General features: G+C 49.3%; 2 protein-coding genes across 2 annotated transcripts; both read left to right on the top strand.

The window, feature by feature from the left end:
- Positions 1-55,752: 55,752 nt before the first annotated feature.
- Positions 55,753-178,139, top strand: SRRM4 (serine/arginine repetitive matrix 4). The gene is made up of 13 exons (XM_040986871.1): positions 55,753-55,902; positions 145,285-145,431; positions 147,196-147,282; positions 149,377-149,445; positions 151,726-151,752; positions 152,834-152,884; positions 154,878-154,976; positions 157,512-157,668; positions 169,793-170,127; positions 173,490-173,693; positions 176,248-176,358; positions 176,654-176,797; positions 177,875-178,139. Exons 1-13 carry the CDS (start codon positions 55,772-55,774, stop codon positions 178,137-178,139), a joined length of 1,827 nt encoding a protein of 608 aa, XP_040842805.1. The 5' UTR covers positions 55,753-55,771.
- A 17,634-nt stretch (positions 178,140-195,773) lies between these two features.
- On the top strand, positions 195,774-208,672 carry HSPB8 (heat shock protein family B (small) member 8). The gene is made up of 3 exons (XM_040986870.1): positions 195,774-196,507; positions 201,823-201,886; positions 207,714-208,672. Exons 1-3 carry the CDS (start codon positions 196,141-196,143, stop codon positions 207,871-207,873), a joined length of 591 nt encoding a protein of 196 aa, XP_040842804.1. The 5' UTR covers positions 195,774-196,140; the 3' UTR covers positions 207,874-208,672.
- Positions 208,673-288,290: the final 79,618 nt, after the last annotated feature.

Here is a 288,290-nt window from a genome sequence, read left to right as displayed (position 1 = left end):
TTAGTATAGAATACAAAAGACTGTAGCAGGATGAAATTGACTTCTTGTGAATTGATATTTATGGCTTTTGTTTATAACCTGTGGAACTGTGGTGTTCCTGCTTGTTGACTAGTATGATTAGTGGTGCGTTAAGCCTGTTCTTACAGAGTGAATTGAAATCGTGTTCTTGCAAAAATGAAAGAAAAGAAAAAGCAAGGAGCTTAAGCTTGAGGGAGGGAAGACAGTGTGGTTATTTTCTTAGAACGGTACCGTTGAAATGCATTGAACTTGTTTTCTTTATTTAAAAAGGGAGTATACATGCTATTAGGAGAAGACTTGGGTGCCATTCTCAAGCCACCATTTCCTCCCTCCAGACTCTGGGGACCCTGGGAGTAACTTCCTTTGTCTCACACAAAGCAGAAGGACCTTTCTTCTGAGCATTGCTTTAATTCTCCTATAGAAATGTCTCTTCCCAAGAGGGAGCAAGTGGTACCTTATTTCCTATTCTCATTAAAAGTGAGGACAAGTAATTCAGAGAGGAGACAGAGAAGGAGAAGGATGAGGAAGCAGTAGAAAAACCCAAGAGAGGTATGATGATGGAGGAGGAAGAGAAGGGAGGAATAGAGGTGGAGGAAAGAGTGGTTGATGACTCAGCTTGGTGCAGTGAAACCTTCGCCTCAATGTTCTTGGACTGACCAATCCAGCTCCTTGTCCTCCTCTTCAGTGGTCCAGTTAGGGAAGATGGAAAGCAGTGTTTCTTCTTTTGGTTCTTCCTCGGGCATAGCAGAGTCACTCCAAGGAGAAGAAAGCAGGGCAGTCTGTTACGCTGGAGCGGGATGACAGAAGCCTTGTGTAGTGTAGCATTTTCAGGTGGCTCTGGCTGAGTGAGAGACCATCTTCGCATTGGTCTTTGAGTGACAGACCCTCTGGTCTCTTCAAGGGGAGATACATAACACTTTGAGGTCAGAGGGGAAGGAGGGACTATTTTTATATTAACCAAGAATCCTGCCAAGTCTTACGGAGCTTAAAACCCTGCACTCTTTCCATTTGGAAGCCTAATTGGTCAAAGTTATTTGGAGAGGAAGATGTGACTGTGGCAAATCACACCACATACAGACTTTGTATCAGTTTGTTTTGCTGTGTAACAAATCACCTCCAAGATCCTGGACTTGAAGGAGCAGCTGTCCCAGTGCAGCAGGTTAAGCCACTGCTTGTTATGCCTACATCTTATGTGGGAGTACCTGGGATTAATGTTGCCTCTGCTTCCAGCCCAACTTCCTGCTAATTTGAACTTGAGTCGTTGTCAGTCCTATGGGAGACCTGGGTAGAGTTGCAGGCTTCTAACTTTGATCCTGGTCAGCTCTAGCTATTGTAGTCATTTGAGAGTGAACTGGCAGATGGAGGCTCTTCTTCTTTTTCTAGCACTCTGCAAATCAGTAAAAATAAAGCAACAGGAAAAAGATCATTCATTAGTATATAACAAAATTTTAAAAACACATGTTTATGTAAAAAGACTTAGTGATAGAGGCAGAGGGGAAAAGAGAGGAAGGTAGGGAGGGAGAAATAGACATGCTTCCTCTGCTTGTTCACTTCCCGTGTGACTACAACATTCAGGCTGGACCAGGCTGAAGTCAGAAGCCAGGAACTTCACTGAGATCTCCCACGTGGGTGGCGGCAACCTGGGTTTTTGGGCCAGCATGTACTGCTCTCCCAGGTGCATCGGGAGGCAGCTTGATCAGAAACAGAGTAGACAGGACTCTGACTGGCACTCTGTTGTGGGATGCCAGCAGTATGAGCAGGGAATTAGCTCTTTGTGCCACAGTGTTGGCCTCCATAACAAATACCTGTTACTGCTCACTAGTCAGCAGTCCTGTTGGACAGTGCTACTGACCTAGGGCAAGATGAGTATATCTCATGTGATTTTTTTTTTTCATGAATTTGCAAGTCAGATGGTGGTGGTTCTTACATGTCTAGAAGTTATTCGGTGATAGGTGGTTACTGTACCGTGTGGCTGTCAATATCAGTAGGTTAACCTAGGCTTGCTTATGAGACAGAAGAGGAAGGGAGGGGAGGGAAAGGGAGGGGAAGGGAAGGGAGGGGAGGAAGTACAACTGTGGCCTGGTTCAGTCAGTCATGCCCTGCACCCCAGCTTTTGTAAGCACTAGTGGGCAGCAGATGGTTCTATTTAGTCCAGCCCAGGTCTCTTATGTGGGTGGATGCCTTAGCCTGGCCCAGACATGTCCTCTGGTTCCTCCTACTAAACCACTCTGTCTCAGCTCCCTTGCCTACCTATGAGTGCAGTGGCCCAGTCTGTGGGAGACCCCAGAAGTTATTCCTCCGCTGTCAGACATGCCCTCAGGTGCTCCCACTCCAGTGTGTCCCCAGAGTCCCTTCCTTGGGCGATCTGCAGCACTCCCTCCTGGGCCTGTTCCAGCCTGTTTTCCCTGCCTTCACTACATCATTTTTTTGGGGGGGAAAAAAGCAACTATGCTGGCATATTGATATAATTAACATAAAATTGGCATTAACCAGGCCCAGAATGCCCACCAGTTTTTCCCCCCAGCAGTATAACACTGGTCCAGGTACAACACAACCTAGGCAGTTGCCTACAACTGTGGGAACCCCAACTTTGGAGCTGACACATCTGTCACATTCTTTCGGCTAAAACAAATCCCAAGAACAGCTTGTGTCAGGGTTTGGGAGTCTTGGTTAGGAAGGGGCAAATGGCTGAAAATGTCTCTGCAGTGGGTCTACCCATGGCAAGGAGAACAAAAAGGCTTCTGAGAGCTCCTCTCAGCTTTTTCTCCTTCCTGGTCCCTCCTCCCTGCCCCCAGCACTGTGGTGATGTCCAGACCCATGTTTAATGGAATCAACCAGGTGGAAAGGAGATGCCAGCATGTCTGGGAGGCAGCAGTGGAACAAACCCAGACTGCTGCTCTGCCAACTGCTCGGCTGTTCCGTCACCCTCCAGATGGGTGAGTCAGGGTCTTGGCAGAGGGCTTGGCCTGGCCCTGCCATTGTTGTGCAGGTATTTGACATGGGAAAATCTTCATCATGTTTGTTTCTCTGTGTTTCTACAACAAATCATTTTTAGTAGGAGACTGAGCGGGCGGTGGGGAGATTGAAAAAAAAAAAAAAAGATGTAGCAAATCTTGGCTGATGGTTTTATCGCTGTCTCAGATCTCTGGTCCCAGGGCTGGATCTGCAAGTCATCCTGAGTGAGATGCGCAAGGAATTGCATCGGGCTGGCGGTGTAGGGGGAGGGTGGCAGGGAGAACAAACCCAGTCTCTCGGAGGGCCCATTTCACTTCATGGTTCTCATTTGTCTCCTACCTCCTAATAAGTATTTGAGGACAGCTGTTATGCTCCAGCACTGTGATGTTTTGTTTTATTTAAGACTTCTAAAAATGTATCTCTCACATTTGAAAAGCATAGAGAGCGAATGAGAGAGACAGGCAGACAGAGACACACAGAGAGGTCTTCCATCCCATGGTTCACTTCCCAAATGCTGGCAACAGCTAAGGCTGGGCCAACCCCAAGCCAGAGATGGGAACTCCATCCAGGCCTCCCCCATGGGTAGGAAGGACCCATGGACTTGAACCATCACCTGTGGCTACACAGAGCATGCATTGGCAGGAATGTCAAGCAGAGCTGGGCCTTGCACACTGACACTTTGAGAGGAGGAAAGAATCTCCCAAGTGGTGGCTTCGATGCCACACGAAACATGGCTCTCTGTGCTGACATGTCATTCTCTCTGGAATCTTACAGTACAGGCTGTGGCTGCTTCCTCCCGACATCGAGGGAATGTGCACTGAACAGGTGTGACTTCTGCAGGTTCACCTCTGTAGGAAGTCAGGCAGCAGGGACTCAAACGCTGGTGTCTCTGACTCAAGGGCTCATGCTCTACACCATGACACTACGCTGTCTTGCCTCACCAATCACTAGACATTGCCAATTCATTTTTCATAAGTGCTTGCAATTTCCCTGCAGAGGCTTATTACTCTAAAATATCCTTACATTTATGCTGACCTCGTGGATGGATCCTGGTAGGGCCCAGCCAGGGAATCAGGTCTCCCGATATGCCCAGGGTTCCTCCATTGTGACCTGGAATCTGTGGCTCCTTGTAGTCTGTAAACAAGGCAGAGCCACCAGGATTCTGGCTCTAAGCCTTGGCTTGAGCCACTTGAAACTTTCTTGGTCTTCGTGGTAGACAGACACTGATTTTAGCATCCTAAAGAAGACATGGGTTTTACATGGAATCATGGTGATGAATCATATAACTATTTTTCATTATACTTTTTAATTATATTAAAGATGATAATTGTTTACAACTGGAATATTTGGAAGTAATGTGGGTACTAGCACAGCGGAGCAGCATGCTAATCCTCTACCTGCAACATTGGCATTTCATATGGGCGCCGGTTGTAGTCCCAGCTGCCCCACTTCCAATCCAGCTCCCTACTGATGGCTTAAGAACACAGTAGAGGATGACCCATGACCTTGGGACCCTGTGCCTACATGGGAGACTGGATAGAAGCTCTTAACTCCCAGCCTCAGAGCAGCCTCATTCTGGCTAGAGTGACCATCTAGGGAGTGAACCAGTACTTGGGATTTCTCTCTCTCTCTCTCTCTCTGCCTCTGTAATTCTGACTAGACAATAATTAATGAAAAATTGCAGTCACAGATATAAGTGAAGTTTTTTCTACCTCAAAGTTCGAGGTAGAAGATGGGCAGTCAGCGGGATCAGTTGTTACGGGGAAGTCAAACAGAAGGGAAGCTACGCGTGGCCATTAAACTTCACCTTGAGGACTCTCCAGGATTCACCAGAACTATAATTACTGGAATTTTGTGAGTGCAAATTTGATGGGTGAAAAAGGGAGAGAAAGTCAAAAGAGTGAACATAGATTATATTTTCTAGTTATTTTACTGACCGGTAGAAGGTTGGGGGAAGCTTCTACTCTTGGGGGGCGGAGCAAGGAATGAATGACCTTGTTTAGGATGGGATCTTAAAATTTCTGCTGTAAAGGAGTAGAAGATAGCTTGGATAGCCAAGAGAGGGAACGGAAGGTGATGGAGAAGGAAAAGTTGATATCAGTAGCTCGAGAAAAGGAGCAGAAAGAAGGAAGAACTGTGCAGCCATTCAACACACATTTATCAGACTCTCCTTGTCTGTCGCTGGACTGAATACCAGGCAGTGCACCGGGGGTATATAATGAGAAACAAAGCCTGACCTTCTCCTGAAGGTTTTCACAGTGCTCCGGTTGCTAAGAGCTAACTAAACAGGCCATTGTGGATGGTATGATACATGGTATCTAAGCCAATTGTGTAGAGAGAATCAGAGAATTTTTTTCCCAAAGGGGGAAAAAAAAAACCATATCTGAGACTTAAAAGCCAAATTCACATCAGCCAAATGAGAAAAATGCAGAAAGATTAGTTCTTGGGAATAACAGTGTGGGCAAAGCTTTGGAGGCCAAAGCAAACACAGTTGCTGTCTCCCACAGAACTAGGTAAGGGTGCTAAAGATACAGGTGGGTTTGGAGGTGAGAAGCAGCACGGATAAGGGGCATATTGCATGACTTATGTTTTCTTGGAGAGCTTGAGGCTGGGAGAACTAATGGGAGTGATAAAGATACACTGGGTAGTCATGAGAATGGAGATGAAGTCGACCAACTTATTCCGAGTTTCAAGGACAGGAAATGATTTGCATCTTGTCTACTTCTCACCTTGACTGTCATTCAGTTGTCCAAATTGCGCACAGCTTTCAGTTGGATCAGGAAACAACCTCCTTGCAAGACTTTCCCCATCCATTCCTGCCTTTGCCATTTTCTCCTCCATGCACCAACCTTCTAGGCGTATCATGTAACTGTCTTGGTTAAAACCCAGATAACCTCCCTCTCATTTCACTTAAGAAAAAAGCCATAGGTCCTTTGTCATATTTTACAATATCTTATTTGTTTTCTCTGCCCAGCCCTGCGGCCCCTGAACTTCCTTTCTTTGCTCCAGTGACTCTGTGTTCTGAACCCAGGAGCTGCCACACTTCCTCTTACCTAGGCTTTGCATGCACAGCACCCATGGCTGTATCCTCCTTCTAGTTGTCTCCAACTCCACAGGGCTCTTCTCGACTTCACGGAATAGGTCACAGCTCCTTCTTGATAGGACACGTATCATATGCCTCTTCATTGTGGGCACTTAATTCAGAGGCAATTTTGCATTTAATTGCCTAATCCTTTGATTGACACCCCTGTCCACATGACCATAAGCTTCATGAGAGCAGACATGATATGTTTTTCCCTCCTTCCCTTAATCATCCTAGGATTCAGCATGGGGTTCCGACACACAGTAGGCACTCAGTGAATATCCCACGAGTGAATGACAACTCACGGATATTAGCATTGCTTGAAAAACTGTCATCCTTCTATCAAATCCTGTGGTGCTCTTGCTTGAATATAGCTCCAGCTGAGCACCAGCAACCTTTTTCCTCCCCAAACATATCCCTACGATGCTCTTCATGTTTTTGTACAAATCTATCAAATTCTCCATTGCCCATGCATGAATGTGGGTGTGCACAGCCACAATCCAGTAAACATATCATTTAGATGAGAAAAACAGACACCCTCTCAGCACCATGCCTGCGACCAGGAGGTACAGCAGCCTTCATTGCTTTAGCACACATGTTTATTGATGATGCAGATTAAACTTTAATCATATTGCACAGTTTCAATTTCCAATTGAAATGGAAAGTGTGAGCTACGTATGGGTTTTTATGACCTTCCACTTTCACAGGCTGATGGAAGCGATCGGAGGGGAGCCATCTTCCCAGGCCTCAGGTGGGGTGGCAGGGCCATCAATCAAATTAATACTGAAATGTAGTGGCAGTGGTAACACACACTAGAGGCTGAGAGGGGGGTGAGGAACAATTTGGTAGGAATATGGCCTCATCATCAAGGCGGGACGTTGCTGGGTATCATGGGCTCCCAAGTGGAAGGAGGTGGTGCTTTGTCTTATGTTGTCTCCCTGGCAAGTGCCAGCAGCAGGTGTTTTGATAAGCAAAGGGGGAAAATGTTATTTAGCCACACATCCAAAGAACAGATGTATAAGAAACCCATCCTGTGTCTAGAGAGGCAACACCGAGTCAGTAACTCAGGGAGGCGAACCAGCAGAAGGATCTGAGGGTCTATGAGCAATTGGAGGGCAGGACACATGGCTGTGGTGGGGCATGAAAAACAGAGGCAATGGCTAAGGTTTTTAGGAGGATTAATGTGTGTGTCTCTGTGTGTATGTGTGTGCATGTGTATGTGAATTTGTATATATGTGCATGTGTGTACATTGTGCGTATATGTGTATTATACATGTGCGCATGTGTTTTTAAGATGAGATTCCCTCCAGGCAGCAGACACTGCTGAAAGGGATTACAGTTGCTATTAGACTGGACCACCTTTACAAATGTATGTAGCATTACCGTAAGAATACCCATTGCTAGAACTGCAGATCTTTCTATCTCTGCAAAGAAAGACCTGGATTCCTGTGAGTGATTCAGCACTGAGCTAAAAAAAAAAAAAAGGTCAGCCCTCTCTTTGGGGGAGATGGTGGTTACCTACAAAGTTGTCTGGAGTATTAGACTGGTACCAGAGCAAAAAAAAATCAAAGTTAAGGGCTTTATACCCTCATAAGCAGAGCAGCATCAACAATATGTAGTGTTTATGGAACACCGACTCCATGCCAGTCTCTTTACTGAGCACTCACCTGATTGGCACAAAAGCCATATGCCATTGACAATAAATATGCATCAGCTAGTCCTAAGCTCGTGGCACGTGACATACATGCAGTCTGTGTTAGCCCTTGTTATATAGTATTGCATTCCATTGTGTGCTTGGAGTAACAAAGAACCAGAGGCTATATGAGTTGGCTAACGTCATAGAGCTAGCAGGTGGCACTCTGTACTTAACCTCCAGATGACTGACTCAGGTCTGTAGGCTCTGTTTATTGCTTCTTTCTTGTTTAGAATCCCAGTCTGAGGAACAGATCTCTGAAAGTACATACTTGCATTTGAATGGGCAAAGACTGACTCAGTCACTGGTAAAGTCTCCACAGGAACCAACAGAAAGATTGGAGGGTTATTGATGAATTTGCAAGACAAGATATGTAGCTGTGTGGATGAATCAATGAGTGGATAGTCACTAAAAAAATATTTAATGTATTTTTTATTGGAAAGGCAGATGTACAGAGAGAAGGAGAGACAGAAAGATCTTCTATCCACTTATTCACTCCCCAAATGGCTGCAGCAGCTGGAGCTGAGCCCATCTGGAGCCAAGAGCTTCTTCCAGGTTTCCCTCATGGGCATAGGGTCCCAAGATGTTGGGCCATCCTCTGCTACTTTTCCAGGCGACAGAGAGGGAGCTGGAAGGCAAGTGGGGCAACGAGGACACAAACTGGTTCCCGTATGAGATCTTAGTGCTTGAAGGGGGAGGAATAGTCAGTTGAGCCATTGTACTAGGCCCCCTGGTCAATCATTTCTATGTTGTCCACTTTGCAAAAGATTTTGGATGCAGTGATGAAAAGACATCCTTGACCTTAAGAATCTCAGTCTAAAGGGAGATCTACTTCCCGAAGGTTCCACCTAGTAACTGTAGCACAGTTCCCTGCCAACACATGGTTTTGCTCACACTCCTTCCGCAGCATGAGAACTTCTGCCTTCTTGTTGCAAACCCTTTTCCTTGTGTGGCCTCGTTATTGTTCAGCTCCATCAGCAGCTCTGCAGGAGAGCTGCTTGAATTCCATCCTGTACCTCTTTATAGACCCTGGCTCTTTCCCTTCACCCAAGAAAAATGCTTAACAACTCAGCACCAGGAGCCCACCCCCAACCAGCAGCTAGAGGAGGGCAAATGAAGAGGAACTGTCTGAATTCATACGTGTAAACTCCCAGCAGGCCGGTGAAAGATGATAGCCTCACAGCTCCCATTGCGTGCTGAGCATCTGCCTGGGTGGACTGGGAACAGTGAAGACAGCCCTTCCAAGGAGAGGGAATCATGTCCGTCTTACAGAAGCAGCAGCAGCAGCAGGCTCTGGGAGAGCAAGACACTTGCACAACTTCTGGAATTCAGGGCACAGAGTTCTGTGCCTGCTACTAACTTGCATCCTCTCTCACCCAGCAGCATCGCCTGTGCTTTTTGTTAATGTCTTCTAATTTCTCTTATCTTTAGGAATGAGTTAATCCGCAGGTGCAACAGCAGGCAGACTCCGCCCCCTTCCCCCCAGTTTGTTCTCTTCTCCCAGAGAAGGAGGAGTGAGAGGCCTGTGATCTTAATTTCTAAGAATTTACAGATCAGCTGAGTGCCCAGATAAAGCTCCTCAAAGGCAACCTTACTGTAAACAAATAAACAAAACAGGATAGTGTGGTGGGCACTAGATGTGCTTGAATATTTCTAGAATATTCTAGAACATTTCCCTCTCCAATAGAGAGGAAAGATCATGTATGTATGTATGGGGAAGATGGCATTTAACCTCTTGAACTATGAAATGCACATAAGACAGTGGAGAAGATAATTGAGAACATGACTGAGTTATGCCTTTTATGGACCCACAGTCCTTTCACTGTGCCAGTCTCACTCCTGGAATTCTGCTCCTGTCTCCTCTTGCTTATCCAATTCCTCCATCCTTTTGACCACCTGGAATGTCCCATCTTTTAGGAAACCTTTCTTGATAAATCGTACTGAGTTGACTGCCCTTTGATGATTGGACTTGGATGATTTTTTTGTGTGGCCTTTGGTGGTGTATTTTTATTCACACCTGCCACATTTTCAAATATCTGGATGATTCTGTCTCTCTGTCCCAGAGCAAAAGACACTTGTTAGCAGAGACTGTACCTGGCTTGGCTACTGCTTCAACTCTAAATGCTCAGTCAGAAATCAAGACAAATAACCAGGACCCAATACACCTTCGGCTCCTGAACTGAATGACCTTGAGCAAACAAATTACTCTTGCAAAGCTTCACACTGGCCTGTTTTATTTTTCTGTAAACATAATAACAACAAATAATTTTTTGTTACTGTATACCAGGTCCTAGGCTAAGAGCTTTTGCATATATGGGTCATGACTCAATTAATATACATAAGAAGCTCATGAAGCAGGGACTGCTATCCCAGGTCCTGAGATCCAAGATGGAATGCCAACTTCTAAGATGCTCTCCAGTGGTTTCCTGCTCCCTGGGACACATTCTGTAGTGTTGTCCCTTCCTCTTGAGTGTAGGCTGGCTGGACTAGTTATTTACTTCTAACCAACAGAATCTAACAACTACCCCAAGGGTTCATTTTCACAATTAGATTGCAAGAGATCATGATTTTTGTCTTGCAAGCTGACTCTGGGTAGCCTTCTCAGCTGGCAGGCTTTAGTAACACAAGCCGCCTTCTCAAGAGCCCCACATTGCCAGGACCTCTGGGTGGCTTCCAACACTCACAGCCAACCAAACAAGACCTTAGAACCACAGTTCAGCAATCCCAAAGGAACTGGACGCCGCCAAATCTGAGTGGGTTTGGAGGCAGATCATTCACCATCCAGCCACTGAGAAGCCAGAAGCTCTTTTGAATATCTGGAATTTAAACCTGAGTTAAGAGGACCCAGCCAGTCATGCTGTGTTTCTGAGGCCCAGAACCTGTGAGCTCATAAACAAGTCATTTTTAAGGCACTAAATTACACTGCAATAGATGATCAATAAGCCATTAAAAGTGAATTACTAGCCCAAGATAACACAGTTAGTGCAAAAGGAGAGTTTGGACCCAAACTCAGAGCTGGGCTCAGGAGGCATTCATACTCCAGAAGGCTGTTGGCTGTCATACAAGTATAATAGTCTAATGATACCATGGCCTTAGCAGAGTGTACAACTTGCAGTAAGTACTCTGAGCTGTTGTTTGATATCTTCAAGGCAGTGGCAGCAAGAGAAACAATTGTGACATGTGAACACTAGAAGGATGCTTGCTGCAGCAGCCTGAAGAGTAGCTGTTTTCCTTGGTTAAGAACCATTCCAAGGAGGGATCAGCATTCAGCACTGCCTGGGAGGCTGAGATGACAGCACCCCTGGGTGACACACAGCACGGCCAGACACATGCCTTTGTCTTCTCCCACTCCTGCCCGGCAGCTCTGAGGACATGTCCCAGAGCTAAGGAACAGACACATTGTCTGGGACAACAGACACTGTCATTGGGCAGAGGCAGATTGGAGGATTCTAACCAACACCCCCAGGAGACTGTGTTCCTTCAGTGTCAGAGCACCAATAGCAGCACTGACCTGGACTTTCCCTCAGAAACAGAAGCTGTCTGCGCAGGCTGTACCCTTGGGGAGACAGGAAGTATCCACTAATGCCCTTCAAGCATTACCAGAGCTCAAGACCAAGGGGGATCCATGTCTGATAATGGGTGAGAGTGATGCGTCTGATGATTTGTGACGTGAGTACTCAACAGAAGGAAGGAGGCCAAGTGCCTGGCCTGGGGGCTTTTCCTGGTCTCCCCAACTGTAGTGAACTCTGGTGAAAGGGAAGTTGTGCCATCCTCCATGGAAAGGCCCCATAGTCCAACACTGGGAATGCATCCTTCCAAGAAGAATGTGAAATGGATTCTGGTGCCTGCTCTGCTTCCCTCCCCCAGAAACTGCACGAAGCTGAATTGCCCATGTTTACACAAGGGCCTTTATGAGCTTTTCTCAATTAGATTTTTGGTGATACCTATCATCTCTTACCCTACTTTGTTTTATCTTTGCTGATGGAGAGCTAGTTTTCTCCTCAGTATATGCCTGTGTTCTCAATAACTTATGATGCTTGATGCATGACTTCTGGCCTTTAGGAAAACACAAACACGTTTATAACATTATGAGAATCCAAGAAATTCAGGATGTTGGAAGACAGTGATGGCTGTTCCATTAGTAGCATAGCTTGAAATGTCAAAACTTATATCCAAAGAAGTCGGTGTTAGAGTTCTTTCCTAATTTGTTATTGCTTCTGCTTTATTTCATTGTATAGTGTCCGTTGTTATGGTGATGGGCAACTGGGATGTGGAGAGGCTCATAGAGAAAATAGATCATCTTTGTGAAGTAATCTATTTTTAAGTTAGGTTGGGGATGGCTCTAGTCTCTTTCTATGTCCCTGTTGTCAGGTTAATGAAATATCCAAGTATTACTTGAGAGACAGGCATTCAACACTAACTTAAAATTCCAGTTATCTTCTTCCACATTGGAAAAGTCAAGTCTGATTCCTCACTCTGGCTCCTGAGTCCAGCTTCCAGCTCATTCAGACCCTAAGAGGCAGCAGTGATAGCTCAGGGGATTCGACAACTGCCTCTCAGGTGGGAGATTTTATTTGAGCTCCTAACGTTTGGCTTTGTTCTGGCCCAGCCCTGGCCATTGCATATATATGTGCAGTAAACCAGAATATGGGAGCTAGTTCTCTCTCTCTCTTTCTCTTAAACACATTTAAAACATGCTCCTTGGTGGGTATAGCTTTGTCTTCTTAAAAATACTTGGGACACTATGAGGTCATGACTGTGGAAGGAAGAGGGTCTTTCAGGTGCTCAGATGTGAGGAGGGATTGGAAAGCCATTACCCCCACAGGTCTACAGTGTTTTGCAAATTTAGTTTTATTGGTATGCACTATTTGTGTTCATATTCTCCATATTATCTGACATTGCTTTCATACCGTCACTGCAGGGACTGAGTAGACATGACAGAGACCATGTAGTCTATGAAATCTAAAATATCTTTTAATGATTTACATATGTTTATTGGAAAGACCTTTACAGAGAGAAGGAAAGATGAGAGAAAGCTCTTCTATCTGCTTTCACTCCCCAGATGCCTGCAGTGGCTGGAACTGAGCTGACCTAAACCCAGGAGCTAGAAGTTTCTCCTGGATCACCCATACAAGTGCAGGATTCCAAGGCCTTAGCCATCCTCTATTGCTTTCCCAGGCCACAAGTGGGGAGCTGGATGAACCCATACCCATTTAGGATTTCCGGCACTTACATGGAGAGGATGAGGCAGTTTAGCCATTGCACCAGCCCTACCGTCTGGTTCTTGATGTAAAAGTTGGCCCACCTCTGATCATATCATGGCTGTGGAAGAATCCATGCCTTCTTTCATTAGACATCCAAAATTACAAGTTTGGGAGAGCTGAACTAATGTCTCATATGCCTGGCTGCGAGCTGGATGGACTCCAATACACGTGTACCCGTTCTCATGTGTCTGCTCACTGAGGATGTACAACCTTCTTTCCAGGAGGAGACATCCTCCCGGAAGGCCATAACCGCGACTCTTTGAGCTTCTGTTCTGCCCCCATCTTTCATTCCCACAAGAGTACCACTCAGTGACAGTAGGTGCAGGAAGAAGTTTGTGGGTTGAATGTGTGTTCTACACTATCATCTCACACCATTCTCATTAGTGCACGGACTTTGAGAAGTATAACATGCCCCATGCACAAAATTACTATTTTAGTCAGATCCATTCCTGCCTTGAAAGCTAGGGCCAGAGAAAATAGGAACTGGTTCACCTGTTCTTCACCTTCATCTTGGAGTGCTGATTCCCTTTGTTTCAGCCCCGTTCTTTCATTTACAAGAAGCCGACTCCTTCAGGTTACCTCAGAAAATAGAGATTCATTATTACAACTGTGAGCTGTAATTAGAACCGGAAAGTTGTCAGCACCCACAGCTTGTTTTGAGCATGGAATCACTCCTCTATTCTCCTATTCCATTTCTTGTTCTTTCTCATTATTTATTCAATTCTCTTTTCTCTATATTGGCTCAGCTCTTCACATTGTTCCTTCCCCCCATCAAATTTGTTTTATTCATGGTTTTCTCTTGCATGTCTCAAGATGACTTTCATTCCTGGTCCTTGAGTTATCTCATAGCCCCAGCTCTACCAGACTGACCAAATAGATCTTTTCATTCTAGATGACACAGGCCAGTGGCTCTCTGTGGAGTCCTTCATATTTAGGCCACATGATGCCCAACCAGATAGGAGAAAGTTGCAGAAGCAATGTGAGCTATATGACAGCCTTTTTCCTTAAATGGGTGGGTGGGGGGCAATCCCTAATTGATATTCCCGGTGTAATTCCCTCCTTGTCATTACTTTTACAGACTCTGGCTAATACAGTGTTCATAAAAAGAGCTTCATCCTCCTACCTTTGGGCATTTTTATTGCTGTCAGTTTTTAAAGAGGAAGACCAGTTTCCTGAGTCTGATATGTTTCCTGACTTACAGGCCCCTGGAAATCTATGGGACCTTTAGATGTCACATCTCCACAATGTCCCTTAGGTGGCTCTCTTGGCATCCTGTGATGCTGGACCTATATGTAGGAATCAGAGGAGAGAGGAACCCACTTCCTGAACATCCAGACTACCCAGGGAGTGAGCCAGAGAAGCTGGATTCAAGTAGAACTTGTATCAGGAAGGCCCCTGGAATGCAGCCCATTTGCCAAATTGCTACTTCTCTTCCTGAGGCTCCATGTAGCAGGGTCTTTAATTGACTTGAGGCTTAAGCCAAGCAAAAATAGGCAATTCATGGTTTCCTTTGGCAGCCCTCTTCTGTTGGCTGCTCACCACCACCAGGACTGGCCTCTTTCTTGCTTCTGCACTAATTTTTTTCCTTTCTCCTCTTTTTCATGAGGCTTAAATGAATCTGTGTTCTTGTCTTGGGGAGAGGGCCAGCTAATAAATGTGATAAATCACTTGTGTTTTCGTGTAAGCACTTGGAAGTCTAGGCAATGTTTCAACGTCTTAACTCTTCATCTCAGTTAGAGATCCCAGATTGTAAGCCACAGAAAACAGATTCAGACTAATTTAAGCAGAAAGTGAATTCATTAGGAAAATATTGGTTCATAGAATCGATAAGAAGGCTGGCAAGTCTCGCACAGAGGTGAGAGATGCTCTGATGTCTGGGTATCATGAAGGGACAGGGCTCTTGAGAGGGTCTCTCTCTGGAGAAGGTGATGCCCATCACTCTGCCCCACATACCCTAGGATGGGGGCGGGAGGTTGCCTCTGCTTTTGATATCATTATGATGGACATACATTGAAGGAAAGTCCAGTGCCTGAGTTAATGGACAAATCTATCAAAGCCTTCTGCTCCCAAAGCAGGAACTAATCACAGTAGAGATATACAGCAGAGGGGAGGATGACCCCTTGGGCAGACGGCTGCCCCTTTCACATTGCATCTTAGCAGAATCAGATTCCATTTTGTCAGGCACTTCACACATTGTGGGCATTGAGTGGTGTTTTTTCACTCCCAAGACCGTTTCTGTTCACTGAAGCCAGACCATCACATAATCAGAGCAGGCAGCCATCTCTAAGCAGTGGTTTGATAAGTTCTTGGAAGCCACCTCTCCCAACACTATCCCTTTTGCCTCTGACTGCTTTCTGGGACCCAAGACATCCCTTCAGAGTCATAAATGCTCTCTCTGGTCCTCAAATTCTAATGGCAAATGCCTCTAGAAAGGACAGCATTCTTAGTTGCTAACATCTGAGACTGATGGAATTTTTAGCTCACTTGCATTAAATCCATTCGAAGAACAACCACTGACCACCTACTTTGTACCAGATGCTGCGTTACTGTTGGCATGTGAAGACAGAGTAGGAGTGATTTCTGAACTCTCAGAGCTCAGAGACTAGCAGAAGGGACACGTACATCCCAATGCAGCGATGGTAATGTGGTTGAAGCTATGGGGAAGAGAGCAGGAAGGGGCAGAAGAAGACAAGGTGAGCCCCGTGATGGGTTTGGAGAGTGGTGCTTCGGCTTTCTACCCACAGCTGAGCGCTCTTCAGGGTGCTGAACCAGCACAGTGGTATTGTCCTACCACATCCTCCGCCTGGAGCTGAGTGGAAGACTCCTGACCAAGTCTGTCAGACCTGGGACCTGCAATTAATGCTTCTGGCAGTTCCATGTGTTTAAAGAAAGAAAACTCTTGGTTATTCCAGAGCGTGCCACACAGCAGTGGGGGGCAGTGATGACCCAGGCTGCTTAGCCCAGCTGTTGCTGTGTATCTTGCAGTTGGGTGTTACTTTAATATTCCTTTTTTCTTCCTAACAGATCATTAATTCTCATTATTTTGGCATGCAAACATTTTTGCTCGAATATAAGACAACTGGCTTTCAGAACAAGTGGCTTCAAAGAGTGAATCTGTCAAGGCAAATGATAAATGAGCTTAAATATTTTATTGTCTATTTTTTTTAATTTTAAGGGGTCTATTTCCCCTTTTCATGCTGCTTCAAGCATGAGGCTAATGCGGTTACAATAACAAAATTAGCTCTTCGCTTACTGTTAATTTAATTTTTAATTGTCCATTAAATCAGGCACTAGGCTGTTTATATTTTAATTTTTAATGTCAGGGCTTTAAATTGCTTTCCAAATGAAGGTTAACAAGAGAGGGTTATCCATGACTCTGGAAATAAGAAAAATCATCGGAGACCACAAGCATGATATGCTGTTTGCTGAGAGCTTTTGGACACAGCATGGGGTTTAGAGTCAGTCTGTCCATCTGGTCCCCACTGTGTGCTGGCTTCTGTTATAAGAGCTTTATGTACACAATCTTACTGATTCCTTAAAAATTCTCTGATGAGACTTCTAGTGGCCAGTTCGCATATGGAAAAACTGGGGTTCTGAAGCCGAGGCTCATTCCTTGTGACTGGCGGAACCAGGAGCTGAGCAGATCCAACTCTGAATTAAATGCTGGACCACCTTGTTTAAGGGAAGAATGGGGAAAGGATGAGAAGCATCTGACCATGCAGGTTCTGCATAGCCAACCCTTTGGACACATCCTAATTAGAAATTCCCCAGATACAGTGAGTGAATGGGTCTGTGTGGAATGCTACATTTTGCAAATTCAGTGACCTCTCACCTGGCATCAGGTGCCATGAATGGCTAATGTGTTGTGCCCATGGCCAGGGAAGACACTGGCTGGGGCCTTTGGCATCAGTAGAAGTCAGGAGCAAGGAGGGGTCCACATCATACCTCTCTTGTGGGTCCTTTGTAAGACAAGAGATAACAGCAGACGATGGGGGCCAGTGACTGTAGGGATGAGTGTGTATGTGTGTGTGTTGGAATTATTGGGCAGTAAATAAAGGATCTGGAAAACCAGAATGGACTGTTCCGGAAAGAATCATATCAGTTTTTGAAATTATTCTTTTTTTTTTTTAAGGAAGAATGTTTTAAAATAGTTATCATTCATGAGAGAGGGCAGTATTCCCACCTTCTGTTTTACTCCCCAAATGCTCACCATGGCTCTGAGCTGCTCTGAATGCCAAAGCTGGGAACTTGATCCAGTCTCACGCGTGGGTGGCAGGGACCCAGTTACTGGAACCAACAGCTTCATCCTAGGGTCTGTATTAGCAGGAAAGTGGAGGTAGGAGCTGGAGCTGGGTGTGAAACTCAGATATCCTATTATTGGGTGCAGATGTCTTAATAGGCCACATACCTGCTTGAGAGTGTCTCAAGGGTGAACTTTACAGAGTACCTGTAAGTATCCCTGGAAGAGTGACGCTTCAGCTCTCATCAGTTAACTGGAGATGAGATGTTGAATAACCAAGAGCTCCCGAGTGCTCTCCTTTCCTCTTCCTGCCCCATTTTCCCTCCCATTCTTCCATCTCTCATACTTCCCTCTTTCTTCTACCATCCTCTAATTCAGACAATGCATTAAGTATGATGATATGGTAGTGTGACACACAGCCCTGTTCTCACACAGATGTTCATAGTCTAGACATTTCCAAGGGGTGTGACACATGTTTTGTGTTTAACCTCCACCTAGAGAGAGTAGACTCTTTAAACATTTTCCTTTTAAATTTTAATATTGTTTATTTAGTTGATACGTGCCTGTGTGGACCTCTGATTAGGGAAGGGAGGATTGAAGTGTACAGGTAGGTGGGTGAAATAAATGTTTTTTCCCCTTCTTTCTGTATCTGCTGGAGGAGGTGGGGAAGGGAAAGGAGATCCACTCCTTGTTGTCTAACTACATCAGTGCCTGGGGATGAAGATGGTCATCTGATGTCACCTTGGAGACCTGGAATGCTGGGGAAAATATTCTGCGGGAGCTGTTTGCGTGGTTTTGATAGTTTTGAGATGTTATTGGCTTCTTTGCACCAGGATTGAAAGAATCTTATTAAGGGTATGTTGGCTAACCAGGTCTACTTGACTATGCACAAACCTAGACATTCTCTGCAAAGCCTAGGCAGGAGAGTCATTTAAGCTGTTCTGCCTTCCATCTTTTGATGAGGTATTGACATCCTCTGCTGGCTTAGCTGAGCTGGCAGTCGTGTCTTCATGTGCATCTGGGTATGTTCTCTATTACACAGATATTGGCAACTGAGGAGGCCCAGTCTTGATACTTGTACTCCAAGGTTGTACCACATATCTTGTGATTTTTTCCCTGTGGCTGGGATTTGAGTCACTGGGGAGTCCCTGATGAAACCTCAGCTGGGGAGTACTCAGATTTGACTCTCGTGTGTGCCAGCTGGTGCAGGATCAGGTTTAGTCCATCACCTGCACCAGCCAATGCACAGTCAGTCCCACCCTCAACCTCATCTCTCACGAGAACCTGCATGTGCTGGTGCCTAGTTAAGGTTCCTGAAGTTAGGAATTTGAGGACATCAAGGGCTCTGGACAGTGTGACAGCCTCCCTGAAAGTTACACCGGGAATCAAAGATAATGCCGTATGGATCCTTCACCTGGGAGCGCAGAAAGCCATTTTTAACATTCTATATTAATTAATACATATCAGAGAAAACATTTGCTCTTCCTTGGGGACTGGCTTATTTTGTTAATGATGGTTCCATGTCGCATACATTTTGTTGCAAAAGATGAGATTATTTTTTTTCCGGCTGAGTTGAATTCCATCAGGTATACAAGCCACATTCTCTTCATTCAGATATCATAGTAGCTTTCAGTGAGGCACATTTCTGTAGCTGAGGTCACCCTTGGAGGACTAGCAGTGGAAGCCAATGGACTTAGAGGTAGGCAGTGAGTCCTTTTTGGAAGAGAGAGCTTGGTGTCTGCCCCAACTCCGAAGTGAACATGGCTTTTAATATCAATCACATCTGAGTTCGAACAGTGGTCCCTTTGTGTCATGGATTTCCAATTGTGGGCTACTCGTTCAACTTCTCAGAACTTCTGCTTATTCCGTTTATGAGTATGAGTAACACCAGTTTTTATAGGGGAGGATGGAATTAGATAATATATTGCACCTGCCACAATCGGGTTTGACAGACACAGCTTGTTTTAATTACAAATGGTAGTCCTCAGCAGTATTCATGAGTAATCTTACTCTGTTACTCATATTAAACTCAAGTGCTGCAAATGCTTCTGGGGCTAGACAGCTCTCTGACACAGACGATTAGGTCTCCCCAGGAAGCTGGCTTCTGGGTGTAAGCCCCGGGATCACTAAGTTAACGCCATTGTACATCTCAGATGGATGCTCCCTTAACCTTATGTAGAAAGTGTGTTAACTGATCATCTACCGAGTGTAAAAGCAGCAGACATGCAGATATTAATACTTGCTGCTGAGGGGAAAAAAAGAACTGGTGATCAAATAAATTTGGGAGACACTTGATTAAACAGAAACAAAGTGAAATCGATTTCCTCTCGTCAGAACTTGTCAGAGTCTTTTGTATTCCAGAAAGATTTGTGCTCTCTAAGCAGCAGATGTAATATTGTATTAATCATGACATTTTCAGTTGCAAATGGGAGAAACTCACTTGAACTGAGCTTGAACAAAAAGATAATATATTGGTTCAAGTAATTCTAAAGTTTGCGGATTGCATCTGTTTTGGATTAACTGGATCCAGGTGTTTACATGATATCTTCTGATATTTCTTTTTCCTTTCCCCATCTCTTCACACTCTTTCCCTGCCCTCTCATCCCTTATTTCCTCTCTTCCCATCTATTGGAACATCATTTCTTCGTGTGGCTTCATAATTAAGCTCTTGTCATTAACAGCAACATTGCTCTGTGACAGACATAAGATTACAATCAATGGGCCCTGTGGCAATGGCAGAATTGGTTATTCCTCTTCTTCCAAGCACCAGGATTCCACATGGATGCTAATTCATGTCCTGGATGTTCCACTTCCCATTCACCACCCTGCTTGTGACCTGAGAAAGCATTGAACAAGGCCCAAAGCATTGGAAACCTGCATCCACTTGGGAGACCCACACTCTTGGCTTTGAATCAGATAAGCTTTGGCTGTTGAGCCCATTTGGGGAATAAACCAACAGATGGAAGAGCTTTCTCTCTGTCTCTCCCTCTCTCTGTAATTCTGCCTTTCCAATAAAATTACAATAAATCTCTTTAAAAGGAAGATTACAATCAATGCTACAGGACAAGAAAACATCCCTCCTCCCCTCCATTTACCTATTTCAGATCATAGATCCATATCTGATTCAATCCCTGTGGTCACGAGCATAGAATGGTCTGATGAGCCACAGTAGAAATAAATGAAGTGAGGAAGAGGAGGAAAGCCATTTTCCGCCAGGAAGAATCGGCATGGTGATGAAAGCCATAGATCTGAGTATTTGGCATCATACCTTGCTGGGCAAATGTTCCTTAAAAAACACTGAATTTATACAAATCCAGTGCCAACATGGGACCAGGAAATGACTATTTTTGAGCGCTCATTATGCGCCCATCACTTTTGGTGGACTTGGATGCATGGATGAGTGAGACATGGGCAACAGCTTCCCCAAGTTCACAGTCTGGGAAAAAGAGGTCTAAAGCAGACAGAAAGCAGGCGAGCGCAGGGCCAGTAAGTACAAGGCTGTCACTTCGCAGTTGCTGCAACAGATGGACGAATCACCAAAGGCAGTCGGAGGGGAAGCTGCAGCAACCTGTCTTGGTCCTGGAAGGCACCTTTATGCTGTGCTTATGGGTGAGGGGTGCTGGTTTCTGGCCTGGAGCATTACCTAAGGGAGTCCCAGATTTGCGTGCTCATGGCTTCACTCTAGAGTGAATAATCATGGTATGACGCTGACACATCTTAGAGGGGCAGCCTGGAGATGCAAGTGGAGAGCCCTGGCAATGGGGCTAACTCCTGCCTCTCAAGCCATCTCCCACAGCAGGTCAGGACCTCACATACAATTCATATGCAAATATCTTAATATGTAAACATATCTAGAAATACGTACAGATTTTATATATACACATATATGCATATATATGTATATGCGTGTGTTATATATGTATGTATGTATGCATATATATTTATATGTATATATGAGAAACAAACCTTTGTTGTTGCTGAAAGCCACAAGCCTGGAGGGAGGGGTGAGAAGGTGGGGGAGGAAGTTGTGTGTCACTGTAGTATAAATGACAAACAACATATGCATTTCACAGGTGAGGAACCTAAAACTTAAAGAGATACATGGCTGGGCAAAAGGCACCCACCTGTCAGTGGCAGAGCCAGGACTCAACCTCAAGTGTCCTAGCTCCAGACCCATGGGCATTCTACTAAAAAACAAAACACAAAACAAGCCCTGGTCTAAGACAAACATGTCTTTCTGCACACGTCCTGGGAGCAGCCTTGGAACTAAGTGGTGTCAGACCCTCAGCTGGTGCGTTGCTCACCAAGGAGAGCCCTTGCTTCTCTGAGCCCCTGCCAAGCCAGAGGAGAGTTCTGAATTGCACAGTTATTGAGGAAAACCAAATTGGCTCGATATCACTGTTTTCACAAACTGGTCTCTGGAAACCTTCCCAGCCCAGGGCGAAATATGAAAGTTAATCATGGTGGGAACTGAGCCAACACCATCAACCCCTCCCCCACCGACTGCTCCTCTGGTTTCCTTTGGGACTCAATTGTTTCTCATAAGCCCTTGGATGGCCCTGCAAGTGCTTGTCCTCAGTGTTGGCTGCATTTTTACCTCTGATTCTTCCAGACCTTTTCAGACAGCCTCCTTGGGACAGAGTTCAGGGACCCCAGCGGTCCCAGGCAGTCTTGCCACCAGGCTAACATTACTTCACATGTCCATTCTGCAACTCTGCACTTAACTTCCTAGCAGTACTGTATGGAGCGTAAATATCCCATTCCCAGGAGTTAAACAAAGTCAGGGCCATGGGGACAGAGCATACAAGGCAACTGTCCGTGTCACCTAGGCAACCTGACTGTCCAGTCATGTTTCCAAGGATTTCCAAGAAGCAGATGTCCTTGGGCCTTTGCTCAGGCTGAATTCAGCTGGCTGTAGCTGAGTGAGCTTGCTCAACAGAGAAAAACCCACGTTACCTCATGGGCCCCAATGGCATTCTTTGAAACCCTTAGCACCATGTGCCAGGATGTGCAGAGGGAAGTCAGTGGAGTGTGGATCTGGCTATTTATCCAGGAGCTGAGTGGAAATACGCAAAGGAACCTGTATCTAGCATTTACTACCTGCTAGATGCTTTTCTGAGCACTTTGTAAATATTGCTTTATTTAACACTAATCATGACCTTCAAATGAGGTAGAAACCTTCTTTATTCCTATTTTTCAGATGAAGAAACTGAATGACAGTTTAAGCATCTTGCTTGGTAGTGAAGAGTTAGAAAAGATGAAGGCAGGACTGGGCCCCAGCGTTCTGCCTCCCACACTCCTTATGCACACCCAGGCTAGGGCGCCGCTGAGGAATCCTAGAGAAGCAGATCTTGGGACTGGGTCACCTCTGGCAGTGGTGAGCTTTCTATTTCCGTTGTGACTCTACAAGAGGAGACGGTGAAGATCCTATTCCCCCTGACTCAGGCCACTGAATGAGTAGGAACAACCTCTGAGTGGTCTTAACTGGTCAGCGTTCTCTGAAATAGACGTGGGGTGAGGTTGACTGAAAATAAACACTAGTTTCTAAAGAGAAAAAGAATGTAAAAGATGTGTAGGATTGAGATGGACATGCTGCTTTAAGCCCTTGTGTGTACATTTATGAAACGGTGATCTTTTCTGCATTTTACTTGTTGAGTATGAGGGCTAGTGGCCAGCAAAACTATGCTTATTATGTTAGAACTGTACCTGTGAAATCTGTGAAATCTGTTATAAAAATGAAAGCTCGTGGGGATGGAGTTAAAAGATTGGTACTGCCGTGAATGTGGGGAGGCAGGTATGTCTCTGCTGTGTGGATGTCACCTCTTTCAGATACATCTCCAGAAGTGGGACAGCTGTATTTTTAGTTTTCTGAAGAAGCTCTATACTGTTCCCAAAATGGCTGTGCTAAATTTGCATTCACACCAACTGTGTATTAAGGCTGAGCAATTAAAAAATAATGAGCTCATTTTGGTACAAGAGAACTTTGAAATCCATGCAAGTATTTTTTTTTTTGCATAATACGCATCGTCCATGAAATTTTTGAAGATCCTTCCTATCCCCTTCCTAGTCAGCCCACGGAGTGTTACGGATCCCTATGGGAATCTAAAGGTCTCACTATGTTGACTCAACTTGGGACACCTTGGAAGAGCCACTGAGAGGCAGAGGATCCCATGGGGCCAGCGCTGGCTGAGGCTGGGACAGCTCTGCTTCAATCCCCACCCTTGCTTTGGTACTAACGTGCCCACATGCCCTGTAATAAACTCCCTGCACACTGAAGCTCGTCTCAGCATTAGCCTCTTTGAGAACCTAACATGTGGCGGTTGATACCTGTGTTATACACATGCTCAGCTCTTAATTGTACATATTTATTTATTTAAAAGACAAAGTTACCGATAGAAGAGACAGAGAGCAAGCTTCCATCTGCTGTCTCTTTTCCTTAAATGGCCACAACAGCCAGGACTGGGCTAGCCAGAAACCAAGAGCTTCATCCAGGTCTCCCCATGTGTGTGGCAGAGGCCCAAGGAACTGGGCCCATCTTCTCATACCTTCTCAGGCACACTAGGCTGGAACTGGATCGGCAGAAGTACAAGCTAAGGGCTGCTGGTAGTGCAGGCAGCAGCTTCATGTGATACATCACTTCACTGGCTCCTACTATGAGCTTCTCAGATGCCAGTTCTCTGTCTCCACCAGAAAGCCTGGCCTGACTGCTCCTGCCCCATCTGCTGATGCTCTCTTCACTCCCTCGAGATATTGTATGCGGTTCAGAACACGTATGAGCTGCTCTGTGCTTGTCTCTCTCTCTCACTGGAATGTGAGCGGCTGAAGGGCAAGGACAGTTTGATCTGTGTGTACCTTCCACCTCCATTTAGAGTTCAGAGTTTGGAGTGTATGTAGTAGTAGCACAGTAAATGGTCAATGATAATTCTGAACCCTTTCGTTACTCACATTCTTTCATGGAATTTGTTGAAGGTGACTGGAAGTCAGAAAGAAGGAATAAAAATGTGCCATCTTATAAAAAAAATTGAGGTGGTGCAAGCAACCTCAGAATGATGACTGGAATTAGAGGCCCCCGTGAAATCATCATATGTCATTCTCTCCACCTCTTGGCCCTCTGTGGTCCAATGCTATTTTCCTTCTCAGTTGGGTTCTCCAAGGTATCTGCTCTGAATGTGCAGCCCACCAGCCAGCAACCCCAAAGGAAAGAGATTAAATCTATCTTGAAGGTCTTAGTAAAATCCCAAAGTCAAATCCCACTGAACCAGTTTTGAGTCTTGTGATCATTTTTCAACCAATCCTTGTGGCCAGAGAAATTTGTAAACTTATCATACCTTGGTCTTGTGCTTCCCTTGAACATCAAGGAGGAGTTAACAGCACCAGAATTACACAGCCCAAGAGTGGATTACCAGGTTAGAAAAGAAGGGGAAGAAGGTAGTTCAGGCCCAGCCCAAGATGTCCAGGGTGCATGTTAGGGTCCTACGCTGAAGATGCTAGCAAAGAGGATAGAGGTATGGCTCATTGAGGAAAATGTAGACAAACACTGGGTTTCAGGAACTGGATAAAGGATGGGGTGAATCTTCTTTCCTGCAAAACTATTCCGAAAGTCTCTCCCCTCTCTTAGTGGTTACCGCTGAGTGTTCAGATGTACCTGTTCTAAGAAACTCTGAATGCACGTGCCTAAGAAAGAAGGCGAGGTGTTACATTGACCTTCCTTTGAAAATAAGGAGGCTGTTCTGCAATGGCCATGTCCTTCGTTTCCTGTCTGGCTTTTTTAACAGAGATAATGTGGGGACATGAAAGTGCCCCCTGCGCCCCAGGTGGGGAGGAGGTAATGGACTCCAGCACAGCAGGCTCTGCTCAAGATTACGGAGAGAGGATTTCTATGATCAGAGTTCAGGAACACCAAGTTAAAGTTCAATGGATGTCTTTCCCCCTCCCTGCCCCCGCCCCCGCCCCCGCCCCCGAAGGACTTCTCAGAACTTTAATATATGATTCATCTTTGAGACCTTCCCAAGGAGGACAAGAGACTACAGAATTTCTTCATTTTTTTTAAGTCCCTTTGGGGTAGCACATCTCTCAGCACTAGTGTTAGTTAGAACACATTATTTGAAAATGGCTTTACCAATACTCTGGCTCAAAACATTTTCAAACCTCTTTTTGTGAAATCTAATTGTCATGTAGTAAGGGCTGTCAAAAACCTACGTCGGTCCCTATATTTATTTGGGAATTATTGAATCGACACAGGTATAGCTATTAACTTCTTTCTTTTCCGAGAAATGTCATTGACTTTATGCAGACATCGATGGAATCACAGAAGTTTTATAAGCCCCTTCTCCTAACCAGATGCCTTATCCAAGCCTTCTAATCTGTACCCCTGCCTTGTTAAGTTCTCTCTGGTCCTCCTTCCTATCCCAGTGTCTGATGCATCCCTTCCTTTGCCCTTGTCACACCTGCTGCTGTATCTGGGCCGTCTTTGCTCCTTCGTTTCCCCTGCCAGAAGTGCCTTTCTCTACAGCTCATGGTGTCACACCAAGCTGTCCACTCTTCTCTTCAACCATTGGTCCTGTCTTTCCCAAGTGTGGGCAAGGACACGGTGACTGGAGAGAGAGGAAGCGAGTCAAGTAGTACGTGTGTGTTTGTGTTCCGAAGGTCCGTGTGTGTGAGTCAAATCTGGTTGCTGCAAACTCAGAAAGATGACTCACGGGGCCTTTTCTCTATCATGCCCTGTGCTCTGGTCTGCGGAGGCTTTGGGGTAGCACATCGGACTATGGGAATTCGCGGAGGAGTACCAAATAAGGTAGCTCAAGTGCAGTTCCTTCTGAGCCGCCTCCTGACGTGGGACCTTAAGTGAATTGCGTTCCTCTCTTTACCTGTTTCTTCCGTGAGATGACAGCAGTGAGTCCCCAATCCAGCTGATCCCTGGTATACTTAAGCTGATTAAAAACCACATTTTTCCCCTTGGGTGGGTTTCGGTCTTTGGAGATCGACTTAGAACTTTGGGTAATGCCCGAGAACCTGATTTAAAACAAGCCAACAATTAATCCATTCTCAAGGCAGAAGGAGAGTGCTCGTCTGGTTGATTCCCCAAATGCTTTGAACAGCTGCAGCTGCATCAGGACAGAAGCTGGGAATGGGGACCTCAGGGCAGGTCTCCCGGGTGGGTGACAGGAACCCAGCTGCTTCAGCTGTCACTGCTGCCCACCACCCCACAACGGTCTGCATGAACAGAGAGCCGAGTCAGACCCACTTCTCACAACAGGGTACTCTGATGCAGCGCTCCCGCATGTTGGCTGCCAGGCTCAGTGCCTGGGCCCGGGAATCTGAAACAGCATTGATAACTGTCCATCTTGGAGTCAAGTCTCTGTACGCTTTCTACTACTGTGGCTCTGATGAAGCTGTCAGTCACAGAACTTCATGCATGGACCATATTCCTCTGGTCACTGAGAAAGACGAGCACGAGTCATGTGACCAAGCCACCGGAGCTTTCCCTTGTGACTGGAGGAGAAATCTCCAATTCTCTAGGTTTTTGGAATTTGAAAGTATCATGTGACACATGGAGAAGGTCTTTTTAGAGCAAGAAAGAGTGAGGAAAGGATGTTCCACATCCCTCTTCGTTAGGGAAATGCAACTCAAAACCACACTTAGGAATCACCTCACATGGCTACTACTAAAGGAAAACATAGCAAGGGGGTGGATAGAACCTCATGTGCTTTTGGTGGGGCTGTAAAATGGCGCAGCTGCTATGGAAGACAGTAGGACAATTCCTCAGAGAGTGGCAATAGCATTACCACGTGGTCCAGCAATTCCAGTTCTGGGCATAGAATCAAAACAAACGACAGGAGGGTCTCATATCTGGACACCCATGCTCCTAGCATGTTATCAATGACATCTAAAATGTGGAGACAGCCCAAGGACTCAAAGAGGATGAGTGGGTAAACAAAATGGGATGCTCACACACCACAGCGAAGGGAATAACACCTGTTATGACCTGGAGGGAACTTGAAAACACTAGGCTGCTTGCACTTGCGAGCCGATCTCTCACACCAAACAGGACGCTGAACCCATACCTCTGGGGTCTCTTGAGGAGTCAGACTGATGGCTGCCAGGGGCTGGTGGGAGCAGGGAATGGGGAATCAGGGTTTAATGGGTCCACAGTTTGTTTTGTACAATGAAAAAAGTCCCTTGGAGGTGAATATTGATGTGGTTTCACGATGCTGTGGGCATACTTAATGCTGCTGAACAGTGCACTTAAGAATGGCTAAGATGGCACACTTTGGGCAATGCATGTTTTACCATGATTACCAAAGTGTGTTGTGTTGTTTGAGTACACCTGAAGGATGGGTCCCCACAGACGTAGAGATGCCAATTCACTTGCTGGGAAGAGACAGAGTTGGGGAGGAGAGCGGATAAATCCCAGTCTTTTCCACTGCAACATACAGCGTCTTTGGCTCTCGCTTCCAGATTTGCAGCCACAGGGAGACCCCATACTATTTCGCCATTCCTGGGGTAGCAATCTGTCAGTCACTGGATGCCTCTGGGGCAATGATTGGCTTTTACAGTCTGAAACCAAGCTGGTAGAAGGCAGAGCTGGGGCTTGGGGCTCCTTGACTAAGGACAGCTGAGATCAGAGCTGCAGCCTGCTCCTGAGCTGCCTCCCTTGAAAGCGTCCCAGGTGGGCCCTGGCAGCACAGCTGGGATAATTGGCTAGCTTGGGAACACCGAGAAAGACAGTTGCAGGCCCAATCGTGGTTGTCAAGCATTTTTGCGCACCAGCTGGACCAGATACTCTCAGTTTTGAAAAATCCCCAAGAGCCTGGGAATTATCTTTTTGTTTAACTTGCAGGTGGCAGGGGTGGGTTGTAGGGAGAGTCAGTATCCTTGCAGGTGCAGCCTGAGAACTGGAGGCTGGTGTGGGGCTGTCCCCTTCTCCCTCCCGTGTCTCCCCCAGTTCTTTGTTGATCCCTTTAACCTGAAACCTCTTGCTGAGGAAAAGTGACACTTCAATTCAGGCTAAGTGAAAAGGAGGTCACACTGGGCTTAATGAGAAGTGACCAGGGAACATGCTGGATTAACCAGGGGAGATGGTAAAGTGTTTAATATCAACTGCCGACCCGCAGGGGTGGGGAGACATCTGAGTTGGTGTGGAGACAGCAGCGCAGCTTCCCTCCTCTGGGGAGGCAGAGCCAGCAGCTAGCAGTTTGCAGCCCTGCTGGAATTGAGGCCTGGCTGGTGGGTGCTGTCCCCGACTGGCTGGTCCTGAAAAGAGCCCAACAGGAGCTGCTTGCTGGCTTGCAGTGGATGGGAGCCCTTAATGACAAAAGAGACGATGCCATTTGTATTGAGACTTTTCAAGATCCAGGTACTCGTGCTGAGCTCAGTTGCTGAACACAAATGGCTAGGAGTGTGACTGTTAAGCCTACCTACCTTTGAACCTTGTGTCTGTCATTTAATGAATTAATCAAACTTGAATTTGCCACTTGAGGTCTCTGAGCCTCATGCTCATTGGATACAAGAGAGGCTGATACAACTAACCTTAGGGAAGGCAATAGAGGACTGGCCAGGTGACACCAGGAACAACTCCATTGGTCAGGGCCACGAACGTGGCACAGCACGTTGTTTCCACTTGAGCCACCAGCGTCCCATATCAGAGCACTCGTTCAAGTCTTAACTGTTCAGCTTCTATTCAGGCTCCCTGATAACATGCCTAGCAAGCCAGCAGAAAGTGGTTTAAAGTGCTGGATGGAGTTCTGGGCTCCTGACTTTGGCCTGGACCAGTCCTGGCCCTTGTGACTATTTGGGCAAGTGAATCAGTAGATGACAAAAATTTCTCTTTCTTTCCTCTTCTCTCTCTGTCGCTCTACCTTTCAAGTAAATAGTTCTTTTTAAAAATTGATTTTAAATACAAGCATGCATAGGCAATATGTAAACAAGCGGGCATGGGGTATGTTAATGAAACTTGTTTTACACAGATTGGCAGGCTGTGGGATCCTGGCCCATGGGCCACCGGTCTGTGCCTTTGTGTAGCGGTGTATCGGACTCCCGTCTAGTAGTTGATCTGTTTCATCCTGTGTTACAGCGAACATGCCTGATCTTTGGATGGGAACATGTGCTCCTTAGAGTCAGGGTGTATTCTGGAGTTGCCATTGGGTAGCCCCAGGTCCCTGAGTGCGGGGGAACTCAGTAAATCTCTCTCCGCTGGATGGGCGTTATGGGAGGCTTCAAGACAGGAAGTAGTTTAAGAGGCCCAGGAGCCAAATGCGGAGGTCCATGTTCAGGAGACTTAGGCCAAGCACTTTCTCCTCTCCAAATTGTTCCATTTCGCAGCTGTAAAGTCGGAGAGGCTCGGAGTGTCCGCTGCGCTGAGGGACTGGCCCTCCTCTGTGAAGTTCCTGGCAGGCAGCAAGCATCCTCTAAGTGCTAGCCGAAGAGGGAAAATGGCTCAGCCAGAACTAAGGTCTCCCGGAGACCCAGGAAGCACTGTGGAATGCTAGAAGGAAAAAATCTCGTCCTCTTCCTTTCTCATTGGTCAAGTGACAACAAGAAGATATGCTATGGAGCTGTCATGCAATGCCAACAAGACGGGTTGAGAACAGTTGATGAATCATGCTGATGTTCTAGCCACAGAGCCAACGTTGCATGCCATCATCAGTGTTGCCTTCCTCCTCTTCTCCTTAGTAACCTCCCAGACCTCAGCTCTTGCTCCCCTAATCCTTTCCCACGTGGGTTCCTCCTCCTTGGCACCAGTGGCATAAGGGACAGAGAATTCTCTGCTGCAAGGGGCTACCCTGGGCACTGTGAATGTAAAGCAGCATCCCTAGCCTCTACCCACTAGCTATCAGCTGCACCCACTGTCCCCATCCCCACCCCATTATGCCAACACAGACGGTTTTAAACACTGTCGGATGCCTCTCTCTGGGGGCAGGGGAGCAAAATTGATTTCCACACTTTGGTTAAGAAGCGCTCTGCTAGAACAAGCGTAACATGCACAATGAGGCAAAGTTTTTGGAGAAGGAAGCAGCTATTGGAGGTGTCTGGGGCTATATTGCAGTGAATCATCAGACGGAAGATGTTCCTCTCTGTCTCTCCTCTCTGTATATCCGCCTTTCCACATAAAAATAAAATAAATCTTTAAAAAAAAAACCCCACATATTTCAAAGGGCAAGCTGGAGTGGAGCGGCGGGGTTCAATCTTCAGCCATTTCGTTTAGTCTTCAATGTGATGAACAGCGTTTGAGTCCATAGCTTCCATCTACTGGAGTTCCAGATATCGGGTTGTCCTTGGAAACTCAGTCGGTTGGTGATGGGACCTCAGATCTACCCAGGTGAGGTCTGCCAGCTGGAGCTGTGGTTGCACCTGCTATGGCTGAGGTTCCCCACACTCATCTCAACTTGGAATCCTGGCACTTTCCTCTTGATGCCTGCTAGTGTTTGAGTTTGCAAGCCCTGTGTCTGGAGTTCATTACCAATGCCAAGAGAGCCAATGGTTCTCATTCAGGTGTTTCTGTGCCTTACCTAGAGCCAGCACTCATTCCGCCCTGGAAGGACGAGACCCCTTTGTCGCACCATCTCCTAAACAGCTGAGTTTGGGGTGCTGAGCAGATCTGAAGCTCTGGTCCTATCCCCACTCCCCTCCAGTTTTATTCCCTATTCCCACTGCCTTGACCCACACCCTCTCCCCTAGTCCCGTCTCCCCCAGCCAAACCAGTCCTGGCAGCTTCTCGACAACCATTTATCAGACACAAGGAAATAACAGCTTTTAACCACAGTTCTTATGCTTGAAGACTGTGATCAAATTCCTAGCCATTTCCAGAAGTGCCCCTTGGGGCCCAGGGGGAGACGTGGTTTCCATGATAACAAGTCCTGGCTGTCTCCCATCTGCAGTCTCTCGGAAGGAAAGTGGATCTCACCTCTCCATGGCAAAGAATGAATCTGTCCAGGAAGCTTGGGCAGGAATGGCACATACAGGGACAGCCACACCACTCCGATGGGGATTGTAATAGAAGCGTGGGACTGCACCTGTAATGGAGAGAACCTCGTGGCACTGTCCCTTCCAGATGCCTAGTGCAGGGAAGCCCACGAGATTGAAAGATACGGGAGCTGTGGGTGGCAGAAAAGCCCAGGCTCTTCCCTCGTGGGGATTAGAGTGTCTTCCTCAGAACATCTTAGATCTTAAGTACTTTTCCTGGGAGCGATAAATAAATAGGCAGAAAAGAAAACAGATTGGAACAAGGAAAGACCAGGCAAGTAGGGAAGATGCTGTTAGATATGGAGAAGACAGTACACAGAAAATAGGTGCAGGGCTCAGATATGGCGACAGCACAGTGGTTCTGTTTCTTCTTATCTGATGGGTTTGCACATCGAGGCTGCAGTGAGAACCACGGTGAACATCGACCGTTCTGATGTAGGTCCCTGATGAGACTTAATTTCCACAGTACTCTTATCCAAATATTGTTATTGTAGAGAAAAGCTGAGGCTCCAATTGGCTTCGTGTCACCTGAGCTGGTACTGGTAGCACTTGAAGTCACACCCAGGTCTGCCTGACTCAGAAGGCCCGGCCACAGAACACTGAGGTCCTGAGAGTCGGAGTCAAGGGCAAAGTTAAGTGAGTACGAGGAACAGAGGAACCCATGACCTTCTAAAGCCAGTGCATATATCTCCCCGATCTATCACTTTATCCCTCGTGTGTAGTGTAACACCAAATGTATAAGATGCTCAGTAATATGTATTGGATTAAGGAGACATTAGTGATTAATTCAAATCAGTGTATCTGGATTGGTGGATTTGGGGCAGGGTGAAGAGAGACGTTTGTACTGTAATGCTTTGTTTACTTTTCTCTATCTCTGAATCATAAACACCTGTTTCTATGATGGTGCCTATATTTGTTTGCTAGAGTTGCCATGGTGAAATACCACAGTCTGGGTGTATTAAATAACACTTATTTTCCCATAGTTTGGGAAGCGGATCATCTGAGATCACAATAATGACAAGTTTGACTTCCTTGGAGCCCTTTCTGGGTGGCGTTCAGAGGGCAGCCTGCTCACAGCATGTTCACATGGTCCTTTCTCCGTGCACGTGTGTGCAGCCGTGTGTCCTCGTCTCTTAAAATGTCACTGATCAGATTGGATTAGGGCAGATTGGATTGGATTAATGGGCTCATCTGACTTCATCTTTTTCAAGGTCCTGTTACCAAGTACTGTCACGTTCTGAGGTACCAGGGGATTAGGGTGTTCCGCATGCATATTTGAAGAGACTGTACAACCCAGCCTGTCCCCAGAACTTTCCAGTTTGCTCTGTCTCCCCAGAACTTCACAGGCAATCTAGCACACAGTTGGATAAATTGATTTAATGGCGAGTGAAAGAAGGAATAGGATGTGTGGTAAGGTGGGTGAATGCACAGATCACTAGACAGGGTGATGGACGTGTGATGAGTGAATAAATGGGTTGATGCAGGTGGAGTATTGTGGCTTAGCGCAATGGCAGATCTTCCTGTAAGATCTGACCAATGGGGACCAGCGTGGTAGCCTACCAGCTAAAGTCCTCATCTTGCATGTACCCAGGATCCCATATGGGTGTCGGTTCTAATCCTAGCAGCCCTACTTCCCATCTAGCACCCTGCTTGTGGCCTGGGAAAGTAGTCAAGGACTTGGGACCCTGTGTCTGCAACTGGAGACCTGGATGGGGCTCCTGGCTTCAGATCAGCACAGCTCTAGCCGTTGCGGCCGCTTGGGGAGTGAATCAGTAGACAGAAAATCATTCTCTGTCTTTCCTCCTCTCTGTAAATCTAGGTTTCCAATAAATAAATAAACAGATCTTTTTTAAAAAAAAATATTTAACCAATGGGCAGAGACCGATGTATAACATAATTTTATATCCAAATTTGTGACATACTTCTACCAGTCATCTCTGCTTTGATTTTTCTCAACATTTATTACCGTCTGTTTTGGTCAGGATTCTCAAAAGTGGTAGAATGGAAAATTTGGATGAATGGATGGAAGGATGAATGGGTGGACAGATGGACAACACACTGGTGATGGACATACTAGAAGTGGTTCACTCAGTCATGAAGACTGGGGATTCGCACAGTAGCCTTGCTGCAAGCTGGAGAACCAGAGTGTCTTGTAGCCTGGCCCCATGCAAATCTATAAAGGCCTCAGAACCAGGAAGGTCAGTGCTTTGTCTTTTGAAGCCAAAGGCCCGGGAGCCCTTGAGACCAAGAGTGTGAGTACTGTGGTTCAAAGGCCAGAGGACCTGAAGTTCTGATATCCAAAGATGGAAGAATAGGGTATCCTGGCTCTAGAAAGGAAAGAATTCACCTCTCCTCGGTCTTTTTGTTTCATCCAGGCTCCCATGTGGTTAGACATTGCCCATTCACATTGGTACAGGCAGATAGGCCCTACTCAGTCCATGGCTTACCCATGAATCTCCTCTGGACATGCCTTCACTGAGACATATGGAGTCCCAGTCATCCTAATGAAATATCAAACCATCTGGGTTTCCCTTTGACTAGAATAGGGCTGGGCCCAGTGCATTTGCAAATAATTCGTACTTGATCTGCTGCCTTGAATTCCTTAATCTAGTCAAACTGATGTGCAGAAGCAGCCACAATGCCACCTTTCACTGTTGGGTACTGTCAACATATATTTTGTTTATTACCTGCCTTCTCCATCTAGAACTATGAGGATGAGAGTTCTGTGTTGTTGACTCCTCTGTTCTCAGAACAAAGAGCAAAGCTGGCGTGGTGTAGGTGTTCAGTGAATGCCTGGTGAATGGATGACTGTCTTCCCATGGCTTCCAAAGGCTTTCCTTGGTAGTGATCATGCTTGCTCCGAGGTGAGCAGCTGCTCCCTGTGGACCCCAGAGTTACCATTGCCTCAAGCAAGTGAGTTATCACTGACACAGTTTCCATATTTAAATGTCCCTCTGCATTCATGTGTTTAGGCACAGAGCCCTGGAAATCCCTCTTCCATTACATTCTGCATTATGTGGTCATTGAATCAACTTGGAGAAGCTACAAAATGAAACCCTGGAAACCTGAGACCATTAAAGATGGAGATCTCCTGTGTTTGTTGATTTTACACATGTAACTTTCTCTTCATTTGTCTCAGAAAGCTCTGATTTTCTTCTGATCCACATGCACAAAAACTGTTGCGGAAGGGAATTGAATCCCCCTACGCCGCCCCCAGACTGTGTGAAGCCCAGAGCCCTGGCACTTCTGGTACAAGGTCCTGAGGGCTCTGGGAAGTAAGCAGGAGAGCTAGTTCTCGGGGGAAAGGTCTTGAAGGAGGCTGATTGATTTTCCTTCCCTGCCTCTTGCCTGTGGATGAGTAACGTGGGAGGCTGTGGTGGGAAGCAGCAAAGTGGGCAGTCGCTGGGGCATCTCACGAGAGTCTGTGTCACATTGGTGGTCGTCATTGTGTTTGGAAGCCAGTTAGGAGCTGCTCTGCCTTCCCTTCTGTGTCCTTTCTTCTCCTGTCTCATCTTCTTCTTTTTTACCTTCTTGGTCTCCTCCTTCCAACAGCTGCCACATATCGAACACCTCCCCTCAGCCCGGCACTGTGTCAGTAGTTTTTACAAGTATTGAACCATGGAATCCATGCCATAACCCTCTGGAGCCCAACTCCTGCTCTCCCTGCTTACGGGGACACCGAGGCTCCGCTGCTTGCTCAAGGTCATGCAGCTTGTTACAAGGCCGAGATGGGATTTGAACTCAGGTTGTCAGATGATGAAGCCAAGTTCATGCCCATAGACCAGGCCAGGGGCACAAAGAAGCTCAAACGCTTGGGGTGAGGTGGTGGGGCCTGTGAGAAACTGAGGAATCCTTGCCCCCTGTGAAGGAAGCTGTGCCTGTGCACTTCATCTGAATACGAATTTTAGGTAACATCTCTTGATTAAAAAAAAAACAACAACAACTCAGCAAATAATTAACTATTTAATTGTGTAAGTTAGAGTGAATTTGGTTTGTGAGTCACTCATATGACTCCTGTGTTTGAAACAGCTTCGTGGACGGAGCGTCCCAGGACCCAGAGCTTCCTGACGTCTTCCGTGGACCCCGGATTCGGTGAGTCAAACAGACCTTTATTATTATTTCTTACTGTTCTGAACAGCCAGTAATGGTACCTGTGATAAGCAAGACAGTGTGCTGTGACTTCATCCACAACATGAGCTTATGGGGATGCTCTTATTTCTGGGGGAGTAGGTTGGAGTTGAATCAGAGTCGTGAGGTTTCCAAGATTCTAGCGGCAGAGGAGTGAGGAGGTTGAACTCACGGGACAAATGGTGATTTCTGAACATGTCTCATGCCAAAACTACATTGTATCTTCAGACACTGCTGCTACAAAACACAGAATATTTTTCATTACAAATTTGTCATTCTCACTTTGTTTGGGAGAGGCAGAGATTGACATAGCAGTAGACAGAAATCCGCATGTTCATTCCCCAAATGCCTTCAACAGCCAGGGCTGGGCGAGACGGACGGCAGGAGTGCTAGACTCGGTGCTAGTCTCTGATGTGGGTGCTAGGGATGTAGTTAGGTGATCTGGCACCTGTTGCCTCACAGGTTGTGCATTAGAAGAAAGTTGAAAAGGAAATGGAGTAACCAGGACTCGAACTATGGGGTTTGGGATACCAGCATTCCACAAGACAACTGCTACACCAAACATCCACCCCCCTTCAAATTTTTCACAAACTGATCTGATTAGCACATTGCTTACTGAGATGTTATTGGTACTTTAAACAGGTGTATACAGTCAATTTTGCATGGCCATGGGTTCAATCAAGTATGGATGGTGAATGTTTGGGAAGAAGTTGCATTTGTACTGAACATATGGACATGTTTTCTGGCTAATATCTGTTCAACATCATAGCTTAGGAACTGTGTACACAGCCACCTTGTCTGTAGTCAAATGTCATCTGGGAGTGACTTGAGGTGTAGTGGAACTGTCAGCAAGGACCTTGGTCGTCTTTTGTCTTATCCCACAACTCTGAGCCACCTTGTTCAACACAGTCGCCGTTAATCACACATGCCCATTATATTTAAAGCAGTTGAAATAAATGCATAATGAAATTCAGCCCTTTTGTCACACTAAATGGATTTCACATGCTTTGTGGCCACTTTCTTGGACAGCATGGTCTCAGAACATTGTATCATCACAGAATACTCTTGTGTTTAACAATGTTGCTAGTTGTGTGTTTATTTGAAAAGGGAAGGGAAAAGAGAGAATGAATATCTGCTGGTTAACAAACCCTCCCTCCCCCTGACCTGGAGCAGCTGGTTGGGGGCTGAGTGGAGCTTAAAGTAGGGAGCTTGGAACTCCATCCAGGTCTCCCACGTGAGTGGCAGGACCCAAAGGGAGCCACCACTACTGCATTCAGGGGTCTGCCATATCCATCAGCTGGAGTCAGAAGTCGGAGGTGAGAATGGAACCCAAGTGTCCCATGTGATTCACAGGCATCTTAACCATTAGGCCAAATGCCCATTCCAGAATGTTCCTCTGGAAACTCTACTGAGACTTAGAGTCTGACTATGTCCTCTACTTTTCGTTGCATCCCCTACCCCATGTCAGACTTGGCTGTGCCTCACTGCCTGGGTGCTAATGGGAAAAACCCAACTGGCCAGCACACTTTCCTCTTGGTAAATATATACATCATGCATGCTCTTCTGGAGATGTGTACCCTGGCTCCTTTCCTCTCCTCTCCTGTTCTGTCCTTTCCAGATTGCTCAATACTAATTACTAATTACTAATACAGTAATTCTGGGAAAGTATTTCAGAACCGACACAGGAGTAGCAAGCCCATGGGACCCACTCTGTATGCCTGGGAACTCCCCCAACCCTAAGCTGTGTGTGCTACTGCTTTAGCAGGGACATATCTCAGAACAAGGTAGTCCAAGTGAGTCATAGCTCAGTGATGGGAAAGAAAATTAAATGGAGGTTTTTCAAATGCACCAAGGAGGAAAAAGTTCTCGATGGGAATGTAAGGACAGCTAATCGATGAAGACAAGCTTGAAATTCAAAATGTTTCAGAAACGCCCATTACTCCGTATGATAGTTGTTGTAGTCTGCGAGAAAGACAAAGTGGAGAAGTTGGAACGTTTACCCAGACTAGACAATTGCAAGAATAGGTACCAGCCAAGAGGTAATTAGCAAAGACTTGGATGAACCGGGGCATCTGCAGGGTTGGCAGAAAGTGATGCCTGGGTATGAAGGGAATCTGCCAAATTACCCCCATGCTTCAGGACCAGGGAGTGTGGGCAGCCAGAATCCGAGGCGAGGGGCAAGCCAAGGAGGAACCGTCTTTGCAGAAAGCTTGCTCTGGACTGCCATCTGGAATCGTGACAAGGAGACTTAATGAAGGGCTGGAATGAGCCACATGAAAAGCGAGGAGCGAACCTTTTTCGGGTGGTACAAAACTAATTGCAAGAGACATGAAAGAGCCAGGCAGATGAAGATCAAAGTGGCAGCTTTATTACTGATAAAAAGCCCTTTTGGAGGATATAGCTTGCTAATACACTTCTGAATTGGATTTATTCCCCCCCATACATACCCTAACTGAATGCAAACACTTGAGAAAACCTGCCTCTTGGACTCAGACTGTCCCTCTGTCTATGAGCACAGCAGGTTCTGGAGAGAGCTGGGGTGGGCCAGGCTGAGCTCCTTGGCTGCTTCCCAATGACTGCTTGGGGACGGCAAGGGGCCAGGGTGTCACTATAGGAGATCCCCTGCCCCGTATGGAAATGCAGAGGGGTAGGGGGACAAGTGTTCCCTCTCCCAGCCTGATCTTTCCTGTACAAAATATCAGGTTATGTCAAGAAAATGAAATATTGGTTGTAAGGATTTGAAAGAGTCAGGATGATAGGAATGAAATGTAAGGAAATTTTCAAGGTCTGCCTAGGATTCCTCTCTCTGTCACCTTCCCTTTCTCCCTCCCTCTCTCTCCCTTCTTCCCTCTCTCATCCTCCCTCCTTCCCTTGCCCACTTCCTTTCCCTCTCTCTCCACCTCTCCTTTCTCTATCTCCCTCCATATCTCCCTCCATCTCTCTCTTCCTCCCTCCCTCCCACTCCCTCTCTTTCTTTCCCCAACTCTCTCTCCCCCGTTCAGCCTCTCCCTCTCTTTCTCTTTCCCAGGTCCCTCATTGCTAGGTTTTGTCTGTGGCCATTCACCCTCACTGCACCTGCTCCCCATAGGGTATCCCATTGCCCCTGTGTGTTAGGTACTCGAGTCATCTCTGCATTTCAGTGATGTGAACACAGGGTTTCAGGGATCGGAACTCAGGCCTGGGTCCTGGACCACAGCACTCTACTCCTGCAGCAGGACAGGTTCTGCCTCCTGTGTGTTCTCAAGCCAGACCAGGAGAGGGATGTGTGAGCACCCAGCATTCCAGCATGTGATCAGCAGAAGCTGGAAGTCCCTTCAGCTCAGCGGCCTCTTCCACAGACATGGCAGGCTTGGGTAGTTGTGAGAACAGCTCACATGGCAATCAGAAATCCCCGTTCAGTGCTGAATGCTCAGCCACTTCTCTTAGCTGCATCTATTTGTTGTTTGCCTGTGTCTTTTTGTTGTTGTTATTGTCACATTTCACAGCTATGTTATCGAAATTCTATGAGCTACAGAGAGTTAAATATGACAGAGTAAACCTTGAATGGAACTGTGTTGTCTTGTTAGGGAGGAGTCACATTCAGATCAGTATGATATTCCTTCTTGTGTTGTTGTGCCCTTGTCCTCAGTGTCCCTTTGCTTAGATGGACTGTTCCTGCGGCCTCCCTGGCTGCTTCAGCTTGGTAACTTCCCACGGGTCCTCCAAGATCTGGCTTAGCTTCACCTTTCTGGAGCCAACTTGGATTCCTTCAAGCTGACTGAGCTGCTGCCTGTTCCATGTCTCCTAAGTCCTTCTACTTCTGTTGACATTCCTAAAAGCTGATAACACAATGATCTGTTAGCTTCCATCTCTCCCCGACTCCCAAGCTTCCATCTCTCCCTGACTCCCAGCTAGGCTGGAGCTTTTCCAGATCGGAGAATTGTGTTGGATTCATCCATGTGCCCACTTACTTCACCATGCTAAGTGCTCAACAAGTTCTTGCGTCAACGCATAGTAAGTGTATCTGTTGTCTATTGCTGCTGAGCCATTCAGTCATTCTTTTTACACAATGAATTCATTATCTTATAATTCCCCTGGGTCAGGAGTCTGAGTGTGGATTAGCTCCATGTCTCACCAGGTTCAGCTGGCAAGGATCCGTTTCATTGCACACTCACGTGGCTGTTGGCAGTCTTATTCCCTGAGGGTTGTTGGACCGAGACCTCTATTCCCCATGAACTGTTGGCCAGAGACCTTCCCTGATTCTTTACCATGGGGGTCTCTCCAAAGAACACAGCATGGTAACTGCCTTGCATGGAGCAAGACAAAGAGTGAGAAAGGATGCCTGCCAGAGAGTGCTCAAGAGCAGAGCATCCCAGGCTTTTGCAGCCTAAACATGGGAGCGATGCTGTGTCCTCTACTGTTTTCTGTTCATGAGCAGTTGGGAAGTGTGGGCTGCACCAGGGAAGATCACCCAAGATGGCAGATAGGCAAAGACCACTGAGAACCACATCAGCTACTGCCTGCCACTCTTCAAAATGCACAGAAAAAAAAAAAAAGAAAATAATGGAGAAGGGAAAAGCAAGAACCAAACAAGAGAAAGGAAGCAGAAGAAAGGTAGTCTGTGATCCAACACCCTTTATTGTGTTCCCAGTAATTGAAAAGTCACGCAAGTGTCTCTCAATGGGTGTTTGTTGAGATGAGATGAAACTCAGGGCCGTTCGTGGGAGCCGCTGTAGACTTCCAGTGCATCTCAGAGTCTGTTGGAGATTGACAGGTGAACTCAGTGGATCTGGCAGAATGTGAGCTGACACTGGCAATTTGGATGGATCTGGGATGTGAGGAGCAGCATAGTAAGGACTGAGGGAGAGGGAGTGAGTGCAACTTATCAGAGGCCATGTACTTTGTGAAGAAAGAAACTATAAAATACATGCCTTGGGAGATTCCGTAGGGTGCCCAGGAGGAAAAGATGGACAAAGGCAATGGGTACCTGGCTTTCAAGGGTCTTGAGACCCCACAAGAGGAGCTTGAATTTTATCTGAGGAGGAGCCAGGAGAGATTAAATATACTTGAGGGGCTGGTAAGGAAGTCAGGTTAAGCATGAAAATCTGTAGTCAGGACACTGGCTGTCCATTTCCAACTCCATCACTTACCAGCTGCAAAAAGCAGCTGGGGTGAGTGATTTAAATTCTTGGGGGCTCGGTTGTTTTCGTTTAATGTGCTATCCCCTTCTCCCCACCATTACAGTGATGAAGAAGTGGAGTAATGCTTGCAAAGTGCTTCACCTACTGCCTATGACTCGTTGCACTCCCAACAAGGATTACTGTTATTACCCCTGTTAGTATTTTTGGGTTCAGGGTAGGAGACCCAATTACTTTGAAATAATTACTAAAAGTTCAACTCTAGGGCCGGCGTGGTAGCCTAGTGGCTAAAGTCCTCGCCTTGCATGTGCCAGGATCCCATGTGGGCACCACTTCATATTCTGGCTGCTCCACTTCCCAGCTAGCTCTCTGCCTGTGATCTGGGAGGGCAGTAGGACATGGACCAAAGCCTTGGGACCCTGCATCTGCACAGGAGACCTGGAAGAGGCTCCTGGCTTTGGATAGGCTCAGCACCAGCCATTGCAGCCACTTGGGGAGTGAACCAATGCAAAGAAGATCTTTTTCTCTGTCTCTCCTTTTCTCTGTAAATCTGTCTTTCCAATAAAAATAAATAGATCTTAAAAAAAAAAGTCCACCTCTTCCTGTTGGTGGTGGTACATTCATGGGAAATTTCCCCTGCCCCTCCCACCCACACACACGGATATGTACACTTTGTTTCTTCCTGGTTGTGGATCCTGCCTGAGGAACAATGGGAACTTAAAAGTGACAGATGTGCCCATGCTAGGACAAAAAGCAAAGGGACAATAGGAGGAAGAGCTGAGGCGTGACCCCACAAGGCCTGGAATCACCATCCATGGCAGCACAGAGGTCTAAGGAATTATCTCCACAGAAACGGAGTTGGAAAGGCAGAGAGAGGGCATGCTCCCAGAATCTCCCCAGGGACTCCCCTGAGTGTGGCAGTTCTGTTTCAGAAGGAAGGGCAGGAGGGTCCTTGGAGGTCAGTGAGACAGATGTCCCTCCTTGAATTGCATTGTTGCTCCCTGAAGGAGAGTGCAGACCTGAGCAACTGGGCAAGGGATGACTGGGAGAATTTCCGTCCTGACAAAGTAAGGCCCCGAGATCTGCATGGATGAGGCTGTGTCCTGGGGACGTGGAGTGGTAGGGGAGGTAGTTTTCATTTGGCTCTCCCTAATTCCTATAAGCATTTTTTGTTCAGATAAAAAGCAGCTGGCCTTGAGTCATGACCCATCTCTTCTCCATTTCTCCCCATCCTGGGTTACAGTCCCTCCAAGGCTGTACTGTGCTCTGTCATTAAGAGGTAGGCTGACAGTTTTGAGTTCCAAGAGCTCTTGCATGTTCCAGGTTGAACTGTGGGTGTTTCTAGATAAAGAGACAGGGAGATAAACCCAACACAGAGGCTTCCAACTTATAATTTTTTTAAGCAAACACATTTAAAAAAATTACTTTTTCTTAGAAAGGCAGATTTACAGAAAGGAGACAAAAATCTCCAATCTAATGGTTTCCTCCCCAAATGGCTGCAATAGTTGGAGCTGAGCCAATCCAAAGCCAGGAGCATGGAGCCTCCCAAATGATTATAAGGTCCCAAGGCTTTGGGCCATCCTCCTCTGCTTTCCCAGGCCATAAACAGGGAGCTGGATGGGAAGTGAAACAGCCGGGACAAGAACCAGTGCCCACACGGGATACTGACACTTGCAGGTGGAGGATTAGCCAGTTGAGCTATCACAGCAGCCCCTGAAAATAAATACCTTTCAAAATTATTGCTTCAATGACGTGTTTTTTCCACTTTGATCAAAGGATAAATTACAGTCTCAAAGAAAAGGCATTCCATAAGTAGGTTCACATATTAGCTTTATAAGAAAGTCCCCTGTGATCTTAGATTTTGGAGTCAGAAACTACTGTTTTGAGAAAGCAGCCACGGATTCTTACGTGTTGAGGTGCTCACAGCTTGATAACATATTCACTTTGGAAATATCAGCCTCCGACTCGTCAAGCCCTGTGCCAAGCAGTGCGCGTGTTGGGATGAACAGGATGGGCTATCTGGCATCCAGAATCTAAGCTTGGCTGAGAAGATGTGCAAACAGTGAAGCTGATAGCAACAGAGTGAGGGGAGCTTGGATAAAAGCTCAGGCGGAATGCGGGGATGGTTCAGAGAGCAGGGTGCAGGAGGGTCTATAGCAGATGAGGGCAGGGCGCTGCCGCTGAAGGCGCTGGTAGAGGACACGCTAGGAGGAGTCGCCCTTAACTCCAGATATAAAGTGTCGCCCCATCGTTTTCATCTCTGCAGCAACTGTGTCAGGTGGATACTAAGGTTCTCATGTTACCACAAAGAATCCAGATGGAATTCTTGCTGGAGGTGGGAAAAACTTGTGTGGGGTTTGAAGCTGGTCCCCCGCTGACATCAAACCCTACCCCCCACATCAAACCACCCCAGTGCCTTCCTCGCAAAAGCCGCAGTGACTCTCTGATCATAACCTTCCACTTCGCCCTGCTTTTCATAACGAAATGAGACAAGGAATACAAGCTAGGGTTTAGGGTCTCAACAGGTCAGATGTCAAAGACTTCTGCTATATTGAAATTGCAGATGGATGACAAATAACTGTTTTAGGATGGCTGTGCCCCAAATATTACACATGAGACATGTTTGAAACATAGTCGTTCTTCTAAAACCCAAAGAAATGGACACCCTGTGTCTTTGCTGCCTCTGTTCACCTTTCCATGGGTTTGACACTTGTGCACTTACAAGCTCAACAGAACTTTTGGAGCTCAAGAACACCCATGTTGCCCATCTGCTGAGCTGAAACGGTTTCTGTGAAGCAAGATAGGGTTACTGTAACCCCTCCCAACTCTCCTGGAGTTTGTCTATTTGCTTGGCTTCAGAAGAAGAGTCCCCGGGATGGAGAATGCCACAGAACAGAGTGGTTTCAGATGTCACAGTGTCCCCAAAAGAAAATGGCGAGGGAGCGCCAGAGTTCTAGACACCCCCAACTTAGTGCCATAATCCCACGGGAACTTTTGGGGACCTCCCGCTCCCACCCTTCCTCTCTCCTGGCTGGGATGACTGAGTTCCAGCTTGGCCTGCCATGTTGAGAATCCCTTTGTAGGTATCCGTGCACCTCACCTGCTGGGAGTTAGTGCGCTCGGCAGCACTTGGCAGCATCAAGAGCTCCCCGTTCTTCTCATCTCCCTGCTATTTGACAAACAAGAGAGTTGTTTAATCACAGAGAGCAGACTCAAGTGGAGATTTTATCTGGAGCCATTTACTAAAGGGATCAAATTTGGGTTGCCTTTGAGGAAACGCAAAAAGGGGGGCTTCCTTCCCTCCTTTCCAGCTCCACCACCTTACCAAAAAAAAAAAAAAAAAAAAGTGACAGTTGGAAGGGAAAATGCTTACACCCTGGGAAGGATAGAAAATTCTGTGTTAGGAATCAACCCTTTTGGGCTAAGGTTAGTGCAACCTAATGCTCTTCTACAGGATTTTCTCTGTATTTTTGTTGTTGTTGTTCTACTTTTTTTTTTTCCACTGACGCACAGCCTCGTGCTTCTGTGCCGTCACCCCTGCTCCCCCTCCCCCCGCCACACACTCTGTTTCTGGGGTTGCCTAGAGTTTGGAGTGTGGCACTTACGTTCCTGTGAAATGCGGTCTGACGTTGTGGTTACTCTAATGACTGGAAGTGTGTGCTGGTGTCTGGGGAGAAGGGAGCACGCAGGCACACACGTCAGGCATACATGATCTCATCTCATCGCCGGAACAGTCCTGTAAGGCAAACACTACTCTCTCCATCTCATGGATAGGGAAACAGATCTGCAGAGATACAGGCTAGAGGAGGGACAGCGAAGACTTGAGGGTAGGGGGTGTTGTCAGGCCCCTGGGTGGGAGTTAGTACAAAGAGGCGGAAGTTGCTAACTTGACATCCCATGAGAGACTGTTGACTCATTCTGGGGTTGTACTCCTTACCTTCAAAAATTACTCATCCTTACTCTAATAATATTAAGCCCAAAGCTGCTATTGTAGTGTATTTTTCTTCTCTCTGCATGGAATGATGTAGAACAAATGAGATTCTTCCCACCTTCCTGACAGCTCAGAAGAACTAAGCCAAATAAGACAACATGTTCTTTAGAAAACAGATACCAGGTTCTTATAAAAAAGAAAAAAACCTAAGCAGAAGTGAGTGGCATGCTGGTGCTGGCCAGCGATGAGAGTTGCTAAGCACTTGACAAGGTCCTAGAATTCCTGCTAGGACACAATCTTGTCTTACCCTCATATAGCCACTGGCTTAGGTTCCAGACACCTTGGCACAGTAGATTCTCTGCAGAGGCTTTCCTGCCCTGCCCTACAAGTCTCAAACACAAGATGAAACATTGGATGGGTGGGGTGGCTAGAGTTAGGATTGTGGGGGCACCTTTAGGAATCACTACCCACTAAATGCATCTACTTGTTCATGCCTTCATTCAGTTACTCGTCATCACTCAGGAATAGTGGTCGAATCCACACTGTGAGCTAGGACCTGTTCCAGGTCTAGGAGTTACAGCTGTGAACAAGACAGATGGTACTGGCCCAAAAGGATTGTGTGTTCTCACATACAGGGGTGCAGGAAATGCTGGAGGATGAATTACATCACTTGTTATATAACTGCAACACATAGCAGGTGTTTCAGAGGATCTACATGAGTGTGTGTGTGTGCGTGTGCATGCACAACGGAGGGGGCTGATGTCATGAGCAAGTCAGCTCTGAGTTTCTGGAGGGGGTTCAGATCTTGAGTGGGGACACGAAGCATGAGTAAGAATTAATTGTGTGAGGTATGAGTGGCAGCAGGGGTGAGACAGAGCAGCCCAGGCAAAGATTGCTGCATAAGGATTCCAGGGGTGGGGCATGGGGGCAGGGAATGCAAAAGCCTGGTGGGCCGCCCTTTCCATCACTGCACTCCCTACCCCCAGTAGCTGTGATGTCTCTTTGCCTGGGAAAGATGAGCTGCAACCAGTAGGAGGCTTAGATCCCTTCTACAACTCGCCAGGATTCCTGTCTGTTTGAAGATCTGGAACCCTAGGGTTTGCTGACAAGCCAGGGGTCTTATCCCAGTGTAGTACAAACAGATTTATATACACGCAAGCTCAGACAGCTTCACCAGCTTCATGGAGGCCCTTGTGGACCCCCACCTTTACAACTAAGTGTGAATGCATCAGTGGGACATTCAGGTCCTTTTGCAATGCCAGGTTCCTCTCTGGCTGCATTTTCAGACTGGGTGTCTGTGAAGTTAGCTGTTGCAGGGAAGAGACTCTTGGTCTGCCGCACCTCTGCACTGTAAGCTGTGCCCTCCTCTCAGCCTAGGACTCTGGTCAGGGGACCAGCATTGTAGCATAGCAAGCAAAGCTGCTGTCTAATGTCAGCATCCCGTATAGGTGCTTCCTGCCTGGGCCAGCCTTGGTTGCTGTGGTCATGGGAGGAGCGGGGGTGACCCAGTAGATGAAAAAAATCTCTGTCTCTCCCCATCTCTCTCTGTAGCTCTGCCTTTCCAACAGATATTTTTTAAATGCAGAAAATAAAAGGAATTGGATGGATAGTTTCGTAAGGTTAGTGGATTTACTTTGAGTTTCCTGACTGCGTTAAGAAGTCACTGATTTTGCTATTAATTTAAAATGTATTCATTTCATTTTTAGCCAGTCTCCCTTCAGTGCTGGCTGCATCACATTGATATTCCAACCTGCTGACTGCTGGCATAATGGATCTTTCCCACCAATCTGTGGCAAAATTAGAAAATATATGTATAAACAACTAAGTGATGAGCTTCTCAGCAAATGAGATTTAGTCAATTTAGGAGTAAATCAGGAGCTTGCTCCTTACCCTGGTACTGGGGGAAGGAAGGTGGCACCAGTAAGGGACGTAGGTCAATCGAAGACACATAACCACGTGCTCAACAAATGCTAACTTCTGTTAAGAAAATGATAAGCATGAATATTCTAACGAGAACAGAAAGAAACTCAGAGTGTTCTTCCTACAGGAGCCCTTGGAAATTCACGATGGAGTCACAACACCCCCCATACACACACACACACCAGCACTACCACCCTCACCCAGGAGGCTGGCTGAGTGGGTCTGTGGCATTTGGGAGAACTGTGCCTGATCTAGGTGACCGTCAGCTGGCACCTGTCTGTAGGCAGTTTTCATCCTGGGAGCCCCCAGTTTGAGACCTCTGAGAGTTCAGAATTAGGAATAAGAGCAGTGGCCTGGATTCAGTGGGGATGAGAATTCCAGCCCCTCCAGAGCTCCCTGCACTGCCCAGCCTCTGGGAAGCCTCCCTGGAAGGAAGTGCATGGCACTGGGGGTCGTTAGCTTTTCACTACAGTTTGTAAATAATAGACTCTGGAAATGTCTCCCATAGAATCCAGTTGACAGCATTGTTTTATCTTGTGTTAAATAACATTCATTTATCGTCCTTCTATAAACACGATTCTTGGGCACATTTCTTATCATCACCCCTCCCCCACCACCAAAGAAAAGCAAAAGGGAGAAATGTACCCTCTTTGACATTCTGGGAGTCTGCTCCCTTCTTCCAGCGCCTGCTTCAAAGGGCCACTGTGAGAAGGAAACACGACTGTGTGCACGCAGCGCTGGTGTGTGCAGAGCCAAGATGAAACGCTCCCGAAGTTATTCTGGGCTGTGGGGTTTGGCAGGAGCTTGCTTCAAATCCAGCCTGGCCATGAGGCAAACTCACTCAGTCTCCAGGAGGAAAATGATGCATTAACAGCCGTGGTCGCATCACAACACTGACGATCGATTTCGTTGGTAATTAGTTCTGCAACGTCCAACCCAGGGGTGAGGCGAAGGGAGACGCTGCGCTAGAAAGGGCTCCTGCATGCCTGTGGCTGCAGAACACGCCTCACTTCCGTCCTGCTTCCCGCCCCCCCCAACCCCCTGTCCCTAGGTCTGGCCAGTGCAGCACAGCCTGGCTCCTCTCTCGTCATGCTCACCCCACACCACCCGCTTTTGGCTTTTCTCCCAACCAAAGGTCAGTTGCCTTTGTCTTCTGCTTCAAAGCCTTCCAGGAGAGGATTCTGTATTCGTTTCCACAGAAAAGAAGTAGCAGAGGAAACAAAGCAAGCCACGTTCAGAAGTTGCAGCTCCCTTTTTAAAAGCAGAAGGCACTGGAGGAGATCTGGGACATGTACGCACATCCCAGCACACGCGAGCACCAGGTGAAGCTAGATGTCGGCTGGGTTCTTAAAGGCCGGTTCTCTTCCCACCGTGCTGAGGACGGACGTGTGTACCCATGTTGAAATAGCCCATGGGCTTAGTACAATGGCCCAGGGTGTGTCTGCCAAATACAGGAAAGTAAAGGAGCCAGGCTGCAGACCCCTATACCACAAGGCTGTTGGGTCCGACCCAAAAAAAACCTGTTTGTGTCTTTGGAAAAGCAACTGGCAGGCTGTTAATCACAAATAGGTAATATACTGTGTGCCTGAGCCTTAATGGTCTGAATATTCCTTCAGGATTCTTGAAGTATCTTTCTTGCACCTACCGGGTTGTTTGCCATTTACACTTTAAAAATAATAGAATGGGCTGGACCAAGTGTTTAAGCCTATGCCTGGGGCACAGGCTCCCGTGTCTGAGTGCCTGGTTTGAGCCCCATATTTATTTCTCTCTGTTTTTCAGTGCTTATTTACTTATTATATGCTCACTTGTTTGAGATACAGAATGACAGAGAGAGAAGAAAGAGACTAGTAGTTCTGTCCTGCTGGTTTCATCTCTAAATGGCCTCAGTGCCTGAAGCTGGGCCAGACTGAAGCCGGAGGGCCAGAACTCCATCCTGTCTACATGGGTGGCAGGAGGCCAAGGTCTTGAGTTATCACTTGCTACTGTCTCAGAAAAATTAGCAGGAAGTTGGGTTGGAAATAGAGTAGCCAGGGCTTGAATCAGACACTCCGAGATGGGATGCTGATATTAAAAGCAGCAATTTAGCCTGCTATGCCGTAACAGAAGCCTTCTGACTCCACTTCTGATCCAGTCTCTTGATGAGCCAGGACCTGCTGCCTGCCAGGGTGTGTGTTAAGTATTTGGGTTCCTTCCATCATAAGACAGGTTGAATGCCTGATTGTTGAATTTGGCCTGGCCAAGCCCCGGCCATTTTAGAAATTCGAGGAGTAAACCAGCAAATGGAGAGTTTATTTATTGACTTATTATTGGAAAGGCAAACTGACAGAAGGAGAGACAGAATGATCTTCCGTTTGCTAGTTCACCGCCCAAGTAGCTGCAACAGCTAGAGCTGAGCTGATCCTACACCAGGAACCAGGAGCCTCCTCCTCGTCTCCCACACGAATGCAGGGTCCCAAAGTTTTGGGCCAAGCACTGCTGCCTTCCCAGGCCGCAGGCAGGGAGCTGGATGGGAAGTAGAGCAGCCAGGACATGAACTGGCCCCCATATGGATTCTGCCACTTGCAAGGTGAGGCGTTAGCCACTGAGCCATTGAACTGGCCTGGAATAGTTTTCAAATGAAAAAAAAAATTAACTGAAAAGATAAAGCCCTAAAAAGTTAGTTACTTTTGGAGAGGATTAGATATTATAAGAAGATTGGCAGGACAAGGGTATGTAGACTTGTCTGAATATGCCTTTTTGGTAGTTGTTACTTTAAAGATAAGTAGATTTTTTACATAATTTAAGTTATCTTAAAAATAATCCTTAAATAAACGTTAGGGTGACTGCATTCCAGTTGACTTCAAGACATAATCATTTAAATATAGAATTCACACGGCAAGTCTGATGTCAGTAATCAAGTGTTAGTGTAAGTGTATCCACTCTGAAATGTGTGTGTGGGTGTGTGGATGGTTTTTTGGTCAAGGAGCTGAATAATCATGTCGTCACTCAGTGTGGATTTGGGAGTGTTAGGATGGAGACACAAATGCAGGGTTTACAAGGTAAACACATAAACTGTAGTCCTAGCAATGCGAGTAGAAATTCATGATCAATTTTTGGTCTTAAAATTTCTGAGATCTATAGACTAAAAAAGTTTTGAAAACAGTGACCAGCCATGCCAGTGGCATTGAGAAATCTTGGCACCTCTTCAGGAGCCGGTGCCAGCTGGCTCCAGGTCTGGGTCAGGAAGTTTGCAAGTTAAGCATGGAACATCTTGACATATCAAAAAACAAGAAAGCCACAAAAAGGTCATGTAAAAGGACCCAGGAAATAATTGAATAGACTTCCTGGCTAAAGGGCAGAGGGCTTCTGCATCAGTAAGGTTTGTAGCAGCAGTTAAGTCAAGCACATCAAATATATCTATGTCTTAGTGTTCATCCTGAGGATTAAAACAAAATCAATGCAGTGGTCCCCGTATGATACCCAACTCATTATTTTTTTAAAAGATAGATTTATTTATTTATTTATTTATTTATTTATTTATTTATTTATTTATTTATTTTGCAAAGTCAGATATACAAAGAGGAAGAGAGACAGAGAGGAAGATCTGTCTGCTGATTCACTCCCCAAGTCACCACAATGTCCAGAGCTGAGCCATTCCAAAGCCAGGAGCCAGCCTGGAGCTTCTTCCAGGTTTCCCACATGGGTGCAGCATCCCAAGGCTTTGGGCTGTCCTTGGCTGCTTTCCCAGGCCACAAGCAGGGAGCTGGATGGGAAGTGGGGCTGCTGGGATTAGAACCAGCAACCATATGGGAACCCAGTTTGTACAAGGCTACTATGCCAACTCATTCCCTGCAACCAATGAGTGGATGCTGTTTCTGGCTCCTGGCTGCAGCCCAAGCCAGTCCTGGCTGTTGTGGGCATTTGGGAAGTAAACCAGTGAGAAGATCTGTCGCTCTCTGGGTCTCTTTCTGTTTCCCCGCCCTTTAAGTAGGTGAAAATACAGACATTAAAACAATTAAACTATGAATGAGAGATGGAATGCTCACATATGTAGGGAAACAAAACCTCCAACCACAGTTCAAATGGTACATTGCACAAGTACTTCACACACAGTTGGGATAAGTGTAGATTATGTGTTGGATGATATTAAAAAGCCATCATTAATTTTGTCAAGTGTGATGAGATTACAGTTAAGAAAGAGTTCCCATCTTTTAAGATACATCCTGCAGGATTTATAAGCAAGAGAATGCAATGTCTTGGACTAGTGTCAAAATCATTTAGTAGTGGGTCAGGATACAGATGAAATGGATAGAAGGAGCATTAATAGTGGTTGAAACTGGACCCTGGGTACACAGGGACTAGTTAGCCTGGTCTCTTTGCTTTTGAATATGTTGGAATTTTTCTATAATATTTCTCTAAAAGGTAGATCACTTTTTAAAAAACTTACGTATTTAAAGAGGATATTGTAGAAGTGACAAATCAGTATCCTATGCCAATACTTGAAAGTTAACCTAAAAGTAAACTGAATGAAGGCAGAACTATATTATTAGAGTTTCCCTAGCTTCTGAAATTTGTGTTCAAGATATGTTCAGAAAAGTGAGGCATAAAGGTTTATTTCTGAGAGTAGTTTAAGGATGAGAAAGAGAATGGAAAAAAGAATTTCTCATCTGGGATGTGTGTTCCAGGGTTATTTAGTGCTCCATTGTTCTGATGTCACAATGTTCTTAGGAGTACTACTAGGGCTCAGGAGTACCTCATTACCGGAAATGATGTCATATCACCAAACTTTATTTGTTGACCTTTTAATGCTTATTTATGTTCACTGCAAAGACAGATTTATAGAGAGAAGGAGAGAGAGATCTTCTTTCCATTGGTTCACTTCCCAAGTGGCTGTAACAGCCAGAGTTGAGTCAATCTGAAGCCAGGAGCCAGGAGTTTCTGTCAGGTCTCTCATGTGGGTGCAGGGTCCCGAGGCTTTGGTCCGTCTTTGACTGCTTTCCCAGGCCACAAGCAGGGAGCTGAATGGGAAGCAGAACAGCCAGGACACAAACTGGCACCTATATGGGATCCTGGCAGATACATGGCAAGAATTTAGCCACTAGACTACTGCACTGGGCCCTCACCAAACTTTAATATTGGATATGATAATGGCAGGTTTTTTTTTTTTTAAAGAACTCGTATTTCCTGTTTAGAAAAGGACTGAAAGAGGAAAAGTTCTGGAAAAATGAGACTAAAATTCCCAGTTTGTTGTGTGGGACACTGTGCATGGACCCCATCTCTCCTGCTCCCCTCCAACACCATGTTCTCCAGGTGTGGCTGTTCTGGGCCAGCACATGGCCTGGGCACCTCCTGAACTCTCTTCCTGAAACGCCCTCACCTCCTCCACAGCCCCAGTGCCTCTCATTCATTCTTGGTCTCGGCTTAATGCTGTGCTCCCAGAGAGATTTTACCTCCTACACTCCAACCGGTTAATTCCCCCTTGTACCTAGCTTCACTTCAGTTCTTCCTTGAAGCCTGGCTTTTAAAAAAACGATTTGTTGATTTGACAGAGCCTTTGCTATTCCCATCTACACTGTAAGCTCTTGGGAAGCATGACCCATTGTGGCCCCATCAGAGAGCCAGGCCCACGGATGACTGCCATTTTTGGCCATCAATCATACCAGAGACAGTAAATTCAGATGACTCAGTAGAGACTCCACAAGTCAGACTGATTGGGTTCATGTGTTCATGTGTTCAGGCTACCTTTTTTGAAGGGTTGTTTTGTTTTTTGTTTTTTTTTTTTTTTGAGGAGGGGAATGAGTAAGAGGTTGTGGGGGCAGGAATGTCTAAATGTCTAAATATCTGAATGACTGCAGCTGTTGGTTCTGTTCCAGGATGGAGCCCAGAACTCAGTATGGGTACAGTACTTGAGTCTTCACCCTGGGGGTGCTTTGGCAGGAAGCTGGAACTGGAGGCAGAGCTGGGACACAAACCTAGGCCCTCCGATACATGATGTAGGCATTTCGGTGCCGCCTTAACACACCGCCCCCCCCCCGCCCTTGGATAAGGTGCTCCAGTTCTCTGTGCTTCAGTGTTCTTTTTAAATAAAATATGGTTAATTGTAGGCCCTAATCCTTTAAGCTGTTGTGAGCTTTGGGTTGATATTTGTGAGGCCCTTAGAACAATGCCTAATACCAAGTGAGTACTGTATGTACTAAATATTAGCTACTAATAATGCTATATTGCTAATATGTAAAGTCTAATTTATATATAATACACTTGTAGTGCACAGAAATTATAGTCCTTTTCCTTTATTAGTAAATACAATTGAACGAATAGCCACAATACCAGTAAGTACAGTGCAAATGTTACGTAGTCATGTGTAACATGTAAGTGTGAAATGATGCTTTTCTGCCTGTCAGGTGGGGTAACATGAATATTGCTATGGATAAATATTGTATATGTTAAGTGTATTTATTCTTCAAGTACTAACTGGATTCTTGCAGTGTGATAATCTTGTAGCAGGTGACCCAAGTACAATTAGATATGGAGCCTTCTTTCGAGGGTGTAACAGTCGGCGTTATGACAAGTAGTTCTCAGTAGATTAGCGACCAAGTGAAGTAGCCACAGCTCTGGGGACTCTTCTGTTGTGGTTATGAAAGGGCAGTGTGAGCTCCACCCTCTGAGATGACGTGATCCGAGGTGTCCAGGGCCAGCATTGCTCACGTGGCTACACAGGTCAGAGGGCACGGTTTTCAGTGGCTCAGAGGCACGCCATCAAATGCAGCTTGTGAGCACATGGTAGGTCATTTGGATTGACTGTCTAGTTCAAGGACAGATATGTCAGATTATGGAAGCCTTGCAGATCATGCAGAGGAGTTACTGCTCTACTGCTTTCCCGGGTCCCAACAGGAAACTGGACAGAAAGTGGAGTAGCTGGCACATGAACCAGTGGGCTGGAAAGTGAAGGACTAGCCAATTGAGCCATCATGCTGGTCCCAATCTGAGAATTGTTTTGTTTTGTTTTGTTTTTTGCTTTTCTTTTTTTTTCCCCAAAGTCCTATCCTGAGATAGGCTTAATATCCTAAAGTTTCCCAGCTTTCCCAAGCTAAAACAGAAACTACTTTTCACAAACTTTCTTTGTTCCCTACAGAATCCAAGTCCCTTGGATATTCCAGATCTGAATTTCCTCATATTTTTTTTTAAGGATTTATGTAATTTATTTCAAAGGCAAAGTGACAGAGAGGGAGACACAGAAAGACAAAGGAGGTCTTCCACCTATTGGCTCACTTCCCAAAGGCCAGTCTGAGGTCGGGGGTCTGGGTCTTTGTCCAGGTCTCCTTCTGTGAGTGCCAGGCCCAAGGACCTGGACCATCTGCTGCTGCTTTCCTAGGCACGTGAGCTCAGAGAGCTGGACCAAAGATGGAGTACCCAGAACTCCACTTCTGAGCCCATGTGGGATGACAGTAACAGCAAATGACTCTATTCCTACCATAAACATGAAGTAGCAGCCCAGGAGAGCTTAAAATATCCCAGGCTGCTTAGGGGAGGAGCCCTCACCTGCATTTAAACAATGCCAACTTCAGGGTGCAAACAGGGCCTGAGTGAGAGATTTTTAGCAAGGAGTGCAGGTTGAGGGAAGTGATGGAGGAGAGAAGGATAGAGCCAGCCTAGGCACTCCCCAAAATTTCAGCCCTCACCCCTACCTCTGCAACTCCAGACACCAACAAATGCATCTCTCCTTGTCGGCCAGAAGGGGTCAGTGCAGAGTGAGCGGTGCGCTCCGACACTGGCACTTAGCGTAAACACAGGACAAAGCCAAACCCAAACACATTCTCCCAGGCCAACACTCCACGTCTCCGGGGTTCTTCCCTCTCCTCTTGCTCACTACCACCTCCCCTCATTTGTCACTTTCCTCTTCCCTTCTGAAGAATTCCCGAAGTCCCCACTGGTATCCCACCCTGACCACCAGCACGAGGGATGGCTTTGTTATGCTTAGGCTGGATCTGTGTGCCAGAGGCTTGAACACCTCTGAGACGCAGGGAGGCCTCCTCCCCGGAGTTCACAGCCTGGCCCCTGGGAGGAAGCAGCAGTTCAGCAAGGACCAAAAGCTCCAAGGGCTAGATGGGCCGAGGGGTCCTGGAAGGACCTCCTCCCCTTCAAAACCTCCTTGGAGGACAAAACAGAAGAAATTGTACCAAAATTCTCGGTGGTGGCTTATCTGGATTCTGGACTTTCCTCTTACCAGGACTAGGTTCCTACTGCGGGTGGAGGGGGGAAGTGACAGACGTGGGAGGGACAGAGGAGAAGTAGTTGCTTCCAGGACAGCCTCAGTTCTCATTGTAAACGCTTTCTTTTCCGAGACTCCCACCCCCATGCTGGGGTGGGAGGGGTACTGTCCCCTTTGGAGTGGATTGACAGCGGGGACACTGGACAGGCCGACTGGGAGACACAAAAGAGACAGTCCTGACCGCGCGACAGGCACAGATGTAGCACTGCGCCCGGGCGGGCGGGGTCTCCACTCGGCAGATGGCGAGGAGTCAGCAATGGATTGTCCATCAAACGACACTTTCTGGGTGGCAGGAAACCCAGAAAGGAATACTGGGATACTCCCCCCCCCCCGCCCCCCTACACACACACACACACACACTGTTTTTCGGCCTAGGTGGAGCCTCCCAGAAGCATGGTTTGGGGGCAGGTTGGCATGGGCGCGTCAGATTTAAGTTTTTTTTCACTTTCCCTTCCTTCAATAGAGGATCTGCTTCAGGACTTAGAAAGGGGCAGTGAAGGGAGGTGGCCGGCTCCCAGCGCGCACGCCAGGATGGGGGCTGCTGGGGCGAGGGAAGAGGTTGGGAGCTGGGAGAGGAAGGCCTGTGATGATGAAGGAAGAGGGAGGGCTGAGAAGCGAAATCTCCTGCCTGGTTCAGGTCGTGGTGCCGGGCTGGCTCCTCAGTGGGGTCAGCTCTGCAACTCCGTGGCCGCGGGGCCCTGGTGACGGGAGCACGCCCCGCCCTTTCTCCTCCCAAGACCTGCGGGCTTTTGTTATGCAGATGGCGGCGGCAGGCTGAGCCAGAAGAGAAGAGGGTTGGCGGAGAGGAGAAGTGGGGGGAGGAAAGTGCAGCTCGCGCGACCAGCCTCCTGGTCCAACGTCACATTGTGCGAGAGACAAAACCCGGGCGCGCCGGAGCTCACACGCGCACGCACACACGGACGACCGGGTCGCCTCTGCTCTCTCCACACTCCCCGGAAAGCCAGCTCTCCTGGCCCTTCCTGGGGTGCGCGGAAGCTCGCCAGTTCAGAACAGCAGCCCAGAGCCAAAGGCTGCGGACAAAGAAAGCCGGCAGAGGAACCTTTTTGCTTCGTAGCCTGGGCGCCCCATTCCCCGCCCCAACTCCAAGCTCTTCTCCCACCCCACCCCTCTGGGTCTCTGCCACGCACCCAGCCGGGGGCCGTTTCAGCACTTTGGACAGCGCCCGGGCGCCCCGGCAGTCTCCGGGTTGGCCATGGCCAGCGTTCAGCAAGGCGAGAAGCAGCTTTTTGAGAAGTTCTGGCGAGGAACCTTCAAAGCGGTGGCCACCCCCCGTCCCGAGAGCATCATTGTCGCCAGCATCACTGCCCGGAAGCCGCTGCCGAGGTAATGACCTCTTTCTTAAGATGGGAAGGATGGGGGACCCTGAAGGTCCCGCCTCCCCTTTCTGGCTTGGGCTCTGGAACCCCTTGAGAGGGTGCGTACTGGCAGCTGGGCCAGGGCGCCTGGCTTTTCATCACTATTGGGTATCCCCGCCGGAACCTGGGGACTAATTGCTTGCGTGAGACGGAAGCTGGCGGTTCTCCGAGGGGGAGCAACTCTCAGTAGACCTAGAGTTCCTGTCCAAGGCGTTTTGTGCCTCTTAGCGTGAAGGTGGTACAGTCAGGGTAGGACTTGAGAAACTTTTCTGGATTTGAGAACTCAAAGGACCCTTGGGGGTAAAAGAATGGCAGACCCAAGATGGTTGGGGTGTGCTGTAACGATGAGGATCGATTCTGTAAGGGCAGCATTCACATTTCCACCCTCAGCTCAGAGCCCAGGGAACGAGCAAGCTCCAACGTTTAGACAAAAAGCCCATATGCTGTTCCCCCACATCCACCCCAAACAGCACCTTCCTCCACGCCCTTCTGGCTGCTGCTACTGCTGCTGAATTTGCTCCCCACCACCCCAGCTTCCCAAAGCAGGACTCTGAATTCTAGAGGAATTCTAGGAGGAGCCTCCCAAGATCGTGAAGATGCTCCTGGGAGCTTTATTTGGCTTCTTCTGATTGTATGGAGCTCAGGAACTAAGCACCAGTTTAGTTGGGTGGTGTGCAGGGAGAAGGTGTGATGGGACCGGGGGCAACACAGGTAGAGAAGGAACAAGGAAGGCAGAAAAAGGGAGAGGTGAAGGGTGTGGGGAGGAAGAAAGAAGAGTTTGGAAGAGACAGCAGTGTTCCAAGGCAGAGATAAACAGATTCTTTCCCTAAGTCGTTCAGTTTAGGGGGAGATTGGGAATGGAAGGAAGGAGACCCTGCCCTGTGTGTCAGGGAAGATGAAGGCTGTGTGAGAACTCAATCTTTGGCTGGTGTTGGATGAATGCGTGATTTGGTGAGAGATAAAGAAGTGGCCCAGAGGGAGGGACTCCTCTAAGGGGAGGGGAAAGAATGTATTAACCCTGACTGGTTGTGTTCGAGATTAAATTGGAAAACATGTCTTGGAAAAGCGCTTTGGGCAAAACGTCTGGTCTTGGCAGTCGCTCCATCTGAACTTTCCCGTAGGTATAGGCTGGGGAACTCATATCAGTGAATCACATCAGAATGAGACCCACACTGGTGAACTTGTCCCAGTCCAAGGAAGCTCACAGAGGTCGTTGGTGTGCCATCGTAGGAGGGGAATGGAGAAGGAGCAGGGCAGGGCATAGCAGGCTGCTGCCAGCATTGGTGGGTGGGAGAGGAGGGGATCCCCACTGACACAGGCTGGAGAGCAGCACAATTACCCCCAGTGTCATCTAAAAACAAGTGAGTGCTCCCCTGCCTGGAGGGAGTCTCTCCAGGCAGGAGAGTTTTGACGTGAGCCTTTTTCTGCTCCTGGGTCCCTGCCATCCGCGCCACCTTTGGAGTGCACTGGCTGTTGGCAACTCAGGCAGGGGCTGTGTTGGCTAAAGAAAATGTCCTTGGAGAAGGAACTATAGAAAATTTCATTTGGAAACTGGAAGCATGGCATTTGAGTCAGAGTCTGTCTCGGGTTCAGGGAGAGAACAGATTTCTGATGGTGTTGGAATTCCGAAAAGCCTCCCGTCCAACCTAGCTGGCACTTTTTCCCCTTTGTTCGTTGTCGCTTTCCTTCCTGGTCATCTGAGTCCTGTGCATTGGCTGGAAGATCTCCCAGCTCTCATGCTTGCTGTAGCTTTGTGCTCCTTCTGGTTGAGTCTGCCGAAGACTTTTTCAGTAGGCACCCACCCCTGCCACTCTGCTAAGTGTTTTCTTCTTTCTTGTTTTGGTGCCTTTTTAAACCCTAGAAGCCCTTGGAAGCCATCGCTATAGTAAAAGTCTGAGCACTTAAGTTACCAGCTTATATCCTGCTGGAAAGAGGCTGCTGATACTTCCATGATAGGCGTGGCCTCTCTGCAGAACACATTCTAGCTCAATAGCTGTTACTCCTGCTTCAGAGTAGAGTGAACGGGAAGCATTTTTTTTTTCCATTTAGGTCCTCAAAAACAAAAAAAAAGGCTAGGTTTGAGAGTTACCTGTTAACAAACTGGCTCTGAAGCCTGAATCCTTTCCATTGTAATCATCTAAGCCTGCAGTCTGCTTAGTTCACTTTGCTTCTGAAGACAGAGTTCTTGGAAGAACATGGACACTGGCAGACCATCAGCTGAGCCCCCATGACTTCCTCTCTGGAGGCCATCAGGAGTGTCGCTCCCATTGAAATGTGGAGTTCCATGGGTCAGCTGTCTGCTGGCTTGTACGTAGCAAGAGCAGCCCAAGTGGTTGTCAGCAGGAAGGTGGGAGAGGGCTGTCGATCCACCCGCCTGATCTGTTGGTTACACACTTATTCATTTATAGGTGGTACCCTCCCCCAAATCAACTTCTTTGGGATATTTTAAGTCAGTCTGTAAATATTCCTTCAGCAACAGGCGAGAAGCCTGCAGTCGGTTGGTTGGTTTCATAGCAGTATACGTGTATCACAATTGCACTTTAAGCAAAATCTGCCAACCCAGCGTGGAAGCCCCCTCCCTTGTCTTCTCTGCTCTGCACCCCTCCTCTTCCCTCCCACGATGCATCCTGGAGGAAGCAGTCACTTTACGATGTGTCCTTTTGCAGGCAGAGTTCCAGCTCAGTGCAGTGGGGTGGGAGACAGTGTGTTATAGTGGTTAGGAGTTCGCACTGGAACGTAAGATGATTCATATTCTTCTCCTGGTTGTGTCCTTTGCTGGATGAGTCCCCTGGACTGACTGAACCTGCTTGTTCAGAAATAAAAGCAGTAGCAGCCCCAGACTGTGATGTGTGAATAATCGAGTCAAGCAAAACACCATTCGCACCGTCCCCGACTCCCACTACAGAAAACCTGGCCTGGCCTAAAAAAAAAAAAAAAAAAAAGAATGCTTCGTCAGCATAGTATTTCCTTGCTTATTCGTTTCTCTCTCCGATAATAGTGACAATCAAAACTGTGGGAGTTCAGCCCCCTAAGGGTCAAGGACATTGAAATTAACATGCACCGGGCAGAAGTTAGTCCCACAGTCCGCTTCCCTGGGGAGAAAGTTAGCTGCTTTCTGATCTCACTGGTTGGGTTGGATGGAGGGCTGATGAAGAACTATCTGGATTTAGAATTGATTGGAACAACATCCTTACCAAGATTTGTTGTTGTTGTTGTTAGTATAGAGAGGAACAGGTCCTGCCAGCCCACAAAAAAGGCTCAAACTCAATCAGGAATTTTTATTTCCTTAGGCTCATCAAATCTATAGCAGTGATGTGATTTATAGTTCCTATCAAGTTGTCTTTGAATGATGAGAAGAGGGTATCATTAGTGAATATGCCAGGATGGAAGTCCTAACAGGGGACATTTCAGACTTCTCAGAGTTGTTGCCATAATCCAATCTCATGCTCTACCAGCTGGAAGGAAGCTAACAGATGACTGAGGCACCTGAGGTGTAGCCACCCCCTCTACATGCCCACCAGAAATGGTTAGTCTTTGTGCCGGACGCGAGCATAATTCCCATTGTTAATTGCTTAATCTAGGAGAGTTTGCACCTACAAAGTTTTGGCTCAGTGAGAAACCCAGTCAGTTTGAGACTGGACAAAATAGAAAGAATCCTATTATTGATGAGAAACTGTAGGTGCAGACATAAAGAACAGGAAAAAGAAATGAGATGATCCTATCAGTTGTTTGTGCTGGTAAAAGGGCTAGAACTGCAACCCCCTGAAATAGAGTTGATATCCCCGCTTTGGGCAAGCAGTTAACTTTCTTCAAAGATACTTCCTGTACAGAATCACACAGAAGCAGGCATCAGCCCAGTCCTTATCCAAAGGATCATAAATCCCCAACTCTTGGAGATTTTACTGCGTAAGGGGAAAGATGGCCAAATCGTGAGGCAGCAAAAAGGGCTTTGAACTGTTTTAATTCAAGACTCCCCATGGTGCCACAGGATCAGATAGCACATTTGTGCTGATCCTTTCCTGGGGTAAAGGGCCGCGGCAAGGTGATTTTCTGATGTCCTACCATTGAGAGCCAGTGAGCTGAGGGTCATGGAGAATGCTTACCCTGACAATGAAAGCACATTTTTCCCCCCTCTGGCAAAGGAATTATTGTCTGGGTCAAGCCTTTCTCCTTTAGAAAGGTGAATTTTGTAGAACGGAGAACAGAGGTGCACCGAAGGGTTATTTCTGACTTTCTATTGTGCTCACGTGGCAAGCAGGCAGTCTTACAGGGCCAGGATGTGGCAGATATTCAAGTGAGCACGTGATGGCAGTGACTAAGTGGGGAGACACGTTTCAAGCCCAGGAACTAGTGAGCTTTCTCCCAGCCTCACCTCCAATTCTGATATTGCTGGGGACTGGGTCCCCAGTAATGTGCAACCAATGGGACACAGACACACACACAACTGCAAGGAGATGTGATTCTCCCCAGCGTCAGAGTGGAGTCTCAGAACATGGACATCTGTCTGTCTCGAGCTGGACATGTTGGGCTAGGGCGGCGGGGGTGGGAAGCAGGTGCTTGCACTATATGACCGCTTGGAAGTACTTCCCAAGCACCCCGTCACCAGCACCAGCACCCTGCTCCAGGCCACTGAGAGGAGGAGCCACTCCTAACAGGCCTCACCACTCTGAGTTCTTGGGACATGCAACTGGGGTGCTCTGCATTTACAAAGCATCCTTTCCTTGGGAGTGGCTGGATCTGCCTTTGTGAGAGTTGGGAGAATTTGCAGGGCAAGGGGCAGCATGAGCAAAAACCACAGCTGTTTCCTGGCGAGTGCCTAAGGCTTTCTCGGAGGCATAAGCCAGTGTTTCTGAGATGGAGGGAGCAAAGAGGTGAGGAGTTGACACTGAGGTCCTGCTTGGCCATGCCACTCCCTGGCTGCCGTGCATCTCTCCACGGGCCCCAGCATCCTCTGACTGTGCAGTGCAAGGGTTGGAATGGGATGATTCCTATGAGGACTATGACCTGCAACCCAGTGTATGCTGCAAACTCCTTCAAGTGGGCATCCTCATGGTGATGATGACATGGGCTGCCTATGGGTAAAGCAGAGAGAGGGGGACGCTGAGTCCTTCGCCGCTCAGGCTGGGGGTGGTCAGGGCCGATGCACGAGTGGCTAGGCCCTGCCTCTTGACCCAATTCAGCATTGTACATTCAGTTTTGAGTAAGTGTTGTTCTCTAAGGAGCCTTTAGAGATCTCCAGAGCTATTTTAAAACTGATGGATTCAGGAGGCAAGTGGATCCAAACCAACATCTACTCTTAACTGTTTGCCAATGTTGACTGGCTGCGTGACTTTTTGGCAAACACCATGACCTTCTCCATCTCGGTTTTCTCATCCATAAAATGGGGCTAATAATAGCAGCCACCTCCGAGAGCTAAATGAGCTCATTGAAGCAGCGTGTTCTCTGGTACACAGGGAGGGCTCCGCCAGTGTGTGTTCTTACTGTTGATCATAAATTACAGTTTTTGTGATTGCTACGTGCCTGGCCCATCAGGGAGAGCGATGAATGAGAGACCGTCTCTCTGTTTGAAGGCCTCTATGTTTACCGGCAAACAGAGACCCATGTGCAAGCTGTACAACGTACAGGAGATCATTTTTTAGAATGCAGGTTGGAACACAGAGGAGGACGTGGAGAAGCAGAGAGGCGGAGAGCCTCCCTGAGGCATGGCGTGTGCCTTGCTTGTGGTCAGTTACCCCTTGTTATCCGACCTGTGAGATGCATACGATTCTTAACTCATTGCAAGGAATAATCAGAAGGAATGGAACATGTGCTCTTTGCAAGGGCCTAAAGGCATTATCTTATACATGCCTTTATTTGCTTATTATTTTTTAAATTTGGAAGTCAATAGAGACAGAAACAGAAAGAGCTTCCGTAACTGGCTCACTCCTTAAATGGCTACAACAGCCAAAACTAGGAGCCCAGAACTCAATCTGACTCCCTGATGGGTGACAGGGACCCATGTCCTTGAGCCGCTACTTGCTGTGTCCCAGAGTATACGGTGGTAGGATGCTGGACAAGAAGCAGAGCAGAACTTGAACCCAGGCACCCCGCATGGAATGTCATTGTCCAACCTTCATCTTAACTGCTGCTTCAATACTTTCCCCCGAGAGAGTGTTCAGGAAGGGCACCGTGGAGTTCCCAGCCCTTCTCTCGTTGCTGGCTGGAGGATGCAGATTGTGGTGTGGGCCATTAGCTTTCCTGTCCTTCATGCTCCAACTCCAGCGAATATGGATTCCAGTCTTTATTCTCTGAGAAGCCTGCAATGGTGGGAGCATCAGAGCGAACGCACTCCCGCAGAGTGGACCCACTAGTGTTGGAGACAAAATTAGCCATAGGGGTGAATGCTCAAAGTGCAGGCTACAAGGGGCTAAACACAGACACACACACAGACACACACACAGACACACACACACACACACACACACACACACACACACACACAGTTATATTCTCCTCTGTTCATTCACTCATCGAGCAACTTTGTTGAGCTTCTGCCCAACACAGTGGAGGACAGTCAAGAGGGAAGAGAAAGACAAGGAAGGAAGGACCAGGGAACGAAATGTCTGCTGGCAGTATGTGCTTGAAAGGGTTGTGGAGCAGAGGGAAGGAAAGAAGCGCTCTGTTGGGATGCAGTGGCTCAGGGATCTGGATGAGGGAGAGAGCGAGCTGTGAGATTCGCCATGGAAGGGTCTCAGGCAGGCCTCTTGCTGAGGCAATGAGGAGGAGCCAAACATGGTGGGCGTAAGGGGCACCCAAGAGCCAGCCAGCCAGGAGGCCCATGCTGTGTTGCCTGCTGTCTGGTGAGGAGAGAGAAAGGGGTGGGAGGTGACTTCCTTGACACAGACTGGAAACCAATGAAGCCAAAAAACGGGATGGGGGCGTCGGCTGGTCAACTTAGATTCCCAGCTCCTAGACCAGGAGTGGAGGGTGGTCCCAGGGTGGCCCCCATCTCCCCCAGTGAGAACCCCACTTTTCTGGGGCTCCTGTCTTCCTGGTGCCCCTGAAACTGGTGAAGACTTTGAACCAGCAGCAGCATTGTGGGAAGCTTAGCTGGGGCCCTCCAGCCCACCACATGCTATGTATGGGCAAGCGTGAGATTTAGTCTCTCTGTGATAAGTCAAATTAGGAAATAGAAAAGGACCCATCTTAGATGTTCACACAGCAGTGATAAATTCTGCCCCCATGGTTGCCATTAAGGTTTAGTCTCTTGCTCGTATCCGGCCATGCAAACATGGGCTGTGGCTTGCACCTGACGGAACCCCCTTCATGACCCTTGAAGGCACAGTTGGCTTTCCCGCTTTCTCTTCTCTCTCTGTCTCTCTCTCTTCTGTCCCCTCCTCCCCCCCCCACCTCCATTTGAAATGTTGCTGAGGGAGCTCCCATATGCCGCAGCCTGCGTGCGGAACTCCGTGAAATAAAACACTGAATTAAAATGTCATAGAGACAAAGCCCTAGCAAACACGGGAACAGTGCTGAACCCTGAAACAGTCATTAAGGAATTTGCTTCCACGTGTGTCTGTTCAAAACAAACACAAAATCCTCTGGACACAGACACGGCTTTCCCGCAGAACCGCCTCGCTTGCCAACGGAGTCTCAGTGCTTCACTCTCTCCCAACGGCCCCACGGAGCAGGACCGCCTGCAGGTCACTGCTCTCTCACTTCATGAAAAGCTACATTTTTAGATTATTTTTATTGGCAAGACAGATGTATAGAGAGAAGGAGAGACAGAGAGAAAGATCCCTCATCTACTAGCTCACTCCCTAAGTGGCCACAACAACCGGAGCTCAGCCCAACTGAAGCCAACAGCTTCTTCTGGGTCTCCCATGTGGGTGCAGGGAGCCAAGGACTTGGGGCATTCTCTCTGCTTTCCCAGGCCATAAGCAGGGAGCTGGATCAGCAGTAGAACAGCCAAGCAGGACTAGAACCAGTGCTCAGAGGAGATGCTGGTGCTGCAGGCTGAATCTTAGTCTACTATGCCACAGCTGGAGCCCTTGCCCTCCACTCTCCCACACCCCCACAAATATCATTTCTGAGGTTCTAACGCTCACATTCTCTGCTCCAGCTGCACCCACCCTGTTCCTTTTAGCCACTCTGGTGTGTTGTGCTCCTTCCTACACATACTGCTAGAGTTCTGCATCCTCTAGTGCCGAGTTTATGCCAACTCCACTTCCGGAGAGCCGGCAGCTCATGCTGTTTTCCTGAGGGCTTCTTTCCCCAGGGCTGCGGATCAGCTCCCACCCACTCACCCCGTTTGCAGACTGTCACCCTCCCCTCAGTGAGCTGCAAATTCGTATTTGTCCTGTGATCGTGAGGGTGTGCCCTTCCTACCCGCAGGGCAGCACAAGAACAAGGCTGTGACTCGGCGTTCATTTTTGAATCTGTTTCCTCTGACACACATCAAGGGGTCCCAAACAAGTACGCATGCGTCATAGCAGGCTCTGTGCAATACTTCTCTCGCCTAATCTTCAGAGTCCTGGGGAACAGCTCATATTAACACAACGGCAGTGTTTATTGCTTTTCAGAGTCATGGGAGGATCATTGGAACTTCCGAGGGGGAACGGGGACTGTGTCTGCCTCATTTCTCATGGCATCCCTATACCTAGTGTAATATCCCATGGCTGGTGATTGTTAATATTTGTTGGATGAATAATTAATGGCGATAATCAAACCATAAGGACATCCTATAAATGAGTAAAGTCAAAGACCTACAGAAATGCAGTCTTGGGAGGGTAAAGCTACAGGGACCCCAGAAATCACCGAGTCTTCATTGTACACGTGGGAGACTGAGAGATGAGCTTTACCATGTGCAGTATATTCATATTGGGATAATAGTACATGCATCATTTATAAGTAAATATACATATGTTCTCGATCTTGCCTACTGTGAGAGAAATGAGATAAAAAAAAAATGGGTGTGTTTATTTAGCTTTGCTTCTCTCTTTTACAAACGAGGAGAATGAAACCCTCAAATTGAGGAGAGATTGCCCAGACTCTGTACCCTGAGTACCTGTATGAGCTCTAGGGTTAGTGAAGAAATGGTGACTGCCCAGCATTGCAGCTTCTGTTGAAACCTATCTGTCATGACCCTTGAGCAGACACCTACCCTCTCTTGCCATCCCAGACCCCATGACTTGCTTTGGCACCCTGCCCCATAAGTGCCCATTGATTGGTCTGGAGATCCTCCACGTGAGCGACTTGTCCCCTTTGCCCACAGCCTGTGTCTGGCGGAGCGGGTGAGCCCCTCCTGTGTTGCTGGGATCACATTTCAGGGCTCCCAAGGAGGGGAAGGGCTTTTGTGGAGCCAGCCTCCCTGCCCCCGCGTCCCTTGCGTGGCCAGGTGGCAGGTGATTCCACAGCTCTGCCTGCTGCTGGAGGGAACAGGTGTCGGAGCCGTGGAGTAGAACAGGTGCAAAGCCACACTCACCTGGTGGACAGTTGTCTGAAACAGAAATAAGAGAGGACGTCATTGTTTGAGCTCTGCCCCATGGCCAGCAGCCCCCTCACCCTGGCATGGAGTCTGCGGGCAGGCAGCCAGAAGAGCTATGGTGCCCCTGCTGCATTTAGTAAATGGGGAGGACACAGGCGTGGAAAAAGATGGTTGGGGTACTCGGTGACGCCTCCCAAAGCTGAAACTTGGGGCCCTCCAACACTACACTGCTCACAGTGCCTTGAGGAGGAAGACAGAAAAACGAGTTCATTGTGATTTTGACAAATGAGACTCCAAGATGTGAAACTTCACTTCCAATCAGATCGTGAAATGATGACCTGTTATTATCGTTGCTGTTAGGATTTGAACAACTTTGTCATTCAGCTCTCACAACATGATTGGTTTTAGGTTAATTTTTAAAAAAGATTTATTTATTTTTATTGGAAAGTCAGATATACAGAGAAGAGAGACAGAGAGGAAGATCTTGCGGCCACTCCCCAAGTGGCCACAACGGCTGGAGCTTAGCCATTCTGAAGCCAGGAGCCTTATCCAGGTCTCCCACGTGGGTGCAGGGTCCCAAAGCTTTGGGCCCTCCTTGACTGCCTTCCCAGGCCACAGGCAGGGAGCTGGATGGGAAGTGGGGCCACCAGGATTAGAACCAGTGTGCATATGGGATCCTGGTGCATTCAAGGTGAGGACCTTAACCACTACGCTATTGCACCAGACCCGGTTTTAGGTTAATTTACAGATTAAGAAACTGTGACTGAAGGTCTGATGAAAAATCTTTCTGGCATCCCTGATAATGGCCTTGGGAGACAGAGGGATTAAAGTGTCCCACCCCCCACAAGTTAAATAGAGGGAACAGGAACCCAGAACTCTAGAGCCCTAGGAAACAGCATCAGCCCCCACCCCAGTCACAGCGGGAACCAAATGGAGAAAGAGATCCCCAAATACAGAGGGAAAGTGTGGCCAGGAAATCGTGTCCCTGGGGAAGTGGGTGGCAGGGGAGAATCCTGTTTATGTAAACCTCAGCTCCTAGGAGGATTGGCGGTGACCTCATGGGTGTTCTATCCCCACCCCTCTTCACACCGCCTTCCGCTCTCCCCCACAACTCCTGTGTAAAATTAATACAGCTCAGGCAGGTTACCATACTTGCCCTGAGCCATCAATGCCGTCGGCCATGGGTTTGTAGGAGAGCACCTGTGTGTTTCAGGAAAGAGAAAAAGAATGTGTGTGATGGCTGCCTGGTGGGCAGAAGCAGCTGTCCTCCAAAAGGCCGGCTTCCACCAGCGAAGGTAGCGTTAGTGTCCTTGCAACAGCTCGGCTCCCAAACTGTCCTCACTGAAGTGCCCCAGATGCTCTTCCGTGGCTGAGGCTGCCACCACCGGAGCTCCCAGCTCGTAACCCTGGAGGAGTGAGCATTTGACTTAATAGCTGAAGACATTCCCTGTCTCATTGCTTAGTGCCTGAGTTCATTACCCACCTGCAGCTCCTAACTCCAGCTTCCTGCTCTTATAGACCCTGAGAGGTGAGGGCTTGAGTGACCGAGTCCCTGCCACCCGTGGGGGAGAAACCCGGCCTGGCTCTGGGCTTTGGCCTTGCCCTGCCCTGGGTGTTGCTGGCATTTGCAGCACCCAATGAGAGATTCCTCTTTTTATCCTGTCTCTGTGTTGATCTACCTCTCAACGACAAGAACCGTCAACACCTATTGCCACTGCAGTTCAAAAGAACCTGTTGCCTCGCCTCTTCCTGTACAGTTCCGTGCTCTGTATCCCTACCCTCTGGTCTTCCATGCTAAAGAAGCATCTAGTCTCCTCAACATGCAGATGTGAGCTGCTGCTGTTGAGAGTGTAGTGAGCATAGCTCTGGCTGTCCAGCTCCTGTGCTTGGGTTTGAATTCTGTTCCACCACCTGCCAGCTGTGTGGCCTTGGACAAGCCAGTTCCCTACCCTGAGCCTCAGTGTCCTCATCTGTGGTGTGAGGACAGAAGTCCCTACCTGGAGTGAACACTGAATGCTGGCATGACTTGAATTTTGGAATGGGTTTCCTTGGCCACGCAGGCTTAATTCACAAGGATGTTGGGTGGGTGGTGGTGCTGTTGTGTAAAGACACACGGTGGTGGTATATCTGGGAGCCCCCAGGGTGTGTTATCCGTTGTGCAAATGGAAAAAGTGAGGTTCAGGAAGGGAAGGATGTCTGCTTAAAGCCACACTGTCCCTGGGAAGACAGGCTTCTGTACTCCCCAAGCTCCCTTCTCTGCTCTGCTGACTGCATGGGTTTCGATTTTACAACTTCTTTCAGAAGTCTTAGTTGTACCATTGATAATAGCTTCTCCGTACTTAACTATATGACTGACTAGCACTGAGCAAAGTGCTTTATCTGCAATACATCACCTAATCCACTCAAGCGCTATTTGAGGTAGTTGAAGACTATGGAAATTTCTTACGTGAGCAAAATCAGGATGTAAGAGGTAAGCAACCTGCCTAAATTCGTTCAACTAGGATTTGAATTTGTGCTGGTGATTCTTCCCAGCTCTTACTGGGAACACCTGCTCTGCCAATCTCTTAGCATAGGCAGGAGGGACCAGAAAAATTAGGTGTACAGTACGGGAACAAGGAAACTCTTGACAAGCTGTTTACATCTCTCAATAGATAGCTCCATTCTGTCCCTTCCCAGTTTCCTCCAGGGAGCAGAGGAGAGAGCAGGGCTCAGAATATCTATGTACTGGCTCCACTCAGTGGTTCTGTTATGAGATTTGACTCTTAAATTTATTTTTATTTCTTTTCATTTGATTTGATAGGGAGAGAAAGAAACAGTTATCTACTGGTTCACTCTTCAAATGCCCACAGTAGCCAAGGATAGGGCAGCTTGAAGCCAGGACCCCATCTCTCCTCCTAGCCTCCGACATGGGTGGTGGGCCCAAGTCCTTGAGCCATTCTCTGCTGCCTCCAAGGATGCAGGAAGCTTGATAAGAACAAGCACTGGAGCTTGTACCAGGCGTTCTGATCTGGGATGTAGGTGTTCTTAACAGCCGGTAGTGGCTTCCCAACAAACCTAGACACCTGCCCGATGCACTTGTGCTTTTGTTGCTGTATGAATGTGGCCAGCTTTCTAGGAAAGAAAAAGAGATTAAAAAAAGAAAAGAGGAGTCTTTCTTGAATGAGAAATTCAGGGCTGCTAATGGCAACACCAGCTCTAAGCAGACACATACACAATACTTTCTGGTGCTGAGATCTCGGTTCACGCAACCGTGCACCCATGCGTTTATCATGCATTCACCTGTAATCTGTTCATACCTGTTTATAACCCACCTACCGCCTCACTGTCCATCTCTTCAAGCACCCACCCTTTCTGCATCCATGCATTAAGGAAGCATTCCTGTATTCAGTTTTTCATTCATCAATTAATGCGTTGTCCCAGCGTTAGTTTATCCACTCTCCAGCTGTTTTCCTGTTCTTTCATCCCCCATCCATCCAACTGAAACCTTTTGAGCACCAAGTTTACCACTTCCCTATATAGTGAATTGAAGGGAGAGACAGAGAAATCTTCCGTGTGTTCATTCACCTCCCCCCTCTCCCTGGTTAACTACAACAGCCAGAGCTTGGGCAGATCAGGCAACCACGAGTTTCATCTGTGTCTCCTGCACAGATGGCAGAGACCCCAACACTTGGGCAATGAGCTACTTCCTTTTTTAAAAAGGATTTATTTATTTTTATTGGAAAGGCAGATTTACAGAGAGGAAAGACAGATCTTCTATCTGCTGATTCACTCCCACAATGTCCCCAGTGGCTGGAGCTGAGCCAATCTCAATCCAGGAACCAGGAGCTTCTTCTGGGTCTCCCATGTGGGTGCAGGGTCCCAAGGCTGTGGGCCGTTCTCGACTGCTTTCCCAGGCCTCAAGCCAGGGAGCTGGATGGAAAGGGGAGCAGCTGGGACATGAACCAGTGCCCATATGGGATCTCGGGGCTTTAGGGGGAGGATTAACCAGTTGAGACTTCATGAGGGCCCAGTCTCCACTTGTTTTTCTAGGCCATTAACAGGAAATTGGATCAGAAATGGAAGAGCTGGAACAGGAACCTGCACCCATACAGTACGTAGGTGCTGTATGTGGCAGCTTTATTTGCTATCTCATGATACGAGCTCCTATATCGTATCCCTTCCTGGGTCCTATAGGCGTAAAATCTAGTGGATTTAATTTGTCAATTGCATTTATTTGAGAGACAGAGTCAGGGATGGAGCTAGAGACAAAGGACTTCCATCTGCTTGTTCAGTCCTCCAGATGCCTGCAGGATGCCAGGGCTGGGCCAGGCCGAGGCACCAAGCACCAGACACTCAATCCAGGTCTCCCACAAGGGTGACAAGCACTCAGCGACTCCCCGCCATCACCTCCTGCCTCCTGGTGTGTGGACTGCCAGAAAGCCAGGGTGAGGAGCCAGGGCACAAACCAGGCACTCCGACATGGGATGTGGAGATCCCAACTGGCCTACTGGCCTCTTACACACCATTCCCACTCCTAAGCCTTTTGTTTTTTTAATTTCATTTGCCAACCCAGGTTCTCTCTAAAACATCAAAACAAAACAAAACGTTGTGGTTCCAGAGATTTGGGGCATCTTGTATTTGCTTTTCTGTTCTCAAGTCCCTGCAATGGAGACTTAAATAATCCTACATATGCATTCCTATCAGAAACAAAGACTCTCTACTGTTGTCGTGTTCTCCCCCCGCCCTTTTTTTTTCAACTTACGCAAAGGGATTTCACATCTCTTTTCTGATTGTTCATTCATGCCTTCATCCAGCGTTCAGCTTTCGGTTATATGCAAAGCATAGTAATGAACAACATTTTTTTCCTGTTGTCAAGTTGTTTACTTTCTAGTATGAGAGACATGTTTGTAAGTAACTAACAATTAGAAAGCAAAACAGGACCTTAATATTGTCAAGGAGATAATGAAAACCCGTGTAGGTAAAGTGTCCCACCCAAGATCATGAACGTTAGCAGTAATGACAGCTTCCAATACATCCTATTCATAAACCAATCACCCTGAAAGGCAAATTATAGGCATTATTTCACTGGCTCTGCACCCCAACTCTGTGTAGTCGGTCTTGGTATTATTTTGTAAATGGGTGGAGGCGAGACTCCGAATGGAAGCAGCTTGGCAGAGCTTATTAACTTGTGTGGGGAATCAGACTTCCCAGAGCCCGTGTGTCCTTCCTGGCACAGCCTTCCCCATCCAAGCAAGGAATTTCCCCGGGACTTAAACTACAGGTCATAGAATGTTTCTGGCGAGGGCCAGCTGTTGTGACCTCGCTTTAATGGACACTCATCCTGCACCTGGGTTCTGGTGCAGGAGATGAGGCTCATGGGATGCAGTGAGACAGACTCTCAGAGGAACATCCAGCAACCAGGAAGTGCCTTACCAGCAATAAGGTGACTGAAGAGCGTGAGTGGAGAGAGGTGATCCTTCAAGTCAAGGAACACTAGGAGATGGTGATAGTTGGTCAAATGGCAGATCTGAGCTCAAACAAGGCATCTTAGGGGACATGAACTGAAGAGCTGGTGTAGGGAGAGGGTAGTGGGCTTTTGTTAAGCGCCAGGATTTGCCAGCCCAGTCCACTTCTTTATCCTGACTAGTTGGGGCTGGAAAAAGCCCAGTGTTACAAACAAGAGCACAATTCCAGGGAATTAATTTTATTTGCCCAGGGCTTGCCATCTTGATAGAGCTCTGGCCATGGGTCATCAGGCCACAGCGTTACCATGGCAACATGCATGGCCCCGTCCACACGACATCTTGCTGGCCTTGGGAGTCTCTTTCTCCCCACCTCCCTCTTGCTCTCCTTTCCATTCAGCCTGGAGGCGATCGCTCTCTGCTCCAGAACTTCCTTCCTTCCTTTTGCTTCTTCAAGACTTTTTCCTAAGTCCGTCAATCTCCTTCTCCTAAGGGCTCTGACTTTTCCAAAAAGGAAAAGTGAAAACATTCTCCTTTTCTTTCTGCACTCAGCTCTGGTGTGAATGTAGAAGTTGTGATTTTCTTAAAAGATTTATTTGTTTATTTTTATTGGAAAGGCAGATATACAGGGAGGAGGAGAGACAGAAAGATCTTCTGTCTCCTGATTCACTCCCCAAGTGGCCACAACAGCCGGAGCTGAGCCAATCCAAAGCCTGGAGCCAGTCCCCTCCTCTGGGTCTCCCTTGCGGGTGCAGGGTCTCAAGGCTTTGAGCCATCCTCAACTACTTTCCCAGGCTGCAAGCAGGGAGCTGGATGGGAAGCGGAGTGGCTGGGATTAGATCCAGCACACATATGGGATCCCTGTGCATGCAAGGTGAGGACTTTAACCACTAGGCTACCATGCTGGGCCCAGAAGTTATGATTTTAAGAAAAAGAAAGTATGTGTGTGTATGTGGACAGGGAGGGGTTGCAGAATAAAGGGAGCAAAATGCCCATATAGACCAACATCTGAAAATATTACCCTATTGTGTGTGGAAAAGACCTTGTAATGCCTGATGGTTTGTAATGGGAACTATTATCTCTAGTTAACAAATGAGGAAGCTGACATGTGAAGATGATATGCAACTTCACTGAGGTATCACAGGCAACAAGTAGATCCAGGAGTCAAACTTAAGCTTTAGTTTGACACCTGTAGTCAAGGTTTTAACCACTTGCCCTACTGACACACAACTTGCACCAAAATCGTCCATCCACAGGCATTGCCGAGTGGCATGTGGTAAGTGAGCTGTGTGGCAGCCAGGTTTGCTCATCAGCGTGCACACACTGGCATCTGCAGTTAGCGGGCACCTCCTGCGTGCGCCTGAGCCTATGGCTGGAGATTACATCCAGCACCCCAAAACAGTGCTAAGAGGGGAAAGCTGCAGAACCGTGTGACTGTGCAAAAGGACAAGGACAGCGGGAAGTTCCACAGACCATTGGCTGCTGAGACACTGCAGTGGGATGACTTCTGGGGCTGGGTCTGAGATTGGTAGCCAATACTGCTTTGATTGAGGAATGACATCTGTGATTGGCGCAAGAAAGCGAGGTGATCATAGACGGGCGCTGTGTGTTTCTCTCCTGCAGAGGAGATGCTACAGTTTTTGGAGGGCTCCAATCAAGTTCTAACCATTGAAACATTTACTGTGCTCCCGATGCCTTGTTCATTGGGTGTATTATTTCATATTAATCACACGATACCCTTTCCCCACCCTCACACAACTAGTAAGTGAAAAAAAAAATTGGAGCTTCATAAAGGTGAAGACATTTGCCTAAGGCACACGCTAGTCAGCAGCTAACCAGCATTGATAATTACTGTTAAATACATAAACCATTAGACTGATGAATAGAAATGCCAATAGAGGAACCATCTGGAACCTGTTAATTAGTGTGTGAATGTATATATTTGGCCAAGGGGCTTTGTCTTATTTACCTTTCTTGTAGGGCTAGGTGTTTGCAACAGCAGCCAAGACACCTTGTCTCAGTATTCCTAATGACTATAGTGAGGGCTTGGGACACAATTGCAGCCTGATAGAATTTCCTTAGGATTCAGGCACTGTACTAGACATGTTAGAGGAGTGGGTTTGGCAAGTGAAGAGATTTTTGACTGTCCATGTGATAGGAAAGCGCCTAGGTCAAGACTTGGTACGCAATTAGTACACAGTGAACATTTGTTGAACCAGCAAGTTGCTGAAGAGAATCAAGGTGGGGGGAGGGGATTTAGAAGACGCATCAGAAACAGGCTTGGGGAACCCAGGGAAGGAGTCTTCTTTACCCTGCCCGAAGGGGCAGGGGGCCCAAGAAGCAGCCACCGCTGGGCCCCAAATGCCAAGCCAAAGGACGCAGTGCAAGAGTCCTCTCGGTCAATGTCACAGTGGGAGTGCCTTGCACCCAGAGAGCTATTTCTGGTTCTACACTCTGCCACAAGGGTGCTGGGAGGCTTGGGAGATCCAGATCTGCAGCTGGGGTTCTGAAACTCTGCCTGGTTTCAGGGCAGTCCCAAGCACCTGAATGTCACAGCAGGAGGGGGCAGGCAGCAGGGAGAAATGGCCTTGGGGAGCGCAGGCCTCCCCTGCTGCATCATGTCCCAGCTGTGTCCCTTCCATTATGCTGGCGGGTGATTTATCTCATCTGCAGTGTTGGCATATTGCATGTTTAAAGAGTCTCAAATTAGGAAATCACTGTGAGATTGGGAGAGGTTGTTTCTTTTTCCATTTCATAGATGAGAAAACTAAGAGTAATGGAGTTATTTATAACAACAACAACGACAATGTGTGTTAGACATTATATGGTGCATCTCAGATGTGCAAGCCCATTATGGCCTCACAGTATCCTTCAAGATGGGGACTCTTCTTGATTTGCAGATGAGGAAACTGAAGCCCAGAGGTCACCAGTTCTCTAAACCTAGTCACATCTGATTCCAGAACCTGTGCTCCCAGCCTCCGTGCTCTGGTACCTCTTTGTCAGTCAGTTAATTAGCACATTAACTCATTTTAATTTACATAATGTTTTACATTTTCCAAAATACATTATGCATGTCTGTCTCTGACTTGTGCTTGAATACGCTAAGATAAGAGGAACAGGTGTCTTTTTCTTCACATCCTTTGACACTTCAGGAGTTATGCCAGGAGTCGGAAGATACTTTGGGTTCTACTCTGGACTATATTTTATACACAATACTTAGGATAATACATGATACATTACACTCAGACATTGTTAGAGAACCTGGTCATTTTGCTTGTTTATTTTTTTGATTTAGCCACAAATAGAGGTAGACAAAGATCCCATCTGCTGGTTGACTCGCCAAATGCCTACAAGAGCCAGGTCTGAGCTGGGGCTGAAGCCAAGGGTCAGAAACTCAGTCCAGGTCTCGCATATGGGTGGCAGAAACCCAATTACTTGAGCCACTATCAATGTCTCCCAGGGCTTGCGTGAACAGGAAGCTGGAACTTAAAACCAGAGCCAGTCATTGAACACAAGTAGTTCAATGAAGAATGCAAGTGTCTTCATCCAGGCTACACACCTGCTCTACACAGAAAAATTTGTTCGGTGCAGCAACATAACTGGGCACTCTGCTGCTCTTTTTTCCTCCTCCAAGCGTCGATTTTCTCACCTGTGAAATGGTGGGACAAATAATGTTATTCCAAGGCTACTGTGAGAATTGGAAATGATAAATTAGCAAAGAGCCAAGCAGGCCTTGCCCAGGCACAGTGCCCGGGAGCTACCCAGCCGTAGACCTCAGCCTCATTTTTGAAGAGTATACAAAGACTTCTCTTGCTAGCTCTCCTTCAGGACAGGAAGGAACCATCTCAGGATGACTGGCTGGAGTTGGCCTGGTCATCAGTACCCGAGGAGCAACGTGTGTTGTCTTTAGCGCCACCCCTCAGCCCCGCAGCCAACTAGTCAATGAAAAGGAGACCACTCGGATTGGAAAATGTGTAATCATCTGTAGGTCTATCCTTGTGTGCTAAAACCTTCAGCCTTGTTGGACCCTGCTTGCCAAGGCCCAAACAGAGCTTTAGCCAAGATTCAGTTAAGCTGTTTCTAGGCTGGGGAGGAAGAAGAGACCGAAGGAACAGAAAGAATGCATTTATCACTGAAACATAGATTTTTGTGATTACCAGTTATCTAGCCATGCGCAGCCCTATATCCTAGGGCTGTAATTATGCTTGTTCTGAGTTTTCTCAAGAAAGAGCTAGGGATGGAGGCAATTTGACCGTGCCTAGCCTAAGTGGCAGCTTAGCTCTGTCTCATAATGGGCTGCTCTGGCTACAGTAGGGGCTGCCGGAGAGGCAGGAGACTCCTTTCCTTTCCCATCCTCTTCCGGAGGAACTCTAAGTCCATTGGAACCAACACCCAGCTCCAACTACTTTGCAAAGAAACATATTCTGACTGTGACAGGGCATCCCGCTGGCCGCACAGGCCCACGATAGAGGCCATCTTGGATGGTAACATGACAGGTCATTTGTGCAGATAGTTAAGCTTGGCAAAATTACCAGCTTACGACAGGTTAGCTCCTCAGAAGCCTCGAAAGATACATTTACTTCTTGATTGTGTTTCAGTCCTGTGTGGGTTGAAAAAGGACTTGCTTTGTGTGTCCATACAGGGACTGTCATCATGTAGTTTCAAATCACATGACCCAGGTGGAAGATGACCACTTATTCCTTACCCCTTCCTCCTGGCTGTGGGTCAACATTCCTATTGAGATTTCCTTGGCTTGAGCTTATCACAGGGTCGCACCCAGGTTCTGGGAGAGTTGGGAAGTGTCGCCAGGTACTTTTGGCTACTTTCCCAAGAGCATTGGCAGAAAGCTGGGTTAGAAGTGGAGCAGCTGGTACTTGAGCTGGCTTCCATCCAATATGGTATGCTGACATTGTGAGAGAAGGCTTAACTCAGTGCCCCACCATGCTGGCCTCTGTGATAGTTACAGAACTTTGACGTGAAGAGGCGATCAGAGGAGGGAGGCAGGAAGGACAGAGAGTTCAATGTCACATAAGCATTTCGGGCATTCATCCATAAAAGACTGTGTTGTGTACTGAATTATGGATGCTCGTGATTTCTGTCAACTTTTAAAAATATTTATCCTGTGTTATTTTAGCTTCTCCATTCTAAATATTTACTTTCATATCTCATTTTTTGTGTGTGTTTGGAATTTCATATTCTTTTTTAGCTTGTAAGTTTTTTTTTCTCTGAAAGAGGGAAGAAAGGAGGGAGGAAGGGACAGAGAGAGAATCTTTCTGCTGGTTTGCTCTGCAAACACTATCACTGAGCGTCTTAAGTTGTGGAAGCTTCAGGCTCTGTACTCCTAGTGATGTCCTCCTAGTGGGCCCAGGATTCTGAGATTGTGAGTTTGTATGGTCTGTGGATCCAACATGTGTCATCTCCTAGCCTTTTGGGATCTGCCTCAACCATTCTGCTCCTCAGCCCCTACAGGACATTTCCCTGCATGGCACAGTCCTGAAGTTCTCCGTCACCTAACTTTGTGTCCCACACACCAGGACCCGGGACTACAAGTTCCCAGGAGTTCAGCCCAGCCCAGACGGTGTCCCAGGGCAACTGCTCCTGAGAGGGGTGGGGGGGGAGTGAAGGAGGATTGCCATGCTCATCTTGGCTTCTCCGTTCTCCACCCTTCCACTCACACATGCAAGGCTCACCTCTTAGCAAAAAGTGGGTCAGAAGAGGAATAGGGTTCCAGCTCCGCCCCAGCCCACCCCTGCTTTCCAACCGGAGTGGGATAGCAGTTGGTCCAAGTCTGTTCAGCAAGCAAGTTCCCAACCCCAAGGAAGAGACCCCATGTCCTCAGCTCGCAACTCCCTCAGACTCAGAATGCTGGGGAGGCATTGGAGGCAGTTAGCTCCCTGCCAAGCGAGACATGCACATGACTGCAAAGGCCACGAATTTGCTAGTGTCAGGGAGGGGTGCGACTTTATGGAAGGGCAAACCCAGATGTGTCAATTCTGAGATGACCATAGTTGACTGTCCCCTAGAATCACCCAATGATCTTTATAAACCTATTGCTACCTGGGCTCTACCTCCCAGGATCTGATTTCATTGGTGTAGGGGTAGACCTGGAGTAGCAGGAATTTTTCAATTGTCCCTGGGTGATCCTAGTGGGTGCTACCATTGGAAACCACTGTTGTGTTGGGGGAGGCACAAGGAGGTGTGTGTTTGACTCTCAGCTCCACTCTTTTATAACTGTCTCTCCATACATGACTTAAGTCCTTCCTCTGCTAATCAGAGCAAATGAGAGCATCAACCTCATATGCATTAAATGAGATACTACTTACAAAGCACTTAAAACAGTGCCTCTCACCGAGCGATGGTGCATCCGTGTTCATTCTTACCGCTAGAGTCTATTGTCATTCCAAGGACCCAGGATGGGAGGAGGGCAGGGAGTGGGGGACAGTAGGCGTCTCAGTTCACCAATGGCTGCGTTCAGACCTGATTTTTTCTTTGACCATTCTGACAGCAAGCGATCTGCGTGACCTTGGGCAGAGCTCTTAACCTCTCTGCTTTAGTTGTGTCGCCTCGCCAGATGGTCCTCACAGTCCCTGCCTAGATACTGTCCAAGGGAGTTGTGTGATTCCAATAAGATAATGGATTGGAATGAGCTTTGAAGGCAGGACTGCACCAGAGGAATTTGCAATATTACAGTGATGATGGCTGCTGGATCCCCTTGTGCCCTGGTCGGCCCATCTGCTCCGGCAGCTCTGCTTCTCTCTCTGCCTCCTCCGGCCCCCCAGTCCTGAGCGACTCCGGGTGGCACTTGGGCGGCTTCCAGGGAGGATTCAGCCTTCTCTCATCTGTCCCTCAACCCATCATCTCCTTTCTCTCCCTCTCTCACGGCCAACCTGGTGACCAGGACTGGCAGATAGGGTTGCATAAGAGTAATCACTCATGCACTTTCTGGGGTCAGGAAGGCCATGTTTCTGGAACTTCCACCATGGAAGAGTTGGGAGGCCTCCCATCGAGCCTTCTTTGTATCCTAGCTGATGTAGGAGAGTAGCAGGTAGAGTGGAGATTCAACCGTAGCTCTCTGGACCCCCCCACCCAGTGCCCGTGCCCCTCAACCCCTTGTCTGCTGGATGGTCTTGAGTGTTCCTATGGCAGCACATCAGGGCGGGGCTGGGCACAGGACTGCTGCTTCCTTTAGGAGCCCAGGCAGTTTCCCGAGGAGAGTCTGTGTCCTTGACTGCATCATCCATCACCTTTGAAACTCGGCTTTCTCAGTCATCCAGTGGGAAAACCAGCCCCTCTGCTGTGACCCCATGGCCTCAGATGCCAATGCTGTGGCCAGGGATGGGGACTAGAGTGCGATGGTTCTGCCAGGCCCAGATCCCCTGGTTGGAGACAGGGGCCAAGGCAGCGACATCTGTGTGGGCTGGGAGGAGCCTGGGAGAAGGCAGGGCTTGCCTGCGATTGGCAGCTGCTGCCTGCTGGCAGATGGTCTGCTCCGTGGGCCCCCCAGGGTCAGCTTTATGGATTTGTGCATTAACCCTTCCCTCCCCAGGAGCAGCTCAGTAGCCACTAGTTCTTTCTGACTTTGACCTGCCCGCATAAACGTTGCTGTGTGTCTGAGCTGTGGACCAGAGATGAACACCCCTTTGCATGTATGTGCAGAGCTGGGCTCTGGGACCCCCACCCTGCACAGCAGAGGGCAAGGCTGATGAGCGGACACTCTTCTTGATAGGCATCTTTTGGACAAGTACTAAGTTTCTTTAATACCAGTGCTAAGAAAATGCTGCACAGGACGTTTTCCGGTTTGTGATTTTTCAACTCACTTCCTCACTCTTACTGCCTTTACCCATCTAGTGCCCTGCCAGTATGGGGTAGTGTTGGCTATGTTGTTTTATTCTAGATGTTTTTATATTTAGCAATACCCCACCTCGGTATCTTCCCATGGAAGCACACGTTTGCCTATCTCACCCTTTTTAGTTTCTGCAGAGTGTTCTGTGGTAGGCAGGTAGCCAGGTTACCCGTCTGCTGCTGCTGAACGGCATCATAAGCTAAAGAAGAAACAAGTTCAGAGAGGCTCAGGCATTTGCCTGAGGCCACACAGCTTAGGAATTACACACTGGACTTTTGGTCTTGAGACTTGAAATTCCTTTTTCTTTTTCAAGACCATTGGGATGATATTTAGAAACACCTTGTGGCTAGGAATCCTCTTGCCAAAGGAAACCAGAGAAGCCTGATTTTTGGTTGGTTGGTTGGTTGGTTGGTTGGTTCAGCTCTGGGTTAGGATGCCAGCCCCATCTGTACTGGCTGTGAGACTTTGGGCAGCCAGACTCCCCTCTCTAGTCCTTGGCTTCTTTGGCCCATACGACCAGCCTTTTAAGATCTAACTCATCCGGCTGTTAGCGGGGGTGATTAGATAAGGAATCAGTTGAGTACGGGACGGACACCTGGCAGGCGCTCAGCAGTGACGTGACTAGGAGTCTGTGGCTGCCAGAGTTGTTTCACGTGCTATAATGAATATCATTTAATGTCTAAGAGTATTCAGATGCTAATTGTAATATTGGCCCCAGTCCCTTTTTCTCCTGGGGGCCAGGCACCGCTTCTGATGGATGATCCTATTGCCCCAGCTCCCTGTGCTCCTTAAACTCTTCTGGTGTCCTCCCACCCTCCCCCCACCTGCCAGACCAACCTGCTGTCCTCACCCCCACCCCTCCAGCTCTGGGAGAGGGGAGGGGACCGTGACACTAATTGATGCAGAGCTTCCCCTCTAATCCTGCCCTGGCCTCTCAGCCCTTGTTCCTGGGGCATCTGGTTAGTGTGGGGAGGAGGAGGCAGCCAGGCCCCATTGCCACCCGCCTGTCTGCCATCTGGTCCCTGTCCCTTGCCACCCCCCCCGCCCCCACCGCTGCACCACCAAGAAAAGCCTGTAATGAATCACGTGTTCCCCCTCCCCCCTCAGCCTAAGGGGAGTGGGATGGGGTGAGATGGGCACGCACTGGCCCGAGAGAGACAGAGACAGAGAGACAGACACAAAAACAAGGCCTGCAGACACAATTATGTGCAGAGCTTTTGTGAGGCCCTCCCAGGCCTGCTCAGGCTGAACAGCTGCTAGGAGGGTTCCAGAGCGAGATGCTAACAGGAGGGAAGCTTTAATCACCCCCACCAAATGACATCTTCCGCAGCTCCCCCTCCGGGGATGAGGAAGAGGACAGAAGCAGGGGAGAGAAAGACAATGAACTCAGAGAATCCGAGGGCACGTGGGGGCGGGGGGCCTGTGGGAGCTTGTGGGCAGGAATGTCACAGACCTGCTTGGCCCCCAGCCTCCAAGTGCCAGACTTCTCAAGTCCAGGGGCTGCCCAACCAAAATCCATTAATGAAGTTTTCTCAATGTATTTTGCCCATGAATATTTTCGAAGATGCCTCATATGCATGGATTTCAAAAATTTTTACACCCAATAGACTTTTCATGCCATCATCCCACAGACTCTCTGAAGTACCCTCACACTGATCAAGAGTATTTTGTTGAAATTTATTATTTATTTTTAAGCAATCTATATATTTATTTAAAAGGCCATTAAAGAGAGAGAAATCTTCCATCCCTTGGTTTGCTGCTTAATTGGTCACAGTGGTGCATGCTGGGCCAAGCCGCAGCCGGGAAACAGAAAGAGGGATGGTGTGGTGTTCTGGTACTCCAGTAGGTGATGCCAGCACTGCAGAAGGCAGCTTAACCCTGTGTGCTACAAAACTGGCCCCTTCAAACAAGAATATTTTCATCATTTTACAAACATTTCTTTGTCTTCATTATGAACAAAAAAAATAAATAAATAAGCAAGCCACAGAATAAGTAGAGAGCTCTCAAGCAGTGAGTAAAGAACCACAGTACTATTCTGAAGAAGCTCAGAATCTTGTTGAATTTCTTCTCCTTGGTGCTGTTGGCATGCGGGCCCAGATGATTCTTTGTTGTGGATAGCTGTCTGGGCATGGCAGGACATTGGGCAGCTTTCCCCGCCCCATTATCACCACTTCCACCATTTTCTGGCTATCCCCCCCACCTCCCCAAATGCCTCTACACCTTGCCACATGTGCTCTGGGAAGCAGTAGGGGACCTCTGAGTTAGAATGTATTCTACCTACCCATTCTAGAAGATCCAGTTAGAAAAACCCAAGACTCCTGATGATCGTCAGACATCAGAAGATGTTTGAAGCCTTGGAAGTAAAGAGAGAGAGAGAGAGGGAGAGAGAGAGAAGCCCTGTAGACTCTTGTCTCCCGTCTGCCCTTGGGGCAGGGGAGGGGCAGAGTCATGGGCAGGGGGGAGCCCTGATTGACATCCAACAGCGACAGAGCTACTCTGAGCTCCAATGCCCATTGCCCGGAGTCTTCCTCTTCCTGTAGTCGGTCATTACAGATGTCCCCTCGTGTAGAGCCTAGGCTTCAGGACTGAAGAGACGCAGTGCTCAGTCCTAGCTGAGCAGACTTACTCAGGTCATCACCTTTCTGTCCCTGGGGACTGCGCTAGTGCCTCCCACGTAGGGTGGATTTGAGCATGAAATGAAACAGTGTCTGCCGATATCTCATTGAACTAGGAGGCCTCTGGCAGCAGTGTTGCCACTTGAGCCAGCGTCCTGATAGGAACCGGTCAGATTGTATGTGGGGGAAAGAGGGCCAGAGTGTTCTTCACTTCCTTGAGATCACAGTCTGGCAGGGTCTGTGTCTGCCCTCAAGTCCCTGGGTACCACTCCCTCATTGGCAAGGGCCACTTTCTCAAGGCAGGGCTGAGTCAGATGCAGCTTCTGCCATGGAGCACTTCCAAGTCACCTGGCACCTGAGCTGTAACTCACCTGGGTATCCTTGGCATCAGGGTTCCCATGACAGTGCTCCCAGGAGGGCGTGCCCTGGCTCTAGGACATTCTGAATTCAGGATCAAGGCTTCCAGTGAATGCGCTTTCCTGCTCACATCCCCTCTGCACATGGTGGGTTTGGGGGAAGGTAGATCAGGGACAGCCTTAGAAACACGCGTCATCTTGTTTTGTGTTCATTCTCTGCCTTGGTCTGTGCCTTGCTGTATTCACCAACGACCTCCCCCATGAGGTTCTCTGCCCATGGAGCCTTCTTGCCTCTCTCTCCCGAGGCCTTGATCCTGCTTCCTGAGGTCTCCGTGGTGGCCTTTGTAGCTCGGTTCCTCAACTTGTCCTTTCTACAAGTGTCCTCAACTGTGTTTCATGCGTGGCCTCTGCCCCAGCCATCTGGGTTGTCTTGTCCACGTTAATAACGCTCACCTCACTCCCTGATTTCCTCTGTTGACATTTACCAGGTCTCTGTCTACTCCCACACAAGATAGGGACTGACCCACTTACCCTTCTACATTTCAAGGAGGTCCCTGGGGAGCAATGGTGCCAGATGTTTAGAGCAGCAGCCTGGGAGGTAATGCTGTGACTGGCAGCAAGCTTTGGGCTACGAGCAGGATTAACAGAAGGAAAAGTGAAAATCTGGATCGTGGGGCAGCATTTCCAGATGCACCTTCTTAGTGTAGAGGCATCTTCGGGGTTTCTTGTAACCAAGTGACGTGATCTGCCAGGGTGGCAGAGAGATGCTTGTGGACAAGTGGCAACCAAAAGTTTTGGAGCCAAACACTTTCAACTGCTTACTTTTCTATATTGAGTTGCGTATCTTTGGTAGGCAGCACAGACATAAACAACCTCGGCCACTAAGGATGGTACCCGCAAACCAGCACGTTCTCTGATTCAGTGGTGAGAAAAATCAGGCCCAGAGAAGCTCAGCAGTTAGCCTGGGGTTGCTCAGGCATGCACAGAGAGCGTGAACCGGACCTAAGGACTCCCGTAGTTCCATTTCTGGAGTTTACACCCAATACTGACTGATCTGCTTTCTACTAAAAACGCTGTGAACAGATTTTAATCACGAAAGTAACACACATTTATAAAGAACCCAGGAGGAGTGAGTGTTGTGGCATAGCAGGTGAAGTCACCACTGCAAATACCTACCTCCCATGTCAGAGAGCCGGTTCAAGTCCTGGCTCCTCTACTTCCCATCCAGCCTCTTGCTGATGTATCCTTGGAGACAGCAGGCGATGGCTCAAGTGTTGGAATTCCTGCCACACACCAGGGAAACCTGGATTGGAGTTCCTGGCCCAGCTAGGAACAGTGGGCATTCGGGGAGTGAGCCAGAGGGTAGCATACCAGTGTCTCCATCTCTCATTGTTCATGTTTCATATACGTGAAAGCACAAAGTTCAGAGAAGTGCAAATTCCCTCATCTTAATTTTCTGTTTTTACCCTCTAGAGGAGACCACTGATGGTGCCTCTGTACGTCCTTCCAGACACGTTTTGTATTTAAAAAAAAAAAAAGCTACAACTCACCCTCTGGGATGCTTGTCTTGTCCTCCTCCCCTTGTGCTGTGGATTTTGAAAATATTCCTTAACCCATTGGCAACCGTCTGACTTTTCCGGGGCTGCCTTCTCACTGTGGAGGTGTGTGTCATCACTGATTTACTTACTTATAATCATATTGAACCACCTGCTGGTTATTACAAGTTTTGCCACAGCAGACAAAATGAGCAGAAGCTTTTTTTCGATTCATTTCCGTTTGCCCACTTTGGAGAGGGCAGGTGGCACAGGCAGTCCTGGAATCAGAAGCCGTTGGTGTCCACTTGCCCCCGTCTGCTTCCCCCAGCATGGGAGAATCCTTTCCTCTGACCAATTGTAACGTCGGGGACTCTCGACTTGCACCTTTCTCATTCCAAAGGTTAGAAAATATCAAATACTTGTTTGAATTTCCCTTTCTTGAATGGCAGGTCAAGTACATGTTTGCTGGCCCTTGTGTATGTTTCTGTGGTTATCTTACTACTTCAAGACGTTTTATCCTTTTGTTAGAATTTTAAGAAAAAAATGTCTAAGTGCCTTTGCATATTAAGGAAATTTCTAAGTTGTGTGTTGACTAAATGTTGTTGGTTAGAGACTCAGAGAAGACAAAGGCACTGTAGGCATCTTCTGGAGCAGGCAGAGGAAATAGAGTGAGATTCAGGCTTCCTCCCCTTCTCTCTCCTCCTCTCTCTACCAACAAGGACTTGGTGGAACAGATGGAGAGCTGTGAGTCAGAGCAGGTACAGGTGCTCTTCTCCTGCTGGACCAGAGTTCAAAGCAGGGCAGGTATTACAGGAAAGGAATGCCGTCTGCAGGGAGGGCTGGGCTGTTGCCCAGATCCAGGTTGCAGTTGGCAGCCTGGTCACCATTCCCGAAATGCCACTTGATGTTTTTAAAGACCAGACACGGGGGAGCATATGGCTTAGAAGGAACCCTGCGAGTTTTAAATTTAGGAAGGCCCAGGAAGTGAGGAGAGGTGGGAAGGGAAGTGAAGCAGGCGGTGGGTGGAGGGTAACTCCTCTGGGACCGCTCCGCTTTGGAGTAATAGTGAAAGAATGGGCTTGATGAGCCAGAGAGCAGCGCATCACAGCATTATGTCCAGGCCCATCAGAATGAAAGACTCCTGCAACCTGGCCATGATCCTTCCCAGTTCCAGGAAACCATCAGACAGGTGCCCAGACTCTGTTCAGCAGCCTTGCTGAAGAATTAGGCCACACCTCTCATGTGTGCCTGAGTGCTTCATGGCAGCAACATTGTAATTGTGAGAAATTAAAAACACTCTGAATGCCTGGTGGTAGAGGAATTTGTGGTCTAGCCCAAATACAGAACTGTAGGCAAGCAGTTAAAGCTGCAGGAAGCTGAATGACGTGGGAGGACACAGACAAGGGACCAGGTGTTTGTTGAGTGAAAAAAAGACAGCTACTGCTAGATATATGGGGAGGAGTATAGCACCTGCAACCACAGGAGCATTCTCTGCCTCCCCAGTAATTCATCCATCAGGGTGTCTATCAGCGAGTGATACATCCTGGATCCCTCCTCTGGCTCCACTGTGGCTGAGCAGGCCAGAGTGCATGTTGCCTCTTATCTGGACTTACAGGGATGTCTCCCAAGCATCCCATGGCTGGTGGCTGCTTGCATTGCATTTTCTCCACCAAGCCGTGGGGGAGTGATCCCTTATAAGCCAAACTGGTTTATGGTACTCCTCCATCTCAGACCTGCACTGCTAGGAACTCTAAATAGGATTCCAAGGCCTTGGCAATACTCCAGCCTCCCCCATCTGCCCTTCCACTCCTCCTCAGGGCTCTCCTCGCTGTTCCTTCGAGACTAGGCTCCTTACACTTCACCCAGGATTATTCCGCCACAGCTGTGTGTGGACAGGAGCCCACATTTAAGCCAAAAGGCTGTCCCCCTAAGGGTGGTCCATCCTCTCTGATCACTTGTAGTGAATTGAATAGTATCCTGTCCTCATTTCACATCTCTCTGGAGCCTTGGAATGGGACAGGCCCTGGAAATAGGGGTGCTGAAGATTTAAATTAAAATGAGAGCATATTTGAGTAAGGTGCATCTCTCTCCTCAAGGGAAGAGACAGGCACAGAAAGGACAGCTGTGGGAAGGCAACGGCAGAGGGTGGGACGATGTGGTCACCTCCCAAGGAATGCCAATGCCACTAGAAGGTAAAAGAGGCAAGGAAGAGATCTCTCCTTGCAGCTTTAAGGAGTGCTTGGCCCTCCCAGCACCCTGATTTTGGCGTTCTGGCCTCCAGGATAGGAGGAGAGCAAGTGCCCATTGGTTTGAGTGCTCGATGAGTGGACTTTTGCTGGGGCAACCCCAGAAGCACAGCCCTCTCTCCCCACCACAGGGGTGTGGTTCTAGGCCCTCTCTCGGATACCGACATCCGCAGGTGCTCACACTCTGTGCAGTGGGTGGCATCCAAGCTGTGCACACCGTTCCACATCCTTGAAATCACCTCGAGGTGACTTCTGCTGCCTCACTCAAATGCAAATGCCCTGTAAGTCATTGATACGCTGCCTGGAGGAGGGCGGGGGTCACACACATGTTGAGTACAAACTGTCTGTGTGTGTGTCTAGTCTCTGAAGGTGGGTTGGGGTTCAAGTTAGGAGTGCTTCAGGGAAGTGAGGACGTGACATGGGGAGGGAGGGAGGCACCACTGGATGTGGTTTCACACCACTTCATTCATGTGGTTGGCACACAGAAAATTCAAGTTTTGATTTGGGGAATTTCTTGAGTCTCCCCTCCATCGCCTCCCCAATGTTTTCAGTCAGTGGTTGGTTGCATTTGCAGACGAGAGCCAATTATACCATGTCCCTCCACAAGCCCCATAATCCTAGTTTATTCCCCAAATGTCTGTGGTAGCCAGTACTAGGCAAGGCAGGAGTTGGGAGCTCATTCCAGGCCTCCCATGTGGATGGAAGCCACCACATCCACCCTGGTGTTCATTAGCAGAAAGCTGGCCTGGGCAGCCAGAGCTGAGCACTGAGCCCAGACAGTCCTCTGTAGGATGTGGGCGTCCTAGCCAGCCGCTGAACTACTAGTTCCAAGGCCTTTCTCTTTGCCTCAAGACCCTGGTCCAGGTCTGTGGTCCGTCCCCAGGAAGGGTCAGCTGTACAGCTCTCCATCCTGTTCCCCTGCGTCACCCTAACTACTAAGCACCATTGACTTTCACTCTGAGTTCTGATTCCACATCCTTGATTGGTATGAGGAGTCTTCGAACAGTTTATGTGAAGAGCCTATTGTGAAAAGAACTGTGCGTTTCAAACATCTTTTTTTGTGTCAAAACAAACATATCTTTTGAAAAATTATCTGTTGAATTTCTTTATTCTAAAGGCAAAAGAGACAGAGGGGAGCAATCTCCCTTTTGCTGGCTCACTCCTGTACAGGCTTATAAAGGATAGCACAGCTGGGCCAGGCCGAAGGCAGGAGCTGGGAACTCCGTGGGTGGCAGGGACCCAAGGACTTGATCCTGCACCTGCTGCCTCTCGGGAAGGTGGAATTGGCACTGGAACCCAGGAACCCCACCCAACCTGGAATATGGCTGCTCCAAATGGTGGCTTCCCATCCTACCCAGCACATACCGTAACGTTCAGCTTTTCCTTCTACTTTCTCCTGAATGTTGTGCTGGCCCCACTGGTTTACATATTGCACGACCTTTGGGTAATTTGGCACGTGGATAATTTGCTTTCTTTCACTGACAATGTCACACCACGGAAGTGCTCGAGACGATCAAGGTGGCAAAACACTGAGAGTGAGACCCCGGGCTGAATTCCAGAGGGCCACATACTGGCTATGTGACCCTCACAGAGTTCTCTCCCATCTCCCAGCCTCAGGTCCCTCAGCTGTAGAAGGGGGGGATAAAATAGGACTTACCCCCCATAGTGTTGTTAGAGCATTAGTGATACAGCCATGATATTTAATATAGAGATAATGCTTGTAAACACTGTGGGATCTGGAACACGGTGTTTTGGTCTTGTTAAGTAGCCTAATTTAATATCCTCGTGAATTTAAGAATCCCTGCAGGCAGAAGCCATACCATACATCCACAGCTTAGACTATAAGCCCTGGGGTGTTTCAGCCCCTCCCAGCTATCCCTTTTTCTTTATCCCCAGCTCCTGTGACTAGCATGTAATATTTGTCTGATGAATTCAAATCCAGGATGGATGGATGAATGGATGGATGGATGGATGGATGGATGAAACCTTTCCAGAATAGTCCCTCTTTACTTTTGCATTTTGGTCACCCTACCTGGAAGCAGACACACCTCTGAGGTCACCTTTATGAACAGCTGCCTGATCCCACAGCCGAGCAGCACACTGTCTTCTCATAGCTCTAGCTTAGGCATTGGCAGCACTCTGTATTTCTTTAGGAGGGTTTTACACAAACTCCTCCAAAGGCTGTGGACTCAGCACAGGGCCAGTGAGTGGGAGGCTTGCTCCCTTGCCTGAGCCGGGGAAGACAGAGTTAGAAGTGGAATGGGAAAGAGAAGCAGGTGGGTAGGTGTGGTGATGCAAATAGTACTGGGAGACTAGAATCCTGGGAACCAGAAATTTCTTTTTTAAAAACATATTTATTTATTTATTTATTTGGAAAGGCAGATACATAGCAAGAAGAAGATACAGAGAGAAAGATCCTCCATCTGTTGGTTCACTCCCCAAGTGGCTACAACAGTCGGAGCTGAGCCAATCCAAAGTCAGGAGCCAGGAGCTTCTTCTGGGTCTACCATGCAGGTGCAGGGTCCCAAGGCCTTATGTCATCCTCCACTGCCCTCCCAGGTCATAAGCAGAGAGCTGAAAGGGAAGCAGAGCAGACAAGACATGAGCCTGCACCCACATGGGATCCCAGTGCATGCAAGGCAAGTATTCAGCCACTAAGCGTGCACCAGGATCCCCCACCAAATTCTCAAAAGCCACACACAATGAGCAGAGCTGACTGAAGCAGAGGTCAGCTTGGACACTTCTGTCCTCCTCTGGTAAAGGTCCATCTCACCTCCCTCAGCCCTAGCCCATCCTCTTTGTCCATCCTCAGCAGGGTCATTCAAGCTGCAGGGAACTCACCCCACCTCACTGCCCCCAGCCTGGCTGCCCCTGTCTCCTTGCAGACTGGCAGTTCCACTCCATCTCCAGCTCTAGACACAGTAACCCTGTGTGACTTTGGGGCAGCTGCAGAACCCCCCTGTTGTGGCTTGAGTGTATCACCCAAAGTTTATGTGGTGGCAGCACGGTCCCCAGGGCATGCACCGTGTCATCTTGTTGCCTTATGTTGGAGAGGTGACTGGGTCATGCACTTGGTCGTCACAGGAGAGGGCCTATGACAAAAGCCACTCCCGTCCTCTCTTACCCTTGTAGGCCTGCTGCGTTCCCACCATGGGGTGACGTAGCAAGAAGACCCTCACCATTTTCTAGCCACTCAGCATTTGCTTTCCCAGCCTCCACAATAATGAGGAATATGTTGCTGTTCTTTGCCAATTACCTGGGTTTGGGAATCAGTATAAAGCAGCACAGAATGGAAGAAGGCAACATCTGAACCCCAATTTTGTCCTCATCAACACAAAGGAAGCTTAACACAAATAAGTTAGCAGGACTGTTGTGCATAGTAAATGTAATAAAGCCAGGAAACGGCTTATCACAGCATTAAGACATGGTACGAGCTCAGAGTATCACAGCCACTATAATTATCACATGGAAGAGAGACAGAGAGAAAATGAGAAAGAGAGGCATTTATTTAGGTACCTAAAGAATGAGAAGTAGAATAAGTGAATTTAATTGAAAATGCTGGGTAGCCAGTAGTATTGAAATAGAATCCCATGGTTTATACTTTACAATATTGCAAAGATTCAGTTTACCTAATTTTCTTTGCCGCAAGTTAGAAATTTCATATCCTGGATCTGTTGGAAGGGGACACTCATCCCCTGCCGTGCCCTTGGAGTTACGGAGACCCCCCTCCGAGGGGCCGAGGGGGCCACCTCTGCCATCACTCAGCCCTCAGCAGTGGTAGCTGACATGTCCGTCTCTCCTCCAGAATGGGTTGGTTCTGAGAATCAAAAACTTACCCATAAATCACAAGGAGGAAGAAAGGGGAACCCTCCCAGAACTGCATCTTGTAGCTTTCCAGATGTGCTGCCCACAGCAAGCAGGCTCGATTTCCTTGCCCCAGTTTTACAGCCCCTCCCGCCCACAGAAGGATCTGATTGGCAAAGGCGATGTGCCCATCAATTTGAGGTAAATCGAATCTTAGCTTCTATCAGAGGGTCAGCTACTTAAATATTTGGTGGAGAAGTGAAGAAGCTGAGGACAAAATCCTTTGTGCAGAAAGGATGGTCACAGGCTTGTGGGAGACACGGCTGAGCTGAACAGCAGGTGTCTGGGGGTGGGAAGCTGCTATGTCCCTTCCTTTGGTTGATTTGGAAAAACCAGGAGGGAGTTAAGGGAAGGCTCTGAAGTCTCCCCGGATCGGGTCCCTCCACATCTTACTGTCTGCCCATCTCAGCTGCCTTTAGTATTCCCACTTACTTTGAAAACCTCACGCATGGCAGTTTTTTGCCTTCTCTGTCAGCAGCTGGTCATCTCCCCCAGATCTCCCACCTAGCTAATGTCACACCTCATCCTACAGAAGAGCACCCTTTTTTTGGCCCATAAACTTTGGGTACCAGTCTCTGTCAGGTCAAATGGCTTCATCGAGAGCTGGCACCTCTGCCTGCCACCATCCCTTTCCTGCCATTTAATTTGAGGAGTTAGGCTTAGCGATGTATCCATCACTTCAGAGCTCTAAGAGGGCAGGGTGGGAAACTGGCTTAAAGAAGAAAGGAAACAGCAGTAAGTGTACAGAATGGCAGGGAAGCACTGGCTGGGGGAGACCACGGAAACTCCTGCTTTTGGATCCTTCAGGAAGCTAGAAAATAGTGGACAGCTGCCCCCAGAAAAAGCATCTGGAAAGAACACTGGGGCTGCCACTTAACCATGAAGCACCCCTGCGTGACTTAACAAAAGGGAACCACTTTCTTTGTCAGGGCAACACAGCTGAGCGATTGAAGTGGAACTGCTGAAGTCCAGCTGTCTTTTACCACCCCCGCCTCAAGGCACACATGAACATATCTTTGTGCAGCTGGTAGCTTCTACAATTGAAAATGGTTGACCACCCCCCCCCCATGGACACCCCGCTTGGATCTCTCTCTCTGATTTAGCTCACAGCTCCTTGAGTTTCAATCATGGGAAACACAGCATGGGGAAGCACCATTGTCAAGGTCACTCCATCCTCCAGTTGTCCGGGGCTGAGAGTTTTGACTTTTTAGTCCTTCTTATTGTATCCCCAACACATTCTGCCCTCCATCCTGATTAAAATACCCCATTGATTACACTCACTTATGCAGAAGCAATGCCACTGGTGTGGGAGATAGATATCTGTTGTCTAAATATCGAAATTAAATCCTTGCAGAAGATGCTGACATTGAAGTGTTGGTAAACTCAGTGGCTCCAGGCAGGGAAGAACTATCCGTCTTATCAGTACTGTCTGGGTTGAATGATCCATTTCCAACAGTGCAAGGAATAGAATCGTGAAAAGGATGAGAGTCCTGATGGAGGGGGCTGAGTCGGGAACCTGGTGCTGGTGGCATTGAATAGGTGTCGCTCTGAGGGGCGGGAGGCAGTTGTCCTAAAGAGGATCATTCAGGTGTATTTGCGACAGCCCCGGTGTGAAAGCACCAATGAATTGCCCAAAATAGATGAGCTTTTTCTTGGCGGTAATTGTAAGTGGAGCTGGCGGACGGTTTTTATATCGAGAGCCCAGGAAGGGAAGAGCTGGGGAAATAAAGAGGATTTTGATTGCAGAGCCAAGAATGAAGAGGGGTTTTAAATAAAAGGGGGGGAGTTGTGGGGGAGAAGAGGAGAAGGTGAGAGGGCAGACAGAAAAGAGAAATGCTGAGTGGCCCACAGACAGTACTGGAGAGGCAGCAGGAAGACCGTTCCGACTGTTGCTCCTCTGGGTGACCTTGAACTTGCTGTTTGCAAGAGCCTCGATGGGGCTTCGAAAATTAGGGTAGGACCAGAGAGATGTCAGGCAGACATACCACCTCTCGTGTGATATTATTTAGATCCAACACAAAAGCAGACGCCATTCCTCCAGAAGTCTGAAACATCAAGAGGGAATGAAGGAAAATTGTCCCAAGTGAGTGTGGGGTGAGCAGCGCTTCTGGGCCCTGGGCCTTTTCTGTTTCCACTGTGGCAGGAATGCATCAAGTTGTACCTTGATAACCAGGGTACTTTTCTGGAAGGATGCTACGGTTTATGTAAGGGGGTGAGGGAGAAATAGAACCAATCCCGTGCTCGTAGTGTCTCAAAAGGAGTTAGCACTGTGAGCAAATGGCTGTCTGTCATTCCAGGGTAGAACTTCGCTGGAAGAGTTGTGGAAGACACTCAGACTCGCAAAGGAGATAGTCAGTGTGCTGTCATTGGGGCTGTGGGTTCAGACAATGAAGAGCTATGGGACAGCTTTTCGTAGCTTTCTTATTTGAGAAGAAGTGAGGGAGGAAGGGAGTACCCCCATCCACTGGTTTCCTGTTCAAATGCCAGCAATAGCCAGGGCTTGGCTGGGGCCAAAGTGGCATGTCAGGAACGCAGTCCAGGTCTTTGATGAGAGTGGCGGGGTTCCAGGCATTTGAGCCATCCCTATTGCCTGCCAAGCTCTGCATGAACAGAAGTCAGGAGCCAGAGCAGGGAATTGAACCCAGGTACCCAAGTGTGTTCTAGCCCCGCACCTTCCACGTGAGCTCATCCCTTATCCTCTCCCACTCATCCCGATGGATTTATTCCATATCATCATGGTTCCAGACCCGGGTACACAACCAGGTGCTCAATACATCTTTGCTGAGGGCGACTAGTTCCCCAGCTACATTCATCATGTGTCCCCTCTCCTCCCACATTCTAATTAAACCCCACTTCTTCCTGCCTGCTGGTCGACACCCCACCTATCATTCTGTCTCCTAGGACTCGTGCTGCTCTGCACAGTACTCAGCACAGTTGCTTTGACTTACACACATGATTATTTGTTGATTGCCTGTTCCCCCATTTATTCATGCATTTCTAGTGGGCAGTGTGTTCTTCTGTCTTGTCCTTGGCTGAATCCCCATCCCTGCAGCTCTTGGCCCATTATGGAGGTTCTAAAGCAGTTGCCTGATGCCCTAAAGAGGAACATCTCTCTGCTCGTCAACTTCTCAAGGGCTGCTTCAGGGTCAAAAGTCAACCCTGGTGACCTCCAGCCCCAACGTCTTTGCCTACGACCCGGTTGTTTGTTACCCTGAGCTCACGGCTGGCTCTCAGTCCATCTTTGTGCAGTTACCAAAGCTTCCCTCTTTGAACTGTTGTCTTTTGGCCCATGGAGCTTCACTCTAGAGGCCCCAGGGTTGTGGGGGACTTGTAGGCAGGGGTGGGGAGCCCCTCCATAGCCCCCCTTAGTTTGGCTGTCTTTGTGTAACTCATCAACTGTACACACATAGAAACCCTGCTCTTCATAAGCCCCCCTTTGTGTACATTCTTGTCCAGATGTCTCCTTGTATGTCCTAGCTGTCCCCTCCTGCCCAACCCTCAGAGGCAGCTTGTCAGCTTTGATCTTTTAATCCAGGATTCACCAAAGCATGATTGACGTGCATTTAAACTGAGCCTCCCCTGGGGCCCAGATCTGCTCCCGTCTAAACCCTGGCATGGACAGGCCAGCCAGCCAGGTCTCTAAGCCTTAGGATCTTTCCAATCCCTCTGTACAGAGCAAGCAGGCTGAGGTTGTGGGGCTAGGTATAACATGCATGTCTTTTGTGGATTCCTGCTGGGATTCGCTATGCTTTGGGGTCAAGGGAGAAGAGGGACCTTCGGCCCATGAGCCCTGACTGCATGCCTGGTGCTGTACTGAACACTGAACACGTCAGGGAAAGGAGACACCTGGATCCTGCCCACCATACAGCATAGGAGGGCACTTGAGTCAGAAACTGAGACAGAGTGACAAGTGCTGTGAGGATAGTCTGAAAGAGGCATAGCACGTTGGTGTGTGTGTGTGGGGGGGGGTGGTGTAGGGAGTGGAAAAATGAAGAATTCTGGGAGAGATGGCATTGACACTGAGCTCTTAGCCAGGCATGAAGCATTAGAGGTCAAGGTGTGGGTGCAGGGGAGCAGCAGGTGCAAGGACAAGAGGATGCGGTCTGCATCCCTGTATCCAGTGCACAGGGGGGCAGCAGTGGGAGCTGAGGCTGGGAAGATGGACAGAGTGCAGGCCACCAGAGTGTGTGAGGCCAGACCCTCCTGGATGCAGGGACCAAGACAGGATGTCACATGAAGTCACGTGTTGCTTAATCATGGGGCCACATGCTCAGAAATGCATCTGGAGGTGATTTCATGGCTGCAAACTTCATGGAGCACATTTACACAGATTTAGTTGATCACTGGACTTGGATGAAGTCAGGAGAGGTGTGAGGCTGTTGCCAACTCAACATGATACTGTTTTATGGTCAACACCTTCCTTTTTTTATTTTGATAAGTAGACCTTTTTTTTTTTTTAATAAAACAATGAAAATAGAGCAAACACACAAGCCAGCAACACAGTCATTTATTGTAACAATTGAGTATAATGCACCATGTGTAATTGTGCTGTATTTTTATTGGCATAACCACACACTCCTGCGTGGTGCACCACACTGGGACTTTACGACAACCCTGATGTCGCCAGGCAATAGGAATTGTTTAGCTCTGTTGTAATCTTCTGGGGCCTACCGTGATAAATGCAGCTCAGCTCGGACCAAAGGGTCATTATGCAGCACAAGACCGAGGATTTTCCTAGGGGAATTGTCAGAGGCAGAACAGAGAGAGAGGGAGGGAGGGAGAGCAGCAGGCCTCCTTGCAAATGATCAGACCTTGAGAGAAGGAGACAGTGGAGGAAGGAAGATTGAGTGGAAGCTTTCAAACAGTCTGATGAAGGCCCGGCCAGGCTCTTGGGGACCCTGTGAGCCAAGTTGGCAATCACAAGTCCCGTATTTCCCCAGCGAGAAGCAGCGTACTGCAAGCACGACCTTCCGCAAAGTCAGGGCTTAGCACTGGAGGCCCTTGGCCAACAGTGTTCCCTGTGGTGAGAGATCTGGGAGACCTGGTACCACATGGGGGAGGGGGTTGATGTTATTCTTAGGGCAATAGGAAGCCACAGAAGGATTTTTTTTTTTAGCTATTTATGTTTAAAAAAAATTACTCTGGTGATTGTGGGGATGAGTAAGAAGAGATCAATAAACAGAAATGAGATAGTGTTGGGGGGAACTTTTGCAGAAGTTCAGGAAAGAGATGATCTTGATCTAGATTTGAAGGGCGACGGGGTCATATGGAGAAGCAGAGCAGGTATCAGTTGGAGGGAGGATGCTTGGAATCTGGTGACAAGATGTGAGATGTCAGGGGAAATTCCCTGGACCCCCGGACTCCTTAGGATCGGGATTACATATTTCCTTACAGCTTGCACTGATTTGAGACAACGTATTCCAGCCCTAAACTCACACAAAGCATCATCCCTATTTTATTGGTAAAGAAATGGAACTTCAGAGGCACAGAACTGGGATAGGGCAGAGGAGGAACACGGATTTCAGAAACACTGTTTCTGTGGAGTCACTTCCCTTTGGCTGACCTCCCCTTTGACGTCAACTCAAGTCCCTAGGTCATGAGAAAGAAAGCTTGACTGATGCTAATATATGGGCAGCAATGGAGCTATAGATGTAATCACTGTGAAGCAGGGATTGCTATCCCATTTAATAGATGGGGACACTTCCTAACAGTGGGCAACTCATTTGCTCCCATCTTAATATTAAGTGCCAAGGTCAGGATTTGACGCTGGGTCAGTCTGGCTCCAGAGTCCATGCTGCCTCGCTTGCTCCATGCTGCCCTCAGACAGGTAAAAAGGCCACCACATTCAGAAAGGAAGGCTGTGTTGGCCTGCTTAGGGAAGGCTTCCTGGAGCAAGAAGGGGAGGACCTTACAGGAAACTGAGTTTGAATTGGCTCTCCCAGACTATAGTTCTGGCCGGAGGTGTGCTGAACCTGCCTGCTTGTAGCTGGGTCTTGGGTTCCTACACAGTGCAAGGGTTAGCATGACATCACAACAGTTAGCACTGCAGCACAAAAGCAGGGCTTACACAGGATATATCTTTGGAATAGAACGAGGTAGGGATCTCCAAGATAGGAGGCATTGGTTGGGATCCAGACCACTCCTGGAAATGACATGGAAATGCTGTGTCCCCTGTGCAAAAGTGAGGAGTGACAACACTCCTGGCATGAGGGGTGTGGGTGACACAGCGCCATTGCCACTCTGGCGAGTGAGATGCACAGGAAACATCTCACACACTCCCTGCAGCATCTGCTCCCTTATTCCCATTCTAATTTCCCTAATCAAAGCAAAGGACAAGGACGGTGACTTCTCCTTTGTCACAGAGTGGAAAATGGTCTGATTCTTACAGTGACTGAAGGCGCTGGGACTGTTAGGCCCCCGGGAAACAATGAAACACGAAGACACGGGTGTCATGAGCAAACATTTCAAAGAGCCACATGCAAAGGAGAGAAGGTTTATTCTACACGGTTGTCAAGATTAAAAGTTGGAGCACAGGCAGAAATTCCAAACTAAGAAAGAACATGCAGAATTCTTCATAGCAGCTGTTCGTCCAGTCGTCCAGTCCTTCAAGAGCCACCTGCAGGAGCCCACACTACGCTAGGGTTGGTCATGGGTCTGGTCTTCCTGCTTGGTCTGAGTCCCTCCTGTTACAACTCCAGGTTTAGTTTCAGCAGTTGAAGCATTTTCAGTAGCGTTCTCGGTGAAAACAAACGTGGGCAGTCACAACCAGCCTTTCTCTCACACCCTTGTGTCTCCCTGCGGTGACAACACACGCTTTCACTGTAATGAAACTTGCCGAAGATGCCAACATCACATCACTCAGAGCACCTGCTCCTCCAGGAAGCAGGCACTTCGGAGTCAACACAGCCACAACAGGGTCAGAGTCAAGGGAAAAGCCAGTGGCACCAAGTAAGCATGGTGAGAGCACATCTGATGTCAGGGAGCCTGTTCCTCCCAGTTCGTGGCTCATCTCCCTTCTCCTCCCCACTCTCCCACCCTGCCCTGCTCCAGGGACCCACACAGCTTCCACAAGGCATTTCTAGGATCTGAGCGAGAACCATCTAGCAGGGCTTTCTGATAGGGTCAGTCGTCAGTAATGGTAACAAGTGAAACAGAATAGTGGCAGAAAGGGTAGAAGCCACTGAAACACGAGAGGTAAGTGTGTCAGGATTCTCCACGCTCTTGCAGGACACAGGCTCCACTCAGAAATCCACCCAGCCGTACATGGCCCAGCGTCTCGGGGGACAGAGAGCCGGGAGGGAACCCTGTCATGAGCAGAAGCCATCAGCGAAGGGAGGATGATGGGTGCCCAGAAAGCAGAGAAAACGATCCCACAGGCCACCTCTGAGTGCATGCTGTACATGATCCTGTGAGTCCAGGAAAAGAAGTCAGAAGGACTGGGTGGAGCACGGGACTATGCTCTAAGCAGGAAGTTTAGCTTAGGAATGTATTCTTTTTAAAAAATATTTATTTTTTATTACAAAGTCAGATATACAGAGAGGAGGAGAGACAGAGAGAAAGAAGAAAAAAATGTGACAAAATCCGGATAGTTTTTATGCAAGAGAGATGGATGAAAAAGGGTAAGCCATTCTCTCTGATTTTGAGTATATTTAAACATTTTCACCATTCAAAAACTAAACAGCCTAGAGTAATAAACAAAGACATTGCTGAAGTAGTAAAAATTAAAGGCTAATGGGATTGATATGTAAATTTAAAACTGGCTTCTCAACACAATAAAATAGGCAGTTCATCATAGACAGTCAAGGATGAGGAAAGAACGAAATATTACATGTAATCAGATATATAATTACTGATTAAATATTAATTTAAATACTATGGGACTATTATGAAGAGTTTCAGCAGATAAATTTTAAAATTCAGAAAATACAGCCAAGTTTTAGAGGAGATATAAACGATGGCATTGACGCCAGAGCTGACAGTGCTACTGGTGGCACCGCATCGGAGCAACCGTTGACAGTCACTGCAGGAAAGACCCTGGGTCTTGGCCATCCCAAAATAGGGCCTTTTAAACTTCCAGAAAGCTTAAAGCAGCATACCTTAAACAATTACCCAAGTACACAGAAAGGAGAAGGCTTTTCCAAACATTTGAGATAAGCGTAACCCTCATTCCAGCAAATACTTCCTCGCTCTTACTAGTAAGAAGAAACATCAGAATCACCAATACAGTCTAATCATATGGAAAGCAGAAGTACTTTAAGAGATGAGTGTTCCACAGCCAATGTGACTCGTCCGTCAGTCAACCGAGAAACCAGGTGGGATCACTTGCATGTACGGCGCCCTCTTCAGGCCATCAGTCTCAGATCCCCCTGAGCCACTTGCACTCAGTGTAAGACTGTGCGTTGTGAACCTAGGACGTTGTCTTCAAAAGCAAAATACAAAGAATTCTTTTTTTTTTTTAAGATTTATTATATATTTTTTAAGATTCATTTATTTTTATTGGAAAGCCAAGTAGGGACTGCTAGAATCCACGTGAGAGAGATGGGGTCACATTGCTGCTCAGGTAGAAGTGAGGAAATGACTAAGCCCAGGTTGGAGAACTACAGAGAAACAACATAACCATGAAGTAACTATGAAGTGTGAACTTCAGGGGGCTGACATTGTGGTGCAGTGGGTTAAGCTGCTATGTGGGATGCCAGTGCCCCCTAACGAGCATTGGTTCAAGTCCCAGCTGCTGCACGTCTGACCCAACTAGCTCCTTCCTACCTATAAGCCTGGGCAGACAGCGGAGGATGGCCCAGATGCCTGGAACCACTGCCCCCTGTGTGGGTAACCCACATGGAGTTTCAGGCTCCTGGCTTTGACGTGGCCCAACATTGGTGGACGCAACCATTTGGGAAATGAGCCAGCAGAGAGAAAAGCTCTCTTTCTCTCTCTCTCCCTCTCTCCCTCTATTTGTCGCTGGATGGGAAGAGGAGCAGCTGGGAAATGAACCAGCACGTATATGGGATCCTGGTGGATTGCAGCGGGCCCTAGAATGCATTTCTAAACAGCATTTTCCTGGATGCTTAGATGTGGTTTTTCATTCTTTCTTATTGGATTAATTTTTCCTTCTTTCTGGTATAATAGGAAAAGCACTTAAGGCTGAATTTACTTCTGAGAACTGGATTGGCACCATATGCTCATAGAGTTGCTGTGTAATTTTCTCCATGTCCATGTGTTCAAAGTCATCTATAGTTGAATTTTGAATCTTGTTCTGATGGCTATATGACGTTAGCATTTATATTTGGTATGAGATTTAATGCTAGGATTATGTTAATCTCAAATATTTTGGAAAACCAAAGTATAGGATAAACACAGCCATTCTTCAATACCCTGCTGGTTTTCTTGTTTCACTGTTATAGAATCAGTTCTAATGTTTTTACAGCATACCACGATGGATGGTCTGTTTGACTGGGCTAGGTTGCTGGGTAACAGGATTTGGAACGAAGATTAGCATGCAGGGGGGGGTCTCACCATCAAGTGACTTTGGTGTCAACTGACACTTGTGGAAGGGACAGAGGGAGAGCCCAGTTGGCAGTGGTGTCTCTGGGAGACACGAGGCTACCCAGCAGGAAGCCCTGCAGGCCCCTTGAGGCTTGTCTGGTGTTGGTGGGGAGATTAACTCTAATTCTCCACACCAGTCAGTGGATGCAGGCGACCTTGGAAGAAGGCCAGGACTTTGGACTGTGCCGTGGGGACGGTCTCCTGAAGTGGTGGTGTTTGTGTGTGTGTATATCTTCTATTTACCAAATACCTACAATAGCCACAAATTGGCCAGACCAAAGCTGTGAGCCCGGAACTCAACTACTTGAACTGTGACCTACTGTGTATCAGTAGGAAGCTGGGTCCTAAGCAGAGCCAAGATGCTCACCCAGGGACTCAAGAAGGAATGTGGGCATCTGAGGCAGTTGTGCCAAGTGCCTACCCTTGGATCTTTATTTTTGACCCACAACTGAGAAGGCCGGTGTTTTAGTAGTGAAATTTAACTCTTTACAGCTGCAGGCATAATAATATAACTTCTTTTTTTCATGAGGTTCAACCTTCATGTTCCTTTAACATTTAATTTTGTTTGTTGTATTATTTTTTTATTTATGACTCATACCATTCTTTACTTGCAATCATTTCTTACTTGACCACAATATATTTTGGCTCTCCCAATCCCCAACAATGTATAAATGGAAAACAGTTCACCCTTGCATTTTTCACATGTGGGTCTTGCACTTTCTTCAACTGGAATCTTAGCTTCACTGAAATAAATTACTCTGACATCATAGCTTCTTCCCCTTGAAGCTGCGCCATTGTCCGGGAGAAATTTGGGGACTGCCTCCATGTTTGTTTCTTAGTGACGTAGCCTTTCTGCTCTGCTTGTTGACATGGAGGGAAGAATTACCCTGTGTCTCAGTGTGTCTCTTCTGATTATTTTCCTTGGGACTCACTCAGTCTGTGTAATTTGCAGAAAGAAGTAATTGACTCAGCTCAGCCAAGTTTTTTTCGTGACTTCTCGACGCTCTTGTCTCTCCTTCCCGTTCTGCAATTAGGGCTGTTGGGATCCACCCTCAGCGTCTTATTTTTCTTCTTTCATGCCTTTGTCTCTTAGGCAAGATTTTCTTAAGATTCTCTCTCTTTAATCCTTCACACCATGCAGCCTACTCGTTTGAGGCGTCTGTTGTAGGTTCGCTTTTAGTTTGGCCGAGATGTTTTTCATTTTCAGGGCATTTTCCCAGATTTTGTAGGTGTCTCTCTTAGGGTATCTTTTGCAGTTACCCAGATGTGCTGTCCTCTCTCGTCCTGAAAGAAGATGTCTCAGTTTCCCTTCCTAAAATGACTCCCTGTTGCCAAGAACTGTCTCCTAACCCTCTGCCTAACTGTGAGTCTTCATCGGCCCTAACATTGCTCACATTTGCTTCCAGAACAGTCTCCTTGCTGATCACAGACTGGAAGCCCATGTGAGCTCTAAAGGGGATTTAGCAGATCCTTGATCAGGTCTTTCAGGCCAGATGAAGGGAAAAAGGGAAATATTTCGATTTGTTTTACTTTTTTTCCTTTTTCGGAGATTTGGCTGCTCAGAGAGATAAGAGAGATAGCTAGAGCCAAAGGAACCCTTGGCAAAGAACTCTGCCCATGTGAAAATGTTTCTTCATTTTTTGATCTGTTTGTTTGTAGGGAAGCCAGCAGCAACGGCCTTGGTCTTTGGTCAGCAGCATCCAAGCAGTGTCCCCATGGGTTGTTGTTTTTCTTATTCCATGTAGTTCCTGAGCTAATGCCACCAGCCCCACTTGGTGGGAGCATCGGCTGCTCTTTGCTCTGAGAAGGTATCACTGAGCTCCAAACTTGTGCCTTGTTTCTAGCTGGGTATTTTCAAGGTCCAAGCAGGGTCCCTTCCCCTGGCCTCCGGGGACATATGTTCTGGACATATGGCAGCTCACAGCCAAACCTGGAGTTTCTCCCACAGTTGCCTTGACAATGGCATGCCCTGATGAAACTTACAGTTGAAGCAGAGTGTCTCATGGTTGAAGAAAGGAATAGTGTAGTTTTCCCCATGTGCATACATTGTATAAGTCATCACTGTGACTCACTGGGGACTATAAGGAGGGTGGTGCTGCATGAAACCCTCAAACAGGAATCCTGGTCCATACCTAAGGAAGAAGGGATAGGGGAAAGAGAAGGAACTGAGTGTAGAGAAGGGAGGAGAAAGGATGATGACACTGGACACACGGGCTGCAGCCACTACCAAATGGTCTGTGATGCCCACAGGTGCCTCACAGTGCCAACAGCCTCCAGGGTTCCTAGGATGGGAGCCATTTTCAGTGGTTCAGTGGAACCTCAGGGGATGGCAATGATAATGTGCTATTCTAACAGAGTACCTTCCCAGGTACTGCTAATTATTCTGGGCAAAGAGAGACCACCCAAAGAATGTTTAGTGTCACCCTTGAACTGGTTTGGAAATGGGTTGGGATGGTGGCACCAGTTGGCAACAGGAGAGATCCATGTCCCTACTGCTGGTAAAAATAAATAATTCCATCCCTGTCCATTTCTCTTCCTGGGTTCTTTCCCTCCAGTTCTTGGGTACTGAGCAGGTGGGTCTCTGGTCTGGCCTGTCTTACTCTAATAGTGATGGGGGTATAAGGACTCTGTAGCAGGGAAGGCGACAAAACAGAATGGATGGATGACACCCAGACTGCAAAATAACATACCATGTATGTAGGCAGAGGTGGGAGGGGGCGGAAGTGCCCCAGGAATTGGGGGCAATAGTCTAGAATTCAAAATAATAGCAGAGGCCCGCCCGTGTGGGTGAGGCTAGAAGTTAGAGAGTCAGGCACCACTAGCCTTTCAGAATGAGGGTTGGATTTCTGCTGAATGTTTTATGAATGTCTGGGTGCCTCCCCATCCCATTACAGTCTGGGTGAAAAATTATCCCAGGCTCACCAAGGAAAATAGATATACGTGAATCAAGATTGGCTTGCCAAGGGCCATGTTACCACATGGAATTTCCTCATGGGTCAACAGGGATGATTTATTTATATGCGTGCCCTACGGGCATCTGTGAGACCTCCCAGACCATGATCACTCCGGGGACAATGCCTTATGTATGGTGCTGCTGCCTGGGCATGTGGTTAAAAAAGAAAAAAGAAAAAAGAAACCTGCAACACATTTACTGAAGAGACAGTGGAAAACAGCGTGAAGACGTATCTGAGTTGCATCTAAGCATTTAAAGGCCTGAGCTGGAGATTGAGACACTTGAATTGTCATTCCAGTTCCATCCTTTACTGGCTACTCCCTAAGCTTAATGGATAGCATTATCTTGCCGAATCTCAGTCTTCTTACCTATAAAATAGGAGTAGCATCAGTCTCTGTTGACCTGATAGGACAGTGAGATGCAATTGCAGATGAAATGTCACTGGGTCCTACCAAGGGAGGCCGCGGTACTGGCTCAGCTACAGTGGGAATGACCAGGAATGAACAATCTTCTATTTGTTTATTCATTCCTATTGAGCAACCTTCTATGGGCCGTGGGGGAGATTTCAAGGGGAGCCGGGTCTGAGACTGAATTAGCACATTTGCCTTTGGTACCTGAGCTCCATCCTTGAATTTCAGATGTCTGTTTTTGAGATGTGGTTGAAGAGTGGGGAAGCCTTCCTCACCCACCCAGACATAGGGGTTCCACGAGGAGACAGCAGGTACAGCAACACACACACACACACTCACGTATGTATGTATGTAATAGAACCTGCCCTGGTTATTTCTATTCTCTGAGCAATTGGCCTGCCAACTTCAAGTTGTAGAAGAATGAATATGGGAAGAAGAGAAGCCCAAGTATGTGCCCTGTCTGTCCTCCCTGTGTTCCCAGAATGGAAAGAGGGTGAGGGGGAGTCAGTTGCACTGAGGAACAAGGCCTGAATGCAAGGAAAGGAACAGAAAGGACACGGGTCCCAGCAGCAATCAGAGCCGTAGCGACAACAGTCATCCTCATGATAGCCACCCTGTATTGATTTCTCACTGTGATCCAGGTACCACACTAAGCCCCTTAGGTAGATTAACTAATTAGACCTTCATCATAATTGTACAAGAGGTACTCCTATTACCTCCGTCATTCAAACAAGGAAAGGGAAGCCCAGAGGGTATAATCATTTTCCAAAGACAGCAGCTACATGCAGAGCTGGGACCCAAATCCAGTTCCACCTGGTTCTTACTAGATGGTGTGGGTACCAGTCACAAGCCTAAATTCATGTGAGTCTGGGTGGGCCTATCCAGACACATCGATGCCTCGGTTTCTTTTTCTATCCAGTGAAGGCTATACATCCTGGCTAGCCTTACCATGGATAATACTAAGTGTATTTCAGCTTCAAGCATAAAACAGTGGATTCCAGTGATTCAAGAGATAGGCCTGCTATAGGCAGCCCATGGACATTCTAAGTCCCACTGTGCATTGGGAAGGCAAATGGGGAGACAGGTCTATGGTCAGACCAAGATCTCTGCTTTCTTTAACCCTTGTAGGATGTGTTTTCTATGGGTTCAGGGTGTAATAGGCATAAATGGAGTCCCACCAGTACCTCATTTGGCTCTTGATGGAAAGTCACCTTGTGTTGAGACTTCCATCTAAAGAGTAGCAATAGGGAAATTGTGGGGTAGAGACGCTCCTCATGGGGTCAGAGTGTAGAGCATGTCAGTGGGAAGGCAGAGAATGGATCGAGTGTATTAGGCAGCTGGGCTTTCTCTATTCAGCACGGCTTGGCCCTGCTGGGCTTTGCTTTCAGGCAAGGGGAAGGTGTTCTCTGCTGGATCCTCAAATGCTGGGAGTCTGACGTCATCTGACATCAACCGAGGAATGGCAGATGTGAGGAGCCAAGAACAACCTAGGGAATCGCCTGGTCACGGAAGGACTCCTAGTGTTTCCTAAGAACGTGCATCCGCCTAACGGCCAAATCAGAAACAAACAGTTCAGTCTCAAAGGTCCATGGTCATGTCTTCTGATCGACAGACAGTCATGGGATCTGGATTGCAGCTTAGGGAAGAAGTGGAATGAAGGGACTAAAAGAGCTGGGCAGGGAAAGGAGACAAGGGTGGAGTAGAGACAAGGGACAAGGAAAGAGTAGAGAGAGATGGGGAGGTTACAGAGAAAACAGCGGCAGAAACAAGATTTGCAATAAATATAAGGGGTGCTATGGAAATTACTTTTTGAATGGTATTTAATTGGTTTATTAATATAATTCAATTGCGGTTTGATTTGATTCAGACCTCTCATGTGTGTGATCTACCGCCCTCCAAGGGCACTGTCAGCCGCTGCATACAACAAATGGCAGATCTGAGAGGCAGAACCAGGGATTGTCAAGGAGAGAGGAAGAAAGAGGGGCTGGATGGAGAAGGAGTGAGAAGGCAGGCGGGGAGGATGGCAGGACAGGGTAGAAAACAGAAAGGAGAGACAAAGAGCAAGGATGGAGGACTGTGGGTGACTGGGAAAGGCACATGGGGGAGATTGAGGAGGAAATAGATACTGCAGAGGGCCAAGAGAGGAAGACCTGGGAGACTCAGGAGGTCAGAGGGGTACAGGGAGACAAGGAGGAGCAAAAACAAAGAAAGGGAACGTGAGGGGGCACATGGAGAGAGGAGGGAAAGTGAGGGGGAGAATGGACTACACACACACACACACACACACACACACACACACACACACACGCGCGCAGCACCATGTCCTGGCCACCTGCAGGTACCGTAGAGGAGCTCTTGGCTGGGCATTGCTCTAGACCCCTGACACAAGTGGCTCTGCCACCCCAGGCTGTTTTCCAGTTCCCTAGGAGTCAGGAAATTCTTGAATGTCAGCTATGATTCCCCCCCTGACCAAATGAAGGCAGCTTGGATGAGCAGCTCTTGTGAAGCCTGAGGGGGTAGGGGGGCGGAGCTGGAGATACCCACCAAACCAGAGCTTTTCCTGAGGTCAGACCTCCTGTCCACGGATGGGGAGGTAGACAGGGTCAGAGTTGAGCTTCCAGGGCCTCTCGTCCTGTCCCCTGCTATGTGGACTGTCAGGGACGTGTCAGCTCTGCAGCCTTGGTCAAGTCTGCTGGCCTCTCTGAGTCTCATGTGCCACACAGTGTAGATTGGGAAAGTCCTTATGTCATAACAGGATTGCCGTGGGGCAATAGAAGATAATCTAGAACATGGGAATTATCTAGAAAATGCCTGGTGCACATAAAATGCTTGGCTAGTTTTTAGTCATTTTTTTAAGATTTATTTTTATTATTATTTTTTTTATTGGAAAGGCGGATATACAGAGAGGAAGATCTTCCGTCCGATGATTCACTCCCCAACTGAGCGCAACGGCCGATGCTATGCCGATCCGAAGCCAGGAGCCTCTTCCGGGTCTCCCACGCGGGTGCAGGGTCCCAAAGCTTTGGTCCGTCCTCGACTGCTTTCCCGGGCCACAGGCAGGGAGCTGGAATGGAAGCGGGGCTGCCGGGATAAAACCTAGAACCGGCGCCCACATGGGATCCCGGGCATGCAAGGCGAGGACCTTAACCACTGCGCCACCGCACCGGGCCCAGTTTTTAGTCATTGATAACAAAGGGCTCTGGGGGGACAGGGCTGGGGGCAGAGGTTGGCTAGGCTAAGAGAAGGGCAATGTGGCAGTGTGGTTATGAACATGAACCCTGGGTACCAGAATGCCTGAGTTTAGATCCTGGCTCTGCCACTAAGTGGCCTAAGCTGAACTGATTATCTTCATGTGCCTCCGTTTCTTTATCTGTAAAATGGAACTGAGACTAATTCCTGCCTCACCAGAAAGATCCATAGGATTCAAGTGAAGACAAAGGACATATCTAGAACCAAGGTCTTACCGGTAACCGGTGTACAGTAGTGGCTGCTATTCCTGTCATCCCTGGGCTCAGCTACATGAAAGTGGGGACAGGAGGACCACTGTGGACACATTCCAAAGTCACAAGCAGTTGGTGCATAGCTGGGACTCAGAACTATCCAGAACTATCCAGAGCTCCATGCTTCCCAAGATCCCGGAATACCTGTTCTTTAATGAAGACCCTCCCCTGACCCCATTGCCTCCTGCACTGTCATTGCTACCACATGTCATGTTCCTTCTGACCTAGCTTTAGCTTCCCCTCTGATGGCAGTTGCAGAAGGGCCGAGTGTGAGCCAGTCCAAACGGTGGAGCCCTCGGGCCTGAGTCATCTCTCACACAGACATGCCCTACTTCTTTGCAATTGGGAGAGTCAAGTGCATGTGGATGATGGAGTTGGCTGGGAACTCAGATTCGTCTCTACCACAGGTTCCAAGGGCTTACAGTTTCCATCAGCATCCTTTTATGGAATGGAAAGAAGCATGCGCAACTAATGAGTTATAATTCCGAAGAGCTCCTGCCTTGATTGGAACTAATTATTTTTATAAAAAAAATAATTAACAACACCATTGACTCACCGACTGGGGGAGAAAAGGCCTGGCTCAGACACTGTTAATTATCCTGGGGCTGGCTTTCTAGGGGCTGGCCCTTTTGTCTCATCTCCGCCTAACCCTATTTTCACCCTTACCTAGGACTCTTGTCAATGGCCCCTACATGTGGAAAGGGGAAACGTGTCTGACCTCTCAGCAGAAGAGAGATCTCCTGGTCTCCACCCACACTGCTGGGGGCTACGCGGGGGCCCCAGAATCTTGCAAATAAGCCTAGATATCTGGGTTTGAAATCCAACATCTGGGTTTGAAATCCAGCTATCTTAACTTAAGCAGGTCAGGTGCCTGAGCTTCTGAGTTTCAAATTGCCAGATGAAACATGACAACCCAAGACTTAAAGGATAGCTCATCCATGGTTTTCCCAAAGGATCCAGAGTTCTCCATCTCATGATTGTGCAGTTAAGGTTCAGAGATGTGCAAGAACCTGAGCAAAAATGTGCAATGTACAGTAAAATTAGAATCCAGGTCTTTGGGGGTGGTCTGTGTGTTTTTGATTTGTTTAATTCTGTGCTTGTCTTTAAAGTGCACACACTCCATTGTCCAGCCTCTCTTGAGAAGTGTCGGTCTCTGGTGGTGCGACACTTCTTCAACCTTGAACTCCCTTGGTACCATTTGATTTTCTATTTCACAGGGCTGAAGTGTCATAAAGCCTAGAGTATGAGGAAACATAGACTCCAAACTCCTAGAATTCAGGACTTTGTCGTGGTGATGTTGTTTCCTTGCTGGATGACTTTGAACAAATCCCTGAAACCATTTTCCATTTCCTTGTCTTTAAAATGAAGGTAACAATTAAGTTTGTTACCTACTTCATGAATTAATTGCCATAAAATGGTATTTAGCAAGCATGTGTATCAGTCAGCTGTTGCTGCAGTCATGCTGTGGAACAAACCACAGAAATCGTTCCAAGCATCCCTCACTTTGGTTTGTCTTAAGATAAAGTCAAAATGTGGGTGGAAGAGCTGGACAGAGGGTCATGAGAAAAAGCTGAGTTGCAAGCTCCAGGCGATAGGCTCACTGCCTTCCCTCAGTAGACTTGTCCAAGCTCCTGCTGGTATTTAAAGAACAAGGGGCACTTGAAGGAAAGACACCCAGGGTCAAATCCTGCTACTGTTGGTTCTTCTCTGATCTGATCTTGAACATGTGAATTAATTTCTCAGAGCCTATTTCCTTACTTGCAAAATGAGAGTGATCATAATAGCAATTGTGTAAAGAGATTGTGGGGACTGATTCATTCACTCAAGAACTATTTATCAAGAGCCTCATATTTGCCAAAGACTCTCCTGGGTTACTAGAGATGTAGCCGTAAATACAACAAAGGCTTTTTCTTTGGTGGAGTTTAAATTTTAGCAGGAGAAAGAGAGAGTGTAAATACATGTGCAAGTATATACACAAGATGACAGATGACATGATTGGCAAGGAACAAAATGAGTCAGGGTAAGGGGGTTAGGGTTCCCCATTCCATCTCCTGTTTGAGAATCTTACTGATGGGACAGTATTTGCACAAGAGTCTAAGGAAGTGTGGAGACCATCTGGGGGGAATGGCAAGTGTGAATGACTTGAAATAGGAATCTACTGGATTAGAGCAATTGGAGAGAAAATTGATGAGATGAAATTTGAGAGTAAACAGGCTATACTTAGGCAGGAATTTGGGGTGGGGGAAGGTGATTATACAGACTTGACACATGGAGATGGGAGGGGAGGAACACATCTGACATCCCTTTGAAGGATCCCCATGGCTGGGGGGTAGGGGCAGGAATGAACAGATTTCTGGGATCAGGGCAAGGGTTTATCAAGCTAATCCATGCAAAGTACTTAACCTATAATCTAATGTGGCATTTTATTAGTTATTTTTATGTATTAGAAACACAGAGATATCCATTTTCCATCAGGTTGTTCACTCCCCCAAATGCCTGCCATGGCGGAGGCTGGCCCAGGCAGAAGGCAGGAGCCAGGAACTCCATCCTACAACAATATTTAGGAAACAAATACTTGAGCCATTATCTACTGTTTCCAGGCGCTTCAACTGGAAAAAAAAAAGTGGAGAGCTGGGACTTGAACTGACATAACATTTGAACTGTATAACTGCATTTGAACTGTATAACTGTATAACCAATAATCCACTGTGCCTCTACACCCAGCCCATGACTCACCCATGGCTTTTCAGCTAAGGGATCATTCTAGAGCTTGGCCAGCATTTACTTATCTTTGTTCTCTCTTTCTCTCTGCCTCTGGGAGCCTTTTTGGAGTCCCAAGAGTGCGAATTGGGTACTTGATCCATCTGCTTGATTCCACCCTCCCAAGGAGAATTCTGTCACCTGCTTTACACGGACTAATCACTGAGGTAGCTGTGGCAGCTCTTGTGTGGGTAAGGGTGGCTGAGTTTCAGCTGGTGAGGCCCAGGAGCTTTCGTGTGTGTCTGTCTGGTGACAATTGGGCTGATGTATATGTCAGTTTGCAGCTTGGCATTTCCAGGCCTCATCTGGGAAAAGATCATTGAATTAGGTCTCTCCCAACCCCCCCCCCCTTTTTTTAACTTTGGTTGACTCCAACAAAGTACCAGCATAGAAATTTCCTAGGATGATGCCCTATTTTTGCGGGGGTGGGGAGAACAGGGAGGAAATGATATGATTTAGAAAGGGAGGCTCCTGAGATTAAATATATTGGAATTGGGGGGGTTCTGTCTAGGCCCAAGGTTTTGGATTGATGTCTTGACTCACCTGAGCAGTTTCTCGATGGCTCCACAGTAATAGCATAAAAGATGGTGAGGTCACATAGCGAGTGATTGCCTCTGATTGTCACTGTTAGCTCTGACTCCTCAGGGCTCCTGTGAATCTGACACCTCTCAACACTTGCCAGTCTGGTTTTCTTCACAAAAGGGGGAGCAGGTGTCAGGCACAGAGCCTTGGGCAGGTAGCCCTGCAGAGCCACAGTCTTATCAAGTCCTTTTGTCTCCATGATCTCTGTTATAGGGCTACCTCCTGGGGATGAACAGGACGCTCGCTCACTTCCCATTTGTAATTGTAAAATAAAGTTCCTCTTTTTTTAGTTCAATGCATTCAGTTTAAGCCAATGTCAAGAATCATAAAAAGCACATTGTGATACAGGAAATAAATGCTTACATGAGCAAGAATCTTGACTTGTTTTGCTTGAGAAGCCAAGGTTTAGGAAACAAACATGACTTAAAGCAAGTAGCCCTTGTTGATTTCCTAACTCCATGCTGGGCTGTGTTGGTCTTGGGAAGGTAGGAGTCTCGGTTTTCTAGTCAATTGAGTGGGATCATGTGTTTCTTCTGGGGTGGAGAACATTCAATCCATGAAGTCATTTGATCTTGCCCTGCCAAGGCAACTGCAGGCAGGACTTCACATTCAGTATGTCTGTGTTTCTAACAGTAATGTTCCAGTGATCATTTTGCATGGTTTGTGGGTGATGTGATGAACCTTGGAATGGCCCTTGATGGATACAAGGCTCCCCCCGCTCCGGCCAGATTTGAAATCATCACTCTAGCCACGTGGTAAGGGTTCCGTAGGCAGCCTTGGTAACGGTGCCAGTTCTGTGGTTGGCATACTAGTGCATATACCGGGAGCCTTTGAGAGTCTCAAATAGGGGGCAGAACAAGCTTCTTTGTGCACAAATCCAGTTAGGAACCATTTGGAGCATTCTTTCTGTACCAGACCATGCCACATAAGCCCAAGACCATAGATTTTTTTCTCACTGAGAGTCCCCAGTGATCCTGTGATACAGACTTGGTCACATCCTCTTTTAGGGGGGAGGAGCAGGTGGGTAAAGCCGCTTATACAGCTGGAAGGTGAAAAATACACTCAGGCTGATTTCAGGGTGCACCCTCCGATCTGTAACAGGCAGAAGCAGCTCTGTATTTTGGTAGACACAGAGTAACACCTTCTGATTCACAAGAAGGGTGCCAGTATTAGAGGAATCCTCCAGTCACACCAGGTTGATTCTGGTTATAAAGGCGATACGATGGTTCTGATAGAGGTAGATGGAACAGCTTGAGGCCCAGGATGATCCAGGAGTTTAAACGGCAACATTTCTGATTGTCTTACAACATAATGGTCCATGATACCATTTCCATTCTTAAGCGCATCTTCTCTTAAGATATCAACAAGACTGCCAGTGTACAACACTTGCATTTTATCCCTTCATTCCTTTTCTTTTCTTCTCTTTTCTTTTCTTTTCTTTTCTTTTCTTTTCTTATTCTCCTTCCTTCTTTCCTTCCTTCCTTCCTTCTTTCCTTCCTTCCTTCCTTCTTTCCTTCCTTCCTTCCTTCCTTCCTTCCTTCCTTCCTTCCTTCCTTCCTTCCTTCCTTCCTTCTACTAGTTTGAGATATTGAGCGCTGGGCTCAAATCCTGATTCTGCCTCTGTTCTATAACAAATCAGTTAAGCTCTTGGAACTTCAGTCTGCTCATCTGTGAAATGGGCACAGCGCATACACTGTGTCCCAAGACTGTTGGGAGGGCACAAGGAAGTAATCATGCAAGTGAGGTGCCTGGTGATGTGTCTGTCTCGCAGTGGGCACCTGCTCAAGGCCACATGGTAGGCATAGATGCTTGCCCAGCCTGCTCCCAAGATCCATGTCCTACTTGCCTGGCACCAGAATCCCATTTCTCCTGAGGGCATCCAGGGATGCCCTGTCACTCCCAGCAGTGGCAGGGTCTCTGGGCGCCCCTTCCAGCCTCTCCATATTTGCTCCTGTACACCCGGTCTTACAAATTGCCTGCTGCCATGTCTTGAAATAACACTGCTCTTCCGGCCGGCCCGCCCCCAGTCCCAGCCTCCCTCCCACCAGGCTAGGAATAGCCACATATATCACAGCTCTGAACCAGCCCCCAGGATGTTCCCTCCCCTTTGATAATAGCTCAGCATTGCCTGAGTACCAGCATAGCTGGGGCCACCATGCCCAGAGCAGCTCCAATGTGGCTTAGGCATTCTAGGCTGTCGTGCTGATTTGCCATTTGATGTCACCTCCAAGGAAATGTTGCTCTATCATTCTAGCTAGGCGGGTGGTGGCAGAAGGGAGGACACCCTCTCCCCATTGCTGATGGAGAAGCCAAAAGGCCAGTGACAGCCCCACAGTGATAGTTTTATGTAACCCTCCTACAGAGCTTGCCCGCTGGCAGGAGAGCTCCTGTGCCCTGTCTCCCTGGCAGACTCTTCACCATGCTTTGGAAAGCATTCCAAATTAGGATCCTGCTCACAGCTCCAGCTGCATCTCCTCCCTGTCTTCTCCAGGCCCTTTTTGATAATATCATTCTCCCCTCTTTTTGGTTCTTTGGACAGACCCATGGAGCTCACTCTCTTGGGACCTCTGCAAGTGCCAGTCCCTCTTTCCTGGATGCTGTCTTTAAAAAACCATTTCCTTCTTGCCCTTCCGATTTGAAGCACATCTGTCCAGGTTACTCACCCTTCCTTGTTCTGCTTCATATCCCCATCATGTGTTATAGTTGCACATCCTCCATGAGCACTTCCTCCTGCAAGGGCCATCCTCCAGGCTAAGCCATGACCCCATCACAGTGAAGAGCTGCCTGGTTTGTATGCTGACATTTCTCCCGGCAAGGTCTCCACGATAGGGCCTCATTCCCACAAGGACTTCAGTATACCTCTTTGGAGGAATGTGTTCCCAGCAATGCTGCTGGGTGGATATCATCACTCTCATTCAGCAGATGAGAAGACAGAATTCATAAAGCACCAGGAGCTCTCCAGGGTCATGACCAAGGCTAAGGTCATCACAGCAGTGAAAACTCAGATCCTCAGATTCACAGCCCCAGTTCTTTCTCTCCCTCGTAGCCTTTCTGCGAACGAGGGCATAAAACCAAGATCTCTCCTGGGGGCAGGGGATGGTTCTGGGATGGATGTCTCGTGGAAAACAAACTCTATGGAATGATTACTGACTAACACATGGAAGTAATGGGGTGGTGTGCCCCAAGCAGAGGGAACAGCAGGTGCAAGGCAGGGAACGGCCTTACAGCAAATTCCAGGCTTGTGATTGGCATCTCCTTGGTGTACCCATCTCTCTGATCGCTTATTTCTGCTGCGTTTGTTTGATAGCTACTGTGTGCCAGATATGGGGTGGCACTAGAAATATGACAGGAAAATAATATGCTAATTCCTTTTTTAAAAATTTATTTTTATTGGACAGTCAAATATACAGAGAGAAGGAGAGACAGAGCAGAGGATGTTCCATCTACTGGTTCACTCTCCAAGTGGCTGCAACAGCCAGAGCTGAGCTGATCCGAAGCCAGGAGCTGGAGCTTCCTTCAGGTCTCCCACATTAGTGCATGGCTCCAAGGCTTTGGGCTGTCTTCGACTGCTTCCCCAGGCCACTGACATGGAGCTGGGTGGGAAGTAGGGGACCACTGGGACACGAACCCGCATTCATATGGGATTCCAGCATGTGAAAGCTGAGGGCTTTACCCATTAGACCCATAGCATACTAATTCTTACTAAAAGTATTAATAAACATGAGCTAGTTTTTAATAGCAAATAGAAGTTAATGACTATACCGTCTTTACTGAGCCTGCCTTGTGAACCAGTCCCTGAATTGAATGCCTCTTGCAGACTATCTTCTAGCATTGAGATACAGAAGGGCAAGCTGAGGCTTACACAGGGTGAGTCATCTTCTCGAGTCACTCTGCCCAGTGCTGGTAAAGCTGGAAACAGAACCCAGGCAGTTGGAGTCAAAAGTCCAATTTCCTGGTGGTTACTCCATGCTTTGTATGGCTCTTCTACAGGAGGATGGTCAACACAGTACAGATTTCCAGGTGTGAGCATCACTTTGAAAGATGAGCCACTGCCACTCATCTCCCACCACCACCTCCAGCTCATTCTGACACTGCCTGCATTTTAGAAATGCTCTTCCGTCTGGAGCATGCCCTCCAGCCGCAGACTCCTGCCCCTGCCTCATTTCCTCCTGCCTTTTACTCCCAAGGATGCTGTTCCTGAAGCACCTTTGGAAGTCTCTCTGAGGTTATTCCTGCCCCTTGCAGCCATATCCACTTTGACCTGTTTCCAGGAGAGATCCCTGATCACAACCCGTCCCACCTCCCTAAGCAGAGCCAGACAGAGAGAGAAAAAAAAATGATTGCCTGCAAATCCTGCAATTACCTGTTCTTAGATTGAAGCTATTTAGCTGGAGACACCTCCGCCCAGCCCTCCTCCGTGCCCAGCAAGCTCAAGGTTTGTTAACAACAGGCCAGTAATTCAGGGTCTCTTGGAAATTCCTCAACCCTGAAACCACATCTGCTTGGGCCTTGGCTTAAGAAAGGCCCCCCTTTCCTACCCACTTTCCAGCCCCTACAGTTTATAGTCAGCCCCTTACCTACTGACGAAGAGCCTCAGAGTGATGTCCATCTGTTTGTTCTTCCTTTAACTCATCCATCCACTCATTCTTCACGGCAGGCGCTAAGCCGACCAGGCACACATTCCAGATGAGAACAAGCCCATCTGTCTCTTGGTGGGCGATGGAAGAATGCACATGTACCAAGGACAAGGGGAGGCAGGGCAAGTTGGCAGAATAAGTAGTGAGTAGGATCAAAGCCTGAAGAACAAGCAGGAGTTGGCAGGGAAAGAGGGGAATACCTCCCAGATGTGCCAGGCCTGAGACAAACACTCAGGGAAAGGCCACCATGGTTAGAGTGTGGAGCAGAAGTTGGGAGTAGAATGGGGGAGCTAGGGAGGTGAGAATAGATCCTACTTTGCTGTTTGTTTGAGAGGCATCATTTCGTGATGCCACAGAAAGTCTTAGGGACTTGCTATTTTCTTCATGTCTGATGCCTGTGATAACATGGCTCGCTCTTGAGCATGCTGTGATCTCTTCTGTACATCAAGTCAGACCCCCATAGCTCAGGACAGTCAATCCGCAGAAAACAGCAAGATTATAAGACCGAAGTGCTTGGAATCTCTAGGGATGGGTGCAAGGGTTCAGGGTTCCTTTGGGTGGATGGGTGGGAAGGAGGGGGAAGTCAGAGACAGACTTGTGGTGACTGGTTCATTGGCCAGTCCTCTGCACTGCGTGTAGAGGAACCACATTGGTACAATGAAAGTAACTCAGGTGGGAATCTTGAAGTTGACTCCAGGACTGTGGTGTGATTTTGTGAGAATTTAAGTCACTTTTCTGGAGAAATGTCCGTGCATCTGTAAAATGGGATTCTCTGAGCATAATGGGGGTATCCAAAGAGAGCCAAGTGGAATCTGGGAAAATTAGACCCTGTGTATACCTCGCATGTCATCCCATGTTGCAGAAATCCTTCTTGTAATTACCCACTTAGGTGGACAAACGAATGCAATAGGAAAACGAAAGAATGTGCCCTCAATGAGCCATCGACCCAAAGAAGAAATCGCTCTTGACCTGTCACTTTTGTCCCACACTGTTGAACACCCATGGACATCTTCACATGCCACACTGTAAGCATTTTCACACATTTTTAGGACTTCGCTAGCTATATTTGCACATGCACATGTCCACACACACACACACACACACTGATACACACCCTCATCCGTTTGCCTGAACTCCCTGAGTCTCTATGGACCTCACGAGTCAGTAGACGTCACATATTATTTGTCAGTTCTTTTGTAACATGTCAGCAGGGTCCAAAGGTGCATAAGATTAGGGACAAGGACTTGAGCTTCTCATCGCATCTTCCATCTTGGAGAAGAACTCCCACAAGCTTGATTGTCCACATTTTCCACTCCAAGTTCTTTAGCTTCCTGAAGGACACGATGTCCTCCAGAGACAGGATTCATGGATTAGCTCACTGCTGCTGTTATCAAACATTTGATCAATCTAACTCGCAGTGTGAGGTTGGAGAAAGGAACATAATCTCCACTTGCCAATTAAGTCTTGGTCACCACCTCTTTTGCCTAAGAACAGAGCCCTATACTCCACAACTCTATCTCCCTTTCCCACCCCTACTCCTTTGGGATCCCTTTTTCTTATCTGAGCATACCTGCACACTCACCCTGCACCTCTCAGTATGGAGCTGTAGTGTGTGCGGTGGGGCTGCATGCTCAGTGGCAGAAAAAGTCCTTGAAAAACTGACAGAATGAATAGCAGAAGGAAAACAGTCGCCACCCTGTCAAGCCCCAGACCGAGAATTCTTCAAGATGGACACAAAAATAGCAGTGGTTCCTGCATGTTAATTAATGTATTCCCAGGGTAGGGGCAGTGTCCTTGAGATGTGGAAATTAGAAAAGGAAAAAGAAGAAAGGAAGCCATGGCCTTTTGTGTGCAGTTGGGTGTGTGGGCAGAACCTGTACTCCAACCTCCAGGGCTTTGCCCAGTCTCATCTCAGAGCCTGACAGGGGTTCAGCACCAAGGACAGTGATTTCCAGTGCTGCCAATCCAACCCTGGAAACCTTACCTGGCTGGAATGGCAGCCATCCCTACCTGTTGAACTTAACAGTCACATCACTTTTCAGCTGTCTTTGACTTTATTGAGCACGTGTGCTCCCACAAATGGCACATAATTCTATATCACATACTGTGGTTCGTCTGGAGGCCCGTGTAGTTATTTGCAGTGAGCTCTTTCAGGGGGTCTGAGGTGGGAATCTTGAAGCTTTTGTCTGCTGGTTTCTGAAAAGTCCTGTGTTTCCAGAGGCAGCCTCAGTGAGTGGTTAAGAACATCGTGAGGGTACTTGTTGTTTCTCAGCACTGTTAGCATCTGGATAATTCATTGTGTGGAGGTAGTGCTCCCCACAGCATGAAGAATCCAGAAGATAGGTATGCATAGATTTGAACACTGGTTCTGCCACTGATCAAAGGCTATTCACACTAGGTAAACCTGACCCTTGACTCTGCTTTCTTTGGCACAAGGTGCAAGCAACCTTAATATTACCCTATAGGGTAATTGTAAAAAATAAATAATATATTACTTGTCAATACTTACTATTATGCTAGGCACATAGTATGCCTTTAATAGATCTTACTGTCATCAATAATGTTATCATCATCTCAGCCACTTCACACCAAAGATTAGACTGTTGTTTCTAAATAATTCCCCTGAAAGACATTACAGATATTTACCAAGCGCTTGGAACTCTGCTAGACAATAGATGTTGAAGTCATGGTCTCTTTCCCCAGAGAATTGGAAGTCCTGAATTTGAAGCTGTGATTGTAAATGTACATGACTACCTAGGTCATGTATATTTGAGATTTTATCCTGCCTGTTTCTGCAACAACTAACTTGACTGTGCTATAGTAACAGTCAACGCACAAAGGGTCAGGGATTTGCACACAGCCGAGGTTCTTCTCAAGCTTGTACTACACGTTCATGGTTAGTTAACCAGAGTTGCTCTGTGTTGTACTCTCTCATGGGGCCAGACTGAATTACTTTCTAGAATATCTCTAGTCACCAGGGAGCTGGGGAGAGAAAATGGTGAGCCATGTCCTTGTGTTGGAAGCTCCCAACCAGAATTCATACACATCAATTCCATTTACAAAGAAGCCATGTGCCGTGCTTAAAGCCGAGGCAGATAGTCAGTGTAATGCTGCTCTGTGTCTGGAAGGAGAACTTGGACATTAATTAACAGCCCTGATAACCACCGCACGACCATTTACAAGTGCCAGCCCCTGGCTTCTGGGGGATACTGTAAGAGTGAGAGATTCTGTATAAGACCCTTTGTATGCCCAGAAAGAATTCAGCAGTTCCATCCTCCGATGAAGAGTAGGTAGCAGCATCACACACATATTATAATTTATGTTCTCATGAGAATGAAGATGAGATCGACTCTGTGTCTGTCAGTAATGGAAGCCGTGAATCCTGCCTCTTCTTGCCATTCCAGAACCTATTAAAAAAAAAGCCAGAAGCAAAACAGTATCCTCACACTGGGTTGATCTTCTTAGGAAATTTTAATGGGAGCAAGGTGAGTCCAACCCCACTGATTTAGAAGTCAAATGGGACTACCCCACACTGAGGCCACATTGACCATTTTATTTTGGCTTCCAAAGGTCCCATTATTAATTAATTTCTGAAGTGATTTCTCTTGTTCCCTGGAGGTATATCCTGGTAACTGCAGGCTTACCATATTTTATTTGATTAAAAATTTAACAAGCTATGTTATTGGCAAATAAGCTATTTATTTCAGTGTTGTTGCCAATGCCAAAAGGAATGTTTCAAACAAAGGAATGGGATTGACACACTAAATAGCGTGTCATTAATATTTTACAATACTGAAAAATACATGCATACACATTTGTTTTCAATGATAGCATTAGAGTATAAAAGTCAAGGAAGTCAGCCAAAGTCCTCTGGTTTCCTGTTTACTAAAAGGGTAAATAAATAAAACATTGAACTTGAGGTATTGTGGGTGTGATGAGAAAAGCATTTAAGAAAACTAGCCGCTGCCCCACTGTTAACTTTCCACATGATCATAGGCAAAGCCACTTGACCTCTTGAGGCTTGCTTCCTTCTTTTAAGCTGAGGCTGAGAAAGTCTTGCTTATTTAAAGCTTAGGATTTTTTTTTTCCAGGATAAGATGAGAGAAAAGATTAGCAGTGCGCTTTGGAAATGCAGACTGTTTTATAAATATAAATAATTACATTGATCAGTGTTTTTGTTTTCCTTTGCTCCTCAATGCAGAAACCAATCTACCTGGCAGAAATTTGTAGGAATGGAAAGATAAGGGTTGGTTTTTTGTTTTTTTTTTTTTTTGGTTTTTTTTGGCCCCCTCCTATCTTTTGAGTGTATACTCTCAGGGGAAATGCCAAGTTTAGCTTCAGCTGATAATGAAAACATCGATCTGAGAAAATTGCCCCATCGACCCCTAAGTCTTCTGCTCCACTGACAACAATAATTGTTATGATTTGCTCAGTGCTTAACTGATACCTACCAGGAATCATGCATAGCCTTTGTGTGTGTGTGATTCATTGTCTCACAACCAACCCAGTGCCCTGTGCGATGGGTGCTGTTAACATTTCCATTTGTTAAGAAGAAAGCTGAGGCTCGGGCGAAGCAGATTACCAGTCCAAGGCCATCCTATGAGGAAGTGGTAGTGCCAGCAGTCGGGCATCTCCTGCAGACCTGTCTGGATCCAGACTTTGAGCTCCCCAATCTCTCTTTTTTGCTTCTCCTGTCAGATGAGGGTGTGCTTGTCCTGGTCAGGCCATAGCCCGCTTCCACAAAAGGTGTGGGTGGTTCTTAGAGAATTCCCTTCCCTGACTGAAATGTGGATCCCTCGGCTAATGTGAATGCCAAAAGGTCACAAGAACTAGATATATTGAAATAGGGTGGGGTGGTGGTCATTGATCCAAATTCTCTTGATGCCCAAGCGCATTTACAGCCCGGACTAGGACTGCAGAAAAGTTCAGGGAAAGGAGGTTAGATGGATAGATGTGTGGATGAAAGAGCAGTGAATGGATGAATTAAAGGGATTTCCTATTCAACGCATGGGTCAATAGGCGGGCTCATTTAGAGCCACGAAGAAAGCCTGTGATTGCCATCTGCCGTGAAACTCTAGCTTGATAAAGAATAACCCTTCCATACGTGTGTCACCACATCCATGTTGCTCTGTTCACTAAGATTAGTGACTCAACATCTTGGTCACCTCGAGCTTTTGCTGTTTATTCAGATACCATTTGTAGCCTTAACACTATCCTAGCATGTCACAAGGCAAGTATTTGCCTAAGCTTTTACTCTGGGAAGTAACAGCAATGGAAACTGTCCATCATACCTTCTTTTCCTCCATGTCAAATATCGTTCAGCTGTAAAGACACGTTTCCAGTGTTGCTATTACTGGTCCCGTCGTACAGATGAAGAGAAAACCTTGGCGTGATAGAGAGGTGATCCAGTTCCACCCAGGTAAAATAGGGACATCAACCACATTCAGCTCTAAGTGAAATTGCTTGCCAATTAGGCACTTTATGCGCCACACAACTGGCTCTGAAAATGTGGTCTCCTTGTCAGCAGAATCAGAAGCCTGTTAGAAATGCAAATTCTTGGGTCCCAGCCCAGACGTGCAGAGTCAGAGAGCAGTCTGTGGTATAATAAACCTTCCAGGTGTTTCTGATGTTTATTTCGGTTTGAAAACTTCCACTGTCATCTAGTGCTGGGGCTTCCTTAGGTTGCAAGCGTGCCTTTCAACAAAACCATCCACACTCTGTCGCCGTCTGATGTTGCTTAGAATCCGCAGCACCCGCTGGAGTTCATGGCTGGGAACAGCGTCCCTCCATCTTCCTTACCCTACCCTCATCTCGGTGAGAACCCCTGAGGGGCCTCCTACCTGCACTCCTGGCCCCAGCCACAGTCTCCGCTCTACTTCACTCCTGTAGACATGCATGCACATTCCTCCTCTCCCTCCATGTGCTGAAGCCAGGGGGAATCTGTCCAAAAGATGTATCTGGCCACATCCTCCTCCCATCTGACAACCATCAGAGGCCCCCCACTCCTCTCAGAATAACCACACCCTCCAAAAGAAATAATGACTTCCAAACCATCAGACTCTACTCTTCAGGCTCCTGCTCATTCTCCAGTCTCATCCCACAGTTTCTGTTCCAGCCGCACCTATCGCATGTCCTGGGTACACTGTCCACTTGGTGCTGGTGCTTCCTCTGTGTAACCATACTCCTCCTGAACCTTCCACAAGACTGGACCTGCTGTAAGGGCAGAAGCTGTCAGTGTTCCTCGGCATCTAGTGCATAGTACCATGCCCGACACACAGTGAGTGCTCAATTATCATCTATACAGTTAAGATCTAGAAGCCCAGCGCTTTTTAGCAGGTGCCTTGTTGTAACCAGTCTCACATGATGTGTTGATGTTTCTGTCATCTGTTAGGTCATGCTTTGGGTTCCAGAAGCCAACAGGCCTGGAATTATCTTCCAGGTCCTCCACCCACATGCTTTGTGACCTTGGATATGTAATTTAGTCTCTCTGCACCTCAGTTTTTGTACCTGTATGATGGGGATAATAGAATAATTAAACGATGTAATGACATAGCTCTTAGCATTGTGCCTAGCAGATTAGGAGCTAATGAGATGGATTTTTGTTTGTTTACTAAATCTGGCCTTCCCAGCTGCAGTATAAATTCTCCAAGTGGTTGGTAGCAGCACACCTCTTACCTATGTGTCCCCAGAGTACAAATCCACCAGGAGTACCCAAGCAGGGACAGAGGCCAGGATGATGGCAGTGTAACCTGGTTGCTTCAGTACTAGGCTCCACATTCATATCAGGGAACTGCCTGGCCTCTCCACCTGCTGGCTGTAAGAGCACAGGCAAGTGTCCAGCTTCCCCATGCCTCACTTTTCTTGTCTGTAATCAAGCAGTTGCAACATAGGGCCTGTGTCATGGCTGTTGTGAGGACTGAATGCCTGTGGAGTGCACACAACTGTCTGTCTTGAGGCAGCACGTGGGAGCCCTGAACACCTGTTACTGTCATCATCGTAACCATCATCATCTCTATGGCATGCCAGCTGGGGACTAGAGAACAGAGAACACGCACTTTGTGCAGACTGCCACGGCCACGTCTTCCACCCCACCCTGCTCTCCTTGTCTCCCCTTGCCACACGAGCACCCACCCCCACCGCCCCCACTCCCCCCACCATCCTGCAAGCCCAGAGGATGCTGGGTAGCTGCTGTGAGAGTGGGAGGGGGCTTCATCTGAACTGCACTTTCTTTTCCTGTTGTGTGTGTACACAAAATCACCTTGAAAAGCTACTGTTTCCATGGCTTTGGGAGTTTTAGATATTTATCTCACACGTGGTGGACCCCTGGGCACCGTAATCCACACTCAGCATGCTGTGGAAGCCTCTATCGCCCCTGCTCAGGTCTACCTCTGTCCAGCGCCTGCCAGAGGGGTCAGGAACAGCTGATGGATTTCCAAAGCCCAGAGATAAAACGGCGCTTGTTCCTGTTAATTGATCCTACAAGGAAAGACAGCCTTAGAGTTGGAGAGGAGCGGAATGCAGGGAGAGAGAGGCCACGACGTGGCGTCTCGGAGGAATCCCTGTGTAAGGTGTGTGGGCAGGGGTGGGGAGGGGAAAGAGTACTGTGTAGTGACTGGGGGTCCCTTGAACAACCTTTAATTTTTTTTTAATCGTTTCCCCTGAAGATACTATTCTGGGGTGTCTTGTTTTGTCCTGTGCAGCATTAGGGGACTGGGAACTTAGGGGTCAGTACTGAACACAAAGATGTAGTTCAAGGTGGCTCAGAGAGAGAAAATCAGGAAAAGAACTGTGAAGGCACAGGCAGATATCCTTGAAGGTGAGGCAAAAATAGAAGCAGGAGAGCCCCAGATGCTACAGTCGACATTTAGGGGAATGGGAATCCCAACAGGCAGAACAAAGGGAGAACTTGGTCCTTTTACCTCTGGTCCCCACCCCAAGGCACTAGGGGCACTAGGAGAGTTTTCAGAAAGTACAGATGCTGGAGCAAGACCACCTGCCCCTTAGGCCAGAAGACCCTGCAGCCCGAACAGCACCAGCTGTGGACACGCATTGGCCCACAGCGCACTTAGATAATGAACTATGATTCTGGCAGGCAGGCAGAGGCCGCAGCCTCAGCTTTGTGGTACTCAGTGGAGCTGATGGGGGCCAAGCAAACATTTTAGAGCCCCGGAATGAGGATGCTGCGTGTGATAGGAGCCGGCGGATACTCAGGAGCATCCCGGGCAAGAGAACAGATGTGATTGGTGACCTGGGAACTCTTCCCAGGGCATCATCTCGACCACAAGATGCAAGTTCACTCTGGAAGCAAGGGGAAGTGCCAGACCCCCTGTTTTCTGGGATAGCCTCTCTGAGGTCAGCTCCTTCCTTAGATGGGATCGGAAGTCCCCCCACCCCCGGCTACACCCTGCCAGGCTGTCAACAGTCACTCAGGCTGATTGCAAGGCTGAACCCTGGCACAGCTACCTCTATATTTCCAGTGCTCCTAAGAAGAGCAGAATAGCCTCACCTCTGAAGTAGGACTCACAGTGTGGTGTGCTCATATGGGTAACATACCTGGATGAAGTAAGCCAGGTCAGGATTCAAGTGAGTTATGGGGACCACTGCTGAGAGCATCCCCTCCCCTGCCAAGTCACCAATCTTGAGCTGCCTCAAAGGTAGAATTTGTCTAAGAAGTTCTGCCTGTGAAATGTCGGCCATGAACCTGAGTTTCAGAAAAGCATTCTGCAGCACAAGCAGAATTTGTCTGTAGCAGCCTCCTACCAGCAGCTTCCTCAGGCGGGGGAACACAAGCTGGCCAATTGCTCCCTAAGTCCTGGGCAGAACGCGGGGCTTCCAGGTGCCTGTGCAGCTGGCTTCTCTGTACGGGGCCGAGCACTGTGCTCTGTAGGAGGGGTTCAGCCGAGCAGAGCAGAGCGCAGCCCTCCAGGTCATGCATGCCTCGTGTTCCAGAGGCCGGGAAGCGTTCGCATCCACCTGCCAAGCAGGTGGGGGCTGCTGTTGGAACCTGGCACGAGGAGCGAGGAGAAGCTTGACAGGGCAGGTCTCTAAACTGTCGCCTATGGCTTCAAACACAAGAGCTCTGTTTGAGTCTGTTGGCAGGGAAGGGGGGCATGGGGGGTGTTAGGCAGCCACTAAGCTTCCAGTGGGGCAATGAAATGATCACGAAGCAGGCGTGATATGGTCCTACAGCTAATTGCCCTAGTAGCTGATCATCAAAAAGTGCCCAAGAGACCACAGGCACTGGCTTTCTTACACTGGGCTGAGACCTTCCACATCAACCCATCCCACTTAGGGTCCAAAGCCCCTCCCATTCCCTTGCAGCTCTCTTGCTGGGGTCTGACTGTACTAGGTCCCCCCCACACCTGGTACTGTTGTGATGCTGGGGTGTGATGCTCTCAGGGGGCTCAGATGAAGCGGAAGGAAGAAGAACTAGGGTGAGCCATGAGCTGGTGGAGCAGGGAGCACCACCTCCCCCAGGGCCTGCAGGTGTCTTTGTGAGGATTCGAGCCCTCCGTGTCTGTGTATCACAGTGATGGATCACTCACAGGTTTCACCTCCCACAAAGCTAGCAATGCCTTTAGCTCGTGTCATGTGGCTGTGAACCTGACCCCCAGCACCCTGCACGCCAAGCATGGTCAATATAAATGGATGCATCCAATGCCAGTCTGGGTTGAAATCTGTGAAACCTTGAGCAACATGCTTACCCACTCTGAGCCTCTCAAAAAATGCTGTTTTGATAGTTAAAGGTATCAATGCTTGCAAAAGCTCATTGCCTACCGGGCATGCAAGCAGTGGTGGCCACTGTGGTTGTTCTCCTGTGTGGCAGTATTTGCAGTATTTCGTTGGGGAGAAGTTACACACAATGAAATGCACAAATCCAAGTGTGCAGTTGAAAGTTTTCCCAAGGACACTCACCCCACGGGCCCACAGCCCATCAAGAAGTAAAACGTTTTCATCATCTCGGATCTCTCCTTTGTGAATCCGCAGCTCCAGCGGTCATAGCATCCTGAGGACTTCCTGTGATGGAGCAGATGGGTCTGTTCTAGAATGTCATAAAAATGTGCTCACCATCTTTAGTGTCTGTCTCCTTTGTGCAGGATGGCATCTCCGAGGGCCACCCCTCCCCATGTTGTTGTCCACATCATTACTTTCCAACAGAAGAACTGGCACACACACACCCCTCCCCTCACATCCAGGACTCCTTCAGGATGATTCCCTGTGCCTGGCACCTCACTGGTATCTGGCACACAGCAGGTGCTCATGAGGCCTCTGCTGAGTGAATGGCTGAGGCTTAGCTGAGAAGCCAGCAAGGTAGGCTTTCAGCAAACCGAAACAAGAACAAATGTCCTCTTGTGCCAGCCCAGCCTTTCTTGGTTAGTCTCATGCCCTGGGAAGTGCCCTCCTTCCGAGCCTCAGTTTCTCCATCTGTAGGATGGATAGCTTCGCCATGGGGTTGTTCTGAGGACAAAGGGAGGTAGGACCTTTACAGGCACAATGATGAGAACGCAGGGAATGAGGAGTGCAAGTGTGGTTATACATCTAAACCAGCAACCAGACTGACAAGCTGGGCGGGGAGTGATGGTTGTCCGAGAATCCAGGAGGGAGCTGACCTAAAAACAGGCCCTCTCCTCTCACCTGCTCTCTCGCCTCCCCAGACCTTACCTGCCCTTCCAGCAGCCCAGACTTCATCAGTCTCCATCACTCGCGCCAGGCAAGGATGAGGAAAGGGGGAGCAGGGAGGGCGATGCATTTGTTCCCCAACTGTTAGGGGAGGGAAGTGGTTCTCTCTGAGTTGATTGATGTTGCGCTTGGGGATCTGAATTCTCTGATGTAATTACACTGTGTGCTCTGTGCGATAAGGAGATTAATCAGCCCATTACACTGGGGCTGTTTCACCCACAGATGGAGGTAATTGAACAGAGACGTCGGACACTGCCAGGTCCCAGCCAGCCAGCCTGTCTGCTCCACTTTGCGGCAGGTGGCTGGCCTCTGGGCAGTCAGGCTCTCTTGTCCAGGCAGAGTCACCACTTTGTACACACTTGTTTTGAGCTCCCTTAGGATCGAGGTACTTTCCAGGCCTCTGTGATCCCAGTTGTCCCATGAATGGGCCGTGAGCCCTCGCCCCCTGACACAGAAGGGATCATTGAGGCTCAACCACTTTAAGATGCATGTCCAGAGGTCACAGAGCTGACCCAAAGCTCATATCCTAATCCAGCTCTGGTGGACTCTAGAGAGCCCACCAACTTCCTTGCCTTCCCGCCCCCTCTCCCCAAAAAGATGAGGACCCATGGCTAACAGTGGATATGTCAACCGTCCAGGGATCCAAGTGAAGAATTAAGCAGCTAAAGCAAGAGATGAGTGTATTATCTAGCCAGACACACAGGGAAGGGAAGAGCATGACACTCCAAGGAAGAAATCAGGTCCAGGAACTGAGCAACAAAATCAGTTGTTGGTTTCTGAAAAATTAACAAGTTCAGCCATGCATACAAGACAGGATGTTAGCAACACTGGCAGTGACCTTGGCCACCTCACTGCATCGCTGTGTGGTGCTGAACAAGTTCTGCTCTCAGAGTCTTCCTTCTCCCTTCTGAGCACAATATTCATAAAACCTGGCTGAGATATTGTTGTGGGAGACAATATCTGTATAGTACGCTCCAAGGAGTCCGACTCCAAATCCTGACCCATTTGGGGTGGTCTTATTCAGTCATCAACCAGCTAATGCGTATTTACTGAGCACCTGCTCTATGCCAGGCATCACTGATGTTTATTTAGAAAAATGAGCAGGGTTAGTGAAGATTCTGATCTTAATAACCACTCACTGCATTTGATGCTCTGGATTGACTAATGATGGTGATGTGATGATGATGGCAATGTGGTGGTGGTGAGAAGGATGGTGGTGATTGAGAGTGACAGTGGCGATGAGGACAATACAGTGACAGCTGCCATTTATGGAGGTTACACTACAGACCGTGCTTAGCGTCTTGGATGGACTAGTCCACTTCATTCTTACAGCTGTCCTTGGAAGCAGACAGTACCCTGATCCCCATTGTACAGATAGGAAAACTGGCTTTAAGGCTTTAAGAGGTTTGGGAGTTTGCTTTGAGTCACAAACTAATCCACATTCCAGAAGGGACAGCCCAATGTCATGGGAAGAACCCTGACCCCAGAGGCAGCGCCGGCTTCTGCCCAGCCACATCCCTGCTTTGTGCATCTTGTTCCCCAGGCCTCTGTTGTCTCCTCTGAGCATTTAGTTTCTACACTTTTCAGGTCCTAGGCTTATAGATCCAGATCATGGACTACCAAGCTGTCATCACAGAGGTAGGGAGGAAGGAAGAGGGGCTGCTCCCCCTGCAGGGCAGGGATGTTTTGAGAAGCCACCCCAAGGGAGGGGAGAGTGCAGCTGGGGCTCTGCTGACTCAGAGGAGTGTCTGGAGGGGAGGGTGGGGGGCGACACGCTGAGAATCTGTGCAATCAGAGGGAAATAACTCTACGTGATTTGCCATTATGATTCCTGATAACAAACTCTAGGGCCTCAACATCAATCCTAATAACTCGTTGATGGAGCGATGGTGGTGGGAGTGGGGGGGGGGACTAGGAATGGATTAAAATTATTTAGAAACAGCTCTTCGGTAAAGTGCTGGGAGATGTTCTGGACTCCTAAATTTAAAGGAGTATTTTTAGCCCCCCTGTAATCAACCGGCTGGCGTAAACACATCTGCGGGTGGAGCAGGACCAGACCGACTGCTGTCGCTGCCTTCTCTCTGTGTCCTGCTGCAAACCCTCCAGGGACCAAGGGAGAGGTGCACTGATGTCCTTCCTTCCTGTTCTGTTTCTGCAAATCCGCTGAATGGGGAAGTCAAACGGGATATTATTTTCTCTTCTGTTGAAAGATAGCTAGGTCTTTACCTAAAGGGTGGCAGTAAAATGCTCAAGCCTTGTAAATACAAGAATTGCCGGAGAACTTGGACTAAAATGCAGCTTTGGCCCTGCCCTCAGATGCCAGGAGTTGGGGGTGGGCCCAGCAGTGTGCCTGGCATGAAGATGTACCAGGTGCTTCTCATGGAGACGTTCCAGGGCCAACGTTGAGCTAAGCAAGACTTGGGAGTTACGCAAATCCAGGCTAGGAATATGGCTCTGGCGTATGCCAGCTGTTGGTCTTGTGTGTATAGTTCATCCTTGGTGTCTATCAGTCACTTCCTGTGTAAAGCAGTGATGTAAGGACCTTGCCTCAAAACTCCATTGTAACAATTGAATTGGACCAATTAGCTTAGCACAAAGCCAGGCTTGTCATAAGTGATCCACCAATGTCAACTGTTATTAATTGCAGCTAACTGGACAAATTCTTTCCCTTCTGACTCCTGTTCCTCATCTGTAGCATGAGAATGATTGTAACAATACCCTAAAACCAGTTCTAGTACAAGGGTCTTAGATTAAATGGGGAAAATGTCTGCCAAGCTCCCAGTCTACTGCCTGGTTCGCTAGTAAGTGTCCCATGAATTTATTTTCAGTGGCTGAATGAATGATACAGTGAGTGATTCAACATTTGCCTTCCCGAGGATGCAAATAGTAGTATGAAGAATGATTTTAGGAGAAGCTCCCCTCCCCTCTCCACACCATAAAAAGTGGACCTTTAGCAGGTGCTCATTGTATTTGAACTTTTGGTCTCCACACTTTCAGTTAATGTTGTTTTGTTTCTCACTCGAATCCTAACATTTCTCTCAGCTCTCCAATGCGCGCTCTCTCTCTCTCTCTCGCTCTCTCTCTCGCTCTCTCTCGCTCTCACACACACACACACACACACACACACACACACACACACACACACACACACACACACACACACCACTTATCCGTTTGAAGAGTGACTCCGCTGAGTCTGGCTTATTTGGTGGTAGTAAAGACCCTGTCCCACCCCATAATGAAACGAGCATCCGCAAGGGCCAAGTGCGATTGTGGTGTTCCCCTGTTGACTGAGTCACAGTCCTTGTGACTCTACGAAAGCTCATCTCCGTGCCTCTGTGCTCCCCACTTCTCTGGAACAGGAATCTTGGAGAGAATATATTGACCCCTTCCTTGTACCTTCATATTCCTGTAAGCATTTGTTTCCACACCTCTTGTGTACGTGGAGCTGTGAGCTACTGTGAAGCAGATGAGAGCAGACCAGATTCAACTTTCTGAAGCTCAGTGCCAGCAGTCACAGACCTCGTCACTGCCACATATGACATCACGAATGCCTCCTCTTACAGAGAAGGCTGCCTGTCACCCAGGTGATCACAAACGCTGCTAACTGACCTGCACCCACTCAGCGGTCTTTGCTCAGACACTCCGTGTGGGGTTCTGCAGACGGCACAAACCAGCAACCCTTCATTGAGCACACAGAGCATCCTTATTGCAGGCACATCCACCATGCTGGGAGAATACTGAAAGCACAGACGGACTGCAAACCCAGCTAGGTGAGGGAGTGGTCCAGAAGGATGTGTGCATCCAGGGTGAGGCAGGAGCTTGGCAGGGGAGGAAAGGAAAGATATTCCAGGAGGAGGGAACTGTATGTGCAAAGATTTGAAGTCGAGAGAACAAGAAAAGGTGAGGGGGTGCCCTTGGGTTGGTATGTGTGGAACTGAGTGTGGCAGGGTAGGTACCAAGGGCAACGCCTAGATCTCATCTAGCCTTTGGAACTGTGGCAGGGAGCCTGCACTCCTTTAATCTCAAGAGGAACCCACAGGGCTCCAATCAAGGAAGCGGCTTGATGAGATAGGCTTTATAAAGACAGTCTTTGCTGCAGCGAGGAAGGATGGGAAGGAGAGAGCTGGGCGACAGGCAGGCCAATTAGAAGGCTATAATCCCAGATCCGAGTGGCAGGGACACTTGTCAGTGTAATTTCTCTGAGGCCCCTGATTGCAGGCGATCTTCTCCGGCCTCACAGATTGGTAGGGCCTTGGACTGTGTAGAGGAAAGCCATTTCATCACACTAGCCTCCTGCATGACGCTTGGCCCTGTCCTGGAGCCACGGGCTTTGTCCAGAGAATTCTGAGTTGTTGACCAAGGACAGGGGATCTTGGCAGTGGGTCACCTTTCCACAGAGCCCCAAACATCCCACATTGTCTCCATCCTTGAACGCTGTGTCTTTGGCTTCTAATCGTTGCCACCCATGAAACTGTCAGGATCGCCCAGTCAATTACCACTCCAGTAGGGGTAATGTTCATTTCATTAGAAGCCTCTCATTTCAGATCTACAAGGCCAAATATGAAATGAGATGTTCTGGAGTTATTTTTTTTTTCCCAGCCAATGATTAGGTGCTGTAATTAAGTAGGCATTGTGCCTGATTTCCAATCTTTTTTCTTTATTTAAATCTAATTGATTTTTCTCCTTGATGTAATCAACCCAAATTCAGCTACCTGGCACCCTTGTCTGCTCAGGAAAAACAACAGTGCTCCCGGAAGTATGTCTCTGCCCATGGAATGTGGGGTGCTGACTGGCTATGAGCCCCAGCCTTTGTAAAATACTGTGAGCTGGCAGAGAGTGGGGAGCTGGGTGGCACTGTTTCGGCTTAGACAGGGAGAGGAAGGAGGGAGAGCAGGTTTTAGACTTCTGAAACCTGGCTGTGCTGTGTGACCTTGGGCAAATCACTTAGCAGTTCTGTGCCTCCATCTCCTTGTTTTGGGAAAGAATCAATGTTGGCAGAATGAACACTTTTGTTAGCATCCCACTTCGGAGTGCCTAGGTGCTGTTCTCAGCCCCACTCCTGTCTCCTGCTTTCAGACCCTGCAAGGTGGCAGGGATGACGTAAGGACCCAGGTCCCTGTCACTCACTGGAAAGCTGAGCATGAAATTCCTGGCTCCTGGCTTCTGTCCGGGGCTTGATCTGGCTGTTGCAGGTGTCTCTGCCTCTGCACCTTTCAGATAAACGGATATATAATTTTTAAAATATTTATCTTTTATTGGAAAGTCAGATATACAGAAAGGAGAGACAGAGAGGAAGATCTCCCATCCAATGATTCACTCCCCAAGCGACCACATTGGCTGGAGCTGAGCCAATCTAAAGCCAGGAGCCAGGAGCTTCTACTGGGTCTCCCATGTGGGTACAGAGTTCCAAGGATTTGGGCTATCCTCCATTGCTTTCCCAGGCCACAAACAGGGAGCTGGATGGAAAGTGTGGCTGCCAGGATTAGAACTGGTGCCCAGGTGGGATCCTGGCACGTTCAGGGCAAGGACTTCAGCTGCTACATTATCGTGCTGGGCCCCAAGGATGCATAATTTTTAAGATGGAGCACAACAGACTTGAGCTGAGGGCCAGAGACTATATGACAGGAAAAGGACGCTTGGCTCCATTCACTTGTTGGCTTAACACATAGGAAGCAAGACCCTGGCCTGCCACGTGCCAGATGTTATTTAAGGGTCTGAGGAAACAGCTGTGAAACAAACAGAAGAAACCCAGCTCTGTAACCATGACACTTAGATTCTTGAAAGGTGGGAGCTCACAGAACAATACAGATGTGTCAATGATTGTATCACATTCCAGATAGTAGAGGAAGGTGGAACCAAAGAGAAAAAACATGCCAGGAAGAAGGGCTGTGGTGTCGAGAGGGAATTTATAGAGAATTGTGCCAAAAGACAAGTAGTTGAGAAGGTGATGTTTGAAGCACAGCACCTTGGAGAACATGAGGGACAAAGAGGTGGCTGTGTAGATGCAAGGATGGCATGTTCAAAGGTCCTGGGGAAGAAGTGTACCTGGCAGGTGGGAGATGCTACGAGAAGGCTGGGAGCATGGGGTTGGGGCACAGCAGAGCGAGCAAGGAGAAGGGAGAGGAGTGAGGTTGGAGTGGTAACAGGAACTACAGTGTGTGAGCTCGGTCATTCGTTTCCATGCAGGGCTTTGAAGAGCGGTGTACGAGAGCAGGCCTGGGTGTCATGTAGGATCCCACCAGCTGCTTCTGAGCACATGGTTGCGGGAGGATGAAGACTGAGGCCAGGGAGACCCATAGGAGGCTCTAGCACTGATGCAGGTGCGAGGTGATGGGGACTTGGGCCAGCATGGTGCCCTGGAGAAGGAGAGGAGTGGTCAGATGCTGGAGGTGTCTGGAAGGTAGCGTACGGATGTGCTGACAGGTCCAGCCTGAGGACCACTCCAAGGTGACCTCAACAGAGCTGCCGTTAGCCAAGATGATGAAGATTCATGTGTTTATCGGGTTTATGTTAATTGGAAACCAGCCCGAGATTTCAGCCTTTTATAATCATTAGGGGCAACCCCATGAGGAGCTGACAGTGATGATGACAGACCTGTGTGGCCTGCTGTGGCTGACAGCTGCACCCTGCTCCGCGGGGAGGTACTGGCTGGAGGGACGTGGGATCAGCCTCCTCACTAAAGAGCAGTGATGGAGGGGGGCTCTGAAGTTCGTCACAACACAAGCCAGGCCTCCATCCTCCCCTCCTGAAGACAGGCAGAAAAGACCCCCACCTGCTCTTCTGGCTCAACCTCCACCCCAACCCTGCTCCTTCGTTCTCAGCCTCTCCTCTCTCAGTTTCAGCTGGTATCATTCAGACAGGGTTGCCAACACTGATTAGTCTCGAAAGGGCCACGTCCTGGCCAAAGGCAGAAAATATTTATGATCTACCCTCCCCACAACTCCCACGCCATACACACACACACCACCCTTTGAATGGCAATGAAAGGCATAATCTCATTTCCTTCCCAGTTCCATTGCATAAGGATTTGTCTCAAGTTGCAAGCAAGCCATGCACACCATTGGTGACAAGGCCAGGGGCAGGATGCAGGCTCTGCTTGCTGCCAGCCCTGCAGCCCGGTATGATTTCCTGGTCTTCTAGGTGTCCAGAAAGGGCAGGAGAGCTCAGAAAGAATGGGATGAGTTTGCAGAGCAGCCTAAAGTGCAGGATGCCAGGACTGGGGACTGGCCTGCTCTGCTGCCACTCATGGGCTACATGGCCTGGACCTTAGAGGAAGAGAGGTCTGCCAATCTCTATACCTCCAAGACTTTCTTGAGCTTTTGCTCTGAAGGGGAAGAGAAAGAAGGTGGGTGAGAAAGAGGGGAGATCTGACAAGGGGAATGGAATCTGGCACATCCCAAAGTTCAGCACTCCCCTCCTGAAAGTTCCAGGGAAATTAGGCATTTGGCTAGTTGCTTGTCTTTGGCTGGGGCAGTGGGAGCTAGAATACCCCCAGGCCCTTCTCAGTGCGGGCACAGCCAGGGCAGCCCACACAGCCCCTGTCCTGTGTGGGTCCCCCTTGGATACCGCTTCCTGAGTAGGTCAGCCTGGCTTCTGCTGCTGGGGCCTGTGGACTCTGCACCCAAGGGTCCTCTCCAGCCTACAGGTGCTCTGTGTGTGTACACAGGACAGGCAGAAAGGGCCCTTGGGAGCAGCCTCCAGCCTGCCACAGATGGAATTCGGAGGGAGAGTTGGGGTGTGTGGTCTGCAGTAGTCCCCTGAGCTCCCCCTAGGATTCCACTCCAGTAGCCCTCAGAGGTAACTGGCTCACGGCCATGCATGATCCAAGCATCATGTGCTCTGCTCGGCCAGGTCTCACCTCGGGGTCAGTGACGTCCCCCGGAATCCATGCTTCCAAGGCTAGATGGGGTGGCCAGGATGAGACTTCAGAAGAGACAAGGGAGGCTTATGGTGCTGAGAGCTGAGCTGGTAGTACCACTGACAGCATTCAGTACCAAGCATCACTCTGGTTTCGTACCTGTGCTAATGGAGATAGGAATAGCTGGGGCGAGGAGAGATCCCCAGGTGAGACCTGGCCAAGCAGAGAGATGGGGAGAAGGCACTGGAAGTGGGCAGGACAGCATGAACAAGGCGAGGCATTTGGGCTCATTACTTTAAAGCTCCTCTGAGCCCTCACCAGGAACCCACACATCAATTGCTGCACCACCTGCCTGCATCCCCAGCACAGCCCTGTGGAGTAGGCACTTTGAGGCTTTCCCCTTTTATAGATGCAGAACCAAGGCATGGGGAGACATTGATATTAGAGGCATAGACAGGCTGGGGTTTGAACCCAGCTCTTTGAGCTCTGGGGAGTCTGATGGGTGAGGGGGAGGATCTGTGGTGCAGGGTGGGTGGGTGGGCTCCGGAGCACCAAACAGGCACGCTATGTCCTGCACAGTGGAGGAGGACAGAGAAGACCCGGGCACTGCAGCTGGAGATCAGGGCGAGAGTGCCACCACACTCCATGGGCAGCATCATCCGGGAACCTGCCTACCCTGCAGATGTTTCTTGGAGAAACATTTATCAAATGCCAGTGTCCTGAGGTATGAGAACAGCCTTGACCAGCCTGCTAGGGATTCCATGATGGCGAGAAACACTGCACCTGCCCCCATCCCTCCCTGAGCTGTTTGTCACCCCAGCGGTATTCACTGAAGATGCACTGTGGGCCTGGCACCCCCTTGGAGAAGGCTCGGGCTCTGCCCCACACTGACGCAGGGAAGCAGTAACTCAGGCAGACAATTGGAGAAGAGGAGGATCCATGCAAACGGGGTAGGCAAGGTTTCCTGCAGGCTGATTATGTTGAAGGGGGCAAAGCAAACGCCACCATCTCTGAATCAGTCAACAGAGCACTTACCATGTACCTGACCTTATTCCGATAGCTTCCCATATAGTCATTGTTAATTCTCTCCCAACACACCTAGGAGGTAGCCCTGCAACCAGCCCCGTCATCACAAGTGGACCCCAGTATTGCCCACTGCAAGAGGCATGGTGGTGGGTGGAGGGCTTGGGACTGTCCAGCCAGGTGGCCTGAGCTCAGATTCCATCTCCACCATCTATGAGTGAGCCTGCCCTGGCCTCAGTTTCTTGGGAAGGAGGCATAGCAGCTGCTAATACAGGCAGTATTTGGATCATGATGTGGTGAGGCCCTTACCAGCAGTGTTTGGTGCCTGATTGGTGTTCTGTGGCCATCCCCTGGTGGCGTGGGTAATGATGCTGGTAAGATGAGAAGGTGTAAGTGCAGGAGCAGGCATGAAGGAGGAAAGACAGGGCCTGCTGGCGGCCAGATCCCTGCCTGCTAGGCCCCACGAGTCCGTGCGATGCTATTTCATTTCGGACTTTTTTTTCTTTTCTTTTTTTTTTTTTCTACCAGAATGAGAAATGTTGGTTCTGTGTCAGAAATCATTGCAAATTCCAAATTAGTGAGGTTTCATGATCCTCGGAAAGGCGCTGGAGGGAAAATTGGTCGACGGGGTGTTTTTTAGCTGTCAGAAGCAAGCTGGCTGATTGATTGAATGTCTCGGTCAATAGGCTGTGCAGACAGCAGCAGGGGAAGTGGGCACAAGCAAGGAGCCGGGCAGAAAAGTGGGTGCCAGGCAGCCTGGGGGGAGGTGGAGGCACGGTCAGCCATGGACAGGGACAGACCTACCCCAAAAGCTGCATGGACACAGTCCACGGAGACTGTGAAGTCCAGGTAGACCCAGTTGTGGTTTGCCGAGAGCTCAAGGCCAGCTCATCCTCTCCCTGTGCATCCTGTAGCGAGTGGCCCCACCCCTGTGAGCCCGCTTACCCGTCTCAGGAATGATGTTTACAGGGCTCACCCCACCAGGTTACAATGGAGCTTCCATGAAAGAATGGGTTTTACAAACGCATAACAGGGAGGCCCACGGCGGCAGGGCTGCTTCCCTCTGACATCGCGAGCTGAAGACGTGGGTGACAAGTTTCACCCTTCAATGAGGAACTAAAGGGCCTTGTTGGCAGATCGTGGGCCCTGCAGTGCCACCCTCGAGTGTGTTCACTCAGAGGTATAAACTCGGGGTGTCTCAGACACAGAACTCTTTGGGCAGGCTCTGCAGAGTCGGCCTTGGCCAGGCCTGCCGATTTCTTAGAAGATTCCAGGTGAAGTGGAACTTGTGCATTCCAGGCAAAGCACAAGTCGTGTGCTTCTCAGAGAGGTCTGGGAGAGTAACACACAGTCAGCGTGCTCACCCCTGGAGCTCCCAAGCCTCCTGCCCTGGAACTGCAGTAGCTGCAACAATAAAGCAACCTGCTTGGCTTAATAGGGACATGGGTTTCTCAGCCACTGCAACAAAACCTCGAGGTTTATTTATTTGTTTGAAATCCAGAGTTGAGACAGAGATTCTTCCATGTGCAGGTCACTCCCTAGATGGCCACTCACAGCCCTGGGCTGGGCTGAAGCCAGCAGCCAGGAACTCCTTCCCACGTGGGTGGCGGGGACCCAGGCAGGAAAATCTTGGGAGCGATTTCCAGAGATGCTGGAGCATGGAAGAGTGAAGAATTTATTTGGGGGGGAAGGGTGTGGACAGCAAAGGGTCAGAATAAGGCAGTGTGAGAGTTGAAGGAGGGCGGCTTGATGGTGCAAGAGTCCTGGCACAAGAGGGTAAGGAGGGGCAGGGGAGCGGGCAGCAGGTGTCAGCCAGAGCAGACAGAGGTTGGGACACGGTGTCCCTGAGGCTGTCCTCCATGATAGCAGCCCACATCCGATTGAGTGCTCCCTCACTCAGTGGCACTGAGTTTTTGCGTGTGTTGCCTCTGCCAGCCGGCCACCAGCCTGACCTCTGGGCTGCCAAGGAGAGACCAAGTGGCTTGCCCCCCACAGCTCGCAGCTTGAATACAGCAGAGTCCAGGGGAAACCAGCAAGGTTGGGTGGGAGACAACCACTCGTGAAGCTGACTTGCCCAATGAAGATGAAGCTCTCTAATAAACCAACAAGCCTCAGCTAATGGGTTTGACTCTTAGAAGGCAGTGAGAGGTCCCCATGGAGGAGCAGAGCCGTTTTCCTGCACTTCCTGCTCAGAATCACTGTGGAGGAGCAGGTGGGATGCTGCATAAGGCCTGGGGTCCCTGGAAAGGGTGTGATTGGAGAACTCACTGGTGATTGGTGCTGGAGCTGCAGAGGCGGAGCCTTCTGAGAGTTCTGTGCTGATTGGTGGAGCTGGTAGGGAGCAACCTTTCCTTTCATCCTGCATCATCATCATCATCATCACCACCACCATGATCAAAAAACACATCCTAAGCATTTATTAGGCATCTGGGACATGTACAAAGCATTCCGCTGCCACCCAAAGAGGCAGGTAATCTCTCCATTAACAGTTCTCATGCTCAGAAGAAAATCTGCAAAGCTCGATGCTGTTTAGTAACTTCCTGTGGCTTGCGTGTCCAGGAAGCCCCTAGTGTTATGACACAGGTGTGTTCCACATGTGGCCCCAGGCTTGCACTCAGCAGTTTGATAAAGGAAAAGCTTGGTCCGGGTCTTTGTCTTGGGCAGAATTCACACACCCACCCACCCACACACACACACACACCCACCCACCATAGAACTGGTCCCACCTTAAGGCAAGGGAATGGTCTTTTACACTGCTGTCAGTCATTACCTCTGGGCTGTCCTCCCCACAGGCGTGGCCTGTGTCCATGTCAAAGGGGGTTCCCTGAGGTACTGGCCACCTGTCACACCAGCTGGGAACTCCTGAACAGTTGCTGAGGAACAGGGCAGTGGTCCCTGCTCACCCAGCGTCATTGAGTGTCACCCTTGTCCCCACCAGGACCCCAGCTGCTCTGGGCTGGGACTCCGTGTCCTCCGAGGACATGAGGCCAGCCTGGCCCTGATGGGCTCCGACTCTGTGATCTGGCAATAGAGCTGCGGGCTGCCTGCACTGTCATTTTGATGTCTGTAACCTGGAAAGGGGCAGGCGGGGGTCCCTCCGGTGGCTCCAGCAGCTCCTGGCGAGGTGTCTGACAGCTTCCCCCACTGCAGCCCTTTATCTCACTTCTCTGCTGTGTTATTTTAAAAATTACGAGCCTGGACCTCAGGAGCTCCTGCTCGCTGCTCATCTGCTGCAGATTTGTGGCTGGTCTGGCCTGTCCTCTCGCCGCCGTTCAGCAGCAGCCTCTCTCTTAGGGATTTTTTTCTTCCCCCAAATGCCTACGTGGGTAGGAGCCGTGTGTGTGTGTGTGTGTGTGTGTGTGTGTGTGTGCAAATGCACATGTGTGTGTACACACACTGCCTGCAGGTTCTGATGGTGCTACCCAGCTAGGCAATGTGACCAAGACTTTGGTGACAAAGCCACTTGTGAGATCTTCAGAAGCGCCTCATCCTCTTCTGCCTGTCTCTTCCCATCACAGATTCCTCTGTCCGGAGCTGTTTGGGAAAATGTGATCAGGATCAGCAGAAAGTGGGTTCCCAGAGGCAGCCTTGCATGTGAGGCCAAACACAGAACAACTTGGGGAACATGGCTGGGTGTTGGCAGCATCACCATGTGCCAGATGCTGTGTAAGCAAGCCCTGGACGTGCACCGTCTCCTACCATCCTCAAAGCAGCCGTGTGGGATGGACATGACTTGTGGTTTCACCAGAGAGGTGAAGGGACTCAGGCAGTGTCACCAAGACAGTAAATGGCCAGGCTGAGTCTCTGATGAGTCTCACTGTGGTATGTCCCCAACCCTCCCAGATCAGCCACACTGGCCCTTGTGTGCAACTTGCCCTGCTCCTTCTAGCCAATACGCCTTCTCCCAACTCATGACATCCCCAGTCTCAGGCTATTCTCACCCTTTCTATACTGAACCTGTCTCACTCTCTGGACTGCGAACTTGAGAGAAAACTCATCTCTAGGTGATGCTGAAATGAGAGCAAAATGGTGCTTCCCAGGCCCTTGAGCAGACACCTAGCCAGTTAGCCAGTGGATGGTGGAGTGTCCAGACAACCAATGAATCACTGCCTTTAAATGAGTAAGTTTGGGCTGTCAGCCTTTAAGCAAATCTTTTATTGTTTAGTTTTCTTCATTCGGAAGCCCCTCTAGTTACAGGACCATCAAAGCGTCCCGCCTCCCCAATCCAGCCAGATGCTCCATGTCACTCCAGAAAGCCCAGCCCCTCGGCTTTACAGTCCAAATGTTTACTTCTCTCGGCTGTATCCTCCAGCTGCGACCTCTTCCCTGCACTCCAGCTTGTGTGCCCAAACGCCCACCTGCCGTTTCTGCAGGGATAACCAGCGGGCACCTCAAAACCGATATGTCCAATACTGAGCTCTAACTTGGTCCCTGCAAGTTCTACCCGAGAAAATATAGGTAGTAACCCACCAGAGAAATCCAAACTCTGCCTGCTCTTGCACCTGAAAAACAAGAAAAAATGTCCAGAAGGAACCTTCAGCTGGAGTGGGAGATGATATTCACAGCAGGATTGGGGCTGCCCATGTTCCTTCTCCCATCCCATCCGACAAGCTCCCTTCTACAGCGTGCTCAAGGGGGACATCGTAACGGGCTGGAATTCCGCCTGCTCCCAAGCTGGGAACATTTCAGGCAGTCCTAATCAAAACCAGCAGTTTTCTCACTCACTGCAAATAGGCAATTGGCAGGCCAGCCTGTGGAGGGAGAAATGACAGGGTGGGTTTGCGGTCGATTGGAGGGCAGTGGATGGATGTGTTCTGTGATGAGAGTTCGAAACCCAGGCAGGTTGGGGGCCTGACCTGCTTGGCTGAGCTGGGCATGAAATGCTGAGCTGATTTTACTCCATATGGTTCTGTTGCCCTTTGACCCTGAACTTGAGAACCAGGCAATTACTGATATATGAGAATGTTTACCCATACACACGTACAGGTGCGTGTGCGTTCTCTCTCTCAGCCATGAGGACTCTGATCCTTCTCATCAGTCGCCTGAGGAGAGAGCATGGGCAGAGGGCTGCAGGTCAGCTCACCAGATCAAGTCCAAATCCCCAGGAGAGCCTACAATCTGGCTACTCAGAATGAGCTTTGCGGAGCAATAGCGTCGCCTGGGGATTGGTTAGAAACAAGGAGCTCCTCCAGGCCAGCTGAGCCAGTGTCTGCAGTCTCACAGGGTCCCCAGGTGCGTCATGTGCAACACAACACACACACACACACACACACACACACACACCTCTGCCATGTGGCTCTGAAAGATCAAGTTCCTGTGTTCTCCAGCAGTCTCTACTCTGGCTTCCTGCCTTCTCTCCCAACTCCCCTCCGTGAGTCCCTGCATCTTCCAGAGGTGCACACAGGCCGGCCCTCTCTTGTCATGATACCAGATTTTCACTCCACTTTCCCAACCAACTTTCATACATCTTGTAGAGAACTTCCCAGGGCCACCTTGCACTCCCCAACCCCCAAGCTGGGTTAGATGCTCTCTGTAGATCCTTAGCTCTCTAAGCATCTCTGTATCCAAGAATTTCCCATGCCACGTTGGGATTCCCAGTCTAGGGATCTGTCTCTCATTCCAGGGTGAAACATCCTTGAGTGAGTTTTGTGTTTTCTCTCTCTCTCTCTCTCTCTCTCTCAGTGACTTTTGGGTTCTTGAAATCCAGTGCCACATAGATGTTCTGCAGACAGCTGTTGACAAATGAATGAAATATAATGAGGGGGAAATGCCCGTCTTCTAAAACTTCCTCTTACTTTCCCTTCAGCATTGGCTAAGATGAGCAAGACTCTGCCAACGCATAAATGATACTTACCGTGGCAGCTCTTTAGAACCCCCGCTCCTTCTCCTCCTGCAAGTTCTGATGCTTTTTCCAGTCATGATGGCAAAGACCAAAGGGGCAGAGCACCAGCGCGTTATCCAGAACAGTCCCAATGAACTGAATTAACCCAGAGAAAGTCTTGGGCTGCCAAGATGTCAGCCCAACTGAAGTGGTCCCCAAGTTGGGTCAGCCACATTAGGAATCTTGGGATTTATGGTGGGCTCAAGAGAGGCAGGGAGGCTGTGTCCCGAGCACACAGCGTCTCTAGTTCCCATCTGTGCAGTGGGGATGGTGGTGCCTGGGAAGCGTCCCCAAAGTGATAAGGAAGAAGTACCTAGCTCAGCACCCAGCACAGATAAGTGTTTACTCAGTGCAGGTGATCCAAGCACTGGAATGGGAATGCTGTGGACAGTGGTTCCAGCCAGAGCTCTGGTGTGGGTCACCACATGGCCATGGGGGAGTCGTCAGTATCCCCATGCAGCACAGAGGTGGGCTAGACCCAGAACCCTTTTCCTCCAACACTTACCTCTGATATCCGCCTCCCCAGACAGACATCTTGATCAGACACCTTGATGAGGAGAGCGGGGAAGTGGCTGGGGAGCTAGACATCTCCAAGAGTTTCCTAGGAAGTTCAGCTCTGACTCTTTATCAGAGGTTTGGAATCTGCTGGTTGCCATGACAACAGCCTGCAGCATCTAAGCTCTAGGTTGCTGATTAGCGGGAACAGCATTGCTGGGGGAGGGTTTGAGGAACCCTGCATGAGTGGCTCCTTCCCTCCCCTCTGTGAAGTGGAACATGCAGGCCCTTGACTCCACTGTTCCAGCTGTCCCCAGAAAGATCTCGCCACCTTTTAAATCTTTTTTTTTTTCGCGACACCAAAGGGCTGTGTGGTGAAAATGAGGCAGCTGCTGGGGCTCCTTAGCAAGGATGGAGCAAGGGCTGCTGCCTGCCAAAACACGCAGAGCTGGACACAGGGCAGGGCCTGGGCCCACCAAGGGACCTCCGGCTAACCCCCTCCCAAGACCTCTGCTGCTCCATGTGCAAGGAAAGAGGTTGGATGTGCTCTGGGGTTCCCAAGTCAGGATCTCATCTGTTCACCCACACACGTCTTCACTCACCAATGCAGCCAACATCCACTGAGCCAGAGTGCCACGTGTCAGGCACTGTGCCTCTGAGAATGCGGTGTGGGGACAGGAGACGAGTTCCCCTTGAACCCCCACAATCATGAAGTCTGCATTCCAGCCCACTGGGCAGTAGATTGGCCAACAAACACACAAGATGAGCGTTTCAGAGAGGAATAAAGAACGAACAGGCGACTGTGAATCCTATTCGAGAAGGGAGCAAGGTGAGATGAGGGGTCAAGAAGGTGATGTCTGAGAGACCAGCAGCTGGCCAGATGCAAGCAAAAGCCCTGAGGCAGAAAACATGCCTAATTCCCCCGTGAGAGATGGCGGAGAGGCCATGGGACGAGAGCAGGGCAGGACAGAGAGAACAGGAAAGGGAAGAGGTGAGAGTGGAGCACAGAGCCTTTTGATTCTTGCTCCCCCAGGAGGCTGTTTCTTTAAGATGCCCGGTTCTGAGTGGTGTCTTTGAGACCCCGACTTAATAAGAGCTGAAATGGGACCCTGTGTCCTCTCAGGTTTTGGGGTCCTCTGATACTGTGTCAGTTAGGGAACCCTGGACGGCATTCCTCCCAGAGTCTCTCTCCGTTTTAACAGAGCCAGAAGGTGAAGTGTTGGAACATCTTGAAAAGGATGTTAAATATTCCATGGCAAGGTGGAACATTCCCTCCCTCCTCCTTGGTGTTTCCTGTCTGTCTGGTAGCATACATCCTATTTCTGTCTCACGGGAGGTGCCCTATACCAGAGAGGTGAAGCCGGTACTACTGGAGAAAAAGAACATGCTTCTGCTTCCAAGAGGTTGCAACTGCAACCCCATTGCATCATTCCTTGACCAACCATCATCCGCATCTCCCCCACAGCTCTGCTTCCGCCCCCTGTCACTGGCAGTGATGGACAGGGCAGGATTTCCATGCTAAGTCTCTGGCCCCAGTGCTGCCCAAGAGGCATCTGCCAGCTTCCCTTAAGCATGAGATAACCAGTCCCCCTAGACTCTCCAGCAGACAAGCCTTCGAGATCTTTTCACCCCAAGACCCATTCTATTCACCTTGTATTTACAAACTTCTGGCTCAGACTCGCAGGTTTTGTCTATCAATAGGTTGATGTTAGCGTAGATGGCTGTCTTGGTTTCCTGTACTGCACCCAGTCTTTGTCAAACATCCCAGTCATAGGTGGCTGCCACTCGAGGCTCTGGCGGGCAGCCCAGAATGAAGGTACTGCCCAAGGCATGGACTGGAGGACTTGCCCTCCATGCCCTCTGACCGGGACATGAAGTTAGTCCAGAACATCTCAGAAATTCCACTTTGTTTTTTTTTTTTTTGAGACGGATGTTCTCTCTTGCTATTGCACCTGCTCTTCCCTGTCCTCACTGAATGCTGCCGAGAACTTCCTGAGCAGCAGTAAGACAAACCTGCAGACTCAGGGAGCACACGATCTAATGCGAGAGATGACTAAACGCCAACAATAGATTATTAAGACCTCTAGTAAGAGGAGCAAGACAACTGGTATGTCCTAGAACAGGGGTTGGGAACCCCCAAGGCTTTTGCCATTCACCATCTCCTGCAGTCAGTGGTGAACTCCATCTATCCAGTTGATCAGGCTCCAACCCTTGGGGTCACCATAACCCCTTCTCCCTCTTACTTTGTTGCATTCCCACTCAACCCACAGCCATCAATACCTCCAATACCCATCACTTCCCTGGCTGCTCCGCGTGCCTTTGGCACTGCTGTCTGTCCCTGCCCTCTCCTATCCTCAGTCTAGTGGCCAACAGCCCATCCTCCGTTTGGCAGACTTCCCGTCTCGGTCTCGGAGAAGCTCGATGTCTCTTCCCACCACCTGCGAGGAGCCTGACTCTGGTCTCCCCTCTGCCCACTCCAGCCCTTGCTCGCTGTTCCCTGTCTCTCTGAACTTGCCTCTCTGAACTCTCTGGCCTAGGGCACAATTCTCTCTTCCTACAAACACTTGGATAGCAATGAGACCTGACTGTCAATAAGTCTCATCCAAAGCAGGAATAAACGGGGCAGTCTGAGCGAGTGAGGAATGTGGTTGGGTGGTCGCAGCCAGATGTATGCAGAGGTTGCAATCTCATCTCAAGGCTTTGATGAAGTTGGAGGACCGAGGGTCAGGGTGTCCCACAGTGGCTGCTGGCCAAAGGCTTCATTTCTTCGCACGGGCTTCTGACAGGGCTGCTGGGGTGGCTTCACACCACGGTGACTGACTTTTCAGAGGGGAGAGAGCAAGGTGGGAGTTGCCCTTTTCTGACGTAGTCTTAAAAAAAAAAATCACATGTTTTCTACAACATTCTGTGCATTAAAAAGTGCATCCCTAAACCCAACCAGTATTCACAGGAAGAGAAAAATTTGGTTCTGTCTGTTGCTGGCTGGAGTGTTAAAGAGTCTGCAGACACATTTTATGTCTCCCAAAGGTCAAGGTTAGTCCCAGATCCTCCAAATCTTCACACCCCTGCACTCTGCACAAAAAAACAGTTTCCTGATCCCTGAACCTGAGCTAGCCACCACCTCCTCCCCTCTCCTAGAACTACGTGCTGTTTTACTCTCATCATAATTTATCCACATCAAGTGAGCAATATTTTACCTTTACATGTTTACAAGCTGTATCTTTATGCTCTTATGTGTTTATCATCCACTCCTCCAACCTGAATGTAAATTTTGCCATCAATGTCTTGCTCCCCACACCTCCACATCTGGATCTGGCTCAGACGCGCCTTAGACCCTCAGGGAAGTGTGGGCAGAGGGCAACTTGCTTGCTGGGGATTGAGCAGGATTACAGGCTCTGAGGAGTCTGACAGCTGCCAGGACAGCATTCCACGGGGACAGATGAGCGGGGGCCAGGACGGAGCATGTGCAGAGGGCAGAGTTGTTTTGAGAAACAGGGCTGAGCACAATGCAAAGGAAGCCTGGGGCTGGTCGGGAGGAGACCAGGAAGGCCAGATGGGAATCGCAGTCCTGCCCGGCCTCGATGCTGTGAAGATGCACCGAGCAGCAGCAGCTGACACAGAAGGATGGGTTTTCCTCTCCTTCCTTCCTTCCGTATTGACCGGGCTTGGCTTGCTCCCTGGGAAGCTCTAAGGAGCAGAGGGGCTTATCGGATGCATTCATCCTGAGCCGTAACACCAATCTTGATGCAGCAGCTGCGGGAGACCTGTGCGTGAAAGATGCTGATGCCTTTGATCAGTGCACCTGACCGGGAACCTGAAGGATGCTCCCTGAGCAGTCAGAGCGAGCTGCAACTCCCGGAGGCCTGACTCCTCCAGACTGGAGTCCAGCAGTGAGTGGCAGATGGACTCGTAGAGCCACGGTGCATGGGGGACTCCAGGAAGTAGTATTTGAGGCCCAAGTCAGCAGCCCCCCAGGGAGCTACCCTAAGCGGCCTTGTACCCATGAGGACAGACAGACAGACTGGAGGGTTTGGGTCACAGAAAAATCAAAGCTGAGCAGCGCTCTGCCAGCCTCTGTGTTGATATAAATTGTCACACTTTTACAACAAGTCAGTCATGCAGGCACCTGATCCTGCGCCCCATTTTGTGAGTGGGGAAGCTATGACCCAGAGGTGTCCACGGACTGGTCCCAGGTCCCACAGGTGCTGCATTTGTGCACACAGTGAGTCAGAAATATAGTAGAACTCCTCAGCCATCGGGAACACTGAAACCACACACAGTACTGAACGCTATACTTACGGTGTGAACGCCTGTGACAACATTTAATTTAAAAATTAGACACAGTAGGGCCTGGCGCAGTAGCATAGTGGCTAAAGTCCTCGCCTTACACACACAGGATCCCATATGGGTGCCGATTCTAATCCCAGCAGCTCCGCTTCCCATCCTACTCCCTGCCTGGGGCCTGGGAAAGCAGTAGAGGACGGCCCAAAGCCCTGGGATCCTGCATGTGCATGGGAGACCCAGAAGAGGTTCCTGGCTCCTAGCTTCTGATTAGCTCAGCCTCAGCCATTGCGGCCACTTGGGGAGTGAGTCATTGGACAGAAGATCTTCCTCTTTGTCTCTCCTCCTCTCTGTGAATATCTACCTTTCCAGTAAAAATAAACAAATCTTTTTTTAAAAAATTAGGCACAGTAAGAGATTGGCATAATAATGGAGGTGGAGCCACTGCAGTGATATGTGGCAATAAGAACTGTGTGAATGCAGACTGAAAAAGATCTGTCATTTCACGTTTTCACTTCAAGGAAGCACTTTCATACTGAAGTCCCTCGGACGTAACCACAGTGGCAGCATCACTGTACCTTGGTGTCGCTCAGTAACCTCAGAGCTGCTTGCCCACAATCACTGCGATACCATGACTGTCAACCCAACAAGGAAAGTGACCACCCGGTGATTAAGGCGTGGCTGGGGCACATTACAGAGATGCACGTGACAGAGACATGGTCCAAGGCGTGCCTGGGTAGAGCCAATGTCAGACTTCTCCGGGCTGCTCTAAATGGTCTGTTCTTGGAAACTGATGAACTGTTCTTTCCTGGTGTTTTTTGAAACAACCCTCAACCATGAGTATGTGAAACTATGGAAAATGAAAACATAGATGGGAGATGTGAAGGGGCAGAGACATGGACTACAGGTGGCAAAGGGGAGCGGGGAGTGTCAGGCTTTGGTCAAATGCTGGCTGCAGCCTCTCCCTGTGACTGAGTGAGGCTAGGATGTGTGTGGGCATTGCTGCCCCAACAAGTAGACCCTGACCTGTGCAGGGCTTGACATAGTTAAGCTCCGTTCCTCTATTGCCACAGTTGGTGTGGTTCGAACCTCTCTTCCCCTGCCTCAGGCAGCTTCCCCTGTCAGAATGTGTGGCCTCCAGAGCCACTGTGACGAGGACCAAGGGATTCAAGCGAGGCATCTGGGTTTCGATCGCCTTGCACTGGACTTGAATGGCATCTGTCACTCCCACTTTGAGAACCACTGGCCAGAGGTCATCTCAGGATCTCATTCTAAGCACAAGGGAGGCTGGGAAATACTAGGATGCCTTGCATACTTAAGAGACACAAAGTGTCACTGTGCATGCTAATGCTTCTGTCTCCTATTTATCCCCTTGTAGGACCGAACCCCAGAACAGCCCCACGGCCCCCATCCAGGATGGGCCCTCCGAAAGGCTGGGTCAGCGCCTGGCCACGGAGGCCTTGGCCACCAACAGCTGGGAGAGAGACAAGGCCTGCCGGGACCTGGGTACTTCCAGGGCACGCAGGTGAGGTGCTATCCTTGTCCCCTGCTTGGCCCAGCGACGGCCTTCGTGAAGACGCGAAGGAAGAAGTGGAGTTTGCCTCTGCCACCGACTTCTCCCTCTCTTCTTTGTAACTGAACCATAAACCAAGGGCCCAGTCATTTATTTTTTTCTATGAGGCCCAGAGAGTAGCTCTCTTAGCTTTATGAAACAAAAAGTGTCTCCAGCAGAAGTTGAGGGGCGATGGAAAGAAGTGCGGGAGGAAGAGAGTGTGTGTATTTTTACAACATCATTCCCCCCCGCCCTGCCCCAACAGCCAAAAGGTACCTTAGATGGCTTGTATTCAACTCTAAATCCTACCAGGGACCCAAAGCAGAGAGCTCTCAGACAAACCCCTGTTTCTCTTTGGGCCTCTGTTTTCATAACTACAGCATGGAAATACCTACATCAAATTTTCAGGGACAGGGTGAGGGGGGACATTAGCCCAGGCTTGTTGACTTGCTGGCCGCAGGTGCACCACATAGTGAGGTCCCCGAAAACTGTTACTGGAAGTCTGGTGGGGCCAGGAGAGGTGGCCTGCTCCTGTGTTACTGACAGCTTTGCCCAGTCCACGCGTCTGGGTCCCTTCTATCAGTAACTGACTCTGACACTGGGAAAAAAAATTGCACTGTGGCGACAGTGATCATTGCAGGGCTAACCAAAGTCCTGATCATTATAACTCAGCCACGCGTTGTCCATCCCTCAGCAGCAGCGGGGGGCCTGATGACGGCCCCTCCTGGCAGTTCTGTCATTGTGCAGAAACACCTGCCCACGCCTGGGGATTCAGCCTGTGACATGCCCAGGCCACAGGGGATGGGACATGGGGAGAAGCAGGGTACGGGCGGAGGAGAGAGCAAATAGCCTACTGTCCTAGGACATGATGACTAAAACAGTGAGATTAAGTGCAAAGGGAGGAAGCTATGCAATGAAGGGCTGCCTCGAACCTGAGGCTGACCAGACTGCTGCCAGCACAACATAGCCCTTGGTTTCCAAATATCCAGGACACCTGATACATGAGAAGTGCCTAAATGTTTTATGATTACTACAGCAATGGCGTTGCGATGATGTTTTCCCAGTAAGGCTTACCTGGGTGGGCAGTTTACCACCCTGACTCCGTCTCCCTTTGCCATGGGGAAGTGTGTACCAAAGCCCCAGAAGCCTAACCCAGCTACAGGAGGAGTTGACTCCACTTCCTCCGTCCGCAGCCCTCTCATTTGAACTTAATTAAACAGGAAATAATTATTCCTGTAGCGCAGAGGTTTTTGAGGTTCTGCGGGGCGATATGAGATACGAATCTTGTGATTGAAGACCTTGGCAAATATACTTTGAATAATCAGCAGCCACTTGCTGTCCCTCCAACCTACTATGAAATTCCAGCAGGAACTACAGACACAGTGGAGCAGGGAAGGAGGAGGCTGAGCTGCCAATTAATTATTTAAAAAGCGATTTATTTACCAAGGTGAGCCGTTTGCAAATTCAATAATAAATCTATTAAGGAGTAGTTAACCTCTCTTAACTCTGTTTTAAATAATCAATTGGTGTTTGGGTAGCATACAGCGTCTGTCTCATTAGGCCGACATTAAGCCCTTATTAATCGGAAGTGTGACCGGATCAGCCATGGGATGGCAATTAGGGATTCGCCATCAGTCCGTGGTCCTTCAAGGAACAGGTGCCTTCCCTGGCTGTAGCAGCCCCAGCCGGGTGATGGGGGATAAAGGTCTCTAACACTCCACTCTTTGCTTCCCGCAGTGCCTCCCATGACAAAGACTTGACGCCACCACCTTCCTCCAGGGGCAAGAAGAAAAAGAAGAAATCCACTCGGAAGAAGAGAAGGAGGTGAGGGCTTCCGGGGGCGGTGAGGCTGTGCAGCTGGGAGAACGGACCGGACAGGGGAAGTGCAGGTTTCAGAGTCAGCCACATGACCCTCTCCGCCTCTGGACTAGACTGTGACCTTGGACAAGTGGCCACACCGCTCTGAGGGGGAGGGGGATCTCTGCCCCTTAAGGTTTTGTGAGGACTGGATGAGACATGGTTCTGGAAGCAGCTGGGTCGCTGTGCCAGGCACACGGGAAAGGGCTGGCTAACAGCATCATCTCAACCACAAATGTGGGATTTTTTTTTTTTCGAACACTCGTTCAAGTGTGATCTCTCATGCCCATTATCTGCCTCAGCCCTGACCAGAATCTTCCATGCAGACATTAATATATCTAGTTCAGAGACAGAAGAGAAAGGTCCGGGCAGGGGCCAACACAGCTGCACGTGTTGGGTCCCAGATGTTCCAGTCAGTTGCACCCAATCACCCCACTGTCAAGTTAAATAGTGGTCTTGGTCTCACCTGCCAGCCTGACTCTTTTGTATTGTATGCATTGTTTAAACTTTTAAAAGTTTTCCAGGCTTTCATAGGTTTCCTGGTTAGGCTGTGAATATCCATGATGAAAAGCATGCTTTGTGTTCCAACCCCAGGGAACACATCCAGAAGCTGAGACCCACGCCCAACCTCCAAGGTAGTGTTTTGCAGAAGCCTGCAGGGGGCAGCAGAGAGCAGCATCCGATGTCCTGGGCTTCAACTGCGACCTGGCTTCCTGGTCCCCCAATTAGCCCAGTTCTAAAAGGGTGAGCCTAGAGAGGACCTGGCAGGGAACAAGGCTGCAAACCCTGAGTGACAGCCATTATAGGGTAGGGAATGGAATTGGCTTCGGTTTCCCGATTTGAGGGTTGGACCAGAGAACATTGCCAAGGAGGAGCCTGCAGGCATAGGATTCCCTCATTCATTCATTGAACAAATATAGACCCATCAGGAACCTGGGCCGTGTGGGCACTGTGACTCCTCGGCCATCCCCCTCTGCAACTATGTTTTGTTGGACGTACAAGGAGGGAGCTTCCCTTCCCGTTTAATTGGAGGCCAATGTTTTAAAAAGATGGACATTGCCTGAAAATGTGGGTTTCTGGAAACCCAGGCCTGCACTCCCACACAAGCAGCAGCACCTCCTCCCTACTGCCCGGTCAGGCACCTGCTGCCCCCATCGGCATTGTCGGGGGGACGGGAGGCTCCCCCGGAGGGCACCACAGCCTGTGATCTGCTTCAGCTCTGGTGTTCTTTGGAACATACGAGGCTCAGAGTGAGCCACAATGTGTCAGAAATGATGCTGTGAGCGGCGGTCGAGGTCGCCTGAGTCTTGGGGTGCCTGTGTTTCTGAGGTCCCCTTGGGATGGCACCACCCATGTAAGGACCACCTGGCACGATGGTGTCTGGGACCTCGGGCCGACCAGAATGGTGCAGACACGATGCCCAAGGTGATTGAGGCTACAGCAGACAAAAGGGGCTGACCAGGAGCGCAGCTACGGCCCGGCGTCCTGCTGGCATCACAGAGCTCTTCATGTGAAGCCAGCTTCTCTGCCGGGCAGTCACTGCACCTCCCTGGTCCTCACGTGCCTGCTCTGAAAAGGGGAAGGGTGCAATTGTGCCTGCCCGAGAAGTGTGAGGGAGGGTTAGAGAATTTAAAGCACTCCCAGCACTGTTTAGAATGAACGCAAGCTGCTCACGGTATTGGTTTTTTTTCTTAAGATTTATTTTGTTCATTGGAAAGGCAGAGTGACAGGGAGAGATCTTGCGTCCGCTGGTTCACTCCCCTAAATGGCTGTCTTGGCTGGGACTGGGGCTGGCCAAAGCCTGGAGCTCCAGCTGGGCCTCCATGTGAGTGTCGGTGACCCGAGCAGCTGCGCCACCCTCCCGTGCTCTCCCAGCTGCCTCAGCAGGGAGCTGGAGCAGAAGCAGAGCAGCCAGCTCTGGAACTGGTATTCCAGCACAGGAGTGCCAACGTTAACCAGCTGCCCCACAACATCGGCCCCTCGCTCTATCCACATCATGCCTGGGGGTTGGCGGGAACGCGTGGAAGCCTCCCCCTGAAGGATCTCTCCCATGCCCTGCAGGTCCCCATCCTACAGCCCATCGCCCGTCAAGAAGAAGAAGAAAAGTTCCAAGAAGCATAAGCGCCGCAGGTACTGTCCTCCCCGCTGCAGACAGGGGGCGCCCCTGCGGTCCCCGGCAAGCACGCTGCGCCCCCGGTGTGACCAGGGATCTGTGCATTGTTAGTGTACAAGCCAGGACTCTGTCGGGAGGACCAGAGGCAGCCTAAGGCCGCCAGGAAGCTTGAGGGTGGAACCAGCCAGGCCCCGGGCCAGGGTCTGAGCAGCAGCCACAACCCACGCAGCAGCTGCGGCTGCCTCTGTCTCTAGACCCACACGCGGGGCCGAGGCTCCGCCCTGTTCTCATCCCTCCACATGTCAGTGAGGCCACAGAGACACACTCGCACTGTCTCGTACTCAGTGCCCCAAGAAAGGCCTCTCGCTGGCCCAGCTGTGTCTTGGGGTGGGTGGGATGCTTTGAAACGCACGGCCCTGGGAGTGTCTATGCTTGGGGAGCAAGGAAAGGATGGTGGTGAAAGGACATTTGGAACTGGATGTGCGACCCAAATGGTGTCTACTACACCATTTGTAGTAGGGGTGAGAAGAGACTAGAAGGATATATACTCAAGGGCTTGAGTGTGTGGTTCCTGAGCCAACTGCAATTTTTATTTCTTCTGTAGAGAAAAGCCCCATGCACTATCCCTCTCTTGTGCAATACCTGCCCCAGTCCAAGGCTAGGAGCTGGGCACTGAATCTGCTGGACCCACTTCCTCTCAGGGTCCGGAGCTGGGTGTCAGACCCAGATGGCAGACACAGGACGCAGCTGGCTCATCTAGTATTAACCAGTAGGCCAGTCACCCACCCCACAGGCCAAAATTTTTATAGTTGGACGATTTTACAATAGGAAAATGCAGCTTTCCAGGTCCTCGTCTTCATGGGGCTGGCTTTCCTGCAGGCAGCCGTCGGCTGGCACTGTGGAGTTGCCATGCCCTTGGACACAGTGAGCATGCCGGCTGGCCACAGGGCCTGGGCCCATCATTCACACGGCCAGCTTGTCTCCTGGAGGCAAGGCCCTTGAAGCCTCAGGTGTCACTTATCTTCTGCAGTTGGCTGAGGACACTAAGGGAAGAAAGGATTCTATCTTATTATTGGTTATCTGCGCCTTCCAGTCCGCCCACCTCACTTGTGGATTAATAGTGCAACTGAACAAGAACAAGACGTAAGGTTAAGAGGTCATCTGGGCTTTCCCTCTGCTACCTCAAGTCCAGCTGAAAGTTCCCCCAGCGCAGCTCGTCCCAAGTCAGGCGTTTGGTGCACCCTCCTAGTCACATTGCTAGAACGACTTCAGATGGATGCTGGTCCCACCTGCTCTTGGCTGTGGCTGGCTGGGGTGATAGGCTAAGGATAGTTCCTATCTTCTTGCATTGATTGATGCCAAGTTTATGCTTAACACAAGGTGTGGGCAAACCGGTGAGAGAGATGCATGTCACTTAGTGTCAGATATCTTTCTCCACAGGGGGAGTCCTTGTAGATGCCAAGGTCCACCCATGACTTGGGACTGGCAGCGTGGCACCCTGCTATGCCATGCAGCTCCTCCCCATCTGGGAACTGGAGTGGGGAAAGCAGAGACTCTGGTCTCTGCTGGATCCTGGGAGCTGGCTTCCCGTGCAAGGGACTGAGACAGGGCCTTGGCCAAGAGGGGAGGGAGCATGGCAGGTCCGTCCCCAGGGCTCACCTACTGAGCCCTGCCGCCTCTGGAGAGGCTCGGTTAATAAGGATTGACTGGAGGGGGGGGTTAGGGAAGTGTTGCTGAGGTGTTCTTCTCTTTTTTCTTTCTTTACTCTGCAAAGCTTCAGAGTTCTCCGACTTTGCTCAGTAAGTCAGCAGTGTTACAAGTGAGCAGAGAACTCAGTATGTGCCGTGAACGGGGATCGATCCTGGGCCCCAGAATCAGAAGCATGATTGAGATAAAATCCCCACCCTCAAATCGTACACATTCTAGTGGCGACCACGGAGGAGCCTGTACCCCAGGAAAGAGAAGCTCAGAGGTTTGCCCAGCGCATAGAGAGCAGAGGGGAGGTACCCCCAGGCCCGAGGGGACCCCTCAAATGCAGGGAGAGGGCGGCATCAAAGTGGGGCTCCAGGGACCAAGGAGGTTCACAGTCAGTGGGGCCAGGGTGGGGTCTGGTCAGTTTTAACCTGTTAATCCACACTGCACACCTTACAAACGTGTGTCTCTTCTGGAGAATGTGCAGAAGAAAACCACAGGGGATGCCTCATCCCAGGGTCCTGAACTCACCTGCGTCTATTCTTTCTCCTCCCTCTCTCCTTCCCTTCTTCCCTCCCTTCTCCCCATCTATTTCCTTTCCCCAGGTCATTCTCCAAGAAGAGAAGGCACAGGTAAGAATCTGGACCACCCGGGTCAGCCTCCCTGGATCCCCACTGCCACCCAAATCAGGGCCCGGCTTTTCGCCCTCCACCCCACGCCACTTACCATGTATGCCAAGCCAGCTCTCAGCTTCTCAATGGCCACATGGGAGTCCCGGCCCAGCCCGCGTGGTGGCACCTGCCTCTGCCAGTCTGCCTGCTTCACTTGCTGTTGAATTATCAGCCCCGTCACTCGTACCAGGTCCATGCTGAATGGGGCCAGGGAACTGATACCTGGCTGTAATTCATGATTAACGATAAAAATATGTCAGTCTTCTTCCAGGTGTGGACATATTTGATTAACCCCTAGCGTTAACCCCGGTTCCCGTTCTACTGACAGACTCCTAAGCTGAGTGAGTAGACAGGAGGGGAATGTCTACAGGTTAATCACATATATACCACAGGACCAGGACTGGTGATAATGTCTTCTCAAATAACAGCAGTTACATCTAAGCCACATTGCAGAAGACAAAACCTTCATCTGCTTCATCTGACTACCGGATGGCGGCCAGTGCCGTTCACGCTGAGCGTGGTCCCCTTTTGGGACTGAGGGAATTAGGTCTTTGCAAGGACAGGCCCCTTGCGCAATGTCCGACAGCAGCTGAGCACCCCAGGGCCAGGATTTGAACTGGAACCTTTTGGTGAGGTCCTGGGCTCTGCCATGGCCCTGCTGAGTCTTGGCAGGGTGCTGGTTTCTGCAGCCATGTTAAAGGGTGTGGTTTGAGCAGAATAAAATTAAGATCTGGGGTCCGTGTTGACCCTTGAAACCACCCTGACTAGAACCACCAAAGTGTAGCCACCCTTTCAGGCCTCTATTTGATTACAGTGGGACGCTGAGTCATCACCCCGTCCCACCCACACCTCTTCTGCGCCTTGAGAGACAGAAAGTCGGACAGAGGGTCCCCATCCGCTGGTGCACTGCCCTCCAGATGACCACAGTGGCCAGGCTGAAGCTGAGAGCTGGGAAGGTCAAATGCCAGCCCCTATTTATTTTTGCCTTCAACCACCTTGTTGTCAGTGACATCTTTTGGCTAATTGGCTGTTTCTTGTTTAGCTCCTCCAGCCCCAAAAGCAAAAGAAGGGAAGAGAAGAGGCACAAAAAACAGTAAGTGGATACCACCGAAGGGCACTCCTCGGAGTTGGGGGACGCAGCCTCTAACAGCTGGAGCAGTAGGGTGGCCACGGAAACGGGAGGAAAGGAGACAGCGGTCAGGCAGGTGGGAGATGAGGACGAAGGGGAGGGAGGAGAGCAAGGGCTGTGTACAGCTTAGATGTGCACGTGTGTGAAGGCGTGTATGAAAGTGTACAGATGTGTGCCTGGGGTCACATGTGTGCATGTTGCTTGCAGGTGTACACATCTGTATCGTGCACTCATGTACACTATGTATATTAATGTGTCCAGAGTGGTATACGTGATGCCTAACTGTATACCCACGGGTCATTTGTGTGAGCACGAACACGGACAGCCTCTGCGTGTCCGTGCCCAGGGGTGTGAACTCTGGGCACTCTATGTGGGTGTTGTTTAGGTCTCTGTGTGCATGACAAGTATGGGGGTTTTGTGCTGGGTTTTGCCCTGTGCATATGCTGTGAATGATCACGTATGTGCATATATTTGACTGTGCCCAGGCTGCTGGACTTATAGTATAGACACGCACCAGGGCTCCCTGCCCTATCTTGGGCCCCAGCTGTTTCATGGTTTATACTTGGTAGTAGAAATTCAAATCACCCAGCACTGCCTGCAGAGTTCAGTTCCCAGCCAAATTAAAAGTAAATTTGGTTACAACCCACCTACTTTAGACTCTGCAAATGGTAGAGCTTGTGTTTTTCTATCTAGCATTTTATCTCTCGCCAAGAGGCCTCCAAAGAGAAGATCAAACGCAAAGTGTGGAAGCTAGTCACCTGCGGGGGAGGGGAGAGAGGAGGCTGGCATGTAGAGGATGCCCGGCTCTGGTACCCACTAGGCTCTCATCGCCCAGTGTCTGCGATTCTTAGTTGCCGTGACATGGCTCTGGGAAGCACTCCGAAAGAAGGCAGTAGAGTCTTAACTTGCTCAGGGGAGAATCTGCCCCTCCCTCCCACCCTGAGAAAGCTGGTCCGGCTTCAGACAAGGGACAGTTCATGGCCGTGGGGACCGAGTGGGCTCTGACGCCTGGCCCAGCGTGTGTGTCAGACATGGCTACCTGGAGACAGTGGCATCATCGTCACCGCCCTTGCAAGGATTTCCACGGACTTGGAAGGCAGGCGAGCCTGAAGAGAAGCAGTTCAGAGCTGCTTGCACCTGCTGGGCCAGAACAGAAGATGCCAGACAGGGAAGTCAGAGAGTGAAGGCTGGGGTCAGGTCCTGAAGCAGCTAGGGGTGGAGTCACCATGAGGGCAGTGGGCTGCGAGCTGGCAGGGACGCGGAAGGATGTCCGATTCCCTGTTTGGGGACAATCCCACTGCCTCCTGGTAGAATCTGTAACTCCCACTGTCTCTCTGGGTTGGCCCAGGCTGTTCTTTGTCCTTCCTGCCCTTCCTGGGTGGTGACTGTTTGCTAGAGATGGCCGCCATCATTGAGAGTCACACTGTTTCTGGTGAGAGTTCCTGTAAACTACCTGAGGCCCATTGGGAAGGCTATCTGGCTCCATGCAAGAATCTGGGATTTATTTCCAGGCCTGAGGTCACCAACGGGCAGCCCACAGCCCTCAGGGACTCCACAAATGAGCTTTTCATTTGCCCCTCCAAATTTTTTTATGAGCTTGCATTTAAACTGGGAAAACTTTACATAAAAACCTCTATTTCTCCACTCTAAGGCATTAGGAGAGCCAGCATGGCCAGATAGTTGGGAGGCAAAGTGGGGGCCTCCCCTGCAAGCCCCCACCTTCAGGAACACCTGCCTGGCCCCTTAGGCTGGGGGGTGTGGCATGGAAACCCCTGAAGGCCCATTCTGGAAGCTGGGATGTTGGCAGGAGTGGAGAAGGATACCTAACTCCGGGAGGGGTGCACAGCGAGGGTGACTTGGGTGCAGAGGACTGCGTGTGTCATGAGGTCAACTCTCTCTTTCCTCCCCCCTAACCTGCCACTCCTTGAACTCACCAACCACTCTTCAACCCCTGAAGATCCCGAAGCCGGCCCCGAAAGTCTCAGCGCCACCGCCGCCCGCGCTGCACCTCCAGGTCCCAGAGCTCCGAGTCCCGCTCCGCAAGCTGCAACAGCAGGTAACACTCCACGCTCTGGGTCGTGGTGTGCACTGTGGCCTCCGGCACCATAGCAGTACCACTCTTTGCCCTGTTGCAAGAGGAGCAGACTGAGGCTTGGAGGGACTGTGGCATGGGGCTAGTCGCTTAGCAACTAGATGACAGAACTAGGCTGGGGACCAGAGAGGGTAGCTCAGGTCTCTGTAGTCTTACCTTGGGCTGCTGTGAGCACAGAGAAGCTGAGCAGGCTGGGAAAGACTGCACAGCACCAAGTACTAAGTGCCGAGGCCCTGCTGCCTCTGCTCTCTGCTAGCCTGAGCTGCCTCCGTGATGGTGCAGGGGCTGCCCCCAGACTGGAATGGCAAAGAGGGAGGAGGACTCAGGCTACACTGCTGTTGGTGTCCAGTGGGCGCTCCAAGGCCAGCTCCTGGTGTCAGGCGCTGCTATTCTTGTTTGCAGGCGCCTCCCACACCTGAGTGCCCATCAATTGGGCAGATTTAATACGCCCACCACCTGGTGATGGGACGTGCACCACCCATGGGTGGCACCTGGGGGACAGTGCCCCGTCCTCTCTCCTGAGCCAGCTTTGGTGCTCCTGCCCACACCAACAACTGTTCAAGAGCATCACCACAACACCAGGCCACCCCGTGACCTGACAAACGGAGGTGTGGCCAGAGCCTTCCCCGCTATGGTCTGAGTTCTGGGGAAGGCAGAAGTTTGTCCACAACACCAGGGTGACCAGAGACCTGTCTCCCCGCTCCAGCAGCCGCAGCCTCGGCCTTGCCCTGCCTCCTTTCTAGACCCACCCTTCAGCTGTCCCTCACTTGCAACAGCGTCTGGGACAGAACAGTATGTCGCTGTGCTGCGAGGGGCAACACACATGCCTGTCCCACCACAGGCTTGCTCCTGGTAGCCTCTCCCTGACCAGCACTGTCCCACTGAGCCAAACTGCCCCCTGATTGATTACAGTTGGGAAGCCACCGGCAGAGGGAGGACAGGCACTTGGTTTCCTTGTGATCAGCCTGGGCCAGAGGACCCTGCAGGGCCTCCCCAGCTTACCTGCTAGAGAAGTGGGTTGGCCTCACAGCCACTGGCCCAGGCCTCCTGATGGGCCCCCGTCTCTTGGCGCTGTCACTCTCTGAGGTCACCAGTGCCTGTTTTAGGCTGAATGACTGGACCTGCAGGAGGTATGAGGGGGCAACACACACACACAGCCACAGAGGAACGATGATTGGGAGGTCCGAGCAGAGAGGGACACTCCAGGGCAGGAAGCAGAGGCACAGGCTCCTAGAAGGGCAGAAAATCTCCCTGGGCTCAGCTGCTTTCAAGCTGGGTAACCTCAGGCAGTCTCAACATCACCAGGCCTCAGCTCCTTCATCCGTCCCACAGTAGAAGGAGTCTTGGCCTGCCTGTGTCTCCAAGGTGCAGAGGGCTTTGAAAGGGAGACATAAGTGCCGTGCAAACCTTGAAGGATTGTGTTCATTGACAATACAAGTGTGGTTGTGCCCCACTGAATGACTGGGGTACCTTCGAGAAAATGCATCGTTTGGTGATTGTCATGGTGGGCAGTTGTGGGTGCAGATGGGCCTAGGTGATAGGAGTCATTCACCCAGTAGATCCTCTCGGGTGAACACAAGCTGTCGGAGGCAGCACATGCAGTTTACAGTAAGCTTTCTGGGAGTGAAAGGAATGCTGCCTCCAACAGCGATGTGACGTACAGCGTGGTAACTTTCCAGACTAGCAATGCAGCCGTCATCCTCACCGTCACCTGTCAGGCCTAGACTCACAAGTGCTATCCTCTTAGATTAGCACAGCACTCGGGAGCTAACTCCCATCAGCATCCCATGATGCATGAGTCACATACTGCCCTGTGATGCTACAGCGTCGCCAGGCAATGGGCAAGTTTCAGCTACATCAAAGTCTTACCATTGACTGAGAAACACTGTCACTCAAAAAAAAAAAACCTGGATACCCAGCCTTGCAGTGAGATGTGTCTCCGGTTTGTTCTACTAACAAGGCAGCCCAATCTAGTCCCAACAAACCTGCCTTCTGTCTTTTGTCTCCCCAAAAGTTTCAGGTGACAGTAGGGTGTGTGTGCCTCACAGATAGTAAAGTTACATGCACAGATACACAGCCATGTATTGTCAAGGCACATGGACACACCCAAACACGCCCATGGTTATGTGACAGTTGGTCACACAGAGGATGTTAAACCAGCGAAGAGGCCTTCCTGGTTTTTATAGTTGTAATGGGGCAGTAGCTGCAATAACAGGCCCCAGGTACATAAAAATGAAGAAATGAGTAAATGGATCAAACATGAGTGGGTGTGGGTGATTGGACAGTTGACTGGCCGGTTGGCTAGATGAATGGATGCACTAGTGGGTAAAGACAGAGGTGGATGAAAGATCAGCTTTCATATACACAGAGGTCTACCAAGAACACACACAGATGCTCTCAGAGATCCTACTGGCCCTCCCTTGGTCCCTGCTGGTCCCTCCGCACCTCTGCGCAATTCTTCCTTCACCAGACCCTCAGGACTCTCTCTCCTGCCCCTAGGCACCGAGGCCGGTCCCCTGAAGAAGGGCGTAAGTCTCACCGCAGGCACTCCCGCCGCTGCACCAGGAGCCTCTGCAAGGCCAGCCCGGAGCCCCAGGCCAGCCAGCCACCCAGCCAGCCTCTGCAGGTGCTCGGCTTCCTGTCGGCCAGGGCTATAGTAAGTATTAACGCACAGACTCCTCTGCCAGCCTTGGCCGCAACACCTGGGGGAGGTGGAAGCACAAGTTCAGAGCAGTGTATGATATGTTTGAACTCAGTTTGGGAGGAAAAAAAAATCCCACTGGCTCTAAACCTCATTACTGATTAGCCCAATGGCCATTCACCAACCTTTGGCAGTATTCGACTTGGCGTAGGGTACGGGGGTGTACTTGGGGAGGGGACCGAGAGAGAAAAATGAAGTGAGGGTCTTTTATCCAAGGAATTGTTGGTAAACGAATCCAGGCCTCCAGCGTGACTTGTGCCAGGGTGTAATGTGAGACATGCCGGCAGGGGTCTGCACAGGCAGGAAAAGCAAGGGGCTTGGGTGTAACAGACACTCTCCTGCTCTACCACCTGCCAGCTGGTGGGCAGCCAGGGTGGCACCTAGAATTTGATTCTACCCATAACCCTGACCTTGATTGTGCCTGGGAATTTTCCTTTGAGGAGTTGATAGCACCTGACCTGTATCCTCTCGGGGAGTTGGGGGAGATGGAGCCGTCCCAGTCTCTTGCACAAACGGGACAGGAAAATGAAGGCTCGGAGTGGTGAAGGGCAGGGATGAAGCGGCCCCAAGGCAAGAGCAAATCCCACCAGGGAAACAGGCTGAGCAGATGTGTGTGACACTCCCCACCCGTCCTCCCACTCCTGGGTCAGCAAAGACGTGCTAGACCTTGACCAGTCTGTGAGACACCCTGAGCAAGACATTAAGCTATGTGGCTTTGCGCAAACCACTTAACCTCAGCTTTCTCCCTGGTGAGCTTGAAGTCATCCTCTTCCACCTGTCAGAAATATATGGTAACACAGAGTACGGGAAGGTCTTTTAGAAATGCTGAAGGGGCAGGTAGACCAGAAGAGAGTTCAAATTAAGAGTTAAAATTGCAATGGTACCCGACTGCTCTGAAGGGACCTGCCTCCCCTGGCTCTATGTGCGCCTCAGCATTGTAAGAGGTGACTCCCATCACTTTGCTTCCTAAGAGGTGCTGGGAGGGAGGGCAGCGAAGAGACAGCAATGGCAAGCAAAAGCATGAGTCCTGCTGGACACCATAGTCCTCTGCAGTGTATCTTGGGAAATTCTTCACCCATCAGGGTATCTGGTATCACCAAACTCTAATTCTGCCCAAACCTGTCTTTGTGTAGCCATCTACCACTCTTCCCCAGATGTCTGGGTCACTGAGTACGTATAAGCCACAAACCTCAAGTGTCCTGAGACGCAGTCTTCCCAGCGTGGTAGGGGTCTGGAGGCTTGGCTGTATCTCTGCCAGTGCCTGCTTCCTCAAGTGGGCAATGGGCGCAGTCTCCAAGGGCACTGTGGGAAAGAGAAAATGAATGTACAGTATGAACAAGAGGAGGAAACTCGGCAAAGGCTGCTCAGCATGCCTGCTTGTGGTGTTTACAGCGACCCCTCTGGAGACCCCACCTGACCCTTGTTCAAAATTGCCATTGGGAGTAACTACCTCACACTTTCCTACTGATGCTTTCCTAACAAGGTTGTGTCTGTGAACAATGTTGCAGAGATCTGAGCCTTTCCCCCCACGTGGGCTAGTGATGTCATCAGACTGGCTACTGGCCACTTTCTTTCCTAAAGTACACAGGTTCCTGGTGGCTTTGGGGTGGGAAGCCTCGATGGCCCTCAGGAGCCCGGCTCCGATCCCAAGGGCTAAGAGCCAGAACGTCCCTGTGCAGGCGAGGCCTTCAGAGCTCCCCTGCCACGATTCTCTGCTGATCTGGGGAAAGCGAGACAGAGAAATGACTCATGGGCTCTAGCAAGGCAGTGAAGACATGGGGTTGTGATTTTGTGATCAAATCCTGGCTCCAAGAAAGGAGTAGTCACTTACCCATTTTTGCTGTAGTTCCTAATATACATCTATATACATAGTTATATATGCCTAATAATATATTAAAAATTGCAAATAATAACAGTCTCTTCCAAAGACAGCTGTTGAGCCAAGCACTTGGGCCAGGAGCAAAACTCAGCAAAATATTAGAGTTACGGTAACATTTCAGACACCGACTGCGCTTCCGGCCTTGAAGCCTTGAGCAAGTTCAGGAAACTTTCTGTGTCTGTTTGCTCAAAATGTGCCCAATGAGAATAGTGAGACGGACCTTATGGGGTCACCATGAGCATTCAATGGTGTCATCTAAGGGAAAGCCTGAGAACGCACTGGGTAAGTGGTGATGCTACACAGTGAATGCTGCTGGTCTGGGTAGTGACGCAGTGGAATAATGGATAAAGCGGTGCAAGTCATCGCAGCAGTAAGAGCGTGGGACTAGTCGTCGTTGCAGCCATGATAGAAGACTTGTAGATGCACACTAGTCAGGAGTTAAGCCTGCAGCAGATGCAGAACCCCTACTCCAAGGTCAGTTTTTCTCTTTCTTCAGTGTAGTCCCAATGGTTGTCCCATCACACGCAAAGTTACCCAGTTCCTGGGGGCATCAGGCGCCTCCCAAACCTTGCCTTCTGGGTGACTCCCCTACTTGACCCTCTATCTGCCCTCTTACCAAGGCAGAGACCGGAGAAGTTTCTGTATTGGAACAAAGACCCAAGGTTTTGCTATGGAAGATAACTTTTGAGGTGCTCTGACTCACCCCTTGCAAGTGTCCATGGAGGTCTATGGCATCCATTGAGCGCCTAGAGGGATTCAGGTTCTGACTCAGCTCAGAGTCCGATGAATACGAACCTTCAAAGGAGGAGAAGGGAACCAGAGAAATTGGAAATGTTTAAAGACACGCCACAATAACTGATGCCCAGTTGGGGGTAGAATGTTAGCTGGCAGGGAAAGGGTTAAGGCTAAGTAACAGTTACTGGCACAACTAAGGGGAAATGAGAGTAAGAGAAAAGGGGTAGACGGCCCTCTGAAAGAACCGAATCTTGAGGATGGAGGGCCTCCTGCGCCGCGGCTCCTGCCACCCCTCCATCCCAGGTGTAGCTCTTTAGAAAGTCAGGGCTTGTGTGCATGACATCAAGAGGCTCATCTGCATATATGAATATGGAAATTACAGGGTTGAATCTTAGTGGAAACCATTGTTGGTAACTGACCTGAGGTGCCCTGGCTGGCTGGGTCAGAGCCCAGATGCAAGCTGAGATCCCACGGAGACAGCCTGGAGACCCTCCCGTCCCACTCACGGTCTTTACCTTGGCGCCAGCATCTCCGATCCAGGCGCTGGTGAGACAGACCCCAAAGCATTCCTCCGAGTTCTGCAAGCCCACCTGCTGGTCACCAGAATGCTGCAAAACAGCTGCAAAACAGTGACAGGGGTGTGGTTAGGGTGACACCAGTGCTGCTTCTGGTGGCTAAATATCCAAACATGGCCACTTCACTATTAAACAGTCCCAGCCGCCCCAGGACCCCAGCCCCTGTCATCTCCTCCCCTGGTGCTTTATAGACAGTCTCACCATCCAGCAAATAAAATAAATAAAATCCAGCCTTGTTCAGAGTCAAGGCCAGTGTGACATCTGGTAGGGCAGCACCCACACCAAGCTAGTGACTAAACATCTGGAGTAATGTCCATGGCCAGGATGGAGGTCCGTCCCAGGTACTGTGAGGCTCTGCCGAAGAGCCAGGCGGTGCGAAAAAAACAGCCGAGCTGGGCTCTGAAGGAGGTTTTGGAGCTCCTTAGGTTTGAGATCATTGACAGGTAGAAGAAGGAGAGGGGAAATGTCAGGGCACAGCCAGGAAGTGTCACAGCTTTGCCAGTTTTTAAGACACAAAACAAGTTTTTGAGGTGGGTTCCGTTGTTGTCACCTTTTTATCAGATGGTAAAGCCGAGGTGAAGTGGCCTGGGAGGGTGTCCAGACTTCACGGAGAGGGAAGGGGGTGGAAGTTGGAGCTCGCACCTAGGAGGTTTACTCTGAGAGCCAGCGTAGAGGCTGGGGGCCTCAAGACCTGGCCAGGCCCTTTCGGGGTTGTATGGGTTCCCCAGCAAGGCTATCAGAGCTGGGGAGGGCATCTAGACCTTGGTGGGTGCGGGGTGGGGGAAGGAGCTCCAGCCAGGGCCAATGGGAGCCACGTGCCCTCGGCCGACAGGAGCCTGCAGAGACGCCGTAACAGAGCTTGGAGGCCTTCGATGAGAGCCCTAGGAGATGTCAGAACTGCAGTCATTAAGCCACGGGCTTTTGGGGATGGCGCTGGGGACTCTGGGTGACAGCACTGGTACTCACATATCACCTAAGCTCATTTATTCATTCATGTTTTAAATAGTAGCCCTTCGGGGCTAGGGGGGTATAGATTCTGCTAATATCCCCAGTTTTAAAGTGAGGAAATTACAGCCTGGGGAAATCAAGAGAAAGACACTAAATGGAGAAGCTAGGATTTGCCCCCAAAAAGCCTGAGTTCAGTGTCTGCATCCTTGCCTGTATCTTGGGTTGATCATCACACCTACATGTAAAGTCACTAGGAAGATGCAATGAGATGAAGCATACATCCAACATGAAAACAATCTACCAGATACCCACCATGTGCCAGGCACAGTGCCAGCCACAAGCACACGCAATCTGTGGTGTCCTGCAGCTTTTATTCTGTGGAAGGCGCTTATCCCAGTACTCAGGACGGTAACATTCATTAGGCAACAGTGACCAACATTGTCATTTGATAACAGCAGTTTGGGTTTTTTTTTTTTTAACTGATTCTAAGTCACACCAGGTAGGATGTTGTAGAGTATTTGTGAGCTCAGGAAAGATGGGGGTGAGGGGAGGGAGGCAGGATGAGGTGTGGCTTCCCATTTTGTCCACCGATAGAATGAAGCTGAAAGAGGAGAGAATGCACGGGTGGTCCTGACATGGGTCACACAGTGCCCACTCTTGCTCACTGGTTGTATATGATGCATCTCACGGCATGCAGTGAAGTGTGAGAGCAGGGGAGGGAACAGACTTGAGGACCTTGGGGACCAGTTTATATTTCATTAGTTATTTCTAATGGAAAGTGACAGTATTGGTGATGTTGACTGAGTTAGAACAGAAGAAAGCAAGCCACCATTTCTGGTATCACTGAAGAGACATCCTGACACCAGAAGAGGCAGGGGAAGGACATGACCTCGGGAAAATAGGAGTGTGTAAATAGAACATGTTTAGTCAGATGAAAAACTCATCACCTTGAATTTTTCTCATTTCGACTGGGGCTCAGGAAGCAATTGAGTCCAAATGGAGGCTTGTGAGAGCCAGCGGGCAGGGGGCCCTTAAGGGGAGCTTCCCGACAAAGCTCACAGCCCCTTCCCTAACCCCTCGGGATCGCCCTGGGCCCAGAACCCCTGGTCCTCTTCCCACAGTCCCTGTTGAGCTCCTCTTGTTCCCCACCGTCCCTTCCTCCCAGATGAACTCCCAACGGGTCATCTAGCCTTTCTTCTATCCTATTAGCGTTGCAAAGGAAGTAAAACAACAGCAAGGAAAATAAACTTAATGTCTTTGTAAAACGAGAGGATTTGAGAAAAAGGAACAACCAGACCCCTCTAGCTAAAAGTTCTGCCACGCAGCTCTGTACTCACACGTGAGTTTCCAATCCCCCATATGGCAGAGAGGGAGAGAAATTTACAGCCGTCTCTCTCCATGGGGCCATTTGAGGCGCCGTAAATGGACTTGTTCAGTTTAATTGGAATTTTCTTCTTGATTGTATTTTTGTAACCTATTAGGCCGAGCTGCCTCTTGATCTCAAAATTCAGCTGAAATTAAATTCTTAAGTGTAAGTGAGAGGTTGCCTTTTTCTTCCCACCCCCCACCCAGGCCCCAGTTCTTGATTAAATAATGATTCGAAACAAAAACAATAAATAACAGTGCTGGCTTCCCTGGAGGGCTGAGAGAGAGAGAGAGAGAGAGAGAGAGAGAGAGAGAGAGAGAGAGAGACTCCCAGGAAAACTCAGGGAGCTGGAGTCTATGATGGGGGCCAGAAAGGGGGTGGGGTAGATTTAACTATTTCTTAGAAAAACTCAAGTGTTAATACTTAAGAGTATTAAGGCACGAGGGGATGAGGCAAGCTTATGAGTTAAAACAAACACAACTCCAGAGCTTCACATGGAACGAGCTTAGGGAATAGAGACCACTGACCCCGCCTTTACCCATTAGCTTTGAGTTCCTGCAAAGCAGTCTACCCCAGTCATTCGGCTCAGCCACGTGGGTCCAGAAGGAAAGAGCTCGTGACGGCAACATGCCTTCATGGGGTCACTCTCCTGCTTGCTTCCTGGGCCCCAGTGCACCAGGGGGTAAGGCTGGGGAAGACAGGGCCATCTGCTTTGCAGTTTTCAAAGAGAAGCAGGAGACATGTAAGAGGAACAAGGTGTCCTCTGGTTATGCCGTTTACAGGGGGATTAGCGGGGAGCCTTGAACTTCTACGTCAGTGTCTCAGGGGCCAGGCAGATAATGCAGGAGAGGAACAGTGACTGCGCAGGGCCTGGAGCCAGGGGAGCTCAGGCTCCAACTAAGCGAGGCGGTGGCATTTATTGTCAGGCTGCCCATGGCCAGGCACGTGTGTGCTGAGCATTCCCAAAGCCTATTTTCTAAAGGGGGATTTTTTTTTTTTTTCATTTGGGACTTTACCATTCTTTAGACCTTGGCAGGTAATTTAACTCCATCTTTAAAATGTGTGTTTGGTATTTTTTTGTTTTTTGTTTTATCCCCTTGGAAAGGAAGAACAATATTGAAAGTGAGAGAGTAAAATCCCCATTACTAGTTCACTCACCCAAATGCCGTCAACCAGCCAGGGCTGGGCCAGGCTGAAGCCAGGATCCCGGAGCTCTTATCTGACCCCCAGAACCCCATGGGTGGTGGGAGCCTTACATCCTTGAGCCATCACCTGCTGCTTCCCAAGATGCAATAGCAGGATGCTAGATTGGAAGCAGTGGAACTGAGACTCAAAGCTGCACTCCAATATGGAATGTGGGAGTCCCACAATGCCTTAACCCACTGTGCCACGACAGCTGTCCCCAAGTTCACAGTCCAATATACTAAGTGACTCACAGAAAGCGTTATCGGAAGCCAAGCACAACCCAGTTCACCGGCTTTCTAACGTTAACTAGGGATGCTGAAGCACAGACTGTCCCCTCCCTGTTTCACAGCACACGGCCCTCCTCAGGTTCCTGGATGGCATTCCTTGCCTGCCGAGGCCCACTGCACGTGCATCAGTCTGGACATATTAGAACCGGCAGCTCTAGGATATTATCTTCAGGCCATGAGTGATAAATACCCAGCCCCCCGACTCCCTGGTTGGGATGAGAGGTGCATGTCCCATATTGGTTCCCAGAATACGCCCTGTGGGGTTAAGCTCCAGGTCCCCACCATGGTAGCTGCTTTGATAAGGCATTATTGCTCCCACTCTCTTGTGGACATGCCACCTTTCCGGTATGCTAACAGGAGTCAGATGCCTGTCTCCGTTTCTGAGAACTGGATCAGACAGGGGTTGTTTTACTTAGTAACCAGGTAGCTCTTACAAGGAATGGGTTTCTATGCTATGTTGCAAAGGCACGCACTCAAGAAGAGTAAGGGTTGGGATGGGAAAGACTGCACCAAGGAGCAGCACCCTGGGGTGAGGGCTACTGGCATGGAGGAGCCCAGCATCACTGCGGGGCGACAATGCAGCAATCTCAACTGCCGCTGGAGAACATTTTTCCAGCAAGTAGCACAGAAGCAGGCAGCAGTTCTTTTCATAGAGAGAACATCCCCATGGATGAAGGAGAGCTTTCAAAGATGAATTCAGATGTAGCTACTACCTAGATGCGGTGACAGAGGAGCATGACGGCATTGTCCTGTCTTGTTGGTGCCAAGTAGGAACCACCTGCAACACGTGTGCCCCCTGCCCAAGAGCGGGAGGGCAGGGCCAGAGCACAGGAGGTCTCCATCGTCTCCACCGTGACTCCAGGGTCTTTGCCTAGTTGATCACTTCCTCCCTCCCAACACCCTTTCCTTCTGCCTTGGCTCCTCTCTATGTGGAATAAAGAGAGAAGCTAGAATCTGGGGCTGGAGGGGGCATTCAACTGTCCAGATGCAGTAGCCAAGGATGAGTTTGTCAAAGTGGCCTTGCCACCTGGAAGTCATGGGCAGGTGGAGTTCAGCTGAAAGAGACAGACATGGATATCTTCAGGACAGCCCCTCCTCCCTATGCAAGTCACCACCAGGCAGGTGCAACATGTGAGAGCGTGCCCTCGGGACCTGCTGGGGCATGCACATGTTGTACTTGTGCCCTGCTCAGGGATGAACAGCTTGCAGGGCAAAGAGGTGGTCAGCCCTCACCTGTTCTCCCATTGCCAAGCCCTGAAGGTGGTCGTGGGCTGTGTCAGCCCCGAGAAAGGTGTCTCTCTTTTCCCATTTGACCCAGAGGGGTTGCTTTTTGCTCACTCATGACCCATAGGAGAGCACATTGTTGGGCAGGCTACAGCACTGTTGATAGCAAATGACCAGACTCAACCTGATCTTCCACCACAGCAGCTCATGGAGGAGGGAGGAAGGAGACTCAGAGAAACATGTCCCCCTCTTGGAAGGCGGGTGGCCTGGAGTTTATGCTTCTGAGACTAAGGAGCGTGAAGAGGAAGGGGAGAGAGCATAGGGGGATTCCTTCTTTCTGCCACAGACCTGCACTTAGAACCAGAGCTGACAGTTCTTGCTTCTAGAATGACTCCAGGCTCAAGACTCCGGCCCTCAGCCTGAGCGCCACCTAGTGTGGTGGAACCATGTGGAGTATGAGGGAGGCCAGTCAGTCCCCTTTCAAAGATCCATCGGATACCCAAAGCTAACCATAACCCAGCAGAGTCTGATTGCCCAACCTCTGTACCCAGTTACATCAGGGCGGTTCCACACAGGCTGGTGAGGCAGCAGGGAGCAGCTTTGCTCATTAGACAAGACTCACTGAGCACTTCCTCTCTGAGGTGCTTACAGGATGACCTTGAACTTGTCCTGGCCCCTGCCCACATGGAGAGATGAACCATACAATAAACAGCTATCCCTAGGGAGTGCCAGTGCCATGGCACACAGGATGGCACTCACCGTGAGTGAGTGAACACATGGAAGATTTAATGAGTGAATGCGTAAGTGAATGCACGAAGGGTATACAGAGTTCTGTGCTGTCCTGGTCTGGGCAATCAGAGGAAGTGACATGAAAGTAGGAGGATGAAGTTTAGCCATGTGAAGTGCAAGAGAAAGGAGGCGTGACCTTGGAAGAGTAAACAGACTTGCAAGTGCCCTGAGGTTGGAACACCAAGCAGATGCTGAGGCAGAACCAAGAAGGCCCGAGTTGGTGTCCATGGGTCATAGGGAGGTCAGGATGGGAGGGCATGGGAGCCATCGGAGCCGCTGTAAAGAACACTGTAACCCAGGCCAAAGACAGCCTGTGAGTGCCCCAGCAGGTCCCGAGGGAACAGGAGGCTCAAGCAGGAGCGGTTGGCATGTGAAACCACCTGAGTTAGTCAGACTTTTACCTCCGTCTGCTGGTGATGGTGATAAAACATGATGCCTTATGGAGTTCCCCACTGTGGTCACACACAGTACATGTGGATAAGCTGCAGTTAGGTGGAAACGATCTAGAAGCATCTTTGTGGGTACAGCGGGGTGGAGAAGGCAGCAGGGCAAGGTTCCCTTCATTATCTACCACTTCGGAGATCCTTACCAACAGGGTCCCATAATGCATCAGTGCAAATGCTCTGAAATACACAGCCAAGACTGGAGAGAAAGGCCCAGCTGAATTCCTCCAGGTGGCAAGCCAGAGGTCCAGGGACGAGAGGTCCAGGGACGAAATCTCCAGGCCCACAGTCCCCTGTCTGAGTTACCTTCAGGCCCAGTTCCCTCCAAGATGGGCTTCCCCAATTCACTGGTGACAGACTGGCCATCAGACATACATTTCTCACTTCTGGAACAAAGATCTGTCAAAGCCATCCCTGGACAGAGCCCCAGCCCTAATGCCCAGGACCCAGATCTGGCTGGGTACCTGGCATGATGCCTCCTCATTCCCGTTTAGAGGTGCTAGAAAAACTTGGATTACCATTGAACTCCAGATGTGGGAAAAACATGGCCTCCACAGTGCAGGTGGGAAGGCCAACAGAGCTGAAAGATGTCTGCATTTTAGAAAACTCAAGCTGAACAACTGTATTCTGAACTCTTTCTCGAGGCCAAGCTAGCCACATTACCGAGCAGGTGAAACAGCAGGCTACACTGAACAGAACTTAGTACAATGTTACCTTGCCAGTGTGCATGGCCTCCTGGGAGAATCCTCACAGGAGATCCCAGCCCTGAGAACTGCTGGCAGCATAGGGGAGCACCTGCCCCAAGGCCCAGGCTCCTCCCGTTCCCTGCTGGACCCTGGCTCCGTCCAACGCCCAGGTGAGCCTGCCACACACACGCAGGTGGGTGCTTCAGTGTGACTCTCCAGGTTCCCCCCAAGTAGCCACCCTGGGGTCTGGGAGCTGATACACTGAAGACGTGTCCCTTGGATGAACAGATGCCTGGATGGGACCTTCAGAGATCCCCACACAGACAGAGTTCTGGGGAGAATGACCAAGGGGAATGGTCTCACAGATTTCTCACCAACACCCAGATGGTGAGTGCTGGAGGAGGCCTGGCTGGGGCAGGAACCCTCTGGTCCCCAGTGCAGTCCGGCATTGCTGGCAGGGCCAGAGCCGCACCCACTGCAACACCCCTGCCTTGAGGCTAACCCCACCCCACCTCCAAACCTGCAGCTGCCTTCCCAAGCACTGGCTCCCACACCTGCTTTCCTCCTCCATCCGTCCCAGATGAGCCTCCAACAGGGTCCCAGGGTAAGGAAGGGAGACACCTTCTTCAGTCCCAGTCCCCACAAAGCCCAGTCTCCAAGCGTTGCCTGCACACATAACTTCCTTCCATGCCCACACACACGCCCGACCTTCGCATCTTCAGCTAGGGTTCCCTCCAACCGACAGAGACAAGAAGGGATTGGCCAGGGAGACCAGGCAAGCTTCCCTCCCCCTGCCCCTGCCATCAGGAAAAGGAAACAGAATGGATGTCCCCACCTTCCCATTAAAAGCACTTAAAAAAATACAAACCAATCCCCCCCCCCCCAAAAAAAAACACAAAAAACAAAACTCCACGTTCAGGGCTCGGTGTGAGGATGTGCAGAGAGCTGTGTGTGTTTTCTTGTCATTTGCGACTCTAATGATGGACTCACGTTGCCCGCTCTTCCCTTTCTCTTACACCTTACCTACCTACTAAAGGAGGAGTTCTTGCTTGGTAAGTGGATATGATCCGCAAAGATATGAGAGAATTTCTTAGAAGCCACTCAAGAATCCTTAGATACCTTCTACAAGGGGAAAAGGACACACACCAATCTCCGTAGAGACCTTTTTTTTTTTGTTTCTTTCCTGTCAGACTATTTGACTTCCATTTGTTTGTTTGTTTCGGTCCCCTCTCCCATCCTTTGGCCTCCCCTTCCGTTTAGGGGGGTTGAACCTAAAACTGCTACAATGTCCCATTTGTTAACACAAAACCAGAAACTTTCACCTATTTTTTTCTGTTTGTTTTGTTTCTTTTCCCCATGTGGTATTTGTTTAGGGTTCCTCTGGTCAGGCAATTTTTTTTTTTTTTAATGTTTCCCTGAGGATTTGGTGGAAGCGCTTTGCAATTTTGGCTTTCTCTCCCATTTTCTTTCTTTTCTTTTAATTCCCCATAGGTTTTTTTTTTTTTTTCCAGCCCCCCCTAGTTCCCCATTTCTTTGGCCCTTCCTTTATTTTGACTATTATTTTTTTAGGCTAAGGGTGTCTGCAGCCCCTTTCTTTTGAGTTGTCTCTTTTGTATAATAATTTCCCTTTAAAATGTTTTTTTTTTTTCTTTTTGGTTCATCTGGATCGCATGCGTTTTCTCTGCATGATACCTCAATCTTCCAGTTATCCTAGCAGGGGGCTGAAGAAGAAAAAAAATAATAACAATAACACACACAGAGGAAAAAAAAACGCAGCACACACACCAGCTCTCCTGTCTGTGGTTACCCTCTCAGGAATTTGTGCTTTTGTGTTTTGGCGTCTCTGCTCTCTCTCTCTCCTTTCGTTACAGTGCATCATCGCGGTAAACATTTCTCAAGTTATTTATACGCAGCCCATGGGCGTCGTGCCCAGCCGCCTCAACACCTCTTCTTTGCTTTCAGATCCCTGGGTCGGGGTCTGCCGCTGACCCCCTGGCCAAAGCAGGCAGCCAGCCCGCCACGGCGGCGGCGCGAGGACACTCCCAGGAGTACGACTCCGGCAACGACACGTCCTCGCCGCCGTCCACGCAGACGAGCTCGGCGCGCTCGCGGGGCCGGGGGCAGGCGAGCCCTGGGCAAGGCGGCGGCGGTGGCAGGGGCAGCGGCCCTGGCAAGAGCCCGGAGCTGGGCAGCGGCAACACCTCCGATTCAGGGAACTCCTTCACCACCTCCTCGCCCCAGAACAAGAGGGCTGCCTCGGAGAACCTCTCCCCCACCAGCAGGGGCCCGGAGTCGAGGTCAGTGCGCCCGGAGTGAAGAGGGTGGGGAACAGCACACGGCCCCAACCCAGCAGCCCCACCTGCCACTGGATCATTTACCACACTGTACCCCACATACATACATCTTTTATACTTTCCAGAGACTGAAACTCAGCTCAGACTGGCTTGAATGGCGGTTGAAGATAAAGGTTTGAGTAAGTCAGAGACAGCTTCCATCTGCTGGGTCCCTCTGCAAATGGCCACAGCTGCCAGAGCTGGCCAGGCAGACAGGAGGGAGCTTTATCAAGTCTCCCATGCGGGTGCAGGGCCCCAAGCACTTGGGCGTCCTCTACTGCTTTCCTCAGGCCGTTTCAGAAGTAGAGCAGCTGGGACTGGAACCAGCATCCCTATGGGATGCCGGCATCTCAGATGGTGGCTTTACCCACTATGCCATGATGTCAGGGACAAGGATGGACCTTACTGAGGACATGGACCACAAGGGAAGTCCCTGTGCTTTCCTCTCAGCTGTGCTGTGGAAGTGAAACCCTCCAAATATAAACACACACACACGTATTACAAATGTACACATACATCAGTATGTGACTTTTCAGTAAAGGGAGATCCTCCCCACTGTAATACCCTTGCTAGATCCGGTCATCCTGCAGAAAACACTTCCATAGTGTCGCTTATGCAGCAGGTTAACTGTGTTGCTACTTCATCACCCCCCTCGGCTCTGTCACCTGGGCTTTCACAACTGCAAATCACCCAGGTACTGTGGCAATCACTGCTACTAGAATTCACCCGTCATTTAGTCTGTACTGCTCATCCAGTTATCTAGCCTGCATGGGAACTTCTTGCCAGACACCTTCTAAATGCCAAACACTTGACCTGGTTGCTGTTGTTCTGTTCCCTTGGGAGTTATTAATGAAGCAAGTGCACAGGGGAGAGGGGAAGCTTTGCTGTCAGGCCATCCGTGTGGTGGCTGCTGCTTCTAGCCGACCACAAGTCCCAAACAAAAGCCCTGAAGTAGCTGACAGCTTCGTCAAGGGACAGGGCACTCTCTGTCCCTCACACATTGGCCCCTTCGGTCCTGGACAAACCACTTGGCAGCCACATGGAGCCCTGGTCCTTGCAGTGCCTGCCCCAGGACATCCCTGGCCTCAGCTCACACCTGAGCCTGGCTGGGAGCCAGGGCTGGGTCAAGACGAACATCAGTGTCTCCAAGAACAGGCAGTCGGGTTTCCGGATGGGAGGGGTGTGTGTGTGTGTACGTACGTACGTACTGCTACTATGCAAGGAGACCCCAAGAATGGCAACCATAATAATCATCGTGGCTGCTAATGTTTGATCCATACACTTTCCATGGAAACTTACTGAGTTTCTTTTAAGTTCCTTTGGGGATAGGTACTATTGGTCTAGCAGAAAGAGAGAGGGGAGCAGAGAGGAGGGAGAGAAGAGGGAAGAGTACAGAGAGAAAAGGGGGTGGGGAACAGAGAGAGACAGAGGAGAGAGATACAGGAGGGATGCGGAGAGATTGAGATTAACTATTGCTTTCCTTTTTTAGGTAATAGGGAAGTGAGACTGGGTGGTTGAGGTGCTCAGGTACTAACTGGCAATGCCAACATGCAAGTACAGATCTGTCTTCAAGATGAGCTAAAGCCCACGAGACAATTAGCAGCCAGCCCCTGGTTATCTTGATTGACATGGACAAATAATTTGGACCCAGCCTTCCATTTTGAAATATAAATGATGGTCAAGTGTGATTCTGGCTAGGAGCAGAGAGCTCAGGGAACAATGCTCTACATCGGGAAAGTCACAGACACTGAGGCTGGGCAGCTGGCCGGATCAGGGTCTGGAATACCAGGTAGCCCTGCCCATGCCTCACCTTCCGAGTCTTCGCTGCTATGACAATGGTCCCAGTGCCCAGTCCCCAGGGTCACTGGGAAGACTAGGTGAAGTGGTCCTTATGGAGAGCCTTGGACACTGAAGAGCTCTCAATGGCTGCTTCCTGTGGGATTCATTCCCAAGACCCACGCAAGGGATTGCAAAACAGTGTTCAGAGAGATGTGGATCCCATCCCAGACCTCAATTTCTGGGACATTATGTTTATAAAACCAAGTGGTCCACACAGGGACTGGGGAAGCCCAGGACCTGGGATCTACTGTAACACATTAGAGACCACTGATGGTGGAGGAGAGATGAGGAAGACCCTTCAGTGGGGGACGAGCTCCAACTAACGTCAGAACCATGAACAGGATGTGGCAGGTGACGAGAAGAGAGTTGCACACAGCCAGAACATCCTATGGTCAGGGGGACAAGAGAGAGAGCACGTAAAATTACTCCTGGGGGAGCTGGTAGCCCCTTGTGGGGTCTTACTTCTCTGCCTCCAAAATGGGCTACACCCAAGAATGGCAAACTCAGGCCAACAACCCATCACCTTCACGATGCTTACCATACCTGTGTATTACTAAAGCTCTTGCTTTACTGGAGTCCTCTGCTTTTCTGGTGCACAGTCCTGTGCCACATGTTTCAGCCATGTTGGACGACACACATGATGCACAGAGCTGCGACACTGCTCCTGCCTGTGTGATGTTGTGCCCTCAGACACCTCCACAGCACATTCTCACGTGTCTGAGCTGTTGCTGGCATAAGCAAATCTACTGCACTGCCAGTCATATAAAAGCACAGCATACACAATTATGCACCAGACCTAATGCTTAATCACTGATGTGATGATTATGTTTCCAGGCTTGTGCATTTACTACACTAGACTTCTCATCATTCAGCGTCCTCCTCCTACTTGTAAAAGCAAGTTTCCTATAGATGCACTGCGTCTCTCGATTCCAGCCAGTGATGGAGCCATCCATCTAGGTTGGATGTCCACACAACACAGTCACCTCAGGACACACTGTTGAGAGGGCATCCCAGTTGCTCCTCAGGAGGCGGTCGTGACCATAATAAGCAAACTTAAACAGAAACAGTACTACTGAAGATGAAAAACAAGAGTAGTATCACACATCTCACATACAAAGAACTAGATATTTCATTCTGGCTAGGTACACATGTGGGCACAAAATTCTGATCCCGAAGCCCAGAGATCAAAGAGTTCCAGGAGAGATGCTGAACTCGCCAGCACCCCCACTATGCCCTTCCCAGGAACAGAATGGGAAGGCCTAGAAAAGGAATCAAGCTTTCCCCCATGGGACAGTATGGAGGAACCCAGGAGGACATGCCCACACTCGAGGCGTACTCCACTGGCTCATACCCCTACTGTTGAGGTCTTCTCTCCACTCCTGGAACATCCAGGACGCTGGTTCAGAGGTGGTGAGATGGGAAAGATGGAAGCAGGCTCCCATGAAAAGCAGGCCACCAGGTGCTCATCAACCTTCTCCCTCCTGCAGGGGCTTTCAGTCACCCTGCCTGGAATGCAGCGAGGCCAAGAAATTCGGTCTGGTCCTATCCACCGGGCAGAGCTCTCCAGGGAGGGAGTGCTCCCGCAGCTCCTCCTATGCCAGCACGCGATCTTCCTGCCCATCCTCCAGGTCCCCAGACTCCCGGGCCTCCCCCAAGTACACCCGAAGCAGGTCCACCTCGTCTGGACAAAGGTGAGTGCAGATTTGACGTTGGCCTGCAGTGCTCTCCCCCTTACGTAGCTGGTTCCCTGTGCGGAACGGAGTCTGACACACCTGCTGTTGAATACTCATTCTTCCCACCACTAGCTGGTGCCCGTGGGAATGCCTGCCCACGCACCCCCCACACCAGCCTCTCAGAGCCTCAGTCTCCTTGTTTGCAAAATGGAAACCTAAGGGGTGTCCTGGGCGCTGCAGGCGCTCAGCAGTGCTTGGGATGTGAGGAGTCGTTTGTTACTAGAGCTGCTCTTGGCACGAGGAGCTAATACAGATTGATTAGTTTCTACTGCATTAAAAAAAAAAATTACCTCAGAACTTAGCATCCTAACAGCAGCAAAGAGTTCCCGATTCTCTGGCTCAGCAGTTTGGGCTGGGCTCAGCTAGGTGGTTTTTCTGTCTTTTCTGGGCTTATCACTCCTGCATCTTTGATCGGCTGGAGGCTTGGCTGAGAGCTGGCTGTGTCGGATGACCCCAGCTGGCTTACACCCGCTCCAGGTAGCCTCCCATTCTCTAGCCAGTCTGTCTTTGCTAGTTCCCATGGTGATAGTAAGAGTCGTAACACAGAAGGCTCATTGAGTCTTAGGCTTGGAAGTGACCTGACAACACTTGTGTCAACCTGTTGGCCATGCAAGTCACAAGACCAACGCAGAGGCAAAGATGCAGAGTCCTGCTGAAGGGGGTACAGATACGAGGAGAAGAATTCGCACTCTTCCTATCACTATATCACCCAGTCCCAACAATCAGCCAATTCCAACCATTGTCTGTCTCATGTGGATTCATGTGGTAGTGGAATGTACAGATGCCAGTCTCAGGAAGACTCCATTCAATCTAAGCCACTGCGGCCTCGTGCAGATCCCCCATTGGCGACCTTCAGTGGTACAATAACACCAATAAACGAGCTACACACTCAGGTGGTTATTTTAAGAACAGGCTATTCCAAGAAAGGTGGCAAGGCAGCTGACAAAAAAATAAATCACCATGATAGAGTGATATTAATAGAACAAGCCAAGCTAAAAGGAAAATTAAGGTGAGAGATAGAACATAAAGTCAGGATAAAGAGTAAGTCTTCAAAGACATGGCCTATTCTGTACAGTCGCAACAGAGGTGGGATGCCTACATGGCCATTGAGCTCCCTAGCAGACAAAGCAAAGAAGGAAATTGTTCCATTAAGTGTTACATCACTGAGAATTGACTTTGTCATGGCAGTATGAGGTCATGGAATTCTGGAAGAAGAGAATGAAGTTCGGGCTGGAGACTAGATCTCTGGGCTCAATGCCATTGTTATGGGTGTTTCTTTGGTAGCCTGGGGATATTGTGAATTTGGCCTTTATGATCATTTACATGTTCAGGGTCAGCCACAAAATTGTGCGGAAACCTCAACAAGTAATCTGAGCATACTAAAGTACCCCGCCTTTTCCCATCTTGGTTGACATTCACGGTGCGTTTCGCATGCACTATCGTTCGTGTCCCTCCTTGCACCCTGACTGCCCACCAGGACACCAGGACTGCCCTACATAGCCGAGCGGTGCAATAGCAGCACCCGGCACAGAGCCCTCAACAAATATTTGTGCCATAAAAAAATATTGTCGCAGTATTACAAACCAAAGAAAAATGGAACCACTCGCTTAGAAGCATAGCTAGTTCTGATGTTTTAAGGCAGAGAAGTGACTCCTGGTTCTCCACAGAGAAGGAGCACTCAGTGTCAGTGCTATGGGTGGACAGACCTCACAGGATCCTCCCACAGCAGCCAAAAATGTGTTTCCTCCAGACGCTGTCTTCCAGCAGCTTACAGCGTGCAGCCCAGCAGCAGGCTGGCCAGAGCTGACTTGCCGGGTACCACAGCAGGACACTGGCCCAGGATGAGGAGACTGGAGGAGTTCCTCCTTTTGCGCTTTCTATCAAGTGAGAGACAGTAGCAGTGACGGGAAAGGGGGACCGTATTAGCACAGGGGCTGGCCACGATGCAAGGCTGTGAAGTCCAGAGATGTCACAAGCACCCTGGTGCCACACAGGCCTGGCTCCCAGGTGCTTGGGGGACAGACAGGCTACCACAAGAGACACCCTGAGCACATGTCTGCATCCGGGTCTCCATCTGTGAAATGGGACAGTGGTACCCAACCCAAGGATGGCCTTGAGGGCTCAATAAAGTAGTGTGCACAAGGCATTCACTGGGTGTCTGGTGCGTGACAAAATGCCTAACAGCCATAATTAACACTTCCCAGGTGCGAGGCTAACAGGCTAACCTGCTAAGTGATTTACCTCAAGGTAGTCATTTGCTATTACAGTGTGGCAGCATCTGTCCTATTGTTACCCCCATTTTACAGAGGAGAAAAGTGAGGTCCAGACAAGTGAGATCATCTAGGGAGTGTGTGTCACACAGTGCAGCACAGTAAGTGTTCAGGAAGATGAAGCTGTCCCTAGTAACTACCGCTCCAGGAGGGGGCTGGCTGAGTAAAGCGCTAGGCGTCCACCCACCAACCACTGGGCTGATGCCTTGCAGGCTCCTCAGGGACTCTGGTCTCTTCCGCAGATCCTACTCGCGCTCTCCCAGCTACTCCTCCAAGTCTGGCAAGAGGAGCCCACCTAGCAGAGGCTCCCGATCCCGCCGCAGCCCCAGCTACTCCCGCTACAGTCCCAGCAGGTACTGCCCCACAGGCCCCCCCAAGGCACTGGCCACGCCCCTCCGCTAGGCTCCACCCCCAATCCCAACACCCAGAGGGGCCTCTTAAGCGCCCCTTCCAGGCCCTGTCCTTGTTCAGTGTCCTAAAGCAACCCCAGGGCCACATCCCAGACTCCAAACCCACAGTGCTTAGCCATGCCACAGCATCACACTCACTCACGTGGCACTTGCTCCCAGTGATGCCTTACCGCCCTCCCTGAGGCCCTGTGCCACCTGAGCCCAGCTCCTCACCCTGGAACCCGCCGCACCCCTCCAGGGAGCGGGACCTCAAGTACAGTGAGAAGGACTCACAGCAGCAGCGAGAGCGTGAACGAGTGCGCAGGAGACGGAGGTCCTACTCGCCTATGCGCAAGCGCCGGAGAGACTCCCCCAGCCACCTGGAGGCGCGGCGGATCACCAGGTGAGGCTGTGGAGTTGCTTCCCACCGCCAGCTCTGCCAGGGAGATCCACAGACCAGCCCGGAGGCCTTCCGGGCGCTGGATTTCGGGGACCCTCCTAGCTCTGAGGCCCCTCCTTCCCCATGGAGTAGGTGCGGTTAGTGGGCCCGGGAACGCAGGCTGAGGAAGGGAGGGGGTGTGACCTGGGAATGGGAATGGAGAGGCAGCAGCCTGGTCCTGATCCTGGACGCGCCATGGCCCTTGGCCGCACGGCTGGCATTGGTGGGAGTCCCAGGTGAGGTGTCCGGGCAGAAAAGCCTGGACTGTGGGCAAGAAGAGGGTGTCCCAGGCCTCGGAAGCGAGCAGAATGACGGGGGAGAGGCGCTGCTTGGGCTCTGTCTCCCTGTTAACACACTGCCGAATGGGGCCCCAGGCTGCCCAGGGAACTCTCCCTGGCGACACAGGGATGTGTGCTCCCAGACGGTGGGCCTCGGGGTGGCCGTGTCACCTCCTGGGGTATCCCCCCAGAGCAGCCTTTGAAAAAAGCCATCTTCCTTGGGGTCAGCTTGGTGGAGGGCTGAGTTAGATAGTGACATCCAAAGCTTCCCTAAGCAACCCAGCCAAGTCCACACTGTGGCGCATTCCGGTGTGACCCGCTCAGTCCCACAGCCACGCCTTCACCTTATTTTCCTTGAATAGATATGCCCCCCACCACCACCTCGCGCCATTTCTTTTAGAGGCCCATGCATTTATATCACAAAGAAACTTGATACCATACAGAAAATGGAAAATCAGCTTCTCTCACCATAAATAGAAGGTTCTAGTAAAAGTAAAAATAGTAACACAAAACTACAATTAAATTTTGGATGTAGTTTCTGATGCCAGCTGGAGGCTCTGCGCCTTCTCCCCCACCACCACCACCCCCTCATGCCAGGTGGGGCTTGATTGGTTGGTTTGTTGCTTGTTTTTAAAGTGAGATGATGCATTTTCAAGGTGTGTCAGTACAATGTGGAGATTTTCCCCTCGCAGCCAGGGAAGGGGACAGGAAGGGGCTGGGACCCAAGTCAGGTGCTCAAGCATCCTCCTGTGCTCTCCCGCAGCGCCCGGAAAAGGCCCATCCCCTACTACCGGCCCAGCCCGTCCTCGTCCAGCAGCCTCAGCAGCTCCTCCTGTTGGTACAGCAGCAGCAGCAGCAGCAGCCGCTCGGGCAGCCGCAGCTACTCCCGGAGCCAGACTCGCAGCCGCAGCCGCAGCCGGACCCGCACGAGCGGCAGCAGCTCCAGCTCACGGAGTCCCAGCCCGGGCTCCCGCAGCCGGAGCCGCAGCTACAGCTCCGTACACAGCTACTGCAGCACCCGGCGCTAAGCCAGCTGCCTGCGGGGGCTGCCCTCCACCCCCTGCCCATCCCCGTACCTTCTCCTGGGTGACTGAGGACTGCGTGAGCTCCTGGACCCTGTCCCTCCTGCTCTTCCGGGGCGGAGGAGGAGGAAGCAACCCAGGGGTCTGGGCACGGCAGCCTGTGGAGAGCCTCTACCAGCACCATCCTGGGGCTCAGCGCAGGCCCGAGAGAAACGGAGAGAAGCACCAAAAAAACCCCACGAAAAATACTCAAGGTTTTGTAAGCAGCAGCAGGTCCGTGTCCCCAAAGCCGGGACCTAGTGAGGACGGTGGAGACAGTAGCTCCTTGTGCTCAGCCACTACTGAGCTGCATCAGGCAGAGTCACGGGACAGTCCCCGCAGCCACCTTGTTCCCACCTCACTCAGTCCCGTTGGCTGCATGTTTATGGACCCTGGAGTGCAGGGAGAGGTGAGAGAGGAGGCTCTGGCTAGTTCAGGTCCAAGATGAGGAGCCAGGCCTTCCGGCAGGCCCAACCAAGACTCCAGGGTCCTGCACCTGGGAGCAGGCCTATCCGAGATGGTAGCAGGTGGCGGAAGACAGGACGGGGTCTCTAGCTAGAAGCACCCACAGGAAGGAGTCCTCCATGGCTCCCAGGATCTCCGCGTGGTCACAGGAAGGGGCCTGGCAGGTCCCAGCCATGGAGAGGCCACCTCCTTGCTGACCCCAGGGACCCCCACAGTGCCACCACAAAGACACGACAGAGCAGCAGTCAGGAGAGCTTGGACCACGGCCGCCCCACCTCCTGAACTTGCCTCAGCCCCACTGAGCTGGCACCAGCCTCCTTCCACGGGACCATCTGCTGAGCATTCTCCAGGGCCAAGGCCGTGTGCCAGTCTCCAGCGCCAGCCAGTCTGGCCTTGCCCTCCAGTTGGCGCCTGCCCGCCCCCTCCCCACTACCAAGGCTGCCACGCCCTGAATCTACCCCAGCTCAGCACGGCACCGCCCCCGCCCCCCCAAGCCCTGTCACTCCCCTTGCCTCTCAGGAATTTTACCGGGATGGGGCCCAGCAGCTGTGCAGGTTTGGATAGGAAGAACCCAATTCCAGGGAGCCCCAGGGGTGGGGCGGGGTGGGTGTGGGTGGGGGAAGCTTAGGAGCCTTTCTGCCAGCCTGGGACAGCCACACCTTCATTGCTGGGCACAAGGATAAGCCGATCTCCATCCAACTCACAAATACCACCAGCTGCTTTAACCGCAGGAGGTACAAGTAGAGGGTGCCAGGGAGGGACAGGATCCTTAAAATAAACCCACGGGCGTCCCCCCTCCCCCCCACAGCAGCCGCCTGCCTGCCTAGAGGGGTGAGTTTGTGCTTTGTGGTGGCAACGGCAGCAGGGCTGGGCAAGGAGGGAGCCGAGCAGAGAAGCCAACAGCAGAGAAAATCCCAGTTTGGGATCCTGGAGCTACAAGGGGGAAACAAAACCTAGACCCCCCCCTCCCCACCGCAGGGGAGAGAGGAGTGGTCTGGAAAATCGCCTCTTCCTCAGAGGCAACAGCTCCGCTTTCCCATCCAGTCAGCCCTGGGAGGCTGGAGACAAGCCTGCAAGCATCTCCCACCCAGCCTGCCAAATCCTTGCTCCATCAGAGCCCGGCGAGGTGGCACCAGGCCTGAGCCGCACCCACCAAGACAGTCAGATGCCAACGTTGTCGCTGCACAAGGCCGGATGGCAGGTGCCTGGGACAGGGCCAGGTGCCCTGGGAGGGTGTGTGCAGGGACTGTAAATAGCCCTAGGCCCCCGGACTGCAGTCTCCCTCCATGGAGCCACAGAACCTTTGCTGAGGACAGCCCGGTGGCCACCTGTATCCACACAGCTCCTGGAGACCACTCTGCCTCTGCCTCAGGCCCTCAGCCAATCTTTTATTTATTTTATTTATTTATGTTTATTTATTTATTTATGTATGCAATCCCTCTCTTTCTTTTGGTATTTATTTATTTATATATTTATTTATATGGGAAGGTTTTTTTTGTGTGTGTGTATGTGTGTGTGTGTATGTATGCCTGGCAAGGGGTGGTGGGATTTGTATATTATTTTTTGTGCACCTGTTTGCCCACACCCCATTCTCTACAGATAGGATTCAAGCGGCTGGATGGGGATGCTGGTCCCTTTTTCCTCCTTAAGGGCTGCAAGACCAGAACATCCTGGGGTTGACCCGCAGGTACATCAGCCCCAAGACTCACTGCTGTTCTGGACACCTGCCCCTGCCCATCAGCCACCATGTTAGATGGAAGATAGCAGCCAAGAGGCTGAGCCAACACAGCAAAGTGGCAGCTCAGGTGAGGAGGTCACAGTCTCGAGGGACCAAGAAGCCCACAGCTACAGCAAACTGACATCTCCCTAGGGGACAGAGATGCCACCACTTGACGCAGCCCCGTGGCTCCTACTGAGGACTTACTGAAGCAGCCATCTCGTGCTGTAGAGCAAGGAGCCTGCTGATGAAAAGGGGCCATCTGCTTTAGGACTGGGGTCCCATGAGGTGCCCACACCACAAGACCACAGCAGGAAGAGGGCCAACCAGGGGGCAGAAGATGCACCTTCACATGGCACCCTGAATCCAAGGCAGATGCTACAGAACACACCCAGCCCAGCCAGCTCCACCCTAAGGCCCACGTGCCTCCATCCTGCCCTCCCCACCACCGAGGTGGGGGAATGGAGGCTGCTCTGTCCCACCCATGGAGGATGTGGCCACCTCCTCAGGGGGTTCTTGCAGCAGGAGACACTCAGGAACCCACATAGAGGCCTATCTCTTATCTGTGTCTGTCCATACAGGGAGAGCTGTTTCAGAAACAGTGGTGGGACATAGAATAAAAAAACCATATGTCTCCCCAGGAAGGTCATTCCCCAGCAGGCAGAGCCAGTGGTCAGCCTTGTCTCCCAGACCAACAGCACGTCTCCAGCTGCTGGCCAGGAAGGCCCTTCCCAGAGTCCCCGCTGCTGTGGAGTCGCCAGCTGCGCTCTTCCAGCTTTGGGCTTGACGGGGTTTTTGCAGCATCCCTGGTGGATTCCCTGGCAATGTGACAACCCTGCGCTAGCCCAAGCAAGGGAGTACTCTGTCCTGGGGAGAGCTGCACGAGGCGGGCTGAAATACCTCCTGCGACAATCAATCCACCAGTCTCTCCCTCCCCTTTCTTCCGGCCCTCCGTCCTCCCCTATCTGTCCCAGTGTGTCTCTGCCATCTCCTTTGTACGTTAGCTCCATCCTAAATGTAAACACACCCACTCCTCTTGCGGGGTCACCAGTAACCTTACGTCACCAGAATCCTCACCCTCAACACTTTCTGCTTCCAGGGACTAAGGGAGATTGTCCAACACCTGCTTCTGGCTGACGTATCAATGCTCAGCGTCAGGTCAGGAGGCTGGATGTGGCTTGAGGCTGAGCATCATGTGATCCAAGCCCTTTGACCTTCCCGCAGTGCCTGTGCCCTGCACATGGGGGCACGCCACACACGCTTTCTCTGCAGCCTAGGGCACTCACCAAAGATGGCTATGCCAAGACTTGGCAGGGAAAAAAAAAGAGGGAGGACTGGGGGAGTTTTTAGGAGAGCCTCAGTCAGAGGAGAAGGATTGAGAGCAAGAAAGGAGTCCCTTGTAGCTGCTTAGGAACAGCTACCCAACTCCTACCCCTCGATTAAGAACATTCTAGATCAGGAGTAGACCCGACTCCTGTCTTCTTCAAGGAAAAGCATCCATCTTGGAGAAGCAGGGGACTCAGTCCCAGCGAGCCCCCAGCCCTTCATTCACCCAGACCCATGCTTGCCTCAACGGACAGAAATGTGAGGTGCAGAAAGGCAACCTCTCCCTTATCAAGCCAAAAGCCTCGCCCTCTGCTGTGTGACTGTCATCTTCCTTTTCCGCAAGACCTAGAAACAGTCTCCTGGGCATGCCTCCTGCCCTCATTTGGCCCCCTGGGCAGTTAGAAAGTTGAGTACGAAAGCAAATAGAACATCAAGCACTGGATTCCTCAGACACACGCCTCCTCCCCCACTGGCCTCATGCGTCTGTCTGGTTGAGCCACTTGGGCCTGATCCACTGTCCCTGAGCGATGCCCATCCCAGCCTGTATTCTTTTTCTTCTGCGCCCAGGACCCAACCACCTTCATCCATTTGTCATTTTATCTTTGTGGCTTTGGAGCCCAGACTTGTTCTTTGGGTTTTTTGTTTGTTTCTGTTTGTTGGTGGATGGTTGCTTTGTTTTGTGAATTCTATGATGGGTTCCCTCTTCACAGCACGGCATATTTAATGATTTAGTTCCTGGTTATTGAGTGGCATTGGGCAAGGACAGGGACCATGCATTGCTGCCTGCAGAGAGGGGGCATTGTCGCCCAGGCAGTGGATGCTAGAACCACTGAGCAAAACGGCGTTGGTGGCAATGGAGGCTCTGTCATGCCCATTGAGCTCAAATGGAACCAAGACATTGTCTCCAAGAAAACCTCATCTAGTTGGAAATTAATGGAGGAATAAAATGTCTGAACACAAACCAAGTTCTGTGAAAATGAAAACGAGAAAGAGGAAATGGGAGTTTGAATCCCTCTCTTCAAGCTAGAAAAAGCAACGCCTCATCTTCTAACCTGCTGAGCCAAAGAGACTGAAGTGGCATTCCTTTATGTTTCCCGTGCCTGTGTTTCTCTGTGGATGATGGGGAATGGATCCTGGGTCTCAGTTGTCATGTGTACAGTGGGCTTCTGGTCTGAGCATCCTTGGCAGTGGAGGGTTTGGGGAGGGCAGAACGTCTACTTCATTTGCCAGGTAAGGGTGTGGTAGCTGGGTCTCGCCCTGAGTTGCCACAGGACTCAGGGTGTCACCTTCACAGCTCTTGCAGCTTGGATCTGAGTCCTCTGCGTGGAGCTTGAAATTGTCTCAAGCCCAAGGGCTCATAGTTAACCACTGTGTTTTGACACCCCATTTCATACAATCATTCCAGCAGACCAGGGACATGGGTCACATGGCCACTTGTCAGATGAGAACACTGAGGCCCAGGAAGGGGAAAGGACACACCACAAGTACCCTGAGTTTAGACACCCCCTCCCCGACTCCATGCTCCCTTGCTTGTTGGGGGCTCACTCTCCCAGGGGGCTGTGCTGTACCTTGTATCTTTCGATTCATAGCTATTTTCCTCGAGCACTCGGCCGGCCAGGGACAGGGCAGAAGGGGCTGTGTTGATGCGCTGCAGAGGCCCGCCTTCTCTGCTGGGGGCTGGTACTCCCATCTGGGAAATCCCCAAACAGGAGCCCCCCCCACCAGCCCAGCTCCCTCTGAGCAGCCAGCCTCAGCCCAGAGCCTCTACGTCAGAGGGACAGAAGCTGCTGTGTACCTGCCCCCAGCATTCTGGAGCCCTCCGCTCTGCCAAGACACGGTGCCCACGGCCCGCTTGACTTCCGGTCTCCACAGCTAAGCTTAACCCTCCCGGGTTTCCAGTTTTTCGAGCCTGTATCAAACATGTCTCTGTTCTAATTAAAGGTCCATGGTATGGTGTTCTCAGATCTGAGTCCCGTGTCCTTTGTGTGGGGGGGGGGGGGCGGGCGGAAGGGAAGTTGGAAGCAGAGATGGTGGGGCACGGAGGGAGGCACTTCAGTTGCACTTGCTGTGTAGCACGCATGTTCACAATGTGCAGTTTGCTCCTCCAGTCTTTGAAGAAGCCTTGAGATTTTGATTTTCTGTGCACGTGCACGGCCTCCGAGGAGCAGCTCAGAAGCATTTTCTGTGCATCAGAGCCCCATGAGGCTGACGTCAGAAAACCTTTCATACAGGGATGACAACGGAAGCCTGGAGGAGCCAGGTCACTTGCCCCCCTAAACACAGACTCTAGAATCAACGACGGGACTAAGGCTGACCCCAAGCTCCAGAGCTGCCAGTCAGTCCGTTCTGTGGCAGGCGCAGACCTTGGAGTCCCAAGACCTAGACTCAAACCTAGATTCTGCCATTACTGATCATGTGGCTGCAAGCAAGGCCCATGCCCTGCTGACCCTTGCTTTGCTCATGTGTGAGATGGGAGAGTGACGCTAGCTCCCTGGGCTGACACTTAGGGATTTAAGTTAGATGGTGTTTTGTTTTGTATTTGTTTGTTTGTGTTTTTACATTTATTTATGTCAAAGGTAAAGTGATAGAGATATGGCAAAAGATCTTCCATCTGCGTTCACTCCCCGATGGCCACCACAACCAAAGCTGGCCCTGGCCGAAGCCGGTGAGGAACCTAGAACTCCAGGCCAGGTCTCCCATGTCCGTGACAGAGGCCCAAGACCCAGGCCCGTTAGCAGAGTGCTGGATGGGAATCAGAGCAGCCGGGATTCGAATCAGCATTCTAATGTGAGACTGTCAATGTCCCAGGTGGTCGCTGGTGGTCATAGGCAGTGGCTTAACCGATTGCATCATGACGACAGCCCCAGATGGGGCTTTTACAAATATATACAGTTCCAGCTCCCTGGCTTGTGACCTGGGAAAGCAGAAGAGTACAGCCTTGGGACCCTGCACCCACACAGGAGACCCACAAGTATCTCCTGACTCCTGGCTTCAGATCTGCTAGGCTCTGGTCGTTGAGGCCATTTGGGGAGTGAACCAGTGGATGGAAGATCTTTCCGTCTCTCCTTCTCTCTCTGTAAATCTGCCTTTCCAATAAAAATAAATAAAATCAAACATAAGTGTGCATGCGCGCGCACGTGCGTGTGCAGTGTGTGGGGGAGGAAGCTCCCAGTGAATATTTAGCAAGGAGCATTACCATTTTCTAAACACAGACAGAGCTTTGTAGGTGGGATTCCTGCAGACAGCCCAAGGCCTTGTAGAGAGAGGCCTCCGGAACAAGGAAATCATATCCTCCCCTCCAGGGCAGAGGCTGGGAACAGCCGCAAAGGCAGGAAGTGGAAGGACGCAGACAAGGGCAGACAGTGGGCAGAGGGGATGTCCTGTGTGTGAGAAGCTCCATTCGTAGATAAACCCCCATGATATATTGTTTTTCTCAGACACTGTGTGGGTTCAGTTACACACACACCATGGACATACATCTGTGCTTTTCTGTATGATCATCCCACAAGCCAGACAGCAGCGAGCGGCACAGCCCCAGCCCCCCCTTCGCCACAGGGCCACTGGGGGAGCATGCCAGACCTACCTGCTACCCTGTCATAGAGTCTGACCCACACGCACATTGATGGCCAACTAGAGGAGAAAGCCCGCATAAAGGGGCTGTCACTCTCCCTTGTCCATCAGGGATTGGTTCCTCATGGGTAAATTCACGCCAGCACCTCACACCTACGCACAAGAGATCCCATATAGCCAGCTAAGCTTCTGCCTGCGGCACGCAGCAACCCACATGCATGCCAGTTTGAGTCCCGGCTGCTCTAGCTCCCTGCTAATGCACCTGGGAAAGTGCCAGAAAAAAATGGCCCAAATGCTTGGGCCACTGTACCCACAGGGGAGGCCTGGAAGAACCTCCTGGCTTTGGATCAACCGTATGGTGGTGAACCAACACAGAAATGCTCATTCTCTTCGTCTCTCCTTCTCATTCTGCCTCTTCAAATAAAGAAATCTTAAAAAACAACAACAGCAGGCCCCCTTCTGAAGCTTCACCCGTCAATACCCACCATGAGTAATAACCACCTGCTAGGGATCAATGACAGTGCACCAAGCCCTCCGCAATGGCTGATGGCTCTATTTTTCACAATGACATCACCCGTTGGCCCCATTTGTCCCATAAAGAAGACTCCATGGCTGGAGGGTATGTGACTCCTGTTCCCTAGGGGCCAGCTGTCCTCGTGTCCTCCCTGAACTTTCTCCAGAGCCTGTCCCTGGGACCCCAGAGTTCTATACCACCTGCTCTGCTCTGTCTCCCAGCTCCCCTTTGGGCAGGATAGGAGCCCCACCCCTCCCAGTGATGTCAGTCCTCACAGCTGCTGGGGCAGAAGGCTGAGGAGGCAGGGTGCCTGCTGTGTCTCCACCCGCCCTCTCAGCCCCAGGGCACCCGCTGCCCTTCCACTGGGTGACAGCAGCAGGACAGGCCCCATGGAGTAGGGGCGTGGCAGAGACCCACTGGAAAATAAAGCCTCCCAGGAGTGGGGGGTCAGGGCGGGGTTTGCTGTGTGACCTGGAGCGAATCAAGCTCTTCCAAGGGACTCGTTTCCTGCCAACCCTGTACCATTTACCTCTGGATGTTATAGACCCACACATGCTCCAGTCCCAGTCTAGTCCAAATATCTTGGAGGACAGGTGCCAGGAAAACCCCCTAAAAGGCTTTTCGCAGATGAAGCCAGCACTGGGTCATCCAGATCCAATGCCCTACAGCAAGTGGTCAGCTGTCACAGTGGTGACAAACCTGCCAACCGGGGTGGGCATTTGGCATGGTGATTAGGTCACACCATCGGAGTGGTTGGGTTCCAGACACTGCCTCTCTGTTCTGACCCAGCACTAGCTTGAGCCCTTGGGTCCCTGTCCTCTACGTGGGACAGGCAGGTGGGGTCCCAGGCTACTGGTTTTAGTCTGGTCAGCTCTAGCTATTGCAGGCATTTGGGAATGAAGATTAGACTCTTTCTTCTTGCTCAAAGATAACGATGAAAACAAAATCTAAAACACTGCTAATTTAAAAAACCCAGTGGGCCCAGGTGGTGGCTTAGTGGCTAAATCCTCACCTTGCAAGCACTGGGATCCCATGTGGGTGCCGGTTCATGTCCTGGCTGCTCCACTTCCCATCCAGCTCCCTACTTGTGGCCTGGGAGAACAGTCGAGGATGGCCCAAAGCCTTGGGGACCCTGCACCCGTGTGGGAGACCTGGAAGAAGCTCCAGGCTCTTGATTGTGGATTGTCTCAGTTTCAGCTATTGGGGCCGCTTGGGGGCTGAACTAGCAGATGGAAGATCTTTCTGTCTCTCCTTCTCTCTGTAAATCTACCTTTGCAATAAAAATAAACAAATCTTTAAAAAATAAGATTAGTAACAGCAGCAACCTATTCTAATAGAGGGTGCACTACATACCAAGTATGCTGCCCAAGATTCCATTGTCTGTGAACATGAAGGACCTACATATCCATCTGGCCATAGCCTTGTAAGGTAGATACTGCTGTTATACCCATCCCACAGATGCAAAAGCTGAGGCAGAGGCAGATAACCCTGCTGCTAAGTGATTGGATACTACGATAGGATGCCCAAGAGGCACCTGGGACAGCCCTGGACAATCAAGGGAGGTATAGAAGGGGGGAAAAATGGCGGGGGGACCCCGAGGGGGTAGAGTTGTGGCACAGTACATAAAGTATCTCATATAGGCACCTGATACAGCTGTGCCACTTTTGATCCAGCTCCCTGCGGATGTGCCTCAGGGTCACGGAGGATGGTCACTTAGTCCCCCTGTCCCCCATGAGGCTCCTGGCTGCAGCCCAGTTCTGCCATAGCTGCTGTGGCCACTGGCCTGGCTCAGCCCTCGTCCACTTGGGGAGTGAAATGGTGGGTAGGGGATCTCCAACTCTGATGTTCAAATGCAATAAACAAATCTTTCTTTCTCAAGAAGTGACCTCTAAATTGATGCCTAGTGGTGAGCAGGCTTTGGCCCAGCAAAAGAAGGGCATGGGCAAGAGGAGGGAGGGGAGAAAACCTCAGACAGGGTCAACGGCCTGTGCACAGCAGGCATGAACTCCCACTACTGCTTCAGCATTGCTCAGGACACTGGGGCACACACCTTGCGGTTAGAGAATGCTGTGATCTCAGAGAGGCAGAGTAACAGAGAGACATCTTCTTCCCACCAGTTCATTCTTCCAAACGCCCAGGTCAGCCAGGTGGGAATTCAAAGACACGAACCACCGTCTACTAACTTCCCAGATGCACTAACAGGAAGCCAGGCTGGAAATGGAATAGCACTGTAATACGGCATGTGGGCATCCCCGGCAGCTGCTTAACCCACTCCAACATCACGCCAAGCCCTGGTGTGATTTCTGAAATGCCACAAAGCAAGGACTTGGGAGTCAGACCAACCTGGGTTGGAGTTGGACTCTGCATGTCTCTGAATATGCAGCTTAACCTCAGTGAGACTCGAGTGGCTCACCTCGCCAAGGCAGGTATTAGAAATATCATCATTTCGCAAGGGCGAAAGGATGCAGACCGGAAACTATTTAGCAAAATGGCCAGTGGAGTTATCATAATTGCCATTAATCAAAGAGAGGCAGGGATGGGTCTGGGCAGCCCCTGGAGAAGTTTCTAGCACACCAGCGCCCTTGGCCAGAGCTCCCTCTTCTCACCTTTCATCACCTGGCATACCAGATTTCCGAGAGAGGTGCTCCCAGCCGCCACCTCCCCTGAGCATCTGCTCTCCATTCAGAAGCATCTGGAATCTCCTAGGAACTTGGCCATCTCCCCATGTACGTTTCCACACCCTGACATTTCATCGACATTTTCCACTCGAGTGGTTCCATGAGTGGGAAGACCTGGCACACCCATCCTGCCTGGTGGGTTGACAATGCAGGCCAGCCTCTCCCTCTGAATGCCAGCTCTCCAACCCGCCTGGGGCCAACCCGGGGCCAGGTGACTCACAGGATTTGTTTTTCTCTTGCCTTGTTTTCTGTTTCCTTTGACAATGCTCTAAAGGGACTCAAATGACAGCAGCCACACCAAATGGAGTCTTGTTTCCAATGGTAAAGGCCTTGCAACAGGCATTTTGCACGCACACACACACGTACACCCACACATAGTCTGGAAGTTTCTCCTTCAGTCTGTCTTGCCTCAAGTCTTATCTCTAATGGAGCACATCTTCCCAGCTGAGCATCATGGAGTCTGTGGCTCATTACTTGGAACACCAAGTCAAGTTTCATGGACAAAAACGCTGGCATTCTAGCACCCTTCTTCAAAGTCCACCTTCACTCCTTTAGGCTAAGGCTGAACATCCAGTTGCCTCATGGTGGCTGTTCTCCCTTTATCCTGAGGAATAAGGGCCTCCCACTTCAGGCTAGGTTCATAACCAGCCAGAATGAACACAGTGTTTCTCAGGCTGTTCTGCAAGTAGCCCTGACCAGAGCTGGAAAGAGAGAGACCTTCCATCTACTAGTTCACTCTCCAGATGGTTGCAATGACCAGGGCTGGGCCAGGCCAAAGCCAAGAGCCTGGATCTTCATCTGGGTCTCCCCTGGTGTGGGGGTTGGGTGCAGGGGCCCAAACACTTGGCCATCATTCATTAATTCTCCAGGCTGGACTGCAAATGGAGCAGCTGGTACCTGAACCAGTGTCCAAATGGAATGCCCGCATTACAGGCAGTAGCCTTACGTACTACGTCAAAGTGCTGGCACCAATTGCCACACCTGTTTCTTTCTTCCCCTTTCTTGTTTAGTTTTGCTTTGTTTTAACATGTTTATTCCTGCATGTTACATTTTATGTATTCCTTCCTTCCTTCCTTCCTCTGAATGCCTGGAAGATAGATGTGATGGCTGGTTCGAGAGAGCTTTGAAAATGGGCCCTGCAGAACACGGCAGAGCTACAGGACACAAAGGGTAGGAGGCCCAGGGACTCCGAGGAGCAGGGGCACCATGCCAGGCATGGACGAAACCTCTCCAGCAGAGATGAACTTCTTCCTTGTTTCCATGACTGCTTCTTAAAGATCATTCCATGTATTTATTTTTATATTTCAAGCAGGTTTTATATGCTTGTTGGCCAGCGTGCAATAGCATGTGCATTTATAGGATATGGTGTGTACATATGCCATCTATACACATATACATCTTTTAAAATATAGTGCAGATTGATCAACACATAATTAGCATGTCCCACCTTTTTTTTGTTTTGTTTTGTTTTTATTTTTACTTGAAAGGCAGAGAGAAAAACAGGAGAAAACAAAAGGACATCTTTCATGTGCTGTTCACACCCTGTCCCCAAAGGCCTACGATGACCAGAGCTGGGCCAGGCTGAAGTCAGGAGCTAAGAACTCCATCCAGTTCTTGACCAAGGTAGTGGGGAACCAACCTCCTGAGCCATCGCCTGCTGCCTTCAGGTGCATTCAACAGGAAGCTAGATCAGAGGTGGATGCAGAACTTGAACCAGGGACTCTCCTATGGAATGCAGGTGTCCCAAACAACAGCTTGACCCACCGTTACCACGGCACCTGTCCTGTCCCTGTCATATCTCTATATTTGGGACCTCCTGGCTCGCCTCCAGCTCTTTATAATAAAGTGCCACAGGTTGTTGTGAACTGCAGTTACCCCTCTGCATGTCTGACAACCAGAACGTGCTCTTCCTGTCTGTGTTTTGGTGCCTGTCATCCGGCCTCCATGTGTCTCCATCATCTTCCTGGCCTTTGGTTACCATTCACAGCAATGTTTCTGCTAACCTTCCACAAAGGAAAGCGAGAACACACGGCCTTTTCAACCGCCATCTTTTGTTCTCACCCAGGGTCTCACACACACACACACACAGCCCCAAGCAGGTGGCATGTGGCTGTGCCTCTTCCATCTCTGTACTCCCTCCCCAGTTCCTCCAACTTCTCTGACTCCCAGGACATCCCCGAGAACCCTCCAGGGCAGAGCACACCTAAGAGTACCGCTCCCAGACCTCAAACACGGATGCCAGTGAACTTGCTCCACATTGTGGTCAACAGCTGGTCAGACCAGATCCTGCTCTCAACTCCAAGGGCATCAGCCAGAGGGGCCTTACAGACCAAGACCTTCCGGCACGCTCTCTCCCAACCTCCTCCAAGCTGCTCTGAGTAGAAGGGGCTCACGGAGGCACTCTGGGTAAAGCAGAATGGGACACGAAGAACGCCTTTTCCCAGCACTTTCAACACTCGCACAGAAGCAACTCGAGAGGCCACTGGTGAGAAAGGGCTGAGTTATGCTGCAATGAATAAACACAGCTCATCGACCACAGCCAGGGTTCAGGGCTCCTCCCAGCTGGGGGTGTCCACAGGTGCACTATTCTCCCGATCCCTGCGCTCGGGAAAGAGGGAGAGCGGGGAGGAGAGACCAGAAATGTTGGGTAAACAACATGAATATCACTGTACATCACAAACTGTGCTGATCAGTGACCGTGGGTCAGGGGCCATGCCGGGTGTCAGTGACACAGCCACTGTCCAGATCACACAGCAGCCAACCAACGTGTACCTCCTGGCTAGTGACGAGGGCTCTAAAAACAGAATCTGCTAGCTGATAGGAGCGCCTGTGTCTTTAGAACACTCAAGGCCCCCGAGGCTTCCTTGAGGAGGCGAAAGGGAAGCAGTGACTCAGACCAACTAAGGGACAAGCCGTATGGGTAGAGAAGCGGCAGGAGGGGAGCCCTCCCTCAGATGAGAACACACTTGACCGTCCTGTTTGAGGGACACAGAGGTCCATGGGGACCAGAGTGAGAGAGGCAGCCCCAGCAGGGAGCCTTGCCCTTCTCCCTAGAATTCTGCATTGTCCCTGCTGTGGGTGGGCTGACGTGCGTACAGGAAAGCGGGAACACTGGCCTCGCTCACTGTTTCACCTCCAGCCCCGGGGTTGGTTCTCCACACACAGAACTTAAAGAATACAGAACAAGTGAGCAAGCGAGACTCCCGCCCCTGCACCTGAATGGCAGGGCTGGGGACTGGGGCTTCCCAGCTTCACAGAGCCAGCAGTACACTCGACACAACTCACCCATTCCCTCCAATGCTGTGGCCAGGCCCAGGGCCTCTGCTGCTTTAATACTGGGTGACCATATCAGAGCCCAGTTCACGGTGTTGCCCATATGACAATTGTGTTTGTCCTCCCTCCAGGGTACAGCAAAGTACCAGGGCCAGTCACTGGTAAAGGACAGGGATGGGGGTTTTCAGCTCACAGGATGGGAGACTCACAGTCTGAGACTGGGCTGGGCCTGGGAGGCAGATGGGTAGTGGGTCGGCCGCTGGAAAAGCTGCTCCTGCTGGCAGCATCCTGTCCATGTCCTTGGGGGACTCAGAGAAAGCCATCTGGATTCCCCCCTAATGACCTAACCCCATCACCTCCCAAAGGCACCCATGACTGCCAACACCAGCCTCTTGGTGCCATGCACGTAAGGTTCTTAGGGGCCAGTACTTTAACACGTGGGCCCTTAGTGGACACATGACATCCTGTGCAAACCACAGCAGCTACACCAGGCTCCATCCTGGTCTCCACGGAGCTCTCCGGACCCTCTCCTCCTCCTAGCAGAGTGCTGAATGGTCTGTCAGTGGGCTTGGGGCATGGTCTCACTCCTTCCTGGGGCCCTCCCAGGCTGTTCTTCCTCACTCTGCAGGACAGCAGCTGTCCTAGGAGACGGGGACTTGGACAGATGGTGGGATATGGGCTCACAGGTGCTGTGGCCCTCAGAACTAGTGACCCTCAACTCCAGATGTGTCCCTGTTTTCCTCTTAGGCGGCCACCACAGGGCAGCACTGTCACCTCCTGGGGGGTTGAGCTCTCTGGTTTGCTGGAAGCAGATTCGCCATCGGGAGCAAGCAAGGAGATCTCAGAGGTCGGGCAGAGCCCCCCAAGAACCCCTGGCAGGTGGGTTCTAGCACTTAGAAGGCACAGAGAGAGGTGGGGCCCTTACTGTCCCCGACCTGCCCCTGGCTCTCTTCCCCCTGGGGACACCCACAGTAGAGAGGGACGTCCACATGGCCAGCCCACTCCCCCATCCTGGCTCTGGCCCAGTGACAAAGACATGAGCTGACACGGATGTCTCCCAGGCAGCCTTGCTCCCATGGCAATGCTTCTCCTGGCAGCCCCTGTCCCACTGAGACGCAACACCACTGCTGAAAGGTTCCAGAGAAGGGAGTTCAGTTAATAAAGAGAGACATGGGTTGACCACTGGGCACTCACAGATGTGGTCCACTGGCTGGACCCAGGCCTGGCTGGACGTACAGTGTGGGCCACTAGCACAGCCACCCTGGGACAGCTCCATGGGAGGCGTGGGAGCCAGTTGGCACAGTTCCTTCTTTGGGCCTTAGATCTTTCTGCTCTAAAATGTAGTTAACAAGGGAACGACTGCCTCAAAGGGCTGTTACAGGGATTAAAAGAGATCTGGTTTATGGGGCATTTAACAGAGCTTGGCCCAGAAAGGTTTCCCAGTAATGGCAGCGATTTCTGCTGTTGGGTTGCTGCTGCTGTTCCCACATGTGCAGCGTAGTTAAGAACACAGGCTCTGGGGCCGGTGCTGTGGGGCAGCATGTAAGTTCACTGCCTGCAGAGCAGGTTCAAGTCCTGGCTATTCTACTTCCTGACCAGCTTCCTGCATATGGCCTGGGAAAGCAGGGGAAGATGGCCCAAGTCCTTGGGCCCCTACAGCCACATGGGAGACCCAGAAGCTCTTGGATTCGACCTGACCCAATGCTGGCTATTGCTGAAAGTGGGGAGTGAACCAGTAGCTGGAAGATAGACATAACAAATTGACCAATCCATATCCACATACGTGTGTGTGTGTGTGTTGTGTGTGTTACCTCCCTCTCTCTGAAACTTTCAAATAAATAAATAAAAATTTTAAATAAAAAAAAACTTTTGGAATTGGTTAATGTCACGTGTTCCCTCTGATATAAAGGCCACCCTTCAATGAGCACAGTCCTGGCAGTGTGCACACACACTGCTGCCCCACAAATCCACCTACAGCTTCACTCCAGCCCAAGCCTCTCCCACCCACCCAGACACATCAGATCCCCACCAGCATACTGCCTCCCGGTGTGTCACACAGTCACACGGCCATCCTCCCCACACCTAGGCTTCAAAGCCAGGATGGCCCTGCCCGGCTGTAATTGCAGAGAGGGCCGAGGCTTCTGACGTCAGCCTGAAGCTTCTAGGCTGATGAGCTCAGCCTGGATCGAGTGGGCCAGTGACTCCCTGTGTGTCACGCCTGCTGGAAAATGGGTTGGGGGCAGGGCAGCTCACCTCCCATTCCTGGCTGGGGAGGAAGAGGGGGATGCCACCGGATTGGTCAGCTCAGCCACGGAGCAGCTAGGATTCAGAGTTCCCATCCAGGCCCTCCCCGCAGGCAAGCACCAGGGGCACGGGACAAGAGCAGTAAGGTGGTGAGGGCTTGGCCCTGGGCGCCCATGCCACACTGCCTGCTGAGGCAGGCCCAGGCAGCCGGTGGGTGACAGTTCTATGCTTTGTTATTTTTAGCAAACTGCCTCACAGCAGGCACTGCTTAGATTTTCTAGCCACTTCCCAACCTCTGACTCACTGAAGGCCGAAACACCCCCACCCCACAAAGAAGGCGGAGCCAACGCCCCCAGGGGGCACAGATCAAAGACCGGAACCCAGGTCCAAGATTTTGTTTGTTTTAAAGGCCCGAGGGGATTTGTAAATACCTTCTTCCAGCTGTACTGGACAAGCAGAGAAGCAAAGTACAAGCCCTTTTCCTGGGCTCCAAGTGTTGGCCCTGGGCACAATCCCCCACATTCGGTCACACGCACGAACACGCCATGCCACAGTTTGCTCAGCTGCGAAATGGGACACCGCTGGTGTCCATATCTGACAAAGTTTGGGGAGGAAGGAGGATCCAATTCAATGAGCTAATCTGGTAAAGTCCCTGGAACTAGGCCCAGCATGCAACAAGTGTGGAAGGAACGAGAGCCTCCGCTCAGGCTGCTAAGCGCCACGTCGCGCCCACGTCACAGGTGGGAAAGCAGACAGCTGGAAAATGCCTGGGGAAACACGAGACGGATTCACACTTGACTGTGTAGGTTCCCTGCATGGCCCAACTGTAGCCAGGCTCTTTAGGCCCAGCTGCGCATTTTCTTACAGAAGCTGGGTTTTAGGCGAGAAGCCACTGAGTTGGTTGAGCATCAAACCGCGTCCTCTCCACATCTCATCAGTTCCTCAGCCAGTAGCTCACCCCACACCCATCCCACCTCCAGGAGGTGCCTGACCCTATCCTTGCCTGACTCCAGCAAGAATCCTGCCCGGGTGGTTCAACCAGAATCCCTCTTAGCAATGTTCCATGCCCTGAGCTCTCCCCAGGCTCCTTCCTTAGGAATCCCAAGCTTTCAGTGCCGTGGAGGGAGTTGAGGCTGATCTTTCCCCTCTGTTGCAAAATGCAAAAACACGTGGTCCCTGTTTCTACTGCCACTGTGTCTCCCCCTCTACCGATTAAATCCCGTGTACTTTCCTCCAGCAAGCACTAGGAAAGTCTATGTTCAGAAAAGTTACATGGACTTTTTTTTTTCCTTGTTTGGTTCTCTTCGCTGTTCTATAAAGACACTGAGGCTTGGGAGAGCCTGGAGCCGGGATTACAACTCAGACTCACCTATCTCCAAACCCCACTAGGCTCTCTCACCCCTTTTCCCTTCTGCAAGTCTCCTTGCCAGCCCCCCCCCCGGGGGGGGAGAGGCAGGCAGCAACACGCCCCTGAGGAAGGTATTTGCAGAGGGTGACCTGAGCCCTCAGCCAGGCACAGGGTTATTAATAACTAGGCGGCCAAGCCCTGCTCCCCGGTGGGCGGAGCTGAGCCCGGAGGCTAGGGGAGGAGAGAGCTTGCCGAGGGGCTGGCTGAACTTGCACGCCTCCCCGCACCGATCCAGTCCCGGGGCCCAGCTGTCCCTGGGCGGGATTCTCCAGAGCTGGTTCATCACCTCCCAATACTCCTGTCACAGGAGGCACTGCACTGTCACTGCAGCTCCGCCCCCAGCCCCCAGCAGCGACGAATAAATAGCCGGCTCCCAGCCCAGAAGCCAGGAGAAGTTTCTAGGCTGGCATCTCCGGAGTTTATAAAAGCTCCTGGCTCTGCTCTGGAGCTCGCTGGCTCTGGCTGTGTGCCTGGGTAGCCTGCAAGGACGGTGGTTCACTGATCTCCGGTGAGAAGGCGCTGAGAGAGTCCTTGTGAGCTTCTGCTGGGTTCCCTTCTGGGGGCTGGGACACTCCCCGCCCCTCCCCCGCCGCCACCTGCTGCACACTGGGCCCCCTCCCCACCAGGGCCGTGGATGGTTCTGCTCCTCCCTGACTGAAGATCGGGGGTTTTCTGGACGCCCGGCTTGGCCCTATCACCTTGCTGTGTGACCTTGGGCAGGTGGCCCCTTCTCTCTGAGCTTCCATCTCCCTCCTCTGAGCTCAACAGCCACCATGGCCGACGGGCAGATGCCATTCTCTTGCCACTACCCCAGCCGCCTGCGCCGGGACCCCTTCCGGGACTCGTCCCTCTCCTCCCGCCTCCTGGATGATGGCTTTGGCATGGACCCCTTTGCTGATGACTTGACCGCCTCGTGGCCGGACTGGGCTCTGCCCCGGCTCTCCTCGCCATGGTCTGGGACCCTGAGGTCAGGCATGGTGCCCCGGGGGCCCACTGCCACGGCCAGGTTCGGGGTACCTGCTGAGGGCAGGAGCCCCCCACCCTTCCCTGGGGAGCCCTGGAAAGTGTGCGTCAATGTGCACAGCTTCAAGCCCGAGGAGCTGATGGTGAAGACCAAGGATGGCTACGTGGAGGTGTCCGGTGAGTTGGGCGACAGGGTGGCAGGGGGACCCCTTAGAGGCCAAGCTGGTCATGGGCAATCTCAGGACTTTGGAGTGCAGCCCTTCAAGCTGGCTTCGCATAGGGAAATCTCTATCTGCCTGCAGCTTCCTGAGCCACTCTGAGTTGCATCACTGGGAGCCCAGGCAGGCACACAGGGACCCAGTGTGGGTATTTTGACCAAGTTGACTGAGTGGGGGGAAAACAGGCTGGGCAAACAGACAAGGTGTTTGAAGCCCCCTTAGATGGATAAGCAGTGTAGACTCTCTGAATCACAGATGAGGAAACCGAGGCACCGTCGTCATTTTAAGGACATACATGGGTCACCTTGGTAGAGAGTTCACTTCATTACAGGCATCATGCTTAGTGCTTTGGTGCCCCAGCCACCAGGAGCCCAGTCCTGTCGGTTTCCTTACCAGGCAGAGAAACTGAGGCACGAGGAGGTTCGCATAACTGACTCAAGGTTACTTACTGAGGGCTCAGCCCCCTGGCTGTCTGGGATTGGGAAGGAGGGTTGGAAGACAGTTGCTTTCCTGGGCCAAAGCTTGAGCTCTAATGCCCCGTTCCCCTCCTCCCTTCGGCCCTGACAAGCCCGGGGCCTCATCCCACTCTGCAGCTGCCCCAAGGTCAGGCCGTGAGTCAGCAACAGGGCCCGAGTGTGGCCTAAGCTGTGTCCAGAACTCCTGGCCCAGCCCGGGGCCCTCACACCTTCTGCTTACCGGGAAGGTGGGGGTCAGGGGACCCCCTGGGAGAAGAAAGAGAAGGCAAGAGATTCATACGCTACTACCCTGAGCACAGCAGAGCGAAGCTTTTCTTCATTTTGCTTCTCTCTCCAATTAACGTTCCATTAGAGTGTGTGTTCCCGGCAGCGGCAGCCTGGAGAGCCAGGAAATCAGTCAGAGCCTTTGCAAACACAGGCTGGGCAAGGACACGTCCCAGCACTTAGGGGCCGTTTCAAAGCTGCCAGTGGCGGCAGTGGTGGCAGGGTTGTAAACATCAGAGGTTTCAGGCGGGCAGGCATGTCTGGGCCAGGGCCACACGCTGGGGCCAGGGGTCCAGGCTGCTGAGCTGTCTGGGCAGTCAGGTGCTGGCTTGCAACAAGGCCGCAGGATGCTTTTGTCATCCTGAACTGAGTGTGGGGGTTGGGAAAGGCTCCACTCAGGGTAGCTGTGTCTCCTGGGGTGAAGTCTTAGGATGGGGTTGGCATGCCAGGGGTGGCTGCTAGGATGGGCTCATAGTGTGTGTGATATACAATGAATGCTGGCTGGGACCATGCCATCAAGCTAGATGGGAAAGGACAAGAAGGGCTTGTCCTGGCCTGGGTGACATAGAGTGTCCGTCCCGTGAGGATGGCCATAGCCATCTGCTGGAGCTCGGAAGCAGGTGGAAGATGCCCCTGCCTGAACTGGGGTCCCGAAGCTTTCAGGGTGTAGGGGTCTCTCCCAGCCCTGAGGTCCCTCCAGGAGCCCCAGCCAGGGGGTCTTTTTCTCCCTCTACCTTTGAAAGTGCTTCTTAGCATCCCCAGGCTGGAATCCCTACTATATCTCTTCTGGATCCCAAGATTTAGCTGTGCCAAGGAGCCTTACCTTCCACATCTGTAAAATGGGGTCACTGAGACAAAGACCAAGCCATGTGAACATGCTGGGAGTAAGGTTCCCTGAGGACCTGCAAGGGCTTGGTCTCATTCAGGAGACTTGGGACATCAGACTGACGCCTGGGGCTTCATCAAGTACAGCTCTAAAGGGAAGTGGTGGTGTGGGGGGGGGTCAGATCCCATCTCCCATCTCACACTGAGTGATGACAACCCACCTGCACACTGCACAGGCCCCGGTGCTGGACACCTGCCTGGGTCAGCTGACTCCCCCTGGGGACCTCCTGAGAAGTGGGGCATGAATTTATCACTTGCCCCACTTTCCAGTGAGGAAACAGAGGCCCGAAAACTACTTTCCTGGGATAGTGTTTGAGATGAAGACTGGAAGACTGTGTTGAGACGGCTGGGCTTGCCTCTGACCGTGGGGCCCTGGTGCTCAGTTCCCGCTGTTCTCAAGTCTCAGCTTTGCTTGTTTCTCTGAGACGGAGTTGGACTGAATTGGTTAACTACGAAGGTCCAAATTTGAGAAGGCACAAGATGAAGCTTAATTAGAAACAGATCTCTCTGAACTCTGCCTTATCTGAGCCTTGTTACAGCTGCTTGTGAGTCTCTAACAGCCAGCCCTATCTTACCTGGCCACTCCTTCCAACAAAGCTATTGGAAAACGCTGGAATAAGATCATTTCCATCCTGCCCCACCCCCTCCACCCAGCCAGAGCTACCAGCCAAGGAACCGTCTCTTCCTGGGCCACTGGACCAGAGTCTGGCTGACAAAGGATCTAGAATGCCTCAAGGGCCTGATATTCGCCTCTTCTCCATAATCCCAGTGTCCCAGTGTTCCCTGGAAACAACTTCCTTCTTTAGCTGGGCCAATCACACTCCCTGGAGAGTGAATGCCTGCTCCTGGTAACGCCCTGAGGCACAGGGTGCCAAATCCTTTCTTCTAAAAATCTGAGTAATGGACCTTTGCTCTTTGCAAAAGCAAAATGTTTTCATGGCAGAAAAATCTATACTGGGAAACAAAATAAGAAATTAAAAATTACCCATAATCCTTCAACTGCCTAGCATGTAAATGATATGTAAATGAAGTATCAGGAATGATACCTCCCCCCCAAGAGAAGCAGATAAGACCCCCAGCAGCCCAGAGACCCTCCCCTCCCTGATGCTCAGACCCCCATCTGGAGTGTGGACAGGGAACAAGCCATCCTTTCCCCCCATCAAAATAAACCACAAGCCTCTGCTCCCTCATGGCGTTCCTACAGAGGTACAGTATGATTCTGTGACTCCCCATCCTGGTGGACTCTAAGAATCCTTCTTAGCACAGAAAGACCCAAGGCCCAGAGAAGGGCAGGGATGTGCGAGGTAAGGCCAGAGCGCAGACCCCAGCCCTTGCTCCGAATCTTGGGTGCAAGCTGCATGACCTGAGCCAGGTCCCTAAGCTTCTTGCCTTGGTGTTTCCCCATCCACACCACGGAGACAAGCAAAAACAACAGTTTCCTGTGGCCACTGTGACAGTTCACGGAGCCAACACCAGCACAGTGCTCGGGAGGGGTGACTGGCAGGGCAACAGCCTACATGCAGGGTCCGTGATGAGAACACCATTCAGTCCGAGTGCACGCCATAAGGCAATGTGCCTCAGCTGCCACACATTGCTTCTCAGTTGCCCTGCCTTGCACAGGCTAAGAAAGTTGCAGAACCGTGTAGCTGAACAAAAGCATCATGCTCAGAGTCCACACCGGACACAGGGTTGGCTCTCTCCTGTGGTACATAGCAAATGCTGCCCTGAAACACGACATCGTCATCAGGTTGAAAAAAAAAATCCAGCCGGGTACTGTTAGTGCAACTTCCCTAAGATCATTCGCATCACCCTCCTCACCTCCAGGGCAACCAGCACACGCAGCAGGAGGATTCCGGGATGCAAAAGGGCTTAGTCAGAGGCTCTGGCCTGTCCCCAGGGGAAGCAGGTGTCTGTGGGACCAGGCTGGGGGGGGGGCGGGGACATCCAGCCCGGGGTGACCACCAGCCAGTGCCAGAGGCGGGCAGTTGGTGGTCACGGAGCTGGCAGGCCAACCCAGCTCTTCAGAGAGCAGTGGAGTGGTAGAAGAGCCTGTTTTGGATGTCAGCCGTGCCAAGGTTTAAAAATGAATTCCGTTAACCATGCCGCCTGTCTTCTCTGCTTGGGCGTGGCAGGGGTTGGCCGGAGGGGGGGAATAAATTTGGCAATACGGATCAATCCTTAGGGATGACCCAGCCTGGAAGGTAATCCTACAGAAGTCACGGGATCTGGTAGGAAATCCAGCTACTACAATGTTCCGAACGATAGTCTCTTCCTGTGTGGGAGGCCTGCTCAGTACCCCCAAAACAGCCACAGAGGGGGCGAGCTATCTCCCACTGTTGCAATGGAACTTGTATAACCACTGGCAATTATTGGTTCAAGAGTACTCAGTAATACAGAAAACATGACTGTATTAGCCAAAGAGACAAGTGGTTTTATGCAGCATGGCCTTATTTCATAAGTGTGTGGTGGCCTCCTCTAACATGTGCACATGTGTGAGAAACACCAAAAGTTCTAGAACATGTGCAAACATGTTACCAATATTTTCCTCCGGGTGACATAATTAGAGATGGTTTTGACCGTGTTGTGTGTTTTCTAACACATGTTCATAGAATCATAAATGTGAAGGAAGAATGAATCACAAAGCAGAGTGAGACGATGCAGCCGCCTGTATACCATCAGCTTAGGAGGGACTGGGCTGCAGGAGCAGCAGCCAGCCCACCAGGGCACTTCAAGGGTGACCCTGCAGCCCTGGAAAAGGCTTCCCTGTCTGCAAGGGTTCCCGGCCCTGGAATGGGAGGCCCACAGATGTGGTAGTTCCCATAGCCCAGCGGCTCCACCCAGCATCCATCCTGTTTAAGGAGAGATGAGAGATGCTGTCCAGGCCAGCAAACGAAAAAACAGCGTGCTCTGCTGTATACACTGCAGGATGGAAGGTGGCGAGGGCCCCAGCCTCCTGGGAGTTTTATTTCCCTGCCTTCCCATGCAGGGTGGGGCCAGGCCCTTTCCTGAGAGAAGCGCTGTGTGCTGTTAGCTGGCAGAGAACTAAGCACAACTTCCTTTCCTTGTTATTCTTTCATTCCCAAAGGGAGAGCACGTGGCTCTAGGAGCCAACTCCAAGTAGAACTGACAGTAGCCAAAGGCAGAGAAGGGGAGAGGGACCCCGACCTTGGCCCCACTTCCCGGGGAGCTGATGCCAAGCCGTGCATGGTCCTGCACCTGCTGGGTGATGTCTCCCCTATCAGAAAAGGAGGCAGACAAAAGCCCCTTATCAGGATGAGGAAGGGATTCTGCTAGTTATAAAGTTGTGTTTGTGGGGAGAACTTGGCATGGGACTCCAGTTCCTTCTTGCCACAGGGGGACGATGGAGGCCTCCTGGCTGGTTAGGAGAATAAAGCCCGAGTGGGACGCAGGGAAGGTATACTGCAAGGGAGCTTCATTTCCCTTAGCTCCTATGAATGACAGTTGACTGGCCATAGCCCGTAGGTACAAGCCAGCCTGTGAGGTCTCAGGGCTCAGACTGCTGCAGCTTCCATCCCCACCCCTCAGCCACTCGCGAAGGCAGGTGCAGAGGCAGGGTCCTGAATCCAAGACCTGAGCTTTGGATGAGAGACACAGCACCTGACGCCTGCCCTTCCTCTCTGCCTTCCAGGCAAGCATGAAGAGAAGCAGCATGAAGGTGGCATCGTTTCCAAGAACTTCACCAAGAAAATCCAGTGAGTAGCCGGACTGTAGTGGTCTCAGTGGGGACCTGGGGGCTGGGGGAGGACTGCGCTTGAGATCTGCTCTCTCTCTCTCTCACACACATTTCTCCTGCTCTTTAACAATTTGTTGACTCGTTTATGTATATATCTTTGTTGGCAGCCATGCTGCTCTGGAGGGTGGGCAGACTGGAACAAAGGAAGGGAAGGGCTGAGCCTGGGGACTCGGGGAAGCAGGCTGAGCCCCCTCACAGTAACGGGTTTGTGGCGTGGGGATATCGGCTGATTCACAGGACAGTTGCCCGGCGCTTGGCGTGCACCTGCTCCTGTGCCAGCAGCCCTCTGCTGTATGCACCTGGGCTCCCACAGACTCTGCCCAGCCATCCTGGCACGTGTAAGGGTGTGCATCAGGAAAGCCTTGTGTAATTTCCTCCTTACACAAGGGGGGAAGCACAGGACTAAGGATTTCACCACTGGAATTCAGAACAGCCCCAACCACATCCCCTGAGCCCGGGTCCTCAGTTGTATCCCAGAGCGTGTAGGGAATACTGATTCCAGCCTGGCAGACTTATCAGCTGTAAAGGAGCCACCATGGTGGCACATGAAGGCTCTCCCAAGTGGCCCTGTTTTACGATTCCTGTTGCTGCTGCTGCTATTAAATCCTCACTCCAACACCCAGTCCTGGCACTGGCACAGGACGGATGGCACCAGCTGGGGTCCAAGGCTTTCTTCAGCTTTGGGATTCTGTGATCCTGTGTACCCTGCTTCGTGCTCAGTCCCGAGCCTCTGAGCAATTCATGGAAGGCTGTGGATGCTTCCTGATAAGCAAACACACCCATCTGCTTTCATTCTGTGCTTGCTGGCATGCCTGCTGTCCACCCAGTGACCCTTGCTCCTGCCTGACCCAGCAACAAGATCAAACACAGCTTAGTAGGGAAGGAGGGAGCGAGAGAGGGGAGAGGGCTGAGCTAGTGATTCATTCCAAATACTCAAAGAAGATTCTGAGACAGAGCCCCAAGCAGAGCAGTGCTGTCAAAGGACCTGAACGGGGAGGATTACGAGTCCGCCACTTATGTCATCTCAAGCAGACGGCCATTGCTATGGGTGTGCCCAGCCCTAATAGGATGTGCTGGCATGGGCCAGTTGTCAATACACACACAAACTACTTCTCTGAGCCTCTCCTTGCCTCCCAAACCATGTACCCTCTGCTGCCAGTCCTGGTCACCCCAAGCCTGTTCCTGCGCCCTTGGGGACCTCCCCACACCCCACCAATCAAACTCCAGGGTGGCCTTCCAGCCATGCTGACAAGGCAGGGTCCAGCTGGTTGTTAAATATTTTGTTTCTATTTCTGGATAGAATTTTTTTTTCAAATATTTATTTATTTGAAAGGTAGAGCTAGAAAGAGAGATCTTCTATCCACTGGCTTTCCAACCAAATAGCCACCATGGATGGCCAGGGTTGGACTAAGCTATGGCCAGGAGCTGGGAACTCCATCTCAGTTGCCCGTGTGGCAGGTGCCCAAGCACACAGGCCACCTTCTGCTGCAATCCCATGTGCATTAGCAGGGAGCTGGCAAGGAAGTGGAGCACTTGGGGATCTTCCAGTATTCCAGTATGGGATGCCCTAAATGCTGCAACTATTTGGGGCTTGGACAAGCAGGTGGAAGATCTCCATCTTTCTCTCTCTCCCTCCCTCTTGTGACTCTACCTTTCAAATAATACATCTTCAGCAGTATCATGGTATTATGGTATGGTGTCATATTATGGCATGGTGTCCATGGAGGCTCTGACAGCATTCTTGACAGGTGTGCAGACTGTGACACAGATGGCACTCTCCTAGGGCCAAGCATAGCAAAGCCCATGGTCTCTTTCCCACTGTCCTGGTCCACTAGCCATAATTTACACAGGCCTGAGTGTACCAATTACACTCTGTCCCAGGCCTTAAAGCATCATGGCCAGGGTTGGACCCAGCATTGGGGGGAAAAGTGACTCTTCTTCAGTTCTTCTCAACTCATTTACATCTCAGTGGACAGACTGACGGCTCACCCAGTGCCCCTATGCCTTTGACCCCTGTAGTGTCTCTCACTGAGCGGTTTCCAGGCTCAGGCCCTTATTAGGCTGCTCGTGCCACTGTCTGCCTGGAGTTGCCTTGCTGGCTGATTAGTGGATCTACTTCCCAACTGCCTTCATCCACGAACATTTAAGCCATGAGAATCTGGCTGCATCGGAAAGGGAAACATGCTGAGCCAATGATGGGACAAGCCTGTGAGTGCAGAGGGCCAGAGCTCAGTGAGGAGTTTGGCCGGGGACCATACTGTAGGTGCCTCTAAACAGCCAGGGAAAGGAGGGGCTTGCCAAGTGGGGAGGACCTGCCTTAAATGTCACACCTGCTTTTCTTTATCAAGACAAAGCTCGTTTGTCTGAGGTGTGACCAGCACATTAGGTATGGGGGTACTTCCAAAAGGGCCTGCGAGGTGGAACTCAGGGAGGAATTGATATTGCGTGAACCAGGGTTGGAATCCTGGCATGGGAGGGAACCCGTGAAAATGGAGGATGAAGAGGAAGGCTTCCAACAGGGTCACCACTGCTCATCACACTGAACTTCAGTTCCGTGCCACATATCATGTGATGTCTCCAGAGCATATCTGTCTTGCGAGACGAAAAACTTAAGTCCTTTAAGCATCTCTCTGCTCCCTACTTCCCCAGCTCCTGGCAGTTGCCATCCCACATTCTTCTCCTGCGAGTTTGACTATTTTAAAATCTACGGAAAAGCGAGACCACACAGGCTTGCCTTTCTCTGCCTGGCTTACGTCTTCCCCAACTCCCTGCATGTGAAGGCAAAGACTGGGATCCAGGATCATATTCCAGCCGTGAGCTCCACTGAGTCCCACCATTGCTCCCTGAGACTATGCCCTCATCCACAAGAGGGACTTAATAACACCGACCCAGCAGGGCACATCCTAGGACTCCATTGGTTGCAGAATTGATAGCGGAGAAAACACGCAGCATGCAGTGTCAGATTTGCCTTGGCTCTGAGCATCCTGCATCCAACTCTCCCAGTCCCCCAGCTTCCTGTTGTCCCATCCAAGTTGGGAGTGGGAAAGAGACCCTAATGAGACAGGCAGATTTCAAGATTTCTGTCTCTCCATCCCAAACCTTGTCAAAATGGGGCCTTTGGGACCAACTTTCCAGCCCCCAGGCAAACAGCTGCAGCATCCTGCCTGCAGGGAAATCTCGGAGGAGCCTGACTTGACCAGGCCCTGTCCAGTGGGAACTGCCCTGTTCTCGCCTCCTGAGACGGGCTCAGCCTCGCCCCAGATGCCAGCCTGACTCCAGGGTATCTGTAGCCCCGAGAACCCAGGGGTCCCTGTGCCCTTGGGAGATCTCAGGCCTGTAGAGTCTTTAGTTATACCTATTCCCACGGACCAAGCCCTGAGTGAACTGCGTCACACGCACCCTGTCACTCCTGACAAGGCTCCCATCTGTGAGAACAGAGGCCCCAAGTGGTGAGGCGTGTTAGTAGAAGGCACCCACTTACTCCATCACAGAGCCAAGGCTCCGGACACCCAGGGCCAACGTAATAGCTCAGTGCAAGTCAAATAAAGCCGCTGCCTGGCACATGACCTCTCCCACGTGGGTGGCAGGAGCCCAAGCACTTTGGGCCCACACCCACTACCTTTTCAGGTGCATTAGCAGGGAGCTGGGTTAAAAGTGGACCAGCCAGATTTGAACTGGTGTTCCAATTTTGGATGCCAGTGCCCCATTGTGGTACAGCTGAGCCAGCAGTACCACAATTCCAACTCCTGCAAGGCAGTTCTCACCCCTCCCCCAAAAGGCAGGTGCTATGATTGCCACCCCCTTTACTGCTCGGAAGTAGCTGCAGAAGGGCTGGACTACCAGTTCCAACCCAGACAGTCAGCAGGAATCCAAATCTGAAGCTGGTTTACGTGCCCAGAAAGCCCATGTCTGGACCACAGCCACCCTGTGGCACTGCAGCCAGGTGGCCATTGGACTGGCATGCAAATGGTTAAGCAGAGCCAACAGTAAGATGGAGGTTAGAACTTCTGGCTCTGACTTTGTTTCCAAAGCTTGCCTTGGCGGCTGCCCAGGCTTTCTCCTCCCATTCCCCACCTTCCCGGCAGTGCTCTGGCAAATCCCTTTGCTTCCTGGTTGGCAAGGCCTCCTGCGGGCATCTCATGGGACTCCAGGTTGCAGTTCGCAGCCAAACCAAACTCCTCCTGGGCCCCTCTAGGAAGGGTTCTGGTCAGGTGGCAATGGGTTTGCCTCCTGCCCGGGTTATTTCAAGACCTCTCCCAGTATTTGTAATGGGCAGGACCAGCCAGGACCCCTGGGAAGATACAAAGTGATTGAACCACCCCTTATGGCTTCACCCCATGACTGCCAAGTCTGGTTGCCAGGGGTGGCAGTGGGGCCCCACAATCGGCCACTGCAAGCCTGGAGTTCAGAATCCCCAGACCTGGTCCTGCTTGTCCCTTACTGGCTACAGGACCTTGGCCTCAGGCTCCTTTCTGAACCTCCTCCTATCCCTCTGCATATTGGGAGTGGGGGGTGGAAAGACCTGACTGGTGTGGTGACTGTTGGCAGCTAAAGATGGTTCTGGTGAAAGGCCATGCATGCGCAAGGTGCTTAGAAGTTAGCAGCGTCCCAGTGGGATCAACCATAGGCTCCCACAGTCCCAATAGTTGAAAAGACCATATCCTATTCAAAATAAAAGAATCCAAAGTTCATGCAAAGACTGCAGCAGAACTAAAGCCAATTTTATGTTCAGAAAAAAAAAAGTCTCTTCTTGGGTACTTTCTCGTAACTTGAGATCTCTGTCATCTACGAAATGGGCACGCTCACTCTTACCTAAGAAGCTGCTTACTGGACTCTCAGTGAGCTCCCATTGGGTGATGGCTCTCCACTCAGATGGGGGAACAGGACAGCTCTGAGCTGCTACGAGATGGTACGCTCAACATCGGGACTCCTAGCACATGTCACCACCTGACACCCCTCCAGCTGCCCAGTGCCTAGGTGCCTCGCTCGGCCACCTAGTCCCCATGAGGGGATCTTGGACTCAAGCACTGCCCGGCACGCGCAGGACACAAGGAGAGGTGTTACCTGTTGTGACCCATACCTTGCTTGTGTGGCACCCAGGGATGGCAGCAGGTACCTTTTCGCCAACCCCACAGTGGGGTGCCTGGGTGGGAACCCCAGCCACGGCTCCCTTTAAGTGACGAATCTGCAAGGGTATTTGGACTCAGCTATCCTAGCACTTCAAATGCTGTCTGGGTTGAACACAGGATTCCTGCTACAGCTGACGGCGGCAGCGTGGAGCAGGATGGAGGCTTTCCGGGAGCACAGAGCTAGAGAGGGGCACGGCCAGGATTCAAATCCTCCCCAAGGCTAAGCCCTTAATCAAAACTAGTTTTTAAGTTTTATTTATCTGAAATGTAGAATGATGGGAGAAAGCATGAGAGAGTCAGCATCCATCTGCTGGTTCATTCTCCCTCGTGTTCACAACAGCTAGAGCTGGGCCAGGCTGAAACCAGAAACCCAGGACCCTGTTCCAGGTCTCCCACATGGACAGGGTTGGCAGGAACATAAGCACGTGGGTCATTATCTGCTGCCTTCCCAGGTGCATTAGCAGGGAGCTAGACTGGAAGCAGAGTGACTGGTACTTGAACCGGCGTTCCTATGGGATGCTGCTATCACTACAGATGGTGGCTTAACCCGCTGTGCTGCTACACTAGCCCCTCCTCCCCAAATCTTTTCTGTCAAAACAATCAGTGTTGTAGCTGTGTTAAAAATAATGTATGAATGAAATCTTGTGCTTCTCCTAGGATTCCTGCAGAGGTGGATCCTTCAACAGTGTTTGCTTCCCTCTCCCCAGAGGGTCTGCTGATCATCGAAGCCCCCCAGGTCCCGCCCTACGCACCATATGGAGAGAGCAGTTTCAACAATGAGCTGCCCCAAGACAGCCAGGAAGTCACCTGTACTTGAAGCACCCAGCTGGGTCCTACCCTCAATCCCTCCCCAGCCCAGAGCGTCTCTACTTCCATCTAGGCTATGTTACTTTAGCTGAACTCAGTTTTCAAGGCACTAAAATGTCAAGGGGTGGGGGTCGGGGGGATGACCACAGACTCCCTGGATAGTGTAGCAGTAGTTCTCATGGCAACTGGGCGCAATTGGCGATTGGTTGCCTTAGGCCAAGTACTGGTTTTTCCTTGACTTTTCTTTTTCTACTTTGATGACAATGTTGCACCTGCTGTTGTTGCAAAACCCACCGCAGGGGCCTTCCTGGTTCACACCCTATCTGTCCTCACTGCTAAGGTGAGGACTGCTTCGCTCTTTCTGGGGACCTGCCTATCACCCAGATTCCCACGCTGGCTTTCTGTTTCTGTGCCTGCCACGTGGTCTGGTTGAGGAAGCCCAAGGGCTTGGTCCACTTTGGATGCTCCCAGCTCATAAAAAGCCATGGACAGACCTTCTGTCCTCACGTGGGGCTTACCCACCAGGGCGGTCTTGCCCTTTGCCCAGACGTTGATAGCATGTTGCTGAGGACCCCAAGGACACTGGGAGCCCCGCGGTTCTTTCTCTGGCTAAGGTCCCCCTCCCTTTCTCACGTCCCTTAGGTCCACATTGGGATTTTACCATGGGGATGTCTCTAGACAGCTCCACCAGGAACCAAGCCTGGCAGACAGGCTAGTGGTATTGTGTGTCATTACTGTTTGACTTGTGCTGTTGTGGAGGGGGAAATGACAGTAAATCATGAATCATAATAAAGGAGTTGATGTTCTTAGCCTGGTGTGTTATTCACAAGGACTCCTCCAACGCAATGTTGCTCACATACACAACCTCGGCTAGACTTGTGTTATGGCTACAAGTCACAATGTCTAATGGGAAGTGGCTTTAACAGCACAGATATCTGTTGTCTAATTTCACCAGAAGCTTGGAATCGGGTGATGACAGAGCTGTTGTCACATGCTGTGGAGCCAAGCCCATATAATTGCCGTAAGGAAGGAGGTGTTAGCAGAGGCTAACATAGGAATGGCTTGGGCACGTCACATGGTGGCAGGTGGCCTGGAACCTGTCCCTGTGTGCTTGGTGTTTTAAGAATTAATGAGGAGAAGCTCCTGCACTGCTTCCCAAGGGTTCCCCCAGGCCACCCCCCCAACCCACCTCAAAAGATATCAGAGCCACAGAAGAGTCCCCGAACACCCATTCTGCTCCATTCAGTACCAGCAGCCAACAGCACAAGCCACTGCAGCTGTCCACAAGGAGTGCACAGCCCAGGTATGGAAAGAGACCAAATCAGAGAGTCTGGCCCTTATGGGGAATCTCATCTCACCATGTGTGCAAGACAGCATGTTGTGTGCCTCACGTGTACCAATAGACACCACTTCCTGCCAGACCTGTGACTGAGAGGCAGCACTCAACTTCATGGTACAGACAAGAACACTGTCCCCAGTCCCCTCAACCCTGGCAATCTGGAAGCCCAGGCAGCCAGCCTCTCTTCCCTCTTAGCTACAACCCTGACGTGCCTTTCTCCTATTGAAGCCAAGTCCAAAGGTGCCCTAAGTGTCTGTTCAAACAAAGGGAGGAGAAGGGAGAGGGGAGATTTCAGGCTGGGGCTTGGCATGGAGGCTGGGAGTCCAGGGTGGCTTACCCATGCAGGGCTTGAAGGTCAAGGCATCAGGGCTGTGGGACTTGGGCATGCAGGAGAAGGAGGAGGTACTTCCCCGGGACCAGAAACCTCTGAGCCAAGGCAGAAGGCATGCTCTTTTAAGAGTCCTTTGATGTCTCCCATAGTTGAAAAAAATCAAGTCCAAATTTCTTGGCAAGACTTTCAAGGTTGTCAAGTCTGTCTGTGGGTGACCTCTTTTTACCCAGCCTGAATCCTCCAGCCCTGCCTAACTCCCCCTCTGGTTTTTCCCATTAGACAGGCTCCTTCTGAACTTCAAAACACTGAAGATCTGTCTCCCTCTCGCTCTCCCCATTCTCTCCTCCCCGAAAGATTACTTTATCATCCTCTTTGCTGGCAAACTCAATGAACCTTCCCGCCAGGTTGGCCAGAGTTCCTGTTGTTGCCCTTATTCCCAACACAGCTCATCCTATCACAACAGCCAGAATATTCAGGGAACAGAATAAATAATAATTAAAAAATTGATCCCAGATGCTCTGTCTTCCAGGAAGTGGGGAGGAATCACATCCCAGGGGGGAAAAAAAAAATCTCTACTTGATCAACAAGTAGAGATCAAGATTATCATTTCCCTGTTGTCTCATTCTAGGCTGGTAAATAATACAGCCAGGAGTAGACAGCCTAGCCAGAGGGGGGTGTTCAGGCCAGGGCTTGCAGGACCACCCAATCTATTCCAGTGACCAAGCAGCGTCTTTAAGGCATGGGGAACTGGCAACCTGGTGGGTGGCTGGACCTTGGCGACAGGCAATTAGCAAGAAGTGCTGGGTGGTGAGTAGACTTGGAAAGCTAACACCAGTGCTCAATAATCCAGTTTAAAATTTTAGCATTGTGACACGAAATTCATCTGCCCATCTACCCTTTAGGGGAAGCCTTATGCACCTGCAGGTGCATCTGGGAGATAAAAGATGGATGGAATCTGAGGATCATTGTAAGAGGGTACAAAGGAGGCTTTCTCACGGGAGGGCATTGATATAAGCACAGTTTTCCTAGATGCCCAAGCTGCCCCCTCAACAGATGCAGGTCTCATGAAGGCATATGCCACACCTTGGCGTGTCCGCTTGGTCTCCCTCACTTCTACCACAGCTTTGGTTGCAGAAGGCACATTTGATAATCAGCAGAGGCAGAAGTGAGAGCAGTGACAAACACTGCTCAAACAAAGCCCTTTCTTCTGCCTCTGCTGTCCCCCATGATCTGTCATCTTGCCAGCCTCATCTCCTGAGGCGTCTTCTTTTGGCCTCATACTCACTCTTACCCCAGGGCCTTTGCTGTCTCTGTTCTTGGTTCTAAGTTGCCTCCTTCTTAGCACCCTGTCCTCAGATCTCCCCCTCAAACTCCATGTTCCCAGCCTCACTCCCGCTGCCTGCTCAAGTCCTACCAAGTGAGAGGTGAGAGGCGTCACAAGAGACCCTGTTCCAGCACGACTACTATTCAGAATGTTGAGCTGCGGTCTCGTCCACCACTTTGTCTCCTTGTGCCAAGTGCAAGGTTTGGTACATCAAGGGCGACAGCTACTTATTGAGTGGATGAATGCAGGCATGATGAATGGGTGAAGGAATGATGAGTTTGAGTCACCCTGGGAAATTAGGCTAAAGGCATGACTCATACCATAGGCACCTGGCTCATTTTCGGTTCTGAGAGTTTTCAGGCTCAAAAGTGTAAGACCCGGCATCCAAACAAATGTGTGGATCCTTCTCTGGAGAGCTGCAGCCAAAAACTAAAGGCATTTTTTTTTTTAAAACCTCCTGAGCCCTTGCTTCAGAGATCCTGGGAACAGGGGACATCTGGAGCCCACTTGGGTCTTCTTCCTTAACCCAGTCCAGGGATTTCTCTGGTATGTATACTTGTACCTACCCACCCCCATGCCCACTGCCAGCCTGCCTGCGGTGATTTATGGAGATGACTTGATTTGACCTTGAAGGGAGGAAACAAATTAATGTGTCTGGCAGTCAATTCCCGGAAATCAGCAGCTCTCCTCTCCTCCAGCCCCCCGCCCCCCCAAGAACATCAGAATCAGAATGCTGAAAATCAAATCGATAGTGTCTCTTAAAGGAGACAGCACCTGAGGCTGGCAGAACGTCAGGCTGCCTGGGGGGCCTTCCCACCTGAGGCCCCATGCCCAGGAGTTGTTGGAAGGTTTGGGAGCCTCATGGCCCTCTGGGGGCTGAGCTCTCGGTGGAGGGTGGGAAGAGGATATTGAGGACAGAGTCACCCTGCCCAGAGGTTGCCCAGGCCTTTCAGATGCCAGTGGACACATGGTACCTGGTAGCTCCTGGGAGGGAAAGGAGAGTGTGACCAATTAAGAGGTTCCAGAGCAGAGATGAATGCTGTAATTTATTTTCAAATAAATAAATATATATATATAAAATGAATCCTGTGATCACCACTCAGAGTCTCATTTTCTTTATCTGTATGATGAGAATGATCATCCCTCTCCCCTCCCCCAGGAAGTGGAAGATAGGTGAAAAGAACCTGGCAACCCAACAGAGCCTGTTGTTGCATGATCCTAACCACGTTAGCAGCCCGGGAAGGTGGCACTGAAGATGATCCATCAGTGAGGAAGTACTGCCAGTGACCCGGCAGGTGGGACGGGTCCCATCCCTGCACTGGTCTCTGCTCCAGCAGAGCTGCACAGCACGCTGGCTGGTCTGGGGCTGAGTGACAGCTTACAAAACCCACAACCCACATGGTGACAGAGCTGTCAACAGGCACCCAGGCCTGCACGCCCACGCACACCACAGATCTAAGCCAGCACAGACCCTGCTGTTGGAGGTCTGGCAGATGCAAAGGAAGTGGAGGCTTTCCCGGGGACAGGGCCAGGTGGCGTCTGAGATTTCCCACTAGAGACCAGGGCTCTGTGAAAACGCAAAGGAACGCGATCTGTGGTCTAGCACTGCTGCAACACGCTGGTTTAGACCAAGTCGAACCTTGCTCTTTTCATTCTGGCCTCGTGCCTTGCAAACGTCCTGGAGGAAAACATTGCTGGTAGCAATCACCTGGTAACAGCCTAGCCAGAAACCTCGGAGCTTAGGATGCGAGAGCGAGATTACTGCAGCTTCCAAGAATCCGGAATTCAGTGCAAGCTCAGGGATTCACACGGGACTGTGGCCACATCCTGACTCAGCCAGATGCTTAAGGGTCTTGCTTAGATCCTCACTCTCACAGTGGTGGGCAGGTGGCTTCAGGGATGCACCTATTGGCTATCTCTAAGGGGTCTGCTTGAGGGTCCTCACGACACAACAGGGTCTACCCCTGAGTGAGTGATCCAACACTGAGCAGGAGGCAGAAGCCACCGTGCCTCTGTGGCAATCTGTTCCCAAAAGGGGCACTGGGCCACCTACAACAGTAGCCCTAGTATGGGACTAAATGTGACCTGAGGCTTGGGAGTAGGACCTTTAATGCTCCCACACACTTGTTACCTACTGGCTAACGTCTTTCCTAGGGGCGAAGGTGATACGGGTGGGTGCACCGGGGAGTCACAGGTGCATACCACACAAGCAGGAGCACCTGGGAGCCAGGCAAAGGGGTAGAGGGGCCTCTGGGGTCTACATAGACTACGCGCCATGGTTGCTACATTCATACTCACCGAGGGTGGGGGTTGATGAAATGACCCTGTGCGGGAAGGGGGATGGGTATCAGCTGGATAGCATCTAAAAGCTGTGCACAACCCTTAACTGTCTCACTCCTGGACACAACCCATCGGCCACAGCAACAGGATGTGTGCAAAGTTGGCCTCAAGTGTCTATTATGCAGGAAGCTCACTCAAAAAAAGACTTTTTTTTTTTTCATTTTACTTCAAGTATCACTTTGGGGGTAGTGGGGGGGGGTGGCACAATGGCTCAACTGGCTAATCCTCAACTTGCAAGCACCAGCATCCCATTTAAGGCACTGGTTTGGCCTGTGAAAAACAGTGGAGGCTGGCTCAATGCTTGGAACCTTGTACCCACATGGGAGACCAGCAAGAAGCTCCTGCTCCTGGCTTTGGACTGATGCAGCTCCAGCCACTATAGCCATTTGGGAAGTGAACCAGCAGACAGAGGATTGGTCTGTGTCTTTTCTTTCTGTAAATCTGCCCTTCAAGTGAAAAGTAAATCTTGGAACAACTAAAAAATATTTATATATACACACACACATACATATCACTTTGGTTGAGAAAGGGAAGCATTCAAACTATTTTCTTTCCTTTAATGGTTTCTTTTTAAAACAATTTTCTATCATTCAAAGTGGACTGACAGGCAGAGACAGAACTTCCATCCACTGTTTCCCTTCCCAGATGTTACAACAGCCCTACTGGGCCAGACCATGGTCAGGAGCTAGGAACTCTGTGCAGGATGGCATTGGGGGAGTGGGGGGTAGGAGTGGCTTTGGGAGGTAATGAAGCCATGGGAATGCAGAACTCAACAATGGAATTTGTGACCTAATGAAAACTGTGCCTGAGGCCTGTCTCAGCCTCCTTGCACAACAGGAAAATCAGGAAGTTGGCCATCTGTAATCCTCTGATGTCCTCCGTCATAGGAACCCTCTTTGTCCAGCAACTGTCGCTTCTCAACACCCATTCATTTCTTTGTGGCTTTACAACCCAGTCCAGGAGGTGGGCAGGATGACCTCAGCTAAAGGAAATGGGAGGTCTGAGAGGCAGAGCTACCTGCCCAAGGTCACAGAGCAAATAGGAAACAAGTATGAGTTTCAACTCAGGCCTGACTCCAAAGCCCATCATGCTTCCTCCAGGACCTGCTCTGTCCACGATGCCCCAATGCAAGGGGCCCAAGATTGGAGTCCGTCCCTCTGGACTGGTTTCTAAGGTCGTGGCCCAAATAGCAACAGTGTTGTTTGTGAGCTCATCTGCTCCACCTTGCTCCACCCTGCTCCTAATCTGGGCTCCTGACCCAGGAACTCATTTCCCAGGCAACTGGAGTGATGCAACAAACAGAGGCAGAGCTGACAGCCGAGGAGCTGAGCTGCCCAGGACAAGATTGGCGGTGCGAGCCCAGGATGGTGGGTGATATCCACAACATCTCCCACCCAAAATGTTCCCCTTATGGAGGCGGCGCCATTGCCCCAAGAAGCCAAGGGAATCCAACACCAGATCTTAGTGGGGCTACCAGGAGCCAGAAGCCTTGGAAGAGCCTGGCGACATGCTCTGATCACTCAACACCTGCTGCCCGACACTGGGGTAGGAGGAGGGCGGGGGCCTCAGGTTCTGTGCAGGGCTCCGTGCATGACCAACTAACTTGGCCTTCACCTCATCAGGAAATCCATCACTCCCAACAGTACCCAGTCTCTGACCACTTCTCCTGGCATCTCTTGCCTTCTCCATGTGACTCCAGACTGTGTTACAGCAAGGCTGCTTTCACCTGTCGCCACAGTCAATTTTTAAATTTTTTTTTTAAATTATGGTGCAAGATCTAAGATGTGTTAATCTAACTCTTAAAAAAAAACTTTATTTTTTATTGAAAAGGCAAGATATACAGAGAGAAGGAGAAACAGAAAACTCTTCCATCTGTTGGTTCACATCCCAAATAGTTGCAACAGCCAGAGGTGAGCTGGTCCAAAGCCAGGAGCCCACTCTGGGTTTCCCAAACAAGTGCAGGGTCCCAAGGCCTTGGGCTGTCCTCGACTGCTTTCCCAGGCCACAAGCAAGGAGCTGGATGACAAGTGGAGAAGCCAGGACACCCAACAGGTACCCACGTGGGATGTCAGTGCTTGAAGGCAGAGGATTTGTCACTGGAGCCATCTAGCCGGGCCCCCATCTCTTTCTGCATCTCAGTGGCATTTGCAATGGTTATGCAACCATCTCCACTGCCTCTAACATCGTCATCAACCCAAACAGAAACTCCATACATTAAGCAATTACTCATCTGTTGGTAGACATTCCACATTCCACTCAACAGCAACAGCCAGAGGCTGGCATGACTTCACTCAAACCCTTCCATGGACTCTCAGTTCAGACAGAGATAAAGCTGTGGTTCTGTTTAAAGATTCATTTAGTGTCCTGAAAGTCACAGCTACTGAGAGGGAGGGACAGAGACAGACCTTCCAACCACTGGTTCAATCCCCACATGGCCTCAGCGGGTAGGGACAGGCTGAAGCCAAGGAGCCAGTAGTTTTCTCCAGGTCTCCCCTATGGCTAGCAGGGGCCCAAGCCCATGGGCTATCGTTTGCTGCTGTCAGCAGGGAGCTGGAAGAAGTAGAGCAGCCGGGATCCAAACAGGAGCCATATCAGCATCACAAGTGGCAGCTTTACTGGACCGTTGCCTCTGAGACTCTTCAACCTCCTCATTTCCCATGTACCCCGCCCCATCCCTTGAGGACCTGGGAGCACACCATGCACTCCACCCCAGGGCCTTTGTTCACACTGTGTCCCTTCAGCCTTGAGTGACATTGCTCCAGACACCTGCATGGGTTGACCCCGATGATCTGCTCATATGCCACCTCCATGGGGCTTACCTTGAACACCCTATTTCAAATTGTCCCCATCTCCATTATCCCTAGTTCTCCCATCACATCTTTTTTTTTCTTCATCATAGTATTAGTCCCTTTCTAGGAGACTGAATAATGTATGTACCATTTCCACTGTGTAACACCTTCTTTTGCCTTCAGAGCGTAAGTCGTACAGGGGCAGGCATGGCCTCCCTCATGTGGTTCCTGCAAACAGTGGCTGGCATGCAGTATAGGCACTCAATGTCCCTTACAGCTCTTCGCTGGGCCTCTGCCTGCTCATCTACATGGTGATGCCCATCCTTGGGGGTGGTGAGCAGGAGGATGGCAGGACGGGAATGCTCTCAGTAAGCACTGCTACCTGAAATGCTGGGGAGCCAGACCTGCAACCCAACTCCCCCCAGGAGTCCCTTCCAGCCTCAGAGAAACCCTGGCTCCTCCCAGAACCAGCTCTGTGCTGAGGAGAATCATCACTGGGATGAAGATGTGGAGAACAGGTTCCTTGTATTAAGAACTGCCAATGTAGCTCAGGCTCACATTACCAGGTATCAGATGCCTCCCGTGTGCTGTCCTCACCAGCCAGCAGGATACGGGCATGACTGTTGTCTTCTAATGGATGACAGGTCTCAGAGGTCAGGCCACCAGCTTGTGGCCACATAAATAATGCATAGCAGAGATGACCCTGGAGCCCAGCGCAAGCTGATTGCTGCAGTGTCTTGCACAAGTGTCTGGTCATAGAGACACGGCTTCTCTCGTGTTCCCTCTGGCTCCATCTCCTGGGAGTCGCATCCTACAACCCCAATGAGATCAAGAAGGGTGCCTAACAGGGGACCAGGCCAGCACCACATCGGCCCTTGGGCCTAGCCCTTCAGTGGGAACAGCAAGACACGGGAGGAAGACGACAGTGGTGGAGGCTGCAGCAGAGATCCCAAGGGCTCATGTTGCCAACAAAGATAAATGGATGAACCACTCAGCAAACCAGGGCACTTCCACCCCAGAGCGGAACTGTCACTGGTAAATAAATCATCGGAGCCCCACACCAGACGTGCCAATTTCAGTGGGAGAAGATGAGCGCATTTATCTGCTTGGAGTCAGGCCTCCTGTCTTCAGGCAGTGAGGGGGCACGAGGACCGCCTCAGCAGGTGCTCTGCTCGGGGCTGGCTCTGAGCAGGGTGGATGGCCTTGTGCTGGGACCTCTGCTGTAGGCTCCCCACGGCTCTCCGGAGACAAGGTCTTGGTGCTTCATCTGCTTTTTTTTTTTTTTTTTTAGCATCACTATCAGCAGCATGTATTGAGTGCTAACTGTATACCAGATACTGCAGTGAGCTTTGGAAATAGGGAATGGTGGTAGGCAGCGCACTTCACCTACCCCTGGGTCCATCTGCATCCCCCACTGGAGTGCCTGGGTTGAAGTTTCAGTCTGCCCCCTCATTCTAGCTTTCGGCTACTGTATACCCTGGAAGGCAGCAGGGATAGCCCAGGCAGCCCAGTCCCAGACACCTATGTGGGAGACCTAGCTTAACTAGATTAAGGTTCCAGTTCCTGGATGTGGCCTGGCCCAGAGCTAGCTGCATTTCAGGGAATAAGCAAAGGGGTGGAACATCACTGTTTCTCTCTGTGCATTTCAAAATGACATTATGAACTAATTAAAAATGTATTATCTCACTAACTGGATACAAATGAATTATAAGCAAAGTGTCTCTACTTGCCCAGGAAAGTGACTCCTTGGAGGTGGTCTGTTGTTTTCAGGGATTCTCAGGTGTTCGGCAGCATCTAAGGGAGGTGGTCCAACCCAGCGCTTCCCTCAATTTCCCATCTTCCCCTGCAGCAGCAACAACCACCACTCTAACCTCACCCTCTTCATGTTGAGACGTCAGAGGAGAACACAGATGAGAACAAAATGCTGCCCGACGGGAGAGAGAAGACTGGCCCCTAGAACCAAGACCCTGCCATCGGGAGGAGGCCAGTCCTGCCGAGTCCTGCTTGGTGCCACTAAAGCTACAAGTTCATCACCTTGGGGAGGGATGTGCAGGACCCTCCTGCCATTATCCAAGTGGTCTAGGTCAGCTGATCGGAGCAGAGAGAGAGAAAGAACAGACACAACCACTTATCCTTTGCATTTCTTTCTTCAACCTCCTGGTGCGACTCCAATTAATAGAGGAGCCTAAGGTGAGTGTAATTGGTCACAGCCTCATGTTACTGGCAGAAGGTAAGGCCTTCCAGAATGTTCCCCTTCAGACACCTCTAGGTTATCCTAAGCCCTATGTTCCTGCTTGGAGAAGCTCTGGCCCTGCAGCCAACAAACCCTTCTCACCGCTATGGAAATAGAAAATGTACAAGCAAAAATCTGCAGCTATGGAAACCATGTTGCAAAATCACCTTTGTGAATAAGAACACAGCAAATGAAAAGCACCAGGCTATAAAGTGAGTATGTACAATCTGATCCTCTTAAAAAATACACAAAAACAAAAATACATAAAAACAAAAGCCCTGGAAAGAAAGAAATACACTCAGTATCAACAATGATTCTGCAACATCTTTTTTGGAAGATTTTTAATATTATTATTCTAGCTTAGATATGTTTTCTAATTTATTAGCAAGGTTCAGGTCGTGTCTCCGCTGAGTAACCAAAAACACAATAAAGAAGTTTTTCCATCCTCCTCAAGACAAATAATGGAGTGAACACGTTGGACGCCTCCATCAAGCTGCTGCTAGGAAACCGCAAACATGCACATCGGGGCCAGTGTGTTCTTCCACGGTTCTGGGGTTCGCTCTTTTTATATTTCCAGGAACATAGTCTAGTTGGATCGATGCTCTGAGCCATTGTGTGATGATGGAACAAATAAGCAAAGGCAGGGAGGGCCTGAGATTTTCCATTATTTCTGTTCCTTCTTGGCACACCGAGAAACAAGACAGCCTGTTGTCGGGACTCACTTGCTTCCCCATGCTCTTGCCTGCTTTTCTCTAATAACCAAACGCAAATCTCATCCAGTCTCCTTACAGCTCACAGCTCTGTTCCTCTACTCTGAGCCGCCACCCCTGGCAGGCCCTCCTGGCTGGGCTGCACTCTGCTTTGGACACAGTGAAGTTCAGGGAAGGCCACTTTGGGAGGCGAGTCTACAGAGCCATCTGTCAGGACCATGGGCTCAGAGTGCTTGAGGTCAAATCCCACGCTGTCCTTGAACTATCAGATGACCCTGGGTCTTTTCATAACCAGTTCCTGGCGCAGAGGAAGGGCAAGGGTCACTGTGTCTGGCAGAGGTTTAGAAATCAATGAGAACCAATCCCCTTCCTCTTCTTCTCTCCTCTCATTTGAATGACTCAAGGGCCAGAGGTCTCTTGTCCTACGTGCTTCCAACACAACTTGGGACTGTCCAGTAGAACTGTCAATCCAGTAGTTGGAAGATGCTTGGCCGACACCTGGCCACAAGGCCTCAAACTCACATCTGGCTGAAACGCAAACCAACACCACACCAATCTGTGGGATTTACCAAAGAATGTTCTTGGAGACCAGCCTTCATGGAAACAGTGGATATGGACACAGAATTCTTAATAAATTAGTCTTGAACGTGTTTGGTGACTATACTCATTTCCCACAGCATTTTCAGCTCAATTTCTCATAAGCCAACTATCATTGGGGCTTTTTTTTTTGCTATCTTTTGACTATTTTCCAGTGAAGAACATATTCTTGAGTATCAGAGTCTGGAATAGAATTAAACTATCTTGAATAAATTTGGGAGATAACAGTATTCAAGAAGCATAAATTCATTAAGAATTATCACTGAACATTAAAATAGCATATTAGAAGAACATATTCATTGGATGCATGCAAGAGGAGTATACTCATATTGTATAACTGTATTTGATTAAAAAAAATTCCCTGAAATAAGACTGGAAAAATTGCCCAACTGTACCAATCAGATCAGGTGGTCCCCAGCCTGTCCTGGGAATGGTTTTGGTGGACTGGCCAGGTTCACTGAGGGACAGCCGCAGCACTCCCTATTAGTCCTGGAGGGAGGCCACCAAGATCTCCAACATCCCTCATCTGCCTGTCACCCTGGCCACAGGTCCAGTGCTGCCCTCTAGGCAGGGGGCATTGGTACCTTCTCTGTACCTCAAGGCCCGTTTTTAATTCTTTTAATTCTTTTTAATCTCTTTTGATTCATTTTTATTGGAAAGACAGATTTATAGAGAGAAAGAGATACAAGATCTTCTGTCTGCTGGTTCACTCCCCAAGTGGCCACAATGGCCAAAGCTAAGCCTATCTGAAGCCAGGAGCCAGGGTCTCCCACACAGGTATAGGATCCCAAGGACTCGGGCCATCCTCCACTGCTTTCTTAGCAAGAAGCTGGATGGGAAGTGGAATAGCTGGGATATGAACCAGTGCTTGTAAGGAATGCCATGCTTGGAGGCAGAAGATTAGCCAGTTGAGCTATTGTGCTGGCCCGAAGTCCTACTTATTCTTGCCAACACACCAGTGGTTGTTTATCTCCAAGCATATGGGTAACGCAAGCACACACCTCTGGGTGTGAATCCCATCTCTGTTACAGATGCTGTGTGATCCTAGGCAACAGATGTAACCGAGCTTTAGTTTCTCCCTCTGTAAACAAAACTCAAAACAATCCCAACTCTACAAGGAGTTGAGTCAAAAATTCCATCAGGTAACCACATGTGGTCTAAGCCCACCTGACCTATTGTGGAATAAAAAAGATATTAAAAGAAAAAAAAACATTTCCATGCAATGGTAGAGGTAGACTACTACATCCACGGTCCCTGACATGATGAAGGCACTATTAGCCTCTTGGCTTCTCCTGCCGTCATGAAAGAACAGATGAATATTCTGGAATCTATACGACCTGCAGTATCACAACAAAGCAAAGGCAGAAGCAGCCGTAAGAATGTAGATGTAGTCTACTGTTGGACCTTCAAGAGCTTTGTGAAAATATAAGACAATGCCACTCTCCTTGCTCCTTACCATTTTGGAAATTATAGATTGCTTAGTTAAAAAAAAAAGAGATACATATAGTAGGTGACCCATGGACATGCTACTATTGGACACCTACTATAGGTGTCCATGCGTCGCCTATTATTTAGAAATAAAACTCCAGGGCCCAGTGCAATAGCCTGGTGGCTAAAGTGCCTTACATGCACCGAGATCCCCTATGGGCACTGGTTCCCATCTAGCTCCCTGTTTGTGGCCTGGGAAGGCAGTCGAGGATGGCCCAAAGCCTTGGACCCTGCACCCACATGGTAGACTCAGGTGAAGCTCCAGGCTCCTGGCCCTGGATCGGCTCAGCTCGGGCCATTGTGGCCACTTTGGGAGTGACTCAGAGGATGGAGGATCTTTCCTGCCTCCCTTCCTCTCTGTATATCTGACTTTCCAATAAAAATAAATAAATCATTTCAAAAAATTATAACTTCAAGCATTTTTTAAAATGTGCCCATTTTCATTTCTTATGTTGTATACAGTGATGGCTGGAACTGAACATACTCTTTGGACCCTTCAGAGTTTTTAGGAGTGTGAAGTGTCCAGAGATCAGGAACTGTAAGAACTGCTGGGTTAGATCTCACTGTATCTCAATGGGCCCAAGAGTGTGGAATCCTTGGGTACCAGACATTGAGCATCTGCTGTACACTCATTCTCATTTGTCCTACAACAGCCAATGAGCAGGCACTTGCACCGATGATGGGTATCTTGTGAAACACGGGGCACTCACCAAACCACAACACAGGGCCTTGGGGAAAGAGGCCAAAGCAGCTCACTCTCCACTGATCCATTCAGACCCTTGAAGCAGGAGTGCTCAACCTGGATTGTCAGGACACAGCTGATACTAAGAGGGCCACACAGAGTCCAGGGGAGGGGGAAAGGGCGGGAGGTATGGAGGACAGAGGTCTCCCATCTCCCAAGGTGTGTCAGGAATCACGGCCTTTGTCGGGTGGGGTGCGAGCCTCTGAGTCGGTGCTTGGGGGGTGGGGTCAGCTCCTGCTGCTTTCTCTGCCGGCTTTTCATACCACTCTTCCTTCTGCTTACAATACTAAGACTTGTCCTTGATGTTCTTCGCCTGACCCTTCCCACCCACTGGTAACTCTGCTTCCTTCTAGCTGTCTCCTCCAATCTTCAGGCTTTCAAGGCAGGTTTAGCTAGCAAATCGTCCACCACAAAGCCCACCCTCCCTAGGGTCCTCCTGTAGGAGACTAGCAAACTCCTTGAGAGTGGCAAACGCCCCTACCCACATGATGCCTCCAGGACAGCGCTCAGGGCCTTGCCTTCACAGAGGATCAACACCATCACCATTGCCATCATTTTCTTCACAGCCATGGTCTGACTTTACAGTTCTTACATTTGTTTTTCACACTGCTGCAATATACTCAGCATCTTATGAGTCTTATTTATTTGCGAGAGAGAGAGAGAGAGAGAGAGAGAGAGAGAGAGATGGGTTTCATCTGCTGGTTCACTCGCCAAACACCTTTAGCTCTGGCTGCAGCCAGGATCAGGGAACCCACTCCAGGTCTCCTACATATCCCACAGCAACCCACTACCTGGGATCAGCACCACTGGCTGCCTCCCAGGGACTATGTCAGCAGGAAGGTCAAACCGGGAGCAGAGCCAGGATCCCAACCCGGTCACCTGGATATAGAACACAGGCATCTTGACAGCCCTTTAGTTCATCAGCGCTGTCACTGTCTAAGGAGGCATTAAACTACACTACACAGAATGGCCCATATTGTTCAGGTCATCCGCTATGGTTCAACCACATGTCCCCTTCTGACAGGTGAGACAAGTGAGACACCAAAACATGGATTTTGAGAGGTGAATAAATGAACATGCACAGAACCCTTAGAAATAGCAGACTGCCCTGTGATGAGCCTTTCCTGTACACCAGTCACTTTGCAAATATTATTTCACCCACACCATGCTTCCTCACCCAAAGAGGTGTGGAACTAGTAGGATCAGATTGGGTGCAAAAGCCTGACCTCATTTAGTTTTCACTGCAACCTAAAGGGGTCAGACAGGCAGCTATGGCTATAACTGGACAGATAGATGCGAAGAGGCCTGCCCAAGGTCACACAGCCAGGCAGAAGTAGGACGTGAACCCAGGCACATCCGAGTCCTTTCAGACAGGTGTGAGGGAGGCTCTTCTGGTGTGTGTAGCAGGCGGGAACCCCAGAGCCCCTCCCCCAGGAAAGGCCAGTGCACTGGCCAGCTCAGGCTGTCATCACAGGGGCATTCCTGTTCCCGCGGGGCTGCAGGTGGAAGTCCAGGTTCAGGCTGCTGGCTGAGGTGGTTCCTGGTGAGGTCTCTCTCTCCCTCTGCACTGGTTGTAGTCAGTCACTTGAGTTGGGGAGAAGCAGGAGAGTATGAGAGGATGAGAGGGGGAGCGAAGGAAAAAAGGAGGGGAGATAGGCAGAAAGGCAAAGAGAGAGGAGGAGGATCCTTTACAGCCCTTTCTTAGTATAAGGCCACTAATCCTGTGGATTAAGGCTCTAGTTTTATTTAACCTTAAATCCACTCATGAATTGGGGTGATGGTAGGGGGCACACAAAGATCTAGTCCACACAGGGCCCCTTGGCAGTTATCTTGTCTCTCTGGATTCCACCGGCCACACCCCTCCCAGAAAGGGACTGCTAAACTGCTGCTGGAGAACAGGGACACTTCCCGAGTCCCTAAACATCCATGAGGAGTCCAGACCAAAGAAGGGAACACCCACACAGGCAGCAAAGCCCATGGAACTGGGCCAAGCCCTCCCGGACTCCCCACACCCAGGCCGGGGTCGCCAGAGGCCTCTACGGCCGCTGCAGCCTCTGTTTGCTCAACTAAAAATACTTTCCTTGGAAATTAGGGGTGTGATTGGACTTTAGTTCTCATGAAAAAAAAAAAAAGCCCTTCACAGAACAGCAACTCACAGGCATCTAAAGAAATATCTGAGAGGACGCTGACACCAGATTCACATCAATTTCTGTTTTGTCCCCTTAGTCTTATTTTTTTTTTTAACCACACCAAACACTTTTTATTGCAGGAAAATCAGAAAACCCATAGATAACAAGAAAGAAAAATCATCCATCTTCCGCACCTGCTCTCCCGACCTAGAGAAGGAGATAATGGCCATTTGTATTTGCTTCTTTCTAATCCACGTGTAGTTAGCATCGTGGTTATTATTTGTCAGAAATGATATGGAGCTTGCTTTTTATCCTCCTCCTGATACGCTGCATTACGAGTATCTTTCCATGCCCATAAACATAGAGGGACCTGTTACTGCCCGCCTACTTGACTACTCTGTTACAGGGATGCCTTATAATTTATTCAGGCACACTCCTACTCACGCACACTCAGAGCGCTTCTAATTTTTTCATTCTTACAAACAAAGCTGAAGCAAGCATGGCAGCTAAATCTTTGCACTCATCCCATGCTTTCTTTCTCAGGATAAACTCCCACCAGCAGTATCGCTGCACTCGTGGATATGCATAGTTTTGCTGGTATTATTTTATGACTTATGGTCATATGCATGCTCATATACCTCACTCTCAAAAACCAAGGGTTTTGTCTCTTTCCTGCTCCATCATTGGAGATATTATTGGTAAGATATAGTTAACACATCAACATCATGCCAGGAGAATCATCTGGTCATTCGATTGGAACTGCACCAGGCATATCAACTTTAATCAGCCATCTTTCAATAATGTAAAATAACATTGATTTTTAAGATACATCATTATTTTATGGACAGTTGAGGCAGAAAAAAAAAAAAACACCGAAGTGTTTCCAAATAAGCCTTTGCCCAATGCCTGCATACTCCTGCATACACTTTGGTGGTTCCAGTTCTCATTTGAAAATTTTCCCTCCTCTTCTGAGAGATTTGGCAATTTCTCTCGTTTCTGGTTGCCTGGCATGGTGTTCCATGAGAAATTCTCCTGCACATGCCTCAGTGACAAAAAAATAGCATGGCTGGCTCTACTACTTGCGATGTCTTCATGTTGAGTTTGTTGTTGCTTTGCAAGAAGATGTGACACTGGAGTTATTCCTCTAAAGGCAAGAATTTGCACCTAGTCTCAAATTTCTACATCCTCTGCATACCCCCAAGACTTTCCACTTCAGTGTCAAATCATATCGTAAAGATCTTTTTTGAAGACATTTTAAGGAGCAATTAAAAACCAACGTGTGAAGTACCGGCAATATGCATCACTCAACTGAAGTGATGACAAATATGGACTGCTACGACCAAATCCGCTCAGGCACAAGCAATGAAACTATCTCCCGACCGCTGGCCGGTCGATGTGCTGTAAACTGTAAAATACATCTCAGTTGCAGAGACGGTGAAACTGCACGCCTTAGAACCCTAGGAAAATGGTTTGTCTTTGCATCAATGAATTATGATTAGTGGGAGTCTCAAGATTAAGAGAAGAAAGAACATTGATACAGTGTGCTATTAATTATGCTCTCTTATTTCACTCCATTTAGGGTATCTCCCTGAGTAGGTATTAGACAGTAAGTGCAGGGTTTTTTTTTTTTTCTTATTTTCAGTTGGTGTAGTGCCTATCTATCTCTCAGAGATAACACATCTTCACCACTCCGGCGTGGCTTTAAAGATGCAATAGGACAAACATTAGATCGATGGATGGATATAGACAGTCATATCAATCAATATGCAGTCAAATGGATAGGTGGATAGGTACGCAGACAGACACAGATACACAATCAGATGAATGGATGGAGAATGGAGACAGGCAATCGCATAGATGGCTGGAAGGATGGATGGACGGAAAGCTAGATGACTGACTGATATAGACAGGCAGTTGGATGGATGATAGATAGACACATACATGCATAGGATAGCCCTAACACGACATACATGATAGGATAGCCTTAACACAATGCCTAATCACAAACTCCAGAAACTGCTTAATTTTGGAGGGAGACTGAGAGACAGGGTGCCGTTCTCTAATAAGGTGCCTCCCAAGAGAATTTTAAGGGAAGTTTGGAATTTTCAGGCTGTTGCTTATTGTAGTGATCCAGAATAGACGTGAGATACAAAGGGAGAAGAGCAGGGAAACAAAGACGGGGGAAGGTAAGCAAGGGAGAGAAGATGGAGAAGAACTGGAGAGAGGAGACTACACCCCGCTGAGCTCACTGTTATTTAAAATCAAATATATGCACAATGGCATTTTTTTTTAAATATACCTATCTATCCTTCCTGATGCTGTAATGGTCAAGCACAGGATAACAGGGAGTGACCACCACACCTGACACACCCAGGCACTCGGCCAACAGCTTCCTGTGGTTTTCTCACTCCTTCTCCGCGGCAACCTTTTGAGCTAGGAATCGTGGAATATGCTTACCATATCATAAGCTTTCTCTCAAGAGAAACTGCCAGGAGCATTTAAGGGCCATTAGGAACCACCCAGGACACCCCCCACCCCAGCTGCCTTGCATCTGGGGTGACAAAAGTTGAGAGAAGGAATTCAAACGAGTCACATGGCAGATCATGCCCAGAAGTAGACTTGGAGACCCTGATCCAATGCCCTTTCTGCTGAAACACCAGGAACCCTCTTACAGGATCCAAAGTGCTCAGATCTCACCTCTTTCTGCCTGCTGGCCTTTCGTCTGCTTCCAGAGACCTTGTTGACATAGGGAAATCAGATAGGAGCTCTCTAACAGGAGTATCAGTTAGGGCCCTTTGAACACTGACTTAGTCACCCACAACACAGCTTGGCAGGGCGTTGGGGCTGGCTAGGAGGTACACAGCTGCCAGGAGCACTTTTGCTTGGCTGGTTTCCCCTCTGACTCTTAGGGAGCCAGTCCTGAAGTATGGGGACCAGGAAGTGCGCGTCCTCCAGCTGGGCCATCGGATCTTCAACTACCAGTCAAACCAAAACACAAGTGATGCTCTGACGTTCTCTTGTGTGGGCTCCCTCTGTGCCTCGGCCCACCAGGGCTCATCAACCCACAGAACAATTTGTTGCTAAGTCTTCCTGACTGGTGATGTTTTGCTTCCATGCTAACTCCCTCCTCCCCTAACCCACAGAATGATCCCAGGAGAAGATGCAGGATGCACTTCCCCAGGTCCCCTTGAACCTTGCTGACCTGATTTCCCCGTGAAAGCTCATCCCTAGTTCAAGGCTCCAGATGACAACTCAACCCGACTTCTGCTCAATCCTGTCTCCTTCACTTCCCTCTATAAGGGTGGGCCGTGATTTTCCTACAAGGTGGTCTCTAATCCAGATGCCTCTTGGGGATCCAGCTGCAAATTAAGGCTTTCAAATACAGATCGAATTGTCTAACAAAGACATCTGCATTTTAAAGATTCATTTATTCATTAGTTAGTTTAACTTGAAAGGCAAAGTTACAGAGAGAGAAAGAGAAAAAACAGCTCCCATCCACTGATTCACTCCCCAAAAGGCCAAAGGCCAGAGCTGGGCCAGTCCAAAGCCAGGAGCCAGAGCTTCTCTCAGGCTATTGTAAGTGCAGGGGCCTAAGCACTTGGGCTACCTTCGGCTGTTTCCCAAGCACATCAGCAGGGAGCTGGATCAGAAGTAGAGCAGCCAGGACTTAAAGCTGGCACCGCATGCTAAGGTTTAGCCTGAGGCACCATAGTACCAGCCCCAAGGCCTTCTCCATTTTAAACCTTCTGTTTTGGCATAGTAGTTCAGTTGTCTGGATTCTGTGCAGGACTCTGGTTCCAGTACCGACTCCTCCACTTCCAATCCAGCATCCTGCTAATATGTCCCCTGGGAGATAGCAGGTGAAGGCGGCTCCAGGGCTTGGTTCCCTGCCACTCATATGGGAGACCCAGATGAAGTTCTAGGTATATCTAACTTGGGCCTGGCCCAATCCTGGAGGTTAGGGCAATCTGGGGAGTGAAGCAGTAGATAGAAGCTCGCTCTGTCTCTCTCCCTCCAACTTCCTTTCTAATTACTGCATTCCACATCTACCCAACTCCTGAGACTGTAGATTCCTTTTCCCATCTACTTAAACTCAAGTACATACACAATGCACACCCCCCATGCATTCTCTCTCTCTCTCTCTCTCTCTCACACACACACACACACACACACACACACACACACACACACACACACACACACACACAGGAGCCCTGCCATTAGACTTGGGGTGTCCCGTCTCTTTCCTTTGACTTTCAGCTTCCAGCTCCCAACAGCACTTCCCTGGGCTCTATGTCCTTTCCGCCCACTGCCTCTTTGGGCGCCTGACGGAAATTCACAGTGAGACGTTGGGCTGCCTCATTGCCTCCTGCTTTTATGGTCTGCGGTGCTCATTAATAACACTGTGAGGCAAGTTGTGAAATGCATCCACAACAGGCCCTCGTCTCAGAACCCTGGAAACTCAGCCAGAGTGGGGCACGCAGTGGGCTCTAGTTTTCACCTTGATCAAGACAACATGCCTCGGGGGGTCTGCGTGCCCCGGGAGTGAGTGGAGAGAAACGGTTGTGATCAGTGCTCAGTACTGTGCTTCCACCGCAGGCAAAAGGCAGGCAGAAAATGCTTTGCAGGGGTGTTGAAAGTCCAGGCAGACCTAGCTGAGGATCTGACCCGAGTCAGCGTCTTCTGTGGCCTCCTGGGGTGGCAGGGAGGGGGCAGCACTGTGGGAAAAGTCTGCATGGTTGTTTGTGGCTTTGCACGGAGAAGTGTGCTCAGCATACTGTGTTGATGCTGTGAGTCTTTATGTACGTACTACGGGTGGTAGATAAGCATCTCTCTGGTGTATCTGCTCTCCATATGTGACCTAACAGGTTATTGATCCCTCCTTTCTTTCCACCCTGTGGTCTGAATGTCAGCTCTTCTTCTAGAGAGCTTCTCTGCGTTCCCTTTCCATCCTCACCATGCTGTCCCTTTCTCTTGCTCTGCTATTCTTGCCCCTCCCGCACGCTTTCCTTCTCTTCCACCCCATCTGGCTCACCTGACAAAATCCCACTTTTCCTTCCATCCTCTGCATCCCCGTCCCTTCTTTAATCTCAGTTCCTTGGTGGGTAAGCACTCAAGGGTGTCCTTCCTTCCGCTTTCATAATCCAGCAACTGCACTGCCCCCACCACCTGTCACCTGCTCAAAGTGCCTTTGTATTGGGTCCTCTGATTTGCAAGCATCTCCCTGAAATGACCTTGCCTACAAGGTTCTGCATTGGAGTCAGCCACACCCACACTGGTAGCTTGGAAGAGCTTCGGGAGGCAACACACCACAGCAGCTGTGCCTGTGCTAGGAGGATTAGCACAATTCGGGCTCTGTCCCAGCTCAAACACATGGTCCCAGATCTGACGGTTCACCTTGCTGGGGAAGTGGGGACAGCCAGCAGGCCCTCCAGCTCCTGCTGGACCTGGTCTTTTATCTCCTCCTGCTCCAGAGTCAGGTCAGGGTGCAGCTGCATAGCCCTTCTAAACACCCCTACACTTATAGCATCATTGTAGCTGGAAGTGGAAAGATGGAATTGGGGCCCAGGCACATTCCAGACTGTTCTGCTATGTTCCAGCTCATCCTCACAGGTCCTTGTTCTTGCTCTCTCCCATTTCACGTCTGCCATCACTTCTCCTATTGAGAGGCCTGCTGGTATTTCAGGCAGGGACAACAGACACATGTATGTGTTTCACCAATAGGCATGGTCTCATGATTAGCCCCTTACGTTACTCACGTAAGTGAGCTCTGCTCTATGACTGATGATCGGCCTCAAGCCTCCTTAAGGCCCAGACGTGAACCCAGCTCTCACCGCAGAGCACCCGGAGTCTGTAAGGCACTTTGTACTAGGAGACAACTCAGTAAGAACACAAAGCACAACACATGGGTTCGTCTCACTACTGGCGACTTTCCTCCAGAATGTGCTGCCTCCCTGTCCCCTTGGTGCTTATATGACAATTCATGCTCCTCCTGAGTGACTTTCTTACACCTCTCTCCAGAGACATTGCTGAGTAAGAGCTATTTGTCTCAAAGCTGAGTTAGAAGCTTATTGTTTTAGACTGTGAAGGGGCATGATGGACACCTCGCTATCACATCACCTTTTATGATCTTACAGCAATTACATTGCATTTTATGGTATCATAACATATTACGTTTTATGGCTCTAGTACAAGACACCGTGCACTGGAATTTTAACAAGGAGAGGCTGGTCCTGATGGGACGGTGATGGGCTTTCTGTGTGAGCATAGGCCTTTCCGGTGGGAAGCCAAGGTAGGGGGATCTCTGGCTCAGCCCTGACAGGTGCCACCCTGCACCCCATAAGTCTAGCCTGGCTTCTCAGCCAGATCACCTGCAGAAATGCTGTCTGGACACTGTCTTCCCCTCATCCCCATTTTTTTCTTCTCAAAATGACCTTTTCAAAGCACACACCTGCTTATACCATGGCTCTATGTAAAAAACTTATAAGTTTCCACATCTGTCCAGGCCAAGTGCAAACTACACTCAGCCTCAGTCACCACCGACCTTTCCCCAACATGCCACGGCCTTCCGTACCTCCATGCCTCCGCACAGGAGCTTCCTTTTGCCTAGAACCCTTTCCTATAGTTTTTTTTTTCCTCCCTGCATTTACTCAACAAATATATTTTTGAGCCCTTACAACGCAGCAGCAAATGAAACTCTCTCTCCTCTTACAGAGGTCATCTTCTAGCAGAAAATGGGAATACTGTGTATCTAGTCCTTCAGACCAGCCGCAGGAAGCCTGTCCTGATAGGCCTGGTAGCAAGATAGGCATTCTATTCCATGCCTGTCATAACAACCACAACAGCTTCTGTTTATTTCTCAGACTTCTCTAAGGGCACGCACAAAGGCTATACTTTCACATCTGCATCATCTCATCATTATCATCACCAAAACAGGGGCCCTGGTCCTTAGAGCCGTCTGTCAGCTCATCAAAATAAATGAACATATCAAGCAAAAATAAAACATTGATCAGGGTGCTGCTTGTAGGGGTGCCAGTCAGAGTCCACATCTGCCTTGACACTCATCACCAGAGACTTCTCAGATTCTGCCACTAGGAACTCCCACCTTTGGGTTATGTGCTGTCCACACTCAGTAGCCGTGTTGCCTACAGACACTTAGGGCAGGAAGATGTTTGCTGAAATCACTCTACTGGGGCGCTTGGGAACTGGTTGGGTAGGACGGGACTTAAGGGAGCTGCTCACTTGTATGCACAGATCAAAAAGGAGGCTTTGCCTTAGAGCTGCAATCTGACTCAGGCCAGAATATTGGAGGTATCTGCTGCCAAATACACCAATTCAGAACCACTGGTGATCTTGGTGCTCTAAGTGCGGAGCTGTGGGAGAATGGAAAGAGACCCAGTGGGAGGCATCAGGCAGGCTCCAAGCCTGGCTCTGCCACTGCCTTACGGTGCAGTTTCGAGCTAGGCCCTCAGCCTCTCTGGGCTGAGTTATGATGTACAAAGCCAGTATCAGGGTTTATTGGGGGAATCCATGGAGTTCAGGGGTTCAACTCCCAGCCCGGCTGTCATCAGCTCTGGCCTTGGGCAAGCCCAAAGTCATCTCATCCATAAAAAAGGCAGGAGTGTAGAGATACGTTATCCCTCAGTGGGTTGATTTAACAACTTAACGGAAGTCAATACACTGTACAATAAAAGTACAAATAAAGCAATCAGATAAAGTCCCAAATCGGGACATCATAAGTACCCGATGAAGGTTAATTATTAAATGAAACCAGCATGGATCTCTGCAAAGCCACAGAAGACTAAAGTTGGAAAACTACCAGCATAGAAATGAGGACGACGGTGGGGGCTTCCCATGCAGCAGGCACCATGCCTTCTGTCCTACCAGCAGCATCTCTTTACACTGCCCCTGGGGGTGGGTGGGTGGTGTTTCCAATGTATTGTTTCACCAATAAAGCTCAGAGCAGCTGAGTAACATGCCCAAGCTAGGGTTCAAGCCATGCCCCAGCTAGGCTAGAACTTTCCATTCAAAATGGAAGTTTTCAGATATTTTCTTCAATTTCACTTCTCTTTCTACTCTCTCTTAGAGGGTCCCATTATTAATGTAGTGGATTGCTTGAGGGTGGCCTCATCTCACTGATAACTTTCTCCTAAAGTTTTCACTTGCTTATTTTCTGTCTTTATTCGATCTCTTTACTTTTGGAGAGATTTACAAAGAGGAAGATCTTCTAGCCACTGGGTCAATCCCCAAATGGTTCCACCAGCTAGGATTAGGCCAGGCCAAACCGGAGTGCCAAATTCAGTCTTGTTCTCCAATGTGCATGGCAGGGACCCGAATCCTCAGGCCATCATCTACTATTTTCCAGCATGAGCATCCGCAGGGAGCTGGAATTGAGAGTAAAGGACTCAAATCAGGCACTGCTGGGATTCCAGCAGTGTCTTAACCTCTATGGCCAAATGCCTGCCCTGATAACTTTTAAAATTCTTTTTCCCTTATACTGTACTGTGGATAGTTACACCACTGAAGATTGGAGCGCATTAGTGACTCAATCCTCTCTAGGGTAGTTTTCATTTCATACATGGTAGTTTCCATCTCTAGAAGTTTGCTGTGGGTCTTTTTATGTTTTCACTATCTCTAGCTAACCTTTCTTAAACTTCTGGAATGTGCTCAAAGTGTCGAAGAGTTCTCATCAGTGAACTCACTCATATCTGTCTCTCCTGAGCTAGTTTCAAAGGATTGTTTACTCCTCATCATGAATTGTTTTTTCTCTGCTTCTTGGTATGACTGGTAGTGTATGAATGGATGCCAATGAGGATTGGTCATGTGACCCAATGAATTACTAGTTTGGAATAATCCTGACAGTTCCATTTACCTCATCAGTTATAGGTTTAGGAGTAAACATGATCCAATTCTGGCCAATGAATTCTGAAGGTCAGTCTGCAGGAATAAAGGCTTTCCTTGGTTTCTGGATTGCTGAATGTGACACCCCAAAACTGTTGTAGCTATTGAGTACCTACAATATGCCAGACCCTCTGGTAAATGGTAATGGCAGGACCCTGAAGTAGCTACTATAAGGATATCTGCTGTACGCTGGGTGTGGTTTGACCCTATTACCCGCAAGGGTTCATCTGTTGGAACTGAGTCCCCACTGTGAGATACTAAGACAATGGAAATTTATCTGTTGGGCCTGATGTGGTGGTTCAATGGCCGAATCCTCATCTTGCAAGCATTGGGATCCCATATAGGTACCCGTTCATGTCCCAGCCACTCCAGCTCCCATCCAGCTTCCTGACTATGGCCTGGGAAAACCTTGGAGCCCTGCACCCACGTGGGAGACCTGGAAGAAGCTCCTGACTTAAGATAGGCTCTGTTCCAGCCTATCTTGGGGAGTGAGTCAGCAGATGGAAGATCTTTTTCTCTGTCTCTCCTTAGCTCCATAAATCTGATCTGCCTTTCCAATAAAACAAATAAATCTTTTTTTTTTTAAGATTTATTTTTATTATTTTTTCATTGGAAAGGCGGATATACAGAGAGGAGAGACAGAGAGAGGAAGATCTTCCGTCCGATGATTCACTCCCCAAGTGAGCGCAACGGGCCGATACTATGCCAATCCGAAGCCAGGAGCCTCTTCCGGGTCTCCCACGCGGGTGCAGGGTCCCAAAGCTTTTGGGCCATCCTCGACTGCTTTCCCAGGCCACAGGCAGGGAGCTGGAAGGGAAGCGGGGCTGCCAGGATTAGAACCGGCGCCCATATGGGATCCCGGGCGTGCAAGGCGAGGACCTTTAACCACTTGCGCCACCGCGCCGGGCCCAACAATTAAATCTTTTAAAAAATCTATCTATGATGTTTAGAGGTGAGTCTCTGGATGTTAATTAGGATTAAGTCAGGTCAACAGTGTGGTGCCCCTTGATTAAATGCTGTTGGCTTTGCAGAGACAGATACACCAGAGGACACAGACACACTGACCCTGCCTCTTGCCATGTGACTGGCCAGCAAGAAGACCATCAACAGATATAGACAAGCCTTCACTCTTAGAGCAGAATCATCAACCCAAACAAATCTCCTCTTTAAAAAAAAAATAAAAACAAGTTATATAGTCTCAGGTACTTCAAGATAGTAAGGAAAATTGGATTCACACAATCCCCATATTTCACAGATAAGGAAACAGATTCAGGAAGGCAAGTGCCCGGGTTGCATAAGAGACAAAGGACAGAGGTGGGACAGGAACCTGTCTTCCTGACTCTAGAACTCAGACCCTCCACCCTACTCCCTGCTGCCTTTTCATGAAGAACACACATGAGGACAAACCCATCATCCATTGTCTGAGCCACATTCATGTTGCTCAGAACCCAAGCAAGCAGGGCTGCCAGCAGGTGCTCTGCTTCTGATCCAGCTCCCTGCCTGGCAAAGCAAACAGAAGATGGCACAAGTGCTGGGGTCCCTGCACCCATGTGTGAAATCAGGAGGAAGCACCTGGTTCCTGGCTTTAGACCACTATAGCTGCAGTTGTTATGGCTATTTGGGGAATGAATCAGGATGGAAGCTTGCTTTCTCTCTGTGTCTTTACCTTTCTAGCTCGAGTGTCACAATAAATAAATCTTACAAAAATAAAACATAGAGGAAGACTCTTAAGGAAGCCAGGAGCTGTGAAAAGCTGTCACTTTGATTCAGATCTGATTCTAAGGGAAGAGAGGTCAGAGAGAGGAGAGACAGAGAGGAGAGGAGAGCAGAGGAAAGGAGAGGAGAGGAGAGGAAGAGAGTAGAGGAGGAGAGGGGAAGAGAAGAGAAGGGGAAGGAGGGAGGGAGAGACCACTACGGAGTTCTTGAGCCAAGGCCACCTGTTAGGAGCGTCCTGGGTCTCCCAGAATTGGACTGCTTAGTATTCTTGCTGGACTGGGCCACTGGCAGGAAGCAGCCCAAGCAAGTGTGTGGCCTCTGCAGAAAAGACAGCAAAGGATCTCAGCAGAGCCTCCAGAGCCCATGACTGCTGCACGCAGCCAGAGATCTGGGAGGCACATGCCCATCATCCATGTCCTTCCTGTGCCCGCAGCTCTGATGGGTACTCAGGAGTCTCCTCTTGTCACAGCCAGGCCTGAGCCTGTCAGAGGATCACTGTGCCCTGGCTGCACTGATGAGACATGTGACCTGGTGCAATCGAAGGACCATTAGAGAAGGTGTTCATCTCCTTTCTCTGGACTTGAACCTGGGAGGATGGAGTTCAGGAGTCACAGTGGCTCTGCTGACCACATGAGGAAAAAACCCTTCTGGGAGACATTACACAATCAAAAAAAGAAAGAGAGAGAAATTGCCCAAGACAGGCAGCATTTGAGCTTTTTCTCCTAGATTTTTTAAACTAATATTATTTCCATGACTGTTTGGTTTTTTTTTAAACCTATATGCTTAAAGTTTTTCATTTTTGTACTTAACAGCTTTACTGAGGTATAAGATGCAACACACAGTACAGATTTACAGAGTTTAATTTCATGTTTTGACATACATCTACACCAGAAAAACTCCTGCTATAATCACATGAAAAACATGTCCTTCGCTACCTCCAGCTTGCTTCCTGTCTCTTCAAATCCCTCCTGCTAAATCCACGCCTTGGGAGATCATGGGTCTGCTGTCACTCCAAATATTTTCCTTTCCTGGGACATTATAGAAAGCATTTATAGAATGGCTTTTATCAGCATGATTGGCTTAGGACTCATTTGCATCATGTGTGGCCACAGTGCACCCTCCCTGTGCACAGATGAGCACGCCATTCTGTTTATGAGGGATGTTTAGCTAGTTTGCAGGTAGAGCTGTCACGGAAAAAAAGTCCACCAAGAGGATGTGTGGATGCCTCTCGATGGGGACTACAAGCTTTCATTTCTCTTGGGCAAATCCTTGGGAGTGAAAGAGGTAAACTGTAAGCAATAGCTCACTTTGTCCAAGAAATGTCAAAATGGTTTCTAAAGTAGCTGTGCAATACTCCTTTCCTCAGAAACCTAATCTTTGCAGAAGTTACTTTATCTCCCTGATTCTTAGCTTCCTTGCGTCTGCGACAATAAGAACAGTACCGGCTCATGAGCACATTGTTGGGGTCATCCCCCAGGGGCACCTGTGAGGTCTGGTGCCTGGCATGTTGTAAAGCGTATGCCATTGAATGAAAGATAACTGTTAGCCTGAGCATGCAATGCTATAGTCCTCCAATTCCTCTGTGATCTAATTTGACTTTAAGCTATGTCTGTAGCCTGAAAAAAAAAATCTAAGAGTTAGATCTTTGGGTTTCATGTCTTGCTTTCAAAATTGTGTGAGCTGTGACATCAACCTAGAGATGACATAATTCTCTGTGGCCTTATTTATTTGATCAAAGCAGAGAGCCAAGACATTTAATCTGGCTCCCCTGTGGTTATCTGGGCTCTAAATTGCTTTAAAGTATTATGGTGTTGATGCCTATGATTGTCATGACCCATTTCCACATTCTCATCAAGGGATGCTGTCCCACCCCCCAATCCCTAGGTAAGAAATGAACTAGGTTAACCCTGACCACTGCAAATGAGACCAAACCATCTGATGGGGCCCCATTCACATGCACGTCTGACCCAGCTGGTGACACAGGCCTTAGAGTGGTGAAGAAGAGATGAGCTGGAGCATGCACTGTCTTTCTCCTGACAATTTCTCTTTCTGGAGAACTGAGACAGTCCCCGGACACTGGAAGAGCTAGTGGCCCTGAAGTAGCAAGGCTGGTGGTTGACTCCCTGCTGGGGAGGTGCTGCCGGATGAGGGGCAGGTGCAAGTCTGGAGGAAGCAGAATCAAGGGCAAGCACAATGCCCAGCAAGAGAGCCAGGATGACTGGCAGAGATAAGAAGTGATACAGAAGAAATTCTAGTTGGTCCCTACACTTGCATCCATTCCTAAAAGCTTCTATTTGACCTCTGGCTATCATTCGCAAGGTTATCTTATGGCAAAGAACTTTTTCTGGACAGAAAAAAGTGATGCATCATTGTCGTTGGCAGAAGTCAAAACAGAAAAGTGTCCCCTCCCCTCGAGAATATAAAAATATTCCAGATGCTCAATTGCCCAGACTAGCACATTCTTCTTTCCAGAGGCTGCAGTTTTACCCTTCGGATCCTGATCATTCTCCAACATTTAACTGTGCATAACTGACTTTTCCCCATGTCAGTAAGAATTGCTCTCCAGTATGCTCGACAAGGGTCCCACAGTATTCCACCCTTTGGATACCCCATCGTTAATCCGCAAAATTCCTTGTCATTGGACAATTGGGCTTTGCAAAGGATTATTTTTCCTTTGCTTTTATAAATAATGCTGAACCCTGCCGTAGCCTAAGTCTTTGCGCGCCTAAGTGATTATCCCCTTACAATAAATTATTAAGAGGCCAATTGTTGGGTCAATGAGCACACACATCTCTTAAATCTTTTGGATACAGGTTGTTGAATTATGTGCCAAGGGAGGCTGTGAGAATTTATATTCCCACCAGCCATGTAGGAGGCAGCCTGACTTAAGGTGTTTTGTTTTTTTTGTTTTTGTTTTTGTTTGCTTGCTTGTTCATTGATTCTACCAGACCTTGAATCTCTCCTGTCTGGACCAGTGATTGGTAGACAGCAGGCACCCAATGCGTGTTTGCTGACTCCAGCTCAAGTGGCTGAATGTTCTGCTCTCTCAAGGAAGTAACTGAAGAGTCCTCCCAGCTCTTGAGCCAAGCCAAGGGTCAAGGCATGGGGCCTGGGTTCCCTGCAGCCTCCACTGCTTTCCCGTTCCCTGTGTGCTCTTTGGGGGCACAGGAGGGGCACTTCACCAAGGAATGCAGATCTGCTGGGTATAGGAGCTCCTCGCCAGCACTTCTCCCCACAGGTGGAGGCCAGCCTGGCCCCACTATGAAACCAGTGACTAGGTGCAGAAAGACAAGAAAATGAGCCAGATGGAGAGCTCATTAAAACAATCAATTACTCCCATGCATTTGGACTTGACAAAAAGGAGACCAGGGGTGTGTGGGTTTTTAATAAAGCCTTGGGCCAGGAGAGTGGCTGGCAGCCGGACTGACTGGCAGAGAATGAGCCGTGGCTGGTGGGGAAGGTACCCACTGTGATAACGCTACCTGCCGTTGATGCTATGGTAGAAAACACACAGAATCAGAGAACGTTACATCTGAGCTAATGGGTTTTTTAATTGTTTTCAAATTCTGGATGAGCATTTTAATTGAAGTGGTTGGGAGGTTAATATAACCTCTGTATTTGATTATCTGGCAAGGAAGTGGGGGAAATAAAGATGAGTGGGGGAAATTGAGGTAATGTTTTTTTAAAAAAAGCCTTTCCTTGCACAAAACATGATAAATTCCATTTCTGTACAGTCATTTTCATTATACATGGCAGAAGCAAAATGATTTCCGTGCATAATTAGTGCCAAGATCAGAGAAATGCTGACAGTCTGAGATTCTCAGTTAACCCTCTGTAGGCAGAGAGGGAGGGAAAATTTTTCACTCTTTCAATGCATTTTTCCTAAGACTTAGGAAGAAATCCAGCACTTTTGGAATGGCCACTTTCCAGGCCAACCATTTTCAACTTGTTTTTCAGCTTTTCAACCTGACAAATCAGTGTTAAATTTTTCTATTTATTTTTATTTTAATTCCTCTTTCACAGGGGAGAGGTATGAGGCTCAGAGAGAGTGAGTGACTTTCCAGAGATCACACAGCTGGTCAGAGCAGGCTGGGGTTCCATGTGAAGCTAACTGGCTCTGGAGTCAGCCCAGCAAAGTGGAGTCACACTGTACCTGGGATCTAATCCCTCCTCTAAGTTCCCTCCTCTGATGTATATTTATTTAAGAGTTTTGGGGACTGGGGGCTTATTAACTATGTGCCTCTTTGGGGCCTCAATTTTATCTTCTTGTAAAATGGTAATAATAATTTTTTTAAATAAAAGAATAATTAAAAATAATAGTGCTACCAATGAATGAGTTGCTTTCATCTGGAAAAGCCACTGAAATTCAAGAAATGAGCAAGCACTACCTGGAATACAGCAAATAATCAATATCTGTTGTTAGTATCAATAGGTTACAATTTATTATTTTCAAGGACTGCTGAAAGAAAAAACAAATTGGGGGGCAAGGTATAGACGCCACCTTTGGTGAGTGTGTAATCTGTTGAGATCATGGTTTGGTATTCCCAACATTCCAGGCAGCTCTGGTCGAGTGAGTAGACAGAAAGCTGGTGACCAAATCTCTCTCCTAAATTTTCCAAATTTGCCAATATTTTTCAACCCCCTGGTCAAACTCTGCTGAACGCATTTCCTGCCCCATTCTTTATTTTTGCAAGCCCTGACCCTTTCACTTAGAGAAGCATCAAGAACACCAGACTTTGCCCGCTGCAGAGAGGCAGGTGTCTGTCTCAGAGTGGAAGAGCAGGTTTTTGCCCTGTGCGAAGGGAAAGGTTCACAAATCTTGAGCAAACAGGAAGGGTATTAAGTTCCAACCTTGCAGAAGGGTTCTCCCAGCAGAGATGAAGGCAGTGGGTGGGGCCAGCAGCTCTGTTAACTCTTTGAAGACCAAGGCCATTTACAAATGAAATGGCCCCCTCTCCCTGAAACTGAGGTGCAGACTCAGCAGATACAGGTAAAATCTTCCAGTTTCTATCTATGCTCAAGTGTTTTGCTTTGTCAAATGCTGGCCTTTCTGTCCACCGCAAAAGGGAACCAAGGGGCAATGAACCTACCTAGTAGTCAATGATCAACAAGAGATCTGGACCCCAAACACACTGTAACTTCTTACTGTTCTATATACCACTCACACCAGTGAAGGTGAGGCTCTCGTCCCATTTCCAGCCCTGGCCTTTCTTTCCTTTGAAAAACAGCCCAAAATTCTCTGCAAATACTCAAAGTAAAACAGGACTGATCTCAGCTGTCTCCCCAATGGGTGCTGAACCTCTTGGCCTGCTATCTATTTGGCACTCTTTCAATTGCTGAATGACTAACGAATGGCTTCTGCAAACACAGCTATGTTATTCTAAGATTTTACATGCATAGGTCCAAATTTTGGAATTCTCATTGGCTGGTTGTCTGAGAGCCTGAGGTTGACATGTTGGAGAGGAAATGGGATTTTAACGCCAAAGAGGTGATGTTGGGTCAATCGTGTAACCTTTTTGAGCTTCCACGGATTTACCTGGACTGAATAAGCAGAATGCTGCACTGTCTTCCTTCACAGAAGCTTCTGTAGCACTCTGTCCCCTCCACCCAAGTTCTGTTCTTACAACCAAGCAACCCCAAAGGTCCAGCCTCTAACCACCATCACCCTGGGGATGAAGACTTTCGGACTTCAATCTACACCTGCCGAGTTGTTGCTATGATTATCATTGCCATTGTTGAAACTGCTGCCAGACATCTGGCTTTGCACCCCTCTCTGGTCCTCTCTCATCGCCTGTATTGTATTTTCAACCTCCCTGGCTCCCACAAGGTCTTCCCTCTCATCCATTAGTTTCTATCAGCTCCACGGCCCTGTGCCATTTCTGCCTCTCTAGGAAGTGGCCTAGGCCTGGGTCCCTTTCTGGACCAAACACCAAAAGTTTCCCTGACAACGTGTACTGGTTCTGGCTACTGACAGACCTTTTTAGATGGGATGCGCTTCCAATCAATTCTTATTTCTTCCAGGTGAGACAGAAAAGTCTGCATGGTGACCCAGGAGGCCGCTGCAAGTCACTTGTAAGAAATCACTTTGTCTTCTCCTTTTCTGCTTTGATGAACTCCCAGTCTCTCTGCAAACTCTCATCTTTCTCCAAATAGTTCACAGAAACAAATGCTGCCCAAAGGCAGTGAGGAGGGTTGGGGGATGGAGGAGAGGGTCCCATCCTTGGGTACCAGCATCTTGGGACACAGCAGGCCTCAGCAATTACACTACAAAGAATAAAGGAACCATGGCAACAACATGGCAACAACATCGACCGCACGTCCCAGGCGCCCGGCTCTGGATGTGTGACAGCTTATTTAATTCTCGTCATGACTCCTGGGCAGTGGAGAGCTTCCTCACTTTAGGAATTAATAAGATGGGGAGAGGGGATGGCCAGAAAGCCGGGGTCTCCATTCAACTCTAGGAATCCAGCAACTGGGATGGGAATGCAGAAAGGAACCACCCAAGATAAAGGCCCCATCTTGAGGAGTTTAGGGGAGAGAAGGCCGAAGCTCACCCAGTGGCTGTAGGACCAGAAGGCTATGGCTCATCCAAGCCACAGCACTTGAACGTCAGGGTTTCAGGAACTCCTGTGACAAATTCGTACGTAGTAAAATAAACTACTTCAGTGATAGGATTCAGCATACGCAGTCACCTACATGCACAATCTCACGTGCATCTACATGTCTACACACCACACACACACACACACACACACACACACACACACACACACACACACACACACACAGACGGGCTGGTCTATACTGAATTTGCATAGACACCAAATGTGAGGTGAACCAAGTCATCCACCCTGCCTTTAGCAGGAATTCAATTACCCATTTTAAGCACCCTGGGGCTCCTCCAAACTTCAGAGAGCAGTATTTATTTGTGATTGACTGTCATTATTTCCACTAGCATCCCAGTTAATTTGAGATCTGCTTCCCACCACCAGGGACCTTCTCCCATTTCCAACTCTGCAGGGTGTGGCTGATAAATACCATAATCTCCCCAGCTCAGAACTTCCTGGGATGGGAGGACAGGCTTTTCCGTTTGACAGAAGTGTCCACATTTCCCAGACAGAGATTTCCTGTCAATTCTAACCCTGGCCTGGAAGAGGTGGCCCTGTGAAGGCTGTGTTGTCAGGCAAGCCCTTCAATCAAGTGCCAAGCAATGGGGTAGGGAGTTCCCATGCCAAGGCCAGGCAGCCAGGCACTGTGCCATCTGCCATTTTCTACCTCTAGGACATCAAAATGTGTCCTTCCTGTATGGGATAGCTAGTTAGGAGCCTGGCAGGTCAGGGTCCCGAGACGTGGATTCAAGTTCAGCCTTCAATGCCTACAACTTGGGTGTCATTTGGAGAAGCTTATCTAGCTCTGGGAGTCACAATAGTCTCATTCATAAAATAGAAATGTGGGCCCAGGACAGTAGCCTAGTGGCTAAAGTCCTTGCCTTGCATGTACTGGGATCCTATACGGGCACTGGTTTGTATCTCAGCTGCTTCACTTCCCATCCAGCTGTCTGCTTGTGGCCAGGGAAAGCAGTGGAGGGCGGCCCAAACACCAAGAAAGAGCTCCTGGCATTGGATCGGTTTGGCTCAGTTCCAGCCGTTGTGGTCACTTGGGGAGTGAACCAGTGGACAGAAGATCTTTTTGTCTCTCATTCTCTCTGGAAATCTGCCTTTCCAATAAAAATAAAATGAATCTTTAGAAAAATAAATAAAATAGAAATGCTAACACTGCCTCATAGGATGGTAGTGATGAATAAATAACTCACTCCCCATGCATGAAAGTCGTTTACCACAGGCCTTAGCACCCAGGAAGCTCTCGGTACCTGACTGCTCTCATTTTGATCACCAGTTTGCACCAAGGGTGCACACAGTTGCTCTGGGGGAATTCAGAGCTGAGGAAGAGTCCCGACCCTAGTGAAGTGTTCCTGCGACCAGGGAGATAGAGCACAGCACGGGCGAGTTGACCCGGCTCTGTCTCTCTTCAGCCATGTGTCTGTCACCTCACCAACTTGCCCAGCTGGGAAGCAATGCTGGTGGATCTCCACTTTGCATTGTTGGGAGGATTTACAACCACTGGCCCTGCAGAAGACAGGGGCTCCGCACTGTGCCTGCAGGAGGCACAGCCATCTCTCACCATCTCTGGGTGATTGGCTTTAGGATCCCCCACAAGATGCCCGAGAGAGTTCTGGGTGCCCTACTCCCTTAGAACAGCGTAAGTTTCATCCCACACATTCAATAGCATTGTGTTTGCATACACCCTACCCACAGCCTCCCTTATACTTTAGATTTCTTGTGATAACTAATACAACATAGATGGCATGCAGATAGTAGTAATTCTGTTTAGAGAATCATCATGACAAGAAAAATGCACACATGGAGTATAGATGATTTCGGTAAGTATTTTGGATCCCTGAAATTTGCAAAAATGGGTTCAATTGCCTTTATGGTAACACAGAGTAGGGCATTCTTACATAAACGAACCGGAATTCTGGGAAGAGCAGTGTGACCAAGCAGGTGATCACCATGGTGGTGATTTGAACTGACTACCCCAGGTTAAACCTCAACTAGACTGAGAGGTACATGGAACTGCGAAAACAAGACAAAACAGAACAGAACCCCCGAGACGGGCTTCCAGCCAGACACTTCCATGCCAGCCTAGAAGGGAAGCCAGAGGGAAGCCTCAATTCCTTTCCACCTTTTGTCTAGAGTCTGGGCTGGTCATCTTCCACAGGCATGGACAGGGCATTCTTGGCTCAGAGGGATCCTGCAAGTTTCCAGTGTTTTCCTAAGAACAGAGTCAGTAGATGAGCACAAAGGTGGTGGGAAAAATTTTTCAACTTTCTAAATAAACCCAGTGCTTGCAGTACTAGATAGGAGGCCAACACGTGTCTACTAGTCACAGTCTGTGTAAGTCTTGGCAGGCCTGAGACTTGCTGAACCACTGTGTCATGAACTCTTTGGATGTGTTTCTTTCAGAATATTCTCTCTTTCCCACAATGAGCCCTACTGCCCTCAGCTCTGCAGTTTTCAGCAGGGCTGATCCCATCCTAACTCTGTGGTGGTCCCTGAGTCCTCAAGCCTCTTTTCCACCATGATGGGTTGTGGGATGGGCCCCTGACCCGGTTCACACACACAAGACACAAAAACAGGTTTTCTGAAGTCATCCGCCGTCTATGAGACCTGTTAGAATAGCTCGTCATCTGAGGTCTGTGTGATAGAACAATGTGACAACAGGAGGCCAAAAGCTGAGGTCAAGCCACCAAGGGTCTTTGGAAGAATCAACCACAAACAATTCCATAACGATGGCACGGACCCCTGGACTGAACCAGTCCTGAACCCGGCTACCTCAGTTACAGGAGGCAATACTCTTCCCATCTCTTTCCCCCTTTGTTTTCCCAAAAGCTGATTTAGGCTGGACTGTCTGTTGGGTGCAGCGAAGACATCCCTACCTCTTACTGCCTTCTCTTGCCTAGTCCCTCTCCAAACCTCTAGAACAGAACAAAACAATAAGCTGTGCTACAATGATAAGTAAATTGTAAAGCACGAGGGATCATGTGAATGTGACAATTACCAGAAACAATCATTGTTGCCTCAAGGACTTCCTAACCCAGAATAATCCAATTTGCAACAGATGTGGAATATTTCCTCTCATTCCTCTGAAATGTATTAGTTTCATTATATCGAAATGATTAGATCATGCATTGATAATGGTGCTTAATGGGGCTAACAGTATTATTCTCCTGTAAACAGAAATGTATGTAATTAATAATGCTGTTAAGGCTCCTCATACTCACTCGTTCTAATTACACTCCAGTGAGTCCTGACTGAGTCGTCTGGGTGGAAACAGACACCCAGTCGTCAGGGAGGGAGACGCCAGCCCCGGCAGGTACGCTGGCTGCCTGCTGGCAGCACTCGTCTGGGGAGCAGAGCTGGGCTCTGTCCCTGAAATCTCCGAGTTACCTTAGCCATATCAGCTGACCTCTAGGGGCTCCTGTTTCCCCCACCATAAGGTGGTGAGGTTTGCCTTAACAGACATGCCTCACTTTGCTGAGAATCTAATGGAATCTCTAGATCAGTGGCTAGCATTGTGGTGTGGCATACCATATGGGCGTTGGTTCAAATCCCAGCTGCTCCACTTCCAATCCAGCTCCCTGTTAACGCACCCGAGAAAGCAGTGGAGGATGACCTAAGTATTTGGAGACTAGGGTGAAGCACCTGGTTCCTGGTTTAAACCTGGCTCACCACTGGCTTTTGCCACCATTTGGGAAATGAACTAGAAAATAGAAGATCTAACTTTCTCTCTATAACTCAGTCTTTCTCTTCAACAACTAATAGAAGTCTCGACATCTTTTCTAAAGAAGTATGCTCACACATGTTGGAGATGGAATCTTATTTACATGTAATGTGAAGTCCACAGGAAACTTCATTTTCTTTTCCTTTTCTATCCAGCCAAACCAACAAGAAACCCATAACGAAATGATCTGGCAGGGCTCCTTAAGCTCTCTATTTTCAGGGCCTTCTGTGCCATAGCTCCCTGGTGGGATCACAGCCATGCTTGAGTGTTGAAAGGCTGGGACTCCTTTGGCATGAGTGTCAGGAGAGCAAGTTGTGACAAGTGACCTCAGTGAAAGGCGACATGGGCCGAGGAAGGGGATACACTGGAAGGATAGTGAGCTGGCACTGGAGCAGACACAGGGAGCCAATCAGATACTGCCTGCTGCTCAGGAGTCAGTTCAACTTCGAGGAACAGGAAATCCTCTGATAGCAGCTTCAACAAGACAAAAAAGGCCTGTTTCTCCATGGGCCCAGCATGATGGCTCAGTGGCTAAATTGTGCCTTGCAAGCGCCAGGATCCCATATGGTCACTTGTTTGTGTTTCAGCTGCTCCACTTCACAACCAGCTTCCTGCTTGTGGCCTGGGGAAGCAGTAGAGGATGGCCTAAAGTCTTGGGACTCTGGACCTACGTGGGAGACCTGGAAGAGGATCCAAGTTCTGGATCGGCTTAACTTTGGCCATTGTGGCCATTTGGGGAGTAAACCAATGGACAGAAGATCTTTCTGTCTTTCCTCCTCTTTGTAAATCATAAATCTGCCTTTTCAACAACATATATATAATTTTTAAAATATTTTAAAAAAATAATCCTTTTTTCTAGTGAAAGACATCTGGAGGTAGACAGTTCAAGTATGCGTGACAGCTCTTCAATATTTATACCATGTGGTAATTTCTCTTTGTCCAACCACAATGCTACCTGAGGGTCCAAAGTGACTGCAGGGACTCCAGCCATCACAGCTCTGCTTCTGTGACAGAAGAATGAGAACAGGTGCAAAGGCAAAATGGAGACTCCTTAAAGAGCTTTTACTTCTATCTCATCAGCTGGAACACAGTCATATCCAGAGGAGGGAGACAACGGGAAAGATACAAACATAGCATTCCGCTAAGCATGTTGCCCAATATTCTGTCACTAGAAGGGACATGAAAAGGCAACTTCACAATTTACAAAGAAACAGCAGAGTTAAGGAGACAAAGGAGGAGAGAGCCTGTTTATTCGTTTAGCGTGGGAAAGGCTGTGTCTGAGCGCATGAGAAAGAGCTGTGAGAACTGTCCGATAAGGTGGATGAAGATCCATGTATGAAATTCAGGGAAAAGACTTGGGCCAGAGCTAAAGATCTGGGAGCCACCAAAACAACTCCAAAAGGCCACGTGGAAGGCTGGAATGATCTACTGCACAGGCCTGGTGATCTCTCACCTGCCTGGCCACTACAAAAACAGCTCAAGGCACTGTTTTTCCTATTCTGGGCCCCTGCTGCCTGCTTCCCAACCTCCTGCTCCCAATATACACACACCCACCCACCCCACACACACACCCCTTTGCAGCCTCAAGCTGCCCCACCCTGCCCGCACCTCCTCCTGCTCTGTATGCTGTGGCATTCCCCCTGTCAGCTTAGAGGAGCTTTAAAGATGCCAGGCAATTGGGACTCTCACCCCAATTTCCCAGACGAGCAAGGCATCAGCTCAGAGGAGAGGACATCACACAAGCAGCAAGTGGCAGGGTCAGCAATCAAACCCAAGTTCTTCCAGCAGCTTCTGACTTCTCCTCTCCTCGGCACAATCGGCTACTATTTTTGCCACTCGGGGGAGCGGGGTGGGGGGCGGGCAGTGAGAGAACACAGTGAGAGGGCTCAGGATAGGGAGGGAGACACAAAGCAGCACACTTGAGGAGCTGGCTCTGGGGGTGAGCTCGCTGAGTGTGGACAAAGGCCTGCCTCTCCCTCCCGCCCTCCCTTCCTCCCACGCTTTCTTCCCACTTTCTAGAGGAACTTGATTAATCCATTAGGTCTAACCTCTCTTTAACTTTCTGATTAGTTACATTTATAAACTCCATTTGTTTGTGCCTTCTCATCAAGCCAAACCAACACCCCCAGGAAGAAAAAAAAAAAAAAAGGCCAATTTTCAGTGCCACTGATTTGCTGCAATTTCTGAAAATCAGGCCGAATGGAGCAGAAGACACGACTAGAATTTCAATGCCTCCCTGGCATGTTGCGGGTACCTTAGCTGCATGGGAAAAATCCTGACAGAGAAGTCTCACTGGTGACAGAATCCCACACAGAACCAGGGTGGTGAGAACCCCAGGCCTGCTCACGTAGCAGATGATCCAGCTGCCAGAAAAGTTCAAGTTGAAGAGAGGCTGTTTTCAGTGGCAAGTGAAATGCCCCAAAGAAGAAAACTGTTGGCTGGTCCTAGTTTGCATTTTCTCCCTTCCATCTATGAGCCAGGATTATTTTAAACTTTAATGATGCTGGGCCTGGCATGATGGCTTAGTGATTAAATCCTCACCTTGCACAAGCCAGGATCCCATATGGGTGCCTGATCATGTCCCGGCAGCCCCGCTTCCCACCCAGCTCCCTGCTTGTTGGCCTGGGAAAGCAGTCGAGGACAACCCAAAGCCTTGGGACCCTGCACCCGTGTGGGAGACCCAGAAGAAGCTCCTGGCTCCTGGCTCCGGATCGTCAGCTCAGCTCCAACTGATGCAGCAACTTGAAGAGCGAACCAGCAGATGGACGATCTCTATTTCCTTCTAAAAATCTGCCTTTCCAATATAAATAAATGAATGAATCTTAAAAACACTTCAATGATGCATTTTAACAGAGTGTACACAGTAACAACTTCATAATATTTCAGCAGCCCCCCTGTACTTCCCTACACAGCATTATCTCACCCCCACCACCCGAGTCTTATAATTTAGTCATTTATGCTTTCTTTTCTGTGATCTAAACTCAATATCTTAAATCACATCCTAACACTACTACGTGCTACACACCAACACTCAGCACTATTATATTTCTGTGATGGAAGATGATCCCTTAACTCTTTTATGGACTCCAGATTAAACAATGGCCACAGATTCTCTCTCTCCCATCTTCTACCCTCTACCCCATTCTTACATATTACAATCTTTTGCTTAGTATTATTAGCATCACATACAAACTATTAATTTCTCAGTTAAGTATTATACTATAATTACATGTTCTTTCTTAACCCAACTGTTTAATTTTCCTGGAGAAAATATTGTCTCATTTGCTGTGTGCATGGTATGAATTGCTGCTAAAATCTTCCACCCCCAAATCTTGGCGCTGTTTTGCCACACACTCAGATACACCACGTAATCTACTAGCTCTCTCCCTCTCTCCCCTCCCTTTTGTCTCCTCCTCCACTTCCTTGAGAAAGATACTCTGGACATATTGAACACCTCTGCAGATTTCAAAGTGTCTTTCTTCCATCTTGTACTTTGCTTTCAGCTTGCTTAGGAACATGATTGCACATGACATTCACTGTGGATTATGAAGGCCCTGATGCATTTACTTCAATCTTCCACTAGGACTGTTAGCTGATGGGTGTTCTTTAGATTTTTGTGTCTTAATAAATGACCTAAAGTGTTGTTTTTTTTTTTAATTCTGTTTTTAAGCCATGACTTGCACTAGCACTCTGCAGAGGGATGTGTGTCCCAGGTGGCTGCTTACCTTCTGTGCTCGTCTCTTCGATACCTTCCCCTCTGGTGGGTTTCAAGGAAAGCCCTGACCTTAAATCACTTCAGCGGAAAACAGAAAGCCCTTTTGGATCCCTGGCCTTTGCACAGGACAGCAATGTCTCCAGCTGGAGTTCAAAAACACGGTGATAGACAGTCTGCAGTTCCCCTTGGTTCCAGCACTAGCTCACTCCATCTCCCTCTTCCAGGGATTGTGGGCCCTATCCACAGAACATTGCACGTACTACTAGCTCACAGGAAGCCATCCTGTGATCAGAGTCAGGGCCTCTCCTCACCAGCTCCCGCCCATTGCTGGTGGAAACTTAGGGGATCTCTCTGTGCTCAGCCTGGCAACAGCCCATAAGATGCCTGCAGCTAACGGAAACCAAGGGTCCCAAAATTCCATCTGCAATGCCACTTCACACAATCGCCTTTCCTATCCCATTACTGTAACCACAGACATCCCACAGAACGTAGTGATGACGTAACCAGATGACACAAGAGGCCTGCCAACGAAGGATTCACTGCAATAGTTCAACTCCTTGCTGGGTTTTGTATTTGTTTTTTTTCCCAGTTGGATCAAAACATGCCACCTATCTCAATCTCTTTCTTTCTCCCCATCTCCCTTGCTATGCAAATGGAAACTTAAAGCTTCCATTTTTATAGCTTGGCTCTCTACATTTTTTCAGCAGGCGCATATGAAGTCCCACCTTGTATCAAGGACTGTGCTGGGGCTCAGCAGGTAAACTGCAAGATGAGGTAAACTCGTGCCTGAGAGGTCGATACGGCTGGAAGTGCTTGTGCATACTGCCTAGCTCGCCTCAAGACAGTCTTACATAATGTTAAGACAACATTTCAAGACAGATGTTTACAATTTATTTATAAATTATAATTTTCACAAACAAAACATGGAATGACCTTGAGGGTTTTTCTCTAGGAGAAGGACGGCTCGACTTTCTGGAATTATAACATCTGCTAACTTCACAACGCTTGTCATTTTTTTTTGGTATACTGCCTATTCATGTTCAGTTAACACTTGTTCAATGGATTCACTTAAAGAAATTAAATACAGGTATTTCTAAAGAAAACTTCAATAATGCCACTGTGAATGTAAAATCAGTACTACTTTACATGAACAGGCAATACAGACAGAAGACACACACTGAAACTGCAAAATACTCCCATGTTCCAGATGTTATGACCTGACCAAGACCCCGAGTCTCCAGACTACTCCTGTCTTTCATGAATGGGGGCGTCGGCAGGTGCTCCCAAGCTGCTGCAGGCAGGTGAGCCCCGCAGCTGTGACTTGCTCCTTTGCTGGATTTCCAGTGATGAGGCCTGAAAAGGGGAGAACTCATTTCTCCCAGAGTAGTTCAGTTTTGCTTTCTGCTTCCTCTGATACAACCACAAATCATCTCTTTGACATCAAATCTGCCAGTGTCCACTTCTTGGAAGAATACTCTGCTGGTCCAATCCCCTTTCCCTGCTGAGCAGATGGAAGCCCAGAAAGATAATGGGCCCACTCAGTTTTCCAGTGCTCAGGATCACTTGCTTACTTTCATTGAATAGATTTCATGAGTTTCTTCTAATGAAGACAAGTGACTTATTTTTAATGTATGATACTGATAACAAGCTTTCCTTTTTGAATAATCTTTGGTCACTGTTTAACCTTCCTCCTGTCCAGACTACCTGGAACAAAAGTCTTCACTGTGCCCACAGCCTCCAGCTTCCCACCAGCACTGCAGCCACTCTCCATGTCCCATGCTGGGACCTCCCAGGAAGTTCCATGATTTGGGTCTTTCGCTCCCCCAAGCCCTGCTCAAGAACCCACAGTGTGCTCATGATGGATAATGTTCCCAACCTAGCCCTTCACATTTTCAGAGTAAGCTCTTAACTCTAGAACGTTCTTTGCTACTCTAGTTTAGGGGTAATTAAAGATCACTTTACAAAAATAGCAGGCTTTTTTATAAGGAAACGATCTCAAGTGCACAACTACCACCAAGTTCTCACTGATTTAGGACAACGGCATCTCCAATGTAACGTTGTCACCCTTGCCCACTCCTGAAACGTGCTCTGGAGCAATCCATTGTGACCAGAGGCATTTCCCTGCCTCATTTTGTCATCTGGAGTCTGTACGTGGCACTAGGGTCCATGATCTCACGCTGCCTCTGAGAAATCAGAGCAGGCCTCAGCACTGTGGAAAGCGATCTGTCCTTTTTCAAGTGATCACCGATGCTACAAATGCTGATGGCGGCATGTGGGGGAAGAACAGGCCTTGGACACAGTGGCGAAGATACTTGAGGCATTACCATCCCATGTTAGAGCACTTGGGTCTGAGCCCCAGCTCCATTCCTGCTAATGCAGGCCCTGAGAGACAGAAGGTGATGGCTCAAGTACTTGGTTTTTGCCACCTATGTGGGAGACCTGGATTGGATTCCTGGCTACAGCCTGGCACAGGTACCTGACGATTACAGGTGTTTGGGAAGTGAACTAGCAAGTGGGACATTACATGTGTGTATGTCACAAATAAGTAAAATGTGTAAAAATATAAAATGTGGGAAAATAAGGTACAGAGTGAATGAATGTACATGTATGCCTGCATATCTATTCATATAATAAGAAATTATAGGGCCTTGCATGATGACTCACTGGCTAAATCCTGGCCTTGCACATGCAGGAATCCCACATGGGTGCTGGTTCATGTCCCAGATGCTCCACTTCCCATCCAGCTCCTGGCTTGTGGAGAAAGCAATTGAGGATGTCCCAAAGCTTGGGAACCTGAACCCATGTGGGAGACCCAGAGGAGGCTCCTGGCTCCAGAGAAGCTCAGCTTTGGCCATTGTGGCCACTCAGGGAGTGAACCAGCAGATGGAAGATCTGTTTACATCTCCTTCTCTCTGCAAATCTGCCTTTCCAACAGAAATAAATAAATCCTTAAGAATAATAAATTATAATAGAACACTAGTCTTTAGATTCTAAGGCAAGAATGTGGGTACAAGGAATTAGTGTGGGACTGACCCTGGGAGGGTGGTAAAGGAGCAGGGAGGGAAGGGCGCAAGGCAAGGTACCTTCATGAGCCTGCTGTACTGTGGGATGCCGAGCTTCATTCCTGTTGGAGTGTCCCAAGAGAACACACAAAAAAGGCACCGATCTGTCTCACCCAGGGGCAGGGTCTGCAGTGGCCAGGCCTGATCCAGGCTGAAGCCAGGGGCCAGACATTAGTCTGCCTACTTCTTATCTCCACTGGCTGAGACACACGCTCACGCAATGCCACTCTCCTGGAACCCTTCCTGTGCTATGTGGTATTAACAGCCAGACAATGCTGTTAGAGACACATAGGAAGTTTGTCTGTGCATCCAAGAAGAGGTGCAGGGAGTCCCCTTTAAAACATATCCCAACTGTATAGACACAATTAAGAGGATGGGCCTAGGCTGTGTGGGGCAGGCAGCAATAGTATCTCCAATAGCACCTTCCTGGATGAGGAGCAAGAAGCTGCCGAAGCCGAGAGAAGGACAAAATGTCTCCCCATCTCCCTGGTCCAGGCCATAGGGCGCTGCAATCATTTTAACAGCAGTTTTGCTGTCCCCTCTCCTCCAAGAAGCTAGAGTCATTTTCCTAAAACACTGATGTGGCTATTTCATTCCTCCCACTTAAAGCTTGCCAATGCCTTGAAGATAAAGTTGAGAGCTTGTCGTGATCCAGCCTCAGTAACCTCCACCGACCTCCACCTTCTCCACTGCGGCCGCTCATGCCCAGGACGGCGCAAGAACAGGTGATGCAGAAGACGACACAGCACACTCCTGCTCTCAGGCTCATCATTGAGTCTGTGGGAGGGGACAGGGAGACCAAGATGGAAACCAAGGAGACTGACACTGTGTATGCCCAGGAAGCTGCCACAGAGGGAAGACCTCACCGGCACATGCTCCACACACAGTGACTCTGGCTTGGAGTTCAAAACTCAACGGTGGGACACAGGGTTACTAATCTTCAGAAAGACAATTGCTCCCGTTGGGTGCAATGGGTAGCATATGATGCGGCACAGCACACTAAGCCACTATCTGTGGTCCTGGCATCCCCTAGGAATGCTGGTTTGAGTCCTGCCTGCTCCACTTTCGATCCAGCTCCCTGCTAGCAGCCTGGAAATGGCAGCAGAAGGTAGCCCAAGTGCTCAGATTCCTGTCACCCATGAGGGAGACCCAGACAAAGTTCCTGGCCCAAGCCCCCTGCCATTGCAGCCCCTCCACCAATGCTAGTACACTTCCAGCTGTATCGAACACTCTTTCTCTCACTTTCTGTGTGTCTCTCTCTCTGTTTCAAATACATAAATAAAATTTTAAACAGCAGCAAAGCTTTAAATAGGTAGCATATGGAGCTACATGGGAGTTCTGGTGGCAGCCCCTGGCCAGTCCCCTTGGGAGTGTCAGAGCTCAGCAGGGTGCACAGAGCTCTGGCCTTCTAGCCACAGAAACGTCTGGGCAGCTCCCACAGGCGAGATGCAGAGAAAAGGGGCGTTGGTGGTGGTGGGGGATGTGAGCTGGTATGTGTGACTGTGGATGGGGTTTCATTATGCAGGAGCCACTTCCTGTTTACATAAAAGTATCTTGAGTAATCAGTGGTGATGAGCCAAGGAGTGAAGAAGCTGCCTGACAGTCTGAGGATGTTGCCATCAATTAAGCACCCAACGCATGCAGAGGGGGGATTTTAAGGAGGAACTGACTTTAATGTGACGAAGAAATTCTGAAACGATTTTCCTTCGGGGTCCAAAATACATGCATAACCACCTCATCTGTGTCACTTTCTTTACAGTTATGTCCCCTGTATATTCTCACCCCTGCATTTTTAGAATGAATAAAACAAAGCAATGTGGGGGAAAAAAAACCTTTCCAACTTATGACTGCCTACTTTGTGCCAAGTGTTTTGCAAATATTATTTTGATCCTGTCCTGGTATGTGTTACCATTGCCACTTTGTAGGCCAAGGATGCTGAGGCTCTGGGAAGGAAAGCCATTGTCTAAGGTTATCCAGGCAAGGTGGAGACATCAATCATGCAAAGCTGGGACTGCTTCCACGTTGGAGAGCTCAAACTTACCACCATTCCAGGGGATACAAGCTGATCTTGGAGAGAGAGATGGTGCCAGGCCAGGGATGGGCATTTGGTGCAACAGTGAAGAGCCAACTGGGGACACCCATGTCCCAGACACAAAGGACTAGGAGTCCTAGTGCTCCTCTAGATTCCATTTTCCTGCTGATGGCATGCTGGGAGACAGCAGGTGTTGCCTCAAAGTAGAAGGGGTTCTCCAGACAGTTCCTGACCCCTGACCCCCAGATCCAGGCTTCAATCTAGCCCAGCCCTAGCTGTGACATATGTATGGGAAAGGAACTAGCACATGGAACACTTCTCCCAACCACCACCTTTTTTCTCTCTGCCTTTCAAATAAATACAAATTTTAAAAAAATTCTAGGGCCTTGCACGGTAGTCTAGCAGCAAAAATCCTCGCCTTGAACGCTCAAGGATCCCATATGGGTGCCGGTTCTAACCCCGGAAGCCCTGCTTCCCATCCAGCTCCCTGCTTGTTGGCCTAGGAAAGCAGTTGAGGACGACCCAAAGCCTTGGGACCCTGCACGTGCATGGGAGACCTGAGGAAGTTCCTGGCTCCTGGCTTTGAGCACAGCACTGGCCGTTGCGGCCGCTTGGGGTGTGAATCATCCGACAGAAGATCTTCCTCTCTTTCTTCCTCTCTGTACATCTGACTTTGCAATAAAAATAAATAAATCTTAAAAAAAATTTCTGAAAAGAGGTCTTGGTCTGACCTCTTCCTATAGGAAGATGCTGGTAGACAATCCCCAGGTCCTTCCTGCAGTTTCTGCTTGTCAGTGGGTTTGGGTTTAGCCTTGGCCTTGTTGCTCAAGAGAGGAAGTCACCATTCAGGGTAAAAGAGCAAAGGGGAGAATACACGCACTGTGGAGCCAGTCAGGCTTCACCTGCAGGGTGGGCGGCCTTGAGAAAGTTGTGCAATCTCGCGGGTGCCTGTGTTCACAGGTGTGAGCTGATGATAATATCTGTTCTGAGTAATGAGTTTGAGATTTGCTTGGATGATATCTGTTACATGCCTAGCTACTGCGTGGCTGTTCCTCAAAGTCGGGTAACCTTCCTTCTCCACCATTCTTTCAAGGTCAGTCCTGAGCTTGGGACCCTTATCTCCCTCACGCTGTCCCACCCGCCACATGGAACTGACGGTGCAAGATCCACGAGCCAGGCACAGCCATCCACATGGCTCAGGGCAAAAGCACAGTGAGCAGTAACAGCTCCGGTGATGAATGTTCCAGACATTGTTGTTTAAGATATGGGCAACACAGCCCACAGATAGCCCTGGGAAACATTCTCTGGGCTCGCAACATTTCCCTTGGAAACATGCGCAGATGTGGAATGTGTGAGTAGGGGCTTTCCTTGCTTCGTCCGCTTGGATTGTGAGCTTTTTCTATGTCCTTAAATGTCTACCACACTCCCCCAAAAAAGCTGTATACAATCTAGTGTGTCTTCAAACCCAAGCCCTTGTTGTTGAATATTTCAGTTTACGCTTTAGTTTTTTTCTCTCTTCAGAAAAGTCTGCAGGAAGCACCACTGTAACTAAACCACCGTGCACATCTCTGTGTATTCATCAAAGACACTGCCTTATGCCCAGAACACAGGAATGCCATCACTTATTCATCAGTCTCTTCATTTATTTAAGCCCATGTTCTCCTGTTAGGTATTTAGGTGATGCTCAGATTTTTGTTCCTGTACATAAACATATGAATGTCTGGATGCCACCCCTTCACATTGCTGATACTTCCTCGGGACAGATCCTTAGGAAGGGGAATAAATGGGGTCATGTGAGAATTGACATTTTAAGGGCCTCTGAAAGATCTCAAACAATAAATAAAATGCCGATTTACTCACTCCCCATGTTCCTCCATCACCTGCATTCACACAACAACAACGAGCTTTGTTAGGAGCACCTCCTAGCCACTAGCCTTCTCTTTCCTGCTTGTAATAAGGAAGCAGTGATGCCCCTGGGGCCCAGTGAGAGCTGTGCCAGGTGTCCTGGCTCCGCCCCTCTCCAGCCCAGGCGACCTCAGGCAAGTGACTTCATCTGGCTGCAACTCTGCTCCTGCCATTGCATCAGCTCCCTCCCCTCCCACCCCACTTGACTGACTGAGATTACCTTACAAGACACTAGGTTATTTTAATTTGAAGGGAAGAGCAACAGAGACACACAAGCAGATGCACACAGAGATCTTTCCTTCACTGATGCATTCTCCCAAATACCCAGAAGAGCCAGGGCCTACACCTGGGATCTCCCATACGGGTGGCAGTGGCCCAGGTACTTAAGCCATCACCCCTTGCCTCGCTGGGTGAGCATCAGCTGGAAGCTGGATGGAAAGTAGATTCAAACCCAAGCACTCTGATTAGGGATGTGAACTGTGGCACCAGCCCCCAACTCAGAGAAGCCAGATTTGCCAGCACTTTGAGGGCTCAGCCGAGAGAAGAGACTTACTGCTAACACAAAGGGAATTTCTTATGCAGCATTCTCATTATTTTGGCTTTTTTTTTTTTTGGTACAGAATTTTTAAGTTTGCCATGAGACTCCTTTTCAGATTTTCTTAACTCTTCCCTGCTGTTGGTTTCCAAGGCACAGATTGGAAAGAATTTCTTAAAAAACAGGTCCAGAGAGATTTGGTGGCTTTCTCTGGCCTCCCCATGAGCATCAGACCAACTAACAAATCCCTCCTCAGTCTGCTGAGCCCGATTTTCTCTTTCCAGATCATCAGTGTACCACCCCAAAGGGATGCACTTTGCCCTCCTAACGAATCTCAGGATGCCGGGGCAATCTGAAATGTGAAGACAATCTGTTACTGAAGACTCGGTATAAGTAAATAAAATTCAGTGATTCTTTTGCCGCAAGATTTGAGATAATCTCAGAGGACTAAGAGGGAGAGGGACTGAGGGGGCAGATTCCTTGAGCCCGGAGGTTACCACTTGTTTCTGCATTCACCAGGTACCACTAGCACTCAGTAGAGACAACTACAGAGCCTCATCATGAACATCCGTCTGGAAGCCCAAAACCCTGGCTTGAATCAACAGCCCTCTGTCCCTTTTCTTAGTTGAATGATCAATAGTTGCCTGTGAGATGCCAGACAGTGCTAGGGGCTGTGCAACTCTGGGCCTCCACTTTCTCTTCTGGACCATGAGAATAGCAATTCCTACCCAACAGGAGAATCAAAGGGAAAGGAGAAAAAAAATCTAGAGAAAAGCCTGGGCATGTGGTGGTGGTTTTGTGGCAGAATGAACTTGTGCAAGACTGAGAAAATGACCTCTTTCAAGGGACACAGCAACATCTCTTGGTTTAAACGTATCATCACAGGTGCCTACGTGGATTCACCCACGAGGCGGGCCTCGGAACCTCCCACAAGCACAAGTGTATTGTGTCTCCTGGAGTGACACTTCAAAACACACAGAAGCAGGGCAGCAATTTGTACCACACTGGCCTGTATCTCCCATCCCTCATCCACAGCAAACATTGCTAATCAAACACAGGGATCAATCGATCTACTGAAGCCCTTCCAAATTCTGGCCAGTGACCCTAATGGGATGAGACCAGGAAATGCCAAACGTGGGTGATCAGAGCATTGCCCTCTAAGCAGGCCTCCTTGGGAGCTTTTCTTCCTGCAGTTGCAAACACACAATCTCTAAAGAGGAGCTGCAGAACCCCCTCTTTTCACTGCAAATTAATGCAACCCTTTCAAGAAGGACCTTGTGCCTGGGAGGCCACACAGGTAGCTTCTTACAAATACAGGGTATGCCAGCAATGCCCCAAGCCAGAATCACTTATGGTTTTCAATGGAGAGGGTTTGGTGCCAGCTCAAAGTGACTCTTCGTTCTGTCCTCCCAGTTCCTCCTACATAGAGTTCTGTAGCAGAAATAGCCTTTATACTAGATAGCTGACCTTAGACAACCTGCCTGATCCTGTGTCTCAGTTTTCAAACTGTGAAATGGGGCATTTTAACAATACCTATCTCTAGGGTTGACTGGAACATTCAATAACGCAAGGTATGTGCTCATAAGGCTTACTTATCCTCAGATGTGTTTAATAAGCACGTACCCGAGTGCCAGGCATCATTCAGCACTCCCTTATGTCTTAAAAATAATCCTGTGAGGCAGGCTTCCTGTTGTTAAATTTTTGTAAGCTAATTGTTGTTGATTGATTTGAACAAACATATGGTGTTTGTTGATAGAAGGCATTTAATGATGAGTTGGTTTCCTTCCCATGCCCATACTTCCTTCCCTGGCAGTGCTAGACTGGTGCAGTAAGAACACTTAATGCAGAATACAAGCTGATCTTCCGTTTTTATGGCTTCCAACAGTGTGTGGTAAGTCAGGATTCGAACCCATGCTGTTTGGGGTGTCTCTGAAGCTTGCTTTTTCTTTTTTCTACTACCCTTCTGTTATACCTTGAATAGTTTATCTCCTTGGGTTCACGCAGGAGTTTAGAGCTCATGAATGAGTGGAAAAACCTCATCCAATTATGGTATTCAGAGGTGGGGCTTTAAGGAAATAGTCACATTGGATTATACTGGCTTGGACCAGACTGGACTGCATTAGGTTAGATGGGAATGTCGAGGTGGAATCCCTGTGATTGGATCCCAGCACCTAAGTAAGGAAAGGGAGAGGCAAGGTGGAGACACGTGTGTGTTCCCATCATGATGTGACGCAGCCCAGGGCGTGCCTCCCAGAGCCTGCAACATGCTGGTCGTACTTTGTGCCTCTAGACCCATACCTCTCTTCTGTACCAAGTAGCCTGCCTGCATATTTCATTACAGCCGTGAAAGGATGACTAATATACCCTCCTGTCCCTCTCCCATCCACTTTTCTAGAAAGCAAACAAAAGTAAATCAAACAGCAATGAACACCCACGCTATTACCACGCACTAGGCACCCACTTAGGTTGACCTCCTCTGCTCCGTACTATCATTCCGGGAGTCCCATGGAATAGGTGCTGCCAGCTTCCCTGTTATCCAGGGATCCTAGAGACAGTCTGAACATCGAGCGGCCCTTGGACAGAACATCGCTGGTCTGAGGACCCTCCCACCACCATGGCAGCATGCTGAGCACCCATGGAACTTCCCTTCCAGCTTCTTGAAGATGAGAATAACTATCTCCACGTCACTCCATGTTGTCACTAAGCCCCCACTGAACATCTAAGGCCAAGAACAGTGCCTCACACGTCATGTACTCTGCAGAACAAACTGGGCACCATTCACTTTAAGGAATTTCCTGTCTTAAAAAAATGCAATTATGTATATAGAATCTGGAGCCTGGCAATTAAAATATGCTCGACTGTAAATGGACATCATCATGACTATTACTGTTATGACCAGGTCAGGATTTGAATAAATGATTTTTGACTCCTAAATCATTTCTGTAAAGATGGGGGTTGCTTGTATCACACAGAAACAGAAGGGGATCAAACAGGAAAAACAAACAAAAACGAAACCTTCAAACGCTACACTTCTAATATGGACAATAACAACCTGCAGGATTCCTGCTAGTTCCAAAGCATGTTTAGCTCTTCTCATTCTCTCTTCTCATTACCCACCCCAACCAGATGCATCTATGTCTTTAGATTTCCATAAGCCCACCACTCCCGGTGGGAATAAATTTCTTTCCTCTGTTGAACGCGAACCATGTGTGTATGATTTGCCCGGCAAGGTGTGGAAACCACCCAGACACGGCGCTAATGGGATGTGACAGAACTCACAGCTTCCCGGAGCCTGGAAGGAAGACTGTTGACGAAGGCAGCTTAATGAGCTTCCGCCCACATTTCAATTATCCTAACAATCTGCCAAAGGCGGCCCTGTTTGCTGTGCCGCATTCTGGGAAAGTTTTGACAAGCCCAGGGGGAATCTATCCAGGATAAAGGATGGAAACCAGCCTTCGCCTGGAAGGGACACAGGAGGATGCCTAGGCCAAGGCAGCCTTGTTGCCTGATAGCCCAGAAGGCCTCCTCTGCTCAAGTACTGCCCCCTCACCGGCTGCGTCCAGTATGGCCGTGACCCCTGTCCACGGCCATGATAAATAACCGCAGAACCACACACTGGCTGGCTCAGGTGTGTTACAGTGTCCAAGTCAAGCCAAAGGGTCAGCTAGATGATGTTGTCCTTGGGGCTGGACTTGACAGAGTTTGCACCTGCCTCTGGTCAGCTGCCTAGCTCTGCTCACCTTGGATGGGTCACATTGTCACCTTACTCCTAGGAGGTGGTTCCTAGGGTAGCAGGAGGGTTTTCAAGACAGGACCCAAATCACACACAATCTCTCCTTTTCAGGCTCAGAAAAGGCACAACATCGCTTATACCTCATGCTGCTGCTAAGATCAATCACAAAGCCAACCTGAATCTGAATGTTGGGCGTGGACTTCCTTCCTTGGTGGGAGGCTACTATAAGCCACATGGCCAAGATTTTGCATAGAAACTCCATGGATGGGGTCTGTCCCCTAGTCAGCCTCCCACAACAATGTCAACATCACACACAACGCATCCAACAGAAACTACATGCCTGTTTCACGGATGTCACGAGATGCCTTGGGTTCAGCTAGGGCTCCACAGGCCAAGAGGAGACCAATGCACTCAGATACCTCACAGTGGCCTTCAAAGAGCCTAGGTGAGGCTTCCAGCTCAACACTGACCTCCCGGTTAGGGCAAAGGCTGACAGCGGGAAACTGGGGAGCCGAGTGTCCACAGTACCTGGTGCAGGGTGAAGGGCATCTCGGTTCCTGCGGGGATGACAGAAGCAGCTACCTCCAACATCTGACCTTGAGGGAGGAGCTTCGAGATGTCTCCAGTTTGCCAAGCCTTCCCTGCAGTCTGAAGGGCCAGTTTCTGAGTTGGACCTGCAAAAAGGAAAAAAAGAAACAGATCTGTCATGCTGTCATGGGGGATGGACCAAGGACATTAGTCCCAGCTTTTGGAGCTCTGCAGCCATGACAGCTCCCAGACAGCACACAGCCAGTCCCCCTTCCCCAAGTCCAGTCTGACTCGCACCTTGTGTCATTCCCTCTACCACTCTCTGCCTTCCGTCTCTATCACCAGACCCTGGCAGAAAGGAAGCCTGAAGAAGGCTGAAAAGCTCATGAAAGGCCACCTCAGCTCCAACTCCCCCAGCCTCCCTGAGCGACAGAAGACTTGGCCAGGCTGAAGGCCTGCCTGAGCTGCTGCCGTGTGTTCACTTCATTGACCCTTCCAGCAGCTGGCCATCTCTGATGAATTTCTCTCTATTAAATGTGTTGGAGGTTGTATGTTCACACCCAGTTTCCTCTTCATCCTGAGCCTCTTTCTCAACACCTGGAGCCTCTCAGCATCTCAGGGCGAGGACAGTGGATAACCACAGGGCAGATGTTCTGTCCATGTGCTGGGGATGCCTGAGGCTATTCATGACTCAAGTAGCTATGCAGAAGTTGGAAGGAAGGAAGTTGTCGTAAAAGCACTTGTGCAGAAGGAGCAGAAGAGGAGGATGGTGGTCTGTCCTAGCACAAGACTTGGGCAAAGGGGCAGCAAAAGCAGAAGGGGGACTGAAGAAGCCCCCTTCTGAACACAGACCTTAGCTTAAGAATCAAAGCACTGTGTACTATGGAAACTTCTAGAGAGGCCTCAGATGAAACCACAGTGGATGAGAGGGGGTGCCTGTGTACTGTTGGCAGGGATATAAATTAGCACAGCCACTGTGGAAGAATATACAGATGCACCCCTAAAATTAGAACTGCCACATGGTCTGGCAATCCCACTATTGGAAAATGAAAATCAGTACACTTACTGAATCATTTTTTCACAATACCCAAGATAAGGAATCAACTTGATGGATGAATGCATAAAGAAAAGGTAATATATGAACACAATAGAATATTACACCTCCATGAAAAATAACACCCCCATCATTTGTGGCAACACAGGTGAGCCTGGGGGACATTATTTTAGATTATTTTAGGTGAAGTGAGCCAGGCCCGGGAAGAAATACATTGCATGTGTTCACTCACATGTAGAATCTAAAGAAGCTGATGTCATGGAAGTTGAAGGAATGGTGATGATCAGAGACCAGAGGAATGGTGATGAAGCAGAAGGAGAAAAGGGGTAGGGATAAACTGGTCCATGGTACGGAGCTGCAGCTAGAGCAGAGGAATAAGTCCCTTGTCCTGCTGCATGGCCAGGTGACAATGGCTAGCAACAGTGCACTAAATACTCCACATAACTACAAGAGAAGAATTTCAATATTCCCATCGCACAGAAATGTGTAAGGTGGTGGTGATGCTACATACTCAATTATACAATGTGTGCATGAATCAAAAAGCGCCACACACTCCATAAATATGTGCAATTATCATCTGTTCATTCAAATGAGGTTTTTTTTAAAAAAGATTTATTTTTATTATTTTTTTTATTGGAAAGGCGGATATACAGAGAGGAGAGACAGAGAGGAAGATCTTCCGTCCGATGATTCACTCCACAAGTGAGCGCAACGGCCGATGCTATGCCGATCTGAAGCCAGGAGCCTCTTCTGGGTCTCCCACGCAGGTGCAGGGTCCCAAAGCCTTGGGCCATCCTCGACTGCTTTCCCGGGCCACAGGCAGGGAGCTGGAAGGGAAGCAGGGCTGCCGGGATTAGAACCGGCGCCCATATGGGATCCCGGGCGTGCAAGGCGAGGACCTTAACCACTGCGCCACTGCGCCACCGCGCCGGGCCCTTTTTTTTTTTTTTTTTAAAGCCAATGTGCTCCAAGCATTGACTTCAGGGCAAGTGTTTAGCATAGAGGTTAGAAAACCACTTGTGGTATACACAGCCTATCCCACAGCTCCCAGCTGGAGTCCCAGCTCAACTGCTCATAAGCAGCCTGGACAGAGAGCAGTTAAATGATGGCTTACGTATTCAAGTTCTTGCCACCAGCACAGAGACTTGAACAGAGTTCCACGCTCCTGGCTTCCTGACCCAGCCTTGATTGCCACGAACATGTTAGAAGTGAACCAGCTGGTAAAAGTTCTCATTCCTTCTCTCTTTCCTTCTCCTTCTCCTCCCTCTTCTTCTCCAGTAAATATAAAATTTAAAAAAAAAAATGTAAAGCATTGACTTTGCCTTGCCTGTCTCTATAAGTGTCAATACTAACCCAAGGGGCCTTTATCTGCCCCTTACTTCTCTGCCCATTCCCTCAAGCCTTTGACTAGAAAGCAGAGAGATGGCAGGACACAAAAGATTAAGCCACCACCTTTACCTCAACGGCTGGGCTGACAGACAGGTGGCAAAGGGCTACTCATAGCCTGCAAACCTCCAAGAGGCGGGGATTGCATATGGCGTGACTGTCAGGAGGAGACAATTAGGGGAGTCTTGAGTAGAAGTTCCAATCTGTGTAACAAAACAGATCGACTCTATTAGAGCAAGACACCACTGCCACCGGCCAAAGAACTGCTCTAAATAACAGAGATCCACAAAGCCCACGTGTGAACAGCACCCACTGGTCTCAGGTTATTTTACACCTGCCAGTCACATCTGAATGCCTAGGAGATACACTTCAATGTTATTTTCACATTTATTGTGAATTTTCTAATCCTGTGTAAAGGCAGGAGAATTAAAAACATAAAATGTTCAAATATACATGATCATTCTTACTTTACTTCTGTCCAACTCTTTTTCCCAAACATCCTAGCTGTTACAAAATCTCAGATGTCACATTATTTTATGTTTAGCAATACAACATGAAATCTCTACATAGACTTACTATCACATAATTAATGCTTTAAGTTCATCTAACCACTCATTCAATTGATGTTCAAATTTCTCCAGTCATTTCAGAAATCTCTTTTCACAGGAGATTTGTTTGGAAAAAGTTTTAAATGAAAACCAGAGTTTTTAACCATTATTTTGAAGTGGGCATTTTCATTACCGAGACAGAACTACTAATTTAAAAAAAAGAAAAGACATCAGGATGTCTGATTATCCAGAAATGACCAGTACAGTGAGGGTGGGCTGCTCAACACTGCCCCCACGAACAGAGAAAGCTTCAGCTCACCTCCAGCCATGACCCTGTGACAGTGGAGACGATCAAGAGGCTGGTTTCTCGCACCTAATGGAATCCTGGCTGTTCACCAGGCTGATGACACACCGGTCATCTTGAATCCACATCACAGTCCTCTGGGTCAAGTGTCACAATCCTCATTTTTACAGGTGAGAAAATTTAGATGCAGGAGAATTAGCTCTCCTGCGGTCACAGAGCTATTATTGGATGGAGCGGATATTCCAGCTCAGGTTTGCTTGACCTACTCCTCAGGGGGCGATCCAGAAGCCAAAGGCATGCTACCACTGCGACCATTCTGAGCACATCAAGCATGGAGGACACATCTCCACTTGACTACCTCTCCTCATGCCAGAGCCTTTTTGCTCGACATTGGCAAGAGCTGAGCCATGGATGCTATTGTTTCCCAGCACTGGGTGCAGAAACAGGTGCATACGAGACATCCCATACACACAGCCCATTAGGAATCCCACCTGGACAATATCAGCCTGTGAACGACCATAGCACCAAACCCTAGATGAAGAAGCCTCAGCTCTGACAACACAGCTGTAAAGCAATTGCCCTCCACTTCCCTGGTGACTGTCAGCTGTATGTCAACTGCGCCAACAGTATCAGAAGTTGGAGGAAGAGACAGATTCATGCATATGCTACAGGCAGTCATCTGAGAATCCTCCATTTCCCTGGAAACTAGGTACAGAAAGAGTCTAGTGGAGAGATTCCAGCAGGCTTTCTTTTGGATGGGGTAGCTAGGGCCATGGCAAACGGCATTCTTCCATTCCATGAAACTTCTCAGAAGCCATTGCCTCTGTCAGGAAATATCCAGCCTCTTCTCTTTGCCTGACAAAGCCCTGATCCTTGAGGGCTCAGCACAAATCCCATTAGTTCAGTGAAGCCATCTTCATCTTCCCCTGTGAACTGTCATGTGTCTTATGGAGACACCTGTCACGTGCCCAGTCTGTCTTCCCCTCAAAACTGGATGCCAGCCAAGGCAAAGGCTGCCTATGTCTTGTTCCCAGACCATAGTAGGCTTTTAATAACATGTATTGGTTGATTGATTCTTTAAAAAAAAAAAAAAAGAAAAAAACTATTCTAAAACTTCATTAACTGAAGTGTCTTTAAAAATATCTCAGGGCACAGAGGTGTTCTATTCATAAACTCAAACTGGAAATTTGCTACCTTTTGCCCACTGTGTCCCACCCACACATTCCATTAAAAAGTCTCTTTTTTATTTTACAAACTCCCTGCAATCTCCAAATGCAGCCAGGCCTCTGTTTGGCACTCTCCCTTCTTTGCACTCAGCCCTTTCTCCTATGAATCACCTTGACCGTTCTGTCATCTTTGGGCATTCACCAATTAATCAGGTTGTAGCCAAATGAAGCTAGAGACTGACCTAATAATTGACCCTCCTTTTAAAGGGAGAACAGACTGTCAACCCCTAAAGGCATGGATTTTTGCCCATCTTGGAAGTCTGCCTTTACAAAGACTTGGTGCTCCAGATTTATGAGTTTGAATCACATGTTGTTGAACATGTCACAGGCTTGTGGTCAATGAATAAACAACAACAGGTATTTTAGGAGAGAACGGAAATAAGGAAAAGATTAGCCAAAAAAAATTGGATTTTTTTTTCCAATGTGGAAGTCTAGGATGGGAAGTTTGCCTAAAGGACCAAGTAGCTGGGCCAAGTGGCACACACAGTCCCTGGTCAAATGACCAAAGAGTTGTGTGCTGCTGAATCAGCGGGAAACAGCAGCGCCGAGGACACCGGCTAGGGACAGCTCAGTGGCGCGACAGCAATTTGGCTGACAATTTCCTTCTATGTTTCAGCATAATTGAATTAGCATCCATGGAGACTGACTCCCAGACATCAGCGAATATGGTGCTGTGGAGCAGGCACAGCAATTCATCTGGTATTATGAGAGATGGAATTGCCATCCAATCCTGCACCTTTCCTGGTTGCTTGGCGTGTGCTCCTTAGAGGAAATCAAGTGCATGAGATGAACCTGGCAACAATTAAAATCTTGCCACTTGGCTGAGTCCTTGTAGCTGTGCCCAAGTCCTGCTGATGAGCACCCAGGCTCGTTCTGCTGGGGCGTGTGATTTTTTTTTTTCTATTAGGTTTTCATTTATTAACCTCTGGATACAAATTCACTGTGCCTCAGCTGAGGCGGGCTCCTGGGAACACAGAGCAGGTAGACTTACAGGGACCGGCTGCACATGAAGCGATCAGAACATCGCCCATAATAGAGAGTATCAAGAGCAAGAAGCCTGGAGCTCGGCCTAAGTGGAAAGGGCATTTCTCAAGACAGGTCTAGGGCCATGGGGTCAAGGCCATAGGCCAGGAAGATGGCAGCTAGCAGGGAGTCCAGGAAGAGACTGGAGATTAGAGGGAGTGAAGAGTGGCATCGGGGAAAAATGATGCAGTACTAAGGTCGTGAACTTCAAGAGGGTGATAAATCACTCATACACTGAAGCCAGGGTTGAGCACTTAAAAGGCCAGTGCTCTGTCGGCTAGAGGAAATGATAGTCAGCAGTCGCCGCTAGGGAGCAGGGCGGTATATGACAGAAAATGCAGATCTTGGCACTGCCAAAGACCCAGGATGAACCCTGGTGCTATCATGTTTGATGGTGAAACTGCTTTACCCCTTGATCTGCTACTTTCTTAACAGAGTTAAGACTGGGAAGCAGCTAGGGACCAGAGGTAACAGAGTAATTGGACTTGGTCTTCCTTTGGGTCTCACCAGTAAGACATCTTGGGATAAGGAGTTGTGGGCTGTAGTCGGGCTGCAATGTTGCACCCAGTTTCGCCTCCACCAAAAGCCAGTGTTTTCTGGGTGGATGTTAAGGGGTGGGGAAGAATCAACAAGCAAGCAGACCTGAAGGTAAGTGTAAGATGCTTTGCTGAAATCTTCTGGAGACATAAGAGCATCTGGAGGTGGACCATGGAGAGCCACTTCCGGAGAAGAGGTCCATTCTGGACCAGTGACAGAAGGCAGCTCTAGGGCCAGACAACCACAGATGAGGGACCCGTGCCCAGGCTGCCCAAAGAGAGGGTGCGTTCTGCCCGAGGACAATGCAGCAACCCTGTCACCTTCAGCCCTTAGGACATACACGCAGGTGTGGGTTTGCGGAAACCCAAGGGAAGGCAAGGTTTCCTGGTAATGTGCGAAAGCCAATGCCTGATTGCCAAACTGAGCAACCAGGAGGCTGCTTCCCGAGGAAGAGCACCTTGCTCTGACTCTGACAAAGATCCTACTAAACACAGTTCCAAAGTCACAGTGACTCCCCAGTAGAGCCAAACTCCCCATCTTCCCAGTGAAAACAGATCTTTGTGTCTTTTCTATGCCCACCGTGTCCATGACTCTGTCAGGGCAGAGGCAGCCTGGCTGAAGAGGGAGGTCAGAGGTCAGCATGAACACTGCCACTCAGAGGATGCTCAAGGGGCTGACCCTGCCTGCTTCCCACGGCAGCTTTGCCTGTGGCCAGTCTTAGCAAATCAAGCCCGGAAGTTGGACTGCTCACTGCTCAAGACTGGACATAACCATCCCTGATGTTTTAAAGTGGTTTGGCCTGGGGTGTGAGGGGGGCGTGCCACAGATGCCACCATTTTATGACCTACAAATAAGCAGATGAACAACGGACTGGCATAGTGTCCATTTGGGGACAGGGAGGACCAGTGCTGTGATTGCACAGCTGGGGCTGGAGGTGGAGGACAAAGGCAGCTTTATGGTTGCTCCCCCATCAATCCTGCTCTTTTCCATATATGGAGTTATTCAGAGAAAGCCTCCAGTAAGGCACTGTGTGAGGAAAGCATCAGACAGATGCAGGTAACTTTTATCATGACCTAGCTATACAGCTAAAGGTTAAATGAGAGCTGCAAAGCTAAACCCCAAGCTATTTGCATTGGTTGCTCAGCCCTGGGCTGGATAGCCCCTGCCCACAGTGGGAGGGAATAAATGGCTGAAAGCATCATCCTGCCACTTCACCAGGAAGCTGTACAATCGCTGCATCCATCGCATGCTGGAAAACAACTGAAGAGAGACAGCTTGCTCCTGCTTCTTCCTAGAGCTGTGCTTCGGGGTGGCTGGGGGCGAGCAGTGGGTGGAAAGTGGGTCTGTCTGCTGTCTGTACCTGCTGTGGAATGCAAGGAGAGCTGCTAATCCAGACCTCGGAGACTGGCTGTGCTACAGTCTTCCAATTCTTCCAATTAGTGCACCTGCAGACCTCAGGCAGGTGCAAGAAAAAAAAAAATAGAACTATGACAAAGGCACAGCCACATGACAGCCTGCCTTCCTCGCATTAGGGCCACGGAGACAAGCTCTTGTCTCTATCAGGCATGACTCGTGGTTCAGCATGGAGTTCTTTAGCTGAGCTCATTCCATTTTCTGCAAGATGCAGGCTCCTTGAGGGCAGAGAGGGCGCCTCAGCTCATCTCTGAACAGGTCAGGGCCTAGCCCAGAGCCCAACATAACATAAGAGGGGCTGGACAGCCATGTGAACCCAAGCCTGAATCTTAGCTCTGCCTGCTGACTGGCTGGGTGACCTCAGGTGAGTCAGATCACTTCTCCGAAGCAGCTCAATTTCCCTCAGATCTGGAAATCAAAATATAGACCTCCTACCTTGGGGAAGGCAGAACCATATCTCACCAGCTGTTTTACAGTGACAGAACCCCAGGAAAAAAAAAAAACATGGCCGTTGTCATCATCACCATCACCACCACCACCACCACCATCATTATCATCTTTATCTCCCACTGGGATGCTTTCCCATCCTCACTGAGTTCACATATCTGGATCACTTGTCTATCAAGAACACCCCTTCTATGGGGTGCCCGTTCTTAGCCTCGTAGTATGTAGACACCTTTGGAAATAGAAATGTACCTTTGTGGTCAGACCAGGAGACTTCCTTTCCCAGTCTTCTCTATCCCCTGTTAGTCCAGAAGGAAGCAAACCCTACCTTATCACCCATCTCCAACACACCAGAGGATCGCCACAGCTTTATGGCTCAAGTCAACTTCCTCCAACCCTACCCAGGGAATGTAGCTGTGCCCCAGTCGCCCATGTGCAGAGGGTGGGCCAGGGGTGTAAGTCACTGTGCTCATCACAGACCTGCCCTGGAGAGGGGTGTGAAATGACTTATTCACATTGTCACTTTTTCCACCTCTGCTGGGTCAACAGAGGACAGCCACAGTTCCAGCCTATTAGAACAGTTGTGTCAACATTGTGTCCTGGCTGCCTTGGATCAGCTCTGCTCTGTGAAGCAAAACTGACCAGCCAGACACTTTTTGTGCATGCTAATCACATAACCCCATGAGGGGAGGCTGCGGGGTGCTGCTCTACTGTTTGCCTGTCTCAGAGCTCTGTAAGCCAGAGAGACTGATGCTTTTAGGTACTGGGGGCACCTGCCACGGGGTTGGGGGGTGAGGGTTGAAAACAATAGGGCAGAAATTAAAGGTGAAAAGGCTAGGCACAGGGCAAGTGTCTGAATGTTATCCCCCTCCCAGGCAGCAGGGAATGGAGAAAGCGATCAGAACAGACAAAAGGTGCCTTTCCATCGTCTGACGCAACCAAGTGACTTCACACAGTAAAGTACGTGGTCTGGGTTTGGAAAACCCCCAGAGAAAAGAAAAGTACAATCACAGTGTTAGTTACTGCCTGTTTACTAGACACTGTGTAAGGTGCCTGGCTTATGCAAGTTTCCAACACATGCAAGAACGCATCATCCTCCTAGACACACAGAGGCCATCCCGGAAATCCTGCGACACATCCGCTTCAGCATCCCCCACTTCACTCTGCTCTAACATTTCCACCATTCATTCATCTTCGCCAGTGATTTGCTGGGTGTCAGGCTCTGGGCTGGGCATGAGGTGAGTTAGAATCAGGGAGAGAAGAGCAAAGGCATACCAGAGGACAGAAATGAGTCAGAGAGCACAGAGCTGCAGCCTGGAAGGACTGGGAGTGAGGGGGACATCAGGAAAGCACTGAGCACCCCTAGGATCCACAGTTGAGCATACCTGGAGAATGCCTGCGGGGACCCCTTCCTCCTGTTCTTCCCCTTGTCACAAAAACACAGAAGCTGGTCAGATGTGGTAGTGCACCAGCTGTAGGAACCATGGTGTCAATAACCTGTGTCCTGAGGCCACCACGACCTCCGGCCTCTGGGGTGAGGTTGTGACCTAACCCCATCAGGAAGACCCAAGCTCCCTAAGTCAGAGGTTCGCCAAGAACAATCATAGTGACACCCTGAGTAATGCCGATTCAGTGATGCTTTCAGTCCATTTCACCTGCATCAGGCCGTTTGGGCCTTGCCCTAGGGGACAAGTAAGATGACAATCCCCATTTAGCAGATGAGCTAATGGATGCTCAAAGGTGGAGTCACCTTCATAGGGGCATACGGCAGAGCTGAGACTGCATTCCAGTCTAAAGGCTTTGTCTAAACCACTCTGCTGTCCCACCCATCCCACAGCCTGTGGTCTTGGCCAGTTCCACGTCTCTCTGGATGAGGCTGGGCCCATTCCCCGGAGGGTTACAGCAGGCGAGGGCTACACAGCAGGCAGAACTGCACAGAAGTGCTGCCACTAATCCAGCTCGGTGTGACCTTGGCAAGTGATGGCACCTTCAGAGGCCTCAGCCCTCTTTCCTGTGGAATGGGTATGTATCCTAGAGTCCTTGGGAGGACTTTACACAGGCCCTTGTACACATGAAATGTGCTCAGGGGGCATACCCCACCCCTCCCAGGAAGAATTCCATACTGTCTTCCCTGAGCCATAGGAAGCCCAGAACCCAAGCTGGCCCTGGACTGGTGAAAGAAACGCTGCAGCTGTGGCTGCCGGTGGACTTAGATGCATCATTTTGTTCAGCAGGGTAGGCCATGTGTAACTGAAAGTACAGCTATCTGTGTGTGCTGTACTTTCACACCCACACGAGGGGATAGAAACAGATCAGCATGTTACCCCTGCTCTCTTGGAGTTGTGATTTGAGTCAGGCACGTCCAGTGTCAGACAATCTAGCGCTCCCATGTCAGCGGCAATAACCCAGTTACTTGAGCCAACGCCACTGCCTCCCAGGGTACCCAGTATCTCCGGGCACTCCAGTACAGGCTGCTCATGTCCTAACCAATGGCTTAAACAGCAGCTTCGTGATTTCACCCAACACCCACACATCACAACATTTCATTTGCAGTGCAAATTTATTTTCTTCTTCTCTCCTTTCACTACAAAGCCTGGGAGGAAAAACCCCACTAAGGAGCCCCCATCCCAGTCTCCAAAAGATCAAAGGAAGTACGCTGTATCCTGCATGTAATGGCGGGGCTGAGCTAATTTATTCTTGTGTCTTTGGGAATTCGCTTGCCTGTTGACCCAGACGCCCTACACATGCTCACAAAACTCACCTGCCAAACTCCATTAGCTGTGTAGGCTTCTGTGGTGCTGCTCTCTCTCCTACGTCTCTCTTTCCTTTCTGGCATTAATCTGAAGCATTTTCTCACCTCTGCAGGCATGCTTCCCTGAGTTAGAGGCTGAGAAAATGGATTGCAATGGATTTTGTCACAAATTGCCCAAAATCAAAATGTTTGGTTTCATCTCCTATTTCATTTCCAGATGATTAGTAGTGGCTGCCGGTAGCACCTGTTAAGAAGGACTCCGAGACCACTTCCAGGCAAAACAGGAAGAAAAAAACCAAAAACAAAATAACAGCCAATGAAAGGCACCAGGGCACTCATAAATGAATATATTTTCTGCTCATGGATTACTGATGCCTTCCATGGCATGAAACCAAGGGCTATTGGCATATCTGACATCCCCAATCTAATATAGCGACTTTCTCCTTTCACTCCCAAGAAACAAACTGGCAGAGACCTAGGTGGTGCACTGCGGCAATACCAACAGCTATTATTCACGGAGTACTACTGTGAGCTGGTTTTCCATGCATGGCAGCTTTGAAAACACATACCCCCACCCCCTCAGTTATCGGAAGACTTCAAGTAGCAAGCATCAAACAACTAACCCGATTGGCTTAAGTAAAAAGGGAATGTTTGGGCTCATCTATCTAAATCAGAGTGCAGAATCAGAGGAAGAATTTCAGAAATCAACATGACAGGCTAGATCCACAAACGTTCTTTCTCTTCCTCCCCCTCCCTCCCCTTATCTTTGCTTGTACTATACATTGATCATATTTCCTATTACCAAAACATCTACCACCCGGAAATAGGAACATCACCACATCATCCCAACACATACAAAGCAGTATATATTTTTTTCTTTAACAATATTGCCTATCACTACCATTGAAAACTCCAATTAGACCAGCTGTGTCACATGCCTGTTCCTTGAACGAATCACTGCTTGCTGTAATGATTTATTTCATCAGAACTGGCCCATGGGGTCTGTGACTATGAAGAGAAGACATACTTAAAATATTTTAGCATGAAAATGAAACCACTAGGAATAGGTGTGCAGGCTGCACACTGTACAAAGGCTTCAGCCGAAGCACAAAGAAACTGATAAAAATCCTGCCTTTACTCTGCAAGCCAGGAGCCAGACCCTGGAGACCTCGTCTACAGCGGCGATGGCTTTTTCTAATTCATACAAAGATGTTAGATGGGCTGGAAGAGCAGCAGCTGTCTCAAGCAAAAGCAGGAGCTATGATAGGATCTTTTTTTTTTTCAGGTGAGAGAATCGAGTTCCTAGAGGTAGAATGATCTACCCAACGCTACACAGTAGGAAGCAGCAGAGTCAGGATGAGAAACCAAGTCAGGCCAGCTCCAAAGTTCCCACTTGTCCCGAAACAATGCATTCATCGGACCCAGCGCTGTAGTCTAGTGGCTAAAGTCCTCGCCTTGCATGCACCAGGATCCCATTTGGATGCTGGTTCATGACCCAGCAGCCCCGCCTCCCATCCAGCTCCCTGCTTGTGGTCTGGGAAAGTAGTAGAGGACTATCTAAAGCCTTAGGACCCTGCACCTGCATGTGGGAGACCTGGAAGAAACTCCTGGCTCCTGGCTTCAGATCAGCTTAGGTGCAGCTGTTCTGGTACCTTGGGGAGTGAATCAGTGAATGGAAGATTTTCCTCTTTTTCTCTCCTCCTCTCTGTATATCTGAGTTTCCAATAAAAATAAATAAATTTTTTTTTTAAAAAAAAACCCATGCATTCATCCACCTGTGGGATAAGTGGGGACTCACCTGGCCCTTAAAAGCATGATAGAGGAAGGAAATCTGTCCAGGAGGCACCTGCACTCTGGTGTTCCTTGCACCTCTATTTATAAGAACCAAGTTGGGGGAATCGACCCAGGCACCCAGCAGGTGATGAATGGGTCAAGAAAACGTGATAGATAGACTCAAACTAATACGACTCAGACATTAAAAGGATGCAGTTTGAACAGTAGTCCTGCTGTGGAAACCACCAGAGACTCAACAGACACTTATGGCAAGCATGCAGCCTTTATTTTATTCCAGGGGACACCAGCCAGGCTCCCCTGATAGACAGTTAGAGAGAGCAGTGGTGGGAGCTACTTTAACACTGGTGGAGCCAAGCGAGTGGGGATACGGAGGCAGATACGCAGCAGTTAGCCTGTGGGCTGTGACAATCCTGAGGGCTTCCCGAGTTATGACAGTGAGCATTTCCTTACCTCCTTTCTCATCCCAGGCATCCTTCTCCTCACCCGACTTGGCTGCTCCTGAGAAACCTGGTTGCTTGCTATAGGACCACTGGGTCCTGCATGTCAGTTTTATTTTTTACTCACATGCAGGTGGGTTACATGCAAGTTACAGTTACAGACTACACAGTGGGGTGGCTGTCCAGGCAGATATTGTATTATGTGTTTCTCCTTAAAAAACAGACCAAAAAAAAGTGGTATGAGAGTATTTTGCATATTTTGAAGAGACAAATCTCACCTAATATATCATTACATGCACATTGTATCAGTTAAAACTCAGGAGAAGTGAGAGGATGTAGATTCCTTGTGCCTTTTCTCTTGAAAATCCACACGGCCAGGCAATCTACCCACACAAACAACAAAACACCAAGACAATCCCCAAACAAGACACTCCAGAAACACTGTGCTTGCCAACAGCTTAAAAGTCATGGTGTTTCATGTATAAGGGTAATTTCTTGCTTGGAACACCGAGAAATTAGATACAATCTGGTTTGATTTCTTCCCAATTTAGGACATGCTTTAGTGACCAATCTGAAGACAAGCCAGCCTCCTACTGTCTCAAGGATACCCGAGCCTGGTTTATGTCTCTGTTGATAAAGGAAGACTGAATCACCCCCTCCCTTGACCACAAAAACAGGCCAAGCAGAGACGCAGATGGCCCAGAGCTAAGCTTTGCTGTCTCCTTCTTGGTATCACTACTAAGAATTAGGATGATTACCATATACTGAGCATTTACAGTTCCAGGCCTGAGACCATCCAAGCCTGCTAAAATCTTGTGCCAGGTCTAGGGATAAGCCTTTAAGAGGCCATTCTCCCAGGGCCACCATCTCACTATCCCTTGTATTGGGACTATTGGCAAACAGGATAACCTTTAAACCCTGAGAAGTCAAAACTGGGTGAGAATTGACTTGCTCTTTGTTGGGAAGGGCACAGTATATCCCTCACCATGTACCCAGAAAAATCACATCATCAAGTGAGCAGCACAGAAATTGCCCAGCCATTTCCTAACCGGCTGAGAGACCACCAATGGGCAAGATCTACTATAGGTTCCCACCTAAGAGGAGTCAGGGAACAAAAACCCAGGGCACTTCTGGAAACTTCAATCTCTCTCTCTCTCAGGAGACACCCCATCTCCCCCATCCCTCCCGGGAGGTGCTTTTTTCCTTCCTTCTTTGCACATTCCCCTGTTCACTTTGCAAAGAAAACTTCTTTATTTGCAACCAATTTTGGCATTCTTATTTCTACACGAAGCTGTGAGGAAAGAACCCACACAGCTTTACCTGGCACTAAAGTCATTCCTCACCACACAGCTCTGTTAAGATATCGCGGCTGGGAAATTTTCACCATTTGGAACAGCCTTAGGACTGGGTGGGAGACACTGACTCTGCACTCTCCGTGCTGGACAGTTGCTGGTGAGAGCTGGACTTTTAACCCTGGCACAGAAGTAGAAAAGGTCCAAGATGCCAAAGTCCAACATCATCCTTTCTATATGTTCGTTTTTTTTTAGGATTTAGTTTTATTGGAAAGTCAGATAGTAGGAGAGACAGAAAGGATGATCTTCCATCTGCTAATTCACTCCCCAAATGGCTTTAACAGCCAGAACAGAGCTGATCCAAAACCAAGAGCCAGGAGCTTCTTCCGGGTCTCCCATGTGGGGGTGCAGGATCCCAAGGCTTTGGGCCATCCTCTACTACTTTCCCAGGTCACAAGCAGGGAGCTGGATGGGAAGTGGCACAGCTGGGACACAAACTGGTGCCCATAAGGGATCCTGGCGTGTTCAAGGCAAGGATTTTAGCCACTAGGCTATCATGAATGTCCCAGGCTAAAAAAAAGAAAAAATTTTTAAAGGCGAGAAAGCTAGGGCAATCTCCCACCTAGTGACCCCAAGAGCTGGAGCTGGGCCAGATCAAATCCAGAAGCTGACAACACAGTGAAGGTCTCCCACATGGGTAGCAGGGGTCCAAGGAGTTGGGCCATCGCCAGCTAACTCCCAAGCTGCACATCAGCGGGAAGCTGCAATCTGAAGTGAATCCAAATGCTACAGTCATATGGGGTGGACACTCCAAGCAGCATCTTCACCACTGCGCTGAACGCCACGCCACCCAGACTAGCTTTCAGAGCATTTTTAGGTTCACCCCAAAACTGAGCAAAGGTATATATAGAAATCACTCCTTTCCCCAGACACAGCCTCTCCATTTTCAACACTATCAATAGAGAGGAACCTATACAGATTGGCATGTCATTATCACGCCAACTCTCAAGTTTATATTAGCATTCAGTTTTGGCATTGTACGTTCTACATGAACTAGTGTAGAAGGACGGTCTGGACAGCACCAGGGATCAACAGGCTAATCCTCCACCTCCAAGCACCAGCTTTTAACTTTCAGGGGGAACTCTCACCAATTACTCAACCTCTCTCCAGGTTTTGATTTCCAGATCCGTACGATGTAGCTAGCTGTGTCTATAATGTGGCATTCCCAAGAGCATTAACAGCGATACACTTGGTGCCTCTGTACTGTTGGGCACACGGAAAGCAGAAAGCGCTGAACACAGGTGCCTCAGCTGTTATCTCTGCCCTTGTCGGTGGTGTTAACTTTTTCTACCCTGTCATAGCTGATCGTTGGTAAAATTCTATTTCTCCTCTCTCACCCTCTCTTCTCAGTTAATGAAAAAGTACAAACCTTTGTCAAAACATCCAAAGTTTTGCAGAAGATGGGATGAAAAGCTAGGTTTCTATGGGTGCAGTTTCTTCTATTTAAGCATCATTTTTCATAATATGGGTTTTTCCAATGAACTTCTTTGAGTGATTCCTCTCCCAGAGCTTTGCAGGCATGGGGTGACTTGTGAAACCAGCCATTTTGGGGGTTCTGAGTGTCCGAAGGACCTCAGCACAATTCAGCAGGGACTCAGCCTGTATGTACCACATCACTAATGATGAAGGATGTCATTCCATTTGCTATCTGGTCAACCAGCTGCCCACGGCTCTACCACCAGTTCCTAGAGCTGAACAGGCTACTCCCCAGCAACCCCCTGCTTCTCTTACTCCTAGTACTCAGGATGAAGCCAATTAAAACCCTCATTCAGTTCGCCATCCTCCACCCCTTTAATTAACAAGCCGCTCAGAGCACTGAACAACACAGAACAAAGGACAGATTTATTTACCCCAGGATAAACAGGATTATCCAAAACATGCATTCAGCAGCCTTGGCTCCCAAGAGAATTTTCATGTGCTGACCCCTGCGTTGGAGAAATCTTATGCCTTGACACATAATTATGAAACCCCTGAGAGTTTGGCCTGCTTGGCTTACTCGTTGGCACACATTCACCCCTGGCCTCCTTGCTCTCGTTGGTTCATTATAAGCTTCCCTGTCGAGGCTTTCCACCAGGCTTTCTGGAAGCTGGAAAGCCATTCTCTTTTTCCTGATGCAGCCTTCCTACTGGAGGCTTCCTGGAATCACAAAGGTCCTTAAGCAGGAGGGAGGAGGCAGTCTAATCGCTTCCATTAGAATACCTCTTGTTAAAAAGCACTTAGCCCCACATTCAAGCAGGCGGGAAGCCAAAAAGAAGACTGGATTATCATGGAAAAGGCCACCATTCAAGCTAAGTTGGAGAATTGTTCAAGGCTCCTCAGATGTGGCTCACCTATTTGGGTCAGCTTCTTTCTAATTGGGAAAGACAGCATTTCTGTGAGGGGTCTCCCTCGGTCTCCTTGAAGAAGAACAAAGGGATGAAATCAGAATATCAGTTCCCCTCGCTGAGAGATGTTGTCATGACAAAAGCAAGAAGCCTAGGCCTATACCAGCCCTCACCCCTGTCAAAGAGATGCTGATGGTGCCTGAGCTTTCAGCTGATCACAACAGCAGAGGTCGCCAGTCACACCCCTCTGATGTCCTTTTTGTTCTGAACTAGGTGCTCCACAATGCTGCCCCTTGTGAATGAGCTCCTCCCCATTTTTCCTACCATTTGTGGATGGGAAGATGCTTAAAAGACACCACTTCCAGCAATTTCTCAGATCTTTCTTCCTTTGGAGCCCCCTCCTGTCACTATGGCAGGAGACCTACCTCTCTCACTTTCTCAGATAAATCTTGCTTTTGAACACTGCAATTGTCCAAATGGAAATTCTACCTTCTTGTGTGAGACAAGAAACGAGGTTGCTGTTGTCATTTAAGTCGAATTCCCCACAACACTTCCATGCTCTCCTTATGGGTTCTGAGACTCAAGCCTCCCTGGGCCAGCTGGGATCACATTCCAGCCAGTCACTATGCCCACAAACCACACTGAAGTGCCTGGGGTGACTGCCTGCTCCAGACCCAGCTTCCTGTTCAAGGGCCTGAGAGGCAGCAGGTGTTGTGGGGTGTGAGAGAGATCATGCCAGACAAGTCTAGGATGTATTAAGGAATCTTTATTCATCAAGCTTGGCGATGGCAAGGTCCACTAGAAATGAGCAAAGGGTGGCAATCCAGTCTGAATTGAAACCCTGAGAGGAACAAATGGTCATTACTGTGAAACCCATCTGTTAAACTAGAGACCTATATCTCAGCTTCCCCAGCAACAGAAGTTATCCTATGTAGCAAACAACGTGGACACACTTAGCTGCAAACACTGACTTTTTCCTGGCTTCTCTGTCCACATTCCATTACTGCTAGGCCTCACCTCTCCTAGAACTCTTGAAAGTATACAAAATAGAAATATAAAGCATCTTAGCATTAACATGTTCACTGACTCAGCCAAGCAGTGAACAGAGGGTGAGGAATACAGACATGCAGGGGCCATGCTCAGGGGCTGCCTGTTCTTGGAGTCTGTCTGCAGGAAACCAGAGAGCAAGCAAGCCAAGAGTCAGAGTTCCAGAGGAAAGGAAGCATGTGACCAAGAGAGAGAGTCCCTTGCTGTCATGGGGACTAGAGAGGGGCGTGGTTAAGCAACAGCACAATACCCCCCTCTTCTCAGGATCCAGGTGATATAGGTGAGCATCACAGGTGGGCAGAAAGGACCATGTAGGTAGAGGAGGTGTGGCTTTCAAATGCATGACCCTGCACTAGCCAATTAAGATCTCAACACAGGTACCTGGGCCCCTCCCACATACAGATGAAGTTCCTGTCTCCTGGTTTTGGTGTGGCCCAGCCCTGGCTGTTGGAGCCATTTAGGAAGTGAACCAGATTGAGGCTTGCTCCATGTATGTGTGTGAGTGTGTATGCATCTGTCCATGTCTCATTCTTTCTGTCATTTGGCCCTTCAAATCAGTATTTAAAAAAAAAAAAAGAATGAAAAGAAGAAGAAGAAATTGGATACAGCTTATCAACGGGAGGTGTGCTGCTTAGCTTTACATGTCAGCTTGACTAGTCCATGGGGCGCCTAGATATTGGGCTAAACACCATTTCCAGGCATGAACAAGATTGAGTATCTCTAAGCTATGACATTGCTCAGTTGCCCTCCTGCTCGGGTTCAGTCAGAGGTGATGTTGCTGATCCTCAGGCCTGCTCACTCTGCTATGGTCTAAATGCTTGTTCCCCTCTGAAATGTACACTAATAATTAACTGTGTGGAGAGATGGGGTCTTTTAAGAGGTGGGAAGATCATGAAGCCTCCATTCCCATGGGTAAAATTGGTGCAATAATAATAGCAACAATAGGCTCAGTCCCTTCTTGCCCCTCCCTCCTTCTGCCATGGGATGATATATATCAAGAAGACCCTCACCAAGTACAGACACCTTGACATTGAGTTTTCCAACATCCAGAACTGTAAGACAAGTTTCTGTCCATGACCAGCTACCCAATCCCAGGTGCTCCGCTGCTACCCACTTGATTTTACGGTCAGCTCCTTTGGGTCAGGAAGTCTCAGCCCTGCGATCCTGGGAGTCAATTCCTCAGAGCAAGAGTGTATTACTACATGGTCTATCTGCCCTGTACTGGTACAGCAGGCTATGGGACCATATAACCTCCCTGGTTAGAGGACTGGATTTTCCTTCAAGGCAGAAGAAATTCTAAATCCGGTCAACTGGCAATGAGATCAGGGCTCCAAGCAGGCAGAGGCCCACATGGGGCTATAGCAGGTGACTGTGAGCAGTACCCTGAGCCCCAAGAGGCGCTAACAGGATGGGGACAGCTCTGTAACTGACCCCAGAGTGGGGCCCGTGGGCTCTGAACCTTCAGCTCAGAGCAGGTGGGAAACAGCCCTGTGTGTCTACTTCCCTTCTACCCTTCTGCAACTTTCAAGTCAAGTCAGCATCAAAATCTCTCAGCCTGTTCTTTGCTGCCTCCAGGGGCAATGAGGGAAAGGATCTGAGCTGGGCTTTGAGGGGAGGTGCATGCCGGCACAGCTGGAAACAGAAGGAAGGGAAGTGAAGCAAGGAGAGCACGGACTGCTAGGCAAAGTGAGGCTGCGCTCCAGAGAGCTGTGTCAGCTCAAGTGATGCACGAGATAGATTTGTGCAGCATGCCATGCTCCCTGCTGACAGGGCAAAGCCTGGTTCATGCAGGAAAAGGAGAGGAAAAAATAGGGATGGAGGGGGAGGGCAGTGGAGGGCGACAAAGAAAAAGAAAGCTAAAGGGCAGAGAAGCTTCTAGAACATGAGTGGAGAGGAAGCTTTGAACATGACCATGAAGGTCTTTACTAGGTAGCTCAGGGCCAAGTGGTAGATGAGTAAGTCAAATAAGTAAGCACACAGTAAGCTGTGTGCTCGGGTCCAGGCTTGGGCCCTTGCTGTGTTTCATCGAATGCACACTTTGCCAACAGCACTGGGAGCTATGTGACTTTTGTACTTCCTAAGAGAGCACAGCAAGGCTCAGATTAAATACACCATTGGGGTCACAGGGCTAGGAGTTAGCCCAGCCGTGAGCCGAGCTTGGTCATCTCTGCCTGCAGATCAGTGGCGGCTGAGGTCCTTAAACTGTACTACATAATACAATGTAAGCAACAATTAAAAAAAAAATAATAAAAATAAAAAAAAGTAAAAGAAAAAAAAAAAGAAGTGTCTGGGAGAACAGCATGTCTAAAAATGGCTCTGTTAAAGGCAGAGGGAGGAGACAGATTGGACAGAACACAGCTGGACGGTGAGGTGAACTGTCCCCTGCCCCCGACACACACACACACACACACACACACACACACACACACACACACACACACACACATCACAACACACAGCAGCCTCCAGGAGAGGCCCTTCCCATTACCTCCTCCTCCTGCAGGGCAGCCCGAGATACACACTATACTTGTCCACTTGGCTGACCCAGGGTACTCAGATATCTTGTCAAACACTAATCTAGATGAAGCTATATGAAATGAAAGCCTAAATCAGAAGATGCCTACTTAAGCAAATGGCCCCACATGTTATGGGTGGTTCTTGCGCAATCAGTTCAAAATTTTCTTAAGACGACAGCTCTTGGTCAAAGAAGAGGGAAATCTGTTGACAGACTCCCTTTGAACTTGAACCACACAGTGTCTGCTCTTCTCTGAATCTCCAGACAGGAAGAATGTGGACTAGCCAGCCACCATGTGTGAACCAATACCTTAAAACAACACTCTTGTGTATATTACAAGTTACAGTGTAAAATGTCTGATGATGGTGTGAAAGCCCTGTGTGGCGGCAGAAGCTATGCTACAGATTCGGACATTTGGACCTTTGCCCCCAGCTGGAGAGGCATGTGCCAAGATGCCAGGCAGCAGCAGCTGCCACACTCCCAGCCAACCCGGTGATCATGTCGGGCAGCAATTGGTGAGCCATGGTGGACTGCATCACTAAGCTATGATGTTTGGGAGTCCAGGCTGGATGTTGAGATTCCAAATTATGATACTTCCAACCTCTGATGGGTTTACTGGTATAGAACCAGTTAATCAAGGAGGGCAGATGTAGATGAGCTGGATCTCCACAGACACAGATCAACAGGAATGCGCATGTGTGTTTTCTATTTGTGCACACAATTGACATGCACACATTCACAGTTACGATCTGTTTCTGTGAATTTCAAGGTACTTTTCCTTTCTCTTCCAACTAAGGGCTCATATGGATGTTCCCACCTGTGAGGCCCTACTCCGCACTGGAACACTCAAATGAGGAATTCAGCCTCTTGGTGAATCTCCCCAGGATAATTCCTTCCCAAGGGTAGCTGTGTGAACAAGCATGCTTCAGTGGTTTATTATCTTGCTTGTCCACCACTGATTCTCCACATGCGAGCTCGGTTGATCTGGAGACCTCCACTACCCTCTTTTCTATCTGCAGGTGGGCAGGCGGCCAACTCTGGTCTCCAAGGCAAACACTTGATCCAATCATGACCAATCACAGTATTCTATTCCCCTGGGCCAAAGGTGGTTACACAACCTTAGCCAATCAAATGAGAGTTAGTATTGGGTCTCCTTGAGGGATGGGGGTGAAATGGGGAAACTATTGGGAATCCATACCTGAGGGGGAGGCAGGCATAGAGACAAGAACTATAAAGAGACATCAACCTTCAATGACATTAATAATTAAGGCCCAGATACTCTATGATTGGTGTATCCGATTTTGCAAGCACACAAATATCCCTAGCTTATTTTTTTCTTAATCCAATTTGAATTGTATTTCTATCACTTGCTCCTGAAAGAGATCTGATTCATTTCAAACCTTACTGAAAATTCGAGCAAGTAGATGAACTTACATCACAACAAAGCAAGTCATATAAGTTCAGTATTAGCTCTCCATGCTTCCCAGAGTTCTTTGGGTAATTCAGACTCTGCCCATCCCTCCCACCATGTGGCTCAATGACCTCTATTTCACATTCCTATTCATTCCTTGGGTAGAGTAGCTCTGCTACTCCTCTGGAACCAACCCTTAAATAGGTACTCATGAAGGTTATTTCCCTAAACAAAGAAAATTCCCTCCCCGAGGGCAATTCTGGTAGCAGCTATTGAGAAAATAAAATATAACTCTTGCACATACAAAATAAAGAGGCTGGACGGGACCTTCCTCTATGATTCTATATGAGTTAAAAACTCTGGAGTACAAAACACAATAAAGCCATTAAAACTGTAGCATGGGAGAATGTTTTTCAAAATTCAAGTCACAACCCATTAGTGGGTTGTGAAACCAATTTACTGGGTCATAACCAACATTCTTAAAATATGAAAGAGAATAAAACATAAAATAACAGAATGTAGCCTGCATAATGGAGGTGAGTATTGGTTCAATTATAAATATATACATACTGTATACACATCATACTGGATCACAGTTTAAAATGTATTTTTCGCTGTATGTTATGGTGTGAGAATTCTGAAAACTGCTGGTGGGTAAATCAGTACTCAGTGTAGGGAAAGCTCTTGGTATGCTAAAAATTAATATATTTGATGTGATGCAATTTCATTTTAAAAAGCTATGGAGGGGCTTACATTGTGGCACAGGTTAAGCAACTGTTTGTAACACCAGCCAGAGTGCAAGTTCAAGTCCTGGCTGCTCACTCCAGTGATTCAATTCCCTGTTACTGCCCCTGAGAAGGTGGCAGAAACCAAGGCACATGGTCGGAACCCTGTCACCCACATACAAGGTCAGGATGGCACTTCAGGCTCTAGGCTCCAGGCTGACCCAGCCCACCTGGTGCAACCATTTGGGAACTCAACCAGTGCATGGGAGATCTTTTTCTCTGTCAAATAAACTTTAAAAATTTTTAAATAGAATATGACATGGGTATAGATGTAGATATAGATAACATACATATATCTCTGAAGAATACAGAATATTTATAAAAGCACTAAATTATTACCTTGCAAGTAAGCAAGAATTGTTGCATTTTTCATTCTTAAATGTATGCCTTCAGTATTATCTATTTTTTAAATTTTACTTCTATAGTCAAAATAATTTATGATTATATTTTTATGTTCTGAGTGACAAATGCACTTCTCAAAACCTTTTAAAGAAAACACCTGGGGGAAAAAAGTACCCAAATAGTAAGTGCTGATGAAATTCATTTTTTTTTTCTGTTCCTATAAATAAAACACCTGCAACTGGGTACCTTATAAAGAACAGAGCTTTCCGGAGCTCACGGTTTTCAGGTGAAAAACCCCAAACAGCATGTTATCTGCTCTGGCTATGTCACCAGATGGCAGATGGCATCCTGGTGGGACCATGAGAAAGAAGGAGACCCATGTGGTTAAGAAGAGAATACAGGACAGTGATTCAGGATCAGACTTACTCCAGCAGAACAATTCACTATTGAGGAAACCAGCTGGGGTTCCAAAAGAACTATCTTAGTCACTTCTGGGGGCAGTGCCCTGGGGACCTCAATAGCTCCACTCAGCCCCATCGCTGACTCCCACCTCATCACCACCATCCTAGGGACCGGACTTCCCACTCTGGAAACCTTGGGAGAACAAATCAAACCCATGACACAATGGAAGACAGGGTTGATCATTATTTTCTTTGTTTTCTGGTTAACTCTGTGTGTCTGGTTTTGTTGTTCTGATACCACGATTCTACAGGGGGAGGCACTTTTGCAAAGACACTTGAAAATTACCAAGAGGCACAGTCACGGTCAAGAATGGCTGGGTGGAGCCAGGGTTGTGTGTGTGTGTGTGTGTGTGTGTGTGTGTGTGTGCGCGCGCGCGCGCGCGCACAAGCATGCACCAGGAAGAGATGAAAGAGGATATGCAAATTCTTTGCATTGATTTTCTGCATCAGTGACTTCTTTTGGTTCTTTTTTAGTGTGATCAGAGGTCTATGTTAGGATGCAACTACCAAATATCCCAAATGTCAGTCCTCAACATTTGTTTGAAACATTTATTTGAATTTATTGAGAAAGAAGTGTCACCGAAGCTAAGAAAAAGCTTCCTCCCAAGTGCCAGCCAGAATCAGGAAGGCAAGACAGCACTTGGTGGAGCACCTCTGGGCGCTGCCCTTACGCAAGACACAGACAGCAGGGGAGGACAAAGCACAGATTTCTTCAAGGGAGACACTGCCAAGGAGCTGAAAACCTGGGGCCACTTCCTCCAGCTGATCTAAACCACAACACCTGGAAGAAGGTGAGCCAGGGCTACAGAGGTGGATGGAGGTCGTGTGTGCTGGATTCAACCTGTCACTCGGACCTCCTGCCAGACCCTCAGGGAGGCGGTGTAGACAGGCACGTCACTAGGGCAACGGTGCACTGGCGGACCAATGTGCTAGGGCCAGCATTTCCTAATAAGAACAGGTGTGGCACCTGCTCTGGCTTCCACATCAGGAGGGGTATAAAAGTCTCCTGCTTGCTTCTTTGCACACCTTTTTTCACACGCACCTTTTTCACCCACGCCTTTCTGTTCCCGCAGCTGGCCGCTTTTTCTTTGCCTCTCCATGGCGCAGAGAAAAGGCCCGAGAACAGACTTCCCCCAAATAAAAGCCTCTTGTCAACAGTCAGCCAAGGCTTTTTTCTTTTCCTGGTGGTCAGTGAACCTTACAAAACCATGCTAGACACCTTCCCGTCATCTTCCAGAGCCACTTTCTACCTCTACGGCACCAACGGGGCTACTGCTCCCTCTCGTAGGTCACACAGATTATTTTCCAATCTACAGCATAGTATGGAGTAAAGTGGTGCAAGCGCCCAATGGAAGCGCAGGTGCTTCCTATAGACAGGAAAAAGAGCAAATAGCCACTACATGGGGTCTTGGCTACATGTCCTGGTCCTAGACACCACAACCCCCTACACGCAGTGAGGGGAGGACAGTCAGCCAGCTCAAGGAGACATCAAGGCTTTGCAACACACAAAACATGGTCATGACCTCAAGATGTGGAGCCATTGTAGAGTTAGGGTGACAACACCTGGCTTCTTCCGCAAGAACTCACATCATTGGGCAGCCAGAAGCTAGAAGCCAATGTTTGCAAGCACCATTAAAAATATACATATGCTAAAAATGGAGATGAAGGGTGTTACAATCTTGTTTTGCACCTATGAAGTGTAAAAGCCGCTTACTAACAAATAATGCAGCAGTCGCTAGCCTTACCTCTGCGTGAAAAACACCTGGGGATCTCATTTTATGTAAGTGAAAATCCAGGGGTGCCTAATCTTTAATTTTGAGTAATGGGCTCTGCAGAGCTATTCGGCCATCTTCCTCTGTTATCCCCAAACTTTCAATAAAATTCTACCATACACAGCTTTGGGGAAATAGCATTTTGAAGGCATTAATAACTTGGAGTGGAAAGAAACCGAGGGTACAGCCAAGATGGGTGGTGGATTAGTTTCCTGGGACCGCTGCAACAAATTACTACAAACGGTGTGAATCAGCTCAACAGAAATGGATTACCTCCACCCTGGGAGCCCCAAGGCCCCAGCCAAGGCATCTATGGGACAAAGCTCTCCTTCTCTGCAAAGACTGTCTCGCTTCCTGCTATCCTCTGCCTTGGGCTAGAAATCCTTGCTATTCCTCAGCTTGTCAATGTGTCACTCCAATTTCTGCCTCCCTCATCACACGATGGGCCCCAGTGAGTGAGTGTGTGTGTGTGTGTGTGTGTGTGTGTGTGTGTCCCACTGCCTCTTCTTACAAGGACACGAGTCACTGGATGAGTGATCATTCTAATCCAACAAAATCACATTTTTATCTGGCTGTCTGCAAAGCCTATTTTTACACAGGGGAGCACATACAGACACTGAGTCAGCCCTTGGGCCTGTCCTTTTTCAGGGTAGCATCATCTCCGACTACAGTAGGAAGCAGGCTGGAGCACAGACTGAGCAGGAAATGGGGCTCTATCTGTGAATCCAGGGACACGATGGAAGAGGGGAACCTTCTATCTGGCATTGGGAATGGAGTTGTCTTACTTGGATGTTGAAGTGTAGGCTTCCTCCAGAAAGCTGCAGGAGTGTCTTCCAGCCTTGTGGCCTGGAAGTCCCAAACGAGGAATTCTCTTGGCAGAGTTAGCTACAGCACTAGACGCAAAGCCTGCACATGTACTGAAAAACGCATGTGCGCTTACACACACAATTAAATGAAAACGCATTAAACCATCTGACAGAGTACTAAACGACACAGCTGAATCTGGAATTTAAAAAGTTGGCTTCTGGGAGAACTGCTAATATCAACAAATTACTGAATCTCAGAGCTTGCTTCAATATACGTGTTTGTAAAACAGGATTCATAGTTCTCCAATTCCAATCTGATCTGCCTACTAGGTACTGTAACACGGAGCAGGCAACGCCGGAAATTTTACTTCTCCAGAAATCATTTGGGTACCCCTGTAGGGTGCTGGGAGGGAAATTCACAAAGGATGGCCCTGGGAGCCAATCATCCTTCTACTACTAGACAATGTGTGCCAGAATAATAAAGGGGAGGAGACTCAGGTTTACACTACGTTTCTGCTTTTCATCTCCTCAGACACAATCTTACTTCTCCAACTCGGACTGTGGTTTGGAGAACAGGGCAACAAAGGGATGTGGGGTCAGAGACCACCCCAGCCCCCAGTGAAGGCAATGATCATTCTTTCCTTAACCCCCACAATTACAGAAGTCACAGGGGTGGTACAAACACACCTTATCCAGTGTGTTCATCAAGAGTTTGCCAGCTACCAAGTATCAAGGGAGTGCCTTGGGCCTCATAACTTGTAGCTCCAGGATGGATGACATTTTAGAAAAAAAAAAAAAATACCCGGAAGGAATTTTCTGGGTGCTAGATATAACACAGGATATTAAAGATATGCAGAAAATGAAGGTTTTTCCAATAGCTTTTTAATGCTAAACATATGTATTACTTGACTGAATCCCGAGTGTTTACCAGATTTTAAGATTGCACTTCAGCTGCCCCAGCTGGTGTCTGACACATTCCGCACTGTTTCTTCTATTTGATACATCTATTTTTAATCCCTTCAGTTGCCTTTCTTTCTGGCAAATTGGGAGAGAATGACTGTCGCTTCAAGTCCTTCAGTTCATATTTTGCATAAATCAAGCAGGAATTAAGAATTAAACAATCACTGCCTATCTCGGTTGTCAAATATGTCACAGTTGGGGGATGTTTTTGCCTATCTGAAAGCTCGTTGGCCTCTCCAGTGTTTAAAGGATGCAACGAAAATCAAGAAACTCCTTTGAGGGATGGCTTTCTGTGAAGCTATTGCTTGGGATAGCCCCATGTCACACACCAGTCCCAGTCCTGCTCTTCATCCTGCTTTCTGTGAACACGCACACTCGTGCAGGTGAGGTCTCAAGTCACTGGGCTCCTGCTGCATACGTGGGAGACCCACTGTGATTACCCAGCCTTTGGTTTCATCTTGCCCAGCCTCACCTGCTGCAGGCACTTTGGGGACTGCATCAGTGGATGGGATTCGGGGGTACTCTGTCCTTTTCTTTCCCTCTCAAGTAAAATTTTCAAAGTCAGTATGTCCAGAAGAGCCACAGTCAGACAAGAGTGATCAGTGACCCAAGAAGCTAAGAAACCCATGGGATGGAATGAGGGAGAGAAGAAAATCCAGTGGGCCTTGCCAGCAAGCTCTGGCTTCAGCTTTAGGGCCTCGCTCAAGTTTCACCTCTCTGATATCCCAGTCATTATTGACCTAGATTGTGTTTCCCATTAGGAGATTCTGGAACAAAAGCTTGGACATGGCATCGTTAATTTGGGAGGCTACCCAGGAAGTACTAGAAGCAAAGTCGAGGTGTGAGACAGGAAAAGGAAATAAGTTAACGTGGTGTATGTTGTATGTGCCCAGGCAGCCACCATAGGCTATGGGGATGCCTACATGCTGTGGAGATGTCCTACCCCAGGGGCAAAGAGGTGGGGTCTTGATCCACACACTCTGGCTCTTCCTGCAAGTGTTTATTTCTCGTCCTTCCAGCCTGCTGTGTGCAAAGACACAGCACACTGCTGTAGCCCTGTGTTTCCCAAACAATGCATCAGTGCCTCGGGATGCTGCGGCAGAGTCTCAGAAAAGGCTAGGGCTATTTTTAGCTTTTGAGGGAAACAGAACAGTCCGTGCCCATTGTAGGAGCTACGAGCTCATAGCTCAGTGCTATGGGCTGAACCGTGCCCTGCCTGCCCAGACTCAAATTCCTAAGTTGAG

The sequence above is a fragment of the Ochotona curzoniae genome, unplaced genomic scaffold (assembly GCF_017591425.1).
Source record: "Ochotona curzoniae isolate NIBS_2020 unplaced genomic scaffold, NIBS_Ocur_1.0 contig_46, whole genome shotgun sequence".
Lineage (NCBI taxonomy): Eukaryota > Metazoa > Chordata > Mammalia > Lagomorpha > Ochotonidae > Ochotona > Ochotona curzoniae.
Note: the sequence above shows the minus strand (reverse complement) of the source record. Positions and strands in the feature narration are given on the sequence as shown.

What these genes read in the sequence shown, in the direction of transcription:
- HSPB8 (XM_040986870.1), top strand. Translation starts at nt 196,141, where the DNA reads ATGGCCGACGGGCAGATGCCATTCTCTTGCCACTACCCCAGCCGCCTG. An exon ending in TGGCTACGTGGAGGTGTCCG is followed by an intron (nt 196,508 to 201,822) that starts GTGAGTTGGGCG and finishes TCTGCCTTCCAG; the next exon opens with GCAAGCATGAAGAGAAGCAG. An exon ending in AACTTCACCAAGAAAATCCA is followed by an intron (nt 201,887 to 207,713) that starts GTGAGTAGCCGG and finishes TGCTTCTCCTAG; the next exon opens with GATTCCTGCAGAGGTGGATC.
- SRRM4 (XM_040986871.1), top strand. Translation starts at nt 55,772, where the DNA reads ATGGCCAGCGTTCAGCAAGGCGAGAAGCAGCTTTTTGAGAAGTTCTGG. An exon ending in TCCTGTCGGCCAGGGCTATA is followed by an intron (nt 157,669 to 169,792) that starts GTAAGTATTAAC and finishes CTTTGCTTTCAG; the next exon opens with ATCCCTGGGTCGGGGTCTGC. An exon ending in GAGGCGCGGCGGATCACCAG is followed by an intron (nt 176,798 to 177,874) that starts GTGAGGCTGTGG and finishes GCTCTCCCGCAG; the next exon opens with CGCCCGGAAAAGGCCCATCC.